This window comes from Monodelphis domestica, chromosome 1 (assembly GCF_027887165.1).
Source record: "Monodelphis domestica isolate mMonDom1 chromosome 1, mMonDom1.pri, whole genome shotgun sequence".
NCBI classification, from domain to species: Eukaryota; Metazoa; Chordata; class Mammalia; order Didelphimorphia; family Didelphidae; genus Monodelphis; species Monodelphis domestica.
Window position 1 is genome coordinate 146,752,388 of NC_077227.1, and position 288,358 is coordinate 147,040,745.

Sequence of the window (288,358 nt, forward strand, 5' to 3'; positions counted from 1 at the left end):
GCTCTTTAGAGTATGTTTCATGTTTCATTTTTTAAAGGACCACTATGGATATAGCCATACTTAGCCAGCCAATAGCTGGCTTCCCACTAATCACATCAGTTTTGATTAGAGAAGTTGTTTATATCTTTGAAGAGAAACAAAATGAAAACTCCGCTTTACATTTTAAGATTTGAAGACCTCTGTTCCCTTCTGTGGGTTTATTAGTGGAATTGGGGGGGAGAATCAGTTGAGCAGGATGCCCTAACAAATTCTCCCTCCATTCTTCATAAGATCAGGATCTATAATATACAAACCAATCAACTACTGAGAATTGGCTCTAGACTAAGTTAAATTTCTCTGGGAGTGTGGCTCTGAGATTTCTCCATTCTTTACTAAAAAGAGAAAATCCCCAGGATTAAATATAGTACCTATTACCCATGGATTAGGTGCAACGTGAACAGCACAGTATCCCTAAAAAGATATTAGTGACCTTGCAGCATCAGAGGCAAAAGCTATGCCTTCAGATCTGTGCCCTCACCACATGTTGCCTGTATGTCTATTGTGGGTTTTTTAATTAATATACAATAACTAAAGTATTATAGTTTATAAAGTTTATTAATAACAACTAGACTAAAAGGTACCTAAACCACCCAGCCTGCTCGAGAAAGAAGCAAGTGAGAGGGAGGAACTACAAAACTTATAAACAATGACATAAAGACTCAAAAGTGCACAAAGGGAAGAGCATTCTGGGTAATGTCGTTTTAGGGGTTCAAGATTTTCTAACTATACACCATCTTCATATATTCTCTTCTAATATCCCTGCTAAAGTTGTATTTGTGGAAGAGTGTACCCCAAACTTATAGATAAAATCTTTGGTTGCTAACTATTCTATCTCATTAAATGCCTTTGCTTTGATTTTTAAAATTCATCTATGTGTATTTCCTACGTATCTGTATTTCCCAAAATCAGTTTCACCATATACCTCCATTGCCAATATTGTATTTGAAAATTTTGGCAAAAACCTTGCTTAGGTCTCACTGTACTTCTATGCTGATTCCCTGGGGCCTATACTGTTTCCTACTTGTAGATATCTATGGCTTTCAAAATGTCAAAAAGTCAGATTTGTGATTTCTTTGGCATGAGAATTCTCTCCATCTACACAAATTATAGCCCACTTATAACTCAGTGGATACGCCTTAGTAAGTAGCCAGAGATACACAGTGAGACCGTATGACGTGTTCAGCCAAAGCTGATAAGATTATGTCATATTGGTTGAGTCACTATCCAATGTATTAGCTTGTATACCTCATAGCAGTAAAGAATTATCAGTCATTATTGTCAAAACATGTCAGGGGTCTCACCTAAGGTGGAAGAGGTAGGTAAGCCCAATATGTAGTTGTCTGTGTCCTTGGCACACTTAACAACACAAAATTGTCAAAAATACCATTTCAAGTGTCATATTATGCCCTTAAATCTGTGCCCTGTGTGTGCTGAGGCTTTGACTTGGCCCTAGGTGGGCATTCCTGCTTCTCTTGCTTGCTGGTCAGGGACATCTTGCTGGCTGTGTTTCTCATCTCGAGTCTGTAAGATGAGGCACAGGCTGTGGCATTCCTCTGGGGCACCCACACCAGCTTCCCAGCTGTGTCTGGCAAAATATAAGCGACCCCTCTGCTCCAGGTTAATAGTGGATCCGGGTCTTGTCATTGATTAGTTAAAATGCTCTTCCATATGACATGGTCTTCACTCCTTTTGGAGTCATGAAAATGAGTCATGGCAACATTTAAATTGTTCTCATCAAAGATTAAAAATTGAATATGAATATGACATTGCCTTGGGGGGGAGGAATCTACTCACAGGAATTTGCTTTTTTTCATCATGTCCCATTGTTTAGTAAGTGCTAAAGGCTTTGTTGCCACTGCTAGTATTCTGGGGGTGCTGCTAAGATGCTGATGAAGTCTCAATCCTCTCATTATCAGAAGGCCACAAGGTTCTTTTCTAGTCATGTGGGTAAAGAGGGAGCCAAAGATGAAGGCATTCTTCTCTCTCCCAAGCAACACCTTAGATTTGACTGGAAGACTTCCACCTTAAACTACTAGATGCTAAAAACCACCACCACCACCAAAAACAAAACAAAACAACAACAACAAAAAAAAAACCCTCAGTTTCCAAATGGATCACTATTTTAAAGATTATCATCAGAGTGTGAGCAACTTTCCTCAACAAATACTCCTCCTGTACAACATCATTCTGGTTCATCCAATGGTTTTCAAAGATACCAAAATTAATTAAGGACTTTTCCCTCACTTAGTCTAAAGCCTATATGTCTGATTAATCCAATAAGAAGTGTTCTCATCTGGTTAAAATATTGACTGATCTACTCAAATCCTGCCCCACTACCCACAATACATTTTTTTCAAAAGTACATTTATTGGGGACCAGCTAGGTGGCTCAGTAGATTGAGAGCTAGACTAGAAACTGAAGGTCCTGGGTTCAAATCTAAATTCAAATCAGCTTTGTAGCTATATGACCTTGGGCAAGTCACTTAACCCCCACTGCCTAGCCCTTACCACTCTTCTGTCTTAGAACTGATATAATAATACTAATGATAAGATGATGTTGAGATACTGAGGTTTATTTCAACCCTCAGCACCCCTCAATGAAGTAAGGCTGATAGCCTCCCTCACTGGCTGTTAGACAGATCTTCTTTGGGTTTTTCTTCTCAGTAAAGGCAGTACTTCTCAGCAGACAGGGACACTTTACTTTCACTTCAATGTAGGTTTTATCCAAGCAGGAACAGCAGATATAAGGTATCTTAACTCTCCTCAGCTCCTGGAACAGGAAGCCAAGACCTCCAGTCCACTCTGGAGACAGGAAGCCAAGAGCCCTCAGGCCCAGCTGGTGTCCCCTCAAATCTCCTCTCTCAGTTCCAGGATCCATTGTCATTTGGTTCCTGGCATGTGGCTAGCTCTTCTCCAGCAAAACTTTTTCCTTATTTACATTTTATCTATTTCTCTCTCTTTCCCTCCAACAGAACCAATGCATAATATTCATTCTAAGACTGAAAGTAAGGGTTAAAAAAAAATGTATTCATATGACTCCAATTAGAATGTAAACTTAGCAAACAAAGGGTTTCCATTTGTTTTGTATGAGGTCCAATAAGCAATATTCCATTCAATATATGTCATTAATGAACTGACCTATTCATGGATCTGCCCAGCCACAGATCCAGTCATCGATTTATCTGTCTATTCAAACTTCCAAAAATACTTTCCTTCTCTCATTTTTATGTTCCCAACCCAAAAACAGCTTGGCCCAAGGTAGTATGCTCTGAAAACATGGTGGTTTCAAACAATCTAAGAAAGTTTTGGCTTAAAAACTTAGTTAAAAATACTAAACTTACCCACAAATTGCTTGTAGAACAGCTTGTTAAACAGGACAGTCCCAAACATTTAGCAATCTACGTCTATATCAAGTGTCAATGCACCCACTGTTTGGTAGCGGAGTGGGAGTGGGAGTTAGTCTCTTCATATAGAGAGCATTTGTTCTACTGTATGCACATATTCATCTGGTATAATGAGCAAACATTATTTGGGGAGATTTCATACCATTCAAAAGATATAGATAATTTTATTTCCATAAACATGATTTTTACAATTTCTTTAAGGTTTGAATAACAAATATTTCCTCACAGAACAGGAAAAAGTAAAAATAATGTGTTTTTGTTATTTTATTCACTTAATCTGTCAGTTTGATTTTTCAACTCTTAGGATAAGACATAACTGAGGACACTGAACAGAGATCAAATATAAAATAATATTTCATTGGAAATTCTCTCTCATTTTCACAACTTTACAATCAAGCTTGTTCAAGTTCTACAAGGACTCCACCACAGTCTTTAGGATGGAGAAAAATCACTGGTTTCCCATGTGCTCCAATTTTAGCCTTCTCACTCAGAATACGGATCTTCTTTTGCTTTAAATCAGTCACAGCTGCTTCTATATCATCCACCTTGTGAAAAGAAGGGAAGAAAAACCATACTTAAGCATATTAGAATATTCATTCACCAAATTTTGAGGTCAAAATTATCCTTAAGAGATCACCTAAAACAGTGGAATCAAACTCAAATAGAAACAAGGATCACTAATCCACACATGAGGATGACTGAAAGCCACATATTTACTTGGTTTTAGAATGCCATATTATCTTGATTGTATTTTTTGTTAATTTAAATATTTCCCAATTAATTATGTTTTAATTTGGTTCTGGTCTACTCTTGTTGCACACTGCATGTGGCCTACAGGCTGCATGTTTTAAACCACATACTCTGTCTTAAATCATCTGGACCATATCAGAATCCTATTTTTATAAAGATTTCCAGAGGAGATTGCTGAATTTCCTCTTGTAATAAAGTGCAGGATTTAAGAATTCTCATTGGTAAATCATATGGACTGAACTAGATGGCCATAGAGGTCCCTTCCTTCCATTTCTAGGATTCTATGAAATTCTTTCCTACTATACACAAGTGTCTCATTTATCTTTCAGGCTAAAAAAAAAAAAACCGTGTACCATTCTGAGTGCAAAACATTCTTGTATAGATAGAAAGAAAACCTTTAGTTCCTTTCAATGAGTTCCAGTCACCAGGCTTGAATAAGTCAATAGCAAAGGTAGTGGAAGAATTCACAGGTGTGATTGCTAAGCCACTATCAGTGATCTCTAAAAAAATCTTCTGGACACGAGAGAGGTGCCACAGAACTCAGAAGTGGAAATGTCCCCAACGCTCCAAAAAGAGAAGTGGTTAGAGTCTTTAAATTATAAGCCTATGACATTGACTTTGTTCCCTACTAGCATTCTTGAATATATTAGTGAAAAACCATAACTACCTAGAAAAGGAAGAGCGACCCAAAACTCAGCAGGGACTCTGGGTTCATTTATGTCGAGAATGTCAATATCAGTAAGGTGCAGTTCCCACGCTAGTATTCTTATTCACTAGTTTGAACAATGATCCCATACTTAGAATACCAAGATTTAAATTAATTAAATAAATATTTATGAGCTTTGCTTGAAAAGTGTGAATATTAGAACTGTCTTTGCCCTTTTCCCATTGCTCTGCCACATTCATTGCAGTTACAGAAGCAGAAAAGGATAGAAGACAATTTTGTATTTTACTTCATGGGTTGTCATGCCTAGAAAACTTGTTACTTAGTGACCAAACTATTGGCAATAAGCCTTTTTGGAAAATGATCTTATTAATAGAGAGACTGGGTCCAAAATAAGGAAATGATAATCTGGGAAAGCAAGGTGGTTCAGTGGCTAGAGTACCAAGTCTATAGTCAGGAAGATCTGGGTCCAAATCCACCCACAGACTGCATAACTGGGAAAGAAATACAATTTGACAAAAACTACTGGGAAAACTGGACAGCAGTCTAGCACAAATTAGGTTTAACCAATACTTTATACTATATACCAAGATAAGTTTTAAATTAATGAATGATCTAGATATAAAAGGTCACATCATAAGCAAATAAGAGGCACAAAAAAGAAATTATCTTTTGATTCTATGGATAAAGGAAGGGTCTATTACTAAATAATTAATAGAGAAGCTCAATTTTTACTACATAAAATTTATAAGTTTTTATATATAAATACATCTCACATAGTTAAAATTAAAAGGGAAGGGGAGCAGCTATGTGGCTCAGTGAATTGAGAGCCAGCCCAGAGATGGGAGGTCCTAGGTTCAAATGTGATCTCAGATATTTCCTAGCTTTGTGATCCTGGGTAAGTCGCTTAACTTCCATTTTCTAGCCCTTACTGCTACTCTGCCTTGGAATCAATATTGATTCTAAGACAGAAGGTAAGGGTTTAAAAAAAATTAGAAGGGAAGTAGGTGAATGGGGAAAAATATTCTTTGCCATAAGTTTCTCTCATAAAGATCTCATATCCAGGATATATAAGAAATTGATTCAAATTTATAAGACTAAGACATTGCCCCAATAAATAAATGTATATTTATTTCTATATATGAACAGGAAGTTTTGAAAGAAAGAAATCCAACCTATCAACAACCAAGTTTAAAAAAATGCTCTAAGTTACCAATAATAAGAGAAATCAAAATTAAGCAACTCTGTTCCAGTTGATAATTATCAGACTGGCAAAGATGCCCAAAACGGGAAAATGGCAAATATTGGAAAGGCTGTGGGAAAAGAAACACACTAAAATACTGTTGGCAGAATTATGAATGGCCTAACCATTCTGAAAGGCAATTTGACGCTCTGCCCAAAAAGTTACTAAAATGTGAATATCCTTTGACCTGAACTGCTAGAAATCGGTGCAATCTGCAATAAGACAACTGAGGCAGGACTTTGAGCCAATAACTATGAAAGGGACTTGGTCCCCTTCAACAAATAGGATCCCAAACCTTCCTCACAGTCTAAGATCCCTATTTACTCCAGATCACAGTTTTTATAATCCTCAAGTCTCAGATTGTCCAAATGGTAGAGTACAAAATATACATTCTTGTTAGTGGTTGCAGGCTGACAGAACTATACCATTCCTACTCTATCAGCTCATTGACACAAAGCAACAGGTTAACATATAGCAACAAGCCAGTCAAAAACTCTTCCCCTCCACTATGTCCAGGGCAGGTAGGTCTTCCTGGTAATACGTCTGTGGAATTGCCTCTCCCCACTACACTCCCAACAACACAGGGTCCAAAGGGTTTAAAAAAGTTAAAACCACTCCAATCAATCAAAGGCAATGAAACAAGGCTGAGGGAGGGGCTCCTAAAATAACCAGGAATTTTCCACTGAACCTTAGGGCACATCTGTCAAGCAGGACTTGGAGGGATAGGCTTAGAGGAAGATCCTTTAGCAGCGGTCAGGGAAAGGACATGTCCTGACAAATTTAAGTCTAAAAGATGGAAGAACTACTCAACTACTTAACCTAATCTAATGACTCATATTATGTATGAAAATTAGTTGATTATCACTAACTGTATATTAATATGTGTTAATACAAAAGAAACATTCAAGAAATAATCACTACTCCTATGAAATCACATTAAATTGGAAAACACTCATTGAAATGTAGCATAGGAATCATTGATTCAATACTAAGGCAGGGGTTAACCCAAAGTGGGAGTCAAATTGTGGGGTTTTCCTTAACGGCTACACAAATCATTTCTCTCAGACCTAGCTATGCTACCACTATCCTACTACTAGACCCAATATTCCAAAAAGATCAGAAAATATTATATGCCCAACCCAAATGGTCACAATATGTCCTAAAATAGTTGCAGTATTTTTAAAAATAGTAACCAAGTACTGGAAACTAATGGGTTATTCTCCTATGAGTGAGTGGCCAAAAGAAATTATAATATATAAATATAATGGCATATACTGTGCCATAAGAAATGACAAAATGGACAGTTTCAGAAGAAATTGGAAAGTCTCCCATGAAAAGATGTAGAGTGAAGTGAATAAAACTAGAAAAATTTTTACAATGACAACAGTATTATAGGGGAAAAAACAAAAACCAAAAAACAATTTTGAAAGACTTTAGAACTCATATAAGTACAATGATAAATCACAAGTCCAGAATACTAAAGATGAAACACTTTTTCTGACAAAGAGGTGATAAACTTAAAAGTGCAGAAAGAGACATAATATACTTTCAGGCACCATCAATGTGAGAATTTGTTTTGCAGAGAGATTTCATTTTCTTTCTTTTTTTTTTAAGAGCAGTTTCAGTTTAGGAATGATGGAATTCAGATTGCAAAGAATTGAGTGGAGAGGAGAAGTGGAGGTAAAAAATAGCTTTTTCTAGAAATTTGGCTCTGAATAGGAAAGATGATTATTTGAAAGGACAGTAGAATCTAAGTGAGGATGTTTTAAAAATAGGGAGACTTCTCCTGCTACATGTTTGCAGACAGCAAGGAAGGAACCAATAGATAAGACTTGAAGTTTAGAGGAGAGGAAAAAGAGAAAGGGAAAGGAGAGGATGTCAGAGGGGGCAATCTGCTAGAGAAGGCAGGAGAGGAGATTACAGGAATGTGTAGTGGGATTAGCCTTCATGAGACAGAAGTTTACTTCTATATCAAAAATTAGACAAAAGGAGGAGAGAATGGAGAGTTCAAAACAAATGTATGCTACTTCACCAGCAAAGTATGAAGTGAAGTTATTAGCTGTGAGCCTAGTGCAGGGAAGAGACAGTGTGGGAAATTTAAGGAGAAAAGAGAAGGTTTGGAACAGTTATTGTGGGGAGTAGTATAATTAGTTAGGAAAGATTAAAAGGATTGATTTACTAACAGTGAGTAGCCAATTGAGTTTAGATAACTTAAACCCAAATTCAAATAGTGGTTTGACATAACTCCCCAAGCTAGGTGCTGATTTCCCCATTTATCTATTTAAGATAAAATTTCAGCTATCTAGCACCCTCTGGAAATGTCATTTTGGAGAGCTGTTTTAAAGATGTTAAAAGTTTCACGGTTTTAATTTATTTTTAGTAATCCTAGATGGAAATAGTTCTAAAATGTTTTCCTGCCTTTATAAAAAACAACTTCATTATAAATATGAGTTATTATACTGTCCTATATACAGTTCTCAACAGGCCCCCAAACTCTGTGGTTTCTGAATTCTTTTTATATTTTGGGGTTTGTTTTTAGTTTTTAAAAAAATATCCTCTTTTGATATCATTCATAAATTTTCAGGGCTTATCAAGGTACCTATTTTGAATCTGTAGCTTTTAATCTGCTGTGGGTTTTTGAAACCTATGCCAATTGGGGCCCAAGACAGATAGGTAGGATTCGATATTGGAAGGTTCTATCCAAGACTCTTTATGGCTTGGTATTCTCACCCAAAATTCTTTCCTGAGAATAAAAGAATCTGACTCATATCCTTGAATGACCTTCCAGCTCCCAGTAAGCATCAGATCTCCAAAGCAATAAACATAGGTTTATCATGAAAATATAAAGACAGAAGAAGGGATTTACATTCAAGCCCTTCTACCAAGAATTAGAATTCAATTGAGTTCATGATTATGAAACGAAAGAGGCAAAAGGCTCACACTCATACAGCAAGAATACTTTCTCCAAGAAGACAGAAGATAATGGATATGGTGAGTCTCAAATACAAAGTAGAAACTGATTATATCTTAACAGAAAACAAATGATCACTCATGTATTAGTAAAGTCTGAATCGACTTCCTTGTGTATCATGGACTAGTACATCAAAGGTAAAAATTAACAGCAAATTAGAAGGATAAAGATAAGATATTGCATGGGATCACAATAGGTGAATAAAATGTTGACTGAAAAATGAGGAGTGGATAGACATTGATCCTATTTATCATTATCTCCTAGAAAATTGTATATAAAGCAGTTGATAAAATTAAAAAGCCAGCACTAAACATTAAGGGCCTACATGAAATGCTAGGAATCCAAGACAAAAGAGTTCAGAAACCATTTCAGCCAGCAAATATCCTTTACAAACTATGAAAGAGCCCTTGGAAATGAATTGGGGAGTTTACAGAGTTTAAATAAGTCCTTTAAATGTTTATTAATGGGATAGATAGGTGGTTCAGTGGACTGAGAGCCAGGTCTAGAGATGTGTTTTCTGTAAACCTTAAAATTTCTTAGACTTATAAATGTTGGAAATTTCACCATTGGGAAATTTCATACTTGGAAAATTCCCTATTGATAGTGGGAACTCTATTGGAATGTGAACCCCATTGGCATGGGAGGTTCCTCCTCCTCCCTTCTTAAGATTACTTTAGGACAGAAACCTTTTGCTGAACAATGGAAAGGGCTTTGACCTATGCTTAAGCATAGAACAGGAATTTCTTTGAGTCATGATTGATTTTAGAATTGATACAATAGAGATACTTGGAATGACAGAACCAGGTCTTGGAAAATACAATTTCCACCCCACTCAGTCCTAACAGGATTTAGGAAGGGCTGCAGCAAAGGATCAAGATTTAATTATTTGAGAATATGACCTTCAACAGACATGTGCAAAGGGGCAGACCTCTGGGCGGTCCTGGGTTAAGCTAGAGCCACCATTGGCACAGGGAAGAATTGGACAGTGATTGGTAGATGTGAGAGCTGAGGGGAGGGAACTTGGATGGTTTCCTTAAAGATAGCGGGGTCTGAGGACTGAGGTGGTTGGTTGGAGAGGTGGTGCTTTGAGGATTGGCTCTGAAGGAAGCTGGAGGTGGAGGCCCCTGAGACTGTTTCTCCATTTTGGTCACGTGAGTAATAGGGACTGATCTCCTTTCTTTGCCCCAGCTATCTAAGGGCTTGGGCCTTTTGGCCCAGTCTAAACAGAAGGGGTATTTAAGCCCTATTCCCTTCTCTCCCCTTTCTCTCTTCCTCTCTCTCTCTCTCTCTCTCTATCTCTAATACCTTTCTTCCTCCTGTTTGTAATTAAACTCCATAAAAGGTTGACTGCTGACTTGAGTTTTCATTTAGGAATTACATAGCTGAATTCCTTGGTGACCTTAAATTAATATATATCAGTCTTTTAAAGTGATTTCCTTGTCACAATTCGAGGGGAGGTTAATTTGTATTAGAGGGGTTAAGACTTTCAGTATAGAGAGGGGGAAAGAGGGTGGAGATGCCCCCTTCTCAAAGTGGGTTCAGGAGACAGATGGTGTTTAGGGTTGGCTCAGAAAGAGGAGAGGGGGTTTGAAGATTTTCCCCCTTCTACCTTCCCTCCTTAGCTAAGGCTGCTCTCCCAGATTCACTCTTGTCCCTCTTGTCCCCCCTCCACTACTTGAGACCAAAGGGTCCCCCCTTGATCTATTCACTCACTCTTGTTCACAGCTTGGGGAACAGATTATCAATCAGGATAATACAAAGGAAAAAATATCAAGGAAAGAATGGGAGAGGAAAGTGGGGAAAAGGGTTCCTGTCTCTATCTAAAACCCTTTTCTTCCCTCCTCAAGTTTGGGGGGAACTCAGGCTTTGGCAAACTGAGCCCCCTGAGAGAAAGTCAGGTTGACTCACTCTGGGTTTGGCCCCTTGGCCACAGTTCAGACTCAGGGCAACAGGAGCTGAGATAAAGTCAGAGATTTAAAATGTCGTTCTCAGGTTTCCTCTTCAACAGTCTTTTCAGTTGGAATTTCAATTGGAATTCCAATTTTCAATTCTAATACTTTCTCTCTGTTAATTCCTTGTAAAATGTAATTTTATAAGATTTATTTAAAGGTAAATTAAAATCTTAATGTATTGAACAGAAGATGAAAGAACTTAGGATCTCTTTGAAAGTAAGGAGAAAAATTAATGTAAAGAAAACTTAAGGACAACTAAGTTCAGGAAACCTAGGACAATAGCAAGAAAGATCCAGTGAGCAGGGGTGAAGGTACAGTTTCTAAGAGGCAGATAATTCTATGATAGTTGAATGACTCACGAGCATGCTCTTTTGTATGTCCAGAAATATTGAGAACAGCATGAAATCCAATTGACTACACCATTTTAGATTCTCTAAGTGATAGACCTCAAAGACAGGAATCAGAGGAATACAAAGAAAATATACTCTCTCATAGTGAGTTAAATAAATTAAGATAGGCAGACAGCACATAAATACACACATACACTTATACACACATGCTCAGGGGCTGCAAGAGATATAAATAACAACAGAAAAAAATGGTATTTAATTATATAAGTTACAAAAGCACTAATTAAGGATGACAATTACAAGGGGCCTCCTTCCTTTTAGGGAAAATATATATTTTTTAAATTATGACAAAAAAGTTACTTATGATGTTAGAATTGGAAACCAAACTAAAGTAGGGAAAGAAATGGTTGAAAATTTGAGTTTAAAAGTAAATGTGTCTAAATTTTAAAAGTTAAAAAAAATTAAGTAAAAGTACCTAAGCAGTTAATCTTGGTGACATGTCCTTTATGGGGTTCTGCAGGTGGTATTTTAGTACCATTTGCTGAATTTTTGAGAGCTCTTTTAAGACAAATGTTCCTGAAGCCTAGAAATGAATAATTATAGTACCCAGCTTTTTAAAAAGGAATAACAATGATTGTAGTAATTCAAGTTCAATCAGCTTACCTTCAGTGTCTGAGAAAATACAGAGTATTTCATGAATTGATTTCCAAAAATCAAGGAATGACAAGGCAACAGTCAATCAAGAATGATTTCATTTCTACAAAATATGTCTAACCAAATTAATTTCTTTGTGTGATAGTAATATACTTGGACTTTGAATAAGACTTTTGATTCCATTCCATATGGAATTCTTAGCAACAATTTACATATATATGGTTAATAAAAGTAAGTAGTTAATAATAATATTTTACCACTACTGGGTAAGCTACACAGCTGACTGAAGGATTGTTCCCCAAGAATGCCATTTAGTGCTATTTACTGACAGTAAGTTGTTCTTCTGGTCTGCTCATGTCACTCCTCAGTTCATGTAAGGTTTCTCAGGTATCTCTGAAACTGCCCTTTTCATTTTTTCAATTCTCATAGCCACTACCAAATTGCCAATGATGACAGGGTTACTTCTTCTTAGCAGTGACATATGATTTGACTACTTCAGTTGTGATAGTGGAGAAAGATACACAGAGAAAGAAACACAAAATCTAGCCAATTATAATTTTCTACAGAAATAGAACTCTGTACTAAAATAATCTCATGAAGGAGACTTATTCTCCAAGTGATAAATTTAGCACATGCAGATGCCATCTTCTTCACTATGCATCTATTACCTGTTAATAATTTATTTGTATTTACCTCCTTTGATATAGCACCTTTAGCTTTTGTAAAGTTCACCATAGCTAGCTAGCTTTTGTCATTTTAAAATACCCTCAAAATGAAATTTACTGTTGAGTAGGTCCTTTTAGTCAAATTGATTCTAGCTAGTACTGGGGAAAGTATCTGGGCTACCCTTTAAAAAGATACAAAATGATCTTGATTTTACTTTACTGTTTCCTTTCATGTGCACATGACAAAAAAAGAAAGAACATCTGGTCTGGTTGCAATCTAGTCATTACAAGGTTGTGTCCCTATCCTTCTTAACCTCAATCCTTAGTGTATAGTTACCTAGATATTTAGGCTTTGTATCATACTTCATACTTCATTTCTGATCTCCTTTTACTATTTTCTTCTTATATATTTGCCCTATTTCTAAAGAATAACTAATAAACATATATATTTTAAACCCTTACCTTTTATCTTAGAATCAATATTGTGTATTAGTTCCAAGGCAGAAGAGTGGTAAGAGCTAGACAAGTGCCCAAGGCCACACAAGTAATAAGTATCTGAGGCAAGTCTTGAATCCAGGCCCTCCCATTTGTGACAGAGGCTGACACTAAAGAACAAGTGCCAGGCTGAATAGTGTGTGAAACTGATCACCTTGATGGGGGACAGGCCCCAAGGGATTGGAATCTTGTGGAGGAGAAGACTTGGGCTGGGAGAGGAATTGGTTTCTCAGTTTGGAGATCAATAAATAGGATCAATGTCTATCCACTCTTCATTTTTCAGTCAACATTTTATTCACCTATTGTGATCCCATGCAATACCTTATCTTTATCCTTCTAATTTGGTGTTAATTTTTACCTTTGATGTAGCTAGTCCATGATACACAAGGAGGCCAATTCAGACGTCAACTAATTCTTCCTTATTAAAAAATAAAGACAGTTTATTATTTTATTTCCTATGCATAGATTGCCCCAAGATATTCCAAGGACCTATTTGGTGAGCTAATGTTCTAGCTGAAATAATGCTAGCAACAGTGAACCCTTTCTTTTCAAAATCTTTACGAGACATGAGTTTAATAACTTATTACAAAATTTTGTTGGATATTGGCATCAATTTCATTGGCTGGTTATTTTTAGTCAGTCAATAAGCATTTATTAAGCATCTACTATGTACATGTACAATCAAGCTTATGTATGTAATAAATAGAATTAACAGAGAGAAAGCATTAGAATTGAAAAGGGATGAGAAAGGTTTTATATAAAAGATGGGGTTTTAGTTGGGGTTTAAATGAAGCCAGAGAAGCCAAGAAGTGAGGAGGTAATATACCTTTTATTCAACCATGAGCACTGGCACAGTTTTCTGTATTCAGTTTTCTGGCACTTATTCCCCATCATCCCACAAAGATGCTTAATAGTTATGCTGTAACCACATCTTCAAGTTCTTTCAGTATTTTGGGGATATGGCTCAACATGTAGACCTGAATTCATTTAAAATTACAAGATGCTTTTCTGCTATCTTGAATTACTTGTTTATTACGTTACTTCTATTCTTTCCTATTTGAAGACTATGAACCCTCAGGGGAAACAAAGAAAAGCAACAAACTTGAGGACCTTGGCTTTCTGCCATTACATTGAGTCTATCACTTTTTAGTATTTGCTACCTCAGATGAAACACAATTTATAAAATCTTTTTTTGTCTTCCTTAGCTACTTTTTATGAGCTTCTACTTATTCTGGATATTTATTCGGCTTAAGAATTTATTCAATGTAGCATTATTTTTAAAAACAACTCTGAGTAACCACCTCACACCTAACCGACTGGCCAATATGGCAGCAAAGGAAAGTGATAAATGTTGGGGGGGGGGATGTGGCAAAATTGGGACACTAATGCACTGCCAGTGGAGTTGAGAATTAATCCAACCATTCTGGAGGGCAATTTGGAACTATGCCCAAAGGGCTTTAAAAGACTGTCTTGCCCTTTGAACCAGCCATACCACTGCAGGATTTGTACCCAAAAAGATAATAAGGGAAAAGACTTGTACAAAAATATTTATAGCTTCACTCTTTGTGGTGGCAAAAAATTGGAAAATGAGGGGGTGTCCATCGATTGAGAAATGGCTGAAAAAGTTATGGTATCTGATGGTGATGGAATACTATCATGCTCAAAGAAATGATGAACTGGAAGAATTCCAAATGAACTGGAAAGACCTCCAGGAATTTTGATGCAGAGCAAAAGGAGCAGAACCAGGAGAACATTATACACAGAGATTGACACACTGGCACAATCAAATGTAACAGACTTTTCTACCAGTAGCAATGCAATGATCCAGAGTAATTCTGAGGGACTTATGAGAAAGAATGCTATCCACATCTAGAGAAAGAACTGCCAGAACAGAAACACATTAGAAAAAAAAATGCTTGATCACAGAATATGATTGGAGTTTTGATGTTAAACGATTGCTCTACTGCAAATATGAATAATATGGAAATAGGTTTTAAACAATGATATCTGTATATCAGATATATATATATATATATATATATATATATATATATATATATAGTGGAATTGCTTGTCAGCTCAGGGAGGAGGAAGGGAAATGGGGTAGGGGGAATCATGAATCACGTAACCATGGAAAAATATTCTTTTTTTTTTTTTAAGGTTTGTAAAAATATTTTGTTTTTGTTTTTGTTTTTAATTTTTAAAACATTATTTTATTTGGTCATTTTCATACATTGTTCATTGGAAACAGATCATTTTCTTTTCCTCTCCCTCCCCCCCTACCCCTGCCACCCCTTCCCTAGCTGCTGGGCAATTCCTCTGGGTATCACATGTGTCCTTGCTCTGAACCCATTTCCTTGTTGTTGGTATTTGCATTAGGGCACTCATTTAGCATCTCTCCTTGATCATGTCCCCTCAACCTCTGTAGTCAAGCAGTTGCTTTTCCTCAGTGTTTTTATTCCCTCAGTTTGTCCTCTGCTTGAGGATAGTTTTGTTTTGTTTTTTTCTCGTAGATCGCTGCAGGTTGTTCAGGGACACTGTAAAGCCATTACTGGAGAAGTCCATTACGTTCGATTATACCACAGTGTATTAGTCTCTGTGTACAATGTTTTCCTGGTTCTGCTCCTCTCACTCTGCATCACTTCCTGGAGGTTGTTCCAGTCTCCATGGAATTCCTCCACTTTATTATTCCTTTGAGCACAATAGTATTCCATCACCAACATATACCACAATTTGTTCAGCCATTCCCCAATTAAAGGGCATCCCCTCATTTTCCAATTTTTGGCCACCACAAAGAGCACAGCTATGAATATTCTTGTACAAGTCTTTTTCCTTATTATCTCTTTGGGGTACAAACCCAGCAGTGCTATGGCTGGATCAAAGGGCAGAGAGTCTTTTATCGCCCTTTGGGCATAGTTCCAAATTGCCCTCCAGAATGGTTGGATCAATTCAGAACTCCACCAGCAATGCATTAATCTCCCTACTTTGCCACAACCCCTCCAGCATGTGTGAGGTGATACCTCAAAGTTGTTTTGATTTGCATCTCTCTGATTATAAGAGATCTAGAACACGTTTTCATGTGCTTATTAATAGTCTTGATTTCTTTAACTGAAAATTGCCTATTCATGTCCCTTGCCCATTTTCAAATGGAGAATGGCATGATTTTTTGTACAACTGGTTTAACTCTTTATAGATTTGAATAATTAGACCTTTGTCAGCGGTTTTTGTTATGAAGATTGTTTCCCAATTTGTTGCTTTCCTTCTAATTTTAGTCACATTGGTTTTGTTTGTACAAAAACTTTTTAATTTGATGTAGTCAGAATTATTTATTTTGCATTTTGTGACTCTTTCTAAGTCTTGCTTGGTTTTAAAATCTTTCCTTTCCCAAAGGTCTGACATATATACTATTCTGTGTTCACCTAATTTACTTATAGTTTCCTTCTTTATATTCAAGTCATTCGCCCATTCTGAGTTTATCTTGGTGAAAAATATTCTTAATTAATTAATTAATCTATACTCACTTTTTTATACTCTCTGAACATGGAACCATACCTATCTAAACTTTAAAAATGTATTCCTAAATCCAAATGTAACATCTCATCTATGTTCTGCATCCTCTCCCCTCTAGATTATAAACTACAAAATTATATCATCATTTGTTTCCAGGGCCCCTATCACTTACATGACAAACCAATTACTACTTGTTCATCAGAATTAAGTCCTAAATAGCAGTTTCTCTCTTTACCTTCTAAGAGATTAAATTATTGGCAAGACTAGTAAAGAATTTAGAATATGCTCTGGGCTTAGTAGGATGAAATTGCTTGCAGACATTCAAATAAAAATTGATACCTTAAAATGTTTTATAAATATAATAATGCCTCAGTAATCTAGATACCAGACTTTTGGTATCTCAGAATAGCACAAAACTCAGAAGTAGAAGAAAGAGAGGAAGGAAGGAGATGGGACCTGAGGAAGACTTTGGATTAAGGGAAAGATAGATAGAAAGATAAGGGAAAGAAGACAGGAGAACAAATGGAGCCTTGGATAAAATCTGAACAAAAGATCCAAAGTTGGGAAGTGGCAACATTAGTTTGGAGAAAAGTGAGTAATTTAATTTGATTACAGAACAGAGTATTTGAAGGAAAATTGTGTGAGAGAAGACTTGAAAGACAGATGGAAGCCAGATTGTGACAGCTTTACAATGCTATGGCTAAGCAATTTGGATTTTAGTAGAAATTTAGCAATTTCTAAATGTTTTGGAGAAAAGGGATATGATCAAAGCTGTGCAGGAAAAATACTCTAGCAGTGATTGAGTATGGTGTTTGGGAATAGATTGAAGGTTTGAAGACCTGTTAAGTATTATAGCAATCATCAAGTAAGACATAATCAGAGCTTCAAATGAATAAATATAGTTGATTAAGTTGTGTTGTTTTTTTCTGATGGGTGGTTCTAGTATTTCAAAGCAAGATATATCATATAGAAGATATAGAAGGTTATATATAGCTCATTAAAAAATCACCAAGAAGGGGGCAGCTGGGTAGCTCAGTGGATTGAGAGCTAGGCCCAGAGATGGGAGGTCCTAGGTTCAAATCTGGTCTTAGACACTTCCCAGCTGTGTGACCCTGGGCAAGTCATTTAACACCCATTGCCTAGCCCTTACCAGTCTTCTGCCTTGGAGCCAATACACAATATTGATTCTAAGACAGAAGGTAAGGGTTTAAAAAAAAATCACCAAGTCATGCAAGTTGATTAAAAAGTTCAAAAAACATTTTTTTTAGGAAAATAATTCCTGAATATCACTTTAATAGTTATATAATGTTAATAACAATAGTAAATTGCATCAGAAGCCTTCAGTGTCAGTCAGTAAATATTTATTAAGCACTTACTATGAGGAATAAAGAGAAAAATAAAAAATAATCTTTGCCCCCAAAGAGTTCAAAACCTAATAGGAAAAACAACATACAAATAACTAAGTATATACAAGGTATATATTAGATTGATTAGAAATAATCAACTGAAAGAAAGTATTAGAATTAAGAGGAACTGGAAAGGCTTCCTCTAGAATGTGGGTTTTATTTGGGACTTGAAGCAAATCAGGGAAGCCAGAAGTCAAGAGAGGAAGGGAGAGAGCATTCCAGGCCAGGAAAATAGCCAGGGTGAATGCCTAGAATTAGAAGGTGGCATGTCTAATTGAAGGAACAGCAAGCAAGAGATCAGTGTCTCTGGAATGCAGTAAATGGAAAAGAAAATGTGGGGGACAGAGTGCAGAGTGGTACACAGTGTAAGATGTCAGAGAGAAACAGGTTATAAAGGGCTTTGAACACCAAACAGAAATTATACGAAACTTCAGAAAACTGAGATGGAAAGATTAAGCGACTGGCCCAAGGTCACACAGCTAATAAGTGTCTGAGACCAGAATTAAATTCAGCTCTTCCTGACTCCAGGCCCAGTGCTCAGTGCCGCCTAGCAACCATTAATAGTGAGTTAATTGGGGGAGGTATGAAAGGATTACTTTGCAAGAATGAGGGTCCAATTGAGGTTCTACAGCATGAATTTGTGGTGGACTCAGTTAACATGGCTTTGTGATTTTTTTCCACTTTGGTTCAGCAGCACATGTAAAGGAAAGAAGGCAGTGGATGGTAAGAGAAGTCTAAGGTTGAGGCTTGGCAGGTATGATCAACAATGATAGGGCAAAGGGACTAAATAGACAGATGAGTGTGGAGCTTGTTCACCAACAAGTCAAGAGGGGTAAAGGAAGAAAGTTTAGCTAGTGTAAGGGTAATGGTCTGAATGAGAAATGAGAAGCTAAGGGATTAGAGATCAGGATAATTTCAAAACTGCATGCTTATGTGAAAAGAGCAAAGTTAGTCTGTTTCTAGATTCAACTAAGAAAATTTTTATTAAGTTAAGTACTAGGGTTACAAAGATGAAAAGAACAGTTTCAGGGGCAGCTGGGTGGCTCAGTGGATTGAGAGCCAGGCCTAGAGATGGGAGGTCCCAGGTTCAAATGTGGCCTCAGACATTTCCCAACTGTGTGACCCTGGGCAAGTCACTTGACCCCCATTGCCTAGCCCTTACCACTCTTTTGCCTTGGAACCAATACACAGTATTTATTCCAAGACAAGAAGGTAAGGGCTTAAAAAAACAAAACACCATAATTTCTCTCCTCTATTAGTAGAATGCACCCTGAAGAAGCTTATTTACTATCTTATAATAATCTTGCCAAGTTCCTATTTGCCAGTGATATTTCTCCATTTGATGAATGGATGTGGCATGGTGAGAAAAGGTTAGGAAAAGTGAGTTCAATAATTCAATTTTGCTTCTGATTCATGTGATACATTAATTACATGTTCTTTACTTCAGTTTCTCTATCTGCAAAATGAGGAAAATTATCTCCATAAGAATGTTATAAAGAACTGAGATTATGTCTATAAAGTATCTATCAAGTAGTAGATTTTAAAGAAGGCTATTTTATAATATTGAGATATTAAATAACTGATTCGTTATGGTACTATAGATCTGGAATCTCCAAACTTAAGAGCACTGCGTGTGCCTGTCTATATACATAATATATGTTGACAAATTACATATGTGTTAACTACTCTACTAATAGAAATTTGAAATAATGATATAAAGATGAAATAAATAATTTTATTATTTATGAATGAATATTTTTAGAATGAAATAAATTTTAAAATATTATATAAGAATTAAAACATCTTTTTCTTCTCTAAAAGAGAGCAATGTAATTGAATTTCCTCCACTATTTTTGAGATTTTTTTTTTTAACATTTCATAATAGTAAAAGGGCCTGGTTCCAAGTTTTAATGTTTTCTTTTTTTCATCCAATTGAATTATCTTGCACATGCTATAGAGTAGTGACAGCCCATTGTGGAGATCACTGTTTTTGTCCATTAAAAATCTGTAGATAGCCGCTTTATTACTCCCCTGACAGAATCTTAGACAGACTTGCTATAGGGAGTCATGTTAAGTAACCCTCTAGAAGTTATACATTCACTGAGTTATTTCAAGAAGACACTATGTATAAGAAACTTGAGGTCCTGAAGACAGAATTAGCTAAATGGAAATAGCTGGAGCTGGTTTCCAGCTACTTTAGTTACTCAATTAACTTTTTACCATCTCCATGACAGATGAATTCTTTCACATAACTCACATGGGTATTAAAAGACTTAATTAATGATTGTAATGAGTTTTGAACTCTTGGGATGTGTTTTTATACAATTTAAAAGTTTCTTCATTTATCTATCAACCTTAATCTTGATCTCCAGTCCTTTTTCTAAGTTAGGTACAGTACTTTCTGGAAGTCTTGTCATCTTTTGTAGCTTTTAGCTTTACATGAAAAGTTTCTAATTCATGCCTATGTTGAGTGAATATCTAAATTAATAAAATGAGTTTTAATTGCATTTGCACCCAATTACTATATATATAGATATATATAGTTGTTACTATAGCAACTAAGAATTGGGGGATTCTGTCTAAGGCCTCAATAGTATTTCAAAGTGCTTTTTATTAATTCTAATCCATTTATTGCTTTCAAGATTGCTGTACCAAGAAATAAAGAGAATGGTTACTAAAGTTTTAATATTGAGTGATGAATAAATCTGTAGCATGATTAAAACATTCCACTTATGATAGAAAAAGATAGAGAATATAATGAACTTGAAGCGTCACTTTGCCCCTTAAGTAAAGAATAATTTAATGGAATTGGCTTTTACAAAGGGAAAGGTGCCTTTGGACTTTTGGTTTAATTGATTTTGACATCTGAACTGCTTTGCTTCCCCCAAGCCTTCCACAATGGACCTCTAACCACCCTCACAGAGCAAGACCTTGCTTTACAATTTACTGAGAAAATGGAGGCCATTTGTCATAAACTCTGTTTTCTCCCCTTCTCTACATCTACATCTTCCCTCTTCTGCTCCAGTCTCAGATAAAGAGGGCCCTTATTTTTGCCAAGGCCAACCCCTAGATCTCTTATCTTTTTTTTTTTTAACAAATTGTTCCCATGATTATGCGTTCACTCTCCTTAATCTTCAGTCTCTCTGAATTCCACCAATTTTCCAGTGCTTTTACCCATTTTACTTATCCTTAGGGGAAAAAAAAAATTCTCTAGACCCTTCCCCCTTCAAGCTAGTGTCCTAGCTCTCTCCCAGAATAAACTTTTTACACTTACTGCCTCCACTTCTTCTCATCTCATTCTCTTCACAGCTCTTTGAAATCTGGAATCACTCAACTAAAATTGAAATCACCAGTAATCTCCTAAGCACCAAATCTTCTGGTCCTTTCTCAGTTTTCATTTTTCTTGATATCTTTGATACTGTGGAACATCTTCTCTCAGTTGCTTTCTTCTCTCTGAATTTTCACAACTCTACTCATAGTTCTCCTACCTGTCTTACTTCTCTTTCTCAGTCACCTTTGCTAGTTTATCATCCATTTCAAATACCCTAACTGTGGCTAACCTAAGCCCTTCCTTTTTCTCTTTCTACATTGTCTCTCTTGGAGACCTTATTAGTTCACAAAGATTTATGATTTTTATGATATGATTCTTGTATCTATCTGCCCAGTTTAGCCTCTCTCTTGAGCTCCAAAAACCTATTGGAAAGTTTGAATTGAATAGGCACATTAAATTCAACATACCTAAGATAAAATTCATTGTCTTTTCCGAAAATCCACTCCTTTTCTAAACCTCTCTACTTCTGGAGAGAGAAGCAGCATCCTTATAGTCACCCAAGTTTGCGGCTTTGGCATCAGTCTCAACTTCTCATTCTTCCTCCCTCCACTTATCTAATTAGCTTCTAAGCTCGTGCCATGGATAGATCACTGAGTGTGGAGTCCGGAAGAGCAGAGTTCAAATTTAACCTTAGATACTTATTGGCTGAGTGACTGGGTAAGGCTCTATTTGCCTCAGGTTCCTTATCTGTAAAAATAATGGCACCTACCTTGAAGGGGGTACTGTGTAAATAAAATGAAATAATATTTATAAAGTGCTTTGCAAACCTCAAAGTGTTATATAAATATTAGCTTCCATTAAGTCTCTTTTTAATCTCCATAATATCTCTTAAATCTGTTCCAGTCTCTGCACTCACATGGTTGCCACATTCTATAGACTTTCATGACCTCTTGCCTCCTTATTGCAATAGCTTCCCAATTGTTCTCCCTGCCTCAAATCTTTCCCTACTCTAAACGTTCTCCACAAGGCTGCCAAAATGACCTTTCTAAAGTACAGATCTGATCATATCTCTATCTAATTTAACAAATTTGGAAGGCTATTACTTCTAGGATCAAATTTAAATTCTGCTGTTTGGCATTTAAAGTTCATCAAAATTTGGCCTAGCCTACTCTTCCGGACTTATTACATATTATTACTCTCCTTCACACACACTAAGGCACAGTTAAACTGTCTTCTTAGTGTTCCTCACACAAAGCATTCCAAGTCACATTTATGTTCTTCATTTCTGGACTGTATTGTTTTTTTAGGGTTCCTAGTTTCCTTTAAGGTTTAGTTCAAGTTCTATTTCTATATGAAACCCATTTTAAATTCCCTTAGATGCTAATACTAACTCTCAAAATTACCTTGTATCTATGTTGTATATTTCTTATATGTAAATGTTGTCTCCCCACAGCTAGACTATAAGCTTCTCAAAAGAAGAAATTATTTTTTTTTGCCCCTATTACTTTGCACAATGTCTGAAACATACTAAGCATTTAATATATTTCTGTTGATTGATATACTATATAAAACCCCAAGTTAGGTTCTATTCTGATTCATTCTGAAACTAGCTTTCATAGGAATGAAGGCAAAAGTGATAGGATAACAATGTGAATTTGAAATTCTTTCAGTCACATCTCACATCTCTCTTTTTAAGTAGGCAGCTTAAATTCAGAATGTAACCCAAAAAGTCCCCTCTAAAAGCAAAATATATTTCACAAGGTCCATATACTAATTTATTACTTTGTTTTTTTCCAGAACCTAATTAGTTTTATTTTAAATGTAATTTGAACACATTTGTCATTCTGGCTTCCCAAGAGATAGCAAGTAAATAAATTTGATTCTCTGGTTAACCTGGCTTATCTGGAATTGTAAGCAGCATATCATTCAAGGTGAATCAATAAATGACTGACAATGAATGAAAAAACATTAAGTGTTTAGTACTGTGCTAAGCATGAGAGATACAAATGGGAAAGCAAGACAAGTCTGTTCTTAAGGAACTCATTCTAATTAAGGAAATCACCATATATTGGTGATGTTCCTCAGGATACACTACACTGGCAGGTCTGATGGCAATGGAGTTGATGGTAAAGCCAAATGTAGTGGAGATGCTAGAGGTAAATAAGAGGAAAGTTCCTACAAGTGATAGCTGACAGTGAGAGAATCAGCCTAAGAGGTCTGGCTCTGCTTTCTGTGTTAGTCATCATAAAAGCTATCTTCAGCGACCAAACCTCAGCTTGGTAGGCATCAGGTGGTTTGAAGTTCTTTATTATCTCTACAATTCATTCTAGGAAAGACCCAAATGATAGGATTCATCCATAAATAAACCCAAGATTATTTTGCATCATAATTGGCCTAGATTCAGATTATTTTATTTTACTCTATTTTTATGGTCCTGTAACTAACTAGAATGTGACTTTGTCCAGTACCTCAAAAGTCGAGTCTTATCTGAATAAAAACAAGACATTCTGCAGCTTAAGGATTCATTTCAAGTATATTTCTAGAAAGGCTCAAGTTTTTTCAAGGTATTGTTATTAGATACAAATCATATGTTTTAAAAAATCACACAAACTTTCAGGAAAAGAAATTACTCCCAAGATACAGACTTCTGTAAATTTAAAGAACAATCAGTTGAATTTTGTCAGGAAATGGTGAAAATATTTTAGTATTTTCTCTTCTTAATTTCTTAAAGGCAGATTGCTTATATAATATTTTGGGAATAATACCAGTATAATCCATGGAAATCGCTAATAAAAGTTTTTTTTTTTAATGTCATCAATATTCTTAGCAAGTCAAAGATAATTGTAGGAAAAAGAAATATTTAAAGAATTTTACATACCTCAATGCAGATATGATGCATTCCTCCTGCTTTGTTTTTCTTCAGAAAGCTTTCAATTGGGCTTTCATCTCCCAAAGGATGCAGTAATTCTAGCTTGGTATTTCCAAGCTCCACAAAGACTACGGAGACACCATGTTCAGGAACAGGGACCACCTCACTTACCTGGGCCCCTAGCATATTCCTATAAAAAGACCTGGCTATCTGCAAGTCAGGCACTGCAATTGCTACATGATTTAATCGACCTAGATTCCACAAGGCTTCTGGTACATTCTGAGACAAAGGCTGTGACCTTGAAAACGTTCTTACTGTTGGAGTAGGAGTTTGCAGTTTAGTGAAAGTTCCTGTCAAATTGAAAGACAATGTGTTAATTAATTTGAAAATTGTATCTCTTTTTTTTCTCTTAATAAAAATGTAAATGTATATGTTCTAGTGAACAACTGTTATTTTCTTCTCTCTTTTTTTAAACTCTTACCTTTCATTTTAGAATCAATACTGTGTATTGGTTTCAAGAGAAAAGAGTGGTAAAGGACTAGGCAAGGGAGGTTAATGACTTACCCAGGGTCACACAGCTGGGAGGTATCTGAGGCCAAATTTGAACCCAGGACCTAGCTGCCCCTTATCTTTTAAGAAGTATTAAAGCCTATTAAAAGTGTAAAAATATAAAAAGAAATCTCCTACAGAATTATTTGGGGTCCATCCAGTGCCAAAGCCAAAGAGGTCTGGTGCTAATTTGTTATGCAAACCTCAGTCACAGCACCTTTCACACAGTATCCAAGAAGGGACTTGAAACCAGGTATTCCTGACTCCGAGGTTAGCCCTCTATTATTATGCCATACTGTCAGCCAGTATAGTTTGCTGAAGGCAACACTAGCTGAGTCTAAACTCTGCCTGATCCTAGCAAACCAGAAATGTTTTCGGTACGGTTTAATGACAGTATGTCTGTTGTCTAAGGAAGAACCCAGAAAAATTCAGAAATGGCTAATTATCAGGTTGGCTACAGTGTGATTAATCTGACAGGCTAACTCTTGAAGATTATCTGCTTAACTGTAGATGTGCCTCAAACTTTCTAGGTAGAGGGAATTCCCACACTTAAAATCACCAACCCTTAAAGCATGCCACATTTCGCATAAAAGGTAATAAGGAACAGAACAAGAAAAAGAATAAAGGTTAAAGCCTAATTAGCTAAATTTAAACATAATAGAGTAACCATATATATCAAAGTAATGTCTTTTCCTTAAGAAAAATTTTTACTTTTCTTGAATTCTATAGTTAAGCTCATTAAAATTAATACTCCAGTAATACAAAAATAAAATCTATGTTCCATTCACATGAAATTCAATTGGAAAAATGGTGAATTGAGAAGAAGAATAACATTTAAATTGAAGATCATAGGCAACATTAAAGCCAATTATGAGAATTTCCTCTGAGGTAGCTGGTATTTTTGTTCTACTCCCTCTCTTCCTCTTAAAGAATAAAAGGATAGAAATGTATAACTAGTTGTGGGACAACTGAACATCTATCTTTGGAATATATGCATGCTTAAAGGAAGTGATGTGGAAAAGAGGAGCATAAAAGAAGAGACCAGTATGGTCCAGGGGTCATTCCTTTCCTGGCATTTGGAGTGAGTGGCTGAGATCCTTGACTTGGCTTGGAGGAGACTTTTTCTCTGGATCCTGCATTGACTTGCTGGGTAATTAGCTAAGATTCCTGCCTTGGATTTGTAGAAGGCTGTGTTGGTGAAACTCTTGCTAAAGACACCACTGAGACTTATGGCTGAGGATTATTGGGAAATCCACATGGAGACAAGGGACTTGGGGAAGTCCCTGCTGAGCATAACTTTACTAGATAAGGGATGGTAGGCTTGTTAGAATCTGTCTCTTTACATTTTTCCACTTTCTACTTCTTTGTAAATAAAGGCTGCTAAAAGTCATTTTGACCTAAGTTATAATATTTTTAAACTGGCAACCACAATATTATTTTATAACTCTCATATTTAGTATAAAAACCTGCTTAAATCTTACAACTGCCAGGTTAAGGATGACTTTTTTTCAGAAAGTGATGTGGTGTCTTTGAAGGTTTTTGAGCAGTGACATAATCAGAACTGCTTTAGGAAGATTAACAGGGCAATAACTGGTAGAACTCCTTAGAAGGGTAAGAAATGGAGACAAGATTAAGTTAGGAAGCACTTATTAGCCTGGAAACTCCTTGAGAACAAGGACTATTCTTTGCCTTTCTTTTTATCCCTAGGGCTTAGCACAGTATCTAGCACATAGTAAGCATTTGATAGAGTTGACAGTTGATAGAGAATAATGTGGAAAGAATTCCACAGTCAGCTAAATTTCTTTTATAATAGTTGTCTTAGGTGTAAAAGCCTTTAAGAACAAGGGCAGGATGGTACAATGAAAACAACAAGGGTGTTGAATTCAAAGGACTTGGGTTCAAATCTCATCTAAATTGTATGATTAAGTAAGTGATGTAACCATTTTAGGCTTCTATTTCCTCATCAGTAAAATGTGTTTAAAGAATGAGGAGTTTCAGTAATTCTATTAAGAAAAATCAATCAATAAGTACAGTATTTCGTAAGTGCTTACTATGTGCTTGGCCAGATAAGTCATACAATTGATAGATCCTCAGGCCTAGAGATAGGATGATTCCTTTTCCTGAGTTCAAATCTGACCTCACTTACTGGTTCCTGGACATGTCATTTAACCCTATTTACTCCAGTTTTCTTATCTGTAAGATGGATCAAAGAAGGAAATGGCAAACCACTTTAGCTTTGCCAAGAAAATCCCAAAAGAAGTCACAAAGAGTCAGATAAGATGAAAAAGATGACTAAATAACAAAAACTACATGTTAAGCACTGTGCCAAAAATCACTAGAATTCATAAGCAAAAGTGAAATATTTTCGAGAAAATTAGATTTTAATGGGGAAGAAAACATGCCCATATAGACACTCCCATAGCACATAAGGCAAGATTAAAGCTAGAGATTTAGAAAGGGGAAATAGGAAACCTATTAAGCTGTGAAGAACAAAGAAAAAAGATTGGGGGTTAGTGGAAATAGGGGAGAGTAGTGTTGGGAGCCAGAAAACTTGAATTTAATCTTGGTTCATGAAGGTGGGAGAAGGGAAGCTAAATATTCTGTAAAAATTTAACAAACCAGGATCGACCAAGTCTTTCTGGCTGACTTGGGGCAGCTACCTGGGTTAGTAGATAACAGGGCGGGGCTTGGAGTGAGGAAGACCTAAGTTAAAATCCAGGCTCAGACACCGTTGTATGACCCTGGGCAAGTCATTTAATTTGTTTGCTTCAGTTGCCTCATCTGTAAAATGGGGATAATGACAGCACTTTACATCCCAGAGTTGTTGTGAGGATCAAATGAGATAACTGTAAAGCACTTAGCACAGTGCCTGGTACATAATGCTATATAAATGTTATCTATTATTATTATTAGTTTCTGTAAATGTAGTGTGCTCACTATCATTATAGGACATAATCATAAGCCATCATAGATATTTTGTAAACTCTGGATCTGATTCTTTCACTATTTTATGAAGTATGAGCTGAAACTGACCATTTTTTTTATTGGAGCTTTTAAAAAGTCACTTTAAAAAATCCAATTTGGATTGAAAGTATACACTGATTGCCTTCTTAAAAGACCTTTCCCCAGTTCATTTACTCTTCGATGTCCTCTAGGGATGCTAGTTTGGCAATAGTGGTATTTACCCAGCTGGCCTCCTCTACAGGAAGGACTGCTTTGCCCTCTCCAGGAACTTTGATTGGACTAGGGAAAGGTTTGCCCAGGGCAAGGTGTCAGCACTCTGACACCTCACCCCCACCCCCACACACTTAAAAAAAAATCCAGTTCAATTCCTCACTGCTGAACACTGTTAAGGGACTTTAAAATGTTTAATTTCCTCGAGTGAGTTGGTGCAGGGACTTGCTGCCCTTGGTTGGGTTACAGGGTACCTTGCCCAAGGGTTCTCCCTGGTACAGGGGAGTAAGAGGTCTGTCTTGCTACAGGTCCTGAGTTGAAATTCAGACTCTTTACACTTACTGAGCCTGAGTGACTTTGACCTTTTTGAGCCTCAGTTTTTTCATCTGTAAAATGAGAAAGACTAGATGTTCCTTAAGATCTCTTCGAGCTCTAAATAGATTACCTTTCCCTTCACAAAGCCCCGCCTGGCTTGCCGAAAGACTTCTTAAATTCAGTTAGCTCCCTTCCCAGGAGCGGAGACAGCTCTCCTCAGCCTTTGACTAGATCCAGTCACCCATCCCCGTTCGCTCTGAAGCACTCACATAAAGCCCAGAGGTGAATACCTGCAGCCCTGGCCACAACAGCCAGCCCTAGGACGACCTTCTGCACATGCGCCATCTTCGTAGTGGGACGGGTGGAGCGAGTGGGTGGAAGAAGGCGGTGGCTCAAACGCAGCCACAGGATTGGAGTAGGGATGTCTGCCTAAAGTGGACAAGGGGGCCCGCGTGAGAGGAAGGGCGTGTACGACTGCTGCAATTGGTCGAGCGTCTACGAGGAGGAAGGCCTATCTGTCTACGATAGATCTATCTAGTGTGAGGACTTTCAACTCCAACTTTATTGACAGTCTCTCAGAGAACAGAATTTAAATATATCTAATGACCATTCTGCACTTGAAATGGGATTTTTTAATACATAAAACTCCCCGCCCAGCTGTCACAAACGACTGTGGCCCTTGTCACAAACGACTTTTCAGTAATTTCCCTTAGGCTTGCCTTCCTGTAGGCGCAAGCATGATGGTTATAAGTCCTGAATAGGGAGGGGCCACAGCAGTAGGGAGGGAGGGAGGTAGGGAGGTGGTTGGGAGGGAGGGAGGGAGGGAGGGGCCTGGGAACTTGTGTGTTGCGGAACCATAGTCCCATGCTCCGAAGTTCCCTAGGACTTGGATCGGCTTCTTGGTCCAGTGGTTACCGGAATTTCCTGTTTCGTTCCATGTGAGACCAGGAGCGGCCAAGATGTCGGAGAAGAAAAGTTTACGGGGCAAGCGTCAGCAGACCTTGGATCACTGCTTGAAGGAGCTGAGCACTGCCACTGCTCACCCAGAGCAGTTCCTTACGTAAGTATCCTGATATGAGAGATGAGAGAGCTCCGGGGAGAAGTCAGCGTGGAGGAGACCTGGACCACGCGTCCTTGTCCCTCGGTCTCGCTCTTCTGTTCCCGGCTCATTTGGAAGGGTTGAAGGGAGGGAGGAAAATGGTTATCGTTGTTATTCTGGCTTCGTAGGCTGTTTTGAGGCCAAGCTCTACCACCCTGCGGCGTCGGGCAATCCAGGCTGGGCAGTTAGACTAGTGATTTTGCTTGACAATCTATGAGTTTCCCACCAGATCCCTAGGAACAGCGGTATTTGGGAATGCCCAGAAATAAACATTTATTAAGCGCCTTCCGTGTACCAAGGCTCTGTGTAAGCACTGGAGATGCAAAAAACTGCAAAAGATAGACCCTTCTTTCAAGGAGCTGAGAGTCTAATGGGGGAGACAACATTCAAATAACTATATATAAACAAAGCTTTATGCTGGTTGAAGATAATCACCAGAGGGAAGGCATTGCGAGAAAGGGAAAAGATCCCTGTAGAAGGTGAGATTTTAGCAGGACTTCAAGGAAGAAGTAGAAGGAGATAGGGCGCGAGGAAATTCCAGACTTGGGGAAAGCCAGTGAGAATGACTGTGGTCAAGAACAATAGGCATGACTGGATCAAGAGTACCTGGGGAGGAAGGAAAAGGTGTAAGAAGACTGGAAAAGTAGGGAGAGCAGGGTACAAAGAACATACTGAAAACCACTGGACATGCTAAATTTTCCTATGAAATTCATCCTAAGAGTTTTCAAGATCTTATTACTAGTTGGAGATACTTATAAAGGGTTAAAATTTGCACATCAGTTATTAGAAGAACTTTCATATAGACAAGAAAGTAGAGTTCCCTTCAGTCTCAAAAGGCAGAATTTGGTATTATGTATTAGAGACAGAAAGGCAGTTTCAATGTAAGAAAATACAGCCTAGATATTAGAACTATCTAAAAGTGCAAGGAGATTCCTCAAAAAGCAGTAGATTGTTACTGGAGGTCTTCAAGAAGTCTTTCAGTGATGAAGTAAAAGGATTTCTTGTTCTAGGTTACAATATAGTCTACATGCCCTCAAACTTCAATTATTGCCTTTAGATTCTGTAATTCTATCAGGATAGGTGTTTATTTCAGTTCAAATTTGAAGGAAAAGAGAAACTTTGACAGGCTGAGATCAAGAAAGAGTACATTTAAGTCAATGTGATGTCCATCCTGCAAATATTAGCAGTTATACTTTGTTAAGGTGAGCGCCTTAGGTCTTTGGAAGATTTTATAGGATGGCATATTTAAGAATTGCAAAGAATGAAAAGACTTGGATAGGTTGAGGTTTCTAGAAGTGTAGAGAACATGTATGTTAATTATCACAGTTCTGTTGAAGTATGACTTGCCATTGTTTTAATATTTCATGTTGTGCATGTCATTCAAACATCTAATAAGTGCCTACAAAGTTTTGTACACAGTGACCCAGCTAGTAATTATTCAGCATTTGCTATGTGCCAGGTACTCTGTGTACTAAGCAATGGAGATACAAAGAAAGGCATATATATAATACCTGCTCTCAAACTCAATCTTTTTTTTTTTTAATTTTATTTTAATTAGTTAATTTAGGATATTTTTCCATGGTTACAAGATTCATGTTATTTCCCTCACCTTCCCCCAACCCCCTCCTGTAGCTGACTTGCAATTCCACTGGGTTTTACATGTGTCATTGATCAAGACCTATTTCCATATTATTAATATTTACATTAGAGTGTTCCATCAGAGTCTACATCCCCAATCATATCCCCATCAGCCCATGTGATCAAGCAGTTGTTTTTCTTCTGTGTTTCTAATTCCCACAGCTCTTTCTCTGGATGTAGATAGTGTTCTTTCTCATAAGTCCCTCTGAATTGTTCTGGATCACTGCATTGCCACTAATGGAGAAGTCCATTACATTCGATTGTACCACAGTGTATCAGTCTGTGTACAATGTTCTCCTGGTTCTGCTCCTTTCACTCTGCATCAATTCCTGGAGGTCATTACAGTTCACATGGAATAAGGAACTCAATCTAATGATGGTGGGAGGGTGGGGAGAGACAACATATGAACAATATGTACAAACAAGATATATACATATTGGAAATAACCTTAGAGGGAGAGGCCCAACAGTATGAAATATTAGGAAAGGCCTGGAAGAAAGTGGAATTTTAGCTAAGCCTAGGAAATGGAGGTTGTTAGATAGAGTTTTCCAGGCATTGGAAGCAGCCAGGGAAAGTGAAAGGAATTGGAGTGGCTTATGTGAGAAAGAGCAAGGAGGCCAGAGTCACTGGATCAGTGTAGAGAACATGGATGGAGAAAGTAAGATGTAAAAAGATTAGAAAGGTAAGAAGGAACCAGGTAATGAAGGGCTTTGAAAACCAAAGAGAATTTTATATTTGATCCTGTAGGCAATAGGGGCCTATTGGAGTTTGTTGACTTAAGGGTGACATGAAAAGATCACTTTGGGAGCAGAGTAGAAGATGGGTTGGAATAGGATAGAACTTCAACAAATTGATGAATTATCTTAGGGTAGGATAATGGTAATGGGGCAAGGGTGATATGAATAGTTGATCTTTTGCTTATTGCCAAATTTTGTTTTGCCATAGGTTTTTTTTACTTCTTTTCTCAACAAAGTTTTGCAATAAGTTCTTGAGTAGCAAAATTTTTCTTTATTTTTATTACTTTAGGAAATAATGTAGGAATGTTGGTATGTTTAATCCTTTAAAAACTTTTTTGTGCCTAAAAATGTGGCAGGTATTCTGTTTCATTCAATTTTTCTTCTCTTAATAGTGTTCAAAATGGATTGGCTGTAAATTTTACATTTTTAACAAAAACGCTTTATGATTTACATAAAACATTCAAGACTGATGTCGTTCTTGGGAGCCCTTTAAAAGAACTGGTGATAGAAGACTTTGATGATGAGCAGATTTGGCAGCAACTGGAATTGCAGAATGAACCAGTTTTACAATACTTCAAAAAAGCCGTTAATGGAAGCATTAAAGACGAGAAACTCTGTCTTCTTCCAGAGAGTGAAGAGGTTGACTCAGAGATGGATGTTGACAATGAGGAAAAAATAGAACAGCATTCAAACTTGAAGGAAAAGTCAAATCTAGTTAATGATAGCCTTAAAGAAGAGAGTAAGAAAAATAAAAAGTTAGATAAAATTGATGTTGAGAAAAGTTCAGATTTTAGTGATGAAGATTCTGACCTTAACTTTGATATTGATAAATTAGAACAACAAAACAACAAGTCAAAAGTGTTTATTAAATCAAAAGAGAAATCCATAGTAGATGATAAATTTTTTAAGTTGTCTGAAATGGAGTCCTTCTTGGAAGATATAGAAAAAGAGGAGAGAGAAAAAAAGGAAGATGACGAAGAAGAGGAAGTTAATTATTTTGAAGAAATTATGTCTGATGAAGATGGTGACCTATTTACAGACTCTCCAAAAAAGGTAAAGTTATTTTGTCTAATGGTTAAGTTTTGCCCCTTTTCTTTCATGATATCTTGACTATAAAAAAGGGCTTCCTTTTTCATAGTTTTTCATAGTTTGATGGGGCTGAAAATAAAAATGACCTTAAATTTTACCAAACCCATTGCTTCCTATCCTATTTGCTTTGTAAGTTATGAGCATACTTATGATATATGATACATACATATATGATATATGATACATATGATATACTCTAGCTTTCCCATAAAACCTCAATAAAAATAGAAAAGATTATAACCTCCAGAATTCAATTATTTTAAAGTACATTTCACATTTAGTCTTAACATGAGTGTGCTTAATTGTTGTTCTGAACTTTCCAACTAAACCTACTCCTTTTACACTTTCTAGGTCCAGAACATCATTATCCTTGTAGACACCATTTGAAACCTTGGAGAGTCATCCTTTACTTTTCACTCTTTTTTTTATCTCACACATCCAGTTAGTTGCCAAGACTTGTTAATTCTATCTCCAACATGTTTAGGATCCAAAGTGTTTTCTCAAATCCTAAAGCTACCTCCTAGTTTAAGGCCATATTGCCTCTTGCCTATACTATCGTAGTGACCTCCCATTTGGTTTCCCTGTTTCAAGTCTTTTCATATCATTCCATCCTCTGATTCTTGCCAAAGTGATTTTCCTAAAAGCACAAATCTGTCTCACTTTTGTACTCTATAAACTTAAGAGCTCTTCATTACATCTAAGATCAGATAAAAACTCCTTTATGTGGCTCTTGAGACCTTTTACAACCTAGACCCAATCTACCTTTTATAGTCTTATATTCTACAGTAATTTAGTTTTGATGTTTCTCTTATAAAATGTTCCCCTGTATTGGCTGTCACCTCTCAGAAAATGTACTCCTATACCTGTTAGAATCCTTGACTCCTTTCAAAATTTAGATCTTCTACCCAAAACCTTTCATATTCTCTGCTATTAGTGCACTTCTGCTTCCCTATCATGATCTTATATTTGTTTTGTTATGTATATGTACTTAACACACATATACATTATATATGTGGTGTGTATATTTTGTCTCCCTCAATGGAGACAAAGATTGAGAACAGATTTTCACTTCTATTTTTTATTTCCAATGCCTAGCAGTTGATGCTTATCAATTGATTTTTCTTATAGTAAGAGATATAGAATTCTGTGTTCTGTCTTGTCAAATTTAAATATTTTTGTACACTTAATGAATGATCTCCATACTGATCTTATAGGTTATGTTTTTCTTTTATACTTAATTTCTAATTTCAGTTATTAATTGTCATTGGAAAAATATCAGCATGTAGAAAGAACTTTTAAAAAGTTTATCTTGGTACAGGTAGGTGGTTTAATGGATAGATATCCCTGCAGACTGGAGATTCTGGGTTCAAATGTGACCTCAGATACTTCCTTGCCGAGTAATCCTTTTAAATGTCCCCTCCCCCAAGACTCCATCCCCTCCTCCAAGTTGCCTAGCCCTTACTGCTCTTCTGCCTTGGAACTGATAGTGTTGATTCTAAGACAGAAGGTAAGGGTTTAAAAAATAAATTTTAAAAACTTCAAGGTCATTCTCAAAGGGTTAAATGTTTTATTTTAGTCAGGTAAAAGTTCCAGAAATCTAAAGTACAAAGATTTCTTTGACCCAATTGAAAATGAAGGTATAGCAAGTGATAATGATGAACTGAGTCTGGATGGGGATGAAGATGAAGTCAGTGAAGAAGATTATGAAGGAATTTCAGAAGAGTAAGTATTTTTTTATGGTTACAATGTGAGTTGTTATATGTATTATTTTGTTATCCCACGATGTCAGTTTAACCCTAGAGACGCCATAATTATTTCAGCATATAAATGGGGTTGAGGTTTTACAATAGCTTGTACTTGCTATATGGTTCTTTGATTTGGTTCCTATTTTTAATAAAACAACTAATTTCAACATATCATCAGTTATTAGAAATTATGAACTATTAAGCCTGTAATTTGAGTATATTTGTTTAAATGAATATTGTTGACTATTAACAAATGTCTCAAATGAATTTTTATGAACTCTTTATTCTTTTAGCTATATAGGAATTGATTTAGAATGATTCCTTCTTGAGTTTTCATAAGTTATTGACTTTGAAAGTATAGGAAACATTAGATTTTGGGGTGTGGATTATTTAAAATGGAAATGCTTAGTTATTAAAAAATAATTTTTTTCCTTCCAAAAAGGTACATGTAAAAAAATATTTTCTTTGCTAAATATCTTGATGGTTTAGGGAGGAAGATAGTGAAAATATGAGAGTACAACTTGAAGAAATGAAAAAACAACTTGAAGATGTGAAAAGAGTAACCTTTGCCTTGCCTGATGACAGAGAAACCGAAGACACAGATATTTCCAGGAAAAAGAATAGTTCTGATGAAATAAAATCCTCTTTTGAACAAAGACAGGAAAAGGTAATGTGTAGAAAATACATATTGTATGAAGAAACAAAACATTCGACTTTCAATAGCAGTCTTGTCATTGGTTGAAAAATGTATAATGTAAAGTGCTTTTAAACATCAAAGTGGTATTTAAATTTGAACTATTGTTATATAAGTATTAATATAATATTTTCCTAACTCACTAAAGGCCTCTTTTAATGCCTGGAGGTACTCTTGTAGTCTTGAAGGCTGGGCCTGCTCAAGTTCTGGTAGATATTGCCTAGTTAGGAAAGATTTAAGAGCAAGTTTGGTCTAGGTGTTCAGAGTTATCTCAAGTTGGCTACCTTTTCTCTCAGAGGCCTAATGATTAATGTAGTAGAGATTGTGATCAGTATAGATGGAGGCTATCCCACTAGTGAAGTGTGATAGGTTTGTGTAGCATTGGAGCACTTTCCTAAATGCAAAGTATTGAAATAATTACTTTTCTCTATTCTCAGATGGCAGAAAGAATTAAATCTTTAGAGAAAGAGTTGCTGGAACAGAAACCTTGGCAGCTTCAAGGGGAAGTGACAGGACAAAAGAGACCAGAAAACAGCCTTCTAGAGGAAACGTTACACTTTGACCATGCAGTCAGGATGGGTAAATGTTATATTTGTTCATGTACTGTTTTTTTAAGATCGTATTTGATAAAGAATTTAACATTTATTTTCTAAAATAGCGAATGATTCTTAACCCTACATTTGTGAACCATAGCAGTTATTTCACCTTTTTAAGCATCAGTTTTCTGCTCTGTAAACTGGGGGCCTTGATCTAATTACATTTTACATATGTTTTAATATGTCTTATTTGATCTTCACAACAAACCTGGGCAGTAGATAAATACTATTATTATCCCCATTTTAAAGAAGAGAAAGGTATATTGTGATGATACAAATGTAAACTTTAAATACTTCATTGGAATGCTGTATATTTTTTGCTTGGGGTGTATGTAATTACAAAGTGTTACTGGTATATTGGTTTAAAAAATTAGAATTTAGACAAATGAGTGTTTAGAACTTTAAGATAGTTATCTTAGAATCCTTTGTATTCATCACAACAAAGGTAATACCAGTTAAAACAATTTTGGAACCTTTTTTAGAATTGTTCATGAGCCTATGTCACATTCTTCAGGATCCCCAGTGATGTTATTAAAAACTTGTCTTTTGAGCATGAATCTGATTTTTGGAAATAGCAAAAAGTCATTCAAAATCACATTTGGAGAATGAGGAAGTTCATTAAGTTGGGTAACAAAAATAATACATAATGTAACTGATTCATAAATTGACTCTGAAGAAAATCCTCCAGTAAAAAACTTTTTTTTTAATGTGTTAAACAGTGACATTAAAAAAATAAAATCTGTCAAAATGATTAGCTTTATATGTATATATAACTTAGATATATAACTTTTCTGACTTATTTGGGGATACGGTTGGGTGGGGAGGGTAAAGATCCCACATACTTTAGTCACCCCATATATTGCTCAGTCATTTGTTGTGTCCAACTCTTTGTGACCCCTTTTGGAGTTATCTTGGCAGAGATACTGAAGTGGTTTACCATTTCCTACTCCAGTTCATTTTATAGATGAAGAAACAGAGTCAGACATGACTTGCCTAGAGTCATGTAGTCTGAGGCCAGATTTGAACTCGCTTGACTCCAGGTCCAGTGCTATAGTCACTGCACCACCTAACTGCCCTAATACCTTGTATGTATGCTAGACAATAGTAATGGCATTTTACAAATCTTGTTGTAAAGTGATCTTTAATTTTAAAAAGTACTTTCACATCTACTATTTTATTCTCGTGAGAACCCTTTAAGGAAGGCAGTACAAGTAGTATTGACCCTATTAATTGGAAAGGGAGTTGAAGCCCAGCAGTTTTTACACCTTGGAAGTAGCAAAATCAATTACAGTCCAATTCCTTTAATTCCTGCTGTAGGACTCTCTCATATCAGTTGATTTAAGTGGGCTTTGACTTATTTTAGATCAAGCCATCCTAGTAAAAGAATTTTGTTTAACCAATGTGTTTTGATCAATAGAAAGGATGTCCATGTGGGTGCTGAAATATTTTTTAAAAATAGTAGCACTTTAAATGTTATTAATATGTTGTATGTTATATTTTCTTTTTAGCACCTGTGATTACTGAAGAAACCACTTTACAACTTGAGGATATCATTAAACAAAGAATAAGAGATCAGGTTAATAAAATTTATTTTACAACACTGACATTTTGAAAAATGAAGATAAAATTTTTTTTAGTATTGATTAGAGCAGTGAGCTATATTTTTTATTTATTTTAACAATAAAGTTGAGTTAGGCAGAATTTTACCATCTTTTTTATTAGGAAGATCCATTTAGTTCTTTGTGATTAGGATGGACCTGAGATGGGCAGAGCAAGCCATTGCCATGCTTGGATACCTTGCCGATATTAGCAGGATATGGTTAGAAGCCATATGTTGCCTTGCTATAATACTGTGAAGGAAAGGGTGGATGTTGGCAGCTATTGCACTGAAATTAGGCTGATTATTTTAGCCAACACAGGAATTCTTGATGTAGACACATCTTATAATGTGGTTAGTATAATTATCTCATAATAACTTTGAAGTATTAAACACTTGATCATTTTATTTAGTATATGAAAGTTTTGTTTAATTATTTATATTATGGGACTATTAGAATAAAACTTACCTAGCTTTAATATTGTAATTTTACCTATCTGCTTCCCTAATATAAAATAGATAAGAAATACCTTCTTCCCTTTACAAAGTATACTTGAAATTTTTTTAATGGCAAGCTATATTTTAAATAAATTCTCATGGGGAAATCCAAATGTTCATCATATTTTTTGCACAAGTATTATTAACATCTTGGAAGAATTTATTTTTGCTTATGCCGAAACAGTAAAATGACGATGTTTTAGAAATTATTCTTATATATTCCCTACAAATTCAGGAAGGCCAGACTATTATATAAAATAATTGAATTAAAATTTTCCCTTTTATTTTTTAGGCTTGGGATGATGTGGTACGCAAAGAAAAACCAAAGGAGGAGGCATTTGAATATAAGAAACGTTTAACATTAGACCATGAAAAGAGTAAATTGAGCCTTGCAGAGATTTATGAGCAAGAATACCTCAAACTTAACCAGGTAAGAAACCTTTTGGTACAAACTCTTTACTATAGTTAACTATAGTAAAGAAAAAAATAAGGGAATTTTCATACTTTTCTTTTTAGTCATTGAAGTAAATGATGTCAGTTAGATTGAGTAGAAAAATAACATTATTTTTAGGGTGTTTTCTGTGAGGTAATAGAAAGTAACATTTCATTTGACAGAGTTTTATTTTTCAGCTATCCTAGAGTAAATGAAACTATCTTCATAATTGCTTTAATTCACTTCTCAGTAATTCTTTTAAAATTGGTATAGTGGTAAAATGAATTTATTTTTATAGAGTATAGGGTTCCTCCCCACCCTATCCCCAGTTAAATGGAATTATGTAAAGAAGATTTCATTAATTTTGAAAGGTCATACACTTGTAATTCTAGTAATTACTAATTGAATTAATTCTCATTATGTGACTTTTAGGGAAAATGTTCAGATTTTGCTTGGGAATGGGAGAGTTTACTAAATTCAGTATAAGTTGAAAACATTCTGTAATTTGGAGCTGTCAGAAAATTTTGTGTGTACTCAAGAGTTGATCTAGAATTTAAGTCTAATTTAGTTTTCCTCATTCCCTTCTAGAACAGACCAAACTTCCTGTTCAGTCTTTGAGCCATACTAGTCTCCTTTTAAGTTTTAGAGACTAAGAGAGATTAGATCCAAGACTTGGAAACATCCTTTGAGGTTAAGCATGAAGGCAAATAGCCATTCACTTTTCTATTTCTCTTTCTTATCTCATAATATTTGAGGCACTCTGACCTTTCTATAGGGTAATGATTTTATTAGGGAAAGCAGACATTTGAGAACTATTGTCAAATTTAGTTACATCAAGAGTGCCATTTTTGCTTGATATGACTTTGAATAAGATACTAGATGACAGTCTCTAAAAACACTTTATAACAAAAGCCCCCATTATGAATTGCTCTTGAGAAAATAGAACTATCCTCAAAAGTACCTTACCTACATGTTCTTTTCTGAGATTTGTGTTAAGCTCACTTACTGAATTCATTATTTTAGCAAAAGAAAGAAGAGGAAGAAAACCCAGAGCATGTAGAAATTCAGAAGATGATGGATTTACTCTTTCAAAAATTGGATGCTCTTTCTGACTTTCATTTTACACCTAAGCCAGTAAGTATATTAGGATTTAAGATTCTTGAAAATTTTAGATGATTTGCTGCTTTTCATATTTCTGTGAAATTAAGTATGAATTTATATAGCACTCTAGAAGATCAAAAACCATGGCTAAAAAAATGGACCTTACCACAAATATATATAAATAGGTCCTTAATGACTATAGAAGTTATTTTTTAATTATCTGATCTCAGTGGATCAATTGATATTCAAGAATGACATAGTTGATTGCAATGCCAGTAACACATTAAGAAGTGAGAATGGCAATGGTCGTTGGCCATTCCAGAAGTTCATAAGTCACCCTTTGCCTCTCCTTTCTGGGAACACTCAAATCAGTTAGCATGGAAGTGTGTGTACAAGGGAGGTGAAGCTGAACTAGAGACCCTTGTTTAGTGTCATCATCCCCCACCTCTATCTGTAAACCTTAAAATTCCTTAGACTTATAAATATTGCCAACATTCATAAGTCTAAGGAATTTTAAGGTTTACAATCCCCCCTGATGATCATTGGGAGACTAGTCTCCCCATTGATCATTTAACATAATCATTTTGTAGTTCTAAATGCACTTCTAAGTATAGATATACACAATATTCAATTTTCTAAGAGAAATTAGAATGGTGAGAGAGGAAATAGAAAAGAAAAGAAAGCAAAACCAATGTTTTGCTAGGCGCATTGACAGAAAGCCAAATTAGGGGCAGTCCCTTTTGGCATAAATGTGTACAATTACAATAAATGTTCAATCAAAAGTTCAGTCCAATCAAGTGTAGGTTTTCGGCATCTTTCTGCAACAGTTCATTCTCTAGGAAATTTCCAACATTCATAAGTCTAAGGAATTTTAAGGTTTACATATCTCACAGCTTTTTCTTGCCCCATCTAGCCATTATCACCAACCCCTGGCCCTCAGTGTCAGCACTATTCTTTATTTCTTTCATACTCTCTCAGTCCTTTTTGAAGATTCCCTACCCCTTGCCATTCCCTTCATAGAAAAGTTTGGGGACACCAATGTCTTTTATAATTAAGTCCAGATCACTTAGTCTGATATGCAAAACTCTCTGCTGCTCACTGCCCCACCTCCTTGCTCCCAATCTGTTACCATACATTTCTCTACTATGCCTGTTATCCTTCCCTAAAACTGTGCCTTTGTTCATTCTTGTGTGTTTTTTACCTCTCTGTTCCACTCATCTAATTTTTTATCGATCTATTATCAAGGCCCATCTTTCTGCAAAATATTCCTTCACCATGTCAACGCAGTGTGCTCTCTTTTCTGTAAAAGGAAGATTATTACCTCCTTCTAGGGAATATATCTTTCCCTAGCCTTGATTTGACATTTAATCAGCCATTGCCTTATAACATTGATGTCTTAAACCAGCTTTTGAATACCTATAGTGATGAGAAGCTTATTGACTCAAGATGGCACTTATTCCATATTTAGAAAGCTCTACCTTTTAGAAATTTCTTCCTTTTATTCCGATTTTACATATGCCTTCTGGCTATTTCCATTCATCTTTTTTCCTAACTCTTGGACCAAGCAAAAAGTGTAATATCAGAATTAAGAATTACTTTCTGTGGTATGAGAAAATAAGTTTGCCTTTTGATTACTATCCATTCTTGGTTTATTTTGGGTATTTGCAAATTGATGCATATATATTTTAGTATTTTTTTTTTCAGATGGCAAAATTAAGCTCATTAAGTTTATCCATTTGTTAAATGAATTTGACTAGGCAGCCTCTACAGTCCCTTCCAGTTCTAAATCTATTTCTCAGATCTCCAATGTCAGCTGTCATCTCTCAGGTCCTCTTCTAACAAACCTCTTGTCATGATATGAGAACTATAATTTCTTAGATTTCCCTTTTCCCTCTTTTTAAAGATGGACTTTCAACAAGTCTCAAAAAACTAACATTACCATTATTTCATCAGGACCATTTTGATCTGATCATATCTAATTTTAGGTAACCAAAGTATTTTAGATGAATATTATCTCGTTTATACATGTTTTATTATATCACATATATCTTACAAGATTTCAAATCAATAACATTATATCTACTCATGTTTTTAAAGCAATTCCTGCGATGTTATTTTATATTATTTCCCTTTCTAGCCTGTTCCAGAGGTTAAAATTGTCTCTAACCTTCCTGCTATCACTATGGAGGAAGTAGCACCTGTACATGTTAGTGATGCAGCTCTTCTAGCTCCGGAAGAAATCAAGGTAAGAAGCAAATTTTGAGAAAAAGCAATTTTATAAATTATACACTTGTAACTTAAGTAGGTATTTGTGCTTTTAAATGTTATTTTTGCTTATTTTCTGTGTGAAAGTAAAGTTAATTTAGTGGATTATGGTGTAAATTTTAAAAAATACATTTTCCTCCTTCATTATTGTTGTCTTTATCTTCATCATTATTATTGTCTTTTCTAGGGCTGTTCACATTGAAAATGTAATATTTAAGTAAATTCTAATCTTTTTTCTAGTGTAGGTATCAAATACTACACAAATGCCTAAAAGACTAATAAAGAGGCATGCAGTGTGTAGTAGATAGGCAGCCATCCTTAGAATCAGGAAGGTGACCTGTTCAAGACCTGCCTCCAATACAGGCCAAGCTAGTCACTTATTTTCTCAATGTCTCAGGCAACTCTTTAAATCATAATTACAGAAGAATTGCTAATCTGTGTCAATGAAGACAAAAGAGAGGTGAAGTCTACTGCTCTTGCTCTCTCTTTCTCTCTCTCTCTCTCTCTCTCTCTCACACACACACACACACACAATATACAATTTTAATTGTGCCTGTAATGTTATATTTCAATAAGTTATTTTAAGTGAACCCATACCAATCACATTGGTAAAAAAAAATCTACCTAAAGGTTTTTCTTTTAACTTTTATTGACAAAGAATTAGGCATTAATGATGGAATAAGAATATCCAACTAAAATTTGGAGACACCAGATATACAGACAGTTTCCTTCATATATGTACATTATTTACGTTTGAATGGTTGCTTCAGACATTGAGTTATCTTGTCCTGCTGGCCTCTGCCCAAGAAGCTGATCCTTTCTCATTCCTGTCTCCACCCTCACTCCCCTTTCCTGCCCATGTGGCAGAAGGATGGTGATCTGCCCTTTTCACTCACTAGAGGCCTGGATACCATAGGCATTGGAAAGAACACTTCAAATCCTAGCCCTGCAACTTACTACTGCTGTGACTTTGAAAGAGTCACTTAACCTCCCTAAGCCTTAGTTTTCTTACTTGTAAAATTAGGAGTTTGGACTAGGAGGCCTTTAAAATCCTTTCCAGTTCTAAGTCTATGATATGAATCCTATCTTCAGCTATTAGTTTCTCATGTTCCTCTAACAGACTTCATCTATGAAGCTGCATGTAGTCAATCCTTACTTTTTAAATTGAATCTCAAACTGGAATTCTAAACATGTTTTTCCACAGAAATGTTGTTGTAAATAGTAATTTACTGATTATCACCAGGGATTGCTAAGTGGCACAATGGAGAGGCCTGAAGTCAGGAAGTCTCATTGAGTTCAAATGTGCCCCCAGACACATACTAGCTGTATGACTTTGGACAAATTTCACTTAATCCTTTTTGCCTTTGGTTTTCATCTGTAAGATGAGTTGGAGAAGGAAATGGCAAACCACTGTAGTATCTTTACCCAGAAATTGAGTCAAGAAGAATTGGACACTACTGAAATGACTGAACAAAAATCACAGTTCACCTAACATTGTGGATCAACCTAGTAATCCAACTCAAATTTATTCTATTTTTTCTATGGAAAAATATGCTTCATATTTTTGAAAGTAATTTTTAAAAAGTAGCTTTTAGAATGTGTCCATTAATAAGTTGGAAGGCTGCCACTATATCATATCAGATTTATATCATTGATTTGCTCTGGAACTATAATCTTTTTTATTGCATTTTAGTTTCTTTTTCAGTAAGATGAGATTGCTTGCCTCTACTTTTTCCTTGAATATTGAGGATAAATTAAAAGTATTGTTTCTGTTTTCATAGGAGAAAAATAAGGCAGGTGACATAAAAACAGATGCAGAAAAATCTGCTACAGACAAGAAACGAGAACGAAGAAAGAAGAAATATCAGAAGCGTATGAAATTAAGAGCAAAGGAAAAACGGCAACAATTGTTAGCAAAGACCAAGCCTGAGCAGGCTGAAAAATTAAACAAAGCAGCAGCATCTGCACAATTAAAGAAACTAACTAAAACAGGCAAAGCATCTATCCTAAAGGTAAGGCTGATTAGGAACATAAACCCCTATTATTTAAGAATATTTGTTAAAAAGTAGATGTCAAGAGCCAGATAGGTAGTGCAATGGATTGAGAGCCAAGCCTAGAGATGGGAGGTGTCCTGGGTTCAAATTTGACTTCAGATACTTCCCAACTGTGGGAAAGCTACTTAACCTTCATTACCTGGTTCTTTCTTAACACTCTTGTCCCTTGGAACCAATAAGACAGAAGGTTAAGAGTTAAAAAGGAGTCAGTATCAGGATTTCTGCTATATTTGACTTTGGGACCTAATTGAATTAGTTGGTTTCAATGGCATCTAAGTTCCCTTTCAGTTATAATTCTATGATGACAGCATACTGTAATGGAAAAATTGATGGCATGGCAGTCTAGATGGATTGTTGATTGGCTTACATTATGAATTCTACTATGCTGGGTTTGTTATGTTATGTCTCAGATTTCTTGAGAAAACTTAGTATAGTTCTTTTGTCCTTCAAGCCTTATTATTTATAATTATTTCCTTCGTTGTAAGAAAAATATTACTGAAATAAGTCACTAAATAAAAAGGAAAAACTAGCTACCAAAGACCAACTTAATTTAGCACAAAATTTATTTTAGTGTTTATTGGTGTTTGATTAACAGAGTAAATTGGTTAAATGCTTATTAGAAGCTTAATTTACTGGGGGCAGCTGGGTAGCTCAGTGGATTGAGAACCAGGCCTAGAGACGGGAGGTCCTGGGTTCAAATCTGTCCTCAGCCACTTCCTAGCTGTGTGACCCTGGGCAAGTCACTTGACCCCCATTGCCTAGCCCTTACCACTCTTTTGTCTTGGAGCCAATACACAGTATTGGCTCCAAGACAGAAGGTAAGGGTTTTAAAATAAAAAAATTTAAAAATTAAAAAAAAAAAGCTTAATTTATTCATTTTTATACATGATCCTTCCTTCCCCTACATATAGTTCTTTCTCAATGTTTTTAGACAGATTGCTGAAATTTGGATTCCCATATTGAAATTGTTTTGTTTTAAACCTATCCTCCTGAAATAAAGCATACTCTATCCTTGCAAAGAAGAATGAAATGTTTGGTGGTTTGCTTTTATTTATATATCTGGTGGTGATGGTTTGCTTGACAATTGCCACTCTTTTACTATCGAATAAAGGGGAAGTATATGAGAGCAAGAAAGAAATCCACTATATTAAAATATCAAACCATAACAACTCGATAAAAAATGCAGCTATTGGGACTAATACTTGGGTATAGGCATATGACTTTTTACATGACTTTTAATAGGCCTTCAAATAGGTAAAAGGGAAGCTTTGTTTTGGAGAATTTTTTTTATATATGCTTTGTTTGTTTCCTGATGTAGGATGAAGGTAAAGATAAGGCCTTGAAGTCTTCTCAAGCATTCTTTTCTCAATTACAAGATCAAGTGAAAATGCAAATCCAGGATGCCAAGAAAACACAAAAGAAGCAGAAAAAGAAAAAAGAAATTTCTGTGCATAAACTCAAACTGTAACATATTTTATCATAATGTAAATATTAAACTAAGTAAATATTGGTTTCATCGTCCTATTTTTTTTTTAAACCCTCACCTTCTGTCTTAGAATCAATACTGGGTATTGGCTCCAAGGCAGAAGAGTGGTAAGGGCTAGGCAATGGGGGATCAAGTGACTTGCCCAGGGTCACACAGCTAGGAAGTGTCTGAGGCCATATTTGAACCCAGGACCTCCCATCTCTGAACCTGGCTCTTAATCCACTAAGCCACCCAGCAGCACCATCATCATCCTATTTTTTTAAAGAAATTTTGGATAAATTTTTCTTTATATCAAATATTTCCAGTTTCTAAGTTTTGAAGACTAAGCCTGTAGATGTTTGTGGAGCAGATAGATGCTGACCAATCCAATCCATAAAATATTTATTAAGTACCTACTATGTAACAGGCACTGCTAAGCATTGGGTGTACAATTAATAAAAAAGAAATAGTCACTTCCCTCAATGAGTTTATAATGTGATGGGAGAGGGACAGACAACACAGAAAAGAGGCAGGAAAGCAGGACTGAGGGCAAGTGGGGGGTGGTAGAGGGAGACACTAGTGGTAGCATTGGTGAAGATAAGTTCAAGTTCCCAAACTGCAACTTCAAGCTGCCTGTGAAGCCCCCACATTACTCCAGAGAGCAGAGGGAGGAAGTGCTTGCTTTAGGCAGATGGACAGAGGGGCAGGGCATGCCAAAAATGACTTTTGCACAGGGAAGGGGGAACAAAGTGTCAATACTTTGCCAAGGCTGCCCTAGGGATCTTGTTCTCTGGAGTTAAAAAAACCAGGCAAAGCTACAGACACAAACTAAAAGTCAAGAGTCCAGTTTCTTCCCTCTATAAAAGAAAGCTTTAAGAGAAGTTAGTACTCTGCCCTCCAATCAGAGGGGAGAGAAGGCAGAAGGTAGTGATGCTAATCAAAGCTAGAGCTAGGATGGTGAGATTATAGGTAATGAGGTACAAAAGTGAAGGCATTTTGTAAGTGAAACTATTTCACTTTAGTAAGAATAAAAAGTGGGATTTTAAAAAATCATGGTACTATATTGATGCATCTATACCTTTCTCTCAACCTCCCTTTAATGGCAGACATGTGCATTGGTCAGTGCTAAGAATATAGTCCAGTGATGGCGAACCTTTTAGAGACAGTATTGGGCCCTGCTCTCCCATCCCTCAGATCTAGAGCCTTGATCCTCCCCTGCACTGAGTGCTGGTTGCACCTCACCCCACCCTTACCCCACACGAGAGGGAGAAAGCATTCCCATTGGGCTGCTGGGTAGAGTGAGTGGCTGGTGAAGTAAAAAATGTCCCCAGCAAGTGGAGAGAGGGGTAACTTGAGTGCTCTGATCCCCTCCAGCTATGCCTGTGTGTTCCCATTGGGCTGCTGGGCAGAGGGCTGGGGGATGTGAAAAAGTGTCATCAAGCATGATGGAGATGGGGAGGGGGGCAGCTCCATTCGAGTAATAACCTAGGGGTGGATAATGAAGGGGATAGTGGCCACACGCCTACAGAGAGTGCTCTGTGTGCCATCTTTGGCATCAGTACAATAGGTTCACCCTCACTGAAATAGTCCATGGCTTTGGGAAAGCATAAGTTGGGGATCAAAACTCAACAGGGACCAAGGAGTAGTTTCCAAACTTAAAAATCTTCCCCCCCCCCCCCATTCTCCTTGCTGGAGAGGCTTTCTGTTCATGGAGTTGAAAACTAATTTGCCCTGTTCAAAACTGCTGGATCCTCACTGAACTTGGAGAGACCTAAATTAAGCAGTTATAGGGTTCCATCAGTAGAGGACAGGATGAGTAACAACAGAGAACAGAAAGGGGGATGAAATGCCCAAGGTTCATTGGAAAAGTAGGTGCCTTTAGTGCTATCTACATCATCTTCCTCCCATTGTTTTAATTCAACTTAATAGTTTCACAAACTCCTATGGGATACTAGTTCTAATATTGGGATACTAGAGATGAATGATGAAAAACAGTTCTTGACAATCTAATCTGGAGGGAAACTAGAGGAGTCATTTGTAGTTTAAACCTGATGTTAAAGCTGATTCTCAGCAGAATCTCTCCAATGCTGATCTCTTAAATAAGCCTGAGGAGAAGGGAATAAATAAACCCTTATATAGCACCTACTATATGCCAGGCACTGTGCTAAGCAATTTACAAATATCTCATTTGATTCTCACAGCAACCCTGGGAGAAAAGTGCTATTTATTTCCATTTTATAGTCCAGGAAACTATATAAATATTTTAAAAACTATAAAAAACAATATATAGTCATACAACTGGTAAGTGTCTGAAGTCATAACTAACTGAACTCTAGTTTTCCTGACTCCAAGTCCAACTGAGCCATCAGCTGAAATAAGTATGCAAGTAAATAACTATGATAATGCTGGGCATAGGCTTTGGCTAAACAAGTGGAATGAAAGAATTTCCATTTAGAAAAGGTAAGGTTGAAACGACAGAGAAAAAAAAAAGTTTAGGTTTTGCTTTCCATCTTAAGAAACAAGCCAGGCAAAAACACATGAGCTGGAAACTAATTTTTACAAGGGAGTCAGCTTAGCTCAACTTGTCTGGCGAAGATATGCAAACATTGTAATCACTGACACTTGGGAAACATTTTGTTCATTATTTCACTTGGCCCTCTGGACAATCTTGTAGGGCCCTGGAGGTCCTTTAGATAACTATGTTTTAATTCTGTGCCCTGAAGAATTTTGAAAAAGTTTGTGAAGTTGCAAAATAAATCCAAGGTGGTTCAAGGGGTTCCTTAGGTCCACCATGGAGTTTTTAGTGGTATTTAGACATGATACCTAACACTACCTGACATATAGGATGCTTTAGGGTTTGCAAAGTGCTTTACATCTCATTTGTCCATCCAACCCTGGGAGATAGATGCTAGTATTATGCTCATTTACACCCGAAGAACCTTGAAGCTAAGTAGTCTGTCTAGGTCACACAGCCAGTAAATGACTGAGGCTGAATTTAAACCCAAGTTTTCTTGACTTCAGGCCCAGTCTCCAAATTTTAAACCATATTTCATCCCAAGAAAAGCATTTATAAGTCCTTTGCTAAGCACTTTTAAAGTTATCTCGCTTAATTGCACTTCTCCCTTTCCTCTCATTTTGCATTTAAGGCTGGGATGAACTGACCTACTGTTCTGTCCCAGAACTATTGCCTGAGGTTGGATTTGAAATTGTGTCTTATGGCCTGTCGCTCTATCCACTGCGCCACCTATAGATGCTCTCAAGGAGTCAGAGGAATGTGGCCAGAAAACTACCTTTTGCGGATTTAGAAATGTAAAAACTCCACCCTACAGCCAGAGGGATCGATCGCTCGAGGCTCCTCCTGTTGTGCCTTGTGCGACCGAAGGAGCCAAGAGCAAGAGATAGATTGAGGGTGTCTGGAGAGCAATGGAGCGCGGAACCAGGTGAGAAAAGGGGAACTGCGAGTCTGAAGGCGGATGCTTCTGGACCATTCTATCCCTTACGCCTCTGCGTCCCTCTCTCCCCCTCTACAGGGATGGAGGGGCGGGAGGGAAATTGGGGAGATAATTGGAGGCGCACGCAGGAGGTGCGTTCGAGGAGATCAAGTGTTTTACCCATCTCTGGGGGTTGGGAGGGGGATTCTTTACCCTTCACTTGCTCCTCCTTCACTTGCTGGGCCCCGAGTCTGAGCTAACCCCCCCCCCCCTTTGTAATTATTCCGCGCTTCCTGCCCCCAGCAGCTTCATTTCCATATAGGATCGGTCCAGGATTCTGCCGTGGGCCAGGCACTGTGCTGGGCCCTGGGGAAATAGACAGACCTGAAGCTTACCTGCTCTCCATGAGCTTGCCTTCTGTTGGGGACAGGAAAACAACACGTACTTATTTATTACTGTATAATAAATACAATCTAGACCTCGTTTTCCTGGGAGAAAGATACGTACAGATGAGTTAACATAAAATATATGTTATGTTTACCAGTAGTAAAAGTTTTTTTAAAAGTATCTATTAAATTTAAAAAAATTTAAAAACCTCCAGGAAGCTGTTTTTATTTTCTAAATTAGCGTCTTTGAAGTCCCTTTTTCTGTCCTCTCAGTTGTAACTTATTTTAAATACAATAAATATTTCTTTTAAGAGTGAAAAAAAAAGTCAGAAGGCATTTATTAAGCCCATGTGTCAATTCAATCCAGTAAACATTTATTAAGCACGAATATATGCCAGGGTGTCGGGGTAAAGCGCCCTGCTGGGGCATTTTCTTGAGTTCCAATTTGGCTTCAGATGTTAGCAGAGTGACCCTGGGCAAGTCACTTAAACCCTTTTTGTCTTCCCTTTTCTCTTCTGTAAATTGAGCTGGAGAAGGAAATGGCAAACCACTCCAAGAAAACTCCAAATGGAGTTACAAAGAGTCTGACCCAACTAAAAAAACTGAACAACAGCCAGACATGGTGCCAAGATATGATTTGAACCTCAAAACAATTCTGGGAGGTAGGTGCCATTATCAATGCCCATTTTATAGTTGAGGAAACTGAGGCAAATAGGTTAAGTGGTATCACACAGCTAGTAGGAGGCCAGGGAGTCTCTATCCACTCCCTGTGTCATCCAGCTGACCTAAAGGTAAAAGATTATGGCTCTGATCAGATTGTGTTTCCTAATTTAGAGAAATATCCTAATTTACTGGGATCTGTGCTTTCTCAGTTATTCTAAGGTGTTTGAATTCCTATAGAAAAATGCATTGTATTATAATTCAGAGAATTAGTTATTTGTAACTATTAGGAATTAGATACTTTTGGCATTCAGGACTCTGGAGACTGCATATTCACATCTCAATACTTCGTTCTACCTTTCATTTCTGCGGGTTTTACCTGGAAGTTTTTACAGTGATTTCAGATTAATATGATCAACAAAAATAAAAATTTGCAGTTTTGTCTCTTACATGTGTGCTGTTCCATAGAATGGGTTTTTGGAACAGTATGTAATTGATTTAGGATATGTAAAGAGTGTTCCTGTTGATCATGCAGTTTTGGTTCAGAGATATTAATGATGTAACAAAACAATTTATGGTTCTTAAAATTTTCAAATAAGTCTGTTTTTACAATTCAGGGCCATAAAATTTTAGAATTGTAAGCAGTATTAAAGATCACATAGGCTAACTCCCTAATTCTACAAATAAGAAAAACAGGTTTTTACTCTCCCCTCAACTCCTTTGCAGAAGTTTGGGGGCCATAGAGTGTAATCGTGCATGTAATATCAGATTTTTTTCAATGTATTGATCAGATTTGCTGAACTTTTTCCTCTCTTCCTCTTTTTCTTTCTTTTTTGGTGTGATGAAAAGGATTTATTCATTTTTACTAAACAGGTTAACCAGATACCTTTAGAAATAAGCCCTCTTTGAAATATAAGTATATATTTCATCATATACTTGTCATAACAAAAAGAGTATTTGTTAGAAAGGATAGCTCTTTGGGAGAGATGAGGGAGTAGAATGCATGGGGCAGTCTAGGTGGTATAAAAACAAAAGAAATAAAAACTAATTTAAAAAAAGGAAAGAAATATTAAATAAAGATATTGTTGAAGTTCACAGGAAGTAGCAGAATGAGGCTAGGGGCTATAGGCAATATTTTCTGTCTCTTATTTAAAAGCCTTTCTTTCTCTAAGCTTCCCTGCCATTCAGTGTTTAAAACATTTGGGCTTTTTCCAACTTCTTACCTTTTGTTAAATTACTAGGTGTTTCTAATCAGTTTTTTCTTTATTTGTAGGAAAAAGAAGTCATCCAGGCAAAGAATATGAAACAAAGTAGAATTCCACATTTTATAACTTCAGAATTAGAATGTCATATGCTACTCTTTTTTTATATGAAGCAATCTATGTTGTATAGAGTTTCTTGTTCTTATAATGTCGGACAAATCTCCTGAAGGAAAAAGACCTCGTAAAAGTTTGTCAAAAAGTAAAAATCACAAGAATGAAACTACGGCTAAAAAAGCGCTATTTAAATCCAATTCTATTATTTCATTTTTTAACAATGTGCCTCCAGCCAAACTTGCTTGTCCTATCTGTGGTCAAATGGTGCCAAGATATGGCTTAAATAGGCACATGGATGAAATGTGTCCTCAGAACAATGATGAAATAGTTCAAAATGATACAACAGAATCTGACAGCTCAGTAAATCCAAGCCCATCTCTAGTTGACTTAGCCGCAACAACTATAGGGCACACACCTCCAAAGCAATCTTTACCTACCCAAATAAGTTTGGGCCACATCAAAAGTGATTCTGCAAAAATTAACATGACACAGAAAATTAGTCCATACTTTAAGAATAATGATAATTTAGTAAGCAGTAGTCGAGAGGAACTGAAACTTCAAACAATGAAAATTATTCCCTTGGGAAGCCTGTCATCAAAACTGTCCAGGAGATACATTGAAGCTAGAAAATTGGTAGCTAAAAATGAGAGAGTAGGGAAACGGGAAGTTCTGGGGACACAAAGTCCTGTGCCTCTAGTTGTTAAAGAAGTGGAAACTGACTTTGCCACAGATGGGGATGAAGATCAGATTTTGGGGAGTGGATCTCAAAAGGAAAATGTTTTTGTTTCTGCAATGCCTGCTGGATTCCTTGATAAAGAAAGCACTACTTCTGAATATACCTTAGAAGATACAGAAATAATAGAAAATGAAAGTCAGCCTGATAGCCAAGAATGTGGAACATTAGTTTCCACACTAGTTTTTACAGATAAAACTCATGGCAGTACATTGTCAACTTCAGAGAATATTCTTAAGACACAGAAGAATTTTGAAATTGTGGGTAGCAAAACTGGAAGAGAGGATACAATAGAATCAAATGAATATAATCAAGTAATAATGACTGCTGTTTCAGAAGGCCAGACTCAGAGGACCCAAAATGCTTTCTTGGCAACTAATTTGGCAGTGACATGTAGTAGTCATGTAAGCACTTATTTTGAAAGGAATAACACAAAAACACTAATGGAGAAAAATCACAGCGACTTTAAAAATGAAATCATTCATGACTCTGCTTGTTTGGACTCCTGTAAAGAGTTGGAGTCAGTTGATGATGAATCTGAAAAAATAAGTTGGAGTAGTTGTCATTTGGACTTGACCTCTGATTTTTTGGAACATCCATACTACCTTCGGAATTTCCTCATGGTACTAAAAGCAGTTTTTGAGAATGAAGATGATATGAAGCTCTTTGATGAACAGGATTTGGAAATCATAACCAAATTTTATAAACTCTCAGGTATCTAAAAAGAGCAAACTAAAAGATGACTTTCTTCTTGTAGAAAAGAATTGTTTCAGTTCAGATTCTTCCATGTGTATAAATAGTATAGTACTTTAAGAACTATATATAATAGATGATAGCTTATATAAGTCAGCAATGAGCTAATGATAGCTTATACATTAATAGAGAGATCCTTTTTTTCTTTAAACATTTCTGTTTTAGAATTGATACTAAGTATCAGTTCCAAAGCAGAAGCAATATAAGGCCCAGGCAATTGGGGTCAAGTCATGTACTCGGGATCATATAGCTAGGCAGTGTGTAAGCCCATATTTGAACCCAGGACCTCCTCTTTCCAACTTGGCTTTCTATCCACTAAGCTATGGAGCTGCCCCTTATTAACAGGTTCTAGACCATAGAATTTCATATGTAAGAGAATGATCCTGTGACTACTAATACTTACATGTTTTATAGGTACTAGTGCAGTTTTAATGAAAGTTATTTTATTAAATGAAGAAAAAAAATGGAAGTAAAACAATCTTGGGTTTAAAAGCAAAGCAGTGTGGCTTAGAAAAGCATAAATTCTATTATTTAACAAGAAAAAAATAAAGTAAGTTGTAGAGAAGCTTTGTTTTATGCTCCGTTTTGCAAATGTCATGTTAGCATGGATCATTGGACTTATTCTCAAGTAAAGATGAAAAAAATGGGAAGTATAAAGTAATAATAGTAATAAAAATGGGTTCTTAAAACTTAAAACTTGATTCTCTACTCATGGAAAGTCAGTTGTATCTAGAATTGAATAGTACAATTTGAAGAAGTTTCTTTAAGATTTCTTACTTAAAAGGAATGTCTTCAGGATACAGACCTCACTAGACTTGCAGAAAGCTGACTCTGGCCTTATTAGCCTCTAGTGTACAGGTAACCTATATTTGCCTAGATGTCATACAAGTGGGTTAATAATATTTAAATATTGCTGATGAGCAAGGGCTTATAATAATGTTTAAGTATTGCTGATGAGCAAGCAGAGTTCTATTGTGGGTCTGAGTGTGATGATAATTTTAGTGTTTCCTAATTATTTTATATCTTAGCATGTATAAACGTCTCTGGGGGATAATTGTTCTTTATTATCTATCCTGCATCCCTCTCTACTCCCTTCTTTTTTCCTCACAACAGAATAAGGACAAAATGATGTCAAGTTTGCTATCCTATCAAGATATTCAGAATTCTATAGTCTGGTGCAGACTGAATTAATGAGAATTATCATGAATTCAGTTTGAATAGTTAATGCGTTGTATGCTGCATTATAATTCAGAAGTCTGATCATTTTCCCTAGTGAAACTTGTACATGTTTAGTTCTTCTGAACTTCTCTCAAAGGCATATCTTTTATAATCATATTTCTTTGTGTTACTTGAAATCCACTGCTAATTGTTTTTGTTGCTTTTATGAAAATGAGGAAGGAATGTGGTTGTTGTTAATTTCTCTGATTGGTTATAGAATCTTAGAGCTTTAAAAAACATCAGAGATAATAAAGCCTAACCTCATTTTGTAGATGAAAAAACCAAGGTCCAGAGAATGTGACCTGGGAGGATTACACAACTAGTTAGTGCAAAACTAAGACTAGAGCTAGGGTTTCCTGATTCCTAGACCAATGCTTTATCAAAACTAGCAATTTCTTTGGTTTGTAATTACTTTAAAGATTTTTCTCATGAACAAAAATTAATTTTATCAAAATCTAATATTTAGATATTAATATTTAATTTTAAATATAATTAATATAAAATTAAATTTAAACAATTTACTCAAAAAAAAACAATTCAGTTTTGAATTGGATTTCTATAAAAATTGAAGGTGAGTTTATAACAGTTCAGTTTGAGTTTCTAAATAGATTTCGGAGATCCATGAGTTTGAATGGAAAAAATACATTTTTATTTTTACTAAAATCTAATATCTGTTATGTAGTGTAAAGATTAAAATTTGGGTGGAGACTGAGGCAGGTAGAAATTAGTTTCCCTCTCCAAGGAGTATTATATTTTTAGAGGTTTATTAAAGGTTGAGGATTAAAGAAAATACAGAATAAGAAAAACATGTGTCTAGGCCCAGAGAGGCCTAGACACAACCTCACCTACATTATCAAAAGAGCTGCATCTGCTTGCAAGCCAAAACAGGAAAGAAGACCCTGCTGTGGGCAGAGAGCCTTTAAATAATGATTTGTTCTCGGCCCAGGTGAGAATTCAGTGAGATTACAAAGCATTTTGGGGAAGTGGAGCAAGGACTTCTGGGGATTGAAGTCCTGGATTCGAGTCCATTTTTACATCCCCCCATTTGATCCTCTGGGGAAGAAGGACTTCCCCAAAGGATCATAAAAACATAATCAACTTAAAGACTACAATAATTTGAGGATAATAGGGGAAAAAAAAGAACAAAACCAATAACTGCTGGACACATTGACAAAAAGCCAGTTAAGGGGCAATCCCCTTTCTGGCATGAAAGTATACATACAAATAAGTGTTCAATCAACTACACCTAAAGTTCATTCTTGTACAGCTTGTGGTCTGGAGGCTTCTTCATGGTGTCTTCTCCAACAGTTCAGTTTCTGGATTCAGGAAAGTAGCATCGTTCTTTACCTAAGATTCTTCTCAAAAGGAATTTAAACTTTGCAATTTAGATATTTTTTTACATTCCCCCGTTAAGAGGGTAATTGAAAAAACACAGGATCACTTAGGGATACATGGCTGAGGTATGAGGTATATGAATCAGTTGGTAGAAGAAATTAAAAAGACATCAGAAAAATCCAAATAAAAAAGAAAAATTTCTGGATGAAAATATAGACTATCAAAGTCTTATGTGTAAAAATTCTAAGTAAAAGAAAAATAAATCTATAACAGGTCCTTGAATCAGGGCCCAATTAAATGATCTAAGCAATGATGCATTTACCCAGTCAGTAGCCAGGACTACAGAAAGGTACCACACTATGAAAGGCAGAAAAGGGACCAGATTATAGGAGTATAGGAACCAAGGTTGAGATACTTGGTAGAATGTGGAATAAGGACGTCTGGGGATTGAAGTCCTGGATTTGAGTCCATTTTTACAGTAGCATTTCTAGCAATTGTAAATTTAAAACAAAATAACATCATTATTCTTTTTTTAAATTATGATACAAATGTATTTTTTATTTGAAAATTTTTATTTAATTAATTGAGTTAGAATATTTCCCCCTTGGTTACATGATTCATGTTCTTTCCCTCTCTTCCTCCCAACCCTCTCCTGTAGCCAATGAACAGTTCCACTGGGTTGTACATGTGCCATTGATCAAGAATTGTTTCCATATTATTAGTATTTGCACTAGAGTGATTGTTTAGAACCTAGGTCCCCAATCATATTCCCATCGATCCATGTGATCAAGCAGTTAAACTCATTATTCTGAGAAGGGTTCTATAAACTTAACCATACTGCTAAAGGGGTTTATGCCATGAAAGTTTAAGAATCCTTATGATAAACTATAACTAAAATTAGAAGGTTCATCTCTAAATGTGATGGTCATGTTTGTATGTTCTGAATTTTTAATATCAAAATAAATTAATTATATGCTATAAGTAACTAATTGAGTTCTTAAATCCTGTTTTAAAAATTAGCTTTTTCTTATTTTCTTTTTTTTTAGAGAAACATTGACTTCTTATTTTAGTGGAAAAGTTGAAAAGGAAGATTGTTATAATTTTAAACTGTATTGTAATTTAGCAGTTATTGAGGCAAAGAAGATTTGTTTGATACTTTATGGGTCAGAAAGATCCCTTTTAAGGAAAGTAGCAGTAAACAAGAATGGGTTAGGTTTAGGTTATGATAAAGTGATTTCATTTAATTCTCAGAATTCAGAAATGGTCAAATGGAGAATGTGATCATAGGATTATAGAAGTATAAGGGAATTCAGAGGCCATCAAGTCTAACTCTCATTTTACTTATGATTCAGCTAAGGACTAAGTTTAAGTGATTTAGGGTCACATAGCTAGTATACAAAGAGCAAGATTTGAACCGACCTCTTCCTGACCTCATCGACTAAGTTCAGTGACATTTCCCATGTGCAAGGAGATTCTTTTGACCCGAATAAAATTTATTCCTTCTTAAAAAGAAATTCTACTTGAAATAAAAGATCTTAATTTCATCATCTGTAAAATAAGAGTTGGTGTAGATGACCCCTAAATTCCTTTCTGACTCAAAACCCTATAATCTTGTTACCCCTTCAAAGAAATTAAGGATTTCTTAGAAGAGATACTTAAATTCTTGTAAACATTTTTACTTTAAAGAACATATTTGCATATACATACCTGCAAAAAAAAAATGGAAATATTGAAGCATCTATGGCACAGTGGAGGAGTACTGGACCTGAAATCAGTAAGGCCTGAGTTCAAATTTAGCCTCAGACACTTAACTAGTTGTATGACCCTGAGTAAGTCACTTAACCTCTGTTTGCCTCAATTCCCTGTACCTTAAAATAGGAATAATAACAGTACTTACCTCCTAAAGCACTTGGCATAGTGTTTGACACATAGTAGGTGCTATATGAATGCTAGCATTAATGAATCTATAATATTTTATGGAGAAAGTTAATATACTTAATTTTTTTTCCTTTTAATTACTGTAGCAAGTGGGCAGAAGTTATATGTAAGACTTTTTCAACGCAAGCAAATATGGATAAAAACTAACAAGCTGGATTATGGAGAGATTGACCCAGATTTATCACCAACAATTGAAGAATTAAAGCAAGTAGGCTTTCTTCAGACAGGTATGATTAATAATAAGAAATGTGAAATGAACTTAATATCTAAATTGCTTTTATTTTATTTAAAATTTTTTATTATTGTCATACAAAACACACTTCCACATTGGTCATTGTTGGAAGATCACTCTCCTGTAAAACCAAAACCCCCAAATAAAACTATAAATACAGTGATGTGTGGGATGGGGTCACAGACAGTGGACCCACCACTGAAAGGAGTTCACAGACATGAAGCTTAGAAGTCAAAGTAGGAGACCGCAGTTTGTTCTTTCCTTGAAAGGGATGCTCCCCAGCTTTGGGTGCCAAAGGAAGTCCAAGTATTGAGTCTAAACAAAGATTCAGTTTATAGGCTCTCCAGTCAAAGAAACTCCTCTCCCTTCCCACCTTTTGCTCCGGTCAGCCCTCATCATCTTTGACATCTTTCAAAGATAAGTGAATTACTGGGTTGTAGATTACTTTATAAGTGAGTTAGACATCTAGTTCATCACTGGGTTGTAGATATCTAGTTAAAGATGAGTAAATTACTGGGTTGTAGATTACAAAATTTGATGGATTGTGAACTACTCCACCCTTCAAGGCCTTTGAAATGTGGTTTTGTTTGTAGAGGAGGTGGGGGTGATCCAAGAGGAAGGGAAAGTACTCACTTCCATCTAGGTTCTTAGCACTTCTTATGAGAAAGACAGATTTTTATTCCAATCTATGCGAAAGAGGACTCCAGTGGTTCTTTCTCTGGAGGGTCCCCATCATAGGTCTTTTAGAATTGTCCTAGATCACTGCATTGCTGAGAGTAGCCACATTTTCACAGATAATTATCATCCAATATTGCTGTTATTATGTACAATGTTCTCCCAGTTCTGCTTATTTCACCCTGAATCAGTTCCTGCAGATCTTTCCTGCTTTTTCTGAAATAATCTTTTCTTTTATGTTATATGTCTATATATTGTATTTAATATATATTCTTATCTTATCTTATAGCACAGTAGTTTTCCGCCACCAAAATGTACCATAATTTGTTCAGCCATTCCCCAATTCATGGATATGCTCTCAATTCCTAATTCTTTTCTGCATTGCTTTTAAAATAACATTAATTCAGCATGGACTTCTGCTTGGGAATCAATATTTCCCTGGTTATTTGAATTATTGGCAGTTTCAGCATTCTATGCTCTTAAAAGATCCCAGTTGTTGATGAGCTGCTTGGAACAGAGAAAAATTACCCAAGAATGCTTGCATTAGCAAATGCACAGAAAGGAAGAACTTAATTGATCTCGATTTCTTCCTCTGTCAGGAATCTGAACTGCCACTCAAAGGCTCTTATCAGTTTTAATGGTAGAATTAAAAGCCCAATTTTTGAAACAAACTAAAATAAAAAATGCTCCTAAAATTTGATTTTTAGTTTTCATCTTTCAAAATATTGAGTTTATTAAGTGTTTTACTAAGTGCTAAGTGCTTATTTACTATGAATTGAGCACTGTGCATTTAATCTCTGAGGATACAAACCAAAAAAGTAAGACTAGCCTTGTTTTCAAGGAGTTCAATCTAACTGGGGGAAACAACACTGATAAAAGAATTCAGTTTCATGGCAGAGAGAAAGGCCTGGGAGTCTTAAGGGTGCATCTCTAGGTGAATGGCAAAATTAAGGGATCCTTAGGGTACATTAGCAGGTCAGACAACAGTGCCTGTGGATATAAACTGTACAGTGGAAGGGCAGAGGGGAAGGACTGATGGTCATCCACCCTGCAAGAAGGACTCTCATTTTATTCAGGCAATAGGAAGTCTGTTGTTCTTCTCAGCCAGCCTTACCATGAGTGGGTAGGCAGCCTAGGATTTAGAGGAAGGAAAAGGAAAACCATGATCTAAGAAGCCACCCCCACCCACCCCTTTTGCAGCCCCCTGCGTATCTAGAACTGGCTTTGTTCTTTCCAAGACATTTTGTACTTCCTGCGATGGGTTTCTGATTTAGTCCATGACTCCCAGATTTTCCTTCTGGACCTCTGCTCAGCAGCCAGCTTCATGGTGGCAAAGCCTCAGAGACCTCTTCGCTGATTGGTGAATTTGCCTCTGAGCCTTCATTTGAGGAAGCAACCTTGCCAGCTGTTCTTGTGGCCATCGGGCCTTCTCAGAGGATATTCAGTAATGAACAACATCTTAAGTAACTCAACTGATGGAAAGGCATACGGAATATAAGATCCTGTTGTGCTTACTGTGGATTAAGAAAAAAAAAAAACATTGGACTTGATAGGATGTAATGCCACCTTATAGGTTCTTTTACAATAAGGTGTCTCCTGTCCTTATATTACTTGTTTCAGTATTCCTTGGAAGATGTAAAAATAGAAATAATGCTGCTCAGTGACCTTTTGAGAATAAACATCAGGTGAGCTATAAAAAAGGAGACGCAGCCTTGCCAAAGTATTTACCACTGCGCTGGAGGAGGTCCAACACAGATTCCAGGCTGAAGAGACATTCTCTGTGGGTGGTTAAGTCCTCCAGATGGTCTTACATTCAGATAGTGTTGATTGCATCAAGCTCCAAGACATTGTAGAGCCTCCTGGAAAAGATGTATAATCCCTCAGTGGAGTCTGACCTGCCCATCCCCACCCGGAAGAGGAAAGAAATGAAATGTCTATTGTCTCATTTTCAACGTGGATCTGAATGGAAACACTATAGAGCCTGATCAATGGTATGAATATCTTGGACAGAACATACAGTTGGACACTGAGTTGGCCCAGACTCAAAGAGGAGGGGCAGGGATTGCTTTTAGGAAAATGAAGAGCACTTTTACTGACCCCCAACTTCCTGTCACAGGAAAGGCCCATCTTTTCAATATTAACATTTACCAAGGCTGCTCTGTGGCAGCAAGACCTGGAACAACACTGCCTGTTCATGACCAAAGGATTAAAGATGAATATCACATAGAAGGCAATGGAAGGGAACATGGTGGGTGTGAACAGTTTGCAACATATAACCATTGGTAAGTCTGAAGGGCAGGAGAAAAGCTTCTCACCTAAAAAGTGTATGACAAAGAGCAGAGAGGCCGAGCCTGTGGCAATAGCAAGGGATGGCAGGTGGAAGGTCACAATGCTCCACGCACATTATTGAGAGCCAAGACAGGAAGGCCTCCGGCATGGTGGGTGAAACTCGAGCCACTTGTGGTATGACACTGACGAGAGCTACACAGGATGGACAACAGGAGGAGGTTACTGTCTGCATCCTTGGAGGGAGCTCCTGCACGGAGGACGTCTCTGATCCATTTGGATGTTATGAATTTTTACTTCGATGCCTTTTCTTAACGTGGAGGTGAAACTGAGTTCCAGCTAGACATCCTGTAGTCATCTCAAATTCAATATGTTCAAAACAGAACTTCTTATTCTTTCTCCCTAAATCCTCCTCCTTTTGAACTTCACTGCTGCAGTTGGGGGAACCACCGTCTTCCCAGGATGCTCTGTTCACACCTTTTGTGTCCTTGATTTTCTCACCCAGCCCATGTGACCCCCATCTTAGCTCAGCCCTCTTGAGTAGACTGTTGCAATAATCTTCAATTGGTTTCCTTGCTTCAAGACTCTCCATTCTAATCCATGTTCCAAAGTCGCCAAAGGACAAGAATATAATATAGTGGCTTCTTATTACTTTGTGATTCAAATATTAATTTTTACATTTAACATTTAAGGCTCTTCATTATCTGAACCCTTCCTACTTTTCCAGTCTTCTAGGACATTATTCCCTGCCATGTATTTTGTGACTTAATACTTTCCTACTTGCTGTTCTTGCACTGTTCGTTATTTCCCACCTCCTTGTCTTTGCCTTGGCTTGTCCCTGCCTAGAATGTTTTCTGTCTTCACCACAGCTCCTGGATATCCCTGGTTTCTTTCAGGAATCAATTAAAAAGCCATCTCTCCAAGAGGCCTTCCTGATCCCCACCAGTTACTTGAGTCTTCTTCTCTAATGTTATTTTATTCTCTATGGTGGGCATACATAATTATTTAAATGTTCTCTTCCCCATTAACATCTAAGTTTCTTTTTAATCAATCAATTAATTAATTAATTTAGAATATTTTTCCATGGTTACATGGTTCATATTAATATCTAAGTTTCTTGAAGACAAGGACTATTTTGGATTTTTTTGTATTTACCTTAGTCTGTAGCACAGTACTTGGCATATTTTAATAAGCCTTTAATAAATGTTTGGTGATTGATTCTTTTTTTTTTTTAAGTTAATGTCAGTGGAAAAGATTTTGGAAGGACTTAGGAAGTTTAAAAGGATTTGAGTACAGATTGTATATCTGTTGTCTGAGGAGGAGTATTATCTATTTGTGAGAAAGTTTTCTCTACAATCTTGGCCACCCTGCCTTTTTTTTTTTTGGACGGGTGTTGAGGGTGGGGGTGGACGATGACACTGCCATTCATGAATCCTGATGTTGAGGTTGATGGTATCAGTAGATGGAACACCATCAAGGAAAACATGGCTTCTTAAAATATTAAAGCTTTAGATTATAAGCTACATGATCATTTTTATTAATTATTTTATGATAAAAGGATCATTTTTATTTATGTAACTTTTTGCTTAATATAGTGCATATAGCTGGTGGTTAATAAATGACCTTTGTAATAGATCAATAATTATTTCTTTCCCCTTTGAATGAGAAGCTTTTATAATTAAGACAAACAAATAAAACTAGAAACTAGACAAAAACAGAACTTCACAGAATTACAGAATATGAATTAGTTTTGGTCTCTAAGAGGTACGTAATCAGTCAAACACATCTCCTTCACTTCCTCCTCCCTTCTTTCCTCTTTCCCTCTTTTCTCCTAAATTGTCATCCAGCCTTCTAAAGTTCATTTGTGATAATGTCCTTTTATTCCTTTCATAGAAAGAAAGTTTTTCTTAACCTCAGTCGTTTACAATTTATACCCATTTCTCCCAGGATTTTTGCAAGCAGAATAAATCTAATTCCATTTACAAATGATAACCTTTTGAATACTTGTAGATAGCTATTACACTCCCTCTCAAGACCCTCCCCACAATTTTTTTTGCCAGGTTAAACAACCTCAGCTCCTCAGACCTTTCACTAAGTTTGGGAATTTTAGTTTGGAGGAAAGGAAACGTGTGTGTGTGTGTGTGTGTGTGTGTGTGTGGTTAGGAGTTAGACCCTATATGGTTAAATTCAGATCTTTCACAGAGATATATGTGATGGGATAAGTAGCTCTTGGAAACCAAATTGTTGAGTCAAAGCAATGAAACTCAGGCTTTATGTGGATCCAAGGAGGTGAGACTTCTAGTTGGAGCCCCATATGATATTCTGTCATACTGTATAAGTTATAGTTTATTTGCTCACTTATTTGTGAGAATAACCTAGATCTTGGTGAAAAAACGTTCGGTTGGGTTTTGGGAAAGGCTGGTGCCTTCCTGGTTTTGTTAGGTTTAGCTGTAGCATTACAGGAGAAGAACCAATTGTTTTTCCTTTTTTAAAAAAATTATGTCTCACTCGAGGAGGGATTATCTTTGGGATTGTTGTTGAAAGGTTATGTTTGTAGAAGCTCGAGCTAAAGTTTAAATAGTAATTCCCCTTTAAATGCTTATGCTTTTACTTCTCTAGAATCAGAATTACAAGAACTCCCTGAAGTACTTGAGTTGCTTTCTGCTTCTGAGCTAAAAACCTTAGCAAAGATGTTTCATTTGACGAATTCCAGTGGACAGAAACAGCAGCTAGTGGACACATTTCTCAGGCTGGCCAAACAGCGTTCCGTCTTCAATTTTGGCAAGAATCAGCCCAGCATTGGTACAGTGATTTTGAAAAGGTACCCTTGGATTTTAATGTATTAAAAACTTCTGACTGGCTTTAAGAATTGAAGAAATAATACTTTTTATACATTGTATTTGTTGTAGAAGTCAGGTACTTATTTCAGTGGTACAAATGTCAAAAAATGAAAGAACCATAATTTTTAAAACTTTTCTTGAAATGACAAATATCATTTCTTGCTTGAGTGTACAGGCAACACAGTCCTGCTTTGAGAATGCTAAGTTTTTCAAAGGAGTAGCAAAATCTTCTGTTTTCAAAATCAGAGGAAGAGCAGCTGGATGGCTCATTGGATAGAGTTCCAGGCTTGGAGTGGGGAGGTCCTGGGTTCAAATTTGACCTCAGACACTGCCTAGCTGGGTGACCCTGAACAAGTCACTTAACCCTGATTGTCTAGTCCTTACTGCTCTTCTGCCTCAGGACTATGATATTGTTTTTCGGTTCTAAGACAAAAGGTAAGGGTTTAAAAAAACCAAACAAAAATAGAGGAAGCAACATCATGGCATAGTGTATAGAGAATCAGCTTTGGCATTAGGAAGGTCTGGGGTTCAAGTCCTGCCTCTGACCCATGGTAGGTGTGAGGCTCTGACAAATCACTTGTTTTCCTACCCAGGTAATTCTCTAAGACCAGAAATTGCCAAGTAGTTTTTATTCTGTTTTTATCAACGAAAAGATTCCTCACTTGGAGTTCTCTGCAATGATGAAATCACACATATGGTTAAAAAAAAAAAGAAACAGTACTAATTCCTCTCAAAGAAAAGTAATAAAGGATGGAGGAAACTCTTTGGTGAGTTGTACCTTGTAATTAATGTAACAAAATTTTACCTAGGCAGAAATGTACATATTCCCATAGGATTTTAGTGTAAAAAACTTTCAGTCCAGAACTTCAACAGCCCTAATATTTTAATATATTGCCTTTCCTGAGCATAGATGGCCAGGAAACTATCTTTTTCTATAGTAATATTTGTAATTATTATTTGTGCTACACCAGATATATTCAAACATTAGGATACAAAATAGAAATACAATCTACTGCTCCAATGAAAAATATCTTTTTTTTTTTCATTAAAAACCTCTGCCAAAAATGTATATAAGAAATCCCCTTTTGAAAATATTTTTAGTTCTGATAATTTACATTTTACAGTGTTTTCATAGTAACCTATGCATGTGAAAATTTCTAAGACTGTGGGCATCGTGCTTCACAGAGCTCTGACCCTCAGGTTTTGGTGATTAAATATATTTTGACCTTTAGACAAGGTTTTCATCCTATAGTTTTACGATTCTGAAAAATGTTCCACCAAACCTACATTTGCCTTTCACTGAAGCGCCAAAGAAGGCTACAGAAACATTTAGGATTTTCTAGCATTGCTTCCTATTGAGATTTTTTAACATCATGCCTTAGGTCAGTCATCCCCAACTTCAGAGTTCCAAGGACTAGATTTTTTATGTGAAATCCCCGAGTGAATCTCTGCTTTCATTCCTGTGCGTTCCCTTCAGCGATGTAGGGTGTAACCCCTCTCTGCCTGCTCAGAGGAATGACTTTAAGTGGGAATTTTTAACAAATTACATTTTCCTTGAAATAAATACAGCAACGTGGATAGAAGCCAGTTGTTCTGCCTCTGCCGCTGACTTTCGGGAAGTCATTGAAACCCTACAGATCTCCGCTTCCTGGGATGTCTGTGAAGGAGAGCAAAGCTCGCACCACCTCCCTCCCAGGAGGGTGCGAGGAATCCATGCGGTCATGTCCGCCCAGGGCTTTAGAGCTGGAATGTCGCCGAGGATTCTGGGAGGAGACCCACCAGCTTTTCCAAGGAGAGGCCTCAGCCCTCACCAGGAAGAGACCCTCAAGTGACAGAGAATGTCTTCTGCCCTGATGCTGACGTGCAGTTAGATGGACACAGGAACGTTATACACATGCCCCTCTGTGTGTGTATGCGTGCACACAGAGACACAAATAGGGCCGTACACATGGGGATCCATGCGTGTATATACGTGTGTGTACGTGTGCGCTTGTGTGAGCCCGGCAGTACAAGGGGACAGGGAGTTGCCTTAAAATGTAAAAGGAACCACAGAGAGGCCTGGATTGGCATCAGGAAATTGTAACGCTGCCTTCACAGCTCCGAGCTTCTCCCGGACGCCGCGGCCTCTCTTCTCAGGCTTCCTGAGGGGCTCCTGAGCCATCCGACACAGAGCACATCAGGCCCCAAGACCCAGAGACGAGGGTCACGCTGAGGCAATGGGGAGCGCATGGACAGCGGGAGCCGGCAAAGGAGGAAACACCAGGCTCTGGGCGATGCAGGGTCAAAAGAAGGGCTGCGGACCGCAGTGGTTAGAGCGAGAGATCATCGGCGGGCAGCCCAGCAGCGGCACTGACACGCTTGGGGTGGCGCAAAAAAGCCAGGAAGGCCACTCCTATATTGGAGCTTCTGTGGCAAACTTAGGGAAGAACATGTGCAGGAAGGGAGCGGGACGGGCTTCCGTCTGTGTTGGGGGGCACATCCGCATCTTCAGGATCACAGACAGATCCATTAGAACATGATTCATAACATGAAGCTAAAATGACAGACTTTGCACATATCAGCTCTACCCAGCAGGAGGCATTAGAAATTAATCTTTAAGAGTTGCTGGATTGCAGCAGTTGGTCTGATCAAAATTTTGTTTATGAGGATGTTTAAAAAGGGTCCTGTTCACTTTGCTATTATTCACACATAAATTCCTCAGCAGTTTGCTTTACAAAATACTTTCTTGATAACAACCCTGAGAATTAAGGATAGTAAGTAGTATCATGTCCATTTTACTGATGGAAAAAACGGAGGCTCTTAATGGTGAGACAACTTGTTTATAATCCCCCAGTTAATAAATAGCAAAACTAGAACTTAAATGTAGGTCTTCTGGCTCTTAAGGTCAGGACTCTTACCATTTTTCCCAACATGATTCTCTTTATGCAATATTGTGTTATCTCTTTAAAGAACAAAAAAGGTTTGTTGATGAATCTTTTTACACCATAGTCATTTCTTAATACTTGTTCACTTCCCCATAAACCTAAGAAAAACCAAACAGTCCAGCAAGGAAGGATGACAGCATTTACACTGTAACCTTCACTTCTGCTGGGAGGAAGGAAGTGTCTTGTCCTTAGTCCTGCAGGACCAACATTAGTCAGGCCATTTAATCTGAGTTCAGTGATCTTTCAAGTTATTCTGCTTTCCTTATTGTGTACCAGGTCACATAAGCCTATCTATATTTTTCTAAATTCATTATTTTTTTCCTTTCTATTGGCAGGTGAGGATTCTATTCCATTTCATTTATATTCCATAATTTGCTCAGTTACTTCCCACTTGTTGGGCCTCAACTTTTTCCCCAGTGTTTTGTCCTCCCAGAAGGTTCAATGCTGTCTCAAGTAAGCCTTGGAAATAACTATTGAATAGAGCTAGCCTCAAGGGATGAAAATTGGCTTACTGTACAATTTGCTTTCATTTGACTATTGTACCACTGCTGAGCATGCAAAATGATTCTCTCTCTTCTAAGGAATAAAAATAATAATGAAAAAATGAAAATTCACATAAATATATTTTGTTTGTTTAAAAAGTGATTGGGATCAGGAATTGTGAATTGTTTGTGTTAAAATGAAATATTTCAGTTATGTTGAATGACTTTTCTGATATTTTAATATCTACATTTTTCATTTTATAGTGAATTTATACTCCAGCTTTGTATTAGTTCTTGTGAAAAAATAATTTTTGAACAGTTTTTATTTAATATCTTAATATCTAGTATCCTTAAAATGACAATAGTAAATATATATTATACATTTTTTTTCCTAGGGCAAAGGATTTGGTAGGACAATCTGTAAGGATCTGTAAAGGTCCTCGGTCTGTGTTTTCCCGTATTTTGCTGCTATTTTCATTGACTGATTCAGTAGAAGAAGAAGAAGCTCCCTGTGGTGGACAAGGCCAGCTTTTTACAGTACTTATGGTCAACAGAGGCCAATTAACTTTCCCGAGTTACACAATAAATAGAAAAACACCAGTCTTCCAAGATAAAGAAGATCTCATCAGGTAGGATTATGCCAGGTGACTATAATAGTTATTGTGTTTTTAATTGCCAATATTACCCAGAATAAAAACAAACATGGATTTTTTGTTTCGTATGTGGAAATAATGAACTATATTTGAATGAATAGTTTGCCAGTTGTGGGCCATAGTCCTAAGAAAAAAATTACAAATGAAAAGATAGATGTTGAGCAAAAGTGCTTCAAAGTCCAGCCTTTTGTTTAGCTTGTGGTGAGTGAATTATTTCATGGAACAAACTGTATTAGATCTTCTGGCTGTGGTAGCATTAGTCAATTATCATTACAAAAGCGAGCATTTTGCCTTTAAGTAATAGTGACTAGGACTACCATACTTTTTCTAACTTTGAAATACTGATCTTGGAGAGAAATTAAGTATAAGAAATAGATTAATTTTTTAAGTTAAGTTAAAAAAAATGGATTAGATTGATTCCCAAATCCTTTTTTCACTAGACTTTTCCTTGTGACTTTTTAAAATATCAGATATGCTTCCGCTGCTCATATGTTGAATGATATTTCTGTTGCTATGGCAAATGGGAACTGGAAAGAAGCTAATGAGCTCTGCAAGTGTGCAAAGGAGGATTGGAACAAGCTAAAAAATCATCCATCCCTAAGGTAAAAGCTTATAGCTGTATTTTCAGATGTATAGATCAAGGAACATGTTCAGTTTATGAAAGACTTTTTTTATTTTTGGCATGAAGATCATGCTGCTAATTTTGTGGTCAAACAAGCACTATAGCTGGAACTATACCTTTCTTGCTTATTTAGACACTGTCATGTTAAAGAGAAACAGTCCAAGAGCTTAAAACGAGCTTTTATCCCACTAAGAAAGTGCACTTAATATGTGTGAACAATAATCTGTTTTTCACTTGTCATCATTTAATTGGCTGCTAACCAGTCAGCTGAATTTGAAAAGCAGAAGAAACAAAGAAATGGTGCAGAGGTTATGGGAAACATACAAGGTTTATTCATCAAATGGAAATTCAAGTGGGTACAATTTTTCAGATGAAACTAGAGGGAGCAGTTGCTTTTAAGGGTTCCACATGGTCAGCACAAGATGTCTCACATCATATTATACGACAGTTCCTGAGAATCTTCACATATTGTCAAGAAATTCTACCGATCGTTCTTTCACCACTCAGCATTTATAAAATATTCATCAATGAAATCCTTTCGTTTTTAGAATATTTAGAGCAATAAATCCCATAAGGAAATCGTTTTTACTATACTCATCTATCCAGAATGGTTATTCTTTAGGAAGTGCCCTCTGTTAGTAGATTCAGGCTGCTAGGGGAACTCGATGGTGTGTGGTCAGTAGAGTGACCCAGACTGGTTTTTTGTTTAACGCTGTAGGGAGCATTTCATTGTTTCAGAATCGCAGATCAGTCCTTCTCTAGCTTAGAGTCTTAGCAGGAGGGTGTCTGAGGCCCTGAGAGAAGTGATTTGCTTGAGGTCTCACAGCCACTGTGTGTGTGTCAGGGGTGAGACTTGAACTAGTGTCTGGCTGACTTCAAGGCTAGCTCTCTACAGTGTCCTGATGCAGGGCTGCCTCTCAAGGATGTGAGAATATATACTAAAAACCTGGACAGAGAAGAATTCATTTGTATTTTGTAATTGGGATGTGGGAAAGCATAGAAGGCTGAGGTAGATAATGTGTGGTTTTGAAGACATTCAGTTTATTTTTAAACTGTTGATAACTGATTTCTTTTTAAGTCTGAAAACCCCAAATTGCCTTATTATTAACATCCACTACTCAAGTCTTTTTCCAGTGCCAAATTGTGGCATGAAGGTGATTTTGGACTCATAGAATGCAGGTTCTCCAATTCTGCTAAGCTGGAAATGCTCCAGTTGTGGACCTGTTATTCAAGAGTCCCACTTCCAACCCAAATCAGTTTTTAAAAATATTATCACTAAAATGTGGGCCATTGGGTGGCAATTATTTTTTTAAGCAATAAATATCTAATTAAGGAGGAAGGAAGGAAGCATTTACATAGTACATGCCAGGAACAGTGCTAAGCACTTTTATTATTTCCTTTGATCCTCAAAACAACCCTTTGAAATAGGTGCTATTACTATCCCTGTTTTATAGTTGAGGAAACTAAGGCAAACAGAGGGCAGATGACTTGCCCAGGCTCACTCAGCTGCTAAGTGTCTGAGGCTAGATTGGAATTCAGGAAGACCTGACATCAGTTCCCTAACTACTGTGCCACCCGGATGCCTCTAATTGAGCATGGGAGATTGTGGTCTGTATCCATGTACGTGTTCCAGTCTGGAACCCCAGATCTGTACATGTGTTATAACCTGGCATTAATTTTAAATTCTTGGTATGTCAACTTTATTTTAGATACCATGAAGATTTGCCTCTTTTCCTGCGGTGTTTTACTGTTGGGTGGGTTTATACAAGGATTTTCTCTAGAGCAGTTGAAATACTACAGAGATTACACCTGTATGAGGTATGGTTTGAGTATATTACTTTTCTGCTCTTTTAGGTATATGAATGCCATTAGTATGAAAAAAATCAGATTTCTGCATATGATTATGTTGCTCTGAGTTCTTTTATTCATTCTTGCAGCCAATAATAAAAAAGTTAGAATAATTGAGAAAAGTAATTCACTGGGTTTGGGGGAAGATGAAAGAGAAGAGACTGTTAAGATTATCAAACATTGGAATCCCTTATTCTTTCCCCTCTCCTACTGAATAGATCTGACAGAACGTACATGAAAAAAGAGACATAAAAAGTAAGGGTAAAAGTATGAGTTTGATGTGTTCTGAGAATAGCCTCACCACTGACCATTTTTCACTAGGTATCATGGATTATTTGGAAAGAAAATAACTGACAGTTTTTATAAAAAAAAAGCTGTCAGTTATATATATATATATGTATATATATATATATATATATATTACACATGTAATATATATATATATTATAAAAAAATAAAAAACAAAACAAAACAAAATGGCTTTATTCCTATACCAGGAATAGTTTGTGAAAACTTAAGGTTTCCTTCTGCTCTTGGCATTTCCTTATCAATAGAAGGTTACTCTGAGAAGATGGTTCCATACGCTAATGAAGAAGGACCATAATAACGCCAGTCTGGACAATGGGCTCGGTTCACCAGAGGATGGTAGTTTGAAACCTCAGTTTTCACAGGGCCAATTTGCATGACCTGGAGAAAAATTATTAAAAGTTAATGAACAAAAACCACATTCTTGAAACCTGACTGGCCTTCTTAGTACTTGATTACAAAGATGATCAGATGAAAAATGTGGTTGGCCAACTCATCCTTATATTACCTGAGAAACACCTTAAAGTGCATATAAAATGAATAGAGTTTTGTCAGTCTCATCTTTGGGTGGAAATGTGATTTGTAAATCCATTTTGTGATGTTGATTTGTTTATAGACTTAATTCAAGTTGAGTTAATTTTCATTTGTCTAAGTGAAAGATTCTTATTGTTACAGGAAGCAGTAGAAGAACTTGAAAATCTTTTGTCTCAAAAAATATATTGTCTTGAGAGCAGAGGACGATGGTGGGACAGATTGGCACTTAATTTACATCAACACTTGAAACGTATTGAACAGGTATCATTCTCAATTAACATTTAAGCTTAAAAAAATTATGATCAACTATTAAGCTATATATTTTTCCCAAAAAATCTTTACCTTCTGTCTGAGCATCAATTTTTTTCTATTAACTTTTTTATTTAAAAATTTTTCCACATATATAATCACTCAAATCCATTTCCATATTATTCGTTTTTATAAAAGAGTAATCCTTTAAAAGCCCAAATCAGATTCCCTATAAACAAGTGATAGATCATGTTTTCTTCTGGATTTCTCTGAGTATCAACTTTAAGACAAAAGAGGAGCAAGGTCAGACAGCTAAAAAGTGTCTAAGGCCATATTTGAACCCAGGTTCTCCTGACTCCAGGAGGCAGTCTCTCCTTTGTGTCACCTAGCTGCTCTAGTGCTGCCATTTTTAAAGGCTACCTGAATCTTTTGAAAAAATACAGCAATTAAAATATTATTTCTTTGTTAGGTCATTTCTCTTTGTCCATCCTTCTCCTCGCTCCAATAAAATGTTGTAAAAGATACTGAAGAAAATTTTCTTTCTTAAGAAAAACCCTAACCTTCCATCTTAGAATCAATACTAAGTATTGGTTCCAAAGCAGACGAGCAGCAAGGGCAAGGCAACTGGAATTAAGTAAATTGACTAAGGTCACAAGCTACGAAGTGTCTGAGGCTAGGTGTGAACCTGGGACTTCCTGTCTCTAGGCCTGGCTCTCAAACCACTGAGCAACCCAGCTGCCCCTTAAAGAAAATTTTCAAATAGAAGTTTGATGTTTATTATTTCCTGTTAAGCAAAACTAATTTTAAATGACATTGTCTTGTTAGCAGAACTTGTCATATGCTCTCCAATAGTCTGTGCTCCAGGAGGACAGAAACTGTTTTCCTATTTTCCATGGCATCCCCAGTGGGTCCTTCTGTTCTATCTTAGTAACAACTCTTAGGACAGAAAGGCAAAAGCTAGGCAGTCGGACTTGAGCCCTTCTGACTCCAGGCCAGGCGCTCTGTCTACCTGGATGGCCCAGATGGCAGGTTCTTAACAAATGCTTCTTGGAAGTGTAGGCTATTTTCGTGGACGTTGGAAATAGAACGGACTGGCATTTGGCAGAGAACCTGAGGGCTATTGTCCTCGTCCTTCAGAGGAGCCTCCACGGCCCCCCAGAATTCATAGCTCGCCTCAGGACCCATAGAAGAAGAGCTTCTCTGATTCTGAATCCAGAATCCCTCCATCTCAGCACCTATAGCTGGGGCGGTCAGAGGAGGCTTGGTGAAAAAGGTGAAATTTCGCTAGGGTTTGAGAATGGGTAGGGCTTCGGCAGACAAAAGATGATGAAGAAGGGCAGCGGGGTGGCCCTGTGGATGGAGAGCCAGGCCGGGCGTCGGAAGGTCCTGGTTCCAATGTGGCCTCAGACACTTCCTAGCTGAGGGACCCTGAACAAGTCACTTAACCCTTAGTGCCCAGCCCTTACGGATCTTCTGCCTGTTCTAAGGCAGTCTATAAGGGTTAAAAAGAAAAAAAGATGATGAGGAAACCTCTAGAGCAAAGGCAGGGGACAGGTCTGGACAGCATTGGCAGAGGCTAAGAAGGCAAGTAGGGAAAGGCACCCTGGAAGGGCAGCCCAGGGCAGAGGAGGAGTTTCGCAAGCTGGCCCGCAGACTGCGAAGCCGAGGGTTGCTGCTGACTAGGTGTGCGGCTTAGGCGACGTGAGGAGTGGGAGACAGCTCGGATATTTCAGACCTGTTGCCCAGGCGCGGCAAGCAGCTGCTCCGCTTGGCACGGACTCTGTCTTTAACCCAGCACGCAGTCATTTTTCAACATACGTGATCTCTTACAGGTTAACCGGATGTGTCGCATGAACTTTTAACAACTCGTTTCGTTAGCATTCTGGGCTCCTCTTGCATACCAGCTTACTACAACAAACCGAGCTTGCTAGAGATAAATGACAGGCAGGGTCAGCGGGGCTCAGTTCCCCCTGACCCCTGCGGTGACCCGCTGGGAGAATCAGTGTTCTTTTAATCAGCTTTCATAATCCATCAGGATTACTTAGGAGATGAGTAACACAAGCATTTGCTGCTAGGTGCACGGTTGAAGGGCGGTTTTAATACAGGTTCAGGTATTTTTCTAATTTCCAAGTTTCGTTTTTCTGCGTTACTTAGAAATGTTGCTGGGCCTCAATAAACAAAACAAGGTGGCGGAGCGTGACGTACCAGGGTGTACCTAAGGCTTGAGGCATGGGCCTGTCGTCTCTGGTTCGTAATGGGGGTGGAGCACCTGGATGTGATCCTGCTAGAGGCTTAAGTCTGAGAGCAGAGAGGAGGGGGCACATGAAACGCGTTAGCTGTTAATTCTGAATAAGATCTTTGAGCAGGGGTATGTGTGTTAACCCTGTGAGTACTGTGTATTATTTTTCCTGAAGCCAGGGAGAGGACAGTAATCCTAGCCATTTCATTAGTGGGAGAAGTCCCATCGAGGGGGGCTGAGTGGTGTCTCCGTCTTTCCAGAAGGGCTTTGCAACTCTGGTTTCCACGTGCGGCCGTGTCAGATGGCGTGGGTTTGACGGCCCCAGCAGAGGAGGGCTCCCGTCCAATGGCAGCTCCTCGGGGGCAGCTGTATTTGTTTTCATTTGTTTTCGTCTTTATATTGCCAGAGCCTAGCACACAGGAACTTGCACTGTAGCCATTTAATCATGGTTTGGGTCCTGTGAAGAGAACTGATTTGAGGGTTTTTCTGGAAAGGGTTTTGAATCAGAATTCTGTGGGGGGAAGCTTAATCTTACAGTGGTTGTAAGATGCATTAGAAGAGAAGACTAGAAGTGGGGAAACCCATGAGAAGGCCTTTTGTATATTTTGGACACTTAATCAACAAGACTTAGGGAACAAGGAGCAGGAAAATGCCCAAGAAGATACCCAGGCTTTGCCCCTGTATTGGAAGACTGACCTCGCTGTTCACAAAAACAGGGAACTTGAGTAGGGGTGGGTTGGGAGGGACAGGACTGGGGCAGATGCTACCCGTGAGAGATCCCGAGGGGGAGGGAAACAGCATTTAGTAAGAGTACTCTGTGCTAGGCACTGCGCTAAGTGCTCTAAACTTATCTTATTTGATTTTCTAAACCACCCTGGGAGGTAGGTATCATTATTATTTCCATTTACAGTTGAGGAAACTGAGGCAGAGAGAGGTTAAGTGATTTGCCCAGGGTCGCACAATTAAGAAGTTTCTGAGACTGACTTTTCTTCCTTATTCCTGGGTCATTGCTCTGTGCACTGCTCTGAGTGGAGAATGACAAAATGTGGTATTGCTTGTTTCTCCCCTTTTCTTATAAAGTTAGCCAATGATTAAAAAAACAAAGTGTGAAACTCTCCACAGTACTTTGTTATATAATTAGATAACTTATTGAATGATTAACGTCAGACCATTGGACTGGTTCACCTGTTCCTGGCCAGGACCGTGATTAGTGGAGTGGCAGAGCTTTGAGGTAGAAAGTGGTTTTGTCGGCTGACATCATCAGAGGGCAGTGTGGGGAATCAAAGGGCTATTAAGCACATACGAATGGAACAGTAGCTCTTTGTGTGTCCAGTTGTTGGTTTCACCCCCATCTTCATTCCAGTCTTGCATTTGTGTTGAATGGTTGAGTCTGATCCTCTTTGGGCTTTTGTTTTTCAATTGGCACATTAAGCGAATTATGATGACTTCAGGGTGAAAAACAGTAACTATGGAATGTGGAAATATTGCTTTTTTTTTCCTACTGTGAAAACCAAAAAATAGCTTCAAGTGTTTCAAGTGAACAAAAGTCATTTTCCTCTTTAAAAGCATATGGATGTGGTGTTTCATTTTTTATCTATTTTATTACATCCATGCTTTGTTAATTAGAATGAAACAGCAAAGATGCACTAGAAAGTCTTTTGACTTTGTTGTCTTTATTTACCTGTGAGCTTAGAATTAGTATATAGATTTATATCAGAGAATTCCCAGGGTTGCTCATTCCTAAAGCCTTTCCTCATAGACTTATTTGACAATCCTTGAATATTTTTACTCTTTCCTTTCCACTGTAGTGAAGGAATAACAACTAGATAGTGTTTTATAATAAAGAATTGACTACAAACTCAAGTAAGTACGCTACTTCATGTTGTGTTTAACCTGTGCTTTTAAAAATAATAATGCTGAAAGTTTAAAAAGAAAAATTATAATTCTATATCACTGACCCACTCTGATTTGTGGCTGTCATGGTATATAATGTTTAATCATATTTTATCCCTCAATACTTGACCCTATAGAAGCTATTGTAATTTTTTGTTTGTTTCTTTGTTATTTTTAAAGTAGGAAGAACATTTCAAAGAAAACCTGGCCAAACTCCAGTTTTTAGTCCTGGCTTTCTTACTGCCTATTTCTATAACCTTAGACAAACTCTGGGCCTCAGTTTCCTTATTTATAAAATATCTGTGATTTATAAAATAAATCTGTGATTTAGTGCTTATTTCGCATTGTGGTTTCTGTGATTCCAAAGATCTTTATAAAGACTTAATAGTCAGAAGGTAGCTAGGTCTGTCAGTGGATTGAGAGTCAGGCCTAGAGATAGGGGGTCCTGGGTTCAAATCTGGATTCAGACACTTTCTAGCTGTGGGACTTGGGCAAGTCACTTAACCTCCACTGCTTAGACTCTACTGCTCTTCTGCCCTTGAACCAATACACAGTATTGATTCTAAGATGGAAGGTAAGGTTTTAAAAAAGATTAGGAGACAGTATTTATTGTGCTTTGTAACTGGATATCAGAGGCAACTAGCATCATGTAGTTAATAGTTCATATAATCATACATTCACTATGAGGACTATCAGAAGTGTTTCAGAACTGACTAAAGCAAAGTTCAATACCTCAGCTCTAATTTTTGAAGTGTTTATTTTGATAATTTTTAAAGCAGAGTAAGTCACAGCACCCCACTGAACGAAACAAAAGTCTGGCATGTTTAAGATTCTCAGGTGTGATTTTGTTGTGTCCTAGGCTATTCAGTGTATCACAGAAGGGTTGCTGGATCCACATGTAAGAACGGGACATCGTTTTTCTCTTTACCAACGAGCAATTCGACTGAAAGATTCTCCAAGCTGTAAAAAATTCAGCTACCTTTTCCATAAAATGCCAGTTATGACTATTAAAGATGTTACCCATGTGAGTGAATTTTCTTTGGTTCCCACATAGTTAAGATGAACTGACAGTACTTTGTCTCTTTTATAGAGCCAGCAATTTAAGAACAATCTTTTTTTGGTCTCTTTCGGTATTAGAAATTTTGTGTTTACATTTTGAACAAATTGTTTCTTTTTCATGTTCCTCTCTTTATGAGTGGTAATTGACTCCAAACATACAAACAGTGTTTTTCTTTTTTTCTTTCTTTCAAGTGAATAAAAGTTCTTATCCTTGGGGTTTTCTTGATACCATCTGAGGAAAGACTCCTCCAGTGGCATTTTGTTGTTTTTCATCCTGAGTTGTTTCCTAAGAAGTAAATTCCGGCAGTCACATGCTGTGGGGGGTGGGAGGAGGTAGAGATGGGGGAATAACAGTATAAAGTCTACATTTCTTTTTGTTGGCCCGTTATCAGCCATATACTTGAATTATCTACTGAAAATGTATCCATATGAAGTAAGAGTATTTTGTTCCTGCATGAAAAATTGTGTTAAAATAAGTAATATGTTCTGATATCTGTTTTAATATCGTTCAGGTGACTATAAAAGGGAAAATGTGCCCACAAAGTGGAATGGGAAAGTCTGTGTTTCTGATGGAGGACACCGATACAAAAGGAGATGAGTGTACTGTGACCACAGTCATGTGTTCTGTTGAGGAGCTGGCTTTAGCCTATTACAGGCAAAATGGCTTTGACAAAGGTAATCTAAATAACTTTAAAAAATGCTTTATGAAATGTCTTCTGTTTTTATATCACTTCCATTTCCCCTGTATCCACTTAGCACATTAAAAAGTGTGACATGCTCTGCAATGTGCCACACTCATGGACTCCCACCTCTACGAAGCAGCAAGGGATGGTTTCTTCTCATAGCTCTTCTTTGAGGTCAAGCCTGCCCTGTATGGTTTTACAACGCTGGGAGTCAGATGTTCCTTCCTCCCTTTACATTGTTCTGGTTCTTGTATAGATTGCTTTCTGTCTCAAGTTCGCTTTGCCTGTGAATTGGCATCTACTTCCATTTGTTATGAGAAGTGCTTCTGTAAGTACTCGGGTGGAGGCTTGCACATTATCGGTGACTTCCTTGGACACCTCTGCACCAAAGCGTCTAGAAATTGTAGTCCTGTTGTTTGCATAGTTCCAGATTTGCTTTCCAATATGGTTAGATTAAATTCATAGATCCATCAATAATGTATGAAGGGGCAGCTGGGTGGCTCAGTGGATTGAGAGCCAGTCCCAGAGACGGGAGGTGCTGGGTTCAAATGTGCCCTCAGACACTTCCCAGCTGTGTGACCCTGGGCAAGTCACTTGACCCCCATTGCCTAGCCCTTACCCCTCTTCTGCCTTGGAGCCAATACACTGTATTGAATCCAACACGGAAGGTAAGGGTTTAAAAAAAAATTAATGTATGAAGGTGACTTTCCACAATCTTTCTAAGTATTAGCTGTGGCTTTTGTCCAGTTTACCAACTTGCTTGCTGTGAAATGAAACACCAGAATTATTTCAATCTGCATTTCCCATTAATAATTTGGAACATTCTTCCATGTGGTTGATGATAGTTTACAATTCTTGTTTTGAGAACTGTTTGTTCCTATCACTTGTCCACTTGTGTATTTGTGGAAGGTCTTTGGGTCAGGGAAACTAATCAGCAGGCTATTGCAGTAGTCCAATACAATAGTGATGAGCACCTGCGGCAGGGTGGTTACTGCGTGAGAACAGAGAAGGCAGTGGACACAAGAAATGTTACAGAGATAGAAACAACAGGACTTGACTACTAATTGGATATTGGGAGGGGAGGGGAGGGGAGGGGAGAGAGAAGCGGGAATAAAGGTTGACACTGGGTCTTAAGCCCGGGTGACAGAAGAGATGGTGGTCCTTTTTTTTTTTTAAAAACCCATACCTTCTGACTTGGTATTGATTCTAAGACAGAAGAATGGTGAAGGCCTAGGGGTTAATTGTAAAAGTAGGGGTTAATTGACTTGTCCAGGGTCACACACCTAGGAAGTGTCTGAGGCCAGATTTGAACCCAGGACTTCCTGACTCTAGGCCTTCTGCTCTATTCATTAGATGGTGGTATTTTTTGATAGGAATAGGAGAGTTTGGAAGTGAGAGTTTGGGGGAAAGAACTGAGTTTAGTTTTGGACATGTTGAGTTTAAATTGTCTATAGGACATCCAGTCTGAGATGCCTATCATTTTCTTTCTGTGCTTAATCTTTCCCTGTTTAAGAATTGGGACTATATTGTCTCATAAAAGGAGTTTAGTATTTTTTTCTCAATTTTAAAGAATAATCTCTTTAGTAGAGGTATTAGTTCTTTAAAAATTTGCTAGGGTTCTCCTTTGAACTCCTTGGGACCAGTTTCTTTTTTCCCTTTGGTAGTTCTTTTACAGCCAGTCTAGTTTCTTTAATAAGGTGGGATTAGCTAGGATCTCTATTTGGTGCTTTGTTCATCCTCAATTTCTTTTGTATTCTTAGTTTTGCTTACGTGTAACTATTATTTACCCCATCTTATTGCTTGCAAAGAAGGCCTTCCCCAACCAAACAAACAGTACATTAGATAAAAAGGAAAAGAAAGGAAAACCAAGCCCTCTTTGTCAAAGGTCCTTTACAATGTTCCTTGGACATGTGGACTTCTTACTACAGAGACTAAGAACCTTAAGTGGACTGGAAGTCAGCTCTGACCCTTCATGTCAGAAACTGGACTGATTTGGCTGGTCCCCCCATCTGGGTCCTTTACTTTTCCCTTTCCTGGGAAGGGAGCCTCTCTCTCTTCTGGGCTCAGGCAGTTGCTGAGTGCTACAACAGAAATGGCTCTGAATTCTAGGGGTTCTGGGGTACTTTGCCTTCTTCCTTTCCTACTAAAGGGGCTTCTCTGAGCAACCACCCTACTCCCACCCAACATCTTAGGTTTAATCATTGATTAATTTATAAAGGAAAAGAAAATAATGCTTCCAATTTCAAAAAGGAAAACTTAGTCCGTCCAGAATTTTCCAGATCATATAGAACTCTCTGTGGGGATCTGGGACCTAGAACTGACCGTATCTTACTCCTCACCAAATTGTCCTTGGCAAAAATTCTTTTTTGATCTCATCAACACGTAAGGCCATTCAAATGGGGTCTGTAGATTTTTTAAAGATATTCTTTTCTACAAGAGGCACATGGGAATTTCTCTCTGTCTCTGTACCATAGATAATCCCCTTTGAGCTACAGGCTGATTTCCTCTGGGTCTCTATTCCCAGAGGCCTCTGGAATTTTCCCTGGACACCTGCCATTGCAGGGACATTTACTGGAATTCCAGACCCAACCCAGGACAAATAGGTTAAATATAATATCAAGTAAGCCCTGAACCGGGGTGAGGCTCTGAGGAAAAGGGATTAAGCGCTCGGAATGCTTGGGATTTCTGTGCCAGAAGGCAAACATTATGGAGCTGATTTCCAAAAGGATCTCAGACAAGCTGTCTGGACTCATATAACAAATAAAGGCAAGCAGGTCACAAAGTAAAAGGAAATACTAAGAACATTTATGAGCTATCTTAGTATGCTCTGGGCAGTGTAACTGTTAGTTACAATGTTTTAAGGGTGCAAAATCCAAAAACTCCTCATGTTAACCGAGTGTACATTTTGGATTGCAGTAGTATCGGTACATAATAACCATTCATACAGGCAAAAACTGGCTTAAAAGAATTGGTCTGACTTTAAAGGATTTACATCCCCAAATTGAACATTGCATCTTAAAAGAAAGAGGGAAAAAGTTCCCATTTTTCTTGTGCATCCCAGAGCATTCAGTAATGAAAGTCCCAAGTAGAGAGCCTTTCCAGTGGGTCCCCCGGAATACAATAGGGCTTTACATTTATCTTCCCTCACCAACCCAGCCCATGTAGCTCTAAGAATTTCTGTCCCAGTTTCTCTTCTTACAAATGTGTCTCTTGTCTAGAGCAGGGCTACATCTGCTCCTGGGTTTCTAGATATACACCTAAGGAATTGGGATAATTCCCTCCTGCCATTGGCTTGAGCCTCCATTAATATGGTTCCCCCTAGTCTCTGGAGCCACACTGTCTCCTCTACCACCTTGGTCCCTGGAAAGAGAAGGCTTAACTTAAAGCAGATTCTAGGCAGCATTTGTCCTACTATTTTCCCTTCTACATGCACCGTAGCCAGTGGATGGATGTGTCCAGGTCTTTGCTACTCTTGGTTTGGAGCAGAACAAGTGGTCACTCTTCTGCTGTCATCAGACGACATCTGTTTCAGAAACTCCATTAAAAAAAGCCTGCTCCTTCTCCCTCAAACTCCACCTATCGAAAAACGAACGCATGGTCTTTCCCCTAATCCCTCCCCCTCTTCCCTCTACTGCATCAGACTCGCGGTCCCTCAGGCTCACAATGTAGGTATCATCCTGAGTCTCCCTCTCTTACTCCCTCCAGCCTGCCATCCCCTTCCCCCGTGGCACAGGCTGGTCGCCCACCGTTCTCTCCCCAGATGCCGTCACCACCTTTGCAACCTGCTGGCAGGTGTGCGTGACCAGAAACATTCCAAACCTCCCGACAGTTCCAGGAGCGTGACGCTTCCTCTCTTCACCGGGCATTCTGTGGCCGTCCTCTGTGCCTGGACCCGATGCTCTCCCTCCTCCTCTCCACCCAGTGGCTTCCTCGGCTTTCTTCACGTCCCAGCGGAGTCCTTTCTGTCTTCTAGAAGAAGCACTCCCCAAGCTCTCCGAATTCTAAAGCCTTCTCTCCGCTACTTCCGTTTATCTCGCATATAGCTTGTTGGTACATCTATATTTGCTCGTTCTCTCCCACATCAGACTCGGAGCTCCTTTAGGGAGGGCCTGTGTTTTGCCTTTCTTTCTTTTTGTGTCTTCAGAGCAGAACACAGCACCTGTCACCTAGTAGAGTCCATAATAAATGTTCATGGATTGTCTGGGGCCAGCCGCTTGCTTAGGTGTATTCAATTTGCAGTTAGCACATACTTGCCTCTAATCTGCAAACAAATAGTAAATATCCTTAACTACTATCCAGGGTGATGGGAAGCCAGCTTCTGGCCATTTCTATGTCTTCCTTCCTCTTCTCTCCACTCTCCACTGACTAGGGATCAAATTCTGCCTATTTAGACCGTGTCTTTGCTCTGCCTTATTGTCACTGTTCAGAGTTTCAGTATGTTACTTACAGACACTTCTTCCAGATATTTCCATTAGGTCTTTGAAATGTGTAAAAGGAGTAAGTTTATAATTTCTGGGGGAAATAAAGATTTTTAATTATCCTGGGAATAGAATTTTGCCATTCTAAACCAGGCTCCCTGACATAAAGAAATGGCAATACCAATACATGATGCATTTTTTACTATGTGATGGTCCTTAAACAAATTTCTGTTACTAACTTGAAAACTAAGCTTTTGGTTAAGTGCTTCTGTTTAGAGATTTTGTTAGAGGAAGTTAGTGGAAGAAATGAAATTTTGCCAGCCAGTTTCCATTTTGCAACAATCAGAATATTTATATGATTTTTTCCCTAGGTATTCATGGAGAAGGTTCCACATTTATTACATTGTATAGCCTTCTCTTGTGGGACATCATTTTTATGGATGGGATACCAGATGTTTTTAGAAATTCTTATCAGGTATTTATATGAATACATGTATATATATATACATATATATATTTCTAATCATTCTTTAAATAAGCAATTCTTTTTAGTAATTTTTTTGCTATTTAGTTTCATATATTAATAGGAATTTAAATTTTAATAGTCTAAAATCATTTTTATACTATATGCCATCACTATGTATTATACCATATTATTTTGTACCATATACTTATACTGATAAATATTAGTAAATGAATGTTCCATCTTATGAATTCATAATATGCCTTATGAGTATCTAGTAAACTCTCATTATTTAGCCTAAAAATATATAACCTTTTGAGTTTATATCAGCCATAAAAAAATTGCTTTTACACATTTATCTGCTATGGATGCATCTACCACCTTTTTAGAAAAAAGATTTAGCTGTGAATAGCATTTTATTTAAATTGATCTTTAAAAACGTGGCAGTTAATCATGTAACAATGGAAAAATATTCTTAATAAATAGAAACAGGACACTTAAAAATTTTTTCTCTAATATAATTTCAGTTAGATACCATATTACAGAGCCTATTTACATTTCTGTGTAGGCATTCCCATTGGATTTGTATACTGACAGCTTCTATGAAAATAGACGCAATGCTATTGAGTCTAAACTCCAGAAGATTCATGAAGCTTCTCCTGAGACTCTGAAAGAGTGGATTGCAGATGTGTGGAATGCTCACGAGGGTGAAGTAGCATCCGGAGTCACCTGGGACAGGTTCTCTTCTCTTCAGCAAGCACAGGTGAAGAGGAAGTGAAGTGTCTGCCATCCTACCATGAATTGGTTCAGATACTGGTTTTGAGAACTGGCTTTGTCCTTTAGTACTTCCAAGATTACTGAATTCCCTACATGTTATTGTATACTTTTTGAAACATTTGAACCTCTGGGGGGTCTCAACTTTAGATGAGGCTTGGTATATACACTAATACCTTTGATTCAATTATTTGCTATTAATTGGCATTTCATGTGTAATTCCATATAATCATGATTTAGCTGCATTTAAGTAGGATTTATATTTTTTTACATAAATTTTTTAAATAATATTTTATTTGATCATTTCTAAGCATTATTCATTAAAGACAAAGATCATTTTCTTTTCCTCCCCCCCAAACCCCCATAGCCAACATGTGATTCCACTGGGTGTCACATCTGTTCTTGATTCAAACCCATTGCTTTGTTGATAATATTTGCATTAGAGTTTCCTTTAGAGTCTCTCCTCTGTCATGTCCCCTCAACCGCTGTAGTCAGGCAGTTGCTTTTCCTCAGTGTTTCTATTCCCACAGTTTATCCTTTGCTTATGAATAGTGTTTTTTCTGCTGGATCCCTGAAGATTGTTCAGGGACATTACACCGCCACTAATGGAGAAGTCCATTATGTTCGATTATACCACAGTGTATCAGTCTCTGTATACAATGTTCTCCTGGTTCTGCTCCTCTCGCTCTGCATCACTTCCTGGAGGTCGTTCCAGTCTCCATGGAATTCCTCCACTTTATTATTCCTTTTAGCACAATAGTATTCCATCACCAACATATACCACAATGTGTTTAGCCATTCCCCAATTGATGGGCATCCCCTCGTTTTCCAGTTTTGGGCCACCACAAAGAGCGCAGCTATGAATATTTTTGTACAAGTCTTTGTGTCCATTATCTCTTTGGGGTACAGACCCAGCAGTACTATGGCTGGATCAAAGGGTAGATATTCTTTTGTCGCCCTTTGTGCATAGTTCCAAATTAGCCTCCAGAATGGTTGGATCAGTTCACAGCTCCACCAGCAATGAATTAATGTCCCTACTTTGCCACATCCCCTCCAGCAGTCATTACTTTCCTTTGCTATCATGCTAGCCAGTCTGCTTGGTGTGAGGTGATACCTCAGAGTTGTTTTGATTTGCATCTCTCTGATTATAAGAGATTTAGAACACTTCTTCATGTGCTTATTAATAGTTTTGATTTCTTTATCTGAGAACTGCCTATCCATGTCCCTTGCCCATTTCTCAATTGGAGAATGGCTTCATTTTTCATACAATTGATTTAGCTCTTTATAAATTTGAGTAATTAAACCTTTGTCAGAGGTTTCTATGAAGATTTTTTCCCAATTTGTTGTTTCCCTTCTGATTTTAGTTACATTGGTTTTGTTTGTGCAAAAGCTTTTTAAATTGATGTAGTCAAAATTATTTATTTTACATTTTGTGATTCTTTCTATGTCTTGCTTGGTTTTAAAGTCTTTCCCCTCCCAAAAGTCTGACATGTATACTATTCTGTGTTTACCCAATTTACTTATGGTTTCCTTCTTTATGTTTAAGTCACTCACCCATTTTGAATTTATCTTGGTGTAGGGTGTGAGGTGTTGATCTATTCCTAGTCTCTCCCACACTGTCTTCCAATTTCCCCAGCAGTTTTTATCAAATAGTGGATTTTTGTCCCAAAAGCTGGGATCTTTGGGTTTATTGTATACTGTCTTGCTGAGGTCGCTTTCCCCCAGTCTATTCCACTGATCTTCCTTTCTGTTTCTTAGCCAGTACCAAATGTTTTGATGACTGCTGCTTTGTAATATAGTTTAAGGTCAGGGACTGCAAGGCCCCCATCATATGTGTTTTTTTTTTCATTATTTTCCTGGATAGCCTTGATCTTTTGTTATTCCAGATGAATTTTGTTATGGTTTTTTCTAAATCAGTAAAGAAATATTTTGGGAGTTGAATGGATATAGCACTAAATAGATAGATAAGTTTGGGTAGGATGGTCATTTTTACTATATTGGCTCGTCTTACCCATGAGCAGTTAATGTTTTTCCAATTGCTCAAGTCTAGTTTTAGTTGTGTGGCGAGTGTTTTGTAGTTGTGTTCATATAGTTCCTGTGTTTGTCTTGGGAGGTAGATTCCTAGGTATTTTATTTTGTCTAAGGTGATTTTGAATGGGATTTCTCTTTCTAGTATTTGCTGCTGAGCTGTGTTGGATATATATAGAAATGCTGATGACTTATGTGGGTTTATTTTGTATCCTGCAACTTTGCTAAAGTTGTTGATTATTTCAATTAGCTTTTTGGTTGAATCTCTAGGATTCTTTAAGTAGACCATCATGTCATCTGCAAAGAGTGATAACTTGGTCTCCTCTGTGCCTATTTTGATGCCTTCAATTTCTTTTTCTTCTCTAATTGCTACTGCTAGTGTTTCTAGTACAATGTCAAATAGTAGAGGTGATAATGGGCATCCTTGTTTCACTCCTGATCTTATTGGGAATGCATCTAGTTTATCCCCATTGCAGATGATATTAGTTGATGGTTTTAGATATATACTGTTTATTATTTTTAGGAATGACCCTTCTATTCCAATGCTTTCTAGTGTTTTTAATAGGAATGGGTGTTGTATTTTATCAAAGGCTTTTTCTGTGTCTATTGAGATAATCATGTGGTTCTTGTTGGTTTGCTTGTTGATGTGGTCGGTTATGTGGATGGTGTTCCTAATATTGAACCAGCCCTGCATCCCTGGTATAAATTCTACTTGATCATGATGGATGACCCTTCTGATCACTTGCTGGAGTCTTTTTGCTAGTATCCTATTTAAATTTTTGCATCTATATTCATTAGGGAGATTGGTCTATAGTTTTCTTTCTTTGTTTTTGACCTGCCTGGTTTTGGAATCAGTACCATGTTTGTGTCATAAAAGGAGTTTGGTAGAACTCCCTCTTTGCTTATTATGTCAAATAGTTTGTATAGTATTGGGATTAACTGTTCTCTGAATGTTTGATAGAATTCACTGGTGAATCCATCAGACCCTGGGGATTTTTTCTTAGGAAGTTCTTTGATGGCTTGTTGGATTTCTTTTTCTGATATGGGATTATTTGAGAAATCTATTTCCTCTTCTGTTAGTCTAGGCAATTTATATTTTTGTAAATATTCATCCATATCACCTAGGTTGGTATATTTATTGCCATATAGTTGGGCAAAGTAGTTTTTAATAATTGCCTTAATTTCCTCTTCATTGGAGGTGAGGTCCCCCTTTTCATCCTTGATGCTGTTAATTTGCCTTTCTTCTTTCCTTGTTTTAATTAGATTGACCGGTACTTTGTCTATTTTGTCTGTTTTTTCAAAGTACCAGGTTCTGGTCTTGTTTATTAGTGCAATAGTTCTATCACTTTCTATTTTATTCATTTCTCCCTTAATTTTTAGGATCTCTAGTTTGGTTTTCTGCTGGGGGTTTTTAATTTGTTCATTCTCAAGTTTTTTTATTTGCATTTCCAATTCATTGATCTCTGCTCTCCCTAGTTTGTTAATATATGCACTCAGGGATATGAATTTACCTCTGATTACTGCTTTGGCTGCATCCCAAAAGGTTTGAAAGGATGTCTCGCCATTGTCATTTTCCTCAATGAAATTATTAATTGTTTCTATGATTTCTTCTCTAACTAAACGATTTTGGAGTATCATATTGTTTAATTTCCAATTAGTTTTTGATTTGGTTTTCCACGTACCATTACTGATCGTTATTTTTATTGCCTTGTGATCTGAAAAGGCTGCATTTATTATTTCTGCTTTTCTGTATTTGTATGCCATGTTTTTGTGACCTAGTGTATGGTCAATCTTTGTGAATGTGCCATGTGGTGCTGAGAAGAAGGTGTATTCCTTTTTGTCCCTATTTATTTTTCTCCATATGTCTATTAATTCTAATTTTTCTTAGATTTCATTCACTTCTTTTACCTCTTTCTTATTTATTTTTTGATTTGATTTATCTAAATTTGATAATGGTTGGTTCAAATCTCCCACTAATATGGTTTTACTGTCTATTTCTTCCTTCAATTCTCCTAGTTTCTCCATTAGAAATTTGGGTGCTATATTATTTGGTGCATACATGTTGATTAGTGATATTTCCTCATTATCTAAAGTCCCTTTTAACAAAATATAATTACCTTCCCTACCCCTTTTAATCAGGTCTATTTTTGCTTTGGCTTTATCAGATATCATGATTACCACTCCTGCCTTCTTTCTGTCAGTTGAGGCCCAGAAGGTCTTACTCCATCCTTTAATTCTGACCTTGCGGGTGTCAACCCGCCTCATGTGCGTTTCTTGAAGACAACATATGGTAGGGTTTTGGATTCTAATCCATTCTGCTATTCGTCTACGTTTTATGGGTGAGTTCATCCCATTCATGTTCAAAGTTATGACTGTCATTTGTGGACTCCCTGGCATTTTGATATCCTTCCCTGGTTCTAACCTTTTCTTCTTCAGCTCTACCTTTTAGTCCAGTGATTTACTTTAAATCGGTCCCCCTTGTCCCCTCCCTTGATGTTTCCCTTTTTAGTCCCTCCCTTTTTGTTCCTTCCCCTTCCCCCCCTCTCTTTCCCTCCCCTTTTGTTTTCCCTCCCCCCCTCCCCCCTTGGTTTTCCCTTCTCCCTACTCTTGTTGGGTAAGATAGAATTCAAGATCCCAATGGATCTGGATGTTTTTCCCTCTCAGAGTTGATTTCCCTGAGAGTAAGGTTTAAGTAAAAACTCTCTTCCTCTCCTTCTTATCTCCTTTTGTCAGCCCTGGGGGTTACTGTTGTTTCTGAAGATCCTGCTCTCTGAGGGTGAGGGGCCGAGGCTTCCCTGAGCTCAGGGTGAGGGCTCCTGATAAGAAGATTAGCTTTCCCTGGGTTGAACTGAGATTTGGATGGAAGGTTCCAGCCAGGGGGTTACAAGCTCCCCCACCTCTCTCTGTTTCCCTGCTGTTTGGGTGCCCCCGCGACTGGGTCAGGTTGTTTTCAGGGTGCGGCCTTCAGAATAGCCGGCCCTGGGGTCCTTTTGCCAGCCCTGCCCGTTACTGTTGTTTCCAAAGACCCTGCTCTCTGAGGGGGAGGGGCTGCGGCTTCCTGGAGCTCTGGGGAGGGCTCCTGATAAGAAGATTAGCTTTCCCTGGGTTGAATTGAGTGTGCCCTGAGGCAGTGACCTGAGGCTTGGATGGAGGGATCCAGCCAGGGGGTTACAAGTCCCCCCCCCCCCCTCTGTTTCCCTGCTGTCTGGGTGCCCCCTTGACTGGGTTAGGTTGTTTTCAGGATGTGGCCTTCAGAATAGCTGGCTCCCGAGGCTCTTTTGCCAGTCCTGAGGGTTGCTGTTGTTTCAGAAGACCCTGCTCTCTGAGGGGGAGGGGCCGCAGCTTCTTGGAGCTCTGAGGGCTCCTCCCAGGGGGTTAGGAGCTCCCCCGTCTCTCTCTGTTTTCCTGCTGTCTGGGTGCCCCCTTGACTGGGTTAGGTTGTTTTCAGGAAGTGGCCTTCAAAATAGCAGGCCGTGGGGCTCTGAGGTTGCCTCTGCTGCCTCGGACTTGGAGTCGGCGCTCTGGGTTGGGGGGGATGGGTCCTAGGACCTTCATTCTGCCTACCCCTTAGGTCGGAGTGGTCTCGGGTTCTGGCTTTTGGGGAGGGGCCTTACCTTTTGATCCAGGTCCAGGTCCAGGAGGAGGACTCCCGGGGTCTATGCTGTTGATCGTTTTGAATTTCAGTGCCCTAGGAGCATTCGGTTTGAGATCGGTAAGGAAGGGTTTCAGGAGATCTGGACTTTAGCTTTCTCTAAGCTGCCATGAACCTCCTACATAAATTTCTTAAGTTTTTCAATTCTATAGATTTTTATTTTTTGCCTTGTAGACCACTTACAATTTCATTACTGCTACAGGGAAACAAAATTATGTATACTACAAAGTTCGAGGTGACTTTGTGTCAAACTTACAGCGGGTCTGAATAAAAATTAAAAAATAGTGAGCAAGAATTACATGAGGTAAAGTTAGTTGTCTGACATCATATGATGTTAAGACTAGTGTGAGAATTAAAAATGAATAAATATTCAAAGTATTTATTATATAGGATTTCATAATAATAAATTGAGGCAAGTGAGCAGAACAGAGCCAGAGAGACCTACACCTGCTGCATTTTGCCAAAAACCTAAGCTCAAGAGGAGCCCCGCAGCAGCGTGGGTCTCGGGCAAGTTTATCTTCCAAGTATGTAAAATGAGGACATAACTTAAAAGGATGCTGGGTAAATGTAGTTCAGGTCTAGCAAATTTCTATTTGCACACTAGCATGTAAACGCAGTTTGAAACCTGTGTGACACAGCAGGAATCTCTGCAATGGGTTTAATTGTCATCTCTAGGTTGATGACTCACAGATCTCTATGTATCCAGCCATGTTCTTTTTTCTGAGCCTCAGGCTTGCATCGTCGACTGCCAACCATACATTCCAAACTGGTTCTTCCAGTGACATTTCAGTCTCAATATGTCCCAAACTGAATTCGTTATCACCCCACCACCACCACCGCAAACCCATGCCTCTTCCCAGTACCTTAGTTCATGGCTTCTCCCTTTTTCCCATTCTCCCAAGTTCATAACCCAGCCTAGTCCTCAACCCATCATTTTTTCTTACCCCATTTTTCCTGGGGTATTCTCAGACTGACTTGAGGACTATCTGACTTTTAGCCTCAAATCTTTTTCTTATGAAAAACCCGAGAGCTACCTGTACTTGCTTCTGCATTTCAGTGGATTTCCCCCTCAGGGTCTGATTTCCCTGGCCTAAGAAACTCCTTTCACGGATGAAAGTCTTTCAGTTAGTCTTAGAAAGTTGCAGGAGGATACTTAAAGGTACATTGACTTGTCCAGGGTTGCCTGGCCAGTATGTATTGGAAGTGAGACTTGAACCCAGAACTTCATTATTCTGATACCATTTTCCACTTAACATTCCATGGTGCTTTCCTTTTCATTATAGGCTTTGACATATTTTCCTTTAAATATTCCCATGTTGGGATCCAATGAATCAGGTTAATATACTACTTTTAATTTTGTCCTAAGAGCACAGGTACGGAATGCTTTTTAAAATAACCACCAAAATGAATTAAAGAAATTCATGTTTTGCCTTAAAGGACCTGGTGTCCTGTCTCGGAGGACCTTTCTTAAGTGGCATGTGCAGACGGCTAGCTACAGACCTTCGGCATCACAGGGGGGGGCTCCCGGATCTGGTTGTATGGAATACCCAGAAGAACCTCTTTAAGGTGAGCCATGATAGAATTTGAAAGTCATGTATCTAATGATGTTAACACTCTTGATTTTACCTTTAATTTCAGAGAATTACCGATCATTCTAACACCTGATATAAGCTTGTTTTTGACTTTCTAATGTGCAAATCCATAGGCTTCTTGGTTACTGAGGGTATTTCCCAGGGTAACTTTGGCTGTGTGATGTATTTGGAGAGCTGAGGGACTTTCATGAATAGCATCTTTTTCAAATCAATAAGGGAGGTATTACAGTCACGATTTTGAGGTGGAATGTTAGAGTTCAGTTTGCTGTATGTGGCATTTATTCCTCAGAACCAAGCATGGGTAATAAGCAGATCAGAGGAGCTCATGACTGGAAGGGGTTACCCTTTTTATGAAGACATATTCTTGGGAGGACATTCAAGACCTGCATGAGGGAATATAAAGCAGGGAGAGTATTTGGTTGAGGAGCAGTGGAGGAAGAAAGAGACATGAGCATTTCCTTATGAGAGAGAGAACCGTATTTGAAAGTGAAGAGCTTGGTTTTTAAAAAATGTTCACTTTCACACACAGTATCACCATTGCTCTGCTTGTCTGTATCATGTAACTCATTGTATCAAAGTTAGAATGCGTTATCATTCCTCCTCAAATCCTTGTTGAGACCACCCCCACCCCCTTTTCCTTTCTTGGATCTTTTCAGGGAATATGTCTAATAATGGGAATTTCTCCTAGAATTATTCCTTCAAACACCAATATATTTGTTTGGGGATAAGCTACTGTTTTGAGGCTCCCTGTCCCCCTCACCAAGAATTGTTCTTGTGAAGTATTTTCTTCATCATATAAACTTTTATGAATTTATGTAGCCAAGAAAGTATACCTTTTGAATGGTTATTTTAAAAAGCACAGTAAATGTTGTCTTATATTCACTTATTCACATAAAGCGTTAATCATTTCTTTCCCCAGTTGGTAGAAGTTAAAGGGCCCAATGATCGTCTTTCCCACAAGCAGATGATTTGGTTGGATGAACTGCAACAATTGGGAGCCCAAGTAGAAGTCTGTCATGTGGTTGCAGTTGGAGCAAAGAGCAAATGCCTCAGCTAGAGATTATGGAATTTGGATTGTTTTGCACTTGCTGCTGCTGGTTGTTTTTTCTTCTTAAAAAAATGAATAAAATGTTACTGCTACAGCTTACATGCTTAATTTTGGCTGCTTCTGTTACCAGGTTTAAGGACTCACTTTAGAGGATATGTACAAAGTAGTTTTTACTTTTTTTTCAATCCATTCTTAGACTCGTCCATAGATCCAGAGAATTTGGCAGTGAGTTAAGGTTAGTATGGTTAGTTACGGAGACAATAGCAGCCACCTCACAGACTTACATGCTCTTTCTCACACATATACATTCTATGCTACATGGAACAAGGTTGGAATACTGAATTTGCTGAAGTGCTCCTCCTCCCCTCATCTTGTATCTTTCAGACTGTCTTCCTCTACTATCTCCTTCTTCACTGACCCTGAATGATGTGGCCTTTTTTCTTGCCAAAGCCAATCCTTTGTGCACCCTTGATTCAATCTTTTCCAAATTTATTCATCCTCTGACCTTTTCTTTAAAATTTCATATCCACTGCCCTCTTACCTGCTACGTACAAGCATCTTTCCTTAAAAAAAATTCTTTCCTGACCTTACTACACCCAGTAGTTATATCTTTGCGACTAAATTTGAAAGCCATCTGCATTTAATAGTTCCACTTTTCTTCTCTCTTCTAAATACGTTGCAATTTGGCTTATGCCTTCATCCTTCTATTATAACTTCTTTCTACAAAGTTACCCATAATCTCTGCATTGCCAAGTCTGAATCTTGACTTTTCTATAGCATTTGACACTGTTGAACACTCTGGACACTCACTCCTCACTAAATTTTCTTGGCGTGGCTCTCCTGGTGCTTTTCCAATTTGTCTACCGGCTCCCTAATATTTGCTTGATTTTCATGTAGATAATGCCCACTCACCACTATCTTGGGCCCTCTCAGTTCCTCCTAGATACCATTTCATTTGGTAATCCAAGCTACTCTCCATTTTCCATCAGTAGCTCAGCTTGGTTTTGATTTGCAAGAGCCTTCTTTTAACTGTTCTCCCTGCCTTGTCTCTCCCTGACTCCAACATAAGATAAAGTGTATGTCTGACCACAGCACCTTTTCTCAGTGACCATGAGGACTCCCATTACCTCCAGGATCAAATATAAACTCTACTTTGGCATTTAAAATTTTTCTTAATAGTTCCTTCCTATCTTTCTGCTCTATACCTTACATTCTTATGGGATTTCTACATTTCGGCAACACTGGCTTATTAAAATATACTTAGCACAATATCCCTATTTCTGTCAGCTATACTATGGCTTCTGCCAACACACTTGGCAAATCCAGGAATTATACTTATTTACATATAGGAAATAACTCCTCATGAATGACAAATATATGCCCTTTTCTCCCTCACGATTCATCAGAAAATATAAACCATACAATGCTGAGATTAGTTCCTACAGACTATGGAGCTACAAATCTGGTTGGAATATCATATAGCAAGTAGTTAAAATTCTTTTAAGTTTTCTGCATTTCCCCTTCAGATGCAAATGTTCATTTAAAAAAATCATACCCTCCAATATGCAGTAAACACAAGTAGCGATCAAAATTATTTTCTTATGAAAGTAGAACATGGCTTTTTTTCAGAATGTCACAAAATTCATTTACAAAAAAGCCTGGGTCCCCCACAAATCTGTTGGGAAGAGACCCGTTACTGTTATGTAAACTAAAAACAATAACATATGCCCCAGATGGCTGTCACTAGAATTATCTGAGAAATCTTTAAATTTGCTCCCTATAATTCTCTCACAAAGCCAGGAAGTGAAAGAGCCTCCTACTTTTGAAATATCAGCTGATATACCTGAGTCTCTTTGGACTACATCTTCTTCCAATGTAGGCCTATTTAAATCAGCTGACCCTGTTCAGATTAAGATGAAAAAAATTCCCCACCTCCTTCAATTTCTCAGTACCCCCTAATCAAAAGAGGGAATTGAGGGAATTACCCTGGTAATAATAAGTTCATTGAGCAAGGAAAAATAATTCCATGCAAATCAGAATATGATATACCTATTTTACCTGATAAAAAGCCAAAATTAAGCCCAGATGGAAAAGTCATATATAGGTTTGTCCAAGATTTAAGGGCTGTAAATAATCATGTCATAAAAAGACTTCCTGTGGTTGCAAACCCAAACACAATAATTTCCTCTATTCCTAGCACAGCCACATACTTTACTGTAGTGGGTTTGTGCATAGCATTTTTTTTCAATACCAATGCATGAGGATTCCAGAACTATATTTGCTTTTATTGGAAAAGATTGGACCTGATGTCAATTGCCACAAGGATATGTGGAAAGCCCTACCCTGTTTGCCCAAATTTTGGCCCCAAGATTCATATAAAATTCAATTTAAACAGTTGCTTAATTAAATATGTGGATGATGTGCTCTTGGCTTCACCAAATGCAGCAGCCTGCCAAGAAGATAGCAAACATCTTCTGTTAGAATTACATAAGAGGCCACAAGGTCTCAAAGGCAAAGGTTCAGTGGTGTCTCCCCAAAGTGTAATATTTAAGGTTCATTTTAACTGCTATTTCCCATTCTATTTCTGCTAAGTGCATTGAAGATATTAAAAAAATTCAGCACTCCCACTACTAAGAAATAGTTAAGAGCAATCTTAGGAGCCACAGGTGTTTGTAGACAATGAATCTCTTGCTATGGGGAAATCTTATAGCACTAATAAAATATTCAGTTACTGCTTAGGTTAGAACCAGAACACTTGTCAGCTTTGTCAGATTTAAAATAAGCTATCTTGTCTGCCCTGCTCTAGGTATCCCAGATTATAATAAACCACTCACTAGTGCCCTCTAAGGCCTGTTTCTTTGGCATACAAATGAAAGGAAAATTAATGAATAACATTGGACATTTAGTCAGGAGAAACCTGGCTTTGGGTTCTATCTTTGTGACCATTTCTGAGCCGGTTTCCCAAGCAAAGAGATTTTCTCATCAAGGTATGAGAGTGACTGTGGGTTTTTAAACATACCAGTGGACCTCAGAAAGGTGTAGCCCTGGGATTCCCTTTCTAAGGATTGACCCAGCTAAGGGCAATGAGTGGTTCACTGTCAGTAGGGTGATCTTTAAACAATTCATTCTTTGGTCTTAGAAACCCTGAAGACCAAAAGGGGAAAAAAAACCTAAGAATAAAATCTGAAGTACCTACCTCACAAAGGTATGTACAAACTAATTAAATAATCCATATGAAATCCAGAAAAGCTTAAAAATATCAGCTAGTATTCTTAGAAACAGTTCTAAGTACTTTCAAATTTGGAAATGTTTACTTCTGGAAAAACTCATTGATAAGTATAGGGATGTTTTCAATTGTTCTAAAAGCAATTGATACTATTTTCTTCCCTGAGGGAAAGACTTTAAAACATTAGCTGATTTATTATCAGTATGTTTATGCAGTAAATGGATACTTCAGATTTGGTTAAAAAACAACAAACAACTTTGTTTGGGATCTAGAACCTAGAAAATTCGTTCCAACCCTGAAATTAGCTATGTGACCATGGATAAATCATTAAGCTTCTGTGGCCTTCAGGTACCTCATTTAAATTAACCCCTTGCACAAAGTAGGTACTCAAAAATATTTGCTAATTAAAGAACAAAGTTTTGACTTGGTCATAATATATAGGCACACATGCTTTATGTTAATGATCAATCATATCCAAAGCCTAAAGATAAGACTGAATGCTACAAATAGCAATTTATCATTTTATGTCAGGAAAACATTTGCTCATGTAAGACATCCAAGCTAAACAGGTCTTTGCCCCACTCAACTGTATCCTATGTGGCAAAGGGATGACTGTATATTGATGAATACAACAATCACTCGCTGCAGATAAGATAAAAACTTTATTCAGCAATCAAGATCTCCTTCACATTCATCACCTATTAATGACAAGATTTCTAATATTCCTGCCAAATCCTACTGAACTCAAGTAACAGTCATTGTTAGGCACAAAGGTTTCATATTTTACTTAATGTCAACTTTTACAAAACTGAGTTTACTGCCATGAGTAGTTATTGTAACTAAAAGATGTGTGGAAAAGTTTGTTTATTAGTATAAGTCATCCTTTACTTAAATAAAAGATTACAAACGTTTTTGGTTTTAATATAAATTTCCATCTGAGCATAAGTGGCCAGGCACTGTACATTTTACGTTATATCACTGAAAGCACATTGGCACAATTATTGCAAAAACAAGGTTGTTAATAGGAATGTTAATATAGAATTCTACAGTATTACAGATTTCTTTGGTACAGTCTATGTACTGTAGTTGTGCTCAGTTTACACTACCATGACCTCTGCCATCACATCACTTCTTGTTAGCAGTACCTCAATGCAGTTTTGTTTCACCCACTCTGTAAGGAAGTAAATTTTCAGCAGTTGTTCATTTTGTGTACAATATGGTACAATAATTATTATAATAGATCAATGAAAACCAATGCAGATTTTAACTAGAAAATTATAAAAATAAGCTTATAAAGATTTTTCTATTTTTTATAAATCAGCATTAATAGTACCTAATTTGAAAACTTATATTTTTTTCAAAAGTTAACAAAAAGATGAATTGCATGGGTAAGGGAAGACAACTGTAGACTATTAGTTAAGCCCAAATGTTTGAATTCATAACAGTCGACATACTATATTAACAATGAAGCAGCTTCAAAAAGAGAAAAAAACTTGAAATAAATGGGATGGAAATCTATAGCACTTTGAGGAACAAAGAATTGATTTTCAATCAATAAGCAATTATAAATGTTTACAAACAAGAAGTTTCCATTATAAACTAAAAGTAACCCTTATTTTTATATCCAACAGGCTAGCAAAACTTTGAATTTATAAACAAGACAAAATTCTTAAGACAAGTTACAAAAACATCTCTGCCTCTTTAGTCCAAGAAGCAATCAATAACCATTCAAACAATTTTATAAAAAGGCAAATTATCCATCAAATAGAAACAGCTACTCATTAAATATACAAGTATGACACAATCTTAGAAAACCTTGAAAAACACAAAAACTTATTGTTCCTGGGCAGTAGTCACTTTTTCAAAGTGAAATATGTTGACTAGTTATTTTATCAAGTCAAAAATTTAAAGATCCCAAATAAGTTGGCAGTTTAAGAAACTGTAAACAATCTGGTTACCTTTTTAAGAGTATAACCCTTTAAACGGGGAATGGGGAAAGAGGGAAGAAGTGTAGAAAAAAAAGACTCAAAACCAAGATCCTATATTGGAGCTCTCCTATCTAAAGCTTCAATCTGAACATGTCTTTGGCCAAGGTTTAAATCACTCCTAAAAGGGAAAGGGTATTAATGCTATTGCAATGAATATGTGCATATTACAATAGTTTAATTAAGTGGCTGAACAAAATATCCCCAAACATGAAGTGCACTGCTGTGTCCTTATTTCCTTAATTCTCCTTCACTTGTCCCTATCCTCTGTTTAAGTTTCTAACAAAAATAGGTGCAAGCAGAAGACAAGTTCTTTTCTCTCCCTTTCCTACTCAAAATAAGAATAGCATTTGAGAGATCTTACTTTTTCTACTTCTGTCCTTTAGGCCCAACAGTTTATTCTTTGTTGACTATTTAGACCCATTATCTGAGTAGGTGATTTGAATTTTTCTAATAAGAGATTAGTTAAATTTATCAAATGTCAGTGACACATACAATGAATACTTCCTTTTCTTTAGATAGCAGATATTCCTTCAAGAGAGGGAAAAACGAAAATTTGAATCTTCACAGTATAGACTTGAGTTTTCCCCTATATAAACATGAGCAAACAGTATAACACAAAAAGAAGCACTTCATTTTTTGACAACGACTTACCAAAATCCAAATTAAACCTTTCTGTCAAATTCAGATCTTTCTAAATAAAGGTTCATTCTAACTGACAAAGCATTCTGCATACTGGCACTTAAAAGTTCTATGCTGTTTAAAGGCCCCAAATAATGGCTTTCCAAAATTTCCAGTTTGTTTTATGAGTCTGAATAGGAAAATGATATTTACAATACACTTTAGGATTTTAACATCCTATTTAAAAATGAAATTACATTTCACTGTGTGTTATACATATCTTAAAAAGTTCATTTCAATTAAAGGCACTTCTAAGGCTATAATTATATTATCTACAGCAAACATTTCAAGATTAACAGTGCATATCATTTTAAAGTTAGTTCCTGTGTAGTAAAGGGAAGGGCATAAAATTTTAAAACCTTGTTCTAAAGATTCCTTATTTGACAAGATGATTTAAAAAAATAAATTATGGCCTCAGTGCACTAATATAAGCATTAGTCAGAACCAATTAAGAGATAATGTAACTAGAGAATTATGTAAATATAGAAATACTAAAACCTAGTTTCAAAGTTATGTTCCTACTCTTGTCAACCTTTTTGGCAATATCATGTGGTTGTTCTGGATTTTTTTTTGTTTCATATATTTGTTTTTGCTTCCTTGAACTGCAATCAGAGAAACCTCATTTGGCAGTTGGAAAATAGATACAGCAAATAATAATAATAATTTGATTAGCATAATCATATTCATCCCCTAAAGTAGTAAATGAAATTTCTGCTTTCAGATCACCTGAAAATGAGCCAGACCTAAAAAAAACAGGGAAAGGAAATCAAAATCAAAGTTTATGCTTTAAAAATTGTGCGATTGAAGCATGATTCGGTTTGCTTTTAAATATTTGTGCAAATTTCAACTATTATTCTCATATATAAAATTATTACACCTTCAGATGCCACAGTTAGCAATGTTAACTTGGAGGAAAAAGATTTCCCATTTTCTTCCAAATGTTCATAAAGTACATTTTAGTCCTCATTTGCTAGTGTCTCAGTAGACAGCCATATTTTGGCACCATTTAAAAATTTGCTTAATGGTGTTCCTAAAATGCTTCTTCTGCAAAGGTTCCCTATAGGTGAAAACGGAAATGAAGAGGAAAGAAACTCTGGCGTCCCAGATGTATCATTTATACCATTTGCTTTAAAGTACATCCTACTCTGATCCAGTTCTGAATAGCTGGATTGCGAGGAATTGCTCTTGTACTGTCGAAGACTCCTGCTGAGCATATCTATTTCATCTGTCAGAAGAGATATTCTATGAAATGCTGTAATGAAGCCACCATTATTAATCTGAGCCTCTGGAACCCAACGGAAGTAGCAGAGTTTCCACAGTTTTATGTGTATTCCCGAAATGCGGGGTAGAATTACACCATGCAGGTCAACAGGTTTTGAAAACCAGTCTCTAAAATATTGCTCCATATCAGTGCTCTGGCTGTCAGTTTGCTCTATATCAGTCTTTAATTTCAATATTAGTGAATTTCTCCTTGGAAGCAAATCTTGATCATTGATGAGTCCATTCTTAAAGGAAGGTGGCATTCCTCTTAATGTAGAGCTATAATTTTTCTGTATGGGAAAGAGATTTTATATTTCCATTATTTTCTAATTTACAAAAACAATAATTATTTCAAAGGCAGGTAAGTTTTAAAATAAGTTGCATAGTATACATAATTTTTAGGGAATTTCAGCTTTAAATAACTATGAACCATTTAATTTTCTTCCTTCAGAATACTGTCAACACCCTCAATTTTTTTTAATTTACTGAATTTTATAGTTATGCTTTATTACACACAACTAATGTTTTCAAAAACATCTCTTAAGCTTTAAAGGGTACTCTTGTAGCATAAGTAGAAGAGAACAGAATATGAAAGGTCTGAGCTTGAAACTTGTAATTCTGGTTACTAAATGTGAACCCTGAGCAAGTCATTTCCCCTCTGTGATTCTGAGTTCTCATTTTTAGGATATCTAGGTGGCACAGTGGAAAAGAGTGTTGGTCTTGGAGTCATGAAGACCTGAGTTCAAATCCAACTGCAGACATTCCCTAGTTGCATAATCCCAGGCCATTTATCCTCAGTCAGCCTCGTTTCCTCAACTGCAAAATGAGGATAATAGCACCACCTACCTTCCAGGTTGTTGTGAGAATTAAATGAGATATCTGTAAAGTGTGTATTATAGAATCTGACAAAACAGGTGGTATATAAATGCTTATTCTCTTTCCCTTCCCTTCTACCATACCACATACAGAGCTATAGGATGTGTTTTGAAAAGACGTGTTTGGCTATCTCATTTTAAATTTTGGTTTTAAAGTAAATTAAACATAGAAGCAATACTAAAGGTCTTTGGTTTTAAAAATATTTATTTCATAATTACCTTTGTCCGCTTAAATGATTTCACTGACCCATTTTGTACACATGGTGCACTCTTTCCAATGTATAAGGGATTATTAAAAAGGGTGCGATCCTTTGCTGCAAATTGAAGAGACCAGTCCCAAACCGACGGAAATTTTAAGCCCTTTTCATCACCGAGTTGTATATTTTTGCTAATAGCAAATTCCTGGAAAAAAGTTATTAAACACAAAATTATGCTTAATATGTGAGGATTTTCATTCCTCAAATTACAAAAAAAAAAAAAACCCAAAACATTGCACTTTAATAGACATATGCAACTGAATACTGATATGGAAGTTATTTTCAGACCCAGCTGTCTCTGTAGTCAGACTGTAAACTTGTTAAATCAAAATCAACACCGAAATAGGAAAATAAAAAGACAAAAAATAAATCTGATTTACATTGGAAGGTATTAGAAAAGGAAAAGCTATCACTCTTTGCAGATGATATGATGATCTACTTAAAGAATCCTAGACAATCAACTAAAAAGCTATTGGAAATAATCAACAACTTTAGCAAAGTTGCAAGATACAAAATAAACCCACATAAATTATTAGCATTTCTGTATACTTCCAACTCATCCCATGCACCCTAGTGGCAGCACATAGGAGTCACAAAGCTGAAAGCCTCACTCCTGAGTTCACCAAGGTGGGCTTCCTGAGCATCAACACGGTAGACGCAGTGCAACATGGCCACAAAGGGAGGAACATTACTTTTAAAAAATAAACTTGGAGGCCAAGTGGGCCTCTTGACTTTCCTGTTAGGCTCTAGCTTATCTATTTAGTGATCTCATCACCAGCTGAATAGGGAATAAGATCTAGAAAGGTTTTGCTCTAACTCTATCAATATCTCTTTACTAATAAATGCTTATAAATGTGGTAATAAGTGTCTAGATCAATTTTAATTATAACAATATCAAAGTGATCACTTAACATATATGTTACTTGACTCAAATGAATTTAAGCTCTTTTACAGTAGGGGTTTTTATTTTTGTGTCTGCATCCCCAATGCTAGCATAGTTTTTGGATCATAGTAGACATTTAAAAGATGCTTGTTGGTTGATTGAGAAAGTTTCTTAGAAGCAGGAAGACAGTAGTACAAAGTAACAGCTAAACACAAGGAAGGAGATAGAAAATAACTAAAAAGCTAGTTTAAGAACTAAAAAAAAAGATAATTCTAGGTCCCTTTTAGATTTTATCTAAAAAACCCTTATTTATACAAAACCCAGAAAACTCTACTACCTAGAATGTCTTTTTCCACAATGGGATCATGGTTTAATGTACTTATTTAAAATAAAGCTATGAATTGAGTCCCATCTATTGGAAATGCTTTCCTTGATTTGTACTTTGGGTGTAACATATTCGAATATAGTGTTAAGTATTTTTTGCCTATGATTAAAGAGTTCTTAACCTGAAGTCTGTGAATTTGAGTGTTTTGTGTTGTGGGTTTTTTTTTTTGATTCTGATAATACGATTTCAATTAACTTGACTTCCTTTGAAATCTTATATAGACTATGTTATAAACTTAAAAGCATTATACTAAGAAAGAATATGAAGGCTTAATTAGATCACCAGTGGGGTCGAAGACAAACAGATGGTGAGATACTCTAGATGCTCCTGTTTATACTGCTTATATAAAGTTCTTGACTGAACACTACCCAAAATGAAGTTCATAATCACTCAAAAGTTCAAAGCCTAATTATATACAGAAGAAAGATAAAGTGGATGAAGAACACTGATTGTTCATACTATGACTTCACTGGACAACCAACTGAGCTTATCCAATAACAGTACAAAATAATGACAGAAATTCATGTGGCTAAAGTGCTAACTTGTGATTGAGAGTAGCCTCACTGACATTCAGGAAAATCCACAATGCTTTTAATGACAAGATTCTCCTGAAATACAGACCTATCTTTTAAGGGGCAGTTAGGTGGGCTCAGTGGCCTGAAAGCCAGGCCTAGAGACAGGAAGCCATGGGTTCAAATCTGATCTCAGACACCTCTCAGTTATGTGACCCTTGGAACATCACTTAACCCCCACTGCCTAACCCTTACCACTCTTCTGCCTTGAAACCAATACACAGTGTTGATTCTAAGACGAAAGGTAAAGATTTAAAAACAAAACTAAATACTCCTATAGTAATGGTGCACAGCTGTAATGGAATATGTTAGCCTACAAAGAACCAAAGTTAAGGATCACTCAAAGGCAATGAGAAATATGTTGTGCATAAGCAGGCTATGACATATCATAAACAAGAAATTATATAGAAAACAAAATGCAAAAGATGTTATCAGAGAAATGTCTGACCAGAGAAAACACGGGACAATTATAAAGCTAGAGTAAGGAATAACTATTGGGTATCCCACATGGTAGGGATTGTAGGATCTACTTGTGGCTATATAATGCCAAGCAGTCTAGAAGGTCCCAGAAAGCTGGCCAGATGATTCCTGCCCCAGGAATGACTGACAGGTCTTGGACAAGAATTATACAGGACAAACAAGCATAAGTAAGTTCTAATCAGTATCACCAGAAGGTATGAAGCATATATCAATAAATGACATCAACTGTAAGATCAAAATAATATATGCTGTTTATTGACTACTTGAGAGAAAAGGATAAGAAAATGGTGAGTTACTATTTTAGAACCTTTTCTGAAAGAATTCCTGGATCTGACTTATAGGATTTGTCCCTAAAGCTATAATAATATTATTTTTATATGCATTTTTCTTACAGTCTATTATTGCTATTTCTTCAATATTAAAAAACCCTTACCTTCCACCTTAGAATAAATACTGTGTATTGGTTCTAAGGCAGAAGATTGGTAAGTGCTAGGAAATGGGGGGCATACGGGGATGGGGGTGGGTGGGTGTCAAGTGACTTGCCCAGAGTCACACAGCTAAGAAGTATCTGAGGCCAAATTTGAACCCAGAATCTCCCATCTCTGGACCTGGCTATCAATCCACCGAGCCACCTTGCTGCCCCCTCAAATTTTGTTTTTAAAAGTCTGATTGTTGAAAATGTTGGAGGGGACAAAGTAAAATTAGGACACTAATGTTGGTGGAGTTGTGAACTGATCCAACCATTTTGGAGGGCAATTTGGAATTATGCCCAAAGGGCTCTAAAAGAATGCATGCCCTTTGATCCAGCAATACCACTATTAGGTCTATATCCCAGAGATGATTTTTAAAAAAAGAAAGGGAAAGGATCAGTTTGAAAAAAAACTTTATAGCTGTTCTCTTTGTGGTGGGAAAGACTTGGAAACTAAAGGAACATTCCCCAACTGGGGAATGGCTGAACAAATTGTGATATATGATGGTTATGGAATACTACTGTGTTTTAAGGAATGAAGAGCAGGTTGTTTTCAGAAAGAGCTTGAAAGACCTAAATGAATTGATGCAGAGTGAAATAGGCAGAACCAGGAGAACATTATATATCAAAACAGCAATATTATGGAATAATCAAATGTGAAAGACTGCTACTAACAGTAATATAATAATTCAGGACAATTATGAAGGACTTCTGAAAAAGATCACTATCTACCCCGCCAGAGAAAGAACTGTTGGGAGTCAGAATGCATATGGAAGCATATGATTTATCACTTGTTTATTTGGGTATGTTTTAGGGTTTTGGTTTTCTAAGATTATTCACTTACAAAAATGAATAACATGGAAACCTGTTTTGACTGATAATACTTGTATAACCCAGATTGGATTGCTTGCCAGGTCCAGGATAGGGAGGGGAAGAAAGGAAAGAGACAATGTAGATCACAATACTTTGGAAAACTCACATGGAAACTTATTAAAAATCTTTTTAGAAAATTTGCTGATCTTTTAGCCAATGACTGAGTCTCTGTAGGTCAAAGGATTGTTACTGAAAAACATGTTCTCTATCATTCCCTTAACCTAAAACAACTTTGGGTTATAATTTAGCAATCATATAATGATTAAAAAAAAATTCTCTCCAATGCAAGCTTTCTCTCCTCCTTTCCACTTTATAGAGAAACTTGCCCTTTTTTCTTATTTAGTGAAATTCAGAAAATATTTATTTAGTTCATTAAACATCCTACAGATTTATAAGTGTAGCAACAGTCTAAATATGAAAAAGCATAAAAAATGCTGACAGGGTTACAAATATAATCTTTTGTTACTACCCGATTACATTTCAGATGTATATATTTCTTAAACACAAATACAACAGTTTAGTTTCTAATATAAACATTTTTAGTATATTAAAATATTTGTTGAAGTTCACAATACTAAAATTTAATAAAAAAACAAAAACAATTTCCTGAATTTTTCTTTTAACTTTTGGATGACCTCAAAACAAAAACAAAATTGAAGACCAGCTAATTAAAAATGAAAACATTATACTTACTGTGCTTTGTTTTACTCGCTGATGAGGAGAGTTGAAAAGAAAAGTGCCAAACAATGAGATCCGTGTACTGTCATACAGCAACATTAAATAAGTTTCTGAAAATTCAAAGGCTGCTGGATATTGCTCTAACAGCTGCCAGATGGAGTCCAGAAATAACAAGAATAAGGGAGACTAAGAAAACAAAAGAGAAAATTAGTACCTCAGCTGTTCACATTTATAAGCATATCTGTTATCTTTAGAATGATAACAAAAAATAAACTTAGGGGAGAAAAGACCACAGACAAAAGTACTTAGTCCCAAGAACATTGTTTATTTGCTTTAATAAACCTAAGCCTAAAGGAATAATAGTATTAAATTCCCAGTTATGATTTGTCTAATGTACACATAACTAAATATATGTAATAATAATGGCTACCATTTTATAGCACTCTGTTAAGTTTGGGACCCTACAAAATCACTCCACTTCATTTTTTAAATAGCACAAATGAGGCCTCCTTTAAGAAAATATGATGTCCCCAAATCTGACCTTTTATAAAAAGAAGATAATTTGGAAGCTTATTTTTGTATCATAAAAAGATTTACTACAAAGTGTTTTTATAAAATAACGAACTCTCCCAGAATTTAAAAAGCATATTCTAATATATTATGTGATGTTTTGAACACTTTGAAATCTTATATTCTCTACTCCTCATCAAGGCTAATCCCCTCTCTCTCAGCCCTGATCCAGAAGTCAGTCATTCTTCTCTCTTGCATTTTATATCTCTGCTCTTCCACTGACTCATTTCCTTTCTGCTTACAAAAATGTTCAGATTTCTTCAGTCCCAAAATATTCCTCTTACCCTTTCTATTCGAATTCAGATACCACATTTCATCTCTCTTCTCTCCTCTAAATTTCCATTAAAAATGGTCTTTATCCATTTTTTCCCTTTTAAAAAACACAACTAAGTATCAATTTCAAGGCAGAAGAGTGGTAAGGGTTAGGCATTTGTGGTTAAGTGACTTGTCCAGAATCATATGGCTTGAAAGTGTCTGAGGTCAGATTTCAACCCAGGTTCTCAGACTCTAGGGTCTAGTCTTCTATCCACTTCTAATGGGACTTCTGCACATTAATGAAATCATTCTCTTGATGGTCACCAACAATCACAGATTTAAATCCTCAAATTCAAGTGGTCTTCTTTTCAGTTCACCTTTGACCTATCTTATAAGCATGTGACAAATCTACAACATCCTCTATTAGATCACTGAATGTTTCTTGCCTTGGCTTCTGACACTATAGTCTCCAGAGTCTCCTACTTTTAAAATGCTCCCTTCTCCTTGTCTTCAGTCCTGGACCATCTCCTCACTACACTTTTTTTTTTTGATGACTTCATTGGCTTACATGGATTTGGTCATCTCTCTTTTGCATATGACCCCCAAATATGCAATCCCAGCCCTCAATTCTTTCCTGAGCTGTTGAGTCCCCAGTCCTCAACTACACTTAGATGTTCCAAAGAGATCTCAAACTCATAATTTCCAAAATTGAACTTTCCATCTTTCCCCTTAAACACAATCCTCTTCTAAATTTCCCAGTTTTGTAGAGTACTACTGCCACTTTTCCAGTCAATCAGGTTCATAACCTAAGAGTCACCATTAACTCTTCACTCTCACACACCATTCCTACATACAACTAACCACCCTGACCTTTCAATTCCATCATATCTTAACATCTCTCAAATTTGTCTCCTCTTTATTTACCCCCAAACCACTCTATTTCCGGCTATTATCACCTCTTCGTATATTATATAACTATCATGATGTAATATATAATTATTATATGTAATAACATTATATTCTAATAAGAGATTAGATTATATATATATATATTTATGTAAGTATGAAATAAGCCTCTTCTTCTCTAATCTGACCTCTACAAGGCTACCAAAAGTATATTCCTCCTAAATGATAGGTATGACCATTTTATAGGCCTATTCAAGAAGTTTCAATGGCTATCAATTGGCTCTAGGATAAAATATAAAGTACTCTGACATTTAAAAGCTCTTCACACATACCCATTCCCCCCCCAAAATCACCCTCTTCAAAATCTGGTATCAAGCTACCTCTAACTGGATATTAAAAGTTTAAAACTTAAAGATACTAAGGCTTAAAACTGCCCTTAGACTTTTAGGTTACCATGTGTATCATTCCAAGCAAAGCTAATCTACTTCTCTACCCTATAAATGACAGTTCATCTTCCTTCTATTCTTCATATGGAGTGTACTCTGTCCTCACTTCTACCTCTTGCAAATCCTAGCATTTTAAAAATCTCAATTAGATGCCACTATCTTCAAAATGCCTTTTCTATGTATCCCTCCCCCTCTAGGTGTAGTGCCTGGCCACTGTATATTTTTAAAATTTATTTTCTCTATCCCCTATATTTACCTAGTTGTTAACATACGTGATCCTCTTAGTAGAACAAAAGCTCTCTGACATCAAAACCTGTTGCCCTTTTATAGTTATATTTCCAGCATCTAGCACAACTTCTGGCAGAGAGCAAGTAATAAATGCTTATTGATTATTGTTCTCAAATTTCCAAGATGAGTGATGTTTGAGGTTCTGCCCTTGATGTGCCCCTTTGTCTACATCCTGTCTTTAGTGATAGCATTTCCTCCCTCTAAGTTCAACTACCATCTCTAAATAATCCTCAATTCTGTATTTTATATCTAGACATCTAGAAAAGTACTCTTAGACACAGAAGGTACTTAACACATTTGCTGAAATTAATAAGTATTTTAAAAATCATACTAATCATACTAATCTTATAACAACACAGTTTACCAGTTCACTTAAAGAGTTTTTTCATACCTCTTTTGCAGATCTATTTAAGTGGTTACATCTGTCTAGAAATCGATATCCTGCCATGACCCATTCTTTCTGTATCAAACTTTGAAATCCAGTAATTGTTCGAAAATGAGGATCCAGCATCACTTGAATGAGAGAAGCTACGAAACAACTCAGATCCCTTCCTTCTTCCTCTGTGGGGAGGGGGGGGAGATTAAAAAAAAAAAAACAGGAATATGTAAAATATATAAAAAATGCAAAGTTGGTAGGTAAATAAATCTGTGTCAATGGTTTCCATAACATCTGGTCTCTAGTTCTATATGTCTTTCTTATTAAGTGAATAAAAATAGTTTTGCTTCTTAGAATTATCTAAATTATGTGTACTATCCTTCCTTAGTATGAGCAATGGAAATGAAATAATGCTTTCTAAACATAGCAATTTTAATAAGGACCGTTTTATCTTTACTATGTATTTTATGTAAATTTATCTTCTCCCCCTCTGGAATTGACTTAGCATTTCACATGTAGAAGGATCACAATGAAATGATAGGTAATTGGGTAGAATAGTAGCTTGAATGCTGAATCTGGAATTGAGAAGACCAGAGATCAAATTTAGTCTTCTAGCTATGTAACCTTGGGTAAGTAAGTTGCTTATACCCTTTACCTGTCTCAGGTCTCTCAACTGTAAAATGGAAATAAAAATACCACCTACCTCCCAGGGTTGTTGAGGATAAATGAGGTATTTAAAGAGTGTTTTGTAAAACTCAAAGAGCTATATAAATAATAGCTTTTTGAGAACAACCCAAGGCCATTTTCCTGGTACTTAGTAAATGACTAAGATATCTCTGTAAATGTTAACTGGTCCTTACTTTTTGCTTTTAATCCCTACAGTCAACTGAAATGGGTTTCCTCTTCTTTGCCCAATTATAATTTTATACAGTGCACACAGGCTCAGATGGCCCCTGCCTTGTTGCTTCAGTAAATCAAAAAACATTCCAATCCCATACTCTAATCTCCCTTAAACAATTACTATTCAAACATATCAAAAAATAGATTTGAAAATTGGTAGTACCTTGCTCCCACCCAATCACCATTTTGAAATCCCCAAATGTCTGGGGGATGGGAGATTAGAATATGTATTAGAACAGTGGTCTCATATTTACTTAGAAAACCACAAATTAACATTTACATTAAAAAAACCCTTACCTTCTGCCCATTGGTTCTGAGGCAGAAGAGTGGTACGGGCTAGGCAATGGGAGTTAAGTGACTTGCCCAGGGTCACACATCTAGGAAGTATCTGAAGTCAGATTGGAACCTAGGACTTCCTGTATCTAGGTCTGATTCTTAATCCACTGAACTACCCAGCTGCCTACCTAGCTGCGCTTCCCCTCTCCCCCCCCATTATCTGGTTTGGACTACACAGGGCAAACAACCTGTGTTAGAGCATTTCTAAAACACAGAGACAGTTCTTCTCTAAACAAAGAGGGAGTGCTGGAAAGATATCTTTGGACTAGTCATAAACATTCATCTGGAGAGCTGACACATCATATCCTCAATCTATACACATATTTGGAGGCCCACAGTATCCTACTTCTGTTTCCAGCTAATCATAGATTGTCCTTTAACAAATCTATGTATGGGTTTCTTTTCTCCTTCCCTACTGTGAAATGACCACATAATTACTCATTTAGAAAAATACTTGGTGACAAATGAAAACATAAAATGGGTATGAGAAACAAATCAAGTCTTATCCTCATTTTTAGATTTTCAATAATAAATAAGAGTTCTCTATCCAGATACTGGGAATGACCCTAATTTACCACTCAAGGACCAAGTTAGAGATTACAAAATATGCACAAATCAATAAAAATTTAACATTTTAGAAAGTAACAGAAGCCACAAATGAACCAGAACATTCATTGGCTAAGGAGGCTTAAATACTGGATTACTGTGTTAATTTATCAGTATTAATAAAATTCAAATGAACACTTGAAAGCATTCACTGAAAGTAATTTTAAAAACAATGTAAAAAGCCATTTTGTAGCCAGTTGACCAATAAAATTTAACAGCAATAGCAAAAGTATTTCTTCTTAAGTTCAAATGGCAAAAAATGCTAGCATATGGTGTAACTATGAATATTTTTAAACACTTTATTATGACTTATAATAAACACATTTATACAATATGATAAAGTTTGCAAAAGTACTTTTCTAAAACCCTCTATAGCAGGCAGTATAAATATTTCCATTTTACAGATAAGCAAAGTGAAGGTTCATGAACTTAAGTGATTTAACCAAGGTTAAATCAGTATTTGAGCTCAGCCTTCCAGATCATTCCCATGCAATATCTCTAGGACTACAAATGATAAGCTGTAAAGCATGCTACTACATACTCATTCCTCAAGCAGATTATTCACATTAGTACCTCTACACAGCCAAACTTATATTCAAGTTCATATATCACCTACTCTGCTTAATTAAATCATTTTGACAACATTACAATCTGTTTACTCATAGTCTGTGATTCAGTAGGTGCTAGAAGCAAAACAAAATCAAGCAAAGTATTAACCTAAAAGTCAACAAAGTTCAGAAAAAACACTCTTTTAAAGATAACACTTAGGATTGTAATGATAATGGTAACACATCCATCATCAATCTTAAAGTGCTTTGCTGTCTGACATTTTTTTCATCCATTTACCAGAAAAACTGAATAAATGAATCATAATGGCCACAATTTAGTTTCAGTATTTTATGTCTTAAGAAGCAATTTTTTCTACACTGACTCTAAAGTAAATTGGTATGAATATTATGATCCCTGTTCCACAGATAAGGAAATAATATTTTACACTTCCCACTCTCCTATAAACCTTTTCCATTCTTATTAACCTATAGTCACTGAGCAAATCAGTGCCCAAGATACAGAACACTTTCATTCCATCCATCAGCCAATAGTGCTACGATACAGAATTCAAATTAAAAAAACAAACCAAAACAAAACAAAAAACCCCATGATATAGTGAAGCTGCAATATAGCAAGAGATGACTGTATACCTCATATCTAAGTGGGATTATCTGCCATTTAGAATGATATGGTCCTTATAAGTTCTTCATAAATGACAATGATACATTTGGCACATAAACATGATTTACTTGAATATAGAATATAATTACTATCATATGAAATGAAATGATAAGATATTTAATTAAATACCTCTAAGGATAACTGAAAGATGTTTACTTTCCAGCACATATACAAGCTCAGCAGAATACTTTAGGAATGCTCTAGAAAAGATAAAAGGAAAAATCAATGGTGTATTCTAATATTTAAAATCAAATATGTATACTCATGTTATACTCATAACAAATAAACACTATGAATTTATTTAGCATTTTGACAATGATTCATGTTCTATACTTTATAATCTTTACATCATAAAAATTTAGTAATATTTGTTATGCAAAAGAAAGTTTGTTCATACCTAACATACTCTAACCAGCGAGTATTTTCCAGTGAAGACAACCATTTCACTTCTGTTTCCTCATAAGGCTCTAAAATAAACAGTATTACAGATATGTTTTAGACTGTTAGATTAAATTTTACATTACCACTGATACCATTTTGAGTTAAAAGGCATGCTATAGTTTTGTTTTTGTTTTTTATATATTTCCCAAACCTGGTTTTTAGTACCGATAAAATGTTACTTTAGAAATAACTGTATAATAAGTATTTTGGTTTTGTATACAAATTTATTACATAGATAAATCATGGATTAAATTACATCACAAAGATATATACTAAAAACATGATACACATACTTCTTAACTCCAAGATACTATTTATTATGTCTATCACAATTTATTGTTATTATATAAAAAAGAAAAAGAATGAGATTACCATCAACACAGAGTTGCTTAAGTTTTACAAATGCAGCTTGTATTTCTTGAATACTAGGCAAATTCTTATCCAAATCAGATTTGTACACATCACTCCTCTGTGGATGACTTTTGGTTATTGCAGTACAAATCCTGATTAAAAAGAAAAGAACAATTGCTTCTCAAGAATCAAGAAGTTTTAAATAGCAACGAGTATTACAAGTTAATTTTCAAATCCTACCATTGTATTATAATAACATATTCTAAAAGTTTATTCTTTTAATGGAAAAATATCTACCAAATCAGTATTCATATTAGTAAAATAAATGTCTAAAACATATATTATGAAGTAAAAATTTTCAATTTGTTTAAAAGTAAAGTGAAAAATACACGGAAAAAATATGACTTCTTTAATCATACTGGAAGAACATTGGATTAGAAGTTAAAGACTTGAATTCAAGCCCTCATTCCGTAATTAACTTACAGGAAAGTTTAGGCATTAACCTATATGTGTCTGTTTCCTCAAATGTGAAGAGTGAAGTGAAACTAAACATTCCTTAAGTCTTTTTCATCTCTAAATCCTATTTTAACCACATATTATTATGCATTTTTAGAAATTTCATTATTTTAAACTCAATTACATGAAAAAATAATTTTTAATCTTCATTTTTAGCCAAATTCTCATCCTCTCTCCCCAATCCCCATCGCAAGACTGCAACCAATATGATAGATTTTGTATTTGTAATAGTGTAAAACATCTTTCTATATTAGTACCTTTGTGAAAGAGAACTGGAAAAAAATGAAAGAAAAGTGAAGAATATATGAAATATTGTATATCTCTGCATTCAGACTTCATAATTTCTTTCTCTAGAGGCAGATGGCATTTTTTATCATGAGTCCTTGAGGATCTTCTTGGATTTTTCTTGGATCACTATATTACTAGGAAGAACTGTCTTTCACAAATATTTATCACATAATATTGCTGTTTCTTTTCACTTTCAATCAGTTTATGGGCATCTTTTTGGATCTTTCTCAAATTATCTGCTTGTCATTTCTGATAGCATAGTAGTATTCCATTACAATCATATATAATGATTTGTTGAGTCATTCCCCAACTGATGATGGACATTCTCTCAGTTTTCAATTCTTTGCCACCACAAAAAGAGTTGTTATAAATAATTTTTCACAAACAGGTTCTTTCCTCCATTTTAAAACCTTTTTTGGGATACAGACCTAGTAGTGGTATTGCAGGGTCAAAGAATAAGTATGCATTTTTAATCAATACTTCTATCACTACTATGTAATAAATTATATGATGTATTTGGCTATTATAATGTTAAAATAGTCACTGAAACCCAGTTATAAAACTTAAGATATACATTTGGTCTAATCTTCTCATCTGAAAAATAACGGAGATGGACTAGAGAATATCAATACTCCAAATCCTATACTTTTTGTTAACTTTTGCTAATTTGAAACCCATTCAACAGACCAGTGGCTTGAAATCAAGAAAATACCTGAAGAACTAACTAATGCTCAAGTAAGTTCCCCCCCTCAATCATAACAATAACTAGGATTTATATATGCTAGTTGACAAAGTTTTATGGTTGCGAAACACTTTACACACATTGCATTATTTGATCTATATTAATCCTTTGTTTGATTTCTGGTCTTGGCTTGAAGAATAGGTAGTTAAGTAATTTACTGGAACATCTCATATTCTCAGATTATTGTACTTAAAAGAAATAATCTGTTTATCTGTCAAAAATAATAACATCTCATACCAGAATGGATATTCTTTGATTACCTTTGATCTATTTTTTTCTGTTGCAATACATCTTTTATGAGGGCCATTCTTATAAGAGCACTGCCATTAGAGTGATTCCAGCACCATAACTAAAAAGAAACAAAATACATTTACTAAACCTGTCACAGGATATGACTTCAATATAAATCAAATCAAACCAAATCAAATTCACACTTACTGGCATCCGCCTCCCAAAAAAAGAATGAGAATAGAGCTTTAGATCTTGATCTGCCAAAGAAGATGGAACTACAAAATATTCTGGAAGGCTGGAAAGGGAGGGGAAAACTTCATATTAAAATCATTGTCTAGCTCTTTACTGATTCTGAAAAGACTGCATAAGTTATAATCAATCAACTTACAAATAAAATAGCAAGAGTCAGAAAAGCAAGTGACCTTAGACAGGTCACTCAGTCTTTCTGATATACCTAAACAGAGGGAAATGCTTTGGAGTTTGGTTCCATTCTGTTCCTACCCATATGATGTGAAAAACTGGCAAAATACAAAAGTTTTAACCGATTCCATAATTAGAACACCTGACAATTCTAGTTCAACTGAATACAAGCTTTCCTGGGGTAAGAAAAACAAAAACCCTTCTTCCTACCCTTCATATCACACTCTCTCCTCCCTGACACTGGCAAAGAACAGATGAAAACAAGATTTTGGGAGGAGGGGAATTGCTCTTATTAGAGACTGATTCCAGACTTCATTGTTCTATTATTAAAGAGGTGGACCTCTTTTTCAAGGTTTATCTAGCTATGCTCTTGATCCCATCCCCGCCAGTCTCTTTCATCAATTCTCCCCTCACCCTTCCTAGTCTTTTCTATCTTTGCCTTTGCCTGCAAGCACCCACAGAAGTTTCTATTTTAAATGAATCATTCTACTACCCTATATATTAGTAATTTGCCTTAATTTTCCTTGCCATCTTATTCATTCTTTAACTCACTGCAATCTGGCATCTGCTACTACTACTCTACTGAAAGCTAAAGTTCTTCAATGGTATCAATAAATAGAACTTTTTCCAGGTTCTCATTCTCTTTGACCTTTGTAGCAGTTAATATTGTATACTACCCTCTTCCTTGAAACTTCTTCCTTTGTTTTTGGCATTTTGCTCAATCCTGGTTCTCTTCTTATTTCTGTATTTTCTCCTCTGCTGGCTCCCCTTCCATACTCCAACTCAGTTACTATGGACATGTTCCATAGCTCAGTACCTGGTAAATGGTTCCTCATTTTATACCCTTCTTCCCAGAAAGGAATCCCACCTAAGATTATCCCTCAATCTGTCTCTAGCCCTGACTACTTCTCCTGAGTTTCAGTTAATACAACCAGGACTGAAATAGCTAAGGGGCAATGGGACCTAATCCTGAATTTTGAGTCTCAAACCTCTGAATTTTGAACTCTCAATTTTTATTCCTGCATTTGTCTAATCAATCTCTCTTGATTTATAGTTCTACATCTATACGTGCAGAACATTTGAACTAGATTAGTCAACTCAAATTCAGCAGGTTAAAAACAAAATATCTTTCTAGTTTCTTTGTTGATCTTTGTTTTTTTTTCCTGCCCATCTTTCTTGTTGACTCAGAACCTTAAGAGGCATATTAGAGCTTTCCTTTCTTCCCCAAATTCCCCAAATTGATTATTAAAAATAATCAATAAAGACTCTAGCTTTAAGGGAGACCAAGAAAGTCTTCTTGTTTTGACACATTAGTTCAAACTTGAAGAAATCCAGAAAATTTAGGAGGCAGAGGTGCAGAGGGAGAGTTTCAGGTATGAGGTGGGGGCAGCCAGTGAAAACATCTAGTGTCAAATGTAAGGAACAGCAGAGAGAGGATGGTACCTTGATCTCTTAAATAGTCACCTTTCCTCTTATCTACATTTTGTCTTTCCTCTAGAGGCCACTACGCATGATGATGTGAAATCAACATTCTTAAAAAAAAAATCACTTCGTATACAGTCTCTCTCTTCTCCCCTCAAAAACCTTCAACATCCAAGAACACAAAGCCCAACTCCTGAGCCTGGTATTAAAGGTGCTCCATAATGAGACTCTGGTTCAAGGACCATTGCTCCTCTCCTGAGCAGTTCCAGAATTCATTGTTCCAACTCTTATGGGACTTAATGCTTATTTTACTCACTTGTTACAAGGCATATAAAGGTCTTGAGCAGATAGGAGATGCAGGGAATTGAACATTGGGCCAGGAATCAAGAGGACCAGAGTTGAAATCCAGCCTCAGAAACTTGATAGCTGTATGATCCTGAGCAAGCCACTTAACTCCATGTGTCTATAGTTTCCTTATTTATAAAATGAACTAGAGAAGGAAATAGCAACCTACTACAGTGCCTTTGACAAGAAAATCCCAAAAGGGATTAACAAAGATTAGACATAAGTGAAATGATTGACAACGAAAATATAAGATCTTAAATGACTTATCTGTTTTCCTGTATCTAACTAGAGTAATCTTTGGTGGACCAGAGGAATCCTTTGCAGTACTATCACAGTGCTTGGTGCACAGTAAACATTGAACGAATGGTTTGTGGTTGATATAGACCTCAGGCTTGGGTCATAGATAGGGTCCTCAGGGATGGGGCTGGAAGCTATTGAAAATACATGCCTTTATTGTCAGTTCTTTCTTTCTGCCTTTCTTTCTCCATTTCCTAATCCTTTATGTAGAACTATTACCTCACCATTTATCACTCAGATGAAGAACTGTTATTTTGAATACCAATTTAAGTATTAATAAGTGCTTACTATGTGTAAGGCACTATGTTTGGCACTGAATACAAATATAATCAAAGCAAACAAACATCCCTACTCCTAGTCTCAAGGAGCTTATACAACTTAGGAACTGATGGAACTGTGGCCAGTAATTGTTAAGCCATTTCCCTTCCCAGGATTTCCACGCTATGTTAATCATTTTATACTTGGTTATTAATTTGTCTTTACAATACAGACACTAACTTTAAGAATATTTTCTAGTCTTGATGTTTCATGTACTGATTTTTTAAAAAGTTTAAATCAATTCTTTTGACTGAGTTTTCAAATTCCTGAGTGATATTCAAAGTAAAGCTTCTTTTAAAATGGAATCTACTACTATTAAAAATACTCTTGGTAATGGTAAATACTTTCATTTTATTATTTTCTCCCCCCCCACACACAATATGGTAGTACCTACTAAGTGCCAGGAACTAGGGGTACAAAGACAAAAGCAAAAACATTTTCTGCCCCCAGGAAATGAGGCAGCTAGTGGCATAGTAACTATGGGCCCAAATTTAGGAAGGTCTGGGCTCAAATTTGACCCCAGACACTAGCTGTTAAGCCAGTTACTTAACTGCCATTTGCCTTGGTTTCTTCTACTATAAAATAGGGATAATAACAGCACTTACCTCAGAAGGCTGTTATTGGGGTCAAATGATATTTGTAAAAAAAAAAAGAGAGAGAGAGAGAGCTTAGTATAAAAACCTGGCACAGATAGTAGGTGCTATATAAATTCTTATTTCCTTCCTTTCTTCCCCCTACCCTCAAAGAAGCTTAGAATTTAGCCAAGTAAGAAAACACATGCATATTTAGGTATATAAAAAACAGATTACAAATTATATCTCACTAACAGTTGTGGGAATCAGGAAAGGCCTCACATGAAAGTGATGCTTAAACTTGATTCGTAAGAAAACTGAGGACTTTAAAAGATGAAAGTTAGAAATGAATCTCCAGGCATGGGAAATAGCCAGGAAAAAAAAAGCATGGAAATGTCTATGAATGAGCGTGGAATAAACTTGGAAAGGACTAGGTTTTGAAGAGTTTTATATTCCAGAGTTTATATTTTATTCTAGGGGCAACTGAAAACTCCTGGAGTGACATAGCCAGATCTGAGATTGATGAAAAGTAGATTGAGATCTGTTTAAAGGAGAGATTGAAGAAGAGAGAAATTTGAGAAAGAAAAACCTATTAGAAGGTCATGAGGGCTTGAATTAGAGTGGTAACTGAGTGAGTGGAGAGAAAGGAACAGATATGAGGGATACTATGAAGGCAGTAATGCCAAGATAAAGCAACTGTTTGGATATGAGGGGTAAGTCAGAATGAGAAGTTATGAAAGGCCTAGTGTTATGCTGAAGCAGCTTCTAACTCCCAAACACAATAAGGAGAGGTCCAGGCCCCTCTTCTCCTTCCCTAATCTTTACAAATAGCTTTCCTAAAAAGGAGGCAAGGCTGTCCCCTAGATCTAACTAACTTAGCTTTCTAGTCACTTAAAGGTATAAAAAGTCCTAGTCATAAAGAATTGAAGTGCTTCGGTCTTGGTGAATTTCTGAAGATCACACAAGTCACTCCATCCTTCATCATATCATATCCTAATCACCAGACACACTTCCATATTGAACTGGGGGTGGTGATGGTGAGGAGGAGGTAGGGGTCACGTCCAAAGAAGCTAAATGCCATTGCATTATTTCTTGATAGATTAGGAAAAAGTAAACCTCTTGTTAAATGTTTCATGACTTGAGATGGCTAATGTTAGCTCTATTTCCTACAAGAGTCAAGGATATCACCAAAATCCTTAACCTGGTTAATTAGAAGGATGGTAGATCCCTTGACAAAAGTTCAAGAAAGTTATGAAAAAAAGAAAGAGTTCAATTTTGGACATGTTGCAATCTAGAAGTTTTAAAAACATCCAGCTGGCAATTGGTGGCACAGGTTGGAACACTAAAGGGAAATTAAGGCTGGAAATACAGACCTAATAAAAATACATAGAGATTAAATTAAAGCCAGAGGAGATTCATGAAAGAGAGAACAGAGACAGAAAAGAGGGCCCAAAAGAGAACCTTAGAGGATGGAAAGGGTTACATTATGAATGACAATCCAGCAAGGGAGAGTAAAAAGGAGAAGTAAGAAATACCAGTGTGGTTTTATTACAAGTTTTTCTTCTCGCTAAATATTAATATAAACACACATATTTATTTTTAAAAAACTTACCAAGTAGAAATCATGTAGCCCTCATTAATTGAACAAACTCTCCATTCTGAGGCACCTGTCCTTTTGATTTCTCTATCCCAATCAGAGAAAGTTTCAAATAAAGGAGTTTTTTGACTATTACCACCAGGTATTCCTCCACTTCCAGAGTCTATTCCATTAATATTTTTAGCTGTAGAGAAAGCAATATGATTTATAGTTCTTAAAAGCTGTGAGTTATAATTAATTTGGGGTACATCTCCAATTTATTTCCTAGTTAATTTCATTAAGTCTTGCCTCCTACCTAGAGATCCTTAAGACCTATATATCAAAAACTCCTTCTTTGAAATCTCCAAAAAAAGAGGCATCCCCCCAAATCCTATACTCAAGAAAAATGGATGAAATTATCTTCTTCCTTGAGCCAAATGGTTCCTAGGTTCTTAAAACAAGAAGTTTGGTTTAACACTAATAATATTAGCTTAATAGCAGTAATATCAACTTTTACTTAGTATAATAGTATTACATTTTATTTATATTGTGAATCACATAGAACTCCTTATTTGGGAATATAGCCATGATTAAAAGGCAATTTTAAAGAGAAAATGTATTTTGAATTCAAATAACCAAAATACAAATGAAGTGTCATTATAGAACTCTGGTCTGCTTTGGGAACAGCCTTATAATATTGTATTGTTTTATATTTGTAAGTTTTGTTGCTATGATTAAATTGTAAACTCATTGCAAGCAAAGATGAGGTCTTCTATGAAATCTGTTCACTACATAGCAGTCCATTGATAAGGATTTGTTGCTTTACTGGAATCAATTTTTTCCCCTAATAGAGTGAGTAGGGCAAATGTGCCATTCCATATTCACTAGCAAATAAGGATTTTTCTAGATTAAAGTACACCCAAACTTTTAAAAAATTAAATTCATATAACTACATAGTATATAAAGAGCTATTTTATTTCCACAAATGCCTACCTAGACAAAGGCTATACTATGTTAGTTCTTATAAACATAAACATAGTCTTTCCAAATCCTTACTGTGAACTAATATCAGAAAAAGACATTTCATATTTTTGCTAGTCACTAATCAATTTTACATCAGTTTTTGAAGTCACTTCAAAGATTATTCTTTTTAACTATCTTTTATTTTCTTTCCCACTCAAGGTACAAATTAATAAAATATTTTTTAAAAAATCCAACTGGAGTCTCTTTAATCAGAAAATGACTCAAACTGACCTATGGTAAAACATTTGACATGACCACTATACTTAAAGGAAACTGGTTTTGACTTGGGTACTTTTCAAATGACAATTTAGCAGCTGTCAATTCTCCTAACAGAAAATGTTTGCATCTGTAACCACTAAATAGAATCCTTTAAATCTTCTGCATTTTGGAACAAAAACCTAATAAGATTACATAATGTGAAATGAAAGTGATAATATTTAACATGTTCATATTTACCTGTATTGTGGTACTTTTCCCCAACGTATTCAAATGCAAAGAGTAGCTGGAGATCAGTTGGCTGAGAATAATGAGCTATCGCAAGGCACACCTAGGAAAAATTCTGCACTTAGAACTTTCATTTAAGATAATTAGCGCTATTAATTGTACTATGAAACTCTTTTTGTGACAGCTAAGCCTTTTTGATCAAGTCAGTTTTTTAAAAAGGCAGTGATATGTTTGCTCCCCCAAATAGTATTTATTATTGTGGGTTAATTATTAAACAAGAATGCACCAACCTTTCTATACAGCACGGATACCTACAAAATAAATTCAATGAACAAAAAGACTCACAAGGAAATAAAAAAAAAACACATGCAAAGAAATATACTTGATAAAGGTATTTGAAAAGCAGGTATATATGGGGTTTGGTCTAAAATAAGAGAGATAAAAAGTTACAGTTCTACACTGGCTATCTTCTTTTAAAGAGGCAAGGGATCATGGGTGTGGACACTCCATATTTTTGTTAAAATTTTCAATGAGACTTCTGGGTCAAGATGGCTCTACCTCTCCTCTCCACTGATTGAGACAGAGTGCCTCAAAATGACAAAACCAAAATCAAATGAGCCAGGGGGTTCCACAGTAGGACACAGCACAGAAGGTAGGCAAAGATAGGGCATTTCCACGCTAAAAGGGGGAGAAATTTCTCCCACTTAGGGGTGAGCTCATCACCCCTCCCCTACTTCAGCTACCTTTCCAGAGGCTGAGCGGGCATGAGACGAACTTCTAAGTTCTAGGAGGGAGGCTGGCTGGGATGAACACAGACTTACCTCTAAGAGATACTAGACTCAGAACTCTGGTAGGCTGGGGAAATGTTGAGATAGGGTGTTATGGAGTAAAGTCGGGAAAAAAAAAAGCCCTGTGGCTAAAATCTCTCCAGTGCTCAATACAGAGACCTCCCTACACCACACAACAATCAATACCTCTTCCCAGGCAATCTTTAAGTTTTGGGGGCTGGACCTTACACTAAGAGCAGCTGGACACTGCAGAGGACTGGGAAAAAAATCCTCAGGGCAAAAATCTCTCCAGAGCCCAATGCAAAGATTACCCACATACCTCACTTAGACATCTGATCAGGAAGGAAAAAGGCAATGGCCACCAAATTGCAGGAACCAAAATCCACAAACATCAAAAACAAAAAAAAAAAAACAAAAAGAAAACTTTGACCCTCGAAAATGTTTATGCAGAAAAAAACCCAAACTAAAGAAGAGACAGCAGAAGAAGACAAAACACACCCAAACCTTCAAAAAAAAAAAAAGAAAAAGGAACTTGGTCACAAGTTCTTGAAGACTTTAAGCCCCAGATTGTCAGAAAAATGTAAGAGATATGGCAAGAAAAGTGGAAAATAGTCCAAAAAGGAAATAACAGTTTAAAAGACAGGATCTCCCACTTGGAAACTGAAACCTAGGAATCAAATAAAATAATAAGCAAACTGAAGACCAGAAATGACCTGCTGGAAGTCATGAAAAGCAGAATAGATCAAACTGAAAAGGAAAATCAAAATAACTTAGCTGAAAAACCAGGCATTAAAAACTAGAATTGGGCAATTAGAAGCCAATGATATCACAAGGCAGCAAGAATTAATAAAGCAAAGCCAAAAAAATGACAGATTAGAAGGCAACACAAAATATCTCATTGAGAGGGTGGTTGACCTTGAAAATAGATCTCTGAGGGACAATTTGAGAATCATAGGCCAACCTGAAAACCTGGAAACAGAAACCTTGATTGACACCATACTACAAGAAATTATTTTAGAAAAATGCCCTGGGTTTCTGCAACAAGAGGGCAAAATAGACATTGAAAGAGTCCATAGATCACCTGCTACACTAAATCCTCAAAAGACAACCCCCAGGAATGTAATTGCCAAATCCAAGAGCTTCCAAGCTAAGGAGAAAATATTTCAAGAAGTCAGAAAGAAACAATTCAGATATCAAAGAGCACCAATCAGAGTTACACAGGATCTGGCAGTCTCCACACTAAAAGATCGCAAGGCTTGGAATATGATATTCAGAAAGACAAGAGATTTGAGTCTACAACCCATCAAAATTGACTATATACTTTCAGGGGAAAGTATGGGCATTTAACAAAATAGGAGGCTTCCAAATATTTGTAAAGAAAAGACCAGAACTAAGCAGAAAATTTGACACCGAAATACAAAAAACAAGAGAAACATGAAAAGGTAAATAAGAGAGAGGGGTCTTATTTTTTGTTCTCTAAGGGCCTCAAATAAAGCCAAATTGTTTATATTCCTACATGGAAAAATGTTATTTGTAACTGACAAAAATTGTACTTACTATTATAGTAGTTAGAAGAATTATCCATATGTAGAGATTGGGGAACTAAGTAGTTGAAAATTAAGATAATCTATACTACACAAAAAGGCACATAGGAGTGGGGAGGGGAAAAATACAATTATAAGAAGGAAAGGAAAAGAGTGCTAAAAGGTAATTTTCAAAATTTATTCTCTGTGGAATCAATTTTGAGAGGAAGGAGCATCTAGATCCATTGCGATATTGAACTTCTATCTTACCCTATAGGGAAGCTGAGAGGAGAAAACTAAGGGGCAGGGGGGTAGTAAGGAGGGGAGTTGAAAAAAAAAACACAGAAGAAAAACAACTGCTTGATCACAAGGCTTGGTGGGGCTATGACTGGGAAAGTAGACTCTTAAAAGATCACCCGACTACAAATATTAATAAGGAAATGGGTCTTGATTGATGGCACATGTTAAACCCAGTCAAATTAAGTGTCAGATTCAGGAGGAGGGTGGGGGAAGGGAAGGAACATGAGTCTTGTAACCATGAAAAATTATTCTAAATCATCTAATTAAAATAAAATAAATTCATAGTAAGAAAAAATTAGAAAATAAAACTTTTAAGGAATTGGTAAGTTTTACTAAACTTGTTTATCTTTCTAAAAATTCTTTATTATAAGGGATGATTATTAAAGGTGATATACAGGGAACCAGATGACATTAATGGTAAGTCATTGCTGACATTGATTTGTCACGTTTATGGTATACAAAGATACTTTATATATTTATATATTATATTTGGTTCTCACATTAACTACATGAGGTAAGACAAGTATTATCATCTTCATTTTAACAGGTAAGGAAAACTAAGGCTCACCCAAAAAAGATTTAGAGTCCTGATTTGAACATAGGTTCTCTAAAATATAGGATCAATATTTCTTACACTGAATGCTACTGAAACAGATTAAAATGTAATTAGAAAAGGGGCAGCTAGATAGTTCAAAGGATATAGCTAGGCATTAAAGACAAAGTCCTGGGTTCAAATCTGGATTCAGATACTTTCTAGCTGTGTGACCCATGGAACATAATGCCCTCAGACTGACTATTAAAGAGTAAATGCAGAGCAGTTGGGTGGTTCATTGAATTGAGAGTTAGGCCTAGAGACAAGAGGTCCTGGGTTCAAATCTGACCTCAGACATTTTCTAGTTATGTAACTCTGAGCAAGCCACTTAATCCATATTGCGTAGCCCATACTGCTCTTTTGCTTTGGAGTCAATACTTAGTACTGATTTCAATACAAAAGGTAAGGGCTTTTTAAAAATACAATTGGAAAATGTTTAACAAAACTTAAAACCCAGATCATGTTATTTTGTGGTCTTCCAAGTTGATATGCCAGCTTCAGAAATCCATTTCTATTTGAGTTTGACATTATTACTCTACATGATCTTGTTTCCCTAAGGGCAGACTAGTAGAAAAAGCTAAGAAGCTCAAATCTGATCTTAAATATAATGGTAAGGTATTTTATCAATAAATAAGTCAGACAATTTTAATTAGTCTGGTAATATATTTGGGAGATTAAAGATTCTGTTGTGTTATATTTTTTTTTAAGTTAGCTAAAAATCTTCTGCAGTATAAATGAGGAAGAGTTCATGGCTAAGTTGAAATTTTTAGGCTTATCTCCAGGACACTTTATTTTAGAAGAGACAGAAATATTGCCGACTTTAATTATATTACTGAAAATCAGAGCCATGTATGCAGACATAATGATAGCATTTGGAATGTACATGCTGCAATCTGTACAATGTCTATGAAAAATGAAAATTCACCTACCTTACTGATTCTCCCTTCATTTCCTAATTTTAAAACAGTTAAGTTACAAATAAGATAGGCTAGAATTTATTGTTAGTTTGGGCTGAAAATTCTTTCTAAACCTAAATCTCTCAATATCTTATTTCTCACTGCCACTGAGATATTTTATCATCTTTAAATCCTCAATAACATTTCTCATATCTATCTTTTATTCTTTCCATTCCTCAAACACCAGCCCTACTGTACTTCACTTTCACTATCAGAATTATCATTATTCTACACCTAGATATGTACCTTTATACCATCTTCATCTCTCCATTTACCTTAATTTAACACAGGCCTTGTTGCTTTTCCCCTCTCAAACCTTTATTGTAATAGTATCCTTTCTGTCTACTTATGGCCACATCTCATTGCTGGCTGCCCTGAATCCCGGAATTCCTTTCTTTCTACAATCTATACTATCTATTTTGAAGTGTCATTTTGATAAAGACATTCCCCTCTGAATCCTGCTAAGACTCCCAATTGCCTTTACTATCAGTTAAATCAAGTAACTTTATATTTTTAAGCCTCTTTACTTTACTAATCGATTCTCTTTTAAGAACTAATGGCATATTTACATAACCACACCCTAAGAGAGTGTCTTGTTTCCATACTGAACAAATAATGTTTACTATGTATCTATCTGCTTTATCCTCTTCACTTTCAAGCCATCTTTCAAGCTGTACACTTGGCTATTTTCTATTTCTTTCTGCCAAATTATGCTTTTCTTTTCCCTCGAATCTCTACTCAATACTCATTTTCTTAAAAAGACTTTCAAGACTGCTGTCTTTAAGTGGCAACTGCAAAATTGCACCATCTTTCAGTATTTCTGTTATTTTCTAAACACATAAGAGGCACTTTTGTGTTTAGGGTCTTAAATCTTTAGAGAGCATACAACCACATCTTTCATTTCCTTTATAAATCTCCCAGTAACATTTCCTAGCCCATACCACTCTTCTGTCTTGGAACCAATACCTAGTATTGATTCTAAGATGGAAGGGAAGGGTTAAAAAAAAATAAAAAAATAAATCTTCCAGTAATTATAAAAAGCTTTCTATACATTCTCATTAATTACTATTACTAATTACAAAGTTAATTAGTCTTATCCCATATGCATGGGTGTGTGTGAAGGACATGGCCTCCAAATTATTATTATTTAATAAGTAATAAAAGAACATGATCACATAAGCCACTGTGTGTTTGGGGTAAGTTTGTAAAAGCAGATATATGAAATCCATACACGTTTTATAGAGGAAAACATCCCAAGTATATATTATATTACCTTTCCTGAGATGTGAGGAAAACAAAATTTTCATTTTATGACTGGTCTTCAGCCAAAAATTAACTAGGTATATGATTCTGGGAAACTCACTTAAGAGTACCCATTTTGTAGCTACAAAAAGGGGGAAAAAACAAAGAAGGTGGAAGAGAAGATCTATTTTTAAAATACCCTTAAAAAAACATCATACATCTCTATAAAAATAAAATGGAGGAAAAGAAGCCGTTTCACCAAAAGTGGGGTGTTTAATATTAAGAAACAAATGGACATAGCCAGTAGCATTTCATTTAAAGGACACTGAAAAAATTTATAGACACTTTGAAAATAAAGTTAATAACTTACATTGATTGAAATTGGATGATTGGACAAGAATTTGATCTAGATAATGTTTGTTTTTATAATTTGTTTTTGCATTCCATAAATAAAATATGTATATACAAACATTCACGCAAATATAAATGCAAATATAATTATACACAACATCCATGGCATTATATTACACTTTGAGAAATGATGTTTGGGAATCAAGTGGTACTAAAAGGTCATAACTTTTAATTTTGGTACAACAACAAGTTTTTTCTTCATACATTTCTTATCTATATTTAATGAGGCTGTTTTCATTCCCAGTTTCTATTTCTAACAGCAACTCCTAAATTGACTAACCGGGGGAGGGGGGGAGTACTAAAGGAGGGGAGGAAAGAGGGGAAAGGAACCTAACAGACCGTAAAAAAACCAAGAAGGCAATAAAAAGGGGGAATGATTAAAAATATACCACTGGTTTAAAAGGATATAGCAAAAGAAGAAAGGACAGAACTAGGAGAGGATATCAAAATGTTGGGGAATACACAAGTGACAATCATAACTTTGAACGTGAATGGGATGAACTCACCCCTAAAACGAAAAATAGAAGAGTGGATTAAAAATCAAAATCCTACCATATGTTGTCTGCAAAAAATACACTTGAGGTGGGTAGATACTCACAAAATTAGAATTAAAGGTTGGAGCAAAACCTATTAGGACTTAACTGATAGAAGGCAGGAGTTGCTATCATGATATCTGGCAAAGCCAAAGTAAAAATAGATCCGATTAAAAGGGATAGGGAAGGTAAATACATCCTGACAAAAGGTAGTATAGACAGTAAGGAAATATCAGTAATCAACATGTATGCACCAAATGGTATAGTATTCAAATTTCTACAGGAAAAACTAGTGGAGTTGAAGCAAGAGTAAGAAAAAAAATCACAAAATGTAAAATAAATAATTTTGATTACATTAAATTAAAAAGATTTTGTACAGACAAAACCAATGCAACCAAAATTAGAAGGGAAGCAACCAATTGGGAAACAATCTTCATTACAAAATCTCTGACAAAGGTCTAATTACTCAAATTTATAAAACTCTAAATCAATTGTACAAAAAAATCAAGTCATTCTCCAATTGATAAATGGACAAGGGACATGAATAGGCAATTTTCAGATAAAGAAATCAAAACTATTAACAAGCACATGAAGAAGTGTTCTAAATCTCTTATAATCAGAGATGCAAATCAAAACAACTCTGAGGTATCACCTCACACCTAGCAGATTGGCTAACATGACAGCTATGGAAAGTAATGAATGCTGTAGGGGATGTGGCAAAGTGGGGACATTAATTCATTGCTGGTGGAGTTGTGAAGGGAACTCGGAACTATGCCCAAAGGGCGCTAAAAGACTGTCTGCCCTTTGATCTAGCTATAGCACTGCTGAGTTTATACCCCAAAGAGATAATAAGGAAAAAGACTTGTAGAAGAATATTCACAGCTGCACTCTTTGTGATGGCAAAAAATTGGAAAATGAGGGGATGCCCGTCAAATGGGGAATGTTTGAACAAATTGTGGTATATGCTGGTGATAGAATACTATTGTGCTCAAAGGAATAATAAACTGGAGGAATTCCATGTGAACTAGAACGATCTCCAGGAATTAATACAGAATGAGAGGAGCAGAACCAGAACATTATACACAAAGATGGATATACTGTGATACAATTGAATGTAACGGACTTCTCCATTAGTGGTAATGCAGTGATCCTGAAGAACTCGGAGGGCGAAAGGACACATTCAGAGGAAAAATTGGGAGCAGAAACACAGGAAAAACAACTGCTTGACTACATGGGTAAAGGGGGATATGATTGGGGATATAGACTCTTAATGAACATCCTAGTGCAAACATCAACAACATGGAAATAGGTTCTGATCAAGGACACATGTGATACCCAGTGGAATTGCGCATGGGCTACAGGAGGGGAGAGGAGGGAGGAATAGAAAATAATTCTTGTAACCAAGGAATATAATGTTCTAAATTGACTAAATAAAATAAAAAAAAAATAGCATGCTTCAATCTGTGGTCAGATTCCATCAGTGCCTTCTATAGCAATGGATAGCTTTTTTTAATGAATTCTTTTTGGAGTTGTCTCAGATCCTTTCATTGCTGATAGTTATGTCATTCACAGTTGATTACTGTAAATTAATAGAGTTACTGGGTAGAACATTCTCCTGGTTCTGCTCACTTCATTTTGTATCACTTCATATAGGTCTTTCCAGGTTTTTTGTACACATCCTGTTTATCATTTCTTATGGCACAACAGCATTCCATTACAACCATAGTCTACAATTTGTTCAGACATTCCTCACTTGATGGACATCCCTCAGTTTCTTGTTCTATGCTACCACAAAAAGGGCTGCTATAAACATTTTTGTACACATAGATCCCTTCCCTTTATCTTTGATCTCATTGGATCAAAGAGTATGCAGTTTTCTAGCCCTTTAGGCATGCTTCCATACTGTTCTCCAGAATATCATTAATTCTTAGCTCCACCAATAATGTATTAGTGTCCCATTTTCCCCACTTCTCCTGCAACATTTACTATTTTCCTTTTTTGTCATATTAGCCAGGCTCAAGGGTGTGAGGTAGGTACCTCAGAGTTGTTTTGTCATTTCTCTAATCAAGTGATGCAGAGCACTTTTTCATATGGCTATAGATTTAATTTCTTTATTTGAGAACTGACTATTCAATATCCTGACCCCCTGTCAACTGGGTAATTCCTTGCATGCTATACATTTGACTCAGTTCTCTAAATTTGAGAAATGAGGCCTTTGTCAGAAACACTTTCTCCCCCACCCCAACCCTCCTTTTGTTGTTTCCCTTTTAATTTTGGTTGAATAAATTTTGTTTGTGCAAAACCCTTTTAATTCAATGTAGTCAAAGTTATCCATTTTATAACTTGTAATGTTCTCTGTTGTTTGGCCATAAATACCTCCCTTCCTCATAAATCTGATAGGTAAACTATTTTGTGCTCCTTTAATTTGTTATGATTTATTTCTAAACCATGTATCCTTTTTGACTTTATCATGGTATATGGTATATACTGTTTTCCAATTTTCCTAAAAGTTTTGTCAAATAATGAGTTCTTCCAAAATCCTGGATATTCAAGTTGGTCAAACAATAAGCTACTACAGTCATTTTCTTTGGATTTGTCAAATACAAGGCTGCTATAGTCTTTTACTACTGAATGCTGAGTGCTTAATCTGTTCCATTTATCTTCTAGTCTATTTCTTAGCCAGTACTAGACTGTTTTGATGGTTGCCACTTTATAATACAATTTGAGAACTAAACTATTTTTTTCATAATTCCCTTGATAGTTTCAATCTTTTGAATTTTGTTATTTATTATTTTTCTAGCTCTATGAAATAATTTTTATACAGTATGTTGGTATGGCACTGAATAGGTAAATTAATTTGGGTAGGATTGTCATATTTATAATATTGGTTCAGCATACCCATGAGCAATTCATGTCTTTTCCAACTGCTTAGATCTGGCTTTACTTGGTATAGAAAATGTATTGTAATTGTGTGCATATAGTTCTTGGCAAGCAGACCATCTTCTTTTATCTTATATATATATATGTATATATATATGTGTATATATATATGTATATATAGATAGATAGATAGATACACACACACACACACACACATATATCTTACCTCCAAATTTTTGTGTGTTCATTATAATGCACAGCACAAAAATGATGAAAAAATAATAATACACAACATAGTACTACTTGGACATTTAAAAAGTATATTGTCCTAACATCCTCACAAAATCAATTCTATATTATTTTTCAAGCATTCTAAGCTCTTTAAAGAAAAATATTAAATGCCTTATATAATTAATAAAAGACCATGTTATTTTGAGATAAAGCATGCCTATAAGGAGCTGAAATTTTCTTCTAAACAGTCTTTTTGAGCTTTGAATAGCTACCTAAGAGCCATATTTAAGTATGACAATATCTAAAAATATGCTTTTACATAGTCTATCAGTAGCAGCTGTGACTCAGTGGTTAAAAGCACTGGGCCTTAAGTAGGGAATATCCAAGTTCAACTACAGCCTTAGACACTTCCTAGCTAGTGACCCTTGGGCAAGTAATTTAAATTCTGTTAGCTTAGGACACAACTAAATTGTTCAGTGGAGAGAGTGCTGAACCTAGAGTCAGATTTGAGTTCAAATCTAACTTCAGACACGTTCTAGTTGTGTAACACTGGGCAAGTTGTCTTAAGTTAGCAAAATATAAAAATCATAAACTCACAGAAGAGACCTCAGGGAATTTAGAATTTGGCATGATACAAACACCCAAATAATATATGAATCTCTTCCTGGTCAATCAATTTCTGCTTTAATATTTCTGGAAGAAAGCTTACTGCTACTTCATGAAGAAAATTATTCTATTGGAATAATTGTCTAAACAGCTTTTCTTTACTTGTATTTCAATATACCATGGATAAAAGGTCTTATTAATACTAACATTCCTTCCACCATCATTTGTAACTTCCATACATCTTCAAAGCCAGTTTTTAAGAGATGCCATTGTCAAATCAAAAACTGTTTCCCTGTGACTTAGAATCATAGAATGTCAAAGCCAGGTCATCTAGTTTAACTCATACCTAAACAGAAATTCCTTCTACAAGACCTTAAATAGTTATTCAATATGTACCAAATTAAAATTCTCTAATGATTAAGAAAACTCATTGTTTGCTGAGGGGGTTCATTCTGTTTAGGGACAGCTCTAATTGAAGGAAATTTTCCACTATGATTATCATGAAAACTGCCTTTTTATATACCTTCTACTTGATCTTCTCCCTAAAAATAAATAAATATATTGCCTGTAAAAATAATCTTAACATTAATTTTTTAGAACTTTCTGAGTTACACTATTCTATCCTTTCTTCTATCCCTTCCTCTTTCTCTCCTTCCCTGCCTCTCCTTTGAGACACTAAGCAATCTGATACAGATTTTATATGTGCAATCATGTAAAACATTTTCCCATATTTGTCATTTTGTGGGAGCAATCTCAAATAATAAAAAAAGAAGCCAAGTAAGAAAATTAAATATAGTCTGCACTCAGCATCCATCAGTTCTTTCTTGGAGGGCAGATAGCATTTTTCATTATGAGTCTCTAGGATTGTCTTGAATCACTGCATTACTAAAAATAACCAGTTCATTCAGTTGTTCATTAAAAAATATTGCTGTCACAGTTTACAATGTGCTTTTGGTTTTGCTCACTTCACTTTGTATCAGTTAATGTAACTCTCAGATTTTCTGGAAATCATTTTGCTCATCATTTCTTACAGTACAACAGTGTTCCATCACTATCACATACCACAGATTATTCAGCCATCTACCTGGTGCTTCTGAATTCTACATTCTGGGGTCATGACAGCCCTTATCTACTGGAGTAGTTTTCAGTTCTCCCCTTTTACTTCGCTTTTCCAGTGTTGTCATGGAGAAAAAAAGGGATCATTTACACTAAATGAAACAATCTCAGTGTAAGTTTGTGTTAGTATCTAGGATAATATGAGAATCCTAATATCTAGAACAGAAAGTTGTGTATGCTGCCAGGAAAACCAAGAACTACTAAAAGATAATCTCTTTTCACTCATCTTTTTTTAAAATCAAAATAGAAAACAAATATATGGCCTTTCATATAAAAATCTTCCTTCTCTTTGTTCTATGTATACATAAATTTTTTTTTCAATCAACAAGTGTTCTTTTCTTTGCTTACAACCCTCAAAACCTCAAAAACAACCCTTTCTTAATAGAAAGCAAAACCCCTCAAAATTTGTTAACAGTCATGTAAAACAAATTCTCATACTGACCATTGTTCAAAAAAAAAAGTCTCAATCTGCACTTAAAGTTTATTACCTCTATCCAGAGCTTGGTAGAATATATGATCATGAGACCTTTGGAACTATGTTTGTTCACTGTATCTATCAGAGATGATAAGCCTTTTAAAATTGTCTTTAAAATTCTGTTGTTACTATATTGTTTTTCCTGGTTCTGCTCACTTCACTCTCTAGGATTTATCAATCTAAAGAGTGTGAGGTATAACCCCAGAATGTTTTCATCTTTCTCATGTTAAGAGAATGAAATAATTTTTTGAAATAAAGCTATTGATAGCTTAGATTTCTTCATCTGCAAAATGTCTGTTCAGATCCTTTGATCATTCATCAGTTGTAAGATGGTTGTTATTTTGAAGGTTATTGTAAGTCATCATCCTTATCAACCACCATCAAAAATGGATAGCATTCATTTAGCACCTCCTAAGTATCAGGCATTATACACTAAGAGTTTTACAAATATATCATTTGATCCTCACTATCATGAAAGGTGCTATTATTCTCCCTATTTTTGCAGTTGAGAAAAATAAAGCAAATAGAGATGAACTAAATTGCTCAGTGTCACACAGTTAGGATTCTGAAACTTTATGTAAACTCTAATCTTTCTGACTCTAGGTCCAACCAAAAAATTGGCTGTCAAGATTTTTTTCCATTTACTCACTTCTCTTACAGTTTTAAATTTGTGCAATTAAAAATTTTTTTTATATAATCTAAATTGTCCATTTTACATTCTTTGAACCTCTCAATCTTAGTTGAGCATGAATTCTTCCACTATTCATCAGACAGCTAATTTCTTCCTTACTCTTCTAATTTAAGATGTCACCCTTTTTATCTCAGTTATGTTACAATTTGGAGCTTGACTTGCTATTTAATGTGAAGTGATGGCCTATATCTAAAGGCTATCAGACTGCTTTCTAGTCTTTCCAATACCTCAGGTTGAATACTGAGTTCTTACTGCAGCAGCGGAGATCTTTGAATTTATCAAATACTAGGCTACTGTGTTTAGTTGCTCCTGTATATCATATATCTAATTTGTTCTACAGATAAATGTATTTCTTACCTAGTATCACTGTTTTGACATTTATGATTTTATAGTATAGTTTGAAATCTGGTACTGCCGGTCCCACCCCCCCACACTCCCATTTCCATTTTTATTTATTATTTCCTGTGAGATTCTTGATTTTTTTAATCTTCCATATAATTATTTTCTTTCCCACCTCTATGGAGTATTTCTTGGTGGTTTGATTACTATGGCACTGAACAAATTAACTAATTTATATAGAATTATAATTTTTATTATCTCATCTTTTATCTATCAATGTATAATTAATATTTCTCCAAATATTTAGATCTGCCTTTGCATAAAGCCTACTTTATTCCTAATCTTAAAGGGAAAGTCAATGCTAGCCCTTGGTTTTAGGAGGTTACTACTTATATTAAGATAAGATTTATTTATTCCTTTATTTTACAGTGTTTTAAAAAATAAACAGGAATGGGTGGCATATTTTGTCAAATGTTATTCAATATCCACTAAAATAACCACGTGTAATTTTTCTTTTTTTTTGTTATCAGTTGTTTAGAATTTTCTTGATAATAAACTGGTTCTGCACTTAAAATATATATCAAGCCAGGAGAGGGTGAGGAAGAGAGGGAGAGGAGAAGAAGAGAGAAAGAAGAGGGAGAATGTGAGTGTGTGTGTATAAATAAAACCTTTATCATTATTGTGATAGTCTCCTTAATAATATACTAAAAATGTTGGCATCAATATTGATTAGAAATATAGATCTAAAGACAAAGCCAAGATGACAGCTTATTATCAGGAAAAACTTTGAGCCCTTCAGTAATTTCTTCTAAAGTGATCATTACCCTAATCAGCCAAGTATAGAATTCTATCTTACCCAACAGAGAAGTAGAAGGGGGAATAAGGCAAGGGAAGAGTGAAGCAATTGGAAGGAGGAAGGAAGTTTGGGGTGACAAAAAGCAAAATACTGGTGAGGAACAGAAAGAAAGGGAATAGAGCAGGATTTAAAGGTGATAATTTGATGGAGGGCAATACACAGTTAACAATCATAATGCTGAATGTGAATAGGATGAACTCACCCATAAAATTAAAGCAGATAGCAGAGTGGATTAGAAACTAAAATCATACTATATGTTGGGGTTAGAAGAAACACACATGAGTCAGGTAGACACACACAGGGTAAAGGTAAGAGGCTGGAACAGAATTTATTGGGCATCAACTGAGAAAAAGAAGGCAGGAGTGGCAACCATGATATCTGACAATGTCAAAGTAAAAATAAATCTGATTAAAAGAGATAAGGAAGGTAATTGTGTCCTGATAAAAGGTAGTATAGACAATGAAGAAATATCAATACTCAATATGTACACATCAAATGATAAAGCATCCAGATTTTTAAAGGAGAAACTATTGGAGCTTAAGGAAGAAATAAATAGTAAAACTATACTAGTGGGAGACCTGAATCTTCCTCTCTCAGATCTAGATAAACAAAACCAAAAAATAAATAAGAAAAAAGCGATGTGATTTGAAAAATCACACTTAATGGCCATATGGAGAAAAGTAGATAAGGATAAAAAAGGAATATACCTTCTTTTCAGCATCACATAGTAAATTTACAAAGACTGACCATGTACTAGGGCATAAAAACACTGCAAACAAATGCAGAAAAGCAGAAATAATAAGTGCAACCTTTTCAGATCATAATGCAATAAAAATTATAATTATTAATGTTACATGGAAATTAACTGGAAATTGAACAGTCTGAATCTCTGTAATTTGGGGAGGGGGGGGGACTCACACTCCTTAGATGGAGAAATGAGGGTTAAAGGCAGTGAGGAAAGGGTTGATGAAAATGGCTTCTCTCCCTCCCTCCCAGAGTCCCTGAATTACTTGAGGGAGACAAAATAGAGATCTCCCCTCCGTGAAGGCTTGCCCCTTGGTGGCCGTGGCAGCCCTCAAGGGTGGCAAGGAAGTCTTCTCTACAAGGAGAGGTATGAGGAATCTCAATCTGGATATGCGCTGGTTTGGGGTGCTCACAAGCTTCCCCCTCATGTCTCCTTGAAAAACTGGCAACAAGATGGGAGTTTGCCAATGGGCTTACTCTCTGGATGTAAATAAATGAGATTAAATTCATTATCTGACTGCTTATTTGATTTAGTTGTTGATTGGGGCAAAGGATAAAGGTTAGAGGGATTCTGGATCACCCTAAATAAATTACTGAAGTACAAAGCTTTCTCATAGCCAGGGGAGAGGTAGGAAAAGGGGCTAGAGTACTGCTCACTGATTTGAGTCCAGTATCTTAATAGTTCATAGAATGAAAGTCTTTGAAGAAACTGGGTTTCTTGACAGGAACCAGTGATGTTCTAAACAGGAATCCTCAATGTTAGGATTTCTGTCCATATCAGAAATCTCCACAGGTGGCTTGAAATGGCCCAGAGAAACAGCACCTCCTTCCACTCCCTTCTGTGTCTCTGCCCCCTGCTCCTCAGAAGAATTTCCCAGAAGTCCTTTTTCATTTTCCAACTGTCATTCCTACATCCTAATTTCCCCAAATGTTTCTTTTGTCCTGCTCCCCATCATTACATCTCCAAAACTGGTTAGTTAAAGAACAAATTATAGAAACTATTACTGATTTCATAGGAGAGAATGACAATAAGGAAACAACATATCAAAATTTATGGGATACAGAAAAAAACCTGAGTACTCATATTAATAAAAGAAGATATTAATGAATTGGGCATGCAACTAAAAAAAAAAACTAGAAAAACTACAAATTAAAAACCCTCAGATAAAGACCAAATTGGAAATCCTAAAAATCAAAGGAGAAATTAATAAAATTGAAAGTAAAACAAATATTGGACTAATAAGACTAGAAGCTGGTATTTTGAAAAAAAAAACAAATAAAATAGACAAAATATTAGTTAATCTAATTAAAAAAAGAGAACCAAATTAACAGTATCATAAATGAAAAGGGTGATCTCACCTCTAATGCAGATGAAATTAAGGCAACTATTAAGCAGTTATTTCACCCAATTATATGGCAATCTAGGTGAAATGGATGAATGTTTACAAAAATATAAATCACCTAGATTAACAGAAGAGGAAATAGAATGCTTAAATAATCCCAGTATCAGGAAAATAAATTGAATAAGCCATCAAGGAACTCCCTAAGAAAAAATCACCAGGGCCAGATGGATTGACAAGTGAATTCCATCTTAAACATCAATTATTCTAAATACACTACAAACTATTTGACAAATGTTACAAGGGAATCACTTTAAAAGACTGATATATATTAATTTAAGGTCGCCAAGGAATCAGCTATGTAATTCCTAAATGAAAAACTCAAGTCAGCCGTCAGCCTTTTTTGGAGTTTAATTACAATAGGAGCAAGAAAGGAATTAGAGATATATATAGAGAGAGAAAAGGGGAGAGAAGGGAATAGGGCTTAAATACCCCTTCTGTTTAGGCTGGGCCAAAAGGCCCAAGCCCTTAGATAGCTGGGGCAAAGAAAAGAGATCAGTCCCTTTCACTCACGTGTCCAAAATGGAGAAACAGTCTCAGAGGCCCCCACCTTCAGGTTCCTTCAGAGCAAGCTTCCTCAGAGCCCAGGAACCACACCGACCAAAAACTCAATCCTCTCCCCCTGAGTCTCCAGACCCTCCTATCTTTAAGGACACCATCCAAGTTGCCTCCCCTCATTCCTCACATCTACCAATCACTCTTCATCAATTTCCCTGTCAATGGAGGCTCTCGCTTAACCCAGGACCGCCCAGAGGTTTCTGGCTTTTGCACATGTCTGTTGAAGGTCATATTTTTCAAATGATTAAATCTTTACTCCTTTGTTCCAGCCCTTTCTAATTCCTGTTAACTTGAGTATGGTAGAGATTAAATTTTGATCTAGGCTGCAGCCCTTACTCAATCCTATTAGGACTGAATAGGGTGGAGATTTATTCCAAGTATCTCCATTGTATCAATTCTAAAATCAATCAAGACTCAAAGAAATTCCTGTTCTATGCTTAAGCATAGGTCAAAGTCCTTTCCATTGTTCAGCAAAAGGTTTTCTGTCCTAAAGTAATCTTAAGAAGGGAAGAGAAGGAACCTCCCATGCCAATGGAGTTCCCATTCCAATAGACTATCAGTAAGAAATTTTCCAAGTATGAAATATCCCAATGGTGAAATTTCCAACATTTATAAGTCTAAGGAAATTTGAGGTTTACACAAAATAGGCAAAGGAGTCTTACCAAATTCCTTTTATGAAACAAATATGATACTGATCCTTGAGGCATGAAGACCAAAAACAGAGAAGGAAAATTATAGATCAATATATTTAATAAAAATACTAGCTAAAAGGCTATAGCAAGTCATCACAAGGATTATTAACTATGATCAAGAGAGATTTACACCAGGAATGTTAGGATGGTTTAATATTAGGAAAACGATCTGTGTAACTGACCATATCACTATGAGTTTCAAAATGTGGCCTGGGAAACTGCATCCCCTAGGGATCCCTCCTCCTACTTCCTAGTATGGGATTGGTCTATATAAGGACCAATCCTGAACCTAGGATGGGGCTCACTCTTTTATGAAGGAGGGTAGACAATGAGGTTAGGAGTGGAAGTGAAAGTGGTTGAGTTAATTGGGGGGGGGGGGGGGGCCTCTGGTTGCCTTTTCTTTAATAAAGCTTTAAAAAAGAATCAAAAGATAGGGTTTTTCTTTTAGTGCTTTCCACATGCCAAACTAATGGAAATCACATGATTATCTCAATAGATGCAGAAAAAGCCTTTGACAAAATATAATACCCATTCCTATTGAAAACACTAAAACAATATAGGAACAAAAGGGCCTTTCCTCAAAATAATAAACAGTATTTATTTAAAACTAGCAGCAAGTATCATCTGCAATGAGGATAAGTTAGATGCCTTCCCAATAAGATCAGGAGTGAAGGAGGGATTCCCATTATCACCACTGCTATTCATTATAAATGCTAACAAGAGCAATTAGAGAAGAAAAAGAAATAGAAGGATCAAAGAAGACATTGAGGAAACAAAACTATCACTCTTTTGCAGATGACGTGATGGTATACCTAGAGAATCCAAGAAAATCTACTAAAAAAGCTAGAATAATCGCTTTAGCAAAGTTGCAAGGTACAAAAGAAACTCACATTAATCATCAGCATTCCTATGTTTCCAACAAAACCCAGCAGCAAGAGTTGAAAGAGAAACTCCATTTAAAATCACTCTAGACAAGATAAAATACCTGGGAATCTTCCCAAGACAAATTCAAGAATTATATGAATATAACTACAAAACACTCTTCACACAAATAAAACTAGATCCAAAAAATTAGAAAAATATCAGTTGCTCATGGGTTGGATAAGCTAATATAATAAAAATGACAATCCTATTGAAATTAATTTACTTATTCAGTGCTATACCTATCAAGCTACTAAAACACCTTTTTTAGAATCAGAAAAAATTATTAGAGTTCATTTGAAAGAACAAAAGATCAAAAATATCAAGGGAACTAATGAAAAAAAGCTAAGGATGGAGACCTAGCGTTACCAAATCTCAAACTATACTATAAAGCAGTGATCATCAAAACAATATGGTGCTGACTTACAAAGAGACAGAAGGGTGGATCAATGGAATAGACTTGGGGTAAATAACAGTAGCATGATAAGTGTTCAATAAATCCAATGATCCCAGATTTTGGGACCAGAACCCAATATTTTTTTGACATATTATTTTTTTATTTTATTGACATTGATACATAATATCAAAATATATTATTTTGACAAAAACTGTTGGGAGAATTGGAAAACAGCATGGGAGAAATTAGGTCTAGATCGAACGTCGTACACCCTATACCAAGATTAATTCAGAATGGATAAGTGACTTAAATATTAAGAGGAAAATCATAAACAAATTAAATGGACATAGATTAGTATACCTGTCAGATCTATGGGAAAGGAAGAAATTTAAGGCTAAGCAGGGGATAGAGAACACTACAAAATGTAAAATTAATAATTCTGATTACATCACATTCAGAATTTTTTGTACAAACTAAACCAATGCAACCAAAATAAAGAGAAGCAACACATTGGGGGGGGGGGGGGGAATTTAAACCAAAAACCTCTAGCAAAGGTCTAATTTCTAAAATTTTTAAGAAGCTAAGTCAATTGTACAAAAAGTCAAGCCATTCCCCAATTTGCAAATGGTCAAGGAACATGAAGTCCCTTATTCAGATAAAGAAAATCAAAACAACACTGAGGTACCACCTTCCACCCAGCAGACTAGTCAATGACAGTAAAGAAAAACAATAATTGTTTGAGGGATTGTGGCAAAATCAAGATGTTAATACATTAATGCATTGCTGGTGGAGTTGTGAATTAATCCAGCCATTCTGGAAGGCAATTTGGAATTATGAGCAAAAAGGCTTTAAAAGACTGCCCTTTAATCCAGCAATACCACTGCTGAGCTTGTACCCCAAAGAGATAAGGAAAAAATTTTGTATAAAAATATTCATAACCCCACTCTTTTTGGTGGCAAAAAAAATTTGGAAAAATAAGGGTTGTCCTTCGATTGGGGAATGGCTGAACAAACTGTGGTTTATGATGGTAATGGAATACTAACTATTGTGCTGTAAGGAATGACAATTCTGGAGGGTTTTTATATGAACTGGGAGAATCTCAATGAAATGAGCAGATCCAGGAGAACATCATATGCAGAAAGAAAAACAATGTTTTATAATCCAGTGTAGTAAAAGACTTTGCTACTAGTAGCAATGTAATAAGCCAGGACACTCCTGACGGACTTATGGAAAAGAATGCTATAATCACATTGAGAGAAAGAACTGTGAATAGAAATGCAATAGAAAAACATTACATCACTTATCACATGTATATGTATGTGATTTGGGGTTTGGCTTTAAAAGATTGCTCTATAGCAAAAATGAATATGGAAATAGGTATAAAATGACAACATTTGTACAACCCAGTGGAACTGCTTGTCGACTCTCGGAGAAGGGAAGAGGGGAGAAAAAGAAAATAAATCATGTAAACATGGAAAAATATTTAAAAACTAAAGTTTATTTAAAAAAAAAAAGAAATATAGGTCTATAATTTTTCTCTTTTTTAACTTTCCTTTGTTTAGTTATCAAAGCCACATTTGTATTGTTTAAAGAATTTCATAGGACTTCCCTGTTTCTGATTTTTAAAAAGTTTATATAATGTTAGAATTAATTGGAATTTGCTTATAAATCCATCTGAATCCATCCTTCTCCCTACCATGGGAGTTCATTTATTAAATTTCTTCTGAAGTTAGATCAAGTCTTCTTTACCTTCTCTTTTAATCTGGGTATTTATTACTTTTTATTTATATTCATCCATTTCACTTAAATTGACAGGTTTGGGGGCATGTAATTGGGCAAAATAGTTTCTAGTAATTATTATTCTTCATTGGTTATGTATTCATCACTTTCATTTTTTATACTGGTTCTTTGGTTTTCTTTTTTCTAAATCAAGGTATCTATTGTATTGGGCTTTTTTGTTTTTTGTTTTTTTTTTTTTAGCTCTACATTTTACTTATTCTCTTTTTGGTTTCCATGTTAGTAATCACTTCTTTGACTTTCAGAATTTCTAACTAGGGCCTTTTAATCTGTGTTTTCTAGTTTTGGTTTTTTTAGTTGCACATAAAATTCATTAATCTGTTCTTTCTCTTTTATTGAAGAAAGTATCTATATACAAATACTCCACTAAAGACTGGTTTGGGTAAAACCACAAAAATCTAATGTATTTGTCTCATCATTCAGTTGTCTATGATCTGTTTTGTGACCTGCCATTCTTTACTACCATTTGCCGTTAGTCTCAAATACATTTTTAATCTTTTTTTTTTTAGTTGTCTTTTACTGAATATAATTTTTATTGCACCTCAGGCCAGAAGATGTTCAATAGTTATGCTTTTCTTCATGTATTTATGAAGTTTTTCTATCTTAATATAGGGTCAGTTTTTGCAAGGTGCCAAGTACTGTTGAAAAACAGGTATATTCTTTCCTTTTCCACTAAATGTTTAGTAATCTAAAATATCAAGCATTTCTAAAATTTGATTAGATCTTATTTATTTTTTTAGATAGACTTATCTAGTTCTGAAAGGGGTAATCCAAGGTCCCTATTAATAGTTGACTCACTTTCCCTGTAACATTTAATTTTTCCTTGAAGTATTCAGACTTTATGCCACTTTGGTAATTGATATTCACTGTCTGTGATACTTTTCCACAAAATGTAGCTTCTTAAGGGATATTAGAAAATAAGTATTGTTTTATTAGTTTAGGGATAAAAAGTAGAGTACTGGCTTGAGAAAGAAGTAGTTTGAAGAGAGAGCATGTTAATTTCAGATGTTGACAGTTATAACTGCTTTTCTGTGTCAATTACTCTCTCTGGCAGTTGGGAGTTGGTCTCTGGCAGTTGGCAGAGACGCACAGATTCAGAGACTCTCTCTCAGGGCTGGAGGAGGTAACATCTTTGCCTCTCTGTCTGAGGGAAAGATCTGAAGAAAAAAAAGCTTAGTGTTTTCCTTTCCCAACTTGGGAAACACTACTGACCATCCATTGCAGTTTTTATACATTGATTTAACCCTGAGAAGACATGGCCTTTGGTTTGGACTTTGAGTCTATTAAGGCTCAGAGTCCTAATTTGATTCCTGTTTGAGACTCAACCACCTAGCCTTTGCTATTTTATAATTTGAAGACAAAGTTAAAAGTCGTAAGGATAATAGTGGTAGTTTTTATTTAGAAAGTATAAATTTGGGTTAGTCAGATCAGGGAGGATTAGTGTAGCCTGTGAAACACAGGAGAAGCTGTTCCTTGTGGAACCAGGGAGTTTATCTGGGTGGATTTAGAATCCCTTAGAATTAGAAATCTTTGTTATCCTTAAACATTTCAATAAATATTTTATTTTTATAATAAAAAGTCTCTTTAGCATCCTTGCACCTGGCCTCAGGGGAAGTTCACATTTGAGCTTCACTTCATCACTGAAGATACTTTTGATTACATCTATTATTATTTATTAAATACTTTATTATAAATATAAATACTTTATTAAAATCTTATGCTTCTGAGGATCACCTTATCTTATCACCACGTAGAATGACTCAGTTTTTGATACTCAACACTTTCTTAACTCCTTCAATTACCTCTTCCCACTCAATGGAGGGTTGGAGAATAGAGGGCTGAGATCAGAACTTTCCAGGTAATTCTCCATATTCTATAGCAAATCTTGGTTTCAACTCTAGGACGAACATCTCCCATCAAACTCCTTTCCACTTTTAAGCTTCCTTTTTGGTAGTGTGTTCTACCATTAAATAGTAAACTCCTTATGGACAGACCTTCTTTATTTTCTTACTTCTATCTCCAGCTCTTAATATAGTGTCTGGCACACAGTAGGTACTTAAATGTTTAATGAATTAAAAGGAATAGATTATTATTTTCATTTTGCTCTCTTAAGAGATCTGGGCATAAAAAGAAAAAACTTGCTATTCTTGGGGGGGGGCGGGATTGTATAGTGATTATTAAATTATTTCTCTTTAATCTGCTGAAATAACTTACATTTTCTTATATTTTTTCAGTTGATGTATTTTAACATTTGCTATTATCATATACAAGCACTACCTTCTGTGAGATCCATTCTATTTTCAATGTAAAAGGATTATTTATATACTGATACTGGTACTTTGAAGATGATAAATGATGGATTAGAAAAGCTTGTAGTGAAGGAGGAAGGCGTTGAATGATAGGAGCCTTGATGGGATGGCTCCTACACTCTCTCACTTACACTCGTGCTTGGGCTGTGCTAACAAAGGGTGTTACTCTAGAAATAGGGAATCCCCCGTTATAAGAGGGTGATGGAGAGATGAAGAAATTCTCCCCTATCTGATGAAGTAAAGGGTACCCCCAAATTCTTTCGCATGAAACGGCTCAAAAGACAAACCTCCCCATAGTCTTCTGACACAGCAGGGAAAGGGGTCTTGATTTGCAATCAGTTGTGACTGCTCTATAGCCTCAATGAGTTGCCTTCTTTTAGCTCCTTGAATAAGCCACTTGAAATATATCTGACTGCAAGTTGTATTATTTAGTAGACAACGAATATAAGGAAAGATGGGGAGTTGGGAAATCGGAATCCTTGATTTCTATTCCAGAGGTCCATGGCTCTGGGAGCCATCAAGCTACCCAGAGTTTCTCCTCTCTTTACCCACTATTTCCCACTTGTAATATTATACTACTAGGGCTAAGGAATAATCAGAGAAGGTGCAAAGGCTAAGGGGAGAGAGTTTGGCTCTCAAGCAGAGTCCACAACCCTCTCCAGTCTGAAGAAACTTGACACACTGGTTAGATGTTCTTCAGAGGTACAATGTTGCTGAAATACTTTGTAGGAGTAATCTCAGGGCTAGTCTCAAGGTAATCCTCAATTGGCTCTCCAGAAAGGAAGACACTTTCTGCCTCTTCAAGATCCCCATTCAAAAGCCCAGAATTCTTCTTGAAGCTTTGCTAAGTCCCTTCTTCTCTCCCAGAATCCTCTGCTACCAATGCTCTTTGCTGTCAATCATCTCCTCTTTCAAAGTTCCATCTTTTTTGCAACCTGCCCTTACATCAAGGAGCTTACTTCTTAAGTAAGGTTTTATTCTTCTTATTCCAAGCTATTAATTCTCTTTTCAATTTTTTTCTTTCATAGCTCTCACTTCTCCCCCCACAGTGCTTTCCTTTCCTTTGTTTTTTTATTTCCCCCCAAATTACATGTCAATTAATTATAATAATTATAAATGTTTGTTTTCTGACATTTTACAATCCATGTTCTCTCCCTCCATCCCCAGGAAGGCAGGAAACATGCTATTGGTTATACACATATTATCATATCTAACACATATTTCTCTCTTAGTCATGTTGTGAAACAAAACACATATTGCTTACACTAGAGAAAAACTCATGGAGAAAATAAAGTGAAAAGTAATATGTCTGATTTTTCCATTTGGACTCCACCTGCTCCTTCTATGGTAGTAGATATCCTTTTTCATCATGAGTCCCGTGGAATTGTCCTAATCCATATTTATATTAGGGCCAGGTGCTACTCATTTCTGGAGGGAATGTCTGACCTGAGTTTGGGTCCTACTGATGCTTTCTTAACCATATTAAATGTTGTGTTATTCCACAATCTCAGAGAAAGCTCAAACAAGGGAAGCTGTAAACTTTTTAGTATTTCAAAGTAGTCTGATTCAGGACAAAGTTTGGCCCCTACCTTTTTCTGAACTGGGTTTGGGACTGAGTAACATAGCTGTCAGTGTGTCCCTAAATTGCTGCAAGACTTAGCCACTATCATCAGTAAGCTGGCTCAGAGTGACAGAACTACAGTTCCCCTTTGGTCTGGGATTCTTGCCAAGGTTATTCCCCTGCAGACTTCAGACTGGCCTAGAGACTATAGCTGAGCCAAGACTGCTCTTGAGGTTGGTCACACAACTGCTGATTGCTGGTTAAACTTGCTCCTTGCTAAGTACTTAGCCTAGGGCCTGAAACCACTCTAGAGGCAAGGTTGACATGGGCTGGGAAAACGACTTTGTCATTTTTTCTTGGATTTTCTAATCAGAATTTGGTCTACTATGTTTCCAAGATCTTTGTGAAGAAGTTATATTGCAGAGCAAAGATCCCTTGTTTTTTGCTGATTCTCTATTACCTTGGTTCTTCCTTTTCTTCCTTTTTCCAATTCTCACAGTCCCAATGCCTTCTGAGTTTTCTAAGTGGCACTATTTTATAACCCATTAACTATTTTCACTATTTTTCAAAGGATGAATTCTATGTTTTTGGCTTGTTTTTAATTTTAGTTTAGGTTATGAGCCCTAAAACATAACATGGGACTCTTAAAAGCCCATTATTAAAGATTGCTTAGTTTCATATAAATAGAAAAAAAAGACTCAATCATAGGGTGGGGTAGGGGGAGGAAGTAGTTCAGTCCTCTGGCCTATGGAGTGAAATAAACAACATAAGTTCTGTAAAAAGAGTATCCAATCATTGCCATTTCTACGTCTTCATAATGGCTATCTAACATGCTTGGCAAGTGGCTCTTTTTCACCTCTATACTACAGAATCCCTCCCTTCCTTCAAGAGACAGGTTATGCACCACCTTCTAACAAACCATTTCATAATACCAGGCCCAACTGCTAATGTCCTCATTCCCAACCTTGCATTTAACTATTCTGTAGCTATGTAGCTATTCTGTATATGGCTACACACACACACACACACACACACACACACACACACACACACACACACACACACACACTCTATGTTTGCAATAGGATGCAAGATGCTTGAGAATAGTGATTGTTTTATTTTTTGCTTTTGAATTCTCAGTCTCCAACACAATGCCTGGCATTTAGTGGGAGTTTAATAAAAGCTTGTTGATTGAAGTAATTCATAAGAATGAAATTTCCCTTTTCACCACGACATACTGCTACTCCACATACCTACCAAAAATGATACAGAAGGCCTATGTGTACTTCCTAAGAAGCTGAGAGGAAAGGGCTGGGGTGAGTTGTGATACTAAATAAAAGTTCCTAGTAATTTACTGCCATTTACTACATTAATAGAGATAGTCACAGAGAACCAACACAAGTAAGATGTCTGATTTGGTACTGTCATAATGGAAAATATGAGATAGGAACAAAGGATTTCCTCTCCCTAACTTCCCTCACTAAACAGTAGATGAACATTTCCTAGGAAGCAGAAGAATATTAAATTCATGAGCTCTGGCCTAGCCTATGCCTGATTCGTGCTGAATATTTTTCAATTTACTAGGCTATATGCAGAACCAGTAAACATACTATTACATACTATATACAAAATCAGTAAACATACTATTAGAGAAAACATGGCATGTTACCTTTTTGGCACTTTCAGGACCTGCTTCATCAAAGCGAAATCTGACAATTCTGAAATCTTTACAATAGATAATTAGCTCTGTAGGATTAAATTTGAGTTTCTGGTTGGGGCCTAGTATCTTCTGTTTCCTTTTGTTGTCATTTACTAAAATGAAAGAAGATTAAACTTAAAATCCAAGTAACATTTGGCATCAAACACAAATTCTGATGAAACTTTTTACTCATCAAAAAGTAAAAATTTTATTGCAAATCTAATCCAAGTAGCTCTAGACTCCTGCATCAATATTCTAATTCCTGAACAAAATCAACTTGTAAAAAAACAATTTACTTAGTATATACATACCTGTTACAATTTGCTCAATACATGTTAAAGGTACATCATGTTCACCAAGGAGAAGGTTTGTATAATGAAATTTCTGAAATTATAAAAAAGAAAATTTCTATTTTAAGAAAGTGGTCTGTTAAAAAAAAATCACACTGATACATAAATTTAAACCCTAAAAGAAGTTTTGTTTTATGTCTCTTTAAAAGGAAGGAAAACAAAAATGTGCATCCAAAGCCAACCAAGTTCAAGAAGCCAATGGGCCCATATCAGATGATAGTCCAGATCTAGGATAAATACTATCCCCATCATGATTTCATGTGGATTAAATCAGGTTTAATGAACATATAGAGTGGAGAGGAGAAGGAAGTCACTATGTCATCGAAGTGTGAATAAGGCTTTGTTACCTTCTTTGAAAGTTTTTATTTTTTCCTCCGTCATTTCAGTTGTATCTAGTTCTCTGTGATTCCCATTTTGGGGTTTTCTTGGCAAAGATACTGGAGTGGTTTGCTATCTCTTTCTCCAGCTTTTTTTTTCTTTTTTTCTCCAGCTGATTTTTACAGATGAGGAGGCAAATGAGATTAAGTGACTTGTCAAGAGTCACACTGCTAGTAAGTGTCAGAGCTGTATTTGAATTTACCTGACTCTAGGTCTGGTGCTCTCTCTAGCACTATCTAGCTCCTGAAAGTCTGGGTAGAGACAATCATGTTTATATGCTAGATTATAAGGATAGCTCTGTATGAAGCTATAGTCATATTTAATGTGTACTTGGGAATTTAACTCACTTTAAACATGAATGTTAACACCTATACTCAGAAGTAGAAGGCATTTAGCTCTATCATCAAAATTATTCCTATTTCAATGAAGGTCTATGGGTTTCCTTTCAATGCCATTTATATTAGCTCATACTGGAAAATTATCTTTTATGAACAAAAAACTTATTAAAGATTTATTTGGTTTTAAAAAATATTTGGTTACCTATATTTTATTCATTTGCTAATAGTATTTTTATTGTTTTAAAATTTATTGTTCATTTATGATGAGGGAATTATTGTCAAAAGGGAAATTTATAAATTTCCCCCCTGGCTTATGGTTATAGATTTAGGCTGATCCATCTATATAACTATAGGTAGGGTTAAGGATGAAGTCAGAGCAGAAGGAATAAGACAATGTATCAGAGGAACAGAAGAGATGGATCATATAGGGATAAAATTCATGGTTTTGCCCTAACACAATACTCAAACCAGGCATTTTTCAAAGTAATGTGGCCATATGAAATGGAAAAGTACCTATTTAAATGCTTACTTTGTGCCAAGCACTGCATTAAAGAAAAATTCAAAAAGGATAAACACAAGAATTCTGGCCTTGAAACAGATTGTTACAACCTACAAATGCTTATCTAGGGCATCTTGAGAGTAAGGAGAAATTCTAAATCAAAAAGAGGAAACTGAATGCCTTTTCAAACCAAAAAAAATCTCAGCAACTAAAAAGTATTTTTATACAAATATAATTTCATATTAAGAAGTTTAGATGGTGACAATATTGATATGAAAAATGAATATGAAGATTTCAAAGAACCACTATTCAAGTAATCAGACTGATAAGGAAGTGCTATACTATTCTCAACAAACCGGTTATTGAAGACATGAAAACAAATCATGTGTGTTTACATACACATCCATACATATGCACACACACATATATAGTGTCACTTAAATCCTATCAATTCTATTAAAATATATGAAATGTAAGCAAAAATAATCATCTCTCTTAGAAGTCTACAGTATATACACATAGGGAATACCTGATACTTCACCAAGTTCTAGGTTTCTTTAGGTAACAGATTCCCTTACTGACCTGAGTCCCCAAGATATAAAGACAGCTGAAACAAGGCATATACTAGTGAAAACATATTCCCTCTTCTCCCTTTTTGGTCTCAAAAATTTGTAACATTTTCACCCTTTCTTCCTCTATTCCTGAGTGATCATATTAATTGCAGCCCCTATGTATGTACCCTTGACTCCATCCTTTTTAGTAAATATATGTAATATTTAATACACATATGCAGATATAAACACACATACATGTATGTACACATGCTATTTCTGCTTCATATTTGATATCTGCACTAAAATATCTCATTGGGAAACAAGTATTTTTTGTTTTTAATAGGACTAGAAAATGAAAATTAAGTTAAACACATAAATTGAGGAAAAATTTTTAGAAAACAAAGTTTCTAGATTTTCCAGTTTATTGAAGTCTAAATTCTGAATTTAATGGCTAAAGCCTTTTCTAAAAACCAACATCATAGAATTATTATCTACTTCTTTTTAGTAAAATCCAAATTTCTCACAATCCTTAATACAAGTAAAATCTAAGGGGTACTAATTCATAGAAGAACACATTCTCTGCATATCTAAATATTTTCCTAAAGCTTAGCTTTGAATTTCATAATTTCATCAACTCTATACTGAATGAATTTGCTAAAGTAACAAATATGTTACATTTTCTTTTGAACTCTGATTTATACAATAATATTTCATTTGGTCAAAAGTCATTAAACAGACAAATGTTTTATAAATAAGAAACAAACCTGAAATGGCATTGGATCATCTGTAATAAAAGAAATTTTGAAATTACTGCATATCAGCTTTCCCCACAGATCATATTGACTTGTGTCTGTTGCAATGCATTTCCTCACAAAATTAACTTCATTTACGACTATTTCGCCTTTAAAAAAAAAAGAAAAAAAGAGACTTAAATATTCTTCTAGTTATACATTTATTACATGCATTTAAATACATTACTGAATAACATTACTAAAGCCTGTTTTTTAATATCTCTGATGTTAACTTAATGATAGTATAGTCTTCTCTGACTGCGTCATAACTTAGGACAGAGAATGAAATGTATGTAAAAATATTACCTCTTTTAGAAGTTTACAGCATATACATCTAGGGAATACCTGATACTTCACAAGTTTGAGATCTCTTTAGGTAATAGATTCCTTTACTGACCCGAGTGCTCAAAATATAATGGTATCTGACAAGAGGAATACACTAGTGAAGATCAGGCCTCTTCCTCCTTTTCATCTCAAAAATTACTAACATTCTCCACTCTCTCCTCCTCTACTCCTGAGTCCAACAATGCTAATTCCAACACCTCTGCATGTACCCTTAACTCCATCCTTTTTGATGTTCTCCTGAAGACTGCCCCCCTCAAAATCCTCACTTCTTCCCCTTCATTTTCAATGTCTCCCTATCTATTAGTTTCTTTCCTACTATCTACAAACATGGTCAAGTATCAAAACAAAAATATCTTCTCTAGAATCTTACATGAATCTTTTTCTTCTATCTCAGCCAAAATCCTAGCAAAAGGTGTATCTCCCTGCCTCTTCTTCCTCTCCTTTTATTCATTCCTTAACTCACTGCAGTCTGGTTTCCAAATTCATTACTCAACTGTTAATGTTCTTGCCAAAGTAACCTCTTATAAATCCAATGGTCTTGTTTTCAATCTTCCATCCTTCTTGAACTCTGCAGCACCTGACAGTTAACTACCCTCTTCTCCTACATATGTCATCCTAAGTTTTCATGACACTGATCTCTTCTGGTTCTCCATCTACCTATCTGACCATTTCTCAACTTCCCTCCCTGACTTAGCCACCATAGTCCCTAATATGTTGCACCCTCAAACCCAATCATCTCAATACAAATTCCTGGCTCTATACCTATCTAGCCCCAATCTCTCTCTTCAGCTCCAGTTTTGCACTGTTAGCTCTTTAGACATTTCAAAATAGATGATCTATTACATATCCAAATAGAACTCATTATCTTCCCCCCTCATTCCCCCCCCCCCCCCCATCCATCACTCTTCAAAAATTCCCTATTTCTGTCAAGGGCATCAAAATATTTTCATTCTTTCAAGTTCCCAAAATCTCAGCAACACCCGACTCCTTCACCTTCTCTCACTTCACATATATAATCAGTTGCCAAATCTTGTCATTTCTACCTCTTCAATATCTTTTCCATCTATTGTCTTCTCTCCATTCCAAAAACACCATCTTAGTTAGGGATATTACCATCTCTCACCTGATCTATTATTACAAAGGCCTCCAAATGGTCGGTTTGTCTCATCCCTACCAAATACAAAACATGTGCCATTCTACTACCAAACTGATTTTCCTTAAGGGCAATATGACCCTGCCTCTCCCCCACTCAATAAAATTTAATGATTCCCTATTGCTTTTGAAATAATACAAACATATCCCTTACTTTTAAGGGTCTTCACAAACTGGCTTCAACTTAACTTTCCAGCATTATTATATATTTCTCCCTTTCTGGCCATTAAATGATGTAAGCATTTAATAAATAATTGTTTGTTGTGATTAATAATGATTCTTAGTAATATTAGTCTGGTGAAGAATTACTCAGGAATTTTATTTCCCCAATTCTATTTTTCAGCTTTATTTTGATTGTATCAATAGAAAAAGGGGCTCAGTTACATACCCACCCACACAAGCTTGAACTTCTTTTACTTAATTTTAATCTATTTCATTTGAAGTTATCTTTGGAAATCAATATTACATACAAATATTATATATACACATAATACTCTTTTTAAGTATTAGTAATTAAGGGGATTTAAAACAAATTATCATAACTTTTGCCAAAATAAATCCACTGATTTATTTTCTTAGTTAAAAATGTATGCACTTTATTACCTAATACAAAGAATATAGAATTTCTCTCTGATCCGAAATTATGATTTAATTTATGATAAGAAGTTAACTTTTGGTCAGCATTCACCAGAAGAAAAAGCATTTTAAAATATTTTAAAATAAAAATCTTAATGTGCTAAAAATAATAATAATTTTCAATAATTTACTTAGATATGGGTCGACTTTTAACTTCCAATATGTTCAGATTTGGGCTCTATTTGACTTTGGACAAATTTTTCTCTCAAAGCCTCAATTTTCTTTTCTGATCTGAAAAATAAGAGCCTAACTAAATATTTATGGCCTATTCCTGATTTTTAAAAATCTATGACTGATACTGACTAGAGTGATTGGTGAGTGACACCCGGTTTAATGATTGAACATTGAAGCAGAGATATATATTAACTCTTTCATTCCATCATAATTATTAAAATAATTAATGGATACAAAGATTAATTTCTTATTTAATATATTTTGAATAAAAGTTAATAGTTGCTTAATTTGAATAACATGATTTACCATTTCAAAATAAATTTTTGGTTGTCTAAAAATCTTATACTCGTGATAAAATCATTAAAGTCACAATATCAAATTTTGTTTAATAAAGTTGGAAGAGATAAGTGAATAAAAGTTGGAGGAGATAAGTGAACAGAATAATAGCAGTATCATAACCCTGACTTTGAAATTTAATACTGAGAAACAACCAATTTTCACTTTGTAAAAGTTAGCATATTTTAGTCAACTTGCAGAACAGGTTTATGTGGGGAAGTTAGCAACTGTCCAATGCTAAGATCAATAATACTGGGAATGAAAAAAGATATCAAACCTCTATCAAAAAAAAAAAAGGTTAGAAATTTTTAAAATGACAAATCTACTTGACCGAAAGGTTACAAATAGTAATTAATGGATTGCTGCCAAACTGGAGGTTGGTTTCTAGAGGAAGGCTACATCTCTGCTCTTTGATCTGTTTATTTTAGGAGGAGTCTCCTAATTCATCTGGGCCAGCAATGCAAGGACAATTCATAGCCCAGTCCTACTCTGATATCTATTTTCAACCTGGACAGTGTCATCAGGCCTTAGGCAACCTGTGGTACATCCCTTGTCCCCCAAACTGACATGGAAACAACCAATGGGTTTAGCCCACTTGAGCTTAAAATGCCTGAGCTCAAGAGATCTTCAGTTTCCCCAGTAGTATAGATGCTGAAGACATGTTTGTTAAATCCAGAGGATGAAAAATTATGTGGGATAGTAATTGCAATCCTAAATAATTTAAATGAGTTATAATGATGAGCCTAGAATGATAAATCTTATAGGATGAACTATATGTAGCTATTGATATAAAATTCTATGCTTAGTTTCAAAATATCAACCATACAAAAACAGGATGGGGAAAGTATAACTAGACAGATGTTCACATGAAAAAAACTGCAAGTTCAAAGTAAATGAGAACTTAACTCTCCTTACTTAAAACCAGATTCAAAATGTTAACAATAAAGAAGATGATCATCTTCTTATAGTCTTCCCTGCTCATACCACATCTGTAACACTTTGTTTTGTGCTAGCTCAGACACATTTTAGGGGCACTAAAACAAGCTAAAAAACAAGAACATGTCTAAAGGAGGATGAGACTAAGTTGTCTTCAAGTAGAGCACTGGCTTGGAGTCAGGAAGATTTAGCTGTATGACCCTGGGCAAGTCATTTAATTAACCCCATTTGCCTCAGTTCTTCTATAAAATGAACAGGAGAAGGATATGACATTCTAATAATCTCTGCCAAGAAAATCCCAAATGGGGTCACAAAGAGTTGGACATGGAGCCAGCCAGGTAGCTCAGTGGACTGAGAGCTAGGCCTAGGGATGGGAGGTCCCGGGTTCAAATCTGACCAAGTCACTTAATACCCATTGCCTAGCTCTGATTACTCTTCTGCCTTGGAACCAATATATGGTATTGATTCCAGAAGGTAAGAATTTTATATATATAAAAAACAACACGTGGAAAAAGGATTAGGTTTGCCTTACTTGGCCCCCCAAAAAACTAAGAGACATGGGTATACTTTAGAGAATGACATTTTTGACTTGATATAAGAAAAACTTACAATTAGAATTGTCATTGGCTGGCTTATAAGGTAGTTCCCTATTTTAAGAGGTCTTTGAGAAAAGTTACAGAGGGGAATTCTGTACAAGTTGAACCATAGCCTCTAAGTCTGAGAATCGAGAATTCTATGAAATTTAGTTGGATAGCTCCAAAAGGTGTACAGTTCTGAGCAACATTAGCAGATTACAGTTTTAATAATTCTCAAGTGTATACTACTACAACCCCTGTACGTTCAAATGGCAGATAATTTTTTATGTTCTATCTATATGCCTAGTTGTAGTTGAACCAGAGAAAAATATAAAGAAAGAACAATGCCATAAGAAAAGGAAGCTTTTTCTCTTTTCCAAATCTGAGAGTATGGTACACTTTGCTGAAATGAAGAATAACATCCTCCTCATTCTGTAATTAAACTGCACAATATGAATAATTGTGAATGCCACTAAGTTTTTTAAAAAATTGAACCTAGGTCTCTGGCAAGGAAAAATATCAACATCACAAAAATCTTAATTCACAAATGGCACTTATTAATTTGTCATTTGCCAATGTTTGACACAGTCAATGTTATTGCAATGTTAGCTAACATCTCTTTCTTAATATAATCAGAAGCTGATCTAAACCCAGAAGTCAACACTTTTACATTGTTTATGTAGTCAAATGATTACGTTAGAAGACTAGAATTGTCAACATCAACTTACAGGAAGTTATAAAAATCTTAAGATTGCTTTTATCTACATAAAAACTACACAGTTTTAGTGTTAACTTAGTCAAGTTAATCCACATTAAATCCATGATTCAAGGAAACAGAAGAAATTACTAAAAACAGGGTAATTTTAGATCCTAATTAGAAAATCTTCTGAACTCATGAAATGACACTAAGTATGGAAATGTATTAAAGCTATCTCAAAGATTTGAAATTGTGTAACAAAGCATTATTAGTTATCCTCCATAAACAAAAGGAATTATAATAATCTCTAGTGAACAGAATACATAAAACTTCTATAGCAGCAGAATCTTTAAACCAAAACATCTGGTTCTCAAAGTTCACTTGTTTCTTGGGACTATTGCTTATTAATAATCTTCTAACTGGTTCTCTTGTTTTTGATCCATCCATTATACAATTACCAAATTTGACATAGGTAGTATAATTATTATCTCCACTGTTATCTTTTATTATTTAATGTGTATTTCCAGCACACTTAGCATAGCGACTGATATAGTAGGTATTAAATAAATGTTTATTGTCTATTGACATTGTATAAGAGGTAAAGCTCATAAAGCAAGGATCAGAACTGAAATTCAAGCCATGAATTCAACTCCTGATGTCAAGTCCAGAATTTTCAATGTACAATGCTACAAAGGGTCACAAACCACGATGGAAGTAAAAGAGGGCTTTCACACTATCAAATAAATGTAAAATGAAAAGACAATGCAATGAAACTCTTCTGAATCAAAGAGGCTTGTTTTTCTTCACATAAAATTTAAAATAGATATTTCTATTGATATTTTTTAAAATCATCAAAATTTCCCCAATTTCCTCCTGCTCCCCTCTCTAAGTCATTCCATTTAACAAATATTTTTCAAAGAAAAAAAAATCAATAGAACTGATTAAGACATTTAAAAACATTTGAAAGTATGTGCATCATACCCTACAAAGATGTGAGGAGGTAAGGGTAGAGGGTAGAAATCTTCTCATATTACTTCTTTGGAATCACTCTAATTTCTTTGTAATTTTGTGACATCCACTTTTGATTATTTTGTGGCTCTATCTATATTACCTGCTTACTTCACTTTGCACCAGTTTATACAAATGTTTCCATATTTCTCTGTATTCTCATGCTCATTTCTTATGGTATAGTAATATTTCATTCATGCAGCACAATTTGTTTAGCCATTCCCCAATCAATGGGCATCCATTTTGTTTCAGTTCTTTACTATGATAAAAAGAATCATTACATTTTTAGTGTACATGGGGACTTTCTTCCTATCCATGACCTCCTTGAAATTTAAACCTAGAAGTAGAATCACCATGTCAAAGGGTAGTGACATTTTAGAGTGTTTTTTTTTTTGGCAACATATTATTTGCTTCTCTCAAAGGCTCCTTTTAAAGGGAACTCAAAAGCCCAGCCAATTCTTTATTTCCCATTAGCTGCATTGCTTGACTTCAACTTCACCATCATCAAGCCTCCATGCAGGGTAAGTAACCTCCCTACTTCAGCTTCCCTTTATTTTCTGTCTTACCCTATTAGATTGCAAGCACCTTGAGGCCAGGTACTTTCTTTTGTCTTATTTGTACCCCTAGCACTTAATGACCACTTAATAAACGTTTATTGTATTATATTTCTCTTATAATTAGTGACTTCGAACATTGTTTTTAAATACTGTTTGCCACAGTATTTCTAATAAATTATCTGTTTTCTCATCCACAACAGCCTAGAAGCAGAACAGAGGGATAGGGGCTAGGTGGTGAATATGAAGGAGAGGGCATTGTTAGAGATGGGCATTATGATAGTAAATAACAGCTCTCAGAAAGGGAGGATCCAAAAAATATAACTAAAAAGCTATTTGGGGGTAGCTATGTAGCTTAGTGGTCAGAGAGCCAGGTCTAGAGATGGGAGGTCCTGGCCCACCCCTGAATGCAGGGGGTGGGGCATTGTAGCCTTTCTCCACCATTGCTGAGTCAAGTTATGAAGAATTTTAAAAGCCAAGTAAAGAAATTTAAATTTGACAATGGGTATGAGAAGGTATGAGAAGATGTGTTAAAAAAGAGTCTCCATTTCCTTCAAGGAAGAGCTCAAGTGCTATTTCCTACATGACGCATTCCCTTTTCTCTCCTGATAACAGTGTACTTTTCCATCCTCATTTTTATGGAGCATGATATGTAGCATTTTTCTTTGCCTCCATCATACTCTTTCTCACATTTTATGTTTTTGCATACAAATATTATACTGAATTATTATTATTTTATTATTTAAATAATATTTATTTATTTAAATATTTAAGTTTATTTATTTAAATAATATTATATAATATTATACTGAATTCAAGATTCTTAGCCTGAGAATGGTGATGCACTCAAAAAACAAAGCCAGGAGGGCAATTCCTTTTGTAGGGCAGTAGGGAAAATAGGAAAATTAGTTCTATTTATACTGATATTGAGATGAGAGTGGAACATCTCAATGCAAATTTACAGTAGCCAAAAGGAGATAACTGGCCTAAAGTTCTATAAAGAGTTTGAAATGAGAAGTGTTTTTAGGAGTCATTAGCAAAAAAGATATGAGTAAAAACCATGGGAATATATGTATTCTATCAAAGAATGTGTATATATATATATGTGTATAGTATAAAAATTAAGATATATAATAATTTCAAATATATTTTGTAAGATGTATTAATCACTAAAAGTAATAAAATGGAGAGAAATAGAGTTAAAGAGTCTTAAGTGTAATTCAGTGACAAAAAAGGAGATCAAAGTTACACCATTATACATCTATAAAAGTAAAATCAACTTTCAATTGACTAGTACATCTTAATATTTTTACATATATAAAGAAATCTTATATACCAAAGTAAAATTCTGGGCAACTAATGTTTCATTTACAATGAAATGGAAAGAATGAATAGTTCACAGCTGGTAGAACTATGAATTGATATAACCATTCTGAAAAGCAATACGGAATCATGGCCAAAGGCCCACGACTATAAAATTATGACTCTTGGACTCAGACCACTTCTGGGTCTGTATCCCAAAGAAGTCAGAGATAGGGGGGAAACTTGTACAAAAATGTTTTTGGCAGTTCTTTTTGAGGTGGCAAAGAACTGGAAATGAGGGGGTGTTCATCAATTAAGGAAATGGCCAAGCAAACTGTGGCATATGATCATAATGGAAAACTATAAGAAATGATGAACAGGATGAGTTAAAAAAAAAAAAAAACCTGGAAAGATATATATGAATTGATGCAAAGTGAAGTGAGCAGAACCAGGAGAACAATGCATGCATAGCAGAAATATCATACTGTGAAGGACTACACTATTATCAGCAAAACAAGATTCCAAGATAACCGCAGGGACTTAAGTTAAAAAAAAAAAAACAAAAACAAAACAAAACAAAAAAACACAACAAATATCCACAGCCAAAGAAGGAACTATTGGAAATTGCCTGCAGATCAAAACACACCTTTATTTTTTACTTTATTTTCTTTATGAATTCTTTAAATTGTGTAATGTATTTTTAGAACATAGGGAATATGAAAATACATGCTACATAAAAGTACTGGTATAATCTATAGCAGAATATTTACGACCTTGGAGAGGAGCAGGAGGGAGAAAGATAATCTGAAATCACAAAATGTCAAAAAAAATTTCTGCATATAATTTAAAAAATAAAATTTAATTTAAAATTGTTATAAGTATAATTACAAAAATAAAATTCACATTCAAGCAATCTTGCTTCTAATCATAATGCAAATGTTATACAACATACATCTAAGATATCAAAGAGTGGGGAAAATTAATCACATAGGAAAAAAACAAAACTTAAAACTCTCAAATTCTTGACACAACTCTGAAAAAGAGGGAATCATATCAGTGGAGAGGCTTTTATTTTCACATACCCTAATAAGTTCTCCCTCAGACTTAGTTTCTATTTATAAACTGCACTCAGTTTGGATAAGGTCTGGTTATCTCTTGATTGGCCTGGTAAGCTAAGGTTTCTATAATGACCAGTATAATTACTTAAATACTCAAATAGATATGCAATCTCAACCTAGAAACTCCCTCCAATAGCAACCTATCCATCATATGTAACTGTTGTTCACTTGATTATTTCAAAACAACTAAATCTAAACATCTGGTGGATCTAATCAAAATTACTTAGCTACATATTCACTATAAAAGCAATGAAAATGGGATTTTCATAGGCAAACCAAAACCATCTTAATTAAAAATCTTCTGGGTATAAGTATATACTTAGAATTACAGTATCTGATATTTATATAGTGCCTTAAACTTTACAAAGAATTATATATACATTATCTCATTTAATCTTCACAAAAGCCCTTTGAGATAGGTACTCAATACTGAGACTGATGTGTTATTTCATACATAAGGATACTACTTCCCCCAAAATCTGACAAAGTAGATGGTAAACCCGTTTCCATACATAAATTTATCACAAGGGGTAGATCTATTGTTTTAGGGGTCTTTCTGACTTTCTTTTCATAAAACTCAAGGATACCAGCAATAGATATGACAAATATTATTAGTCATCCCTTGCTATATCATAGCTCACTTATCACGAGTCACTGTATTGTGGATTTTTAAAATAAAAAAAAATCTATAATAAGAATGTGGAAAAGGTTTATAGGAGAGTGGGAAGGGTTTATAAAGCCTTGAAGATATATGTATAAATATAATAAATATAATGCTGCTACTTTGCAGATTTTCACTATACCAAACAAGGCCTCTAAAATTCTTAAGTATATTTCATTGTCTTCATTTTAAAAAAGGGGACATTTGTTATCTTAGATAATAGTGTATGGAAATATTAAATTACATCTAAATTTATGTTTAACTTAATTTAAAAAATATGGACTTGAAGGTTACTGAATTATTATAGGTCTTAATGTCTTATAATAATTTTGCTTAATGAAGAAAAAAAATGTTTTCCAAAGGTATTGGAATAAAATATGCATAAAAGTGGATCAAGAGATATGTAAAAGCACAAAATTGGTCTAATTGCTCTTTTATGTTAAAAACTAAGTCATGTGCTTGCTTTTAAATATTCTTGCGGTTAAAAGACTGGTGTGTAAATGGTAGCAAAAGAACTAAGAAGAAACTTACTCAAAAATAACATTTTGTATAAATATGCTATTAACTATTTTTAAATGGTTTCTAAAAGATTCCAAAATGAAAAATATTTGCAATAATTTCCATTTAAAAGCAACTTGCCTTAGCCAAGAAACCAGTTATTCCTATAATAATAAACTAGGACTTGAGATAATATACTAGGACTTGAGATAAAGGATTACTTTAATGAAATACATCCAGCTTCAGTCCCACTGCCAAATTTTAATTTTTACAATACAGTTCACAAAGTACCTTCAAGTAAGGAAAACAGTTATAGAAGGCAGGCAAGGAAAACAGGTATAGAAGCCAGGCTTCTGTCTGATGCAAGTTAAAAAGCTTGGAGATGGTAGTGGTAGAAATTAATTTTAAAAATTACGTATGGAAAAAAGTGTTTCCAAAGATTTTTAAAAATTAAAAGCTATCAACCCAAGATATATAAACTATTTAACCTGTTATCTATTTTGGAGTTGATTCAATCATAGTCATTTCCTATTTTAAACCTGATCTTTGGAAATATTTGCCAAAATTGAATATACTAAAATTAGTATCCTGCATCTGAAGCAGGACTCTCTTTATTATATCCCGTGAGTGACTGATTATGCAAACTACTTAGTCTTAGTGTCATAAGAAACTTGCTTGAACTATTCCTACTGAAGCAGCCCTTTCCATTTAAAAAAAATATTCTAATTCAATTCAGCTTAATTCCATAATTAGGTAAGTGATTACTATACATAAGGCTCTCAGTGGTGATACAGTTAGATTAGAAAATCCTTGTCTTCAAAGAGCTTTCATTCTACTGGGAGAACAGTTCTGCTTTGTACCATGTCATATTCAATTCAAAAGTAATTTATTAAGTAATTTGCTAATCCCTGGAGATACAAACAAAATAGCCCCTACCCTCTAAGACCATAGCTTATTTTGGGGACAAAATACACACACAGGTAAGTAAATTAATTTTTTTAATTTCAAGAAAAGAATGTTTTAATAATTGGAGGAATGAAGAAAGACCTGTAAGAAGTCGTGTTTAAGTTGGTGTTTTGAAGGAAACTAGGGATTTCTAAGGAGATGAGAAAGGAGAACACATTTCAGACATGGGAGATCAACTGGGCAAAGGCCCAGAGTAAGGAGTCAGGATAACATGTAAAGAGAATAGCTATAGGTCATCTTGATTAGTTTGGTGGATGTGTGAGGGAAGTAATACTAACTAAAGCAATAAAATTGGTGACACCTATGGTGGAGCTCCTATTGGGGAAAGCTTGATAGCTCAGTGGATACAGTACCAGTCCTGCAGTCAAGAAGGCCTTAGCTATGTGACCTTGGATAACTCATTTAGCCCTAGTTGTCTCAGTTTCTTCATCTGTAAAATGTGCTGGATTTGCACAGAAATTACATAAAATATTGTATTATAACTGTACATTATGTAAAATCTGTATAGGTAACTACTAATGGACTAACAGACTAATAATTTTAGGTTAATTTATTAATGTTCCCATTACTAACAATAGGGAAAGCTTAGAAAGTTTGTTCAAATTCCTAGGAGATGTAGGGACAAACATATAGCATTATTTATAGAAGGGGTCATAAAGAGTTAGACATGACTGAAAAATGATTAAACAATGATGAACTTCTAGAGTAGAGCTATTTATATGCCCATTCTAAATATAATCTGGTGCCTCCACCTTCAGCATAAAATAGGACAACTGAGACAAGTTCTGCAACAGATGTTAAAAGTAGGAAAAGGGTTCTAACATGTTTAATTTATGCCTCTGTGGCAGATATGGGCAAATAAATGACAACCTTCCTGGACCTCAGTTTCCTGAAGAGTAAGGAGGTTGGACCAAATGGCCTCTATGTGGAGTGGAAATTGAAGGGACCTTAGAAATTTCAAAGTTTACCCTCCTTTATCACTTATTAAAAATTATATGACCATGGAAATCAATCATTTAAAATATATTTTTGAGAGAGGTGGGGGGAGGGGCACTGTCAAGTCATGGACCCAAGACAAATGCCCCTCCATAGCCCAATAATTCACAGAAAAATCCCCTTTTTATAGGAGAATCCTGATATAATCAAGTCTCCTAGAAGGGATTATAACAGTTTACAATAATTGGAGACAGTGTTGAATAGCTTTATGATGAACACATTCAAGCTAATTAACATCTTCAAAAAGCAAATCACTATTTTAAAGATATGACCAGGAAGTTGGAGACTGATACACAGAAGAGAGTAGTTCTAGACTGGATTATCTAGGAGGGGCTGATGAGAGTATCCTTCAAGTCACTGGGCTTGACTTTCCATTAGAAGCTTCAATAATCCAAATACAAAGATACAATAGAAGTCTTCTAAAACAAAGGATACTCGAGATTGATTGATACTTAGATTAGGTCTCATTACTTCAGGATCTAAAACCATTAGCCTGGGACTCCAGCCTGGGGATTCCCAGAGTGCTTAAGCTTTTGTAAGAATTGGAGGTGGGAGGGTGGAGGGAGGGGGGGGGGGGGAAGAGAAGCAAGGCACATGCAAGCCAACCTTCAGTTATTAACAACTTTTAATAACTTGAAAATAACACATTAATTTCTCACCTCACACACCCCTAAAGTCATTCTAGAGGTATGATTCTATGGTCATCCAGACTATATTGCTCTCTTTTATGACCAGCCACTGTCCTATGTGCTGGAGATATAAAGAAATGTAATAATATGGTCTCTGCCTTTGAGGAGTTCCCAGTCTAATGGAGGAAATATTTAAAGAACTATATACTATAAGATATATAAAGTATAAAAGGAAGGTACAGCAATGTTAAAGACCACAGATAGTTCAAAAGAGATCAGCACTGAGAAAAGGCAATTAGACTTAGCAATTAAGAATTCATTGGATTTTTCACTTGTTTCAGGGAAACTAAAATGGCAGAGTAAGGAAGTTTGGAGTTTGCCCAAACTCACACTCAAACAACTATCTCACAATCTCCCACCCATCCCTTTTGCCTCCAAACAAATTCCAGAGCAGCTGAACCAACAAAAGACAGGGGGGGGGGGGGGGTGGTCCAGTCCAAGACAATGTAAAAGAATTCATTAGTAAATTGTGGAGAGGACAGTTTCAAATTAATGATAAAATCAGAAGTCAGATTAGAAGGTTTAGAAAAATTGAGTTAAAAGTGCGAGGAAACAGACGTAGAAGAGAGGAAAGATATAATAACTATGATGTATAATATATAATAATGATATAGGATCAAGTGACTGTCTTTAAAAGATGTAGGAAATGTAGGCTTATTGGTAGGAACCAGTAGTTAGGGAGAGACTGAAGATTAGAGAAATAATGGGGATTATAAAGGGTATAATCTGTTAAAGATAGGATAGAAGGGGATCTAGGGTGAATGTATATGGTTTGACTTGGCAGGCAGGAGGACCATCTGTTTGAGATATAAATAAAAGAAAAAAAAAACAGAATAAGACCAATGTTTTAAGTGATATGTCTATCTGTATATAGTCAAATGGGTCTATTTTTCAGTGAAATATGATGAATGTCTTCACCTGAGAAGCTGGGATGAAGAGTAAAAATATTTGGAAATAAATGCTGTTTTGTGTGGGAGAGCAAATCAACTAGGGGTGTATAAAATGACTGTCTTGCTGCAGAGGTTGAGATTCTATAACAAATTTAAAGTGGACAAAGTTAGCATGATTTCATGACTTTTCTCCAGCTTCACTCCATAGCATATGAATAGAAGTGAAAGTAAAGAACAATGAGACCAATCCAAGGTTGGAGAATGACAAAGCATGAGTGGAAATGAGACAAAGAGTCATGGAATTCAAGCAAAGAGACTAGTAAAGAGTAAAACTGATTTACAAAGAGGTCAGGATGGGGGGAGGGAACCAGTCAGTGTAGCAGTGATCAACTGGGAAAGAACTGAGGGACACAAGGCTTAGAAGACACAGTGTGGAAAAGACATGGAGAGAGAGAGGACCAAAAGAACAAAGAACAAGAGTGCTGTAAGGCAGAGGGAAAGATGGAATGCTAAATGGCTATGATTAGGTAAAGAAATTTCAGAGTTCATGTTAAGTACAACACTTGTGTAATATCAAGAGTATCATCATTTCTGTGTCTAGTAATGTCTAGTGAAATAGTAGGCCATGGTAATTATTGATGTACTGAGAAAATGAGAATTTAGGGTATTTGAGGGAATATACCAAAAGTCTCCTAATATGAGGTGGAGTATAAAGTCTGAGACCTTTACATTGAGGAACACAGAATAGCTACTTAAGGAAAAAAGATTGTTAAATATCTTGTTGTACTTCAGGTTTGTTTAACTTAGGTAGCTTTGGTAATTAAGTTTAGCACAGCATTTATTGTTCTTCATAAACCTATATTGGCTCACAGAGATCATGCTTTCCTTTTCTAAGTTTTCTTAAGACACCTTTTATTAGTATTTTCTGAAATTCTGTCAGGAATCAAAGTCAAAATTCATGTGTTTAGAATTTGAAATTTTTCTTCTTTAAAAATAAAACAACAACAACAAAAAACAACTCTTACCTTTCATCCTAGAACCAAAAACTTTGTATTGATTCCAAGGCAGAAAAGTGAAGGGGTGGAGCTAAGATGGCAGTTTATTAGCAGCCATGGCTGGAACCAGTCTGAGAATCTTTTCAAACCAAGGCAGAAGGCAGAAGAGTGGCAAGATCTAGGCAATAGGGGTTAAGTGAGCTGTCCAGGGTCCCATAATTAGCAGTTCCTATGGTCATATTTGAACCCAGGACCTGCCATCTCTATGCCTGGCGTTCAATCCACCGAGCCACTGCTAAATCCCAATCCCAGCTTTGCCAATACTACTTGTATTGATTTTAGACAAACTGTTTCACCTCTGGTCCTCAGTTTCCTCTGTAAAATGAGGGGACTACCTGAACAATCTGCAGGGATCTAAAAAATACTATCCACAAGCAAAGGATAAACTGTGGGTGTAAAAACACCAATGAAAAGCAACTGCTTGACTACAGGGGTTGAGGGGATATGAATGAGGAGAGACTCTAAATGAACACTCTAATGCAAATACCAACAACAGGGAAATGGGTTCGAGTCAAGAACACATGTGATAACCAGTGGAATCGTGCGTCGGCTATGGGAGAGGGAAAGGTGGTGGGAGGGGGGTGGGGAGGAAAAGAAAATGATCTTTGTTTCCAGTGAATAATGTTTGGAAATGACCAAACAAAATAATGTTTAAAATTAAAAAAAAAATGAGGGAACTAAATGGAATGGTTTTTGATGCTCAGTGCAATTTAACCTAGGATCCCAGAAAGCTTCTAGCTACCTCCAGTCACATGACAACTTCATTCTCCATGATTCCTCAGCAATCACTGACAGTAGTTCAGGGATCATATATATGCAAACAGCTTGAGAACTCTAGGATGTAATTCACCAAAGCTAGATAACTACTACTCATTTAAGGTAGCTAGGCTCTCTCATGGCCTACCCATTATCATAAGATGTCAACTTAATCACTTCTGTTTTATCAAATTCCCACTGTGCAAAAAGTCTGGTTAAGAAAGCAGATATAACAAAAGTGACCTTTTGCTTAATACATACATTTTGTTGTTGTTGTTAAAAGGGAAGGTTCATGGAGGTGTAGTGTACATATATGGTATTGTAAAAGCGAGGGGAATTTAAAAGATGAAGGAACCAGAGAGCAGGACTTTTTTAGGACTGTTCACGGTATATCACTGTTTATATCAAAGATTAGATATGCTGAAAAGTGAGGTTAAACCAAAAGGCCTCTGAAATCTTTTCCTGGACTATGGGTTGTCCAGGTTATAGTATTCTCTTTTATGAGTTAGTCAACAAATATTAGTTGAGTGCCAGCCACTGTCCTAAGTGTTAAAGAAAGGAAGATGATAATGAGCTCTGCCCTTTAGCAGTTCACATTCTGTGATTTTTCTTTGTTTTTTCCTTTGTTAAAAGTAGAGGTTCATGGAGAAAAGTGTAAGTTTATATGTGATATAAAAGGCATCTGTAAAATATTTTTTTAAAAATATATAAAAATAACAAGTCTACCTTTTCTCTCCTGTCACTTAACCTGTTTGTCATTTGTAAATGGGAATATTGATTAATACCTTACTCAGTGGATGGCTGTAAAACTCAAATGAAGCAATATATATGAAGTGTTTCAATGCAAAGCACTAAGTAAATGACAATTATTTTTTGTTTGGCCTGTAAATCTTAATCTTTTCAATTTCAATTTTTTTAAAGTTCAGAAGTAGTTGGTTTCAGGCTTTATCCTTCATGGCAAGTCTCATTGGTAGTGCAACTCCTTTGTTCTCAGTTAATTATATATTCCCATCAAGTTGAGAAGCCAGTCAGACTCTTTTGAGCTGTCTTCCTTTGGACCCTTGATATTTCAGTATATCTGATCTCTGACATATATAAGGGCTTTCTCCAGTGATACAGTGTGCAAGTCATCCGTATCTCCCCATGTTTTAAAAAGTTCTTGTCTCTAGATCCTCCCATAAATCTCCAACTGGTAATCCACCGAACAAACTAGAGGCCTTCCCCTACATCTTGACAGTACAGAAGTGGCAACAGAAACAGATTTCACTTTCACAAGATGGTTGACCCACCTCCCTTTCCAGTTCATGTACACAGTTCCTCCTTACAAATGGTCATTGGTAATATTTTGTAGCATACTCATACACAGAGGGCTAGACTTAAATCATAAAAACATGAGTTTAGTCCCATCTCAGATAAAATACTAGTTATGTGTCAATGGCAAAGTAACAACCTCTGAGAATTCAAAGCAACTCTCTAAGACTACAAGTTACAAGCACCTATATCAGTGGAAAAGGAAATTTCAATACTAGAAGCATCCCATACAGATAATCATAGATTCAGACAAAAAATAAAAATAAAGTCATAACATACCTTCCCACTGCCCTTTTGTTAACCTTTAATTTTAATTCTTTGGAGTCTGTGGCATATTTGACTTGGCTACCTACAGCATCACTTCAATGGAATAATTTTTTCTAACTTGTTTCATCAAAATTTTATCTCCATGGTCTCCCATTCTTCCTGATCTGACTTTTTTCTTAGTCTCAGATGATGAGATCCCAACTATATTTTCCCTGAATTTAATCTCCTAACTCTCCTAAACTCTGGAAGATACATCAACCTATGCCTTGCATATTACATTCCTTATATATATTTACTCTCAAAATGGTATCACTTTCTCAGTGTTCTTATCACGGAATTTTAATAACTCATGCCTAAAGAATTTCCTCTGTCATGTATGTACTCAATAAGTACAAAACCTGATATCTATTATGTTCATACTTGCTTTTAAGGAACTACCCAAGGTTGGATCCTAGTTCAGGAAAAAGGTCACAATTAGATAACCCTGAAAAGTCATATATCAGTTACCATACAAGTCATTTAACCTCTGCCTTTTAAGCAACTCTCTAAAACTAGGTGGTACAATGGATAGAGTGCCAGGCTTGGAGTCTGAAAAACTCATCTTTGTAGATTCAATTCTAGTTTCAGACACTTCCTAGCTGTATGACACTAGGCCAATTATTTAACCCTATTTGCCTCAGTTTCCTCAACTGTAAAAAGAACTACAGAAGGAAATGGCAAACCATTCCAGTATCTTTGCCAAGAAAACTCCAAATAGGGTCACAGATTTGATTATTACTGAAAAATGACTGAACAACAAATAATGACTAAGACTAAAAGCAGCAGAGGTGGTGGTAACCAGCATGAATGAAGAGCATTTCTCATCAAGAGTTTTCTATATCAGTATAAATCAAAGGTCTACTCCTATCCCTGTTATACAGAAAATCCTGTTTATAAGTGAGAAATTAGTTGAATATCTTAAAAATAAGTGTTTCCATCAGGGTCAGGTCTTAATACTACCGGAGGAAGCAGCTGATGTGGTTGTAAAGTGCACTGTTGTAAATGTTTCTTTACTGTTAAAAATGCAAAATAAAGTTAAGAAATATTAGCTAATTGTTTTCTTATTCATGTGGAAGAAATCAAGTAAAATGTTCATGAAAAACTAGTAACTGTTCACAAATATAATTTCAAATAAACAATCTATAGCCTAAATATTCTGTGAAGATACAATATCTCCATTACTAATAGGAAAATTATAAAAGGCTTCAAAAGTGAAAGAGGTAAGAAAAATAAAGAATAAGCTTTCCTTTCAAAAGACTTTTCTAGGATGGATGCTCAAAGAATGAAGAGGAGTTTTAATTGCACTTTAAAAAGAGCAAAAATTACTTAAATTCACCAAACCAACTGAAACACAAAACAACAGTTCTTTCCCAAGTATAGACCAAAATTCTGGATGAAAAGGATGCTCAGGTTGTCCTCTTTTAGAATGACATCTATAATTTTGGAAATGAATTTTTGTTTAGCTTATACTGTGAATCACTATCACTGGTGTTCTGAAACCTAGAAAAAATTGCCAGAATAAAATAACACAACTTTTCTTATTATGAATTCTGATGGGCATTCTTGGGGAAGATTGGTAAGGGAGAAGAAGGTAGATGGGAGAGAACAGTTAAAGTAGATGATACCATTAGCTTGTGAATTTATACCACAATCTAGTTAGCGATGGACATGAAAAAAAGAATTCAAAAGAAGCAATGTAAATGATCGACTTAAATACTTAATTTGGGAATTCATAGCAGGCAAGTTCCAATGATACAGATGTCTGTTTTGTACTGTATAATCTTTCCATGTCCTCCCAAAAGTTTGCCACAGCAGATCTCATGTAAAGAGGCCTTTCATGTTTTTTTCTCATATGGGATACTAATGGAGCACTCAAAATGTCCATTTGTCCTCTCTTGCCTTTTCTACATTACTAAGCTATTTTCTCTTCCTCTATAACACATTTCCTTCCTGACATTTACTCCTATTCTCCAAAGTTCCTAACTAGTCATATGCTATAGCCCATTTTCATGTACCTATCTATCCTTGCTATATCATATACATCTCTATCTTCTATGTGATATTCATTTTCAATTTCTCAGAGATTTTTTGCATTCAGTCTCTTACAATCATACAATATCACTGTTTAGGATTATTTGTGCTTCATCTTTTCCATCACAGTGGCAAATAGTCCAGGAAATATACATCTCCCTCTTGTATGCCTCACCTGATATTTATGATTAATGAGTCACTGAACAAGATTACTTCTATTGTTAAAAATTTCAAGGATGCTTGAATGATTTTGATGTATGAAAAAGAGCCTTTACGATGGTATTTACTAAATTAATTTTTCATAATCAAACAATAAAATGCAGTACAATCTAGTCTTTTCATCTTCCTGCAAAAACTGTAAAATGGTAAAGATGTGGTCTACTGTAGAAAGTCAGTTACAAAAACCTGCCTTATTTATTCCCTACTTATACCTTCAGATGTCACTGATGGCGAGATGCTTTTGTCTAAAATTTTTGTATAGATAAGAGAATAGGCTTTGGTAGCTGTTGTTCTTTCTGCTGCATGTTTTCAGGATTAACAAAAGTCAGATTTTACCTCCAAATTTTTTGTTTCTTCTGTCAACATCCTCACAATTTGTCACTGTTAGTATAGCTCTCATATATATATATGCCAGGTTCAATCTGGCTGCTTTTTCCATCTTTGTTCTCTTTAATGAAATTTTTACCTTTCTCCTTCAGACTGTCATGTTAGAATCCAAATGAAGAGACTCTACTGTCTGATTTGTTATAAAAATCCTTACAGATCATTTCTAATTTTTTACTTCTTGTCCTGCTTCCATCGTCATAATTAAATGTCCTCAGGGTGGCTGTTTAGTGGAATCTCAGAAAAATTCTGTTAAATGATTTTAAACCCACCTGCTCCCCCTTCTCCTTCCTTTGCTTTATAAAGCAATAACATTCATATTCCATCATCCTTTATAATATTTTACAAACAAATTTATGTTTTAATTACTATAGCCTTTGGCTACCATCTCTCCAGTTGGCAAGTATATAAAATGATTGCTGAAGAACTGTTTTAGTTCTTGAGTCTTTTTTGGTTCCCTTGTTATAACAATTGATTAATACTAAACTTCTATACAAAATTAAAATTACTGGTGTTGAGGTCATTCTGTTGCCTATTAACATTTTTCATCCTTAATTATTTATATTTAAGTACTTCAGGATTGAACTGTTGCAACTATAAGCTATATCTTTATCTCAAAATTATTAATTTTTCTTTTTACCAATTATGATCTTTTTTGCAATATGGTTGTCTGAGTATAAGTAGACAGCTGATTCAGTAATGACTCAAATCTCAGTAAGTCTTTTTGTTTGTTAAAATATAGGAAATTTCACTTCTTGTGATATTTAGTGCTTACCGATTCTTTACTTAAAGTATTCATGATATATGGTTATATCTACAAGTTTTTGTCCTCTCTCTCCTTCCTGAACCATGGGCAACAATCATATTTAACAAAGCTCTACTAATAAGAGATGCAATAATCAAAACAATTCTGAGGTTTTACCCTACACCTCTAGAAGTAGAAAAGTAATTTCAGAAGAAAATAAAGACAAAATTGGATGATCTATGGAACATAAATACACTTTAAATGGAGCTAAGATTGATAAATGGGTTCAGTAGGAGAGATAATGCCAGGAAATGGCAAGCACCAAAATATTATGCATAAAATAATCAGTCAGCAAATCACTTTTTTAATAGTTTCACTATAATACTTAAAGATTAGAAGTATTTGAATTTAGTTATTAGGTCCCAAACTCAGTAAAAGTTATATACTTACATGGATCTTTCATTTTATATTTTAATTAAGGAATTCATTATTTAGGCAACTGAATGAGTTTATTGAATTAAGTATCAATGTCAATGCCCATATAAAATTCTATGGGAGGTAGCTGAGATTTAGTAGAGAAAAGACTGAAACTGGAGTGAAAAGACCAGAATTCCTAAGTCCAACCATTTCATAGCTGTGGGAATTCACCTTTCTGAGTATCAGTCTCTTCATCTGTAAAATGAAAATTCATGTCTTTGCTCACCTTGTCTCTTAGCTCCATTTAAGGCACCGCTCCACTGGCCCTTCTACATAAGGCCTTTCTTTCTTTTTCCTTTCAGTTCTCATTGCTCCCCCTCTTCCAAGGAAATTTCTTTGTATATACAACCTATATACTTTTGACTTATCTGTGCAGCCATTTCCCCCCTTGGAAGTGACCTCCTAAAAGCCAAGCATCATTGCAATGTAGTCTAATTAAATTCTCAGTAGCTTGTATAATGCTTTTTTTTGCTTTAATTGATGATTCTTAATGTTTTAACAATTATTTTTTGATAACATGCTTACGTGAAGTCACAGGTGTCATGGCTAAGCTTTTTCTTGGTTTCTGGATTCAATAAATACCAGGGCCAGTTTCTAAAAGAAGTATTTATTGTTCAATATCTTCTAGAAAGAGTCTTGTTTAAGTGGCCCTGAAGTCTTGCTGATGAAATATGAGGGTAAAGAGCCAAGAAAGAAAAGGAAAAACATAAAGGGTCTTCTTGTTTTGAACCGGGATCTTGGTTTAGTCATCTCTGTATAATTTAAATTGTCTTGAACATAGTAGATAGTCAACAAGTGTTTTCTAAATAATAAGAGTAAATGAAGTTTTTAATTTTAGTAAAGCAAAATATATATTATATTTTAATCTTGTAATTATGATTCTTGTAATTGTTTGCAAGGTAAACAACATCTTGAATGTTTTTGACATTAAAAATAATTTACATTTTTTAAAAGAGGAGGCAATGGCCATTGAATGAATAATTGTAAATTGTTTTATCATACTATTGTTCATATTGAGGAAAACAAGGTTCTAGTTAGCATTGATTAAATAGAAAATATTTTCAAAGTAAAACTATATAATCTCTATTAATAATATGACAAATTATGAAAATATCTTTAAGAATCCAAATTAGGAGTCTTAACTAGTTTATAGAGAATCTAAATTTTAGATAGCTCATAGGCACATATTTCAAAGTAGCACTGCTTCAATATTTAAAATAGTATTTCTATTGAAAAGATTTTAAAGTGGCTATGAATGTTTTTTGAATTAAAGCATATGTTTGCACCAAAGTTTACTTATACATTTACTCTAAGAAAAAGAAAATGATTATTAGAGCTTAAGTGAAAAACATTAACAAAAAATAAATATCTGTAGCCAAGTTTCATTTTGTTAGCAATTAACAACACAGCACTTTGGAAGACCTAGCTGGTATTTCTGTTAATGTGTTTTAAAACAAAATTTGAAGTCCATATATTTAATAAACTTTACCAGGCTTTTAAGTTTTAACAGAAACATTTTACATTTAGCAATATGTCTTGCTTAATGTCTATTAAATTGTTGAAATGAATATTATAAAATAACTTTTTAAAAAATTCCAAAAACTGTATGCACAACTTGTATTCAGTTGCATTTTAAATGCCAAGCATAATTTCCTACATATTTTGATATTTTCCCCAGCATACACAGTAAACAGTTCACAAGTCCTTTTCTCATTACTTCATAAAGAATCCAACTTCATAAAGAATCCAACTTCATAAAGAATCCATATTAGCAATCTAATTTAGTAAAATGAGCACCAGACTAGCCATCAGAAGACCTGGATTCAATCACCTAGACTTGTGAAAGAGAGGAAAATAACCTGTTTCCTCATCTTTGTAAAACAAACAAACTGATTATTCCTCTTCAACTTCACCAAAAAAAGGAGCTGTCGGACTAGATAATTCATGGCACATTATCCCACCAATTATTTTTAATGAAATCAAACCAGAGAAACTCTGCAAATAATGCTGACATTTATGCAAGTCAATTGCAAACCAGAATTATAAACTCCACACTCTAAAGTCTCATTTTCCCTAAACCCTGCTATCTACAAAGACCTGACACAAACAACAGCAAAAAAGTGTGATTCCTACTGTTCTGGCTATTTTCACTACATTTATTTCCAAGAGATTTTTTTGGGGGGTAATGGCTTTTTTAGAATATGAAGTCAGAGCTCTGCCAGTACTACTTGCATCTAATTCTCCCTTGGCTTCAGTTTGCTTATCTGTAAAGTAATTGATGACCTTTGACATCCCTTCCAGCTCTAAGTCTGTGTGCCTACTATCCTGATTTTTGACAAGTTCTATCAGCTATTATACTTAAAGTGTATAGAAAGTTAGAAAAATTTGGAATTAAAACCTACCTCCTACTAAAAACAGCCCACTAGAGAAGCATTGAGATCAACCAGCCTTATCTAAATACTGGCTAAGGCCTTGATTAATGTTTACCTGGCAAAAGCACCGGGTCCAGCTTTTTAATCTTGGGTTCAGGAATACTCCTATCTTCATCCTGAAATACATTAGGGAAGCTTCAATTTAAGATTTTCTTTTTTTAAAAGTTTTTAAGAATTTCTAATGAAAAATTTAAATGTTTTATTTTAGTATGAAAAACTTTGGAAAATTTTGTAAATTCATTTATCACAAATGTCTAAGGCCCATGTGTTTTATATAAATCCTAAACTTTTTTTTAACTTTTGGTGAGATTTTCAAAGACAAAGGGTTCTTAAGCCGGGGACTGGTGAAAATTTTGTTTTAGAATATTTTAATAACTACGTTTCACTCTCCAGACTGCCAAAGAGGTTTGGGTCATGCACCCCCCCACCAAAAAAAAAAAAGCTATGAACTCCTAACATGTATCTAAAAATTTTAAGAACCTGTCAGAAGAAAACTTCAAAACTTCCTTCCTCCTCCTCCTCATATTATTTATCCGGTAACCTCGGATTTGAAGCAATAGCAGCAGAACATAGGGAGAGCCGCCGATTAAACTAGGATTGCTCCGTGGGAGGGGGAGGGCAGCAACGTGAGTGGGTTTAGAAAGAGTCGGGGCAGCTATTTCCACGCTCCTGAAGGAGCGGCATTATGGACGCTGACGACAAGCTCATTACTGGGGCAGGACAGTTTGAAAAGTTTCCCCGGGTCTGGCTGGAGTGTGGGCGAACGCTTCCCCGATGGGGACTCGGTCCGTGGTTTGGGGGAGTAGGGACTCCAACCAGAATGGAGCGGTGGGGGGTAGGGTGAGGCTTTCCCATCAGGAAAGCAGAAACCTTTCCGTGAGTGGGACGCGAGACTCTTGGGCAGCCTCCTCCCCACCTGGGAAACTGGAAGCCAGAACTACCGGAGTTAAAAGGAAAAAGTCGAGATCCTCTTCTCGCTACCCCACCCCACGGGAGCCCAACACACAGGAGTGGAGGAAGGGGGGTGGGGTCGCACCCTTCTACCCCTGCCTCCGGGGTCCTGGCCCCTCGAGGGTCCCAACCGCAGAGGGGAAAGGGGGAGGGGAGGCTGTTTACCTGAGGTGGAGGAGCGGGCGGCAGGAGGTAGGACTTGAAGGTGGGTCGGGGCGGCTTGAGAGAGAACATGGTGCCCCTCGCGGGTGCTTCTTTCCTTCCCACCCTTCCTCAGAGAGGGTGGTGGGGTGACCCACCCCGGTTGGGGCGGGGGGACAGTGGCGGAGGCAGGGTTGCTTTCCCTCCCCAGCCACGGCCACAGAGTTTCCCGAAGGAGTCGCCCAGGCCGTCTGGGTCTGTGGCCGCCCTCCCTCCCCTCCCCCGCGCTGGGCGGGCGGAGACAGGAGTGCCCGGAGCAGGGAGGAGGAGGAGCCTCCGGGGCCGAGCCAGGCCTGACGCGGCCCCTCGAGTTTCCAACCCCCGGAAGGGACCTCCCAGCCCCCGCCTCCGCCCCCCGCCCCACCCCGCGGGAGGAGTGTTTTGGCGGGGGAAACGGGCAGAGGTGGAGGTGTGTGGGTAGGCACGCCCGCGTGCGCGCGCAGCCCTTCTCCAAGAGGAGGAACCAGGCACGCGACTCGGTGCCACTATTTGCTCCAGTGCGCGAGGCCCGCCGCGATGTGGTCGGGGAATCCCCCTGGGGCGCGGGGAACGGCGGCCATGTTGAGCAAGGAGACCCGGGGAACGGGCTTCTACGGTAGCACACTGGGGCCAAACGGCTCCAGATGCCCTGGAGGTAGCTTAGGAGTGGGTAGCGGGTCCTCTAGATGCCTACGTCCTGCGGGCCTCCCTCTCTCGCTCCCCGCCCTTCCTTCTCTTGGACAGCTCCCTCGACTCATGCCTGTTAGTCATCAGATTAGGGATTCGTTATTTCCACCAGGGATCTGAAAGCCCTGGATTTCCTCCTGGGGCCGGAGGGAGATGTGGGGTGACAGCCACTCTGTCTCTTGAGCGGAAAGGTGGCAAGATCCGGGCCACACACGCTGGTCAGCACCTCTCGGGCCCAGAAAAGTACCCTTAAGGGGTAATCATCTCTGCCTCAGAAACTTTGGCTTGCCTCAGACTTAAGCACACCCTTAATCCTCCAGTCTCAGTTCATTGGTTGCCAGTAAAGCCAGAAATTATTTGTAAATGAGGAAAATATTTATTTATTAAGCCCTTAGCACTGTGCCTGGCACTCTGTAGGCGCTCTGTAAATATTGTTCTGGTCTCCCAATAAGCAAAGTACTAAGGGAAAGTTTAAAAAGTCCATTCTCAAAAAGCTCACTTTCATAATAGAAGTCATGGAAAAATCCAACCCCTCTGAATCTAGGAAGCAATTAGTAATGTTTGTTGATTTATTGGACAGAGAAAACATTGGTGACACTTGAACTTGACCTTGAAAGGACACTAAGGATTCAGAGTCAGAGATGAGGAAGCCTGTTTCAGGTGTGCATAACCTGTAGCTTTCTCCAAGAAACAACTCGGACTGAGGATGGTACACTGGAATGGCTTGGGTGCAGATAAAGTACTCAAGGCCTCAGGCAGTGAAGAGCCAGGGACTTGGATCCTCTCAAGCAGAGACTAGGGATGTTAGTTTTGGAGAGTGTAACAAGAGTGGCAGGATGAAGATGAGAATGAAAGGGTGTGGAGGAAAACAAGGATGACTCCAAGACTCTGAATCTGTGTACCTGAGAAAAGAGAGGGTGCCCTCTACAGGCACAGAGAAACTTAGAGTGATGAGCAAATTTAGGAGCAAAGAGTTCTCTATGTTGTATCTGTTGTGTTTAAGCAGATGTTGGAATGTAGAGTGAATAATAGGATCACAGATTTAGAGGTAGGAGAGATGTCTCAGGGTTTAAATATTACAAAACCAGTTATCCCCTGATGGATTTTACTATTCACAAATGAATTCCTTACTGAATTGACACTAATTGCAGCATAAGAGTCAAAACACTTCTGACTTCTTTTCCTGTATCCTTAATAATATACTTGCAAATAGTATTAAACAAGACAGCCATTGCATTCCTTTCCAAAACAGAAATTCTATGGTTCCACAATAACAGAAATAACTAGATTTTGCTTTTCGGTTTCATGTTACAGGGCTTTCTCTGAAACATTGCAATATAACTAGATCACTTTTGTACTTTCAATAATAAAATCACTCTTTTAGAATGTCATGATATACTGAATGGTGTTATTATAAAAATTTAATTTAGTACTAAAAATATCACAAATTATCAGTGCACGACAATAGAAATAACTGAAATTTTAAAGTTCACAGGAAGTCAGAGTTCCTCTTTTTTTCTAAAACCTAATTGTCTTGGAATTTGACCTCCAGAAATAAAGTTATCTTTGCTTTCTGTGCAGTTTTTGGCCTCAGCTACTCGAACTTTTGTGAAGATTTTTAATCTTGTTCTAATGAAACTGTGATTAATCCTTTTAAAGATTTGATTGCCTAGAGCAAAAAAGTGTCAAACTCTAGACCTGCAAAACTCAGGAGTTTGAAGTAAATAAAAATATAGGACATTTTGTAGAGTCCTGTCCAACTCTTCATTATCCCATTTAGAATTTTCTTGACAATGAAACTGGAGTGGTTTGCCATTTCCTTCTCTAGCTCATTTAACAGATAAGGAAACTGAGGCAAACAGGGTTAAGTGACTTGTCCAGAGTCACATAGCTAGTAAATCCGAAGTCAGATTTGAATTCAGAAAGATAATTCTTCCTAACTTCAGAACTAGGCACTTTATCCACTGAGCCACCTAAATACACGAAAAAACATTTGTGGCTTTCTAAATTGGTATGAAACCTACAGAAATATGTTTCCATTTGAGTTTGACACCAGCACCTCAAGAAAAATTAATAGTGAACTGAATTATTTATTAGCAGTATTTCTATGTGAAACCATTTCCCGAAACCCCCTAATCTCAAATTGAAGCTACTAGTCTTAAGCCTCAAAGCAATAAGAAATTGGATCTGTCTTTTTTTTTTTTTAAGGCAGGAAGAAGACCTTTATCTATAAATAAAAACATTCTCCCTAAGGTGAACCTAGGACTTCCCCCGCCCCCACATCAAGCCCCCTCCTACTCAGCCACTGCCCAGCAGCCCAGTGGAAGCGCTTCCTCCCTCAAATGTCTGGGGTAAAGGGGCAGCTCACATGTAGCTTGAGGATTGCAGTTTCTCAATCTCTAAAAGGTTTGTCATCACTGGCCTAAGGCCTTTGAAAGCATAAGCCTTCTTTGTCCTTGCTAGACAGACCAAAATTTGGGGTGACCAGGTCCACAATAGGGGAAAGAGCACTGAAAACAATTGAGACAACATATTTTTCTAGCCAAAGACTGCTAAAAGAAGCTGAACTAAATAAGCTTGCTAATGTTTAACTTCTTAACATACCAGAAAAGGGTTGTTCTGCCATATTTCCTTAGCTGGATGAAGTTGTTGGATCTGTACACCTGAAAATTAGCTCTCCATCCTTTCTGTAAAGAAGTAATAGGGGAGGAGTTGAGATTTCTAGGGGAGGAGTTGAGATCTCTAAGCCCACCTCCTCTTAGTCTTTTGCCTAACAAGATTTACATCTAGGTGCTTAATAAATAAATGGTTATTGATTTAAATTCTATGACTGACTGATTCTACCTCCTAACTTTGAATATTCCCTAAAAGTCAATTTTCAGACCTCTGATTTTTCTTGAGTTTAGTTAGCACTTCTATACTGATGATTCCCAAATCTCCATCTTTTTCTGACCTCTCACCTAAATTATAGTGTTTTCTGGGACTAGTAATCTGTCCAGAGGTTTGCCAAATAAATGACTCCACATGTTTTCTTGGGAAAAATTCTTGAGAGGCCTAGAAGAAAAGGTAACTAGAGTATAATGATGTACTTGAAGAGATGGTAGAAAGTAATACAAGTGTATAGCATATCCACTGACTTTGGTTGTGAATCTTATATTGATATGACTAGTAAATGGTTTTAAATTTGTGTTATATTGTGAGCATACTGTTTGTAAAGAATACTCCAATCATTCTTAGGAACAGGTACCAAATGTAAATATACGTCATTGCCAACTATGTCCAAAGGTAGGAACTGAGAAATAGAAACCGGAAGGAGAAGACAGTGTTCAATGCTAAATTATTAATTAACAAGACTGTAAAATTAAATCAGTATTTTCACCTATAACCGCACACAATATACTTGAGCATTGTAGCTAATTCAGACCAAAAGCCATGTCCTAGAATTTTGGTGCAGTGTGAAAGGATATAATAAAACCAATTCTTGGAGGTGAAATTCTTTTTTTTTTTTTTGGTAAGGGTGTGGAGTAAGAAATTAGTGTATTATTCTCAAGGTAATAGTTATTAATATTTGTTAGTAAAGCTAGTTCCCCCCCCCCCATCAAACTCCCTTTGAGACAAGATTACTCCACCACCATCACCCACCATCACCCACCATCCCCCTTCTTCCTGTAGGACACTTTCCTGAGGGGGATTTCAGAACTTGACCTCATCTTAGACCCTTTTGCCCTGGGATTTTCTCTCAGGAAGTCAAGACCTAAAAGGCTGGAATGAGGACTTTGGCCTCCCCCAGCCAATCCAGCCTTGAATTCCTCTTCTCTTTTTATAATATTCCTGTCCTTTATTTCTGAATTAAAACCTCTGTCTCCAGCCATTGTAAAAATGTTATAATCCCTTCAGGGTGGCTTGATTGTATCAGGATTTTCCCATAAATAAGAGTTTTTCTGTGAATTTTTAGCAGTTGTCTTAGGTCAATGTCTTGAAGCAGTGCCCCCAGTTTTCTCTGTAAATCCTGTGTGTATGTGTGTGTGTGTGAGTGTGTAAGTTGTCTTAGGTCAATCACTTGAGACAGTGCCCTCCATTTCTCTCTCTCAGTAAAGCATTATATTTGAAGAGTGCTTAAAGAGGGTGTACTTTGAAATTTTCAAGGTTCCCTCAATTTCCACTTCACACATAAGTAAGGAATACTTAGGTAACTATTGCTACCTATTTTTTATTTTAAAAATGGGCTTCTTAACATTTTTTGTGCCATTTATCCCTTTTAAAGTATGGCAAAACCTATGGACTCCTCAGATAATTGTTTTTCTATGCATAAAATTAGGCACATAGGATTACAGATGAAGCCAATTATATTGAAATATAGTTATCAAGATATTTTCAAGACAAGTTCACATCTTTGGATTGGGAACCCCTGTGTTCCAGTGATTTGATCTGATTATATCTGATCAGATGAAATGGGTACAAAGTAAGTAGGAAGATTTCTGATATCCATTTAAAGTCCCAGACTAAGCAAAGTTCTGCTTGATAACGGTAAAACTGGATTCTTAATAACTCATATTAACTCTGGAAAGCCACTTAAGGAATTAAACTTGTATATGGCTTTACCAATTTGTTGTACTTAAATTTGCAGGACAAATTACATGAGAGTTTTCATTTCAAACTCCACAGTTAGTAATATAAACGAAGTCAGCATTTTTCCCTATTTGCCCAGCATAAAAATTCTTCTGGAGAAGAAGAGAGAAGGACTATTTATGGTTGACTGAACTAGGCAGCTGGTTGCTTCATGGGGAACTGGTTATAGGAATTGACCAATTTCCTCTGTGACTAGCAGCTGCCTACTCCTGTCAGTTATATATAAAACATCTTTTTATGCCAACCAATATGAACTTTTTAGCTGATCATTGCACAAGTACTCTTTGAGATTTGCAACCAGATCTTTTAGAATAGAAAACAGTAATTCCAGTTTTGTTGAATAAGACTCTTTTTTCCAATGGTGTATTATTAAATGTGTTTTAATTGGTACTTTGAAAAAGTACCATTTAGTATTGAAGTATATTATTAAAATATATTTTTTATATGTGAAGAGAATATAGTAACAAAAGTAGTTTAATCTCTTAATAGTTAAGAAAGTAGGGGGCAGCTAGGTGGCCCAGTAGATTGCGAGCCAAGTCTAGAGATGGAAGGTCTGGGTTCAAATGTGACCTCAGATACTTCCTAGCTGTATGACCCTGGGCAAGTCACTTAATCCCCAAGATGGAAGATGAGAGTTTAAAAATAATAATAATAATAATTAAGAAAATACATAATAGCTATCCTACAATGCTTTACCCAAATTATAGGACATCATTATGGAGAGGTATACCTAATTACATTAAAGAATTTATGATCTTGAACATAAATATCTTTTCCTTATTTGATCTTAAAATTCACACTTGGGAATTGAGTTCTTAATCATTTGTTAAATCAGTTGTCTGCTAATTACAAAGCCTTTCTAATTTCTATTATATTTCTAGTTCAAAAGGCATTTTACCTATCACAGTCCCTTTATATATGTAGTTATGATTTTTAACAATTTTTCTACATTATTTCTAGTAATTTTGAATTTAATTTTATCTTAGTGAAATAACTTGACCAAACAAATAAGTGATTTAAGGTAATTTATAAAATGCCTAAAAGAGCAACACTATATACATATAGTGTGCTAAATTTAAAAGTACAGCCTATTTCTTCAAGTTATTATATTTAGAAAAATGCTACAAATACCTGGTTTGACAATGAAGCAGATAGAGAAAAAAATAATAAAAGACATGATCTAAAAACCAATTTTATGTTATATAGTTATATAAAATCGGCATTAACTATAGTATAGATGTCAATTCCAAATCACAATATATAAAATACTTTATTTATAAAGCTAAATTCCAAATCCTTAAAAAAAAAGAAAAGAAAGAAAGAAAAATCCAACTTCTACCAGTAGGCAGTGTTTTAATAATTGGGAAAACTGTTAGTCTTACACAAGGGGGCAGTGTAGATGGCTACTCATGATAGTAATTTGTACAGTTACAGAAAGGTCTCCTCTTGTCCCAAGAATCTTCTTCAGTGCCAGAAATTTTGCCACTAAGGATTATTCCTCTGGATTTTGAAGACATTATGATAAATTATTATCCTGGGAGCTGAAATAGCTGAAACTCTTATTAGCTAACACATTATTTAATTAGTTTAAAAGATTGTACATGTGGGGGAAAATTCTTAGGGGCAGGGCTGGTAGAGAATTGGCAAAAGCAAAGGTAGCAGAGTGTCCAAGACATGTATTACCTTCACTTTTTGCCAAGGTCAGCCTGACTAGTCTTGTTGCTCACAAGTTGCTGGCTCCAGTTCAGTGATCCTTAAACATAAACCTTCATTTGAAGGGGTAGGATAGAGAGGAAAGGTAAAAAGGGAAGTTTCTTGAGACTAAAAGGAGAGAATTAGGAATTTAAAAAAACCAATGTCTTTGAGTTTTATCTCTAACTATGGACCTATTATACAGGCATAATTTAGAGCTATTGGTAATCTTATTGTATTAATTAGTAAGAATTTATTAAGTGCCTACTGTGTGCCAGTCACTGTGCTAAGTTCAGGAGATACAAAAAGAAGCCAGTCTCTGTCCTGAAGGAGTTCATCATCTAAGTGGGAAAACAATAAGCAAATAAATTGTACAAACAAGTTATTTATAGGTTTGTGTAGAGAAAACTACCCATTATTAGGTCCTGTATTTAATTAACAAAAATCTTGGTTGTTATAAAATAAGTATTAAAAAATAAAATTATTTTTTATATTTACTATTATTTTTATTATATAATATATAATAAAATTATATTTACTGTTGTGCAATTTTAAAACAGATATAGTGGGTTCTCTGTAGAATTTAAAACATTCTCTAGTGTCAGCTAGGTAGGATAGTAGACAGAGCACAAGGCCTGGAATCCAGAGGATCTGGGTTCAAATTTGGCATTGGACACTTCCTAGCTATGTCCCCTGAGCAAGTCATCCAGCCCCAATTGCCTAGTCCTCAATTATCCTTCTGTCTTAGAACAGATACTAACACAGAAGATAAGAGTTTGTAGGGAGGGAGGGGAAGCAAAACATTCTCTGAGATGGAAATAGACAACTTCAATTACTAGTGCTTTGGCAAATTTTAGATGCTTTATACCACTCCCCTAATTATAATAATAGCTGGCATTTACATGGTGCTTTACAATTCACAAAGCATTTTCCTCACAACTGCAAGTGCTTGGTAGTGCAAGTATTATGGTTAAGTGACTTTCCTATAGAATTGATATTTAAACCTGGGTCTTCTAGCTCTTAGTCCACTGGATGTTCTACTACAAGCACTTTGTGGATCTATATCTTCCTCCTTTTCTTCTGCATCCTATCTTTTTTCTCCTGTTTTTAACTTTTGCTTCATTTTTTTCCTATATAAGGAGCATGTGGCAGTGGTTTTCATATTTTTAATCTTTAGCACTGCTAGTTACTCTTAGAAATAAGGACTTTGTTGACTCTTGTATGTTGATTAACTATTTTTTCTTACTTTATTATATTCATCTCTAAGGTGCCTCTCAGCTCATTGTGTGGTTCTTTGATTTTTAGTTTCATTTAGCTCTATTCTTCCTGAACACTAAATTCTTTAAAAAGTATCCTAAACTGTTGGTTATACTGACCAAGTTTGACTCTGAAGAAGACATATGAGAACACCTCTCTTCTTTGCAGAAGTGGAGTTGAGTACTTATGGTGAGGGAACATCAAATATATCATTGGATTCAGTCAATGTTTGTTTAACTGAAGGGCTTTTTTTCTCTTTCTTTTCTAGTATTTGTTATTAATGATAATTTTCTGGGTGAGTGAATATATTGGAGAATGAGTGATATAAAAATAAAAGATGTCAATACATTTCCTTGATGTGTTACAGCTTTGATTCAACATAATAGTGCTTTAAGCTTGGGGAATTAGTATTTTATTTAAAAATAAATGCAAAATTAGTTCCCAAAATTATGAATAATTTTTGAAAGCTATGCTAAGTTCTGTATGTCTTAAGTGATCAGATAGTACTTGTCAATTTTTTTACAAAATTGCTTTAACATTCAGTCTCTGTGGAGGCTTTCTCTTGTTTAGCTTTTTGTGTTTCTACTTTACTATCAGACACAACTACTAGGTTAGTTACACTGCTGGCATGCCCTGGTCTGTCCAATTTGTCCTGAATGGACTTAGCAGTCCGAGAATGAGCATGTAAACTTTTGGACCTTACAGATTGGAATCCACCAGGCCTGTGTGGTTTCACAGACAATAAGTTTTCTGTGGTAGTTGCAGTTCTGCCAATAACAGCTAGAGAAGAACGAGAGGCTTTGGGAACTGCTTCTGTAACATCAATTTCATCTTCTGTGTCTGTTAAGTGCTCTTTTTGTTCTGCTTGCATTGCAGCTTCAGAAACATTTAAAGGGAAATCTGTACTATGGGATTGAGAAATTTTCTTTTCTATTTGGTATTTCCATTCTGTAGTCCACTGTTCAACTGTTGTAGGGCATACTTGATCCATAATTGAACTATAATCTGTACTCCAGTTATTAACCCCTCCAATTAGCTTTCTTTCATGGGAAAAAACAAAGCTTCTAGACTTCATAGTTGTCTTTAAAGTTTCATCAGGGTAGTAACGTGTTACTTTTGTTTTGTCTAATGGGTAAGAAATTGCTCCTTCTAACTTTGTCTTGTCTACTTTTAACTGAGTGTTCTGAAAATCTGATCTGGCCTGTCCATTTATAATATCTGTTTGACTTAAGCCTTGGGAAATAATTTCATCATTTTTTGAATTTCCAAATTTTTCATCTTCTTCAGCTGAAATACCAATATTTGGACCAGAGTTTGGTAAATCATTCTGTATATCGCCTAATGTGATCTTACAGCAATCTTGTGTCTTTGATATATTTGTGTTGGATATCATACAAAGGCTTTCCTGACATTCTGGTACCAAATGCATCCTTGATTCCTGACCATCCTTCTCTTCCTTTAGGCGAAATGAACAGGTTTTTTTACGCAATCCAGGACCTGGTGACAGAGGAATGATGCTATCCTCATAAAATAACTCTTCTCCATTGAAATGATATCGATACATGCTATAGCCATCAGAACTATTGATACTACTTTGTCTTAGAAGAAAAGTTGCATCACATTCTGAAGATGCTCTGGAACGTGTTGGTACCAGCTCAGATTTATCAATTCCCGCAAGCTTTTCAAGAGCATTCACCATTCTACTTGATAGTTCTTCCAGTTGAGAGAGTCGAAGGTCCACAGTTTGTAGTGAAGTTTTCATAAAATGTTCTCTTTCATTTACTTCTTCTAACCTCATTGACATGTTTTCAACTCTGTTGAATAGAAAATAATAGACTGAATGTATTAAAAGTTTAAAGAAGTAATATAATATTGTGATTTTTTAGGCTTTTAAAAATCATGAAACATTAAATTAAAATGCTCATCTATGATCATTTCAATTAATAAATAAATAGTTAAGCAACTACTATGTATCAAAAGTGTAAATCTTGAAATTTCTCAGACTTGTGAATGTTAAAAATTTTCCCCAATGGGGAATTCTCAATTGGAACAATTCCCTACTGGGAACATTCCCCATTTTGACTGTGAGAACTCACCAGGATCAGAAATGGGAGGACCTCTACTCCACCCGTACTTAAGACTGCTTTAGGGGAGAAAACTCCTTCCTAAACAATGAAAGTACTTAGATCCATACTTATAATGAGGCAAGGAGTTCTTTGAGCCATGCCTGTTTTTAGAATTGATACAATGGGATGCTAGGTACCTATAAAGGTCGGGCAATTTGTAAACTTGCCAGGAGCAAAGAGGTGAAAACTTATTCAGAGGTTAAAACTTATTCAGAGGTTTTCTCTTGAGGGGATTAGTCGACTCAGCTGTGTTTTCTCTGGTTCAGACTTACTGAGGGGATTAGTCGACCCAGCAGTAATGGGCTGTCCTTTAGAAAACATCTACTGTGATTTGTAGATGGAAGACTTAGGGGAGGTGACATAGGAGAAAACCCCCTATATAAGAAAAAGCAGAATCTCTTGAAGACAATCCTTTTGGAGAAAGGTCTTATGAGGATCGCTTGAGAAAGCTCTTGAGATGATGCTTTAGGAGGCTTTTGGAGGATTTTGGAAGGAAATTCTTTTGGAGATCGCTTGAGAGGAGCTCTTGGAGGAATTCTCTAAGGAGGTCTCTCAAGGGAGGCTGACTCTGGCTGGAACTCCCTATGGGGAGACTCTGTCCCTCTGAATCCCTTACTTGGACAAATCTTATGGTGAGTGATAAAAGACTGACTGACTGATCTCTCTCTCTTAAGACTCAGGTCTAGGCCATGTTGGCTTAAGGCCCTTCATACTTATTCCTTTCTTACTCTTTCTCTCTTTCTTTAATTCCTCATTGTATTATTAATTAAAGTCTCTATAAAACCCAGTTGACTTGGGCATATTCATGATTGGGAATATATTCCCTGGCGACCACCTTATATTTGATTAAAAAACCAAGACACTGTAGTGAAACATATTTTCTGCGATCAAATTTACTCACCCAGTCTTATATCTAGCACAATTTATATCTTCCACCATTTTAACTCACTACAGTTTATATCTTCAGCTATTTTAAATATTTCAAAAGATAACCTTTACCTTCAAGGAACTTACATTCAAATGGATTATATCAGCAATTATCATTGTGATAGCAAAATAACATATAATAAAATCTAAATTACTTTGAAATTCAAAGGACTGAGGGAATGTACTTCCAATTTATCACATTTAGATCATTATATTTTCTAATAAAATAATATTTAGTAAGCTGGGAAATGTTTCCTCAAATCATTCATTATTTTGAATAGATCAATATTGAATTAATGAGGTTATATTCTATAACCAAAGGGGACCACAGTGTCTCTGTTAAATGTTTTTGCTCTAGAACCACTGAGAATTTTCTATAGAATTCTAATATTTCATAGAGCATAGTTTAAATACCACAGATGTAAACCATACAAGATTTACATAACTTCTTAAAGAGCAAAGGAAATGTACAATATAAATTATTTCCATTCTGTTCCCATAGACTCCAGAGACCATGTAGATTGGAATATAAGGTTTTTAGTGGCTCAAAGTTGAGAGCTCCAAGGCAGGTAGAAGACCTGTATCCAGAAGGGAGCTAAAGTGAATAGTTTGGAAGAAAGGGTTATGATGTTTAGCTGGAGAACCAGCTTAGGAAGCAGAACTGAATATCCAGTATGAAATAAGGAGAGGAAGAAAATATGATGTTGGGTAGAAATGTTCAATACCAGATTAATATTTGGGGACTTGAGTTTTACAAAGTTCATGCAACTAACTACATTCATTTTTTAATTCTACTTAAGCATTTTTATGCCAAGCCACCTGAAGCTGGATCCACCTTCCATCTTTCTCTTTATTAGTTGCATGTAGAGATTCTTTGTAGGCAGTTGGAAATGTTGATTCATAAGAGAGGCCAAGACTGAAGCTATATCTATATCTATATTTATATCTATATCTATATCTATATCTATCTATCCATTCATCTATCTATCTAATCTTCATAGAGGAGTGAATCTGAAGTCATTATACAAAAGAAACAAGAACATAATATACCCAAGGGAAATAATCATGTTCAGTATAGGTTTCAAGAAGAAGATAAGGATGTAGCAAGGGAGATATAGAAGGAATGGTTTTGGAGGATGGAGAGGAAACCAAGGTAGTATATCTGTGAAGCTGAGAAAAGATCACTTATCCAATGAGGAAGGGGTGTGTTCAACAGTGTCAAAAGCAGCAGAGATATTAAGGATTATGAGTAATAAAAAAAGGCAACAAGATTTGATGATTAAGAGGTAATCTCAAAGAAAGTAGTTTCCTTAGGCTGGCTGAAGCAGAAGCCAGATTGCAGAGTTGAGAAGAAAGTGATTGGTGAAGTAGTAGATGAATCACATATCACCTTAAATGGACCTTAAAATTACAGTCCAGTACGTACTAATAGAAGGGATAGAAATGACACTTAAAAGAACAGATACAGATAAAGCGAATGGATTGGACCAAGTGTATAGAGAGGAGATCTGTGCCAGAGATAATATAACTATGAGGGGATGGAAGGACCAATTTAAAAATTATCTCAAGGGGGGAAGCTGGTGGCTTAGTGGTTTGAGAGTCAGGTCCATAGAAAGGAGGTCCTGGGTTCAAATGTGACCTCAGATACTTACTAGCTGTGGGACCCTGGTCAAGTCACTTAATCCCCATTGCCTAGTCGTTACCACTTTTCTGCCTTAGACCCAATACCCAGTATTGATTCTAAGATGGAAGCTAAGGGTTTAAAAAAATATCTCAAGGAGGGGAAGATAGCAAAAGAATGGGGAAACATGAGGCACTTACTATTACCCCAAAAGGTGACTCAAAGACCATTAATAAATATCAACCTTTGTTCTGCTCTCTCATCCATATAAAAACTTTATGAAAGGGGGCAGCTGGGTAGCTCAGTGTGTTGAGAGCTAGGCCTAGAGATGGGAGGTCCTAGGTTCAAATCTGGCCTCAGACACTTCCCAGTTGTGTGACCCTGGGCAAGTCACTTGACCCCCATTGCCTAGCCCTTACCACTCTTCTGCCTTGGAGCCAATACACAGTATTGACTCCAAGACGGAAGGTAAGGGTTTTAAAAAAAAAAAAAACTTTATGAAAAACTATAAAAAATCTTTTAGGACAAAAGGGAGCTAAAAGACTGTTTGCCCTTTGATCTAGCCATACCACTGCTGGGTTTATACCCCAAAGAGATCATAAGGAAAAAGACTTGTGCCAAAATATTTACATCTGTACTCTTTGTGGAGGCAAAAAATTGAAAAATGAGGGGATGCTCTTCAATTGGGGAATGACTGAACAAATTGTGGTATATGTTGGTGATGGAATATGATTGTGCTCAAAGGAATAATGAACTGGAGGAATTCTATGTGAATGGGAACAACCTCCAGGAATTGATACAGAATAAAAGGAGCAGAACCAGGAAAACATTATACACAGAGATTGATACACTGTGGTACAATCAAATGTAATAGGCATCTCTACTAGCAGCAATGCAATGATCCAGGACAATTTGGAGGGACTTATGATAAAGAACACTATCCATATTCAGAGGAAGAACTGTGGGAGTAGAAACACAGAAGAAAAACAACTGCTGGATCACATGGGCTGATGGGGATATAGACTCTAAACAATCATCCTAGTGTAAATAATAATATGGAAATAAGTCTTGATCAATGATACATGTAAAACCCAGTGGAACTGTGCAATGGCTATGGGAGAGGGTGGGGAAGGGGAGGGAAAGAACATGAATATTGTGACCATGGGAAAATATTATAAATTAATTAATTTTTTAAAATTTCAAAATTAAAAAAATTAAAAAAGAATAATTGGAGTAAAGAAATCAAGGATAGCCTTGATGAGTCTATTAGTAGACAATGAGGAGGCTATCATAAACAATATGCAAAAATGGACTCTATCTTTACCATTAACTGAAAAAGAGAATTTAACCTTTTTACTTATGGTTCATTACAAAACAGCATTTCATTCGGTAGAACAGAACATTGTTTCACAGATTCTTTCACAGTATATTTCTCATCCATACATTAAATTATTCCAGATTACTTGAAAGATCTAAAAATAGAAATAAACTTGTTCAATGGCTCTCTGATAAGAAGTTAAACTGAAGGATGTATGTTTGCTAAAGGTATTTGTTATTTTGATGGAAGAGATTCATTGAAGGTTTTTGTCAAGTACTTCAGATGCTCCTATTTTTGGATAATAAAATTGATTGTATGAAGTTCCATATTGAAAGGAATTTGGATTTTCCATTAACATGAGAAAGATTTAGTGGATGAAGAATGTCTGTTGCACAGATTTGGATAGACACTCTCTGTAGCTTGTCAAACAGTATGTCTCTCTCTAGAATAGACAAAATAGACAACCTGTTGGGCCCAGAGTGCTAAAGCTGAATTGTTCTCAGGACATTTACAAAACTCTTCCCATGAAAGTAAAGGCCTGTCTTCTAAATGCCAATATTTTACTGGAGTCTTTGTATGGTTACAAGACATGAAATGTAAATGACTCCCCAAAACTAAAAATTAGTATCATACAGAAGGTGTGAAAGGTGTGAGCAAGCTGCAACATATAACTAATAAGAATTCAGATGTCATCAAAGAACCATATTACAATTAGAGAAAGTGGATTGATAGTGTGGCAAAGTTGAGAGATGGAAGATGGACAGAATTCTTCAGTGGTATCCTTCTAATGCTGAAAAATAGGCAACAAATTTAAGTAAGAAAAAAAGCAATAAAAACCTCCCTCAGATTGTATTCATCTTCATTGCAAATTTTTGAGAGAAAATAGATGATGAATATATTGGGTAAGGATAAACAGTTTACCAACTACATATTTGGAAGAAAATGAAGAATCAATAAGATCATAGGTTCAGTTGAAATGGCATTGAGTTTCTTGTAGAAAGCGCCTGGATTACCAATTTTTTACCTAAAATAAGGGGGGGGGGGATTTGTTTTCGTGGCAGTTTGTTCAATTTGAATTGTCATCTCTCAGTTTTTCAGTCTTTTCATTCTGCCTAAGAAATGTAAAACCTGCTGTAATAAGAAGGAATTTTTTTTCTACTCTTCTCTTTAGAAAAAGAATCATAATACACCACCCACAACTTTTTCAGAGACTGAGAGCTACTTGTATGACTTAACTTTTCATACTGTAACTAAAGTTGTTTTGCTGTTTTTGTCAAGTTGCCCCAGAAATAGCTTTGGATTGAATTTCATTGACTGATTTTTGCCTCCACTAACATCCTATCCCATTACTACGCCATGGAGTTGCCCTTCTGGTTCTTTTATTTGAGGGGTATTGCCTCTGGCTTGACCCACAGATTGGGACAATAGGGAGTATCCAACCTGTGATGGACTGATTCAAGATTGGGAAAGGGAATTTTTATTCCCTTTGTCTATTTTAAGTTAATCAATCAAGAACTTAAAGTACTCCTACTTAACACTTAGTAAGTCACTAACAGAAAAAGTTCACACCCTTGTAGATTTTAAAATTAATATACAATAACTCCAAATATTATATTTAATAAAAATTTGTTCATAAAAATGTTAGAATAAAATAGGACCTAACTAACAATAGAGCAGGAGGGAGGAGTTACCAAAACTTTTATATAAATGTGACCATGTGATGTGGAGAAGGGAAAGGTATGCTAGGAGATTAAAAAGAATTCTGAGAGATAGAGTACAAAGGTACAAGATTTTTTCTAATTACACTTCCCCTGTGATCCTCTGGGAGACCAGTCTCCCCAAAGGAATCATTTTAAACATAACCAACTTATAAATTGCAATAATTTGTGGATAAAAGGGAAAGAGAACAAAACCAATGATTGCTAGGCACATTGACAAAAAGTCAATTTGGGGGCAGTCCCCTTTGGCATAAGAGTATACATTCGAAATAAATGCATTTAACCCTGCCAAGTTTAACTTAGCACATCCCAAAATTCACTCTGGATCTTCTGGTGCAGCATGTGGTCTCTGCAGGTATTTTTGTTGCACCTTCTCCAAAAAATGCACCTTCTGGATTCGAGGAGGTAGTCTCTTGTTCTAAATTAGGCTCAAATTCAAATAAAAGTTCACAACAATAACATAGTACTCCCCCCAAACACAGGGATCACTCAGGGATGCATGGCTAAGTTATGAGGTATATGAATCAATTGGCAAAAGAAAATAAAAAACATAAAAAAAAACTAAATAAAAGGAAAAAAGTAACTTGTGGGTGATATATAAAATATCAAAGTCTTATGTCTAAAAAAATTTTTAAGGAAAAATAAACCTATAACAGGTCCTTGAATCAGGGCCTAAATAAAGTGATTTATGTAATTATCCACTTACCTAATCAGTAACCAGTACTACAGAAAGTTTTCCACACTATGAAAGACAGAAAAGGGACCAGATTTCATCAGCAAATTGGGAAATAGCATTTCTTGGTTTGATTTTTCCTTTTCTCTCAGGGATACTGGAGCCAGGATGGCAGCCAAAGTTAGGTGCTTGGTATAATGTGGGGCTTAGGGAAGACCTGCCTCTGACATGTCAAGATAGCCACAACTTCAAACCCCATTGTCTTGGCTCAAAATTTTATCAGTCCCACTGGGATTGGTGGGTCGCTTTGACCTTATGCTTGATTGGTACTATGAAAGTTAGCTTTGTGCATTTTTGGCACTTTGCAGTGGCTTTTTTATATTCCCTTCTCCTGGAATCAGACAGAATCATTAAGCAAAGTCCCATAATTTTTTAAACAATTAATGGCATTTGTTCTATAGTCTAAAGCTTTTTGGATATACATTGATATTAGGGTTAATGGACATTTTAAAACTTATATTACTACAAAATTTAAAAAAAAACTTTTTAACACTGGTAACATGCTCTTCGAGTTCAAAAAAGGAGAGAAAAAATAAAACTCAAATACAGTATTGCACATACCAGGAAGAAAAATAAAATGTAAAAATGTTAATATCTATATCTATATCTATATATATATCTTACAATCAATGGCACACTCTGTCAGCCAAGGAAAGGTAGAATACAAAGGTTTCTCACACAAAAATGAGATTCCTTTCCTTTTTCAACTTGACCATGAACCACTGTGTGAGTGCAAATGATTTTCACAAAGTAACAGCTTTATAAAATGATAGTATAGTAGATAATGCACATTTAAAGAAGTAACAAAATTCCTAATAGCCCAGTTAATGACAATTGCAAACAAAACCACTATTAAATAGGATTAACATGAGTCTTTATATAGCTACTTGCTGTGTGACATTTAAAAAAGTTATGAACTGATCTATACTTGTAACAAGTTTTACAGATATAGCAATTATTTCAACCTTGGCAAAGATATTTTTAACAAAGTCTATTACTGCTATTATGCCAAAATTTCGCAGAGGAGTCCAGAAAAAACAACAACAACCAAAAAAGAACCCCACCTCTTTGTACTGCAGAAGCTACTTAGGCTTCCTGCTTTATATAAAACTTTTGTGTCAGGAACTTCTGTTTTGTTCTCTACCTTTAATTCAACATTACTTTTAATATCTATATCTTTATCTATATCTATCTATCTATCTATCTATCTATCTATCTATCTATCTATACTGAAGACTCCTTTAAAGCAATTGAGATATTTAGCTCATTACATTCTTCAAAGTTTGCATACAATTGTAACCAGTTTTGATGGAGTCCAACCATCATCTCTATGTGTCAATTAACAAAGGCAAAATGAAAGAAAAAGGCCATATAGACAACATGTGACCTCAATGGATCTGGTGACAACCTCAGTCTCCCTAAGGACTTTTAGTTTTTTCCACTGAAAAGGATTTGTGCAAGGTGTTTATGGGCTTTCACAATGATATGTTCTTTAGTATAGTGATAGGGGAAAGGTACAAATCAAGATCATGTAATAGAATATATCTTATATCCCAAACACAGTATATTAAAATGATTCAGTGTAACAGAAAGATATTGATTAGATTAAAAGAAAATTAAAGCAATCAGCAAAATATATTAAGCATTGACAGGGTATAGGCAGTGAATTCAAAAAATCCTTTTCTCCAGTTCCAATAGACTTGTTCACTTTTCAGAAGGGAACAAACTGAAAATATTTAGCAAGCAATAAAACAATGAAGTCTGAAAAGGTTTAAAATTCACCTCCAGATCTCATTAAGGTTTCTTCCCCTCCCTAGTATTTATCATTCATTTGCATTTCTTTTGTCACCTGTCTGGAGTTCCTCAGAGACACACTGGGAAGAATCTCTATTCTTTATGTTGAGAGCATTTAAGATTTTCAAAACTTCATCAAAATATTTATATTTAACTAATATTACAATAATTATATAATTATTAATTATTAATATTTTATATTCAATTATAATTAATAATATATAATAAATAAAAATATAAACAATTAATTAAAAAATAATAAATAACTAATATTTAGTTATCATTTAATTTCGCTTTTTTCTCTTTAAGCCATGGAAGTGAGAGATGTTAGCCTGATTTTACCAACTGAAATGAACAATCATATACAAATAGTCTTTAGAATTAATTTAACCTTTTAAATTTCATTTCTTTAAGGAATCATTTTCAATATTGAAATCTATCATCTTCAGCATTATATTTTGGATGAGTCCTTATAAGTTAAGGATTAAATAGCTCTACCAACTCAGTTTACATGAATCATTGATGGTCTGTCACCAGTCAGTATTTTATCACTGAGATGCAAAATGAGTAGAAACAATCTGTATATCTATATACAGACCCACTTTTCTTCTGGGTACTCAATTTGAATTTGATATGTCTAACTTTTAAAGTGCTTTAACTTTTAAAATGTTATTTTAAAAATTTCAGCAAAACCTTCAATTTGAATAATATTCAGGTATATTATGTTATGACTTCCAAGACTATATGCAAACTAATAATAAAGTATTTTGATTTATATTTGCACTGTATCAGATCCAAATTGCATGACTTTCAGAAGTATGTGAAACCTAGAACTTTAAAGTCCTATAGTAAGCATATTATTAAAATTCGTTTCATGTATAGTCACCTTTTCATGTGCAGTGATCTTAATTCACCTGCAGGGCATTCTGTAAATTATATAGAAACATTTCTTTAATAACAGGGCCAAATGTTAACACAAAATAACATAATATAGTAGTTGATCCCTGAAGAAACCCATGCTTTAGAATCTCATAGCTCTGTGTACTTGAGGTCTAAGACTATTTTCACCCTTCAATTATGTACCAGATTTGTAGACAGTAATGTTCTCATCCACTATAAAATACACAAACTGGTTATTTTTGTTTCTTTCCATTTCCTTATGTAGGACTTGCCTCTCCAATTCTGTAATTGTAGTTTTCATTTGTTCAAAACTAAAGAAAAACTAGTAGTAAAAAAAAAAAAAGCTTTTAGTGTCAGAATCAGAGTACATTTTAAATTTCTTAACTCCTCTAACCCATTTTTTCCTAGATAATGTATTTGTTGCAGTTGATAGATTATTTTAAACCAGTTTTAATCTGAAAATGATGAATTTTTATCCATCTTTTTTGAGAGAATAACAAAAAAATTATCTTAGTAAATATTAATTCACCGAGAAAAGCACTAAGAAGAGGGGAAGGAAAGAGAGGGATCAAGCTTAATTTCTTTTGAGTACTTAAATTCTACTAAGAATAGCTGAAATTCATTTAGTGCTTTAAGGTTTACAAAGTGATTCTTATTTTACTGTTACAAAAACCCTATGAAGTAGGTACTATAGGTATTGTTATTTCCATTTTACAATGAGAAAATAGACTGAGAGAGGTCAGATGCCTTGAGAATGATCATATGGATGGAAAATATGAGAAATAAGATTTAAAGACAATTCTTTCTTAAATTCCTAGTCCAATGTTTTGTTCACTATTCCACTCTGTAGGTTATTCATTCATTCATTCATTCATTCAACAAACAATTTTTAAGCATCTATTATATTCAATGACTATGTATTGGGGAAGATACAAAGATAAATAAAACAGGATCATTATCTTCGAGGAGATTACATCCTATAAAAAAGATGAATACAACTCATATTAGAATGTGTTAAATCCATAAGTAGGGGTATAAAATGTTATGAACTCAGATGAGAGAGAAATTGCTTATAACTTATATAAAGTAAATGTCTTTATAAGTGACTTCAAAACCTATTTACTGTTCTCCTTTACCACTCTGTTTTGCCATTTATCCTGGGTATTTTCAATATCTATATTCACAGCTTTTTCCTATGACTCCCTTGTTACTCACTAAATGGAAACCATCATTAACATCCTAGAAGTCTTTACTCTCTTAATTTTTAATTCCTAACTGTTACATCAACATATTTATAAGCTCCCATAGCCCATATTCATTTACGCTCTTAGGCCAAGAGGTTTAATCGGAGAAAGTCATGAAACCATATTGACATGGCCCACTACAGATTCATGCTATTAATTATTTATCAATTTTAGGATATATCCCACAATAGGTATTCCCAATATTCTAAAAATATATATTTTAAAACTTTTGCTTTCTGCCTTATCAGTTATAAGACAAAAGAGTGGCAAGGACTAGGCAATTGGGGTTAAGTGACTTGCCTAGGGTGACACAGCTAGGAAGTGTCTGAGATCAGATTTGAATCCAGGTCCTCTTGATTCCAGGCTTGGCATTCTGTCCACTGTGCTACCTAGTTGCCTTGCTAACCTTTCACATTTTATTCAAATCTTTCTTTTCTCACATGTAACCAAGGTGTCTCTGGGCATGCCCAGTTCTCCTAACATGGAGATACCCTTGAAGAACCCTTTGTGATGCCCATTTTACCTAACATAAAGCCCATTTCATCTATGACTTGGACAGGTTTAGCTTCCTTTGATTGGCTTTCTATGCATTTAAAGTTGGTGAGACTGAGCTGTTCCTTTCTTTTTGCTTCACTCTTATGAGCTGTATCTAGAGGATAAAGATTGTGAAGAGTGAATCAAACTCTCTTTGTCTATTAATCAACAATGTTTAGGTTAATCAATCAAAAACATAAGTACACCTACTTAATACCTTACCAGTCACTAAGTATGAGATTTCACAAGTTACTTGCTAGAGTGAGTGACAACTCCAGAGGCCAACACCCTCCCCCCCCCCCAGGCAAATTGAAAGATTGTGATTGGTTCCCATAAAGTGGAGGAGTGACAGTAAGTGACCTTGAGAAGACTACTTTTAAAAGACCAGCTGAAGGATTCAGTCATTTTCTCTGCACTGGTGAGCAGGACTGGAGGAGGAGACTCTTTCCCTGGATCCTGTGTTGGCTTGCAGTGGTGAGTGGAGTGATTCCTTCCTTGGTTCTTCCATGAGGAGACCCTCTCTGTTTTTTGGTGCTTTGGTGGGATGAGTTCTGGTGATATTCATGGTGGTCTTAGCCTCATGTGCACTGAAGGTGCTCTGCAGATTCTTCAGTGTCTCCTGGCTCTTTGGATTTTGGCTTCCTAATTAGGACTTTGGATTCTGGTGAGATTGGTTTTTGGATTCACATTTGTAGTCTGGAGACATTAGGATTAAACTCAGGGTATTGGTAGCTAGGCAGTACTTTCTGTCTCTTTATCTATATTTTTCCAATTCACTCTTTCCACCTCTGTAAATAAAGCTGCTAAAAGTCATTTTGACTAAAGCAGTAATATTTTTTAATTGGTAACCACAATATTATTTTAGAATTCTCATATTTAGCATAAAACCTAAATTTAAATTCTTATAAGGTCATTGTTCACTTAAAGCATCAGTACCATGAACTGTGAAAGGGGAAGGACTGTTTCCCCTGCTCCCTATCTTTTATATTATCCTCTACTCCCTGAGAAATGTGTCTAGGGATATTTGTTTCTGTGGCATGTTGTTTGGCCTCATTTTCAGGAGCTAGAGGTAAGAGTTTAAGCCATGGTGACTTGAAAGTGGCTAGCATGAAAGCCCAGAGAAACCTGAGTGCCTAGAATTTGAGCCCAAGGTGAGGTTTTGGGACTTTAAATTGGGCTGTGCTTTATAGAAACAGAGATAAAATATGAACTTATGTCTTTTCCCCTCTGCAGAGACAGATGTGCAGGAGAGAGGAAGATTATGCCTTCCACATGTTGGGGAAGTAAGTTTGTAGGTTTGTAATTAGACTTTTTTGAAAAAAAATTTTCTGTAAAAATGAATCTATTAGTTAGTAGTTAATGAAACTAAGGTACAGGGGACCATCACTTCATTCATGTGGAGGAAGAACTTTCATTGGTGGTTGGAACCATCTGCAAAGAGCCTAGACACCTCCTAATCTCTTTAAGGGTCTTGGAGAAGTGAACTGTTGAAATCTAACCTATCTGGCCTTCTAGGCAATGGGGACCAGGGTGGTCTATGTCACATATATTATCCTGATTCTCATACTTGTTTTGTCTCCCCAGGAACTGACTTTTTCCTTTTTCTGGAGAAGACTAATACTATGATTAATGACTTCTTTCTTCTCTCTAAAATCTGTTTCTACCCATCTTTTATCTTGTCCTTTTTTAGAGGTAGAAATGGTTTCCTTCACAAGATCAAGTATGTCTTCAATCCAATAACTTTTTCTCCAAGAACTTGCCCCTTAAATTATAGACTCTGTCCAATGTCTTTAATTTTTCACTTGCCACCAGCTCTAGTGCTATGCCATATATATGTATATAGATAGATATAGATATATAGAAAGAATAGACATACACATACATATGTTTTCATATATAAATTTTCAATTATATATATATTCACACACATAAGCATATGAAAAATCTTCTTGTGACCCGCACATTTTTGAGATTTATAGGGTAACTATAATATCTAGCATTTCAGGTGAAACCAAAATGAATAAATATAAATCCACAGTATATAGCAATGATACTTTTTTTGTAAACATTATTTTATTTGGTCATTTCCAAACATTATTCATTGGAAACAAAAATCATTTTCTTTTCCTCCCCCCTCCCCCACCTCTCCCATAGCGGACGCATGATTCCACTGGGTATCACATGTGTTCTTGACTCGAACCCATTTCCGTGTTGTTGGTATTTGCATTAGAAGGTTCATTTAGAGTCTCTCCTCAGTCATATCCCTCCACCCCTGTAGTCAAGCAGTTGCTTTTCATCGGTGTTTTTACTCCCACAATTTATCCTCTGCTTGTGGATAGTGTTTTTTAGATCCCTGCAGATTGTTCAGGGACGTTGCATTGTCCCTAATGGAGAAGTCCATTACCTTCGATTGTACCACAGTGTATCAGTCTCTGTGTATAATCATTTCCTGGTTCTGTTCCTTTTGTTGTGCATCACTTCCTGGAGGTTGTTCCAGACTCCATGGAATTCCTCCACTCTATTATTCCTTTTAGCACAATAGTATTTCATCACCAACATATACCACAATTTGTTCAGCCATTCCCCAATTGAAGGGCATCCCCTCATTTTCCAATTTTTGGCCACCAGAAGGAGTGCAGCTATGAATATTCTTGTACAAGTCTTTTTCCTTATTATCTCTTTGGGGTACAAACCCAGCAGTGCTATGACTGGATCAAAGGGCAGACAGTCTTTTATTGCCCTTTGGGCATAGTTCCAAATTGCCCTCCAGAATGGTTGGATCAATTCACAACTCCACCAGCAATGAATTAGTGTCCCTACTTTGCCACATCCCCTCCAGCATTCATTACTTTCCATAGCTGTCATGTTAGCCAATCTGCTAGGTGTGAGGTGATACCTCAGAGTTGTTTTGATTTGCATCTCTCTAATTATAAGAGATGTAGAGCACTTTTTCATGTGCTTATTAATAGTTTTGATTTCTTTGGCTGAGAACTGCCTGTTCATGTCCCTTGCCCATTTATCAATTGGAGAATGGCTTGATTTTTTGTACAATTGATTTAGCTCTTTCTAAATTTGAGTAATTAAACCTTTGTCAGAGGTTTTTATGAAGATTGCTTCCCAATTTGTTGCTTTCCTTCTGATTTTAGTTACATTGGTTTTGTTTGTATTTTTTAATTTGATGTATTCCAAATTATTTATTTTGCATTTTGTGACTCTAAGTCTTGCTTGGTTTTAAAATCTTTCCCTTCCCAAAGGTCTGACATGTACACTATTCTGTGTTCACCTAATTTTCTTATAGTTTCCTTCTTTATGTTCAAATCAATCCCCATTTTGAATTGATCTTGGTGCCACACTGTCCTCCAATTTTCCCAGCAGTTTTTATGAAATAGTGTATTTTTATCCCAAAAGCTGGGTTCTCTGGGTTTGTCTTATACTGTCCTGCTGAGGTCACTTACCCCTAGTCTATTCCACTGATCCTCCTTTCTATCTCTTAGCCAGTACCAAATTGTTTTGATGACTGCTGTTTTATAATATAGTCTGAGATCTGGGACTGCAAGGCCCCATTCCTTTGTATTTTTTTTCATTGTTTCCCTGGATATCCTTGATCCTTTGTTCTTCCAAATGAACTTTGTTATGTTTTTTTCTAAATCAGTAAAAAATTTTTTGGAAGTTCAATGGGTATGGCACTAAATAGATAAATGAGTTTGGGTAGGATGGTCATTTTTATTATATTGGCTCATCCTACCCATGAGCAGTTAATGTTCTCCCAATTGTTCAAGTCTAGTTTTAGTTGTGTGGAGAGTGTTTTGTAGTTGTGTTCATGTAGTTCCTGTGTTTGTTTTGGGAGATAGATTCCTAAGTATTTTATTTTGTCTAAGGTGATTTTGAATGGGATTTCTCTTTCTAGTTCTTGCTGCTGAACTGTGTTGGAAATATATAGAAATGCTGATGACTTATGTGGGTTTATTTTGTATCCTGCAACTTTGCTAAAGTTGTTGATTATTTCAATTAGCTTTTTGGTTGAATCTCTAGAATTCTTTAAGTAGACTATCATGTCATCCGCAAAGAGTGATAACTTGGTCTCCTCCTTGCCTATTTTAATGCCTTCAATTTCTTTTTCTTCTCTAATTGCTACTGCTAGTGTTTCTAGTACAATGTCAAATAATTGAGGTGATAATGGGCATCCTTGTTTCACTCCTGATCATATTGGGAATGTATCTAGTTTATCCCCATTGCAGATGATATTAGTTGATGGTTTTAGATATCTACTGTTTATTATTTTTAGGAACGCCCCTTCTATTCCTATGCTTTCTAGTGTTTTCAATAGGAATGGGTGTTGTATTTTATCAAAGGCTTTTTCTGCATCTATTGAAACAATCATGTGATTTTTGTTGGTTTGCTTGTTGATGTGGTCAATTATGTGGATGGTTTTCCTAATATTGAACCAGCCCTGCATCCCTGGTATAAATTCTACTTGATCATGATGAATGACTCTTCTGATCACTTGCTGGAGTCTTTTTGCTAGTATCCTATTTAAGATTTTTGCATTTATATTCCATGGGTAGATTGGTCTATAATTTTCTTTCTCTGTTTTTGGCCTGCCTGGCTTTGGAATTAGTACCATGTTTGTATCATAAAAGGTGTTTGGTAGAACTCCCTCTTTGCTTATTATGTCAAATAGTTTGTATAGTATTGGGGTTAGCTGTTCTTTGAATGTTTGATAGCATTCACTGGTAAATCCATCAGGCCCTAGGGATTTTTTCTTAGGAAGTTCTTTGATGGCCTGTTGGATTTCTTTTTCTGATATGGGATTATTTAAGAAATCTATTTCTTCTTCTGTTAGTCTAGGCAATTTATATTTTTGTAAATATTCATCCATATCATCTAGGTTGGTATATTTATTGCCATATAGTTGGGCAAAGTAGTTTTTAATGATTGCCTTAATTCCCTCTTCATTGGAGGTGAGGTCCTCCTTTTCATCCTTGATGCTATTAATTTGCCTTTCTTCTTTCCTTTTTTTAATTTGATTGACCAGTACTTTGTCTATTTTGTCTGTTTTTTCAAAGTACCAGCTTCTAGTCTTATTTATTAGAGCAGTAGTTCTATCACTTTCGACTTTATTAATTTCTCCCTTAATTTTTAGGATCTCTAGTTTGGTTTTCTTCTGGGTTTTAATTTGTTCGTTCTCAAGTTTTTTGTATTGTATTTCCAATTCATTGATCTCTGCCCTCCCTAATTTGTTAACATATGCACTCAGGGATATGAATTTTCATCTAAGTACTGCTTTGGCTGCATCCCATAAAGTTTGAAAGGATGTTTCGCCATTGTCATTTTCCTCAACAAAATTATTAATTGTTTCTATGATTTCTTCTCTAACTAACCAATTTTGGAGTATCATATTATTTGATTTTCAATTAATTTTTGATTTGGCTCTCCATGTACCCTTACTGATCAATATTTTTATTGCTTTATGATCTAAAAAGGTTGCATTTATTATTTCTGCTTTTCTGCATTTGAGTGCCGTGTTTCTGTGACCTGGTGTATGATCTATTTTTGTGAATGTGCCATGTGGTGCTGAGAAGAAGGTGTATTCCTTTTTGACCCAATTTATTTTTCTCCATATGTCTATTAACTCTAATTTTTCTAAGATTTCATTCACCTCTTTTACCTCTTTCTTATTTATTTTTGGGTTTTATTTATCTAAATTTGATAGTGGTTGGTTCAAGTCTCCCACTAATATGGTTTTACTGTCTATTTCCTCCTTCAATTCTCTTAGTTTCTCCATTAGAAATTTGGATGCTATACCACTTGGTGCATACATGTTTATTAGTGATATTTCCTCATTGTCTATACTCCCTTTTAACAGAATATATTTACCTTCCCTATCCCTTTTGATCAGGTCTATTTGTGCTTTGGCTTTGTCAGATATCATGATTAGCAACTGGCATAATTTAACTTTCCTATTTGAAGAAAAATAAAGATTTGTCACTTAGATTCTTTCTCCTAAAGTTATTTTGGATCTAAGGCTTCCCTTCAAATTTCAAGTGAAAGATATGATTTGTATTGATTTAATCCATTATTGATGAACATTAAATAGTTTGTGCTTTATAGTATTAATACCATAGTACCTGGAACAATGTTTTTGCATAGCATCCAGGAAAAACTTTTTGATTAATTGATTCCTTAAAGTACTTGGTTCTTTGGAACTTGAGTCAGATTGGTGTGTGTCCAAGAAGTAAAAAGCCTTTTGAAGACCATTTAAAAGTTAAACTTAAAACTTAAAAGTTTCCAAGAGTAAGACTTACAGATGCAGAGTGAAGTGAACAGAACCAAGAGAACATTGTATACAGCAACAGCAATATTGTGTGATGAACAATTGTAAATGACTTAGTTTTTCTTAGCAATATAGTGATCCAAAACAATCCTAAAGAACTCATGATGAAAAATGCTCTCTACCTCCAGAGAAAGAATTGATGGAGTCTGAATACAGATTGAAGCATACTGTTTTCACTTTATTTTCTTCATGGTCTTTTTTTATGTTTTCTTCCACAACATAAAGATTATAGAAATGTTTCCTATGATTACACATGTATCAGCTATATCAAATTGCTTACCATCTCAAATAGGGTAGAGAAGAAGAGAGGGAGATAATTTAGAACTCAATTAGAAAATGTATGGTAAAAATTGTTTTTACATGTAACTGGGAAAAAAATATAACATTACTGAAGAGTTAAAAAAAGTTTCCAATAGCATAGTGCAGTAATATATTTGCTTACTTAGGTCAGGATGTCTATATATTAAATCCTGTTGCACTTCAGTGCAGTGATAGCATAATTAAATTACACTTTAATATGGTTTTGAGGTGCTATTTTTATTGTTCCTTCATTCTAAAATTTCCTACCAAAAGGTAAAACTTTAAGAATATAAATTGTTGAAATTTATGTGCCAGTTACCAAAGTATTAACTGAAAACCAAGAATTTGGTTCCCACACAAAAGTAATCAGAGAACCCAGAGTAGAAAGCTTTACCAAATATGTAAACTTCCTATGTAACCCCATGGGTGAGTGAATCATATGAATCATTGGAATTTGCTAACTTGCCCTGTTAAAGACTTTTATGGGCATGATAAATTGCTGCAAACAATAAGGTGACAAAAGGAAGGAACTGATGTATCACAGAACAAATTTCATAGACCCTACTCACATCCCACACCCATAAGTTTTAAAAGTGTTAATTAACCCTCAGAAGAAATTGGATAGAAGTGAGAAAAAGTCAGCAGAATGAGCAAGTGACAATTGGTACCATTTATAGGATGCAAAGTCCTAAAGATACTTATTAATAAGGACAGAGAGTTAGGCTATTTCCTAAAATGTCAAAGAAATGTCTGAAAATTGATGGAAAAGTTTCTCTAGTCCTAAAGGTTAGGAAGAGGTGATTAGTGTTGTTTTGCTCTTTAATTTCAACTCATTCTCTTTCCTTATAGCCTCCTTAATCTGAAATTGGTATAGAGTATAGGAAGATGTCCTTGTTTACTCCAAAAGTCACAGAACAGCCACCTTTGTTTTTTTTAGCACTGAGATTCATCAGTGATAAAGGGCAAGAAAAGGAAACAAATTGCAGGAATTGCCCTCATCTCTCTTAGGCATCTTAGCCGAGAACAACAGGAAGAAAAATTTTCTCTTACAGGCAAGCACACTCTCATTTACTCACTGAGGATAGGGGAAGAATCTCCACATCCAGACACCCAGACCAGGCTCCTACCACTTCTCCTTCCTACCACACCCCTTCTGAGAGGTGGTCCTAGCCCCACTCCCACACAAGAATTGTGGTAGAGAGGGATGTAAACACAAAGTGACTGCCCTAGCTATATGATGTCCATGATTAGAAACTTCTTTTACTAAAGTCTTTCCAATATAGAAATATTATTGCATGAAAGTACTGGCCCAAAATATATCAGAATATTTATTGCCTGGGAGGAGGAAGGGATGCGGGAGAAAAATCTGAATCCTAAAATGTCAGAAAACAATTGTCCAATTTTTTTCTACATGTCACTGAAAAAAAATTATATATATGCACTCTATATGTAATACACACATATATAAAATCTCCTCCCTTCTGCTAGTTATTATGAACCACACTCCCATACTTGGTGTCTTCTGTCAAGACACAAACCCATTTCCTTGGATCTGGATTCATGTTCTCACCCCTATTCAGTTCAGACCCATCCTCCCTAGTTCCTATTCTCTGTTGCTTTCCCATTCCACAATGTCTTTTGGAAGCCCTCTGCCACTGTTCACAACCAGTGAACATCCTACATCTCTTTTTTTTCTCAAACATTTTCCCTCTTCTGGTGCCCACAGAAACCTGGCCTTGGCCTTCTCCTGAAGATGTCTCACTGGTATGTTGGAAAGTCCTTTATTTGGAGTCAGAATATCTTGGCTCAAATACCAGCTCTGTTCCTAATTATCCATATGACTTTGGGCAAGCCTCTAAGCCTCAGTTTTCTCATCTGTAAAATAAGGAGGTTGAACTAGATGACTTTTAAGGCCCTTTTCAGCTCTAAATCTAGGATCCTAGGATGCTTGTTATCTTCTACAGTGCTGACTCCAGCTTCCCTCATCCAGACACAGCGGAGCAGGTATAATAGTCAAACTACCACTTGCCCTGTAGGACCAATCTTAGACCCTTCCTCTGCTATCATCAATCTATATCCCCTTGAGAATATACTTAGTGCTATCACTTTTCCTTCCTCTCTCAATCATCTCCTTATCTGGCTTAATCTTCTCCAGTCCATCCACTTCCCTCTTCGATGATTACTTTAGTATTCAGATATTCAGTATTATAATTTTTAGTCACAAAATCTTACCAATTATTAACCCCCTCAATTTTCATGACCTCCTTTCCTTGTGAGATCAGCCACCAATAGGAATATCAATATTTCTCCTCATATTTATTGTGCCTATGTTTCCCCTCCCTTTCACTGCTAATTTTCTAGGAAGCATGATCTACTTTTTTTCTTTTGTGTAGTTAGAATTTATTCCCCAAGACTCTCTTACCCAGAATCCCATTTGCATGCTTACATTGTGTGCGAATGTTGAATGAACATATGGAGGATAAAGTTTTGGTGTGACCCCATCTCTCTCTTTTGCTGAACATGGCTGCTAAAGCTGGCTGAGAGCCAGACAGGAGAATTTACACACATGGTCTTACATTAGTTAGAATATTAGACTCTGAACTTCTATTTTTTTTATTTCTTCTACTTCAAGTGATTATTAATAAATTTTATAAACATAATACTTGGAGTTATTAATATTGATTTAAATCTTACATTTTTGGTGAACCACTTCAGAAAAAGAATCCTTAATTTTCTTTTAAGAAAACCTTTGAGTATAGAATAGGGAGGAGATCAAAGCTGCATTTCTCTCTTGCTGCTTCAGATGCCCCACCCGTCTGCCTGCCCACAGGACTTAGCCTTTTCACTTTACTAAGTCCTCATCCTCATTTAGCTTTATGTAGTTTATGTTGTTGACCACCTCCTCTTCTTGAATTCACTCTTTCCTTGTATCATATCGTTCATCTGGGTTTTCTTCCTATCTCAGTCTCTTTTGCTTATCTTTTGGCCTTTACATGTCTATGTCCCCTAGGCTCATGACTGAGTCTTCTCTCTTGATTTTCTCTCTTGATTTTCTTCCTTTGTGATCTCATTAACCCTATTGGGCTCAATGATCACTTAACAGACTCCTAAAATCTAATTTCTCTGAATTCCAGTCCCACATCTCCCACATCTGTATCTCTCTTAGTGGAGGTACCACCAGAACTTAAAACTTATCATACCTAAAACTGAACTCAATATCTCTTCCCTAACATTAGCTACCATACCCACCCCTTTTATATACTTCCATTATTTCTGTTAAGGGAATCATCATTAGTTGCCAAGATCCTTTCTATTCTTCCTCTATAAAGTATTTTACCCTGTCCCCTTACTAGTTCTGATTCTCATCTTCACCTGTCTGATGAATATAGACTCTCCTGTTTGGCCTCTCTGATTCATCTTTCCCATCTCTATTGGATGGCATGATTAGATGGGTAAAGGTACCACAGATGGAAGCAGACAAGGGAGAAAATATGAAAACTTAGTGCCAGAAAGGCTCAGTGAGGAGTTCAAAGTAACATAGGCAGGAAGTATAAGCTGAGATTTAAATTCACTCAGCTCCTTTGACTCCACGTTGAGTCTACTTTCTCCCAAACCAGAATATTGATACTGCTGCCAGCTATCCTATTTCCATATTGAGAATATAAGCAGATTATGGTGAAGAAATTGGTAAAATTTTGAGATCAAATGATAGACCCTGATCTATTGATTAGAGTCTTCTATTATGGAATATCTATTAAATTCTTATGAAAAGGTCACCCATTGCCATATTTACTTATATAAAGATACATTTATATTGACAATGTAAATACTATTCTTTTGAGAGCACAAATAAATGCCTCCAATAAACAATTTCAATGGAAGTAAAGCATCTCTGGGTTGATGGGTAAGTTCCTTTGAAAGCTTCAGTAACTACTGGAGCATTTCAGACTATTTAAGTAGGTTGATGCTTTGGAAAAGTTTATTCATTGTGTTTTCTCCTAATATGAAAGTAAATCAAAATTTAAAGGCCCTAAAAATTTTGTTTTTAGAATTTAGAAATGTTCACAGCTCCTGCTCTTTTATCCTTCCATTACACAAAAGTAAACCACTGCTGTAGCAATAGTATTCTTTTTTTTTTTAATTAGGGAGAGACATTTTAATAAGTACTCTAAATTTCTTGGACAGAGTTTGTATGGATTCATTTGAAGAAAAATAGATTTTATATATTTTTTCTATATATAAAATGCTTCCTAAAGCCAGATATGAGTGATTTCTGAATTCCACACTATCGTATGTCATTACCCCATGACCCACTAAAATTTGTCTCATATAATTGAGAGTTGAGTGCATTTTAAATATGCTTTGAGGGGAAAGGATATACTTTTACAAAAATATTTATAGCAGCTCTTTTAGTGGTGGCAAAGAATTGGAAATTGAGGGGGTATGCATCAATTGGAGAATGCTGAACAAATTGTGGTACATGTTGAAGATGTATTACTATTGTGCTATAAGAAATGATAAGCAGGATGATTTCAGAAAAAGCTGGAAAGATCTACATGAACTGAGGTGGAGTGAAATAGGCAGAAACTGGAGAACATTGTACACAGTAACAGCAATATCGTGGGATGATTAACTATGATAGACTCAGCTACTCTTAGCTATACAATGATCTGGGACAATTCTGAAGGACTTATGACAAAGAATGCTATCCACCTCCAGAGAAAGAACTTTTGAAGTTTAAATGCAGATCAAAGCATATTATCTTCCACTTTAGTTTATTTACAGTTTTATTTTGGGGCTTTGGTTTTATATGATTATTCTCTTACAATAATGACTCTTATGGAAATATGTTTTGCATGATAATACATATATAATTGAGATTAAATTACTTACCATCTCATAGGTAGGGGAGGGGAGGGAGGAAGGAAGACAATTTAGATTTTATAATTTTGGACGTTATGTTGAAAATTGTTATTGTATGTAATTGGGAAAATAAAATATCTTTGAACAAAAAATGAAAAAGATGAACTTTGGACTCTTAAATCATAACTATTCACCTGTTTTCTATGGAAGACAACAACAATTCATGCTGTCGTTAATTCTGATTTGTATTATAAACTAGTATTTCTCTGAAGTTGTGTACCATGGATTGAGAATGGCAAACAAGTTAAGCCCAAAAGGTTAACAAACATTATTTCAGAGCCGTATTAAATGATGCCTTGTGATTGATTCACTCAAAAATAGATCTAAGAAACAATTCCAAAAGAGAAAGGAAAAAAAACTGAAATAGGAATCCTTTCATTACAAACCTTTCAGTTGTAACTCGGATCCTCTCATCATTGGATGACTGCTGCTCATCTTCTTTTTCTTGAAAGTATTCCTCTACACATTGTTCCTCAAATTCATGCAGCTTCTTAAGTTCTTCATCATTAAGAAATAACTCTGTTTTAAAAAAAATTAAGGCGTGTTTTAAAAAATCTGATAATTGTGACTTTAGATTGGTGCTGATATGTACGTAAAGATTAGAATAATTTTAGACTTCATTCAAATTTGCCTCTAAGATTCTAATCTATTTTCAGAAACTTTAATTTTATTCTATTTCTTATTTATTTTGTTTTTATAGGTTATTCTTCTGACAATGAATTTCTCCTACTTTCTATTCTCCTGTAATAAAAGACTTTATATGCAATAACAGCAACCTGTACCCACAACAAAATAGGTCATTTGAAAGAAAACCTCATAAAAATATATTATGAAGAAAAATAAAATTCAAATACAAATCAAAGGGAAAACAAATATGCACTTCATAAATTATGTATCTTCAACTTATTTTGTGAAGCACAGATAGCAACAACTTAAAAAAGTCTTCTGAGAGTATTAGATTTATACAGAGAGGAAATTCTTTTGAAACCAGCTCACTTCAGTAACTTCCCTCTTTATTTTATTAAGTAGCTTGAGACATATTTTTTAACAATTTAAACTTTGATAAACACAAAATGAGTAACTGTGAAAAGAATAATAGCAGGACTAGAAAACCTAAAAACAAGTATTTATTTTTATGTATTTAAATAAAGAACATTTCTTTGAGTATATTGAATTAGAACATTCTCAATAGCCAGAGTATGAATTTGCTTATGGGAAAAACTGTACTGATTTAGAGAGAATCCTTTACGTACTCAATCCCCGATCTCGTTCATCTTGGTCCCCTTCTCTCTTTTTTCTACATTTGCCACTGAGGCGCATGATGATTATGTAGAGGTGGCTCAAGATAATCATAGGTGGAGGTAAGACTGGCCTGTCATGAAATGTCATGATCAGCTGATATCTCTGAAATTTCCAAACTTGATTCGATATTGACTTTACCTCAAAAAAGGTATTGCTGAGGAAAGAAAAAGAAATGAGAGAGAGAGAGAGAGAGACAGAGCATGTGCTTATTGATAGTTGCATTCCTCTATGTTATTATTGGTTCCTATTATGCAAGCTACACAAAAAGCTCATTAAATTAAAAAAAACCAAGTAGTATGAAATTAGATAGATATTTATTTGATGAGTCATGAGTAATATGTTCCACATGACTTGCTTTGGTTAATCTAAAAACTTCAAATAGTAGATGAGTTCCATTTTATGCAAAATAGAGAAACTGAAGTATTTATGAAAGACTTTAATGCATGTATATATCTATCTCACTAAGATCCTCAAGTTGATGTTTATTTAGCAGCATTGCAAAACTGAAGGCAATAATGAATTTGTTCCATACTTAAAATATTATTGCATTATCATGTAATGTGTCTGATTCTTATTAGATTTTTGGATTACTGTAGTTATCATCAATGACATTCACTAGAATATTTTAAAATATATAAATCATTAGGAATTAATTTTATTTTTATAAAATTTGTGCATATTTTGCATATTCCTTCAAAGACAATTTTACCACTGAAACCTTATCATTGCTACTTCTCAAGAGTGATATTTCTTGACTTTTTTCTTTTCTTTCTCCTGCACCTATAATCTTTTTTTTTTCCTTAGAATCTATACTAAGAATAGGTTCCATGGTAGAAGAGCAGAAATTAAGGCAATTGGAATTAAATGACTTGCCCAGAGTTACGCATCTAGGAAGTATCTGAGGCCAGATTTGAACCAAAGACCTCTCATATCCATATCCGGTTCTTTATCCACTGAGCCACCTAGATGCCCCAGCACCTATAATCTTTGGTGTTGATTCTGTATATCAGAACAACACATAAGAGAATGCTGAGCTATATGTATGGTAAGATGGAAGGAAAGAATTAATTAGGAATGTGTTGGGGCTCAGAGCTGTAACCTGCAATTATTGCAGCCAAGGAGAAGTCATATTGGGGTGGGTTGAGAAAGTAAGTTTAACTAGCTATCACCACTGTGAGTAGCAATTAAATTCCACGACACCACAAATGTTCTAAGTAGATAAAGAGAGAGAAGAAGGCTCCCTGGAATGAGATGAAGCTCAGCAAGGGAGGAAATGTGTCTCAGGAAGATGCTGGCACCTACAAGGCCCTGCTTTTACTGTGGCCTCATTCTAGTTTGATCTGTGCTGGGACTTCTGAAATGTCTGTATACCACATTCATGGTGGAGTTTTTAAGGTTGAAGGAATCAGTCTGGAGCTGTGAGGGTTCTTAAAGGCCCTCTAGTCCAAATCTCTAAGGATCAGAAAGATTATTATTGTTGTTGCCCAAAGCCATAAAAAGGAAGAAAAAAATGGTAGGGCTGAGATTTGAACCCAATATCTTCAACTATAAAAACAGCATTCTTTCCTCTGCTCCAGGCTTCTAAGCCTCTAACATGCAGATGGTTACATCATAGATAGAGCATTACCACATTTCAGAATTAACACATTAGCCTTTTTTTTCTTTTAATAAAAAATGTGCAGTTAAAACTACTCTGATTTACCCACAGTAAATTACCCTTAGCAAGCTTTTCTCTTAAATTTTTATTGACATTATTATCAACTTAATTGAAGTAGATGTCATTATGTCATTATCTGCTTAATTAAGTGCTATTTAATTTAGTGTTACTTAATAAAGAAATCTGATTAAATACTTTATTTACACCAGTGGTATCTTTTTTTTAAAAAAAAATGGTCAGGCAAGAATACAAAGAGAAGTCCTTTAAGATAAAAGCTATGGCCTCTCAGCCCAAAGAAGACCAACAATTATATATAGTCACAATCTTTTCAATTGACACTTTGATTGGGGGGATGAAGGAATATATAATGTTGAAAGATAGAGCCTTTCATTCCTGTCAGGATGTAGGGATTAGAAGAGGAGTTGAAGGTGGAACAAACTGAATTAGCTGTTCAGTCTTGTAGTTTCTCTTGAGATAGACTTTTATATTATTTTAATATCTTCATTTTCAAATGTAAATATAAAACATCTTCCTAAGCCAAATAAGAATGATTACAGGATTTTATGTCATGAATTATCTACCTGTTCATTAAAATTTTACTATTTAATTATTTTGCATTTACTTTTATTTGATAGTTATTCACTACTTTCTTAGAGGCTCGTAAAGGTTGAATCAAAATGTTTTCTATGTCTGTACATTATAGGATCGGCCATCTTTATAGATTTATATATCATAAGTGCTTAATAAAGGTTTGCTAAATAAATTAAATCGAATCTAGTCAGCCATTTGGTCAAATTTGGTCAAATAACCAGTTTAACCTAAAATTAAATTTTAAAAATAATTTTTAAAAATACTACTTGATTAATTTTAACTGAATCAATTGAATGAACCAGTTTTTTTTCCCCTTTATATAGCCATCAATTTAGCTCCATTTTACCTCATGTGGGGAGGCAGCTTGCTGGAAGAGAAAAGAACAATGGCCTGGGTTCTAGTCCTAGCTAGTCTGTCAATTCTAATTTTTTGCTTAGACAAGTAATTCAAACTCTGGGTCTCATTTTTCTCATTTATAACAGAAGGAGGTTGGAATAGATGATCTGAAAGGCTCTTTCCAACACTAAGATTTTGTGCTAAGTTCTTTGTCCCCTTCTCCATGAATGTTCATGGTCAAAGCCTAGATCATTTTTTAAAATATCTAATAATTTTTTTATCATTATCTCTGGACTATTGTAAAGAAAGTGCCTTGGGAGCCTTAAATTTCTATGTGTGTATTAATATTATTATTGCTATTATTTTCTGCACCATTAAGTGTTGCTCTGCATAATATATTCAACTTTGAAGTCTTTCAAATGACCCAGTTTTTTAAAAAAATGATCATTTACAAAAATAATTTAAGCCCCTCTCTTTTCTTGAATATTTATGTTGCATTTAACAGATCAAGGTGACACATATCCTTATGTAAGCTCACAGAAACAAATAGTCATAAAATTAATATTGCCTTCTCCACATGAGAACAAAGTGCACTTCTGTTAATTAATCTGAAAGCACAGCTTAATCAAATATCTGTCTTAAGGAGGCTTCATCTAAGAAAACATTTCGGATTAAAGTATGTTTTAAAGTCTCAAAACACTAACCAAAAATTAAAATTCAATTTATTTAAGGGTTCACTCCTGATCTGTGAATTTATTAAATTTGTTTAATAAGGATGCAGAAATGCCATCCATTTCAAAAATAATGAAATTCTCACTTTGCTGTCCTGAGATCATGAGACCTCCAAGGTTAAACTGGAAACCCTTTCCAAAAGTAAATGGTATGGGAACAATCACATAGCTCCAAAGAAAGCTTACTTACTTGAAAACAGCTATTAACAGATTGACCAAGAGAATATTAGCTACCAAGAGATAACAAGCCATGATAGCAGGGGTGAGCCAGGCCCCCGGAATGCAGGGAGGAAGTCTTTTACCATCTTCATCAAACAGGTTTTCTCCACAAGGAGCTAAAGAAAGATACATTTTTCATTTTAGTGTACACTATACTTTTAAAACAATATTTAAAAAAAACATTCAGGGATTAGATTTGTGTAAAATTCTTCTCTGTAATAAAACAATGTGTATTTGCACTGCGGTCTCTGCTCTTCTGGAAATGGAGAAAAATTTTGGGGAAAACATTTCCATTATCTGACTATCACTTTAAATATAGGCAAATAGAGCCTGGGAATTCTCCAGTCTTGAGGCTGACTACAGAACTCCCTGGATGTTTTGGTTGAAATAACTATAGGACCATTAACTCTTCCTGGGATTTGTAGAAGGAAGTTTTTAGAATTTGCATTCAGGAGGTAATATGTTGGGGAGTAGGTAAATATGTCCATTTGCAAAAAGGAAACATGCATGAACATCTTAAGTTAGTCTTCCATATCTAAATCTGATCAGGTCACCAAGGAGATGTATGAATAAAAGGGGAGCTTCCATGGATAAATAAATATTTAAATGCTCTCTCAGTATCATCATTCATTTATATACCCCATTAAAGTTTTAAAACCTATAATAATATGATAGTTAATACAATTCAATTAAACAAATATTTATTAAGTACCTATAATGTGCAAGTCACTGTGGGATTGGGACTAAACCTGTGATTTCACTGTTACAAGGAACTCACAGTTGTAGTTCCTCTCCCAATGCAGGTCAGTACTTATTTCCTCTGTGTCCTAGAGTCTTAGATATTTGCTTAGAGCATTAAGAAGGCAAGTGACTTATCCACGGGCATAAAGCCAGTAGACATCAGAGGCGGGATCTGAACCCAGGTCTTTCTGGTTTCAACGTCAGCTCCCTATCTCTTATATCAACTCTAATACAAGGAGGCAGTTGACTTCATGGAAATCATTGGTACTTGGCAAGATCAGATCCTTGAAAGAATATGACTCTGGAAGGGTATAACGTATTAATTTTTTTACATTTAATTAATTTTTAACTAATTAATTAATAATACCAAATTAATTAATAATAAACTAAAATTAATTCTGAATCATTAAAAAACTGAGAAAGATAAAAGAGTGGTCTGGGCAGAATAGCATTGGGATATTAAGAATATATATATATATATATATATTTATATATTCATAGGGCAGCTAGGTGGCTAACTGGAGAGAGAACCAGGCCTAGAAACAGGAGATCCTGGGTTCAAATGTGGCCTCAGGTACTGCCTAGCTATGTGATCCTTGGCAAAATCACTTAAGCTCAGTTGCCTATGCCTTACCACCTATCTGCCTCAGAAATAATATTTAGTATTGATTCTAAAACAGAAGATAAGGGTTTAAAAACAAAACAGAACAAAATAAAAAGAATATATATTCATGTGAACAAATACAGGAATTAGAGAAGGGAAGCATGATAGAGATCCTACAGTAAAAAATCAGTGGAGAAAGTATGATCAATATTGTTATTGGAGTATAATACAGGCTACTTGGAAAGAAAGAGAGGAAATAAAGGAGTTCAGGTAACATACCAATCAGAACTCCTATTCATTTCTTTGCCTACCTTCATTATATCTTCATTTCTCAAAAAATGAGAGAATCAACAAGAGGGGGCTCTAATCTGAATCTGATTCTCATCAACAAAGAGGAACTGGTTTTTGGAGAGGAAGTGATGAGAATCTTGGAGGAAAGTGAAAAATTCTACCTTAAAATTTGTGATAGAAAAGGAAAGGAAAACCAGATATAATTTGATAGACACCCTGGATTTTTGGAAGACAAATATGAAAGGTCTAGGAGAAAAGTAAGATGCCATGGACTTAGAGTTTTCAAGGGAATTCATCTCATGAGGGAAGGGAAAGTTTTAAAGAAATGACATTCTAAAGTTACTAAGAAATAATTCTAATGAAGAAGTAAAGAAGGGATTGTTTGAAGAGACCATTGAAGATCTAATAGGTATAATTTACCCAGATTTTAGCAAATTTCTTAACAATAGTTTTCATGTGACCAAAAAAATTTTTTTACTTAGGATAATATAATTTTTTTTACAATGTTTCCTTGTTCCTTGATAAAATCAAAGTTAAGGTACTGATTTTTAAAAACTGTTATTACCATGTCATAAGCCCAAGGCAATATGAAGCAGCATGATTTAGTGGATAGGGCACTAGAATTTTAATTAGGAAATCCAAGGTTCAAGTTTTGTTCCAGACAATTAGCCACACAATTCTGACAAGTGACTTAACCTCTCTAGGCCTCGGTTTCCTTATGTTACAGCAGGAGGATTGGACTTGACAGCCTCTAAGGTCTCTTCCATTTCTAAGATCTTCTGCAGCACTTAATTGACAGAGCCAGGGTAGAGACTACTCATTCATAAAACAATGAATGATTTGTTAATTGAATGTCCCAAGCATATCCTACCTGACCCAATTATTATTTTTTATGTAGTATCAAGTGATATCACAATAAAATGGAAGATGTATGGGATTAGAAATCAGGAAACCAAGATTCTAGGATCAATTCTCCCTCTTCTTTGCTATGTTACTTTGGGCAACCCACTTTACCTTGAGGAATCTCAGTTTTCTTATGTGTAAAGTGAGAGGAATTGGATTGGATGATCTTTAAATTCCTCAAATTCCTATTTCTATAGAGCTAAAGAATACCTATTTGTTAATGGAAAAAATATTCAATAATATCATTTAAAATTATTTGCTTTCCTCCAGAGTTCAAAAGGGAAATAAAAATGACACTTTGTAATGTATTTAAGGGCTACGTTTAAATGTCAATATTCAGCAAAGGAAAAGGTCAATGAGTACATTTTATTAAATGAAAATCATCACCTCCTCTCCTTCAAACTTACGATTAATTTCCATGGCATAGACTACACAGCAATCCGAAAGCAAAAATGTTTTTTAAGAGGGAGAAGAAGAGAAAACAATGAAACAATTCAAAATCAAATGAAAACAAAAGATTGGCAATATAGAAACTCTTTTGTTGCTAGAAATTTAATTAAAAATCAGCAATGTCAATGTGGTATATGAGTTCTTGGAAACAGTAGTTTGAGAAATATTGTAAATAATGTAAAAACAATTATCCATCTTTTCAATATGCATGTATTCCAAATATTAGAAAAAAACAATAAAATTTCAACAATTAAAATATTTTAAAATGCAGAGCACTTGTGGCAGATGATCACTTCAAAGTGAAAGAGAATTGTTTTTCAACACAACACATATATACACAATACATCAACTTTTCATAAAATAATTTTGCAGACAATCTAAAGCCATAGTCAATGCAATTTGGGGGAATTATGAATGACAAGTTGACCTATTTCCCTCTTTTAAAAAGATCATTGCTGCATTAAAAAACAAACATTGAATGTCACCTTTAGTAAAGGAACTAGTAGCTGTATGTTAGCCTAAATAAGTATTCTTATGAAAGAAAATTTGGTTGCCATTTTCTGGCTTGTGAAGTTACTAATGTACATACAATAACCATCCTTATATGCTTCCAAACTTTTCCCTGAGATCACATTTTAAAAGCTTTTAAAAAGAATGAATTTGATCAAGCCACAAATGATGACAAGAGGTGATTTAATAATGTGATGTTGTTCATATCACATAGTTATTGGGAAAATTTTAACTTCACAGATATCTGGAATAATTATCTTCCACACCATAATGATATATGAGGAGGAAGTTAATAGAGGGAAATAGGAATTAGCATTGAAAACAGGAAGGATAACAGATTCCAGTTATCCTGTTTGTCTTCTCTGCTCATAAAGTTCACTTTGTAGTAAAAAAACATATCTGTAAGGCTGAAAGAAAATTGAATTGACAGATGAGGAGCACTGAGACTTGAGTAAGCCAACTGGATTATTTCTGAAGATCCAGATCTGGGCTTGAGGAATTCTTTCAGAATTATAATGAGCTTTTAGAGAGAAGGGAAAAAATAGTATTCAGAAATTGAAAAACTTGAAACTAACCCTTTCTTCCCCCTAAAATAACTCAATCCCATGCAAAAAAAAAATTTAAAAATACATGGTTTCCAAATTAACACAGTCATTTCTGTTAATTTGGATATGATCATCTGCCTCTGGAACAGAAAACAGAATCTTACTATGAATTCTACTCTTACGGTCTATCTGGTCTGCAAACACCTCTCCATAGATCATCCAGTAGGGCATGTAGAAGATGTTACGGGCTAGTCTCCAAGAAGGTTCTTCATCTGGATGTAAAATGGCTTGTCGGGCTACTCCAAAGCTCATCAGGACAACCAGCATGATGACCACAAAATAGAGCATGTCAATCATCTGCATGGAAAAAATAGATATTAATTTGTCAAATCGAGGACCATATGTAATCTATTCTTACTCAACCCCATATCATGCAATGTAACATGAATTAGAGGTTATCCAATATTAAAATGGTAGCAACCTCTTCTCCTTCTACCCACCACATTCACTGTGCTACTTATTTCTTTATTCTACCCTATTCTCCTGTCCTCATACCTCTTAGGTTCCAGAAACTAACTTACTTCACTATCTTATCCCCTATCCTCAGTTCCTCTACGATCAACAATAGCTTCTCAAAGGAGAGGTTAATGGACAAAATGGGAGCTCAGAAGGTAAAATCAGGAGTAGAATAAGCAGACAACTAAAGCTATATAAGAGAAGGAAAATAAGAATGTAGACTGGTTTGTGGTGATCAACCTCAAAGTATTTGGTTGAATACTAGAGTGCTATATGGTTTCTAGTTTAGGAATATCTCAAAAATGAGTCAAGTATGAATAAACCTAAGGCACCTCCTCAAGTCCAGAATGATTTGTTCTGTGTAAAGTTGAAAAATTTACAAGAAAATTTGGTATTTGGGTTTTCTTCCTTCTGGAGTCAGTCTGATGAGTAGGGTCTTTTTTTTGGGGGGGAGGGTGCAGTTTAAATCACTCATAGAGAGGTTTGGTGATATACTTTGGTTTAGTATTTCATACCCTGACCTGAAATAAACTTGAACCATTGGGTGTTCTCATAGTAGAATTGATTAGAATTGGTCCCAGAGTAGATTTCCTGAATCCACTGTAATAATGTAAGTTTTGCTGTAGAAGTCCTCATCAGAACTTGGCAACAACAAATTTGGGATAGGAATAATGAAGGTGTGAAAAAAATGGTCATCTGACAATGGCTATAATTCTAAGTAAACCCCACATAATTTTTAACTTACCAAAATAATTATGTGGACCACTAGTATTCATTTTACATAATCTATGGCCTCAGTTTTTAGGCTGGATTATTGTCAAGAAATGATGGCACCTAATTGTAAAGTATGGTATTGTGTCCCAGTTCTACTATAAATAATAATAATAAAAAACTATCCACCAAGAAAGGGAGGGATGCAAAACTTCAAGACCTGTAGTTCAGAATACAGGAATCTCTAGGCATCACAGATATCATGTAGAGGTAAAGATGTATATAGGGTTGAGAAGTTAATAAAGGAAAATGCCAGAATTTGAAAAGTGTTGCAAAATACTGAAAATATGGCAAAGGATTATAGAACTAAGACAGGAAGGAACCTATAAGGTCATTTAATCCAACCCTGTCATTTTGTTGAGAAAACTCCCACTGTACCATACTGCCACCTAGAAATAGTGAACACCTCCTTGAAGCCTACAACAAAAGTGAGAATTGCTATGCTACATTAATACAAATTCATAGGTTTTGTAAGCACTTTTCTTGCAACAACCCTATGAGGTAGATAGTATTTACCCTAACCTGAGTTTAAGAGAGTTTAAGAGATCTGCCTACATTGACATAGGGAGTAAATATTAGGTCCAGGATATGAACTCAAATCTTCTGAGCCCACAGCTTCCATTCCTTTCAATACCTTGTCTCTTTTAGCTTATAATAGGGGATTGTCACAATCTCAGCCTCCAATGGAAAGTTTTCATCTCCTTTTATTGGGAGATTTTTTCCCTCTGGAAATGCATTTATGGTTTTTAAATGGAAGTAACTGGTAAGGAGAATTTAAATAAATTTCATTTATAGTCAACTTTGCTGAAACAAATTATTCAGTGAAGTATAGAATGCTATATATTGATCATGTATTGCTTTGTGACATCTATCACCATCATAACATTTTTATTTAAATATCTTGTTTTTGCTTAACTTTTCATAATTTCCAAGCAAATGGGAGGATTCTTGAGAAAAGGGACATGCCTTGCAATTCTTTATATCTCTTACAAAATTGAGTGAAACGTTTCCTAAAACAGAGTGTGGCTATATATGTTGATTGGTTTGAGTATTATTATAAGGAAAAGTTAAGTTAAGGAGGAAAGTGTGTAAGTTTGCAGAGGGTAGAGGCATGGGGCAGCAGAGTAAAAGATTCTGGAATTCTGCAGGGGAGAGTTAAGCTGTTACTAAGAAACAGTTGGGCTTGAGCTCTCTTTCTCTCTCTCTCTGGTTTTGTCTGGAGGGAGTGGCTGCCTTCTCTTAGTGGCTGTTTCTACCTTATCCTTCCCATCCTACATGCTGCTCCGTTATACTGTTGCCTTGCTGCTTTGCTGATTTATATTATCTACTGCAGTTCCTGTTGATCCTGAACCATCTGGCATCTGATTATGAGATCAGCCCTGGGTTCTTTTTGACCTTCCCTGGGCCCTATCCAGCTTACTCAGATCCTTTCCTTAAAACCAGCTAAGGAGGATTTAGTGTTAGTTTGACAAAGAACAGGGACTGGGTTATTAGACAGTTAGAAGAGGATTAAAGGAGAAAATCACTCTTCACTCTGTGAAGAGATATTTAGATCTGGGAGAGTTCTAGGTAGTTGGCATTAGTTTAAGGTTATCCACAATTCCCTTTTCACCTTCCCTTGTTTAATAAATCAAGCATTCATCATCCCTGTTATACAGAGGTCTGTGTTTGTATGTACAAGGGAATGATCCAGAAGCAAAAAAATATTGAATTTGAAGAAATGCTTCAGAAGAGGAGCAGATGGAACCTCAAGACCTCGACAATGGGATGGAATTCCAGCCAGGCTCAAAAGCAGTTGGAGCAGAAAAACTCAAGATTCTTCAGATCTTGGACTCTTTGGAGCTGGGATGGAGAACAACTTGGCTGGAAATACCCAAAATATCTCAATCTTTTGCTTGAACAGAAGAAGATCTCAATTCTCAACTGGAGTCCATCTTTGGGATAAAGACTCTCTTTTCCCTTAGGGGAACCTGGAGCTTATTTCTGAAGATTACCTAGGTTAATTTTCAAAAGCTATATAGGGAAGATATTTTAGGCATCTCCTCTTCCCACTGTCCTTTTCCATTATCCTTTCAATCCTTTATATCCAAATAAATTAGATATCTTGATTTATAATAGAACTTGAATCAGAGTATATGTGTTAGAAGGGGAGCCTCAAAACCCCATCATTTCAAGAAGGAAGCTGAGGGAAAACAAGATTTACCCTTTAGTAAATCTTTAGACTGACTCCATTGGTAACAGCTCAGCTTGGAGACAGGGGGAGGAAGTGTCATACAGTATTCAATCCCCAAACAGCTGAACATTGGTTCCTCCTTTTCAAAGTCCCCCTCGCTAATACATTTGTTACCTCAGGACAGGCTTTGGACTGGGCATGTTGGTCAGCCCACAGTTAGCCTTCTCAAAAGTTATTCTTCTGATACTGGCCTAAAATTAAAAAACTAATCTCATCCCCAAAACCACCTGCAATTATAGTATGAGGTAAACCCACAATGCTAAAACCAAAAAAAAATTGCTTATAATAGGAAAATAATATAACCAAAGGCAAGAATCTATAGAAGACAGCTGCCTAATCTATTCAAGTCAAAATCCATTGACAAAATTGATTTGGTCAGTCAAAGTTTATAGATACTAACCATCTTTCCAATCATCATAACATAGGGGCCCAGGTATTTGTTTACACCAAAGATATCCAGGACTCTGATGTACCAGAAGATGATATCCACACAATAGATTACTCTGCCATAGCCCATGTATGGCTGGTTCTGAAGGCGAAGAACTGCCCCAATCATGAACACTGAGATGGCCACAAGGTCAGTAATATTCCAGTATTCCTGAAGCCAGACTTTCACTTTCTGACTGAGTTTTCCTGGTTCTGACATTAATATCTGAAAACACAAAAGCCAAAGATAGAATGACTGAATCAAAATCAAAAGGAACATAGGAATGGTCCCAAAAGTACATCAGAAGGACTTATTTTTTCTTTCATTTAATTCTAAGTCTGGAAAAACCTCCAGCCATGCAGTAGATATATTTTCTCATTCATTCAATAATCAAGCATTTAATAAGAACCTACCATGTGTCAAATACTGTGCTAGGGGCTGGATATACAATGACAAAAGTGAAACATTCCCTAACCTCAGGGAACTTACATTCTATTATATCAGATTGATGGATATGTAAAAAAATTTTCAGAGAAGGAGAGTGCATAGATTTTTCAGATGTCTCTTCAAGCTCTAGATTTATGATCCTTTTATCCCATGAGTCTTCTTTCCTTACCAAGTTTCAATTTTGTATAAGCATTATAATTAGGAGATCCTTTTTAGATTCATCATATGTTACAGCTGACAGGAATTATCATTTCAGGACTTTGGGCACATCTTGTACTTTACCTCAAATGTAATGGTTCTGAATCTTAGGTTCCTCACATGTAAAATGATGGTGTTAGTCTATAATATCCCTAAATATGTTATTTTGCATTGAGTTTTTTAATATGGAAACTCAAGTGCTCTTGGGAATAGGTAGATCATAAATATCAAATAAATTAATAAGATATACTTGAAAATTATAGATCTTTTAAAGAAAAGTCTTTATTCCATAGGGAGACTTTGGACATAAATGTATTACATGTTTGGAATAAAAATAAGATTAGCCATTCCCTAATTGATAAATGGTCAAAAGATATGCACAGTTTTTGGATGAAGATAGCAAAACCATAGATAGTCTTATAAAAGTGTTTAAATCATTATTGATTAAAAAATGAAAATCAAAACAACTCAGATATCATCTCACATCTATCAGATTGGCTAAAATGATAAAAGGGCTAAACAACATGGTGGAAGGAATGTGGAAAAATGGGGACACTAATAACTGATTCAACGATTTTGAAGAGCAACCTGGAATTATGCCTAAAGAGTTATAAAATTGTGTATGCTCTTTGGCTTAGCAATACCACGATTAGGTCTATTTCCCATGATCAGGAAAAAAAGATAAAAAACTATATGTTCTAAAATATTTGTAGTAGATCTCTTTGTGGTTGCAAAGAAATGGAAATTGAGGAGATGCCCATCAGCTGGGGAATGGGTAAAACAAATTGTGGCTTTTGATTGTGATAGAATACACTATAAGAAATAACAATCAGGTTGATTTTAATAAAATATAGAAATACCTACATGAAATTCTAAAGCATGAAACCAATAGAACCAAGATAACATTATATGTGGTAACAGAAGTACTGCTTGAAGAATAATCTGTGAATGTCTACCTCTAGAGAAAGAACTGATAAATAGAAATGTTCAAGTCATTTTATATATACTTTTTTTTTTTAAACAAATGATGCCTTCTCTAGTGTAGGGAAGGAAAGGAGAGAGGGAGATAACTGGGGACTTTAATGAATGAGCAAATAAATAAAAATTTTCAAACTAGATATGAATTCAAGGACCCTTGCCAGTATGACTAGGAAAACAATTTAGTATAATTACCTCTCTTATTTTCTCTAAAGCAAGGGTCACAATATAGGAGATAACAATCCATTCTTGGACAGAGGGCCATCTTTCCATTCTCACCAAAATAATATAATTAAATAGCAGCAGGTAGCCCAGATAGGATATCTTTAAAAAAAGAGAGAGAGAGAAAGAAGAAAACTCATAAGACACATTCATTAACCCTAATATTTTGAATGAAAAAGGAGATAAGGACCAAAAGGAGATCATAAGGGTATACCAAGTAACCATAATGTTTCTAGGACCGACCATAAAATTCCCAGCAATTTACTAATGAGCCTTGTCTATATTATTTGAAGAGTTCCATTCTCTTATTTTTTGCTTTTTTTTTTATTCCTGCACAGTGATACTTTGGAACTGGGGAAATTGAAATGGTTCATTGCTTTAGACGCAAGAGCCATTACTAGGAATTTTTGTTTCCCTGGCAAATAGCTTAGACCACATCTGAAGCAATGGGCACAAAACAAACCCTCAGTTGAGAGGGGCAATTAGCATACCGCATAGCAGAGGGGAGGCAGATGTCTCAGAACAGTATCAAAAGGATATTGCTAGAGTGTCTACCAGTGGGGTGGCCACCTAGGTGGAGGCAGAGGATGAGATATTTGATGGTCAGCAGAAGGGTTCTCCCCCAGTTTGCTCTCTAATAGCTTCCTATTGTAAATCATTATTCTCGACTGGGTTGAGGACTCACTACAAGATACTAATTATTTTATTTCTACACTACTGAAAAATTTTAAATGCTATCAGTACCTTTTAAATTTGGGATTCAAGGCAAAAGATTGGTAGTCCAATCCTACTTATGGCTCTTCAGAATGTCTAGAGTCAAACACCATCTGTTATTGTATAGAAAAGTTCCACTGAGGGGCATGCAGGGCCTAATAAAGAACATCTGGCAAGTTCTAAGGACTTATAAGGGACAAAACTGAAGAAAGAATGAATGGGAAACAGTGAATGGAAGGAGCACTATCCCCCACACATACATCAATACTTCATCAGAGGACTGGATCAGAATATTGACAAGCAAGCCATGCTGAGCCATTCTCAGTCTCATCCCAAGCTTGTATAGGGTTATACTAGAGAACTGAAAAAGACTTTGTGCCTTGAACTTTTTTGAATTTCTGAGTTGTGCAATTTCGCCTATCTAGTTACATCACTGTTAATATGATGAGGAAAGCCTAATTATAGAGTTCTTTGTTCATTAGAATACAATAGTCTTATTCTCTTATTATGTCTTTTTTTTCCAATAAAAGCTACATATACTCCCACCATCTATCCCCAAAGTTTACTATTATATTGTAATAATGACTTTGAGATATCTCAACTGAAGTTAGTAGGATCGGAGTGCTTTTGCTATTCTAAAGTTCTTCTAGTACTAGATATGAATAGTATCCTGAAAGTAATATTCTTCCTTAATATGTTTTGCATTTCATGACATGACTTTTTATTTATTTTAAATTTAATTTAAAATATATTTTACCTTCCACCCTTCTTCTTCTTCCCATTGAAACAGAAAAGAAAAACAACTTTGTAACAAATATGATAGGATTTTTAATGCATCTATAACCTATGGTCCAGAAATGGAGGTTTGGGGTTTTACTCACACTGAGTTTAATTTTAGGACCTTCTCAGAAATCCCTGTTTGACTTGTGCTCCCCCTTATGAATATAACTATGTATGTATGTGTTTATATTTGGTATCCACCCCAATTTCCTTTTGGAACATTAGATTTTGGCTTGTGTCTTATCCTCTTTTAAAAAAAGATAAAAACCCCTCAGATCTGATGCAAGCATTCAGGCTTACAAAGAAATCAGATGTAAGATGGGCTTTCTTGAGTGTGAGAAAAGAGCACAAAAAATGCAGAAGACTGGTACTGGAGCCCATGTTTATTCAAAACAACTATCTGCACTTCTGTTTCTGAAAGACCTATGTTGTCCTCCAAGAAAACTGCAGGACCTTTCCCCCTTGCCTTTCTCCTGCCTGTCCCCTCCCATAAAAAGAGGAAAGAACTGAATTTGGCCATTAAACCCTTTCTCCTGGTAGGTTCCACCTCTCCCAGGGACTTATATTCTCTAGTTTTCTTCTGCAAAAGAAAGAAGTTTATGTCACAAGAGAATAAACAAAACAAAACCCACTCCCACAGTAAGTTTCTCCTCTCCTTAGGACCTATCAAAACCTCCAAAAGAGACAGACTGGAGGCTCTTTTATTAAATGAAAGCACTGTAGGGGTTGCTAGAATATGACCAGGCCATCCTATGGAGAGCATTGCCTTCTCCAGGAACTTCTATAGACCTCCAGGTTGATAGTATTACTCTAGGTTAAGCACCTATTTCAAGGAGAAAAGCATACAGGTATGCTTGAAAGTGAAGACAATTCTTTTATTTTTTTGTCCTACTAAGGGTTTCTCAGCTAGGGTGCTATTATAAGTCTGAAGACAACTTCATATGTCCCCAGGAAAGTGGGGCTCAGTCTATAATAAGGGATTGATTCATAAGAGCATAGATTTTACATACATGCATATATTTTACATAGATGTGTATAAACACACACACATATATAATGATATCAAGAGCTAGGATGCAACCAGGGGGCACAATGGACCTCGAGTTCAGAAGACTACTTTTTATGAGTTCGAATCTGGCCTCAGACACTTACTAGCTGCATGATTTTGGGCTAACTGTTTGCCTTAGTTTTCTCACCCATAAAATGTGCTGGAGAGGGAAATGGCAAACTACTAATGTTCCTTTGCCGAGAAAATCTCAAATAAGGTCACAGAGAGTCAAACATGACTGGACAATAACAATCTCATAAAGCTGGAAGGGTCCTTGGAGACTAGCTAGTCCAAATTCCTCATTTTACAGATGAATTGCCCAGATTCTACAACTAGTAAGCATCTCAGGACTGATTTGAATACAGGTCTTCTTGATTTAAAGCCAAGCACTCTATCCACTATTTCATTTTCCTTCTTAGTCTTTTTTTAAACCTTTACCTTCTGTCTTAGATCTGCTACTAAGTATAATTTCCAAGATAGGAGAGAGATAAGGGATAGGCAATTGGGGTTAAGTGACTTACCCAAGTTCACACAGGTAGGAAGTATCTGAGTCTAGATTTGAACCCAGGACATCCCATCTCCAAGCCTGGCACTCTATCCACTATGCTACCTACCTCCAGAGAGATGGAGATCGACTGATTCTAGATATTCCAAGTAATCTTGGGTGGTTCCTAAGTAGCTGAGATGCTTCATAGAGAAAAAGCGAATTCTCTTGATCGTAGTCTCAGGTGTGAGTCTTATATGCTTTGCTTTCTGGTGAAATGAAGCCTGTCCTATATTTGATCCATGGGAGTTGAGAGTCCAATATTTGTGAAGACCTAGATGTGAGCTAAATTCTTATTTTCTCATGGGAAAACCTTGGTTAGGATGTGAATTAAAATGAGCATAGTTATTAAAAAGACTCCTCAAGGTTTTACTCAATCTATGGAAACCCAGAGCTTTGCTTTTAGGCCAGGGATTTTATATATATATATATATATATATATATATATATATATAATATAGTCTTTTGATGTGGATGATGCTATATTTTATTGCAGTTTTGCCAAGTTCTTGAAACAATAAAAAATCTGGATTCCATTTTAATCAAACATATTAACTGCTCAATTGTATATGTTAGCTCAATTAATTAAATTTCTAACAGTATCCTGCTATTTGACACATTGTCCTAACATCAGTTTTCTCAATTCTAATGACACTTCTCAGAACTTATGAAATGACATGGGCACTTAATAAATGTTGAATTGAATTAAATTGAAATAAGATTTCCTTACTGTGTAAAACCAAAATTTGACAATAGGGGCATTATAGAATTCACAAATCTTAGTTCCAATAGGAATACTCCTTTGTTTTTTGTTCCCATTCTCCTCATCCCCTTTTCTTGAACCAGTATCAGCATTTGCATCCTAAAAAAAAACCCAAAAACCAGAAAATAAGCAAATTGTAATGAATGTAACTACATTGGTTGGAGGGAAGACATCACTTCACAAGATTTATTTTCATGAACAGCAGACATGCTATGGTTCCTTATCAAGGAAATGCTCTAAAGTATTAACACTATTTGAATTCTTTCTCTTATATAAAACTATAAAAAATGGCTTCAAAATCACATATATTTCTAGGGCCACAGAAATAAGCCCCAAGAATAAAAGCAAAAATGTATAGTATAGTATTATAGTATCAGAAACATATATTGTAAAGAAAATGGATTTGGTTATCATGTCATAACACTTACTGACCATGTTCTCCTCTTCTTTTTCTTTGCCATCTTCATTTTCCTTTGACGTTTGATATGAAAAGTCATCATAGGTACGAAATTCCAAGAACAAAATTGTAGGGGGGAAAAGAATCCCCATTATAACCTATATAAGATGAGAAAGGTATATATATCCATATAAAGTCCCTGAATCTTCTATATTTTGTCTTGCTCTTAAAATGACAATTTACACTGAACAATGACAATCTTTTAATACATCTTTCAAAAACCTCACAATCAGCCTCTGAAACAATGTAGCATATACTTGTTGCCCTCATCTTCTTATGGATAAATTTTGACTATTTGACAGAAATATTAAAAGTTAATAATTTTGAAATAGAACTTTAGTTTGTCAATGAATGACAAATACTACTATTCTCTTAGCACAACTGCAAAACAAAGCTATTCAATGAAATGACAAAACTGATGAGTATTCCAAATAAGCTCTAAAAAAACCTCAACATTCCTTAGTTAAATGGTCAGAAATATTTTATAGAGTTGAATACAGGTAGAATATAAGCACATCTGTAGTGGTCCATTTGTTCAACTTTAAATGATTGATTAAATATTGTTCAACAAGGGAAGGATTTTAATTAGTCACAGCCTAGAAGACAATAGATTGCCATGCTCCAGAGAGCCAGTCTCATTGAAATGCTTCTCAGAGTTACCTCTACAATAGAGAGGTTCAAGACTTTCCCTTCCTCCAACACTCATTCAAGCCAGTTTCTTAAATTATTATTCAGTTTTGTTCCCAGAGTTGAAAACTGGCTTTTTATTCCTGATCTCTAAACTAGAATTAACAAAGACAAGGAAAGACTATTTTAAATTAGAGTTAAACCTGTTGTACTGAATTTACCAATTCTTATGGGAATTAAAGGGGAATTTGATACTTTTGTTTAAATCTTTTTTTGTCTTGCATGAGAGAAACTGAGCACTTATTTACATATGGCTTATACAGACATTATATACAGACGCATTCTGTGAAGCAGAAGTAATATCAATATAATAGAATTGTAGTTATATGTGTCTTGGAGTCATTACTTTTTAATTTTCAAAGCTATAAAATCAGTGCTTTATATTGAGAACTATGTTGAATCAGAGATTTATAGCTGGAAGAGACCTCAGAAGCCATCTAGTACAGTTCTCCTAATGTAAAATAGAGATGGAAATCAAGACCCTCAGAGTTTAAAAAACTCTCCCAAGGTCATATGGGTAGTGAGGTGACAGATATAGGATTTCAACCTCTGCCCTTAGACTCCAGTCAGTATATTTTCCAATTATTGCCTCTACACTGGTGCATGCTTAGATTTCTTGAACATTCTCTTATAGTGGTTTATCCAATGATGACACCAATAAGAGACATATAATATAATTTTAGAACTGGAAGAAACTTTAGCAATATCCTTTTCCAGTTCCTTCCTTTTGTAAATGTGGAAACTGAGGCTCAAGGAAGAGATTAACTTACTAAAAATCATGCAACTAATGAGTTTTGGCAGCAAAACATACAAGAATACTGAATGTGACCTGGAGCTGGGGACACTGGTAAATAGGTATATGAACATGACATACTTCTTAATTTAATCTGCATCATTGTTTTCTCTATCACTTTCTTAAGACAACAGAACAAATACAAGTCTTGATTTTGTAGCATCTGCAGATTTCCAAGGTGTAAATGTTCACCCTGAAAATTTAAAAATCAACTTTGGCGAGCCTGTACAGCTGGCTGTAGCATACCTCTGCCTGAAGATAGCTGGTTAATTAGTACCAGAGCCAAGCCTTCAAAAACTAAAGAGAAAATACCTTAAGGCCTGGGTTTTTCCTCATCCGGAGCCTTCCCATCCACATATCTGTTAATAGCATTTGGCTACAGGTGTGGGCGATGAAATCTCTGTGTTTGGCTGCCACAGCCAATTTCAAGCAGGTGGAGTTGCTCCAGTTTTTTAGCTCATAGGTCAGGAGTTTCATGGCAATCTGTTCATCGTGTTTATAAGATTGGTCTAAGAGCTCAACAGCTAGCTGGCCAAAGTCTCTGAAGAAACAGAAATCAAGTTTTGCATGAGACTTTGATCTTTTAAAAATTATAACTATTATTAAGATGTCTTTGTAGTAAAAGAATCTTGGTATACCAAGGTAACTTAAAGGTGATCTTTGCCAAGCCCACACTCAGTTTACAGAATTCCTTCTCTAGCATCCCTGGCAAATGGTCCTTCATCTTCTGCTTGAACCCCTCTATTAATGTTGGCCTCACAACATTGTGGCGGCAGTTAAGGTTATTGTTGGACAAGTCCAGATGTTAAAAAGTTCTTGATACAAAGTCTTCTTTTCTTTACGTTCCCCTATTGATTCTAATTCTACTCTGTGGAGAAACACTGGGCACATCTATTTCTATGTGACAGTTCTTTATGCATTTTAAAACATCCATTTAGTTTCCCCTTAATCTTCTCTTTCCCTTAGATGAAATTTCCCAATTTCTTTTAACTCTTCTTTGTATATATGGTTTCTAGATATTTCACCATCCTGGTTATTTTTATGTATCTATTTTCAGCTTAGTTTTCTTGCTTGAATGTGAGAGGCCAGGCCGATGCATGCCCCTAAAATGATTTGCACAGACAGAGAAAAACATTTGTGCATTGAAATGTAAAGATTCTGCATAGATTACATCTGTGTGTGCCTCGGGAATTCTTTAGAGCAATGGATGTGATGTAGGTCTCTTATACATTACTTTCCTAGGCATTGATTAGAAGTATTCAAAATAGCATTTTAAAAACTATCAGCAAAATTAGTCAAGCCAACTTTAAACCGTAAAAAGGACCTTTCCCTTTGCATAGCCATAAATCATGAAATAGAGAACTAGAATGAACTTTTCATTCATCTAGGACTTCAAAATACAGTTACCTTCAGAAAATTCAGATGTTATTCCTGGAAATTTTGCCCGTTTATTTTTATGGTTCTTTTCACAGTAAAATTTGACTTCACTATAACTTTAACCTTCATACAAATAACTACATTTCCCAGGTTTTGTGTTCTTTTATTCCTATTTTGCAAAATGGCTTTTTAATAATTTTCTGACACCCCAAAAACCTTGTCTGCAGAAGCATGTTTGAAAAAAAATCATAGAAAATATTACATCTTGGTCCTTAGAGTTCAATAGAATTTTACTAATTATCTTCAGTGTGCAAAGCACTGCTTATTTATTTATTTGTGTTTATAAGTCTGTGATTATTTGTATTAATAACTTCCAGTGAGAGAGCTACCTATACCAATATACATAGATGTCTAGTCTTTAACTGATAGGTGAAGTAACTGTGGAATGAGAGATATGAAGCAACTTGCCCAGAGTCACAAAATCTGACAGTATGTGTTAGTCAGGACCTTATTCCAAGCCTTTCTAACAGAGGTCAAAGGCTTTATCCATTATGCTACATTCTCTTATAGTAACTGATTGATCAATCATTCAACAAACATTTATTAAGTGCCCTGAAGATAAAAAATGTAAAGTCTTTTCCCTCAATAAACTTATATTTTATTGATATATTAATAATATAAAGTTATTAATGAAAAAATTAAAGCATAAGCCCATGAGAAATAAAATTTTCACATTTTCATTTGCCTAGATGAAAAAAATGGAAGGGCCTAAAAAGAAATTTAATTGTCTTGAAAACATTGTTAAGTTACAGTATAGTATAGGGTCAAGAATACAGGCTTTGAAATTAGAGAACATAGGTTTGAATCCCAGTTATTATGTGATCCTATGATCTAGGACTTATTAAGAGTTAATGACGTTGATCACTTTGCCTTTATGCACCTTCCTTTCTTCCTTTGTAAACTGAGAGGATAGGACTAGCTGATCTCGAAGATCTCTTCCAGATCTTAATTTGATAATCTCTAGAAATAGATTAGATTAGCTGACATTATACATTTAATGTTTACGAAGTGCTTTACATATAGTATCACTAACTTTGAATTGTTGTCCAAATCCTGAGAAATGTCATCAACTAGCTCACTCTCTGATGATTCATGGGCCATGGATTTATAGAGTTTACATGCCACTAGGGCCTTGGCCATGGACTCTTCCCCTCGCTGCCACAAGAATACTGCCATCTTTTGGCGCTTCATCAGTACAGCCCACACCATAAGCTCATGGAAGGGATATTGGAAACGACTGACTGCAGGGTCATCCACATCAATGTCTATCTCCTCTTCCTTTTTCTTCTTCTTCTTCTTTTTCCCTTTGGTAGGTGGCTCATCATCCTGAGAAAAGAAAGGTATATTTCTCATTGAGAGCCAAAATTTCAACTTATGGCCCTTGTTCAAATATACTGCACTGGATTTGCAAACCACTGAGGGGAAAATGGAAAATTTCTACTAGAGGAATAAAAGAGCTCAAAGATACATTTTAAATTTAAATTTTGTATGTTTGGGATTTTTTTTGGTTGGGAAAATAAAGCATCTATGCATATAATGAATTGATTATTATGAGAACAAGCCAATTATAGTTATGTCAGAAATTATAGAAAAGAGAAGCAGTTTGAATATTTTATTTACATTTGACATGTACTAAATTCAGATGTGTCCAGAAAAGAACAAACAACAAAAAATCTTAGTGGAGACATTAGCTAGAGAGAGATTTTAGTGAGAAGCCCATAAAACTGAATCAGATTCAAGGAAGACTAGAACTTCAGTTCTAGGCCACAAAATACATGTGTTATATAATCTCAATTGGACCCTTAGCAATTCTTTAGTTCTTCTTTCTTGATTTCGTTGTCTTGACCGCCTTATATCCCAACTGCTTTAATAGATATTTTCTTCTCAAATCCATAAAACCAACCTTAGTCCTATCCATTTCCTTCTGTCCTTGACTCTAACTTTACTGGGCAAAGAGAGCTTCCCACCATAATTCCTCTTGTCTCATTTCCCTTATTCCCTATTTCTAAACCTTTTTATATTTTTATCCATTCTTTCCTCCTTTGCTCTAGTTAGAAATTATCATCATAATCTTTATTTACTCTCTTCTTGGTGACTTCACCAGCCCCCATGGTTTAATTATCATCTCTACACAGATGACATATACCCAACATACAGATACACATACACGTATGCCAGAGATGGGTAGGATGATGCAGGTAAGCTGTTGTAATAATTTGGGTGTAAGTTACTGAGATGATGAAGACTTGAACTAAGGTGGTAGCTCTGTAAGGGGAGTGAAAAAGTTGGATGGGAGAGAGGTAGTGAAGGTAGAACAGTAAGATGGGCAACTGCTTGGATATGTGGGGTAAGGAAGAGTGAGGAGTTTAGGATAATGTTTATATTGTGAACCTTGAACACTGGAAGGATTGTTGTGCCCTCAACAAAAATAAGGATATTTGGGAAAGAAGTTTTCATGGAAAAGACTGAGTTCAGGTTTTGATGCATTCTGCTTCGGGTGTCAATAGGACATTGAGTTTGAAATGTCTAGTTGGCATAACAGCATGTTCTTCCATATATATGGCTGAGGTAAGGAGGAATAAATACTAGATCATGGAATTTGAGAAGATTATGGAATTAGGAGATTAGATGTTTGAAGGGTCATCAACATGTATGTCAAATCCCCCTAAAACCAGAGAGCCAGAGACTGAATTCTTTGAGAAAAGAGGGAGAATGAATGAATGGCCTATAGGCTAGTAGACAATGACTACCATTATTTGGATTGGCTAATACATGTGGACAAAATTATCTTAAAAGGAGAATTTGCTGAGTGGTGATACCTAGAGAGAGTGTGGAAGTGACAAGGGGGAACAAGAATTATTCTAGCTTCCACTTCAGGATCTGTATGACAGTGGAGCATGAGAGAACATGAGAGATCAGGGATTCAGGGTCATCTGGGGAAAGTCAGGTGTTTCTGAATATCTGGACATGAAAAGAACACGAGAGGAAGAAGACAATGAGTTCTATGGGGTACAGTGAAAGGAAGGGGAGGACAGAGTTCCAGTGGGACATTTGGGGAGCAGGGTTGAGGAGAATGAAGATGAGAAAATAAAAGGTGGGGGTGGAAAAGAGTAGATTAGGATTAGGCAGCTAGGGTTAAGTATCACGGAGTGGGAGAATAGCAGATGGTCTAAGTTTGCTAGCTATAGTGAGTAGGAGGAGCTACACTGAAGGTAGAGGAAGATTAGAAGATTAAAATGTTCCTTTGGTTCTTAAAAGTTTTAGTTTGGCTCTGTCTCTGTATTCTCTGCCTGGGCAGAAAAATGGTCTTCTCTTTCTCCCAGTTAGGTAGTCTATTTATCTACTTAGACCAAAACAGACAGAAGAAACCAATAAGAAGGTTCAACGGCTGAGAGGGCGACGCAGCAAAGCACTGTGGAATGCTTAGGGTGTGTTGGAGCACAAAAGACAACACGGCCATCCAATGCAGCTGAGGAAGTCTCCAGGTGTAACGATTTTTCGTGCCACTGGACCCAGGCTTCCAACGCTGAGAGAGTGGGACTGTCTCTGTGCGTCGACTTTTCCACTTAAATCTCCTTCACACACAAGTGTCTTTGTGCACACTCATCTACATCACAGATGAAAGCACACAAAGACAATCGTCATCCTCGGTTACCGAGAAACTACTACTACTACTACTACTACTACTACTACTACTACTACTACTACTACTACTACTACTACTACTACTACATATCTACTTAGAAATATCTCTATATCTATATATAGAGATGTTATACACGTAATATATTTTTTTTTCATAGTGATATATTAGTGCTTATCTTGACAATTATGGGTTGAAATCAACCTAGATTGTATGTTTTTAATGCAGTTTTACATAAAACGTAGGCTTGGGCAAGTCACTTAGCCTCTATTTGCCTCAATTTCCTCAACTGTAAAATGGAGAAAATAATGGCATCTACCTCCTAGGATTGTTATGAAGATCAATTGAAATAATATTTGTCTAGCACTTACCATAGTGCCTAATATATAGTACTTACAATGTAAATGTTTAGTGACTAATTAAAAAAGTAATGGAAATAGGTACTGTTAAAGTAATTTCCAGAATAGTTGGAAATGATTTATTTTTTAAGTAGTATGGTAGAGGGTCATCTCACGGAGTATGCCAGGAATGGACCTATACCCTGGACTCAGTCACTTATACTCTAGTCCTTGGTTGGACAATTTTAGTCATAGAACATTCTTTATGCCATAGAGAATTTGCAACCGAGGTGCCTATGCTGTGAGCTATTAGGAATCAGGAGAAATAGTTTTCAGGCACTCTTCTGAGGAAGTTTCTTTGTTGGGACATAGCCAAACTGGATTTGGATTATGTATGAAGAGGAATTCTTCTCACTTCTCATCCCTAACAATTGATCTCCTGGATGAGCCCAAAATGATCGTTCAAAAATCCCTGGCTGCCTCTTCTGCTTTGTGTTTCTTTCTGTGAGCACGTCATCACACAGCAATCCTGAGAGATGAAAGTTTCCATTCTAAATGGCTACCTCAGGAGTTCATGAGCCTGGGAGTTCCCACTTACCCAGTAGTTCTGGTGCACCAAGGACAGTGGGAGCAGCAATGAGGAAGTGCATCATCCAAAGAAGATTTAAAAACAATAGTAAAACCAACTAAAATTGTTCTGGTTTTGTTGGTTTTATTGTCACTATGTGTTACCAATTCAAAAACATCTTTTGCTAGTCTAAATTCATCAGAATTGCTGTGTGACCATAGTGGACCCTGACATATGTAGACTCAGCTACAGGCTTGGAGAATAAGTTCAAATTGATTTGGAATCATTTGAGCTTACAGTTCATGCCTCCAGTCCGTATGGTACTACATATCCCTGAGTTTAAATAGTAAATTCAAAATAAACAAACAATAGCATGGTGATTTTAAAGAAGAAACAGAACTTGAGTTACTTCAATTCTATCATTTTGTGTAACCATTTGGATTTTTATTTATATTTAAAATGTAAAACGGTGAAACAACGTGTAAGATATAAGATTTTTGTTTGGTAAGGGCAAATTTATTTTATATATAACATTTTACTGTATTTGAATAATACCTTTAATAATGAAATCTATTTTTTAAAACATTAATTGTTTTACAATTAAAGAATAAATCATGAAAATAAAATGTTACATCAGGGATATGGCTTAGTAGTTACTTAAATTGTACCTATTGTAGACATTTCAATTTTATTAAAATAAACTTGTCAAGTTTGATTTTTATGAAACTCTATCAAACTTCTGTATCCCACTAAAGCATATTTACATGATACCCTCAATACTCCATGACTACAAGAGAGGTGGAGTTGGATGAGGATTTGAATGAAAAGAGATCCTGATCTCTGGTTTCCATTTTCAAGAAAGAAGACACCTAGTTCCAGATTTTCACTCAAGAGTGAATTCACTAAAATTTCTATTGTAGTAAATTGTGGAGAGGGACATGATGATGAAGGTATTGGCTTTTCCCCAGAGTTCTTCTGTCCTCTCAGGAATCTGAAAAGAATCTGATTGTTAGTGTTTTTTTTTAGAATATGAAAACCAGAAGTCCAGGCTCTCTTTTCTCTCAGAATCTTTCTCCAATGAGAGTCCTTTGAAAATGGGCTTTGAGGCCTGCATTACACTTAATCTTATTTTTGACACTTTTCCTACCTTTTTCAATATTTTTTGCTTCATGTGAAAGAAACTTTTTAAAATTAAAGTGAATAAAAAGTGTTCTTTGATAAATTCTGAGTGAAAGTTCATCAATAAATCTGACTATCCTACATAATGATCATGAATACATAATGAAGATCAATTTTGAACAAGTTACTGACAAATTTGTAGACACATTAAAATTTGAAAAGATAAATTTGACACATTTGTAGACACATTAAGACTTGAAAAGAGAAACATGTTGATTGAAAAGAGAAAAAGACATATTTTTAGATACATTAAGACTTGAAAAGAAAAAATTTGAAAAGAGAAATTAGTGTAACAGACCAATATGTGGTTATAGGTTTTTTCCCTTTTCCCCAAAAAATATATTAATATAATTAAAAATATTGATCCATTCCTATTTTACTGTAATATTTATCATATATTTATTAGGATGATTATGTATACAAAGTTCAATAGAATTTAGTTTTAACTACCTAGATTATTCTTAGCCATCATTATTTGTTTCATTTCATGATTATTATTTCTTAAAATATATTTTATTTTCCCAATTACATATAATAATTTTCCACATATGTTTTCTGAAATTATAAGATGTCTCCCTCCCTCCTTTCCCTCTGCTCTCTTGGAGAGAGTAAACAATTTGATCTAGGATTTACAAGTATTAGCATGCAACCCGACAACATATTGATGAAACACCCTCCCAGTTTATGGTCAGACTTATTGACGTAGGGAATACATATATGGACCTTGATTTATCCAGAGAAAGAGACATTAGACAAATACGTAGGCAATTTGTTAAAAATTATTGTTCAGTGGTAAAAGACTACTTTAGAACTAGCTGTCCTAATTGGGACTCTATGGACCTCGATGAACTAAGGAGAGTAGCAACCTATGTTTATAAAGGTCGTGTAAAAAGACCTGAGGAAGAAGATACATCAGTGGAAGATTTAAAGAAAGAAATTGAAATGTTAAAGAGGCAATTGAAAAATAAGGGAGAGACTATAGTCCCTTTGCGGGAATTCACAAATAAATCAATAACTTGCCACTTCTGTGAGAAGAAGGGCCACAAAATGATGGAATGTAGAACCTTTCTTAAGATGATTGGAAGGAATACGCAGTTTAATAATAGCTTTAGAAATAATAACTATAGAAATGATGATAATGGTCATAGAAACCAGAACAACTATAATGATGATAATGGTCATAGAAACCAGAATTTTAGAAATTCTAGAAATTATAATGATGATTATGGAAATAACTATAATGAACATAGAAATAAGAACTTTAGAAACCAGAATTATAGAAATAGGAACTGGGAAAATAATGACAATGCTCCAAATGAAGAAAATGATAATACCCAACAACAAAATATAAGAAATGGAGCTCGTCCAAAAAATAGTTGAGGTGCCCTTCAGGGGGGTGCCCAAGGAATATCCCAAACACAATGATGGCGTCTGGGGGGGGGGGGCTGGGGCCCAGGAATCAGAGGATACAACCTTTGATTTTCCGGACCCTGATGTCCTACTACCCGTTGTCCCTATCCACTGCCCTCCCCATACTAACGAACCCCATGTTACCTTAAAGGTGGGTAACACTTATTATGATTGTCTATTAGACACTGGAGCTACCAGGTCTGTATTGAAGAATGTACCAGATTTAAATTGTTATTCTGTTGATTTACAAAGTGTAATGGGAGTATCAGGAATACCCCAAAGAGTTGAAAAACTTGCCCCTAGAATGGTGTCTGTAGGACCCCTAGAGGTACAACATTCCTTTCTTTTAATGCCTGACTCCCCTTTAAATTTGCTGGGGAGAGACCTTCTATGCAAACTCAGAGCCACAATAACTTGTTCACCAGATGGTTCTTTATCATTGGAAGTACTAGAGGAATCTTTAAATTTACTCCCTGTACTTCTCTTGGAAAATCAGGAGGCAAAAGAGCCTTCCACTTTTTAAATACCTAAGGATATACCGGAGTCTCTTTGGGCCACATCATCTTCTGATGTAGGCTTACTTAAATCTGCTGTTCCTGTGTAGATAAAAACTAAATCTAGCCCACCTCCTTCCATTCCTCAGTATCCCCTCTCAAAGGAGGCAATTGAGGGTATTACACCAGTTATTAACTCATTAATAGAACAGGGAATAATAATCCCTTGCAAATCTGAATATAACACGACCATCCTGCCAGTTAAAAAACCAAAAAGAGGGCCCGATGGCAAGAACCTCTATAGATTCGTACAGGATCTTAGGGCAGTGAATAATCATGTTATAAAGAGACACTCCATAGTTTCTAACATAAATACTATTATTTCCTCTATTCCTAGCACAGCTATATACTTTATAGTAGTAGACTTGTGTTCAGCTTTCTTTTCCATACCTATACATGAGAACTCCAGGCATATTTTTGCTTTCACCTGGAAGGGCTCACAATATTCATGGAGTCGGCTGCCACAGGGTTATGTGGAAAGTCCAAGTTTATTTGAGCAAATTCTGAGCCAAGACACAGACAATATAACATTTAAAAATAGTAAATTAATCAAATATGTAGATGATCTACTCTTAGCTTCAATAGACGCAAAAACATGTCAAGAAGATAGCAAACACCTTCTTTTGGAATTGCACAAAAGAGGACATAAAATCTCTAAGGATAAAGTTCAGTGGTGTCTCCAAAAAGTAGAATATTTGGGATTCATCCTGACTGCAGGTGCTCATTATATTTCTCCAAAACGAATTGAGAATATTCAAAATTTAAGCGCTCCTACTACTAAGAAACAGTTGAGAGCAATTTTAGGAGCAACAGGGTTTGGCAGATAATGGATTCCTTGCTATGGGGAAATTACTGAACCCCTTATAGCATTAACAAAGGATTCAGTTCCTGAACCCCTCAAATTAGAGCCTGAACACTTGTCAGCTCTATCAGATCTAAAAAAGGCTATCATGTCTTCCCCTGCTCTAGGCATCCCAGATTACAACAAGCCATTTACTTTGTATGTGCATGAGTGAAGAGGAGTAGCTTCTGGCATGTTAACTCAGACTTTGGGACCTTCTCAGCGCCCAATTGCTTATTATTCTGCTAAATTGGACCCAGTAGCAGCAGGAGCACCACCATGTCTTAAAGGAGTAGCTGCTACAGCCTTACTAGTAACAAAAACTGTTGATTTAATATTGGGATGTCCATTAACAATAATGTGCCCACGTGAGGTAGAAGCATTATTGATAAAACATAGAACACAGGCATTCTCAGATCAGAGAATTACAAGATATGAAATAACCTTATTAAATAGTGAAAACATTACTTTAAAACGTTGTACTACTCTTAACCCTGCCACCTTGCTTCCAGATTTACCAACTTTAGGAGAACCATTACATAACTGTGAAACATTAGTGTCCATGGCAGAAAAGCCTCGAGATAATCTCTTGGACACTCCCTTAGACAATGCAGATCTGATTTTATTTACTGATGGTTCCTCTTTTATGAGGGATGGCATATGTTACACTGGAGCTGCCGTAGTCTCAGAATTTGCCACTGAATGGTCAGCTTCACTACCTTCTAACATTAGCGCTCAAGGAGCAGAACTCATAGCTCTGAAGCAAGCTTGTATAATTGCCAAGGATAAAAAGGCAACAATTTATACGGATTCTAGATATGCTTTTGGTATTTGTCACTCAGTCGGAATGTTATGGCTCCAGAGAGGATTCTTAACCCCAGCTGGAAAATCTATAGCTAATGCAGAAATTATTAATGAAGTTCTTTCTGCTCTCCAGTTTCCTGAAGCCCTAGCTGTAGTTCATTGCTTTGCCCATACAGGTGGCACTGACCCTGTCTCTAGAGGAAATGATCGAGCAGATGCTGCTGCAAAGCTAGCAGCCATAGAAGGGCCTGAATTAATTTTAACATTAACAACTACTAATGATTTAAATTTACCACTTTCCTATAATGAAAAGGAAGTGGGAAAATGGAAACAAAAATTCAAAACAAAACAGATTAATGGAGTATGGGTGTCATCTGAAGGAAAACCCCTGCTCCCTAGAAGTTTCTATAACCAAATTTGCCAATCTATTCATAAAAATGGTCATTTTGGAACCCAGGGCATTGTGGACTCTGCTAAGAGAGTATGGATAGCCCCTGGTATAACTACCATAGCTTCTAAAGTGTGTTAAGCCTGCTCTACCTGCCAGGCATATAACCAACATGCATTTCATAGAAAAGCCTTTGGTGGACGTCCTCTGGCTTACACACCTTTTGAACATCTACAGATAGATTTCATAACAATGCCAAAGGCTGGACGTTATAAATTTTGTCTAGTAATTGTAGATCAACTAACCAGATGGCCGTAAGCATTTCCTGCAACCCGAGCCACGGCGGATTTTGTTGCAAAGATACTTTTAAAGGAAATTATTCCTTGTTTTGGCCTGCCAGCATGTATTGATTCCGATAGGGGGAGTCATTTTACTGATTCTGTTCTAAATCAGATATATTCTTGCTTGGGAATAACTCCCAAATTTCATGTTCCATATCATCCCTAGAGCTCAGGCCAAGTAGAGAGGATGAACAAAGAACTTAAAACTATGATTGGCAAATTATGGACTGAGACCTATTTAAAATGGCCTAAAATTCTCCCTCTGGCCCTATTTTATCTTAGAAGCAGGCCTAGAGGAGACTTACATATTTCACCATTTGAGATGCTTTTTGGACATCCGCCTATACAGGCTAAGCCTTTCTCCCCGGCTTATACATCGCTATTAGGGGGAGATATTACTATTGCTTCCTATATACAGGAGTTACAGCACAAACTACGTGAACTTCATGAATCCGGAGCTGCAGTACAAGCTGGACCACTAGACTTTTCTCTGCATGACCTGAATCCAGGAGATAAAGTTTATATTAAGAATTTCAAGTGTACTGGAGCAACTCGGCCTTCGTGGGAAGGACCATTCCAAATATTGTTAACTACTCCAACATCCATAAAGATTGGAGAAAAGGACTCTTGGATTCACTGCTCACATGTGAAGAAAGCATCTTCTGCAGAGACTGATTGACTGAAACCTATTGCATGCATTGGAGATAATAATCCTTAGAAAAGTGGATGCTGTTTTTTTTTTTTTTGAGAACACATGGCATTACTGATGTTTTCCTTATTTTTATTATTTCTTTTCTTTATTTTGATTAGAATATTTGATTTTTTCTCATTTTTGTACTGAAGGTACACATAATTAATATTAATATTTTTTCCTGCAGTAATAGAAGTTAATATATATTCTTGCTATAATATCAATATATACCTAAAAGCTTTAAACTACAGGAACCTGCCATTTATTGATAAAATATTATAGGACTGTGATTAATGTTTATTTATGATTCCAGAAAAAGGGATAAAAAACAAGGAGCACAGACTTAACCTGAATAGTGCCAAAAAGAGCACACATGAAATACTAATGTGAGACTTGAGGTTGCAAAGCTTGACATATGTTAAGTCGTAGGACTTCCTTGTATCGTGTGAAGTACTCATACAAGTACAAAGTTTGACTATCATGCTGGCTCCCTATATCCCTGAAAATGACAAAAAAATCAGACGAGGGAATGACATTTCCCCATCAAAATAGAATTCTAATTCTTTTCTTCTTATATTATGGCAACTTCCTGTAGTCTTGGCTACAAATGACTAAATTACATATTATGGCATTCTGTCCTACAGACTTGTGGGATAGAAATTACTTTATATTGGACCTATACAAGGGCCTATTTTGAATTTTTCCTTATGTTTTTGATTATTTTTTCTCTTCTTTTGATAATTAACTCATATACCCATATAACTCAACATTGCATTCTGAGTTGAACTGAATGTTTTTTAACACCTACTTCAGGGAGGATTGTATTTTAATTTAAAATCTAAGAATTTTCGAATTTTGAATTTTTTTTGTTTGAGATTGTATTTTTATAAAAATCCAAGAATTTTGATTTTTTGTTTAAGATTGTACTTTTATAAAAATTCAAGATTTTGATTTTGTTCGAGAAAAGATCTTCAAGAAAGAAGCTTGAAACTTTTATATCCAGAGAATGAACTGTTGCAGAAAGATGCCAGAAAACCTACACTTCATCAAGAAGATCAAGAATGAACTTTGGATGATTGATTGAACTGAACTTTGATTGAACATTTATTGTAAATGTATACATGTATGCCAAAAGGGACTGCCCCTAATTTGGCTTTCTGTCAATGCGCCTAGCAAAACATTGGTTTTGCTTTATTTTCTTTTCTATTTCCTCTCTCACTATTCTAATTTCTCTTAGAAAATTGAATATCGTGTGTATCTATAGTTAGAAGTGCATTTAGGATTACAAATTGATTATGTTAAATGATCAATGGGGAGACTAGTCTCCCAATGATCATCAGGGGGGATTGTAAATCTTGAAATCTCTCAGACTTGTGAATGTTAAAAATTTCCCCATCAGGGAATTCTTAATTGGAACAAATTCCCTATTGAGAAACATTTCCCATTTTGATGTGAGAACTTGCCAGGATCAGAAATGGTAGGACCTCTACTCCACCCGTACTTAAGACTGCTTTAGGGGAGAAAACTCATTGCTAAACAAAGAAAGTACTTGGATCCATGCTTATGGTGGGGCAAGGAGTTCTTGAGCCAGGCCTGTTTTTAGAATTGATACAATGAGATGCTAGGTACCTAAAAGGGTCGGGCAAGTTTTGTCTTAATAAGATTAGTTGACTCAGCTGTGTTTTCTCTGGTTCAGACTTACTGAGGATCTTGGTCGACTTAGCAGGAATTTAGATGGGCAGTCCTTTGGAAAGCGTCTACAGTGATTGGTAGATGTAGGGACTTAGGGGAGGTGACATGGGACAAAAACCCCTATATAAGAAAAAGCAGAATCTCTTGAGGAGATATATTCCTTTTGGAGAATTCCTTTTGGAGGATCTCTGATGAGGACCACTTGGGAAGAATCTCTTGAGAGAGGCTCTGGAGAAAGGAAACTCTTGGAGGACAATCTCTAAGGAGGTCTCCCTGGAGCTCCTCTAAGGGGACTCTGTCCCTCTGGAGGCTCTGGAGAGAGGCCCTTTGGAACAGTCTCTGGCCGGAAGGCTCTCTGGTGAAGTCAGCTGAGATGGAACTGGCCTGGTGTTACTAGAATCCTTGTTTATTCAGACCTTGTGGTGAGTGTTAAAAAAACTGACTGATTTCTCTTTTAAGACTCAGGTCTAGGCCATATTGGCTTGAGGCCCTTCATACTTATTCTCTCTCTCTCTCTCTCTCTCTCTCTCTCTCTCTCTCTCTCTCTCTCTCTCTCTCTCTCTCTCTCTCTCTCTCTCTCTCTTTCTTTGATTACTCATTGTATTGTTAATTAAAATCTCTATAAAACCCAATTGACTTGGGTATTTGAATAATTGGGACTATTTCCCTGGCGACCACCTTATATTTGATTTAAAACCCAAGACACTGTAGTGAAACATATTTCTGCGGTCAAAATTTACTCACCCTCTATTATATCTATCACAATTTATATCTTCTACCATTTTAACTCACTACAGTTTAAGACCTCAACCATTTTAAATCTCACAGTATGCCACTGTCTTTAGGAAGTGATTCCTGCAACTTCATAGCTTCTTGGAGAGAGTGAATATAATCATCACAAGAATCTTCCAACGTCTGTAAAGGTCTATGAAGGAGGTATCCTACCTGCCCCAATGCTCTGGATCTATAGTTGCTGCTCAGACAGGGCTGCCTGACTAGAAAGTGAAATATATTTAGTAGTTTTATGAGTCTCCCAAAAGTCTTTCCCACCCTCAGAGAGTAAAATAAGATAATAGGTTATAATTCATGTTTTAACTATATGTTAATATATGAGTCTATTGTATTTCAAGTCTTTCTCTTATGATAGGAGAAATAAATAGCTGTCTTATGCTTGCTATTCACTTTGTCAATTCAGTCACTTTGTAATGAACAATCCTTTTTGGAAGAATCTAGCTGTAAGCCATATGTAAACTTTCTTTAAAAGATTTCCCTGGGATCCAGGGAGAGGGTGGGGATGAATAAATGAATAAATCTATGGATGGATGGATAAATGGATAAAAATACTTTTAGGGTTAGGATTAGGGGTTAGGGTTGCGGTTTAGGGTTAGGGTTAGGGTTAGAGAACTATGTTAAGAACTATGGGACATAAATCCAAGCAGTCAAGATAGTCCCAGTCTTCAAGGAGCTTCCATTCTAATGGGATAACATAATACATAAAGAAGATCTAGGAATTGGGATGGGAGTGCATGGTGGACTGGTTCTGGCCATGATGAAGAAAAATTTCTGTTAATGAGTTTAGAATCCGAGAGACAGAATCCAGTTTCTGGTGGAGGAGACTGAGCAGGATGGTCAGTATATGGGAATTCTGATTTGAAAATGTCTGAGAAATGGGAGCATAAACCACGGAGTATGAGGAAAATAACCCAACCTGTTCTTGCAGTATTTAGGCTCTGTCAGTACTGAATGTAGGTCCACTGGAACCTAGAGGTCATGCTATATGTGAAAGAAGGGTACCTTTTGGGCCTTGAATAATGGCAGATTAATGTTTGCAAAGCGATTTTCTTTTTGCAGAAATGAACCTTGTCACTTTATAACAATCAGCTTAATTGATTCCCTTTCTATTGCTTCTGAGATAAAATATAAGCCCATTTTTTTTAGTTTTTTTGAAAAAATTCTTTCATAACCTGCCCCCAACCAAGTTTTACAGCTTTTTGGTACAGTTTGTCCTTCTGCATTTTGTCATTCAGCAAGTTTGGCCTCTCCTTCTGTTCATCACACTCCATATTCCATCTCTGGGTCTTCACACTGGTGGTATCTCATGTCTGGAATGCTCCTGCTCCTCATGCCTACCTCACAAAATCCCGTTCTTCTTCCAAGACTCAACCTAGTCAGCTTTTATATAAAGCCTTTTACAATCCTTTAATAGCTAGTGCCTTCCTTCCCAAACTACCACTTATTTAAACACCTCCTATTTGTTTTATTGTCTTTAAATGTATTCTGTCTATATTTATATGTTTTGTTCTCTTCATTGTTCTATTGTAAACTCTTTTGAAGAAAGACATTGTCCCAATCCTTGTACTTTTAAATAATGCTTGTTGACTAATCCTTTCCCCTCCCTCAATCTTGTTTATAATATTTGTATATTGTAATTGTATACAATACAATATACTGTTTACAAAACAGTATAAACCATATTGCTATTAATACTATGGCCTAATAACTTTATTTGGCAAACACAATTTCACTTAAATTCAGACCAAACATTTACTTTCAGAATTTAGCACAATCTCCTGCATTCAATGACATTCTTAATCCTGTAAAATTATATTTTGGATATTTGAATTGTCATAATATTTTCTGCAATTCCTTTTGCTGATTTTATAATAATAATAAATGAGCAATCTTCTATTCTTATTCTTTTGGTATAATTCAGTAATACCACCTGACTAAAAAAATTAGTGAGTAGATTATTTAATAGTTTTTAAAATGTTAGTTAAATAGGATGAAGAATACCTTAATAGCCATATCTACATTAGTAATATAATTGATCATTAAATAAATATAAATAGGATGAATACCTTAACAGCCATACATACATATTAGTAAACAAAATTGATCATTAAATGAATATAAAAATAAAAGAACTAAGAGCATTAGAGAGTAGTATTTTAATTAACTATATAGTTTCAGAAAATCAAACTTACCTCCATCCCAAGAAGTTTAAGAGCCTTAGGCTGCATTTAAAGAAGCAAGAAGTAAACTAGTTATCATCAGAATTATCTCCTAATTAATTATTTTATTTTATTTTGCTTAAAGTATTGCCTTTTTTTTAGATAACATTATTTTATTTGGTCATTTCCAAGCATTATTCATTGGAGAAAAAGATCATTTTCTCCCCTCCTCCCCCACCTATCCCATAGCTGGTGCGCGATTTCACTGGGTATCACAAGTGTTTTTGATTCGAACCCATTTCCATGTTGTTGGTATTTGCATTAGAGTGTTCATTTGGAGTCTCTTTAAAGTCTTGACTTTTATACAACAGACTAGCTGAGATTTATTAGATATTCTTGTTATATAGTAAGTGCTTTCTTTCATCTGTATTTTCTTGAAACATCAAAGGAAAAGAGAAATGGAAAAAGAGAATTGCTTTATTCTCCATGTGTCACTGGAAATCAGGGCAGCTAGGTGGCTCTGTGAATAGTGAGCCAGGCCTAGAGATGGGAGGTCCTTGGTTCAAATTTAACTTCATATACTTCCTAGCTGTGGCAAGTCATTTAACCACAATTGCTTAAATTTACCAATACTTAGTAAGTGTTAACTCTCTCTCTCTCTCTCTCTCTATATATATATATATATATATATATAGATAGATAGATAGATAGATAGATAGATAGATAGATAGATAGATAGATAGATAGATATAGATATAGATATAGATATATAATGGAAGTCCTATAAGAAAACAACTTGCCCCTTAATACAGGTAGAAATTGACTTTAGAGAAATTAATCTCATTGACACTGAAGGAAATATCTATGTAAGAGACAATATGACAGTATTCCTATTCTTATGATGGTAAATACTGGTATTTCTTTCTAATAAGGAACATACTATTTAGGAGATGCTACCAATACATGCATGTTCATTTAGGGCTCTTAAATGCCTGATACAGTTCTTACACTATCCTAGTTCAAAAAAACTGTATCTCTCTTTTGGCAAAATGTTCCTGATTTAGATCTGCCCCTTCTTCTTATATTTACCAACTTCTCTTTCTATACTTTTCTGGAATGTTCCATGGTGGATATGCCCCATTCCTATACATATGGGAATGCCTTGACTAGGCCCCCCCAAATTTCCCTACCTATAGAAATAGTTGGGAAGTCAATCAGATTTTCCTGAATCAAAACTTACTCCTTCCCTATAAAATCTATGGCCTTCACCTAGAGTCACAGTGTCTGCCCTGAGGTAAACCATACTTTTGCTTTGCTTCTCCAGAACCTTCACCCCTTGTTCTTTCCCAGTGGGAACTCATTCCCTTTGTGAGTTAAAATGTGTTTTAGTATTGACCTATTGCTTAAAATACTTTTTGCCTTATTAATCCTTTAAAAAAGAACTTTCATTAAGTTTCCCCAAAAGCTGGGATGACGTGGTACATGTACATAGTAGATTTTTCAACAATCTCATAGACCATTAATACAAAACATTATTACTTTGGTTTATAAACAAAACTTGGTCAAAGAGAAGTCTTGATTCAATGATTTAATGAATTCATACAGTGATGTTGACATTGTGGGAGCAAAATGGAAGGTTGTATGGGCTATAATGGTCTACTTGGCCCACTTTTACTTGGATACCTTGTGACTCAAGGAGAATGAGAGTTAAAATTAACACACAAGTGGACAAATTTTGAAGCCCATAAGCACTGACTATGATAAAGTTAAATTATTCCTACCCTCTTTGGTCCAAACAAGTTGTTGTACAAGGTCCGAAAACTCTTCCGAGTGTAGTTGCAGCGGTAGGCCCCACCCATGAGGTATTCTAGAACGAGACCTATATCTATCAGGCTAATGTGATAATCTGGTGGGAGGTTTCCCTGTAAGATAAGAAATTTTATTTTTATATGTATGTGAATTAAAGCAAGGCATAAGCTATATGGAATGCATCCCAAATCACAGGTCCAATGTTCACCCCTGAAATGATACCAACCCTAGAATAAGTTAGCAGATGGGGACAAATAATACCTAATTTATTTCTAGACTAAAATCCCATTTCTTACCACTGAAAAAAATCCCCAATAGGTTAAACTTATAATAAGAGAGAATTGTGGATTTATTAGTCACCTACATGTAACAGAAGAAACTGGATTGGGTTCACTCTTCACTCTGATGTGCGAAGTGACAAATTTATGTGTAGTAAACATTTGTGTCATAGTCTCCTTCTGATAATACACCTTAGGATGCATTCCTTTCTTGGCTGTACTCTTTTTAAAAATTTTATTTAAATAATTAATTTAGAGTATTTTCCCAAGGTTACAGAAATCATGTTCTTTCCCTCCCCTCCTCCAGTCCCCCTCCTATGGACGATGCACAATTCCACTGGGTTTTACATGTGTATTAACTGTACTTTTGACTTTCCTCCTCAACATGAAAGCTTACTCTAGCCATGGACTTCACACAGTGGAAGAACCCTCTACCCCAAGGACTAATTCCTCTCAGAACCTTGATTTTAAAGTCACCCAGGCCATTTATCTTCATTCCTCTTCAGGTTGCACTTCAGACTTTTCTCCTGGACTTTCTCTATAAGGCTCTCACCCGAGGTCATTCCCACTCCTTTTCAGATTCTTTTATGTTATGTTTCTCTAGTTGCATGTAAGCTCCTTGAACCTTGAGACTAAACTTTATTTCTGCTTGTATCTGAGTTACCAGCTTTTAGCACAGCACCTGGCACAGAATGAGCACTTAATAATTGCTTGTTGATTTGATTTTCCTTTACTAAAGTATATTTATTACAATATCATAATATATATCATCCTGGTTTTCTTTTAATTATTTTCTATGGCTAAAAATTTTGTAGGGATCGAAGTTCCTAAAGGGCAAGGACTGTTTCACTGCTTACTATGTTCTCAGGACTCAGCACAATGCCAACGTAAGAAATGTTTGCTGAATTGTTGAACTGTTAATGACCATATAGAGACTATACATTCAAAATGTTCTTCCTTTAGAATATGACCACAGAGGGTTCATTTTGGAAGTAAGAGATATAAATGTAGTTTAATGGGAAAAAAATGAGGGAGTTGTAGTTAGAAACCCTGGATTTAATACCTGTTGACAATATGTATTAGTTGTATAACCATGGACAAGTCACCACTCTGAGCCTCAGTTTCTTCATCTATTACATGGAATTAATAATACTTGCATAGGGTTTTTATGGGAAAAGTAATTTGTAAATGTAAGGCATTCTATTAACGCAAATGACATGAGTAAGTTTGTGAACATTTTTAATGCACTCTCCATCTTTTAGCCCTGGGCAAACCATTTCACCTCTTCAACCTCTTCAGTTTCTTCTTTTATAAAATAACAGTGTCAAAGTAAAAAACATATAAGGTACTTGACTTTCTCAAATGCTATGATTTTATGTGGGTGTACTTATTGTTCATTTTTATTTAGTATGTGAATAATCATATTTTATATCAAATTACTGATATTTTAAATAGATACGGTCCAATAAAATGATAAACTCATACTCCTATGAAATCACCTACTTGAAGTTCCTTCTTTTGAAGATGAGGAAACTGAGGCTAAGAGAATTAAAGAGCCTTGCATAAAACCACACAGGTAGTAGGCAGTAGAGTCAAGTTTAAAATCCAAGTCCTCTAGAACCAAAATGTGGTAATGTTGTTTCATTATTCCAGACTGATGAAAAAACTTCATTTATGAATTTAATTATTCTCTTACTTGAAATATTAAGGTAAAATATGTAGCAGTTTTTAATCAATTATCCTCCTACCAGAGACTTCATTCTAATCCAATGAATCACCTCTGTTTGACCCAACCAAATCCTCTAACCTTTCATGAAAATATGTCAAGACAGAAAAAAAAAAGAGACAAAGAAATGAGCAAAACGCCAAGGAAAAACAAAGCACATAAATGGATGAAAATAAAGAGCAATGAAAAATAAGAATAATGTCAACAGATTAAAAGATTAGCAGATGAGGGTAAATGTCATTTCTAATCATATTGTCAGGGTAACCAAAGATGACCAAAACAATGACATATTGCTGACCTCTCTAGGAATAAAAGAATTAAAACGAATGAATGTGATGGATGAAAAATGGACAGTAACTCTAAAAAGGACATTTCTAATATGAAGAAATGTTGAATGATTGAAGAGATTCAGGTCACCAATACTCAGGAATTTTAGATAATTAAATCTGGCACTAATAACAATAGGTAGTATCTGGCAAGAACTATATAATCAGTCAATCAAACTTTAGTTTATTCTTTCAATCAACCAGTCAACAAGTATTCATTAAATGTACTGATGCCAAGGAACATTTTCCTACTTTGTTCATCCTTGGTAGTTTTATATAGCTTCTTTTTAAGGTGAGAAAGACACATGAGAGAATGACTATGTTGTTATTATGTTCTGTCTCAAATTCTGAGATTTGAGTTTGTTATTGAAAGAAAAATACTATTTTTTACTGTTGTGTGAAGGAGCATAAATTAGCAAGGAATATAAAATAATAGACTGACCTTTTTCACGTCCCTCACAAGCAAATGAAGTGAGTTTGGTGGGCCAAGCCTCTGAAAGAGAACCATCCAGCCATTTTTAGTGTATTTGTTTTAAACTCAAATAAAATAAATTTAGATTAATGGACCATTAATTGTTCTGATCCTTAAATATCACTCATTGTTAGGTTAGTGCCTGTTAATAACTTTTTTTAGTTACATTTGTGTTATAATGGTAAATAAGTATCAAATACATGGGAAATTATTTTAGATAATTAACAAAATTATCTAAAGATGCAAGCTATCATTAAGTGCTCTGGTAATTTACAGAGATAATATGTATCAAAGCCCTCCTTACCCATGCACTGCCAAAGTTAACTGTGATAATGGTGAGAATAAAAGTCTAGAATTTTAAAAAAACAGCAAATTTTTCAAATATATGTTTTAAAAACAAATGAAAGGTGTTCCACTTAAAAACTTCCCTATTGGGGGCAGCTAGGTGGTTCAGTGGATTGAGAGCTAGACTTAGAGATAGAGGTCCTAGGTTCAAATTTGGCCTCAGACACTTCTCAGCTGTATGACCCTGGGCAAGTCACTTAACCCCCATTGTCTAGCACTTACCAATTTTTTTACTCCAAGATAGAAGGTAAGGGTTTTTATAAAAACAAACAAATAAACAAACAAACAAACAAACAAAAACCCTTCTCTATTAGTTTCCTGCTGCTTTGTGCAACTAAAGTGTTTCTATTGTTTTTCTTAAAACATCATGGAAAAATTGGTGCTCTGAGAATCACATCCCCTACATTCTGGTGCTGTTGTGCCCTGTTAATAATATATTGAGTCAGATGTGGGAATTTCTTTTGCTTAACTATAATATACATACATACATACATACACATACTTTCTCAATAGGGCAGGGAGAGAACAGTGAGAAAGAAAAAATTAGGAAAATAAATGATTTTGCTTTATAACATTATATAATATGTGATTATATAATATAATAAATAAAATTGCTTTAAAAACATATGTTGAGCTAGATTCTCTTAGTAGAGATAGATGGTTCTTTGTATGCTTTATTCAAGTGGCTTTCAATCATTAATAGAGATTCTAGAACTTCCCAAGTGGTAGCCACAAAGAATTTAGTTCAGTAGATTGGTTTCATCACATTCTTGCCTTTTAAAAAACCGATCTTGAACCTTTTCTATGATTAGGGCCATAAGAATGTCATTTTAGACCCCCTTAAACCACAAAACTCCAGTCTAGAATTGTGGCTCTACCTCAAATTCATCATATAGTCAATCTAAAAAAATGGAATGCCCCCTTGCCAACCTAATAGACAGTCTCATTATTTAGCTGCCTAACTCCATGCTGTGTGGAAATGGACTGTCACACACAAATAGTTCTATGACTGTTTAAGCCTTCAGTGCCCTCCATATTCTTTTCATACTTACTGTATTATAAAGTTCCTCTAGCCGTGGAATAGTAAGAAAGTGTTGCATGTTGACTCCATTTTCAATAAGAAGTTTTACAAAGTCAACCCGATCTAAGACCAAAGCATCCAACATAGCTTGCTCTAGAGAATTCACCTATTAAAGAAAGCAACTAAGCAAACAGAAAATTCAACAAATATTTATTAAGCACCCATAATACATAAGGTTCTGTGCTAGGCACTAGAGATATGAAGACAAACAGTTCCTGACCTCAAAAAGCTTACTTTTAATTACATCTACCAAAAGTATCTAAACAGTTTTGAACCTGCATTGGTAAGTTTTCCATCTATTTTTATATAGATTGCCATTTATTTTTACAATATTTGTTTAGCACTTATGTGCCAGGCACTGTACTAGATACTTTACAAACATATTATCTGATCCTTACAACAACCCTGGGAGGTAGGTGATATTATCTCCATTTTAAAGATGGGAAAACTGAGGTTAAGTGAATTGCAAAAGGTTACATAGCTAGTATATCAGAAGATTGAAATCAGGTCTTCCTGACTCCAGGTCTAGCCCTCTATCCACTGCCCTACTTTGTCCATCCTTTGAAGTTTTCTGGAGGTTCTTTTTTATGAGGAAAAAGACACTTTGGACATTGACTTCATACTCTAATTTTTCTTCTGTGTCTCAAATTCTAAGGCTAGAGTTTGTAATTGAAAGAAAAATATTCATTGTGTGAAGGAGCATAAATGAGTAAGAAGTATAAAATAATTGCCCTTCTTGTCCCTTACAAGCAAATGAAGGGTGTTTGATGGACATCTTATTTTATTTTTTTAATTTAGTTTAATTTATTTTAATTTTATATTTGTATTTATTTTATGTGGTTTATATCAATTGATATTTACCGTATTAGAAATTAAAATGGTCAGATATTGAAAACTTTCTCCTGGTTTTCCTCCTACCCACCTGGCTGCCCCTTCTCTGCCTCTTTTGTTGGATCTTCTTCCAGATCACACCCTCTAACCATAAATGTCCCTTGGGGTTCTTTCCTGGGCCCTCTTGTTTTCTTCTATACTATTTCACTTGGGGATCTCAGCTTGCATGGATTTCAAGACCTATGCTGATGATTCTCAAATCTCCCTATCCTGCCCTAATCTCTCTGCTGATCTTGGTCTCACATTTCCAATTGCTTTTCAAACAGCGCAGATTGGATGTCCACTTTAAGATATAGATTTCTCAAACTCATTGTCCAAAGTAGAGTTCATTATCTTTTTCCCTAAACCCTGATCCACCCTCCCATGTTTCCTATTATTGTAATAGGCAACATCATCCTTCTTGACCCCCAGGCTCACAATCTACAAGTCATTCTGGATTTCTCACTAACTCTACTCTCCATATCCAATCTATTGCCAAGGCCTGCCTATTTCACCTTTGCAACACCTCTGCAATCTTCTCCCTTCTCCCCTCTGGCACTTCTGTCACTCTAGCATAGGTCCTCATTACCTCAATCCTGGATTGTTGTGATTGCCTGTTAGTGGATCTGCTTGCCTCTTCTCATTCTTTACTACAATCCATCTTCCATTCAGCCACTAAAAGGATTTCCCTAAAATTCAGGTCCTATATTTTTGCCCTCCCATATGCAACTCCAGTGACTTCCTGCCACATCCAGGAGTAAATGCAAAATGCTCTATTTGGCATTCAAAACCCTTCATAAATTAGTCCCTTCCTACCTTTCTGGCCTTCTTATATCTTACTTTCCAACATGTACTCTTAGATCCAATGATAGGGGCCTCCTGACTCTTCTATAAATAAGACATTCTGTGTTTACAGGACACTCCATCTCTCAGCTTCAGGCATTTTCCCTAGCTGTCCTCCATGGCTGGAATACTCTCCCTTTTCCACTCTGACTAGTGATCTCCCTGGCTTCCCTTATATCCCAACTAAAATCTCACCTTCTACAGGAAACCTTCCCCACATCCTCTTAATTCCAATTCCTTCTTTCTGTAAATTATTTCCACTTTATTCCTATACTTAAATTGTAAATAGTTTCACATCAGACTGTGAATTCCTTGAGAGCAGGGACCATCTTTTGGCTTTTTTGCATCCATACTATATAATGCCTGACATATAGTAGATGCATAATAAATATTTATTGACTAATAGACATTTATGAAATATGTGGTTGGAAAAGGGGGTATATTTTAATTGGAAAATAATGTCTGAATTTATATGAAAAAAAATTTGACATCTTAGACCCTCTGTGGTCCAAGGGATCCTTAGAGCACACTTTGATAACTGTTGCTCTAGGCAACTCTCTAAGACAAATTTCTGCTTTAGTAAAGGAAAAGCCTCATGTAGGAGTTCCTATATCAATGAACTCAGAGGTTCAGTTTCTATTCCTATCTGATTATGTACAAAACACCCATACCCCACATGTAGGAGATGGAAATCTTATCTGTTCAGGTAAGAGTGCAAAATCAAGAAGTTAAAATCTATGAAGTGACAAGAAAACAAGGACCTGATTATCATCATTATCATCATCATCATCATCATCATAATTATCATCCCCTCAACCAGCCTCCAATCCTCATCCCCTCAACCAGCCACCACTTCCTCATTTGTAAGATGAAGATTTAGAATGAGATACATCTCTTAAAGTTCTAACATTCTGAAACTAACAAAAATCTGAAAGACATTTTTTGCACACCCAGTTTAGGAGCTCAATCTTTCGTGGATCAGTTTCTTCTTCTACTTCTTCTTTGATTTTTCCTTTCTTTTTTCCTTTTCCTTTTCCTCTGCCCCCCTTGGCTGGTGCAGGTGGAGATTTCTTTTCCTTCTCAGTTGCTTTGACATCAGGAGGTGCCAGGCTTCCTAAAGGCTACATTGAACAGCAAACATATTTGGTTAAAAACACTGAAGTTGACATTTACCCAAAGGAAAATTTCATGACTGTCATTAATTCCACACTGTTCACACTTACACACATACATAGTCAGGATAGACTTAATATGTTCACTACCAAATGTGCTGCAAACTGGGACCCTCCTTATTAACATAGCTTATGCTTGTGACATATGGCAATTTGCTTTGTTTTTCTCATGGGCAGCAGTTTATCTATTTAGATTGACATCATATTTTTATTGGCATTTGTTTACACATAGGACCATTCTTACAAATAGGCATAATAGCTACCAATTCTCATACAATGAGTTAATGTATGCAAAGCACTTTACAAATCTCCAAGCACTATTTGGGTTGTCCCAAAAAGCTTAAATGGCTTAAAACCGCACTAAGACTTTTGGGATGTTCTATATACAGAGAAGTCGAGTGAAATAGATAGAATGCTGGCCTCAGAATCAGGAAGACTGAGTTCAAGTTCTTCCTCTGATACATATCAACTATGTGAACCCAGGAAGGTTAAAAAACATATTGATATATTCTAGGCATCTCTTTAAATTGCAGATAAGGAGTCAACTTGCATTTTTGGAGGTAATTTCTTCAACTGGGAAGTCCCTATACCAATGAAATCATAGGTCCAATCCATTATCATCATTATTGGAGGCAGAGTCAAGATGGCAGCTTAGAGGTAGCAAAAATTCAGACCTCCATAAACCCTTCCTCACCAATCAAAAACACAGAGCATCCAGGGAACTGAAAACCAAATCTAACAACAGGACAGAGCTAGGGAACCCTCCTCCTGGACCCAACTTAACAGGTATGCCCCCCAAAAAGCCTGAACTCTAAAACATGCAAGTTTATGGGGAAGGAAGAAGAAAGGTCCCAGGAACCCTCCCCCACCTACAGTGCTTAGCCTCCAGCAGTGGCTGGAATCTCTGGGAAGGCAAGGGTGTTAGTCCTGAGGGAGAATCTTGCAGGCAAAACTGTACCAGACTCAGGGCTTAGAACACAGGCACCATAGAGGCAGATGGAGGAGAAGAGCAGAGCAGGCAACTCAGTCTCAGCCAAAATGCTCCATCTCACTCCCCCCACACCCGCTTCTGGAGGTTATGGTCTCAGGGCACAGCCAGTTTTGCAGATCAACTCTGCCCTGGCTCAATCTCATTAATAAGGGCAGATACAAAGCCTTCAGAGGGCAGAGAAGCTCAAGCTACAACACCCCTCCCTCACAGACTGATCTGAGAGTATCGCTGACTGAGCTCTAAGGGGCAAAGGCTGCAACAAACTACAGGCAACAACAGGGAAGGAAGCCCAGCTCCTTCTCAGCTTCTGCTGTCAGCTGGGGAAGATCAGATTACCTGACCAAAAGCAGAACAGAGAAGAAGACTTTTCAGGACAGAACAGCCCAAACCCAGAGATCCAGCACAAAATGAGAGAAGCAAGACTACAGGCAACTATAGGTGGGTAAGAAGGGAGAAATATGAGTAAACAACAGAAAAAGAAAAAAGAAATTACAATCGACAGCTTCTATTCATTCAATGAACAAAAAGCAAATGAAGCAGGAAGATTAAGGAACACCAAGAAAAAGCATAGAGACTTAAACGAAATGGACACAGGCTTTAGAAGAACTCAAAATACAATTAAAAAAACAATTAAGAGCAGCTGAAGACAACTGGAAACAAACTTAAAAATCAAAATAAAACATCTGGAAACATAAAATAGTGTCTTGAAAGCCAATTAATCAGCTTGAAAATGAGGCAAAGGAGATGAAAGATGAGGCAAAGAAAATGAAAGATGAGGCAAATAAGATGAAAGATGACCTCCAAAGAAAATCAGACCAGAAGGAGAAGGATAACCAAAAACTCAGGGATGAAATTCAGTCTTTAGAAACTAGAATATAACAACTAGAAGCAAATGACTTTACAAGGCAGCAGGACACTAAACAAAATCAAAAGAATGAAAAAATTTAGGAAAATATGAAACATCTCATCCACAACATGGAAGATTTAGAACACAGGTCCAGGAGAGACAACTTAAGAATCATTGATCTACCAGAAGATTATGACAAAAGAAAAAGCCTGGACATAATTCTACAGGAAATTATCCAAGAAAACTTCCCCGACATTCTGGAGCAAGAGGGAAAAGTGGAGATTGAAAGGATCCACAGATCACCTCCTGTATTTAATCCCCAACTGACAACACCCAGAAATGTTATAGCCAAATTCAAAAAGTACCAGACCAAGGAAAAAATATTACAAGCTGCTAAGAAGAAGTCATTCGGATACCATGGAACTATAGTTAGGATAACACAGGATCTGACTGCATCTACACTGAAGGACCCAAAAGCATGGAATATGATATTCCAGAAATCAAGGGAACTAGATCTACAACCAAGAATCAACTACCCAGCAAAATTGACTATATTCTTACAGGGGAAAATATGGTCATTTAACAAAATAGAAGAATTCCAAGCATTTGTAAAGAAAAGACCATATCTGAACAGAAAATTTGATGCCCAAACACAGAACTCAAGAGAATCACCAAAAGGTAATTAAGAAAAGGGAAAAAACAACAAAAAACCCCAAAAAACCTTTTTTTAAGGGACCAATAAGTTAAAATGATATGTATCCCTACAAGAAAACTGGATATTGGTAACTCTTAAAAATTGTTATTTTCACCTGGGTAACTAGAAGAATTATACTTAGAGGGAACAATGACAAACTGTATAGGATGAAATGCCAAGACATAAATATGTATATAGATATATGTATGCATAAATATATATGTATACGTATACATACACACACACACACACACACACACATATATATATATATATATACATATATATATATATATAACTAGAGGTAAAAAAAGAGGTTAATACTAAGAGAAATGGGAAAAGAAACAAAATGGGGTGAATTTATATGTCATAAAGAAGCACATAGCCAGAGTGAGGGAGAACACCAATGTACTGGAAGGGTAAAGAGGTTGGAGATAGTAAATACTTAATTCTTATGTGCATTGAAGTTGACTCAAATAGGGAAGAACAATCAAATCCATTGGGGCAGAGAATTGATTTGCACCCTATAGAGAAGCAGAAGGGGAACAAAGAGACTGGTGGGCAAGGAAGAAATACAAGGAAGGGAGAGGTTGGGGTAGTTTAAAAATACTGTAAAGAAATAATAGGTGAATAAGAAGGTGGGGTAGAAAGGGCAGTAAAATAAGGGTGGGAATTAGGGGGACTGATTAAAAACAAAACTCTACTGTAGAAGGAAATAGTGAAAGAAGAAAGGGCAGGGCTAGGAGTAGTAATCAAAATGTTGGGAAATACACAGCTGGTAATCATAACCCTGAATATGAATGGAATGAACTCACCCATAAAATGCAAGCAAATAGCAAAATGGATTAGAAACCAAAATCCTACCATATGCTGTCTACAAGAAACACACATGAGGAAGGTAGATACACATAGGGTAAAGGTAAGTGGATGGAGCAGAACCTATTGGGCATCAACTGAGAAAAAGAAGGCAGGAGTAGCAATTATGATTTCTGACAAAGCCAAAGTAAAAATAGATCTATCCAAAAGAGATAGGGAACGTAATTACATCCTGATAAAAGGCAGCATAGACAATGAAAAAATATCAGTACTGAACATGTATGCATAGCATCCAAATTTCTAAAGGAGAAACTAGTGGAATACAAGGATAAATTGATAGAAAACCTATACTAGTGGGAGACCTGAAACTTCCTTTATCAGAACAAGATAAATCAAACCAAAAAACAAATAAGAAAGAGGTAAGAGAAGTGAATGAAATCTTAGAAAAATTAGAGTTAGTAGATATGTGTAGAAAAATAAATAGGGACAGAAAGGAATACACCTTCTTTTCAGCAGCACATGCTACATTCACAAAGATTGACCATGTACAAGGGCCTAATTGCAAACAAGTTAAAAAGAGCAGAAATAATAAATGCAACCTATTCAGATCACAATGCAATGAAAATAATAATTAGTAAGGGTACATGGAGAGGCAAATCAAAAATTAATTGGAAAATTAATAATACGAGTCTCCAAAATCAGTTAGTTAAAGAACAAATCATAGAAACAATTAATAATTACATTGAAGAAAATGACAATGATAGGACATCCTTTCAAAATCTATGGGATGCAGCCAAAGCAGTACTTAGGGGGAAATTTATATCCTCGAGTTCATATATTAACAAATAGGGAAGGGCAGAGGTCAATGAATTGGGCATGCAAATTAAAAAACTAGAAAGTGAGCAAATTAAAAATCCTCAGATGAAAAATAAATCAGAGATCCTAAAAATCAAGGAGAAATTAATAAAATTGAAAGTCAAAGAACTATTGATTTAATAAATAAGACTAGAAGCTGGTACTTTGAAAAAAAAATAAAAAAGACAAAGTACTGGTCAATCTAGTTAAAAAAAGGAAAGAAGAAAACCAAATTAACAGTATCAAAGATAGAAAGTGAGACCTCACCTCTAATGAAGAGGAAATTAAGGCAATTATTAAAAATTATTATGCCCAATTATATGGCAATAAATATGACAATCTAGTGTGGAGGAGAGCAATTATAAGGCATGAAAAAGGACAGGAAGCAAGACAAGAAGCTGGAGATTAATCAGCTGTCAATCAAAGGAAAATTCCATTTGGAATGTGACCAGTACACAGTTGAATGCAAGAGCCAACTGCTTGACTGTTTTCTGGGCTTTCTGGCTGATTTGAAGGAAGACTCACTGTATATAATAGGGATATCCCACCCTTCTTACCTCCATTCTTCATCTTGTCCTGTTTTCTCCAATAAACCCTTACTTGAGATAAAGGAGAGAAAAGAGTATTTCCTCTGAAACACCATAACTCATACTGAGTTACTTAGAAGGAGACTGAAGAAGAAGGGGGAAGGGGAAATTGAAGGGAAGAATTGGGGAAGAAGGGAGACTGGAAGAGGGAGGAAGGAAGGTATAAAAGGAAGGAGGGTAGGCAAAAGAAGATAACTACCTGATCCATTAGTTATCATTTATCCATCAAATATACCCTACAATATCATTTATTACACTAGGTGATGTGGATGAAAATATACAAAAAATATAAATTGCTTAGATTAACAGAAGAAAAAATAGACTACCTAAACAACCCCATATCAGAAAAATAAATTGAACAAGCCATCAAAGAACTCCCTAAGAAAAAATCCCCAGGACCAGATGAATTCCTAAATGAATTCTATCAAATATTCAAAGAACAACTAATCCCAATACAATACAAACTATTTGATAGAATAAGCAAAGAAGAACTTCTACCAAATTCCTTTAATGACACAAATATGGTACTGATTCCAAAGCCAAGCACGTCAAAAACAGAGAAAGAAAACTATAGACCCATCTCCTTTATGAACATAGATGCAAAAATCTTAGAGTACTAGCAAAAAGGCTCCAGCAAGTGATCTTGAGGGTTATTCATTATGAGCAGGTGGGATTTATACCAGGAATGTAAGGATGGTTCAATAATAGGAAAACCATCCACATAATTGACCATATTAACAAGTAAACTGACAAAAATCACAAGATTATCTCAATAGATGCAGAAAAAGCCTTTGACAAAATACAAAACCCCTTCCTATTGAAAACACTAGAAAGCATAGGAATAGAAGGGCCCTTTCTAAAAGTAATAAAAAGTATATATCTAAAACCATCAGCAAACATCATCTGCAATAGGAATAAACTAGAAGCCTTCCCAATAATATCAGGAGTGAAACAAGGATGCCCATTATCACATCTATTATTTAACATTGTACTAGAAACACTAGCAGTAGCAATTAGAGAAGAAAAAGAAATTGAAGGTATTAAAATAGGCCATGAGGAGATCAAGATATCACTCTTTGCAAATGACATGATGGTTGTAACTGCTAAAAATGTGGGTTTCAAGACTGTGAATTGCCAAAACTGTAAAGATAATTTTTAGTGTCTTGTTTTAAATCAAAAATAAGTGGTCGCCATGGGAAAAATTCCCAAATATGAAAATATCCAAATCAGCTGGGTTTTATGGAGATTTTAATTAATACAAATGAAAGAATTAAGGAAAAGGAGAGAGAGAGTAAATAGTATGAAGGGCCTAGACCAAATGGCCTAGGCCTGAGCCTTAAGAGAGACAAGTTAGTCTTTTATCACTCACCACAAGATTTGTCTCAAGCAAAACTCCAGTCCTTCACTGAAATCCTCAACTCCTGAGCTGAGTTCAGAGACCCAGTTTCTCCAACTAACTCCAAACTCCAACTAAGTTCAGAGAGCCAGCTCCTTTTAAAGAGAAATTTCTTTTATGTCACCTCCCCTAAATTTTCACATCTACCAATCACAGTAGACGTTTTCCCCAGGTCTGTCCATTCTTAGTTCACTTCTTCTTTTGTTATCACCTTCTCTGATTAGATTATGTCTTCTGAGTATTTCATATCTCTTTGCTAAGCTTGCCCTTTGTAAGTTGCTTGACCTTTTAGTGATTAATTTAACCTTTGTAAGTACTTAGTACCCTTTTGTATTAGATCTAAAAATAGACCAATTAGCTTAGGGTTTTTGCTTCACTATAAGTATGAGTTGGGGACTTTTCATTGTTCCATCAGAAGTTTACAACTTTATATTCCCCTAAGGCACTGTCTGAGCAGAGTGGAGTAATTTTAAAAGTTCTCAATACATTCCTGACCAAGTACCACCATTGTTAAAAATGGGGAATATCTTGATCGAATCTTCTGAAGTAGAGTCTGAGCAATTTTAAGATTCACATGGTCTACTTAAAGAATCCTAGAGCATCAACTAAAAAGCTGGTGGAAATAATCAACAACTTTAGCAGTTTCAGGATACAAAATAAACCCACATAAGTCATCAGCATTTCTATATATTTCCAACACATCTCAGCAGCAAGAATTAGACAGAGAAATTCCAATTAAAATCACCCTATACAATATAAAATACTTAGGTATCTATCTGCCAAGACAAACACAGGAACGATAGAAACACAACTATAAAACACTCTCCACACAATTAAAATTAGATCTAAATAGCTGGAAAAAACATTGATTGTTCATGGGTAGAATGAGATAACATAAGAAAAATTACAATCCTACCGAAATTTAGTGCCATACCCATTGAACTACCAAAAAACTTTTTTACTGAATTAGAAAAAACCATAACAAAGTTCATTTGGAGGAACAAAAGGTCAAAGATATCTAGGGAAATTATGAAAAAAAATGCAAAGGAAGGTGGCCTTGCAGTACCAGATCTCAAATGGTACTCTAAAGCAATGGTCATCAAAACAATATGGTACTGGCTAAGAGACAGAAAGGAGGATCAGTGGAATAGACTTGGGGTAAGTGACCTCAGCAAGACTGTCTATGATAAGCCCAGCTTTTGGGACCAAAATCCACTATTTGATTAAAAAAAAACTGCTGGGAAAATTGGAAGACAGTATGGGAGAGACAGGGATTGGATCAACACCTCATACCCTATACCAAGATAAACTCAGAATTGGTGAATGACTTGAATATAAAGAAGGAAACTATAAGTAAATTAGGTGAACACAGAATAGTATACATGTCATATCTTTGGGAAAGGAAAGATTTTAAGACCAAGCAAGAGTTAGAAAAAATCACAAAATGTAAAATAAATAATTTTTATTACATTAAATTTGAAAGGTTTTAAACAAACAAAACCAATGCAACCAAAATTAGAAGGGAAGCAACAAATTATGAAAAAATCTTCATAACAAAAACCTCTGACAAAGGTCTAATTACTCAAATTTATAAAAAGCTAAATCAATTGTACAAAAAAATCAAGCCATTCTCCAATTGATAAATGGGCAAGGAAAATGAACAGGCAGTTCTCAGCCAAAGAAATCAAAACTATTAATAAGCACATGAAAAAGTGTTCTAAATCTCTAATAATCAGAGAGATGCAAGTCAAAACAACTCTGAGGTACCACCCCACATCTAGCAGATTGGCTAACATGACAGTAAAGGAAAGTAATGAATATTGGAGGGGATGTGGCAAAGTTGGGACATTAATGCATTGCTGGTGGAGTTGTGAATTGATCCAACCATTCTGGAGGGCAATTTGGAACTATGCCCAAAGGGCGCTAAAAGATTGTCTGCTCTTTGATCCAACCATAGCACTGCTGGGTTTGTACTCCAAAGAGATAATAAGGGAAAGGATTTGTAGATAATTATTAATAGCTGCACTCTTTGTGGTGGCAAAAATTGGAAAATGAGGGGATGCTCTTCAATTGGGAAATGGCTGAACAAATTGTTATATGTTGGTGATGGAATACTATTGTGCTCAAAGAAATAATGAACTGGAGGAATTACATGTGAACTGGAATGAAATCAAGGAATTGATGCAGAGTGAGAGGAACGGAACCAGGAAAATATTATACACAGGGACTAATACACTGTGGTACAATCAAATGTAATGGACTTCTCCATTAGTGGCAATGCAGTGATCCTGAACAGTTCAGAGGGATTTATGAAAAAGAACACTATCCACATTCAAAAGCTGAAACACAGAAGAAAAACAACTGCTTGATTACATGGGTCGAGGGGGATATGATTGGGGATGTAGACTCCAAATGATCATCGTAGTGTAAACATCAACATAAAAATAGGTTTTGATCAAAGACACATGTAAAATCCAGTGTCAGGTATGGGAAGGGCTGGAGGGAGGGGAGGGAAAGAATATGATTCTTGTAACCAAGGAATAATGTTCTAAATTGACTAAATAAAAATTTCAAAACAAAATTAAAAGCCAAAAAATCATTATTAATTTCTTATTTCTGTTAGTGGCATTCAAAGAAACCATTCAAACAAATCACCTTGGTGTGTTACCTTTGGTTCTTCCATTTCCGTCACATTCTATGACCAATCATTTTACCAAGTCTTTTTGACACTACTACTATAATATCTTTTATCTCCATTCTTTTCTTTCTATTCCTACTGCCAATTCCCCAGTCTACCTGACTATTGCAATGGCTCCCTGAAGATAGCACCTTCCTTCATTATCTCTTCTAATCTGTTCTTCGTACTTCTGCCAAATTTCTCATTTTATGATCTGACCTAATCATATCATTCCTTTTCTAATAACTCTTCAGTAAATGCCTATTAACTACTCAAAGGCCAGACTTCTTAGGCAGCCATTCAGGGCTTTTCACAATCTATTACCTTCCTTCTTCTTTCCCATCTTAGCTCACATTACTTCCTCCTAATATACTCTTTTGCTATACCCATTCTGGAGCTTTGCCATCTCTCCATATCTTGTAATTTTCTCTTTTTTGCTTCCTGATGCCTTGAAGACCTTCATTTTTAAACTCCACTAGCTGAAGTAACCTTCTTCTATATCAGATGATTATGTCCTTTATGAAACACTCTCCAATTTCCCTAAGTATCATTTGATAGATCCCGGGACCAAAACCCTCCTCTACCAACATCAAAAGCCTTCCCCTTTCCCCTTTCTCCCAGCACCTGCCTGAACCTAGGACAGAAACTGCCACAATAGCAACACCTGGCAGAACATCAGGACTTTGCTGTCATGCCAAGACAAATGACCCCCCTACATCACTGACCATCAGGCTTGAGAAATTCCCACCCCCAGAGACCGAGGTTCCCAAGGTTCCCCTTAGGGCCATCCAATCAGCTGAACACAAATTAACACAACTTGACCAATAGGGACAATCAAGGTTTTCTCACCCCAGACCACTACTCTATAAAAGATTGCCCCCTACTACACCCTAGTGGGGGCCCCTAGCCATCCACAGATTTCAGGCACCCCCTTATCTCCTTCCTTTCTTCCTCCTCCCCTGGATTCTAAAGCCAGTAGCCTCCCTGCTACTTCTTCCCTTGCTACCTCTACACTCCTCCCCATTTCCTTTCCCACAATAAAGCCTTACTGCATTACCTCAATCGCTGTCTCATTAGTCTCTGGTTGGACTCTCATCAGCCAGGTCTGACATCATTGATGTCTTATCCTCTAAATTATCATAGAGTACTTTGCATATTTTGTTTTAATTTTTCTATCAAAATTCACATTAGTTTTGTAGCCATACATTTACACACTATACTCCTATTATACATTATATTTCCTATTATTCACATTATCATTATGTACACACATTTCTTATCTCTTAACCTATATTACAAATTACTTGAGGACAAGGATTATATTTATCTATTTTCATATCTCCATCAGCAACTACTGCAGAGATTATAGTAATTCAATAAATGTTTGTTCAATTTTTAAAACAGATTGTGATTTGATATTCAACTATTGAACGTATACAGTACTTCAGAGATTACTTAGACCCTTTTCTTTAGCCTAGAACATATACTCCATCCTAAAGAGTTAGAGAATTATATGATATTTTCATGAATCATTGAAAATGGAGATAATGGAGCTTTTATGTGCTATCCATGTCAATATTTTTCAACCTGATTGCTAAGGTTTTCTTTGTTATAAGTAACCTAAGTCAGTCCTGTAGCAATGTCTTTTGTTAGCTTCTTATTTTCCATGAAACTAAAAACTAGAGGATCCTGAAGGAAGGAATATGTGAATGTATTGGACTACAGGGCTTGATTAATTTTAGGGAATTTAATAAGCATACAAATGCACCACATCACCCCTTTCCTTCAAAAATACCTACCTTATTATTTAAAGTTTTTGCATTAATTTTATTCCCAATGAGTATTAAAAAAGTAAAATAGATAAAGATACAATAAAAACACTGTACTTATTTCAGGAAATATGGTTATTTTACTTAGCAAAGTCTTGTGATAAATTATGCTGGATTTTCAATGTGTTACTTTTTTTTTAGTCTATTCCATACTTTAAAAGGATAATATTTTCCAAACTGACAAGTAAGATATTTGGGGATCACTTTTTCAATTTATTTATTTAACAAGATTGATTTAAGTCTGATATAACACATTACTTTTTCTTTTTCACATACAAAGTTCATTGCTCCCTTTTGGGGAAACACACTGCTTATGTTTAGTCCTAATGTTATAACAAATTAGAATCTGAAACATGACTGAGAAATGTTGGCAAGATTGGTGTGGTAAGGGAACTAATACAGATATGTCATTCGCATAAAATAATATAAGATGTTTGGAGTGGGGGAGAGGGGAAAGTAGTCTCACCGGCCAATGGGGTCCAAAGACAAAGATCTGACTTCGTGCAATGTCAACACGGTTCCAGGCAAGAGCCAGACTCAGCTGATCAGGAGCTGATGCATTTGTACCTGAAGAAGCAAAAATAACTACTTCCTGTTTCCAAGTAAATGACCAGTAGGATGCTCAATATTGAAGAAACAAGTTGAGTCACTAACAGTATGAAAGCAGATGACTTTTTATGGATCTTACAGAGGAAGAATGGTTAAACTAGCTAGAAGTGGGGAGCACAAGCTTGTAATTTCTGCTACAGGAAAAGGCTGAGGCAGCAGGATTGCTTGAATTCATTCATTAGGGCTAATTGAATAACTGCACTATCTGGCATCCTTTATGTGGTGAGCCCCTAGGAGCAGAGGGCCCTCAGGCTGCCTACAAACTATCTCATGTTAGGGGAAAAAATAGCAAGTTAAAGTTCTCATGTCTCTTAGCATTGGGACTGAGCCCAGGAGTGACCACTACTTTTCAAGCCTGGGAGAGATAGGAAGATTCAGTCTAAAAAAAATGGCATATTTATTTGAGTTGTAAGAATAAAACACTAGATTTACAAACAACAAAACAAAACTTTGAACTACTCTGCTTCTTGTGCTTATACCTATTGACCAGCCAAAGACAAAGTAGACATTTATCTCATTCAAGTCGCCCTCCTTTATGGGATAATGGAATAATTAACAAAGACAATTTATCCAAGTTCTATCATTGTGCTTTTATGGCATTAGTTGCAAGTTACCTAAACTATTTAAGTCAGATGATAGCAGTTCCTTCTTTTGGCCTACAAGTAAGCAAGATTATCGATAAGAGAAGCATGTGTGTCTTATTTTCTTCTATAAGAACTTATTTTCAGAGACAAATATGTGTATGTTAAGAATTTTTTACAGTAGAAGTTACTAGATTTTTGAAAGCAACTACATTTATTAAGGTAAATTATCTTTATAAAGAATCATTGTTCTCATGCTCTTTTATACTAATTAGCTAATTACTAATTATATTTCATCATATGAGCCCTTTTTTGGCTTTTCCTTTCCACTAAAATAAAGGCTATTTCAGGTATTGAATTTGCAAATGTAGATTAACATATAAGTAGCTGAAATTTTAAGAAAAGGGAAGTTTTTTATCTTGAGTCATTTTAAAAAAGAATATAAGCTCTTTGAGAGTAGAGATTATTTTATTCTTTATATTTGTATTTGTACCCCCAACATCTAGCACAATGCCTTACACATAGAGATTTAATAAATGCTTACTAATTAATTTCTGGATTTACCAAAGGATAAGAAGGCATAGATTGTGTTTTACAAAATTTAAAAGAGTACTCATATCAATAAGATAAAAATTCATTGAGCCACTGACATATATGGCATAGATAAATTATAATCATTAGATAATATGCTTGACAAAGGATAGTCTGAAATAAGAGCTTATTATTTAATTAATGACACATAAAAACTGATTCCAATTTCAGGATGAAGTAAACTTCCCCTCAAGACTTTATTGCTTGTATGTAAAGTCCACAAAAAAGAATATTCTCATAAAGTTTCTACCATAATTTTGGGGGGCATCTTTGCTTTTTTTATTATTCCTTCCAAATTTCCACATAAGTTTTCCAAAGCTATATGATCCATGTTGTCTCCTTTCCTTCTTCCCTCCCCCTTTCTGGAGCTGACAAGCAATTCGGTATGGGTTATATATGTATTATTATGCAAAATATATTTCCACATTATTCATTGTTGTAAGTAAATGATCTTATAAAACCAAAACCCCAAGTCATATACCCAAATAAACAAATAATAAATCATATGTTTTCATTTGCATTTCTCCTCCAACAGTTCTTTCTCTGGATGTGGATAGCATTCTTTTCATAAGTCCCTCAGAATTGTCCTGGATCATTGAATGCTGTTAGTAGCAAAGTCTATCACATTTCATTGTTCCACAATATTTCAGTTACTGTGTATAATGTTCTTCTAGCTCTGATTATTTCACTTTGCATTAGTTCATGTAGCTCTTTCCACTTCTTTCTGAAATCATCCTGTTCTTCATTCATTATAGTACAATAGTATTCCATCACCATTATATACCTCAATTTCTTCAGCCATTTCCCCAATTGAGGGACATCCTTTTAGTTTCCAATTCTTTGCCATCACAAAAAGAGCAGCTATAAATATGTTTGTACAAATAAGTCCTTTCCCAAATTTTTATCTTTTGGGGATGCAGATCTAGTTGTATCTACTATAATTGTGTAGAACAAACAGATATGGAAAGATGATATGGTATTCTGGCAACAGCCCTGTTTGAATGGACTGTCTGGAGACTTGGATTTTAGACCTTAGACCACAACTTATTTATCTCAGGCACATAAAATCACATGTCTTACTCTTCATTTCTTCATATAAAATGAGAAAATTGGAATGAATGAAATAACTTTTTTAAGGTCTCTCTCTGCTTTAAAAATCTGAGATTCATTGGTTAATTTTGATCAAGTTAGTTAGTTCAGGATGTACCCAATAGACACAATTTTTATGAAAGGAGAAGGAATATGGTTGGTTTCAGTACTGATAAGACTCCTCCTCTCTCACAAGCAAGGACCAGGACACAGAGAAAATATTTCTTATTTGTTGAACTGAATTGAAGTAAATCACAATTTTCTGGAGAACTCACCCTTTAGCAGAGCAGTTAAAATTGACATTTCAATATCTTGTTGACCTTCTGAACCCATTCGAAACACAGTAACCTGAAAGCAGAGATTAAAAATATGAATACTGAATTAAAGCAAAACTAAAAATGAGGGGGAAAGATCATGTGCTTTTTAATATCATAAACATACTGCTACCATAGAAGTCTCCTGAAGTCTTGTGGTAGTATGGAAATGGCCAGTACATTTAATACAAGCTCTGGTTCTAGGACTAGTCTAGCTGAATTCCGAGAGGTTTGTTATCAAGTTGATCAAAGAGTAATAACTCTTGGCTACATTAATTATAGAAGATTATATCTACCAAGTCATGGATGAAAGGAGGAGGGAAGAGAAGATTTAATCTGTATTGGTGGAAGATGAAACCCCACTAAAAATATCATAAGATTCTTGAAGTGAAGTGAATTAAAATAGGCCAATGACTACTGAAATAATGCTGTGGGCTAAATAATTTATAAAGAAGTGTATTTTATTTCTGAAGTCTCGATATAATCTTTGTGATCGTTTTGCTTCTGGCCTTGAACTTTACTCCGTGTTTCTATTCAGTCATACTTCACTTAACATCATTAAATGGCTCCATGAAAAACGTGACCAAGGCAAAACATCACTGGTTATTCTTGGTTCATCAGAAAATCATACATGTGATCACAGGACTCAAAGGAGTCAGAGAGGTCATCTGGTTGAATACTCTCATTTCACAGATGAGGGAGCTGACATTCCAGAGAACTTAAATTACTTGTCTAAGGTCACACCAGAAATAAGGGGCACATAGAGACTACATTTCCCATAATCCCCTTTTCTGTTTCCTGTTGTGTATCATTGGTTAATTTGGTATTCAGTTTCAACTTTCTTCACACTGGTTCTCTCTCCTGGAAGCTCTCGCTCTCAGGCTTGTATCAGCATAGATGAAGGGAGCTGTTTCTTTCCTTTCTATGGCTTTTAAAATTTCTCTTTGCTCTAAGTGAATTTTAATAAATAGTATTAAATTAAAAAAAGAAAGAAATAAGGGGCACAGTCAGGATTTGAATTCATATTCTAAATCTAGTGCTCTTACTTAAGCCCATAGTAATGATGCTATAAATGGAAGTTATATTCCTGGGAAGCAAAAATGAAAAGTTCAAAGTCAGCTGACTTATAGATCCAAGATTGGAGGTCTTGTGGGGAATGGGTCATTAGAGGATTTTTGGATACACTATCAAATAGAGGTCTGATATACCAAGTCATCAGAGGGACCCCTGTAGTTATCAGCTGCCTCCTAGTCCTTCTCCCCTACCAAATGAATTTGTCTCAAAAATTTTTGAGATGAGGTCTTCATTCCAACTCTTTACCCACAGCATTTGTGAAGCTTATTTAGCTAGATTTGGGGAAACCATTAGGATGGAGTCTTTAAATAAAGAAGCTGGACTGAAAGCACAAAAAGAAAACCATGGTTTGGGGATCTCTTTTTCTTTCCTTTTTATTTCAGAATCATCTAGTGGAATAAATTTCATGTCTTTTTGCTATGAATCTCTGAAATATCAATCCCTCTGTGATGTCTTTACCCAAGTGAGAGTACAAAAGGATGTATTAAACTCATAACTGAAGGATGAAATAGTAGGGAACTTCAATATTATATGGGGATAAGGCCTGAACCTATGATTTCATCAATATATAAGGCATAATTTTAGAGTGCTGACTAGAGCTCCAGAGGTCAAGTTAATGAGCCCAGGATCACACATATTCACATGTCAGAGGTGGAGCTTAAAAGCTGGTCTTCCTGGCTTGGAGGCAGGCTTGCCATTGATTATGACATGCTGGCTTATATTCATGTGTGGCTTAATTATAATGTATTAATAGCATTGCAGCTGCTGCAATATAGAATATACCTGGACATTTATCTATCCAATCTGCTACTTCAGCATATGTTGGAAAAATTATTCTTAATGCTCATAATCTGATTACCAAGGCAAATTAGATTCTACTCATTCAGATTTAATACTTATTCTTTGAGGTATACAAAGCACTTTCACCTCAGTCCAGGAATTATTATTTTTATTTTTCATATGAGGAAATCAGAGATCTGTGAAGTTTAAGGACTTGACTAATCCCATAGGTATTTGAAGATGAGATTCAAATTCAGGTCTCTTGATACCACATGTGTCATCAGAAGGGTCTGAACATTTTCATAATTTGTCATAGTAGTCTGGTAAAATCTATGGACCCTTTCTCAGAATGCTTTAGATGCATAAAATGACATGTCTGATTAGAAAAAAAAAACATTTAACAAAGTTATTCTAAAATAGTTAACAAAGTTATTCTAACATTCTAAAATAATTATTCCAAAATAATTAACAAAGTATTCTAAAAATCTAAGTTCAACGACTCTAAATTAAGAACCCTGGTCCTAGAGCATAGTGTGCCTCATAAAAATGCTTGCCTCAACAAATATACTCTATTTGCAATTTTTTGTAAATTTAGAATGTTGACTAGGCCATTTCACATTAGGTCATAGAGCTGGAAGTGGCCTTAGAAATTATCTACAGAGCCCTTTCATTTTACAGATGAGAAAACTGGGACCCAGAGAGATGAAATGACTTGCCCAAGGCAACACAGATAATTAGCCTCAGAGTAGGACTATGACGCAGGTCCCCTGATTTCTACTCCATTTCCCTTGGCAATATATTAGGTTGCAGTACTCTTGGCATGGTTAATGGCACTGTCTTATGAGCATACTTAATAGGAAGGAAGGTTTGGGAAATGAATTTTTGCATTTTCAAATGGAAATAATAAAACATTGTAATTACTATGTGAAATGACTATAAGTCATTCTTTTTTCATAATTCTTCAAATCCCTTTAAAATCCATTAAGGGGCTCTGGTGAGATTCGACAGAAATATTGAGAAAAAATGTGGCTCATCTTGTACAATTTATCTCAAAGACATGATAATTAAACTGAAATTAATTAATTCATTCCATGGCTAATGAGATTTGGTATTTATTGTCCCTTCACATTTACTAGGCATTGCTGTGCTTCTCCTATTCGCTGGACTGGAAATAAGGGCTATGAAACTGAATATAAACTCAGTACCTTCCCAGAAGATAAGAGTTGGAATTCTCATAAAATTACTGATTTGATATGTAATGGCAAAGTGTTTCTTGGGAGCAGAGAAGACAAAACATGAAAAATCATAGCTTAGCCTTCCTGAAAAGGTTTAGTAAGAGAGTAAAACTCTTGACTGAGTTTTGAGACACTTACAAGTTCTTTCTTTTTCATACACTCCATGATAATTAAAAAGAGCTGATGAGATTGAATCTTGTTGTAGTTAAATGTTTTCTGAATGGTAACTAGAAGTTGATCCTTGAGGGATTCATTTATTATCCTATTCAAGAAAGAACATGAAAAGAAAGAGGAAAACATTACAGATGACTGATCATTTAAAAAAAAAATCTACCCAAGTATCATCTAGGATCCCTATTTTATTTTTTAAACCCTTTCCTTACACCTTAGAATCAACACTATGTTTGGTTCTAAGGCAGAAATGTGGTAAGGGCTAGGGAATGGGAATTACATCACTTGTCCAGGGTCACACCGCTAAGAAGTATCTGAGGCCAGACTTGAACCTAGGACCTCCCATCTCTAAGCTTGGCTCTTAATCTACTGAGCTACCTAGCTGCTCCCTAAGGATTCTTATTTTAATACTGCATCAGGATTGCCAAATTTCTTTTCTATATTTACCAGGTCCTAGGCAAAACCTAGTAGAAAGCATTGTCTACAATTGTACTAAATTCTAGCCTTCCCAGAAATCTCATAAAGGACGATAAAGTTGGAAGGGACCATATTGTTATTTCATATAGAATACTGTTGGATGACATTATCCTGACCCTGAGTAATCAAAGAAACTCGTGTAATAGGGTTTTGTTTTGTTTTTTACTATTTTGGGATTTTAAAAAATTAAAGGGGGCAGCTGGGTTGCTCAGTGGATTGAGAGCCAGGCCTAGAGATGCGAGGTCCTAGGTTCAAATCTGGCCTCAGACACTTCCCAGCTGTGTGACCCTGGGCAAGTCACTTAACCCCCATTGCCTAGCCCTTACCACTCTTCTGCCTTGGAGCCAATACACAGTATTGACTCCAAGACAGAAGGTAAGGTTTAAAAAAAAATTAAACTTTAAAATTCTCATCTCAAGAGATTTCCTTATTAGATACCAGGTAAACTATGAAAAGTCATTAATTTCCCCTTGATATGTTAGAAATCCTACCCTCCTTCTTCACAGTATTTGTGTGCAAAAGACAAAATGTCTGATGCTCGCCCACTGCCATCACAAATCACAACAGGAATAGGGGGATCTTCTCGAAGACATTCCAGGACAATGGAAATCACATTAGGACCCCCTTCAACGATAACACCAACAACAGGAACACCTTGTCCCAGTCCTATAACACAAAGAATATCTCCCGTCAGGACCAAAGTTAGAAGGCTGCAAGGCCTCTTCATCTGATCTGATCTATCCAAAAGTTTTTGACAAGTGAGGAGAAGCAACATCAAATTTATGCCATTCCATATTTTTTTCTTTTTCCAAAAAGAAGAGGTCCAAACAAACTAATTTCACTTTCTTTTAAACCTATAGATGGCTGATTATTTATGAGTTTTCATATATAAGTTGATACCTACATGTTACTTAATGAACATAAGGTTTAGAAAGTTTGGCACTTTGGCAGTTCTCACCAGTGCTTCAATGGCCTTATGTTAGGAAAGTGGCAGATAATTAGGAGTGACAAAAATGAGGGATATAATGAGCTCTTTGAAAATCCTCTCTTCTGGACTTTGTACTTTAAAGGCCAATCTTGGTGATTAACATTTACTTCTCTATAAGTCAAATTGTTTCCCCTTCCAAATACTGCTTTCCTTAAGCCACTAATGACACAAAAAAGTGATAGCCCAAAAGTTCACATAAAGGATATGATATCCACAAAATGAAAACAAAACAAAACAAAACAAAACAGCTAAATTCTAGCTTTCAGTTACTGAGAGACTTTTACACTCTTAAAAATTAATGAGAACTCCAAAGAGATTTTATGTGGATTAGATCTATTAATATTTGCCATATTAGGATTTAAAACTTTTAAAAATATTCACTTAAAAATAACAATCACAAACCAATTACATATTAATATAAACAATATATTTTATGAAAAATAACTATTTTCCAAAACAAATATATTAATGACAAGAGTAGCATTGTTTTGGATATTTTTGCAAATCTCTTTAACATCTGGCTGAAAAAAGTCAGCTATATTCTCATATCTGCTTCTGTATTCAACATGTTAAGACACGTCATTTTGATTGAAGTACATAAAAGAAGATCCAGTCTCACAGAGATATGTAGTTGGAAGAAGGAAGAATATTTTAACAGGAAAATAATGTTTTAGTATTATTATGTAAAGTTTTGAACTTGCAGTCTCTATGAGGACCCACTTTGAGGAATATTGATAAAAGTGGAGACAGAGGCTACCAAATTCTAACACTCGACAAAATCTCTTCCAGAACAATAAAAGTAAGGAACTCCTTTTATAAATTCTCAATTCTTTACTCTTTCAGATAATGAGAAGATGCAAAATTGTAGCTACATAAAAGTATAATTTGAGTATATCTGAATGATATAGTCCAATAACATTTCTAGTACATTAGTATTGATTGGTATCATATTGGTTTTGCTTTGTGCTCTTCCAGAACAAAATAGTACCACTTTGAATTGGAATTTCATTGGTTTCCATTATTTCAAGTCTTCAGCAATATAGTGGTCAACTAAGTTTTATCCAGAATAGTAGCAGAAATTAGGTCTTCAAGGGTTAGGCTGGAATCTCTAATGCTGAAATAGTTCAATGCTGTAGAAGACGACAGCTGAGCATCCCTTTGCTGTCCCTGCCCCACTCTGATTTCCAGGCATAGGATGACAAAGGGAAGCCCACAGGTCACATAGTCAGTTGAAGTTTTGGTGGTGTGATGACTTACAACTCAAAACAGAATAAAAACACAACAAAAACCATTTAAGTCAACTGTCTAATGTCTAAATTCGGGGTATGAATCCAAGATGTCTGAAATATTTTCAAAGTAGTTGGCTGCTCTCTCAATTCTTAAACATTGCTTGATTTGGTGTTTCAATTTTCTTCTTTTTTAATTTAGTTTATCTTCCAACAACTTACACTGTTTGGAATAAACGTTTATTAAAATGCTTCTTTAAAACATCATAAGTAGGGTTAAGTGAAAGAATTATTAAAAATTTAAACTTCACCAACTGATTCCCATGACTTCTTAGCTGAATTCCACTAACTATAAAAGTAATCTTTATAATCATGCCTTATTAATATGTAGAAGTATAATTATCAACAAAATGAGACTATTTTAAAATCTATCAGAAGTAATACTTTCAAATGAGTGTGGTTCCCTCCAAATTAGTCACCTTCAAAGACAAATATACTTATTCCAAAGAAGCTTCTCTTTTAAGTAACGTTAGGGCTTCCTATTTTAGAACTGCTTTCAGAAACAGTTTACAAGTCTTAGGAGAGAATCATACAACCATTTTCACTACTTTATCATCACACTTATTGTTGACTCAACATAGAATCATAAAATAGTAGCCAGCTCAATCACTCTAATATATTCACTATCCCTTGGCTCCAAGTGAGTTTTGGATAGTTTCAAAATCAGATTGACCCTCATAGAACCAAGATTTATCACAGTTGAAAATAATAAACAAAATTTGCTATGAGATATAAAGGCAATTCCAAAAGAAGTGTCAGGTGATGATCACAAATTACTTGTGGGTTTTGAACCCAGATGAGAGAAATGACTTTGGGATTACAGAAGGATCAGCCCCCCACCCCCTCAAGCTTACAGATCAGACTTGCAGACATCCTCTTATTGGGTGTTTTATTGATAGGGAAAATTACGTTGGCTAAAGGATTAGGTAAGCCTTTTGCAGGAACAATGATTAGCAATGATTTACAAGATGGAAGCAATGGATACAGAATATCTTAGTGGCTCTAAGCAATGTTTTCTAAAGGATAATAAATCATAGATAACGTCAATTCAACATGTCAACATATGACCCAGTTTTGTATAGAATACTGTATGTTCTTCTTACAGTACTCTTGCATATTATTTTCTTGGCAGGACATCTAGTGTTTTGGGGAGAGGGAAATGTTTGTTTTTCTCATGCTGGGGAGCAGGCTACCTGTCTTACTGCTTCTAAGTTAATAGCTACCCAAAATGACCTTGCAGTCTGGGGTGCACTGGTCTTATTTCCACAGTCTTGCTGAATTGAAAGCCCCTGACTTCCTAACTACTCAGAAATTTTACAACCTGGGGTGCATTGCATACGGAAGCCCCTGATCTTCTTATGCTGCTCCCACACCTTCCAAAGTGACAGCTAAAAGGTCAAAACTTCATTTGTAAACATGAGTTCTGACATGGTTATTATGAAATTCAGATGTGACTTTTTTATAATCACACCATGTAAATTATATATGTGTATGTTATACATATATATATATATCTCCTCTATTTGCCATTGATTACTATTCAGAAATATTACTATTTCTGCTCTACTTACGTGTGTTAATCTTTTGTAAAGAGATATGTTTTTCCAATTGCCGCCGGAGCTTCACTTCTGCTCCATATTTGCCAAGTGTGCCATTATCCGCCAAGATGAAGTGAGTATGAGAGTTGTTTAGTACAGAAAGTTTACTTAAAGGGTTTGACATGGTTTGATAAACCCTTGTTACCTAATGAAAATGTATAGGTATTAAAAAAAAAAGTTTTTGTTATTGCTGTAAAATATCACCTAGAGGAATAATACATATAAATTAGTTTTGAAACAAGTTGATAAAACAAAAATGATAGATAAAATGGTTATTTAATAGCTATTTTAATCTAATATAGTTAGTTCATGATGATTCTTGAAGAGGTTAATGGTGGAAATGCCAAGTTTGCAAAGCCCTGTAAAGGCAACTCATGAGTTGCTATTCCCAATTCACCTTCGCTTCACTACTTTGCTGAATTAATAGATTACATAGTAGGCAAATTAATGAGATATTTATTACCCTAGCACAATTCACAAACTTGCAAGTTCCTAAGACAAAGATTTTGGGCAGCTAGGTGGTGCAATGGATTAAATTCTGGGCCTGGAGTCAAGAAGACTCATCTTCCTGAGTTAAACTCTGGCCTCAGACATTTACTAGTTGTGTGACCCTAGGCAAGTTAGTTAATTCAGTATGCCTCAGTTCCTCATCTGTAAAATGAGCTGGAGAAGAAAGTGGCAAATGACTTCAGGATCTTTGCCAAGAAAACCCCAAATGGGATCATGAAGGGCCAGACACAAGTGAAAAATTACTGAACAACAACCACCGCAAGACAAAAACTTACATCCTTTCCAATGAGGTCTTCCTTGTTTTCCACAATGCCCCATGGAGCAATTCCTATGGCACAAATCCTGCCCCTGGACTTTGAAGAATGGTCTTTCAAGGCATCACCTACATGGCTAATGACACCTACAAGGCAGCAATAATTTGTTGGAATAGATATCTTTAAGGCCCCTTCCAGCTCTAAAGCCTCTGATCATGTGAACTTTTGAGGTTCTTTGGACCACAACTAATAATTCTAATAATGAATTTTAGGGAACCTTTCTGAGTTCCATGAAATTAAAATAATAACCCATATAATTTTTAGAAAGATGAAATGAGACGATCAATTTACTGTAAATAAGAATCCTGCCTTAGTTCCTAGAGGGGGAAAAAAAAGACAAGCAAATTAAAAAAACTCCACAAAACTATATAGGAGGATTTGGGTAGCACTGCAGATTTTTATAGCACTAATTCTAAAGATCCAAATATAGGCCTGAATGAGTTAACTTTAGAATGCTATTTTTGGTTAGTGGTCCATAAAGAGAATACCAAAGTCAAACATAAGGCATTGGCTAAAGAAGAATTTAGAGTTGGCCCTGAATGCTCTGAAGATGAAATATATGTATGAGGGGATGTTATTCTTATGCAAGGGCTATGTTGGTCTTCTTTTTATTGTTTCAATTTTAATATATATGCTATCAGTGTAGTCACTTTTAAAAGACCTTTCTAAAAATTACTAGAAGATTCTTTTGGACATACAAGTTCTTCCACTCATCAGTTAAATCAGGGCTCTTACCAGTACTGACACCTCCAGTGAAAATCCAGGCTCCTGTTGTCATGGCAGCTTTGATTAGTCCTTTTCCAAATATCTGCTTCAGCTTGGGCTGCATCTCAAAGTTCTGGAGTCCCCCATGAACAGAGATTAAAAGCTTGGGAAGTTCTAGTTGCCAGTCTTTCACCATAAGATGAAGAAGTGAATCCGGTTTGGTGTCATATGACACACGAATATACTACAAAAGATTTTGTGATCCTGAGTATAAGTTCTTGGTTTTACTTCTTGGTTCAAAGGTTACCAATCAAATTAGATAAACATGAGTAGGGGATGTCCTTTTTTTATTTCCTTTCATATTGTAGTACCTAGAGTCCCTCCTAACCTCTCCCCCTATCAATTCTGCCACTGTTAACCTGTGTGACTCTGGTTCAGCAACAAAGTAGAAACTCAGAGATGGAGAATTCTAAAATTTTTTCTATGACACCCTGGTCAGGACCTGAACTCATCTCAGAAGTAGAAGAGCAAAATAGAATGGTAAACTGCTTGAAATAGCTAGGTACTGAGATAGAAGGTCTTCAGTAGATTGATATTTAAGCCTGACATTTTCAGTAGAGAAGAAGAGATTAATATTCAGAATTTATACTCTTTGTGAATTATTGTTTTGTGTCTATTGGCACCATGTCAATTACTATTATATTTACCAACTACGTATAGTATAGTTCTGGAAGATCACATTTTTTAATTCTTTAAACAAAGCAAAATTTTACTTAAAGAACATTCATAGAATAGCAAAATAAGTAGTGTTTACAAAAGTGCAATGGCCAGGCACTTGGGAAGAAAAATTGTTGAGACTCATCTGGTTTCTAAATGAAAGAAAGATGGTATAGAGGTTATAAATATGACTTTGGAGTTAGGAAGATAGAGATTCAAATCCAATCTTTGGCATATATTGGCTTGTGTGACCCTGAACAAGTCGTAAATCCTCTCAATAATGCCAGGCAATTCTTTAAGGCTAAAAATCACATTTAATTGCAGATCTGTATTGTTAAAGGGAGTTTCCTTACTAGGTGTTTCCCACACAAATGGATCATAGGGCTAGCCAAAACCAAAATCATTTCAAGAAGGTGCTGAGAGAATGTACTCAATGGTACCGAAAGTCACTTGTAAATGGTAATGCTTACTTGAAAATCAAAGGGTAACTACTTATAAACGGACTCTTTCAGAGTTCTCTTTAGGTGAAGTAGACAGTTTCTAATAACCTGGACCTTGAAAATACATAGGAAGGTTTTGAAATTTCAAAGTTAATGTATCTATATGTATAATGCATGTATCATATGTGTAAGTATGTATGTGTGCATATATATATGAATAATCAGCATTGGCTAACCTTTTAGAGACTGTGTGCTCAAACTGCACCTTCCAACTGCCTGTCAGCCCTCCCCACATTACCTCAGAAAGTAGAGGGAGGAAGTGCTTGCATTGGTCAGCTGGACAGAGGGACTTGGCATGCAAAAAGTGTCCTCAGGGGCAGTGATCCCCCTCAGGGGGAATAGAGCAGCAGCTCCCTCTGTGCCCCCAGGGCATGTACATGCATGCTATGTCTTGGACAACATGAAACCACTGATTTCAGTGATATAGGGAACTCCCAGGCAAAGAAAGTCCTTCTATTTTCATGTCAACAGCTTCTTGCCCAGGGTCAGAGCAGTATGTTTCATAGGTAGAACTTATACTCAGGTCTTTCTAGATACAAGGCTATCTTTTCGTCCATTATACTACACTATTTCTTATGTACTTTCTCTCTCTCTCTCTCTCTCTCTCTCTCTCTCTCTCTCTCTCTCTCTCTCTCTCTCTCTCTCTCTCTCTCTCTCCCTCTCTCATATACACACATACATTACAAGTTCATGTATGCATATATACATGTTTTAGAAAAGTAAAACAATTTCTATAACCTTCCTGTTATTTTTTTTTAACCAACCAAGGTCAGGTACCTAGGAGCCACAAGAATCCTATGAAAGATACACAAAGCATAAACAAAATAAACAATATTCTATTGTATTATATTGCTTCATAGCATTTTTTGCAAACTTCATAGTTTCAAGGTTATTGAAAGATATCTAAACTAAAAATCATTGCAAGAGAGCTTAGAGCATCTGAGAATATTGTCAAGTCACAATTTGTCAGGAAAACAAAAGTTCCTTTCCATATCTAAATAGCCAAACAAATACATATTAAACTGGATATGACTTTGTTTGAAGTTTATTCCACAGAAATGTTTCAAGTCTGTGGCCCAAATTTAGGAAAGGGAACATTTTTTTTATGGATACTTTATGTGTTACTTCAAAAGCAATGTTCAATTTCTGAATAAAAAGTATAAAAGGAACCCATTATACCACAAATAAAAAGCATAATAAAAATATAGTCTATGTAGTAGACTTCATTTTCGTTGTATCAATAACATATTCCTCCATATTTCTTCTTAATTTATCTCTTACCATTGCTTTGTTTGAATGTCCACCACCCTGAAATTCCAGCATCCCATAAGAATCTGTTGGATAGAGTTGAGTATGTTTACTGATAGACCATTTCTCTGGCTGTGCTGCCTCCACTTGTTTATTTTCCTCTGCATTTTTGTTGGGAGTGCTACTTGGAAGAGGTGGAATATGTTGGGAAATAAGCAGGCCACAGCAACACCTAAAAATAAAAGTAAAAAATATATTTTCATTATGCAAATCAATTCCTTCAGTGGCTATACAAGACCAGTCCTGCCAAGTGTTGGTTGCCAAAATATAAATTTGTATTGGAGTAATAGTCTGAATCAGTATAGATTATAATTTGTACTTTAATTCTTAATTATACAACAAACATTTATTAAGAGTTTACTTTGTGTGAGGCATTGTGCCTATGGATACAATAAAAGGGAAAAATCAGTCTCTGCTCTCAACTGTGATATCCAAGGCATTGGTGGAGATGCAAAGATAAATATCTGGATCCCTACCTTAAAGGAGTATATTAATCTCTAAGGAATAATTGGGGAATGATATATTACATGTGATTGCATTTTCCAGATAAATGCAAAACACGTTGCAATTTTTACCAATAAAGATGGAAAACTTTCTTGAATCTACTTTGTGCTTCTCTGACTTACTAAACAAAGTTTAATAGCATGTATTTGCCTTTTCTTAAAGTAGAGGGTCATTTTTACAAAGTCTAGTTTATTGTACTGTGCTCTCAGAAACTCATTTATCCTGATGTTCAAGGGCACCAGATTTCTTTTCATTTTTAGTTTCTGAACTCCAGGTATAGGAATTCCTTTTAATCAAGAAATTAATAAAATATGAATAATTTAAAATCTTACAGAGTTTTCTGAGGCTCTATTTTATTTTTTGGAAAATTTAATGTAATTAATTAATTTTGAATATTTTTCCATGGTTACAAGATTCATGTTCTTTCCCTCACCTCTCCCCTCACCCCCTCCCATAGCCAATGTGTAATTCCACTGGGTTTTACATTTATCATTGATCAAGACCTATTTCCATATTATTGATATTTGCACTAGGGTGATCATTTAGAGTCTACATCCCCAATCATATCCCCATTAAGCCATGTGATCAAGTAGTTGTTTTTCTTCTGTGTTTCTACTCCCACAGTTCTTCCTCTGAATGCGGATAGTGTTCTTTCTTATAAGCCTTTTAGAATTGTCCTGGATGGTAGAGAAGTTCATTACATTCAATTGTACCACAGTGTGTCAGTCTCTGTGTATAATGTTCTCCTGGTTTTCTGAGGCTCTAAATCAATTCTATTCATTATGCTCCACTACATGAGTTCTTATATCAACTACTATTTAATGCATTTTCCCTTGAGTCCTACCTCCCTGATTCCAGTTTCCCCTCATGGTATGATTGCCAACTAGATGAAAATTGATGGTTCATTATCCTCTATAAATATATATATGCATATATATATATATATACATATATATATAATCTGTATATAACTATAATGCTATCCTTCCCTGATTAAGTTATTGTTAAGTCATCCAAATAGGTATGATAACCCATATTTGATCTTGTCAAAAGAAATGACATTATCTTCATTTTTCATAATAATTGAAAAGAAAAACGATTTCTGAGCTAAGTGTAATTCGTCATATACAATGGATAAATGTGTAAATCATAAATCATATTATAGAATACCACCAATGTTTTGATTGTATCTCTGACATATTGAAACAGAGCAAAGAAAGTTCTCTGGGATGACTTCATCATAGTCTTTTTAATAATACTCTGAAACCATATAAAACACGTTTAAGCCTTACACGGTAGCATCACAAGATACATTTTTACAGCAAGATAAAGTAGGAAAATGTATTTCTTAGACCAAATGGTGCCAGGAGGTTGCCTTCTATATTTTGCTCATTTTATGTCAGGCACATAATAGGTGCTTAATAAATATTTGTTGAATTGAATCTTATTGTTCTCAGCTACTAGGAACATTCTGAATTTGGATTGGGAAAGTAGAGTCACAGTAGTGACAGCTTCAGCCATCATGTTTCCCATAGACCTTAGGCAATCTGAGACTCCTGAGTTCCAGTAGAAGATTATGTTCCTTGTGAAGCGCCTTGTAATTTAGACCTTTTTCTCATTCCTTCTTCCATTCAAATGCATACTTCCCATGTTGAATTTCTGTAGCAGCCTGCTCTCTATCGCTATGGCAATAAATCTGATAAATAAAGTGGATGTATTAGTGGATAGTAATAGATTATCCTATCAGTCCCTCCCCCCTTTCTGAGGGGTATGAATTTTCATAGTGACCATATGAAGGAAATACTGTAACTGGAAAGGATGATTTTAATGGTAGGAATTTCTGGTACCAGGGCAAATCAATGGTAAATGCAAGACTGATAAAACCTTAGGATATCTCTCAAATCATATCTCTTAGTTAAGGAACCAGAACGGAAGACAACCTCTTTTGAGCTAGGTGGATAAGACCAAAGTCTTACAAGGTTGATTCTGTGTATCTAAAATAGTGACTATCATCAATGGCCTTTTTCTTCAATTGTAAGTAACATGTTAATTTCCTTCAAAAAAGAATTAAATGGTAGATACAAGGATATGTTGAATTTTTAATTAAATTCTTTAATTTAAAAATAACTCTTATCTTCCAAGTGATAGAATATCTTATCTAAACATATTATCAAAATAATGCCACATAAATTGTACAGAAGACCATATGAGATATTTGTATAAACAAGTATTATCTGAGAGCTATCAGAGCCCAAAGCAAAATCGCATATTAGGTGAAATTGGTCTCTGCCATTCTCACAATCTCCTTCAGTATGCTGTTTTTACCTCTTGGAGTTTCCTCTACCCTAAAGCCTTCCATACTTTGTTTAATATTCTCTTCCTAATAAGAAAAATCTCTTCTTTTCTGAGAGCACTGGTTTTAAGAGATTTTCAAAGGAAAGTGATTTTAGTGTTAGATGGAAATAATTCAGTGTAAGGAGATATTTGCATTTTAAAAAATCTTGTCAACCCAGAAAAGTTCTATAGTGAGTAGACTTTATTGGTGGAGATATTTTTGATTAGAGTTCTTTTCTTTTTTTTTAAGTATTCTTGTTTGCATTAGATTACCTTCTCTGCTCTGGGCCACCATACTTACTCATTTCCACCTATACCAGAACTTCCTTTCTGAAAACCCCCAGGCAAAACTACTGTTTTTTGTTCACCTGTTAGGATCTTTACTGCTGACAATTGTGTAGATGCATTCTCTTTTGGAAAAGGTCTTCTCTATCCAAGCTTTTTGTCCCTGAAAGAAGAAGAAGTAGAAATTAGAAAAGCATATTATCAACCCATCATCCATTTCTATTTTTTTTTAAACTCTTACCTTCTGCCTTAGAACCAATAGGGCTACTCAGTAGGGTTAAGTGACTTGCCCAGGGTCCCTTAGCTAGGACCTGTCTGAGGACAGATTTGAACCTAGAACCTCCCATTTCTAGGCCTGGTTCTCAATCCACTGAGTTACCCATCTGCCCACTCCCCTCTACCCCCATCACCCATTTTTAGAGGACATAAGGATTGGATTCAAAGAAACTTAAGAAAAGCTGTAGGAATTGATACAGAATACACAGGACTAGGAAAGCAATTTATACAATAATATTTTAAATACAATTTTCAAAGACTTAAGAATTTGAATGAATACGATGACTGAACAGAATTTGAGAGGACTAATTATGAACTATGCTACTTGCCTCCTGACAGAGGTGATGGTGTATACTGCATTTATATTAAAAATGTGGCATAAATTTTTGATCATGAACAATGTGAGAGTTTGTCTTGATTGACTATGCATATATGTTACTAGAGTTTTATTTTTCTTTTCCCTTCAAGTGGGAGTGAGAAGAGAAATTAAATGATTATAAATTAAAAAACAAAATAAAATGGAAAATATTTTTTAATATAATAGAATCTTCAAGATCTAGTCATTTTACACAGAGGAAGAAACTGAGACACAGAGAAAATAGTTATTTATCCCACTAAAGGTGTAACAGGATATTAATATCTTATTAACACATTAATAGCTCATCTGAGAAAGTCTTATGACTTTATCAAATGAGTTTGAGGATGGCGGTAAAACAGAGTTAGTTGTCCTAGTTCTTGTTTTTAATACTTTCTAAATCATATGTTTCCATGACAATTATTTCTTTTGGGAATGATAACTTTAGAATTTGGAAATTATATGCAAACATATAAAAAGGCTCATGAATATGAATAAAACCAGAATTATATAAATTCTAAAATAAACCTAAAATTTCAAGAAAAAAAATCACTTCTATATGTAGATATATACAGTTTCCCCTATAAGAATGTAAACTGCTTGAGGGTCAGGGTTGTTTCATTTTTGTTTTTGTATCTCCTAACCCAATATCTACCACATTTTAGGGATAAAATCTGGCTGACCACTTATTGGTTATGTTAAAGTAAGTATCTTTCTTTGGGATTTGGGTTTGGCCTAGCTGGCTACTGAGGTCCTTCCTGAATGACTCACATTCAGTGGTTCTTATTCTGTGACATTCCAAATGAGATATTTAAAGTAGGTATAGGAAGTTAAAATGGTGTAAACAAAAAGAAAAAAAGAAGCTTGGAAATTATTGGCTTTGACTGAGAAGAAGACAGAGAAGAACAGCAATATATTTTTGCTTTAATTATTCTAACCACGTCTTTCAAGAAGAACAGTAAGTTCAATTAGTAAGCTAACAATAAAGCCTGAAGAATTCTGTAAGCAACCAGAGGCATCATTAATCTTGGTAGATGGGCTTGGTGCCTGCCTTCTTGGTACCAAGAAATCACTGGCTTTGCAAACAGATATTGAGTCAGTCCTATTGCCTCCAGTGCGGGAGCTACTCATAGTCACAGAGATTATAGTACCAATTATGCATTCACTGGATGCCTTTACCTCTATAGCTAGCATTCTTCCTAAGACAGGTCTTTGATGAAATATCATAGGATTTGGATAATAAGCTAGGAGCTATCTCAGAGGACATCTAGATTAATCCTGTCATTTTATAGATGGAGAAACTGTGGTAGAGAGAGGCTGATTTGGGTAGTAAATATCAGAGGTGAGATTTGAACCTAAACTTTCTGGTCTTTTTCTGTGCTGCCTTAGCTGCAAGGAACTTTCTTGATCATCTAACACCCTAGGTCTGTGCTGGCAAACCTATGGCACATGGGAGCATGCCAGAGGGGACTGCTCCCTTCTGCCTCTCCAAACTCACTCACAAATGCTTGAGGACATTTCTGACATGATCTGCCCCTCTGCCTAGCAGCCCCAGAGGGGCACTTCCTCCCTCTCCTGTGTGGGGCAAAGTGGGAGGGGGGCTCATGTGCAGTGTGAGGATTGTAGTTTGGGCACTTGATATCTAAAAGTTTTGCCATCATGGCCCCCTAGGCCTTAATATTCTCCTCGTGCTCCATATTTTGCAGGTGAAGAGACAAGAAAGTTGGGGTTACTTACTCAAATTCATCTGTGGCAGAGGCAAAATAAGAACCCACGTTTCCCCTATCCCCAAACAAGTCTCTTTGCACTACACCATATTTATTTCAATCACAAACTAGTATCAATACCATTGAAAAACATAAGGAGAATTCCAAATTTATTGTTCTTCAGAAAGTACCTGGGATTCAGAGTAATGGCCTTCCATAGAGCTTCTATGTATGGCTCTGAATTATGTTTTAGTCCTAATAAAAAGAAGGCAAATGGGCATTCTAACTCAGTGGAATCAAAACAAAGAGTAGCAAGTCAGCCTTTGAAGCTCCCTGCCTTTGTCTGTTTAATCTCCTTAAACAGAGCTTGATTATAATGGAGGACAAATAACTAAATAGACTATTGACTGTCTGGAGGGAAAATATCCCTTCTTTAAAGAAAAAAAAGCTCATAATATTATGAATTTGGTTTGGGATTACCAACAAGTTGGTAGGACTATTTTGGGGGGGGTGAGAGGAGTAGGAAAGAGTAGGGTTTGTGTGTGTGTTTTTCAGGGAGATAATATCAAACCTGGTGATTTTGGAAATAGCATGAAAACCTTGGACCAGACACATTTTAGAGGATTTAGGGCTGTTTTCCAGCTGTATTAGTAGAAAAGAGAAGTGGGGAATGGCATTGAGATAGCTGACTATTCAATTGAGAGATCAGTGAAAAATAGTAAAATGCCAGTAAACTGTAGAAGAGCATCATGGAAAGTCCCGAGGGATAATTAATAAGGCTGGGCTTCTACCAAAATTGAGTCAGATATGATGAAAGCTGGAGGTTATTGGAATATATTTTCTATGTTCCTTTATGTAAAAGGTAATACTGAGAAAAAACACTTTTGGCAGCTCTTAATTTTCTGGCTCCAAAATGAATATCATTAATTTCTACTGCATTAAAAAAGAAACATCTGGGCATACCTGTAATCCATTTGCCACTTGCATTGCAATCTGGAAGCAAATTGGTGTTGTGGGTAAATATGCTTGGTCTGGAGACAGAAAGAACTGAGTTCAAATCCAATCCTCATATACTTACTAACTGTGTGACCCTGGACAAATAATTTAACTTCTGCTTGCCTCAGTTTTATCTCCTTTATAATAACACCTTCCTTCAGCGTTATTATGAGGATTAAATGAGATAATAATTATTAAGCACTTAGCATAGTACATGGCACATGGTAAGTACTATATAAATATTATCTAATAATAATAATTATTATTATTATTATTAAATGCTGGCCCTGGACTAACCTGTAGAATAGTTGTGTTGGCCACATCTTCCTTTTTTATGTTTACTTCCCTAGATATCTAGTATCCTTAGGTTGACTCCTCCATTGTTTGGGTGCCCTCACTATATTGTCCTATCCAGACTTGTCTTCTTGCTTACATCCATCCAAAGAGAATTATCTTACATTCATTCCATTTTTTCAGAATGACTCTGTAGCTAATGAATTAGATTGATCCCTGCTATAGAATAAATTAATTTTTATTCAGAAAAGAATAGCATAAAGTAATAAAAAGAACATTGGATTTGCATTCAGAGAATTTCTGATAGGTGATATAAATTTAAAATATTTGGATAGACAATAATCTTTTTGCCCTTGTCTATCCATGTATTAAATAGATCAAGAGAGAACACTATCACAGTAAAGGGTCCTAGATTAAGAGTTAGAAGACTGAATCTGGACATCCCACTTAACTCTGTGACCTTGGATAAGGCATATAACTTCTTGGTTTCAGTTTTCAAATCAATAAAGAGGGAGTTGGACTAAATAACTTCTGACATCTGATACTGGCAGCTAGGTAGTATAGTGGATAGCATCTTAGATGTGGAGATAAGAGCTAAGGCTAAATCTTAATTCATACACTTACTAGCCATTTGAGCCTTAGTATATCATTTAACCACTTTCAACCCCAGATTTCCCATCTGTAAAATGGGGGACATCATAGTATTTACCTATCAGAGTTATTTGTAAAGACCAAATGAAATACTTTGCAAACCTCAAAGCTACTTCTTATACTTTTATATGCTATTTATTATTATTATTATTATTATTATTATTATTATTATTATATAGCTTTTCTCACTCTAGATATACAGTCCTATGATAATAGGAATGTAGTTTCAAAATCTGGTTCTATTACCTTCCCTGTAATCTTAGGTCAATTTAACATCTAATACCAATGTCTTTAAAGATGGAAATTTAATAAAGATTGAATCTAATTACAGTCCCTTTCGCTTTTCTCTGAGGCTCAGTTTTTTTTTTTCATTTATATGATCATGGGATTGGACTTGATTAGGAACATCTTTATTTGGGATCAGCAGACCCTATGGATAGATTTCATGGAGATGGGAAGGGTTTATGGACATGCATGGGGGGAAATTGTCTATTTTCACTAACCTCTGTCTGAAATATATAATTTCCTTCCATCATATAAGATGTTAATCTAAGAAGTACATAGGTTTCACCATATTATTGCCAAAGGGGTCTGTGATCCTAAATAGGTTAGGAACACCAGAACTCAATGATCTCTATGTTTCTGTCCAACTGTAAATTTCAAGAACTCACGGTATTAATGACTTAGAGCACTGGCCCTGGAGTCAGGAAGACTGATCTTCCTGATTTCAAATCTGGCCTCAGACACTTATTAGCTGTGTGAAGCAGGGCAAATCACTTAACCTTGTTTGCCTCAGTTCCTCGTGAGTAAAATGAAGTGGAGAAGAAAACCATTCCAGTATCTTTGCCAAGAAAACCCTAAATGTGGTTACAAAGAGGCAGACAAGACTTAAAAACAACTGAACAGCAACTTCTAACTCCTGGTCTAACAGTGCTGAGCAGTGTACAACCTACCTGCCTCTAATCACTCACTGCTCCCCACTTGTGACAAACTTAACTTTTTACACAGTCAAAAAGAAACTTTGTAGTCAAATCCCTTTCTAAATGATAAAGCAGCAAAAGTTGCTGGATGGAACATTGGCAATAATGTGCCACCTTGTGTCCTTGCCTGGTATTGTAGCTGGTATTGTATCTAGCAAGGCTGGGATAAAGGAGACATTTGTATCTACTTTTATACCTTATAGGCTGTAAAATTCCTTTTCTCTAAAGAAAGGAACAAAAACAATAAACCTTTTGGTTGTGACTGACAAAGTTTTGTCTTTGTCCTGCATTGTGAGGTTAAAAGGTTTATTTAGTTGTTAAATGCCTAGCCTTAATTCAATTTAGGAAGTAAAGACTGAGAGTTTCTGCTGTGTTCATGGCACTAAAGAATGCTACATCTGAAATACAAAAAAAAAAAATCTGGATTTGAATTCTGGATCAACTACCTTAGTATATGTATTACTTTGGGCAAATGCCTTGACATCTTTGGGATGAAGTTTCTTCATCTATAAATTAATGGGGTTAGAATGAACGGTCTCCAATATCTTTTCCAGTTTTAAAATCTATGAACTATTCAATCTGAGTATTGTTAATCACAATGGGATATTTAAAAGAAGTGTAAGGCATGATTCCTGCCTTTGTGGAGTTTATAATTTTTTAATACAATTCCTATACCATCATAAATATTTTTGATTGATTAGTGAGACAAACAATACATAGGAAACATAATTATGTAAAGCACTGTTAAAAGTACTCCATCAATGCCAGATATTCATAATCATAATTATAATAATAAGTTTGGACGGAACAAAGCTGAAACCTAAATAGCTTTCAATAAAACATACTGATGAAACATCTGCTACAGTGGCCTTACAAATATGCACAGACATCTATCTGCCAGCCCATCAGGTTTTTTTCCTACTTGAAACCCCTTCTCTCTCCCATCCTATTACCTTTTACCTGGTGCTTATAGGCAGAAAGAGGAATAAAAACAGTACTCTATTCTATTCACTTGGTAAAAATCATTACTTACCCAGGACAAGTGATTTTTGGTAAAAATGAATTATAAGTCCAAAGGTCAGGAGCCCACACATGGCTTATTAACGATCATTTGCAGGCTGCTGTTTGCCCACTAACAGCAGCTGGTTGCCCAGTCCTCTTGATGGACAGGTCATAGACATGGTGCTGGTAGATCTGGCTACTGAATAGGCTTAGGTGTTGTAGGCCTAATAGTTCTGGGAATACTGGTTCACTGCACTAGGCTATCTATTGTGGGTTGTGTGGAAAGGGCTGACTCCTAGGTGACAGTAACTTCTTGAGCAGACTCACCTCTCCCCACCCCCCTTCATTGCCAAAGTGGAATAATGCCAAAGCTAGGCCAGACAAAGAGCCATGGAATCTTTGAGCTAATACAACCCAAGGCTCCTTATGAATTGTTAATGTAAATTCCAAAACAACAATGGCCTGAAGGCAGGTCAGACCCAGGTACATTTCACAAACCCTGTCCTTGCACAGAAAGCATATACTCGGAAAGCATGTGAAAATGAGTAAGGTCTTTGGAGATTCATGGGAAAACGTACATCACATTTCGTTTTTTGTTAGAAAATTATAAAAGCTTCTTCTAAAGGATTTTAGCCAATAGCACTAATTTATATTAAGTGGCAGTATGTAGAGCATGATATCCCCCACTTCCAGGAGCTAATGATATGAGTGGAACCTCACATTTAACCATTAGAGACCAGGAAAAGATAGTCTCTAATCAAGGGTTGAATTATGTGATTCTGACTATCAGAGCTATTGGAAAGCAGAGAAGAAAGAGATCAATGTGGGCTAAAATAGTTGGGAAAAGCTTCATGAAGGAGATGGAGACTGACTGAAGTAGGATTTAAAATATAAGTGGGATTTGAAGGGTGTCAGAGAGACAGAAAGCAGGGCATCAAAGAACTGGGATTCAAAACTAGATCCTCAGATTCCAAATCAGGTACCTTTTTGACCCTACAGCGTAATATGAAGAAGTAGGGGTGGTTGGAGCAGAGAATTTGGCTGCTTCTTAAGTTATGGAATACTTGGGAATCATAAGATCCTAGAGACATAAAATATCATGAGATCAAAGCTTTATTATCAGATCTTAGAGGTCATTTAGTCCATCCCTCTCTTTTTACAAAGGGGAAAATCTAAGGCCCAGAGAGATGAAATGATTGACTCAAGATCACAAAGGTAGTTAAATAGTAAGAGTCAGGATTTGAATGCAGGTCTTCTGACTACAAATCTAACTCCTTTTAATACTTTAATCATCAATCAACAGTATTTAAATGCCTTCTGTGTGCCAGGCACTATGCCAGGCACTGTGGATAAAAGTAATCTGTGCAGATGGCAGAAAAGAAGCACATGTGGTTGGATTAGAGTTTCACTGCTTCTTAAACTATGGTGTACTTAAATATGAAGATTTCCCCCTAAAGATCTACCCCTAGATGCTGTCTTCCAAATCCTGATTTTGAATTGTGTTGTGTTGAAGAAAGAATCCTAGACTTTAAAAGATCTGGGTTGTTTCCAATCCTGCCCCATCATTAAATGGTTGTTATGAGCTCTGGCAAGTGACTTGACATCTCCAGGATTCATTTTGCTCCTTTGTAAAATGATGGTATTGACCAAATGATCTTCAAAGAACTTTCTGACTCTTATAGTCTATGATTCTAAAAGTAGTAATATAGGCTGGGCAGATTTGGGGAGAGGATCAGAAGGAAATTATTCTATCATTGGGTCAAATAACTTCCTTTACCCTCCCTTGAACCTGAAAAGGAACCAGGCCAGGATTGATGAGGAATAGAGAATATGGAGAAGGTTCAAGATATGACAATAGGCTCCATTTGCAGCCCAAGACTTTTCTTTGTCAGCAAAAACACAGGTGGCATATGTGGTGTTGGGTTACTTTATTGTAATTGAAAACCTTGGTGTGAATGATCCTCTAAATGAATCTTTCTTTATTAAAAGAGCTCAGTAACATGCTGGAAACAATGGCAAATCATCACAAGGAAAAGACTAAGGAGCATGCTATCCTAGATCAATTTAGCTCACAGAAATCATTTGTTCTTTTACTTAATGATTCTATTATGAGTGGACTGGAGAGGTTGTATGTGTATTTCATATATAATATAATATGTTTATACTTAAAAGGCATAAATATATTGCCAAGAACAATTCTTTATTTTCTCATGCCTTATGTTAATATTTCCATTACTCAGAATGGCTTTTAAGTTTTAGGTGGCTTTTAAATGGCTAATTTTCAGCACAGCCATTGTACTGAAGAGTAATGATCAGAAGATTCACAACACAACTGAATCTAGACTCCAGTCCCCCTCTGCTCTCTGTCCAATGTTTGTCCAAAGACTAACCATAGAACTGCTACTATAGCTAGATGGACAGCATAGCCTTCTGTTTGATTTCTAAGGAAGGTAATAGACAAGCTGTATAGACACAAAAGTTTATTCCTCTGGAGAGACAAGATTGTCCATAAGTAAAAATGTGAGGTCCACACACATATGGCATTTTATGCTTTCCCAACTCTCCTCTCCATGTTCTCAGTTGACTATGGGGTTCTTTCCTAGCCAGAGGATCATATAAGTTAGACCTAGAAGGGATTTTAAAGGCTAATTAGAAACACAAATTGAAAACAACCTAATTTTACAGAAGAGGAAACTAAGGTACAGAGAGATGTTATCTGTTGTTGTGAGGATCAAACAAAGTGATATTTGTGAAGTTTCTGGCAGATAGTTGGCATTTAATAAATGGCTGTTCTCTTCATCCTCTCCACCCAAGGTAACTAGTATTTAAAAAAAATTTATTTTTATTATCATGCAAAACACTTCTATATTGGTCATTGTTGTAAGAGCACACTCATGTATAACCAAAACCCTAAAATAAAACCATAAATACACTAATGAGAACGACGACTCCAACAATTCTCTCTCTGGAGGTGAATAGCATTCCCTGTTATGTTTTTCAGGATTGTCCCAGATTACTGCATTGCTGAGAATAGCCAAGTTTTCACAGTTGATCATTGTTCAATAATGCTGTTACTTTGTACAATGTTCTCCCAGTTTTGCTTATTTTGATCTTCATCAGTTCCTGCCGATCTTTCCAGCTTTCACTGAATCATCTTGCTTATCATTTCATATAGCACAATAGTATTCCATTACCAATATGTACCACAATTTGTTCAGCCATTCCCCAATTGATGGGCATTGCCTCAATTGCCAATTCTTTGCCACTACAAAAAGAGCTGCTAAAATTATTTTTAAATAAGTAGCTTTTTTAAAATTATCTTTTGGGGATCCAGAAATACCAGTAGTGATATTACAGGATCAGAGGGTATGCCTTTGGGCATAGTCCCAAATGGTAACTAGTCTTTTATGCTACTTTCCAGGGTGCATATGGTCTAGTGGGTTGCTCTGCTCAGATGGTATCCCATAATCTAGATCTAACTCTTTCTCCAT

The 288,358-nt window shown here is 35.7% G+C and overlaps 5 protein-coding genes and 1 non-coding gene across 17 annotated transcripts; 2 read left to right on the forward strand and 4 right to left on the reverse strand.

Moving 5' to 3' along the window:
• Positions 1 to 3,581: 3,581 nt before the first annotated feature.
• Positions 3,582 to 28,795, reverse strand: MCEE (methylmalonyl-CoA epimerase). Its single transcript, XM_003339988.4, has 3 exons — positions 28,571 to 28,795; positions 24,252 to 24,592; positions 3,582 to 3,987 (listed from the first exon to the last, which is right to left on the reverse strand). Exons 1-3 carry the CDS (start codon positions 28,623 to 28,625, stop codon positions 3,835 to 3,837), a joined length of 549 nt encoding a protein of 182 aa, XP_003340036.3. The 5' UTR covers positions 28,626 to 28,795; the 3' UTR covers positions 3,582 to 3,834.
• Positions 28,796 to 28,811: 16 nt separating this feature from the next.
• MPHOSPH10 (M-phase phosphoprotein 10) lies at positions 28,812 to 45,336 on the forward strand. The gene is made up of 11 exons (XM_001373682.4): positions 28,812 to 29,340; positions 32,147 to 32,807; positions 34,420 to 34,565; positions 35,078 to 35,255; positions 35,720 to 35,861; positions 37,387 to 37,454; positions 38,266 to 38,403; positions 39,430 to 39,540; positions 41,645 to 41,752; positions 43,554 to 43,784; positions 45,145 to 45,336. Exons 1-11 carry the CDS (start codon positions 29,240 to 29,242, stop codon positions 45,292 to 45,294), a joined length of 2,034 nt encoding a protein of 677 aa, XP_001373719.1. The 5' UTR covers positions 28,812 to 29,239; the 3' UTR covers positions 45,295 to 45,336.
• A 3,266-nt stretch (positions 45,337 to 48,602) lies between these two features.
• On the forward strand, positions 48,603 to 106,317 carry FAN1 (FANCD2 and FANCI associated nuclease 1). 11 transcript variants are annotated; one of them, XM_007479494.3, is made up of 16 exons: positions 48,648 to 48,731; positions 49,636 to 49,770; positions 51,042 to 52,531; positions 57,148 to 57,288; positions 62,874 to 63,075; positions 66,896 to 67,129; positions 67,624 to 67,755; positions 69,485 to 69,593; positions 70,605 to 70,724; positions 75,704 to 75,868; positions 76,416 to 76,578; positions 81,376 to 81,479; positions 82,036 to 82,230; positions 89,359 to 89,487; positions 90,758 to 90,796; positions 106,053 to 106,317. In XM_007479494.3, exons 3-15 carry the CDS (start codon positions 51,178 to 51,180, stop codon positions 90,767 to 90,769), a joined length of 3,060 nt encoding a protein of 1,019 aa, XP_007479556.2. In that variant the 5' UTR covers positions 48,648 to 48,731; positions 49,636 to 49,770; positions 51,042 to 51,177; the 3' UTR covers positions 90,770 to 90,796; positions 106,053 to 106,317. The 11 variants fall into 11 exon arrangements, with proteins under 11 accessions (XP_056663781.1, XP_007479553.2, XP_007479555.2 ...); XM_007479493.3 differs by lacking the exon at positions 90,758 to 90,796 and having other exon boundaries at positions 48,647 to 48,731; XM_056807786.1 differs by lacking the exons at positions 90,758 to 90,796; positions 106,053 to 106,317 and adding an exon at positions 90,433 to 90,660.
• On the reverse strand, positions 94,431 to 171,742 carry MTMR10 (myotubularin related protein 10). 2 transcript variants are annotated; one of them, XM_007479490.3, is made up of 16 exons: positions 170,977 to 171,742; positions 169,916 to 169,976; positions 146,585 to 146,721; positions 144,013 to 144,085; positions 143,672 to 143,814; positions 118,097 to 118,187; positions 116,654 to 116,822; positions 111,875 to 111,962; positions 111,697 to 111,785; positions 109,912 to 110,042; positions 109,496 to 109,565; positions 109,228 to 109,298; positions 106,042 to 106,211; positions 103,201 to 103,371; positions 98,808 to 98,990; positions 94,431 to 98,003 (listed from the first exon to the last, which is right to left on the reverse strand). In XM_007479490.3, exons 1-16 carry the CDS (start codon positions 171,043 to 171,045, stop codon positions 97,410 to 97,412), a joined length of 2,310 nt encoding a protein of 769 aa, XP_007479552.1. In that variant the 5' UTR covers positions 171,046 to 171,742; the 3' UTR covers positions 94,431 to 97,409. The 2 variants fall into 2 exon arrangements, with proteins under 2 accessions (XP_007479552.1, XP_056663823.1); XM_056807845.1 differs by lacking the exon at positions 146,585 to 146,721 and having other exon boundaries at positions 170,977 to 171,685.
• A 6,692-nt stretch (positions 171,743 to 178,434) lies between these two features.
• On the reverse strand, positions 178,435 to 280,369 carry TRPM1 (transient receptor potential cation channel subfamily M member 1). Its single transcript, XM_056815648.1, has 27 exons — positions 280,301 to 280,369; positions 278,691 to 278,770; positions 275,458 to 275,656; positions 272,990 to 273,203; positions 272,216 to 272,340; positions 271,404 to 271,575; positions 268,050 to 268,224; positions 267,049 to 267,172; positions 263,783 to 263,855; positions 261,104 to 261,204; positions 249,724 to 249,894; positions 247,032 to 247,166; positions 245,605 to 245,655; positions 242,805 to 242,945; positions 241,057 to 241,086; positions 226,657 to 226,949; positions 224,499 to 224,727; positions 222,682 to 222,804; positions 222,217 to 222,348; positions 218,374 to 218,502; positions 216,529 to 216,780; positions 212,791 to 212,965; positions 211,511 to 211,531; positions 208,536 to 208,680; positions 204,982 to 205,184; positions 204,115 to 204,247; positions 178,435 to 181,070 (listed from the first exon to the last, which is right to left on the reverse strand). Exons 1-27 carry the CDS (start codon positions 280,367 to 280,369, stop codon positions 179,789 to 179,791), a joined length of 4,977 nt encoding a protein of 1,658 aa, XP_056671626.1. The 3' UTR covers positions 178,435 to 179,788.
• Positions 269,682 to 269,778, reverse strand: MIR204 (microRNA mir-204). The gene has a single exon (NR_032192.1). It is a non-coding gene; the product is annotated as a microRNA mir-204 (primary transcript).
• Positions 280,370 to 288,358: the final 7,989 nt, after the last annotated feature.

Coding starts and splice junctions, on each gene's coding strand:
- MTMR10 (XM_007479490.3), bottom strand. CDS start 171,045: ATGTTCTCTCTCAAGCCGCCCCGACCCACCTTCAAGTCCTACCTCCTG. Junction 169,977..170,976: donor CGCCCGCTCCTCCACCTCAG/GTAAACAGCCTC, acceptor AATGTATTTCAG/GATGAAGATAGGAGTATTCC. Junction 110,043..111,696: donor CAGAAAAAAATAGATCAAAG/GTAATCAAAGAA, acceptor CTTTTTAATCAG/GATTTGTACTGCAATAACCA.
- MCEE (XM_003339988.4), bottom strand. CDS start 28,625: ATGGCGCATGTGCAGAAGGTCGTCCTAGGGCTGGCTGTTGTGGCCAGG. Junction 24,593..28,570: donor TGTTGTGGCCAGGGCTGCAG/GTATTCACCTCT, acceptor TCAATTTGACAG/GAACTTTCACTAAACTGCAA. Junction 3,988..24,251: donor TGCATCATATCTGCATTGAG/GTATGTAAAATT, acceptor TCTTTTCACAAG/GTGGATGATATAGAAGCAGC.
- MPHOSPH10 (XM_001373682.4), top strand. CDS start 29,240: ATGTCGGAGAAGAAAAGTTTACGGGGCAAGCGTCAGCAGACCTTGGAT. Junction 37,455..38,265: donor AACAAAGAATAAGAGATCAG/GTTAATAAAATT, acceptor TTTATTTTTTAG/GCTTGGGATGATGTGGTACG. Junction 39,541..41,644: donor TTCATTTTACACCTAAGCCA/GTAAGTATATTA, acceptor TTCCCTTTCTAG/CCTGTTCCAGAGGTTAAAAT.
- TRPM1 (XM_056815648.1), bottom strand. CDS start 280,369: ATGAGTAGCTCCCGCACTGGAGGCAATAGGACTGACTCAATATCTGTT. Junction 275,657..278,690: donor AGCAGTAAAGATCCTAACAG/GTGAACAAAAAA, acceptor TTTTATTTTTAG/GTGTTGCTGTGGCCTGCTTA. Junction 241,087..242,804: donor ACTTGTTTGGACCAAAGAGG/GTAGGAATAATT, acceptor CTTTAAATGCAG/CCTAAGGCTCTTAAACTTCT.
- FAN1 (XM_007479491.3), top strand. CDS start 51,178: ATGTCGGACAAATCTCCTGAAGGAAAAAGACCTCGTAAAAGTTTGTCA. Junction 67,756..69,484: donor AAAAATCATCCATCCCTAAG/GTAAAAGCTTAT, acceptor ACTTTATTTTAG/ATACCATGAAGATTTGCCTC. Junction 75,869..76,415: donor CTATTAAAGATGTTACCCAT/GTGAGTGAATTT, acceptor AATATCGTTCAG/GTGACTATAAAAGGGAAAAT.